Genomic DNA, 288,358 nt, shown 5'->3' with positions numbered 1-288,358 from the left:
CACAAGTCTTTCAGAATCTTCCCTTTATCCATTTAAAAAGCCATTCCAATATGTTTGGTATTTGCAAACAGCAGCAACACCCCACTGTTTGGTACCAAAATCTGTTCTAGTTTGCTAGCTGCCGGAATGCAACATACCAGAAATGGAATAGCTTTTAAAATGGCTTTTAAAAAGGCCCAGGGCCAAGTGGTTTCACAGGGGAATTTTACCAAACATTCCAGGAAGAACTAATACCAACCCTGCTCAAATTTTTCCAAAAAATTGAAAAAGGAACTCTACCTAATTCATTTTATGAAGCTAATATCACTTTAATACCAAATCCCATTAAAGATGCTATAAGAAAGGGAAACTATAGGCCAATCTCCCTAATGAACATAAATGCCAAAATTCTCAATGAAATATTAGCAAATTGAATCCAACAACACATTAAAAGAATTATACACCATGACCAAGTGGGATTTATACCAGGAATACAAGGATGGTTCAACACAAGGAAAACAATTAATGTAATACAGCATATTAACAAATCAAAAGGGAAAATTATATTATCATCTCAATTGATGCTGAAAAGGCATTCAACAAAATTCAGCATCCCTTTCTGATTAAAAAAACTCCAAAAGATAGGAATCAAAGGTAACTACCTCAATATGATAAAGGGAATACATGAAAAACCTATAGCCGGCATCATACTCAATGGAGAGAGACTGAAAGCACTCCCCCTAAGATCAGGTACAAGACAAGGATGCCCACTGTCACCACTATTATTCAGCATTGTGCTAGAACTTCTAACTAGTGCAAACAGGTGGCACAAAGAAATAAAAGGCATCCAAATTGGAAAGGAAGAAATAAAGTTCTCATTATCTGCAGATGATATGATACTATACTTAGAAGATTCTGAGAAATCTACAGCAAAGTTACTTGAGTTAATAAACAAATTCAGCAAGGTGACGGGATACAACATTAATGTGCAAAAATCAGTAACATTTCTATACACAAGCAATGACCTAGCTGAGGAGTCAGTTAAGGAAAAAATTCAATTCAAAATAGCAATTAAAAGAATCAAATACCCAGGAATGAACTTAACTAGGGACATGAAGGACTTGTACACAGAAATCTGAGAGGATGGTATGGTAACCCATGACAAACTCTGGGATCTGTCCTGTAACCACTTGCCGAAGAGTGCTTTGAAAACTATTGCTTTCTTATTTCTTTGCTTTGTATATATGTTATACTATATGATTAAAAAAAAGTTAAAAAGATATCAGGACCTCTAAGGAGAAATAATAATTTATTGAATGACATTATAGAAAATTTAATTAATTGAAGATTTGTCTCGCTCATGATTTAGAGACTCAGTATTGTAAAGTGTACATTGTGTACAGATTTAATTAACATTGGATTAAAATCTCACTGGCATTATGTGTTTTTTTTTGGGGGGGGGGTGCTGGGAGTGTGACAAATTTATTCCATGAAAAGGGCCAGAAATTACCAAGGCACTCTTGGAGAAGAGTAAAGTAGAAAAAATATCCCACAAGCCATCAAGACTTTATTATTATCTACAATAATAAAGACAGTACGGAAGTGGCACAAGCTTAGAGCAGAATTGACATCCTAATCACAGAATCACAGCTGACACCGTGTGGACACTTGACGTATGACATGGCAATACCAGAAAAAAGGGAAGGGTAGAGTTTTGATAAATTATGCTATAGCAAATATCTGTACAAAAAAAAAAGTGGGCCCTTACTTTATACAAAAAAAAATAACAACAACCCCAGTTGGATTATATACTTAAGTGTAATGGCAAAGTTATAAAGCTTTTAAATAAAAGTAATACAGTAAAATATCTTTATAACCTCAAGCTAGGGAAATTATTTTAACAAGACACTGAAATCATGAACCATAAAGGAAAAAAGTTAATAAATTTCACGATGTGAAATTAGAGTATCTGCTCATGGCATAAAGCTAGAGTGCAAAGATAAGCCACAAGATGACATTTGCAACAAATATAACTGACAAAGGAATCTTATTCATAATATATAAGCAACCCAAATCAATAAGAAACGCAGGTTCATTATCAGAAAACTAGGGCACAGACTTGAATAGGCATTTTACAAGTGGGAAAATCCAAACCGCCAATAAATAATTGAAAAGCTATTCAATCTCCATACTCTCCAAGGAGACGCAAAATTAAAATCATAATGAGATGCTACTACACTTCCCCAGGTAGATAAAATTTCAAAACATCAAGCATTGTGAAGGATGCGGGCCAATGAGAACTCTCATACACTTTTGGAGGAATATGAATATTTACAAATCTTTGGAAAATTATTAGGCATTATGTAGTAAAACTGACGTTTCAACAGATCCATTCCAGGGAATATACACTAGAGCGTCAGGGGCATTTGTGCATTCGAATACCTATGCAAGGACATTTGTGACAGCCTTACTTGAAATCACCCAAAACTGGAAACAAACCACCAATCCATTAACAGTAGAATCACTAAACATACCATGTTACATTTGTACAATAGGTTACACAGCCAACACTAAAGTATAGATAAATCTGAAAAAAACAAAACATTAAGAGAAAAAAAGAAAACAAAATACATGCCATATAATTCCATCTATACAATATTTTAAACCAAGGAAGACTGACCTACATTTTTAGGATGGTCAAACTATAAGGAAAAGCAAGGAAGTGATTACCATAAAAGTGAGGAGAGTGGTTACCTCTGAGGGGAAGGATGAATTTCTTATCTGGATGTTTGCACAAGTGTCTTCTGGGATGGTAACGATAGATACATGGGTGATCATTTCACATTTTTTCACATACTGTGCATGTTTTTTTCACGTTTTTGTGTGTAAGTTTTATGTCAACATAAAATAATTCTTTTTAAGAAAAGAATGAAGAAGAGTAACTTGAGAAGAAGTTTAAGAGGTGTGCTGCTTTGAAACTGTTATGTACCCCAGAAAAGCCATGGAGATATGTTTAGCTTCTTTCCATGGAGGTATGACCCAGCCCTTTCATTAATCCGCTTACTAGAGTCCTTTAAGAGGGATACATTTTGGAGAAGACTCAGATCCTGAATAAAGAAAATGTCCCAGCAGAAGCCAGAATGACCTACAGGCACTGAGACAGCCATTTTGGAAACTAACCCAGGAGAGAAGGGTCAGTAGATATCATCATTTGCCTTTCCATGTGACGGAGAAATCCTGGATGCAATCAGCCTTTCTTCAGTGAAGCTATCCTCCTGTTGATGCCTTAATTTGGACATTTTCATGGCCTTAGAATTGTAACTTGTAACTTAATAAATCCCTTTTGTAAGAGCCAATCAATTCTGATATATTGTACTCCAGCAGCTTCACAAACCAAACCATGAGGCATACTTTATCAATGCAAAAGTCCAACATTTACCTCAAGGATTTTCAAAAGTAAAGGACAGAGAAAGAAGGTGTCTTAGTTTCCTGCTACTATGACAAATACCACACAATGGGTTGGCTTAAATAATGGGAATCTATTGTCTCAAAGTTTCAGAGGCTGAAAGGCTTGCTTTCTCCTGGGATCAGTAGCATTCTTATTGGCTGACAATCATTGGGTTTCCTTGGCCTTTCCATCACATGGTGATGGCCTCTCCTTTCTCTTCTGGATCCCACTGACTTCCTTCTGACTTCTGGTTCCCCCCTGCGACTTTCTCTCTATAAGTCCTCCAGTAATAGAATTAAGACCCCATCCAATTCAGCTAGCCACACTGTTAACTAAAAACAGTATATTCAAAAGGTCCTATTCACAATGGGTTCACACCCGCAGGAATGTGGGGTAATATAGAGCATGTATTTTCTAGGGTACACACTCAAACTGCCGTGTAGAGATAGACTATTTAATAAATAGAAAAAGAAACATAATATAGCAGTGACTTTGGCCAGTTACTAGATCTTTCTATGCATCAGTTTTTTAAATTAATAATCTCCAAAGATATTATAAGGACTAAACAAAATAATATTTATAAAGAATTTAGAAGTGAGGCCAAATATTACTTCGAACTAAGAACGAGTTAGCTGGCCAAAAGCCTGTTTCAGTTACTATGGCAATGTAATAAATTATACCAAAACTTAGTGGTATAATACAACCATTTATTATGTTCAGAAATGTGGGTCAGGAATTTTTATAGGGCAAGACAACGATAGCTTGTTTGTGTTGCACAATGTGCCAGTTTGAAACTATTATGTACCCCCAAAAGCTATGTTTTAATCCTGACCCAATCTTGGGGGTTTCTTTTAATCCTGATTCAACATGGCAGGGTGAAAACCTTTTGATTAGATTATCTCCATGGAGATGTGATGCTCCCGTTTGTGGGTGAGGCCTTTTGATTAGAAGGAGATGTGACTCCACCTATTCAGGGTGGATCTTGATTATTTTACTGGAATCCTTTAAAAGAGGAAACATTTTGGAGAAAGGTCAGATGTAGATGCAGACACAGACATTTGGAAAAATAGATACAGATGCTTGGAGAGCAGAAATGACTGAACCAGCAGAGCCAACACCAGACCTAGATATTCGGAGATGCAGGGCCCAGCAGACATCACCATGAGCCTTCCCATGAAATGCTAAGCAAGTCAGAACCCAGAATTATGTCCCAGAGGAGCTAAGTGAAGGCTCACAGACACTGAGAGGGGAAACCACTGGCACTGGAGCTAGAAGCAATGGAATCGGGAACAAGGACCCGCAGACACCAGCCATGTGACTTCCCAGATCAGCCTTTCTTAAGTCAAACTATCTCTCTCTGGATGCCTTAGCTAGGATATGATTATGGCCTTAGAATTGTACACTTGCAATAAGTTCCCTTCTTAAAAGCCATTCTATTTCTGGCATTTTGGCAGCTTTAGCAAACTAATACACGTAGTATCTGTAGACTTAGCTGGAACATACGAAGTTTGGGGACTGGAAACTTCTGAAGTCTTGTTCATGCACATGGAGATTGATTCTGGCAGTTGGTTGGGAACTTCAGCTACTCTCCCCTGGAGCATCTCCAAATGGTGTCTCTGCATGGGCTTGCTTGGACTTCCTCCCGAAATGGTGGTGGGTTCTCAGGATGAGGTTGAGAGAAAGAGGGAAGTAATACAGTAGCACTACTTCTGTCACATCTTATTGCCAAAACAGTTGCAAAGTCTTTCTCAAGAGAGAAGAAATGGATGTCAGCTCCTGATGGGGTGGAAAGGTTCTGAAAAAGCATATTGGATTGGAAATACTGCTATGATCATTTTTGAAAAATGCAGCTGTTACACAACCTATAAAATAAGAGATTATGATTAAGACATTTGGGGACACATAAGAATTTGGAGAAATAGATATTTTCTGAAAAAAATCATTTGTAGAAAAATTAAAAAACTAAATCTAAAGAAAAAGAAGTGAGGAGACACATTTTAGAAAGAAGGAAGTAATTTTAAAAAAACACTAAACATATAGCAAAGTCTAAATAAATTGCTGACGCACAATTTTAAAATTATTAATCTGCTATTAAAACTCCAGATGATTATAATATAAACATGTCAAACTTTTCCTTTTTGATTTTTTGGACTCCAATTCTAGGTACTAATAGTAAAATAATGTAAAATGCATATTTATAAATATGAAGGTGGCTAGTAGAAAAACAAAGCATCATAATAAAACAGCAGCAACCAAGGAAATAATAAAAATTCAGTCACTCCAAATTAGTAGGAAAGGAGTGTGGGGAAATCAAGAGGTAAAAGTTTCTTGCCAGGTTGTATTGAAGCAGTACTGTGCAAGTCATAGTAGCTCACAAATAAGACACAAGGGGACTGAGAGAGCTCCTGAATTCTGTTTTGAAGTGGTTCTCCTAGCAGGGATAACAATTAGCCAGGAAGATGGATTTGTACACAAAATAATCAGTGATTCATAGGAATTACATTAGGGAGGTGTCCTGGAAGTGAAAACTGGATTTTATATGTGTGTGTGTGTGTGTGTGTGTGTGTGTGTATACATTCTATGGGTTGGATTGTGTTCCCCCAAAAGATGTTCAAGTTCTAGTCCCTGTTCCTTGAATGAGACCCTCTTTGCAAATAAGGTCTTATAAGATTTGTTAGTTGAGATAAGGCCAAACTGGATTGGTGTTGACCCATAATGCAATATGACCGGTCTTCTTATAAGAGAAGAATTAGATGTGCACAGACGTATGCAGATGAGAATACTGTGCTATGCCTGGAGCAGAGATTGAAGCCCAAAGATTGCCAGCAAACCATCAGGAGCTAGGAAGGATTGTCCCCTAACTGTCTTCAGACGTCTAGCCTATGGAAGTGGGAGACAACAAATTTCTGCTGTTTTAAGTCACCCATTTGTGACTACTATACTTTGTTATAGTAACTAGGGTAACGTACATGTAAAAAAAAAAATGACAGTATCAATCATTAAAGGTTTTTATGAGAACTAAACAAGGTATGTTGGAAGGACTTGGAACATGTAAGAAGCAAAAATGGTTAGACGTGTAGTCATCAAAATTTCAATAGTTTTACAATCTCTGAATTGCAAGATTATAGGTTTTTTTAGGCTGCTCTCTGAATCACGTAAGGAACATGCTGTGCGGAAGTAAAGAAATGGAGTAACTCAAAAGCATGGCAAAACTAGTCCAGATATCAGAGTACCAACATCATCAATAATATTTATCTAAAATACCTTACTTGTCTCTTGGGCTTTGTGTTTATGTTTTTTTTTTAAAGAAAAAAAGTGCTATTTAGAGAATTTAATTTTGAAAATTGTCTAGCTTAACATTTTAAATTAGAATATTTACAGTCTATCTACTTTCCTTCAAAAAGTGTCAAGAAGACTGCCTCCTGAAATTTTGCTATAGAAATAACTTCTGCTGGATATTGTAATAAAGTGCTTGGTTTGAAACCACCTGGCAAGTAAAACATGTTTATTATTAGGAGTAAATGCACTTGTTTGATACATATCTCAGAGAAAGACAGTCTGACATTGCTAGAGAATGGCATAAGGTAACTACCACACAAAGAAGGCAAAAACATTGGTCTTTGAGTTGCACACTTTTCTTTGCTTTTTTATTTTATTTATTTATTTATTTTGAGTTGATATACTTTTAACAGTTCTTTTTGAGAAATGTGTATGTGCTTCCATTTACTCAAATCTACCCTCCCAGTCTTATGCCCCAACTGCCCCCCTGTGTACCCAATTCCAGGTGTTCTGCTGAGGGTCGCAATAATCTCTTCTCTAACATAAAAGAGCATAGAATCATCAGAATGCCACCAGGTCTTTTTAGATGGCCTTTCCCTTCTGTGCTCTCTCTGGACCAGCTCATTATTCCTCAAGGGCTAGTTCAAAGTTTACCTCCTAGGTAAACTTTTTCTGAGCAGTCAGGTTCACAATAATCTCTTTTCTAACATAAAAGCGCACTGAACTTGGCTCTCCTTTACCACATTGCACTTGGACATTGCATCTCACTGTCTGATATGTTCCTTAATATTTACTATCTACATGGCACAAAAAAAGATGAAAAGCTTTGAGGGTTGGGATCAAGCATCATGTTTCTTTTCACCCTGACAGCACATAGCAGTGAGAAATGGACATGGTAACTGCTCAATCAATATGAAGGAATCGTCGAGTCTCTGCTGACTCCAAATTACCTTCTTTAAACCATTGTCCATCTTCTATATTAATATTGCCCCCATTGGAGAAGTTCTGCCTGTAGGTTAGAAATCAGATTGTTGAGGAGTGGCAACTGGAGATTCATCTAGAGGAAGGAGGAATTAAAGAGGAGGATGTACTAATACAAAAATGATGTACATGTAGAGAAAAGGAATTTTTTATTTGGTAGTGAACTAAGACTCACCAGTAATGACTTTCTCATTTCATTTTCTATTCTTTCTTGTTCCAAAAAGGATTTGAAGAAACTAACAAAGAGTGCTTTGAAAACTATTGCTTTTTTATTTCTTTGCTTTGTATATATGTTATACTATGAAATAAAAAATGTTTTTTAAAAAGTCTACATTTTTGCTACTAGTTTAATAGAAACGTTCAGAATCTTTCTAGAGATATATGTACTTTGATCTTTTACCCAATTTAATGATTTTAAGCTGACTTAAAAAAAACATAGTAACTGCAAAAAGTCTGAGACTCAGGTCTATTCTCTACATTCAAAATGGAGATTTTGTGCAGTGCAACGGTAGCTCAGTGGCAGAATTCTCGTCTGCCATGCCGGAGACCCGGGTTCGGTTCCTGGTGCCTGCCCCCCAAACAAAAACAACCACATAATATGCATTTTCTGTTTAGGTCCACAAATTTAGCAAAATCTTCCCAAATTACTTATAACTAGTCCAAGTTAGATGCTAGGAATATGGAAGCAAAGAAGACAGCTCTCTCCCTACTACAGTTTTGAAATTAGGAGACAGAAATTGAAAAACAAATAATTGTTATTAAAATTGAAATTTTGTTAAGAAAAATAATGCTACAGGCTAGTATGGAAGTTTATAACAGAGGAAAAGGGAGTGCTCTAAGCTGAGACTTCAAGCAGGAGTGACTGACAACCTCTCAGGGAATGATGCCTTCATTGTAATGATTACTCGTCTTTGTCCTCTAGTTTCTTTCTCCTGAAACAAGGTTTGTTGGAAAGAGCACCAGAAGCAGGAAGGCTAGTTTGGAGATGTCATGGAAATGATGGAACTCTGTAAAATTGAGATTAAAGATATAAGCATTTCATGCCCTTAAGGTCATATACTTAACCTGGTTTAAGTTTAAACTTAGAAATAATGAATCATTTTAATTATTTAATGTAATTATTGAGATAACTCCATTCCCGAGACGCTTGATCAACTCTTGAAAGTCAGTACAATCTATAAACAATTTTGATAGAAATGGACAGGGTGCTTAGATTCAGTCTAGTTTCCAAGATAATATATTGCAAATCCATAGTGAGGAACCATTACCCAAAAAGCACTATTAAGACAAAGGTATTTAATCACAGCCTTCCATCTCACTTACCCAACATGTAGTGAATTCCAATTTCAGAAGGCACACCTTTTAAATGTTTCCCAAATTGAATATTCAAAGAATTCATTGCTTAGTAAACAGTCATTAATTTAGTTGGTATATTTTATAAAAAAGCATCTTGGAAAAAAGATTTTATTAAAAAAATCTTGCAAAAAATTTTCAAGAATATATAGAAATCTATGCCATTCCCCACTCCTCTGATTTGCCTAACATTAACAGCATATCTAGGAAGAAACTAAATTTCTTCCTCCAAGGAAAAATGTCATTAAAGAATATTTAATGAAAAGTACATGAATACAGGGTGGGCCACAGTGGCTCAGCAGGTAGCCTGAAGACCTGGGTTTGATTCCCGGTGCCTGCCCAAGAAAAAAAAAGAAAGAAAGAAAGTACATGAATACATACATGTTTTGAGTAATTCTCTTCCCATAGTCTTTAAATCATTCTAGGAAGATATTTATAAAAACTTATACTGAATATGCTAAAGTAATCTTGTCTGCAGAGCCATTCTCATTGGAACAAATCCTTTTTAAAATAATAGTAATAAAATTAAAAATAATAATAAAGTTTGCTGACTGTACAAATCCTAAGACCTGAATGAAGATGAATGGTTCAACAAACAGCCCCTCTGTGCTGCACTGAGGGATTTTATATATATATATTGCAGGTGTCCTGAGAGAGGGAGTCTAGGGTGCAGGAAATCTTACTAGAAGTACATGCAGGACCAACAACAGTGAGAGCGTGAAGCAAGATTGTGCATAGGGAAAAAGTGAATTGCAATGAGATCACAACAAAAGCCTTAGTCAGCTCCACAGAGAGGACGGACCTTTAGAGTTGTCTCAGATTTGGACAAGGGGTCCAGGCTTTTACACTCCCATAGTCAGTGGAAACGTGCTACTCTTCTGTGATCTTGAATGAGGCAGTTGCCCTTGTTCCAAAGCATAGCTCAGAAGGGAACTCAACTGAGAGCTGTCAGCTTCCAACCCTCTCAGCAGCTAGGAAATGAATGCTTCAGTCCTAGAGGAGGGTCTCAGCAGTGCAACACAACATCCACTATAGTCCATCCTTTTTCCATGTAGATCCACCTGCAACACTTACATTCTGAAAACATCTCCTACAGAACTCTGGTCAGCTTGTTTTCTGGGGGAAACTTATAGGAAAGCTAGTAGGATGAACTACAATGACTAGTGCGGTAACTAGTCTCTAGACAATAATTCACCATCTCTCTTTTCTAACAGGCATTCTAGATTCTCCTCACACACACCTATCATTTTTGCTAGATTCAGTGGCCAAGTTGGTGAGGTAAATTTAACTCTTATCCCTGAAGGGTCTGAGCTTCTCATCACCAGGACCTTCTTGAACCATGGCTGCTGCACTTGTCCATTTACTATCAAAGCTGGACAAGAAAGTAGTAAAAGATACCCAAAAGATAACATCTCTTTCAACCATATTTTTCCTGGCCTACATTGTAATACCAGCTCTATCTCCACCTGTTAATCTGGGACAACTGTCCCTGTAAGAATTTCTCTCCTCACCTTATGGTCTCTTGATGCAAATGGCCTCAAGTGACATGTGACAGGCATATGTTTAATGGAACCCTTGATGTGTCCTCTGGCAGAAGCTCTCTCTTTAAGAACCAAGGCATCTGCAGAGCCTAGGGTTGTGCAGATATGATGTAGGAATTGCCCAAGTAACTGAGCTAGAGTAATATTCCCATTTATGAAGTCAGCTGCCCCCAGGACCTGAAGCACTCTGCTTCGGTACTGCAGTACCACTCTTAGTATCCGAAAGTCTTCTTCAGACTTTCAAAAAAGTGAAGTAGAATGAGGAACCTGTAAGTGACAGATGGTGATTGTTTTCTAAGTCATTCCTTGGGTGGGAAAGCATTGAATCCCTGAATAAATGGGAGAGAAAGTTGTAATCACAGCAATCTGTGTGTTTTATGTCCAAAGAACAGTAAAAGACTTACAAAATTTGTTTAGAATGAGCAACTATCAATTCTCAGAAATTCATTTTAATTCGGTTTTCTGGGCAGGGTTTGTTCACATGTAATACTTGTGCCAGTATTTACTTTTAACCCATATTTGAAGTGGCTGCCAGTTTGGCACTTGTGGGTGGCTCTTTGTGTCCGAATAAGAGTCCTACCTATGACATAGCCCCTGGGAAACTGACTTACATCCTCCACAGTGGAGTCATCATAATGTCCAAATTTGCCTGCAAGTTTAATGAGACTAGTCTGTGTGAATGTAAAGTGTTTTCTGAGCAAATCTACTTCTAGAAAGGAAAGATAGAGTATAAAGTATGTCCAAGTCAAAGAATCTCCTATTAAGATTGGCTCTTGGAAATTGGTAAGCAAGTATATAAACCTAGCATAAAAGAACTGAAAAACTCAGGGGAAGGGGGGGGACAAAAAAAATTGAGCTATTATTGTTGAAATTATGCTGTTCCTTTAAGAAAAAAACTATCTTACAGAAAGTGAGAACACAAGTTGTGATGATTTCATGATTTTGAGGTTAGAAAAAGAAGTGCAGCCACTATTCATAAAATAAAATAACACACTAAAAAATCTGAAACACTTTCGATATTGTTAAATAAATGAAGAATTATATTTTGATTTAGGTTCACCTAATCCTCCTAATTAACATGAATCATTGAACAAATAGACTGGTTTCATAAATTTGATTTAAAAATAGGTACGTCTTCTACCTGATCTTATCACAATGAGAATATAAATTAAGTATACGTTTTATTTTGTCATCTCTTAAAAGATCTAATTATATTGAACTTCCTAAATTTTTCAATACCTGTTTTATAAGCTGAATAAGTTATCAGTTTCTATCATGTATTTAAGATAAGGACACTGTAAGCTAATGGAATTGCATAGTAACTGACATTTTTATTTAAAACAATATTTTTTAATGAACTTCGATCAATGCTGCAAATCATTTGGATTTAGTTATCCATTGCATTGTTTATAAAATTTTTAAATGTCATCCCTGATAACTTTAATATCAATAGTGATTGTGCTAGTCTGTTGTGAAGGTAAATATAATTTCCAAGATTCTAATATGACTTCAAGAACTTGGAATAAGAACTTGAGTTGGTTAGTGAATGATATTTGATGACCAGGAAAATTTTTTAAGAAAATGAAGTCCATATAAACAAAGAGAACAAAGGTCACTAAGTAGAGTTTTCCCTAATTATATTTGCTTTTGGTGAAGTTCCAATTAAGATGGCAAATTCAACTTGACATATTCGTCCTGTGATATGCAACCTTGTGCCGTTGCCATGTGTTAGAGGAACCAAGGATCACTGACAGCCTGCCCCAGAATGCCACAGTCTTTGGGAAGAAAGCATTGCCTTGATGATGCCTTGATTTGCCATTTTCGTTAGCCTTAAAACCATAGCTGATAAATCCCCATTGTTTAAGCCAACCCCATCATAGTATTTGCTAGTGGAACTTAAGAAACTGAAACAGTATCTAAATGACAGCTGAGTTTCCGCTGCATGGAGTACAAAGCCAGTTGGCTTTTCATCCTATCAAGACCCTAAATGTGGGGACTCTCACTAAATTCAGATTGTAGGGAAATTCATTATTCTTCATCTATTCAAATATTTTCTCCCCTCTGTTTACCCCCTCCTGTGACTCCTGTTATAATGATATTGGAACTTCTGCCTCTATCTTCTATATTCTATTTTATATTTCCATTTCCTTATCATTTTTCCATCTGACCTACAAGTCTAATTTATTCAATGACAATGTGCATTCTGTATTCAACCAAGCTCAATAGGTGAGTTTTCTATTTCACCTATTATATAGTGATTCCTAGTGCCATAGTTGGTTCATCTTCAAGATTTCTGTTTCATAATTCTAATAATGCTCCCCTATCTTTACATGGAGAACTTAATATTTCGAATGTTGTCATATCTAGTCTATGGGGTAAATTATATCATTGTCACCAAGGATGCACTCCTTCCTTCCTTGTTCAAGGATCATATAACTTGCCCGTTGCCATGTGAATTCCAGTGCCTCCTATAGGAAGCATGTTCTTCATTTCCCCAATGTCATGCTGGGTGTTGTGGCTTGCTTTGCCCAATGGCATGTAAGTGGACATAATAGGCTACATGAGTCCTCTAGGAAGCTGATACTAAGACAGGTGGGATTTCATTTGGGGAAACCTCTATAAGAAAAGATGATGGTAGAGCCAGGCAATACTGAGAAAACTGACAGACTGCAATGAAAGGCTGACTTCCAGTGAAGAAGAGAGGGAAGGAAGGTTGAGTGGAAGCATTCCAGGCTGCTAAACAATCTAAAGAAAATTCAGAAAGGCAATAAGGGAATTCTCAAGCCAGAGTCATTATAGGGGTCTCACGCCTCCCCAGAAGAGGCTGCCTTAGTATTCTATCACTCTCAGTCATTGGTTGGAAGCAGCCAATGGGAAGTGATGGCTCAGTCAAATATAATGATGGATTTCACAGCATAGCAGCTCCAGTTAGACACCTTGTAGTTCGAGGCCTGTGAGGATCATTCTCATGATCAGCTCAGTCTATCCCTTATATGCTCAGGTTTACTTCTCCTTTCAGATCCAGAGAATAGCCCCTCTGTGGTTCCTGTGGGCCTTTAACTACATCCCCCATCACTGTAGTTGATCTCCATCTACAGCTTGTACTCATGCTCTCTCTCCTCAACCATCATTTCTAAAGATCTTGGTAGCCACCTGGGGGTGTGAGCCAAACCTTCATTCCCAAGGGCTCTAAGCCCTCATTAATTGTACCTTCCTAAAAGCAGGGTTGCTATTTGTATCCATTTACACTTGCAATGAGGCAAGGGAGAAGCCCAAGCAAATCACCTGGGTTCCACACATCATCCAACTGTGCAGATTGTGTAAAAGCTTCCCTACTTCCTCCTGAGGACCAGAGTCAATTACTCCTGTCAAGGCAGTGGCCCATCTTCTTATCTATTGGTCTTTGGGTTCAGGGAATTTAAGGTATCCTGGTGGCAGCTGTAACTTAATGGTTTCTTTGGACCCTTACTAAGTCTCCTGGAAACAGCATGAAAGTGCACCACCACTGGGAGCCAGGTCACTTAATTCTGAAGAGTCCAGAGTTGTAGGGTCAGGAAACAAACAGAAAGTACTCCAGAGAATGTATTCTTCCTACTGTGGGCATAATAGCATTTAGGGACCTCTAATAAATGCATACCATTCTGAAGGATGGTGCCCCCCCTTTTTTACAGAGTATTTCCTGAAAGATGTTGCTTCAGTTGTACCTTCATAAGATTGTTCAAGGTTTCTGTGAGGCTGGCTGACTGCAAGATCCACTACTGAAATGATCAGTCCATCCTAGGGCATGAGCCCCTTCCCACACCTCCTTCACTATGAAGGTAGTTCCCTTGTAATATACTGTGATGTGTAGGATTCCACACCTGTGCTTTAGGCATTCCATAAGACCGCAGATGGTAGTTATGGCTGTGGCTCTGCATTCAAGGAACAAAAACACAAACTTATTCCCTTTTCCCCAGTGTAGAATCACCTGAAAAAATGACCACAAATCCTTTTGGACCACAAATCCCTGGGGGCATCATCATGGAATATACTTGTCACAGTCTTGAGGAGTCCTGCTTCCTAGGGATCCAGATTTTCATCAGCAATGTGTTCTTGACCTGAAAACTAGCTTAGGTCTGGACACTATCAAAAAACAGTGGCCTGGGGCTTCCGGGTCAAGATGGTGGCTTAACAACGTGCACGTTTTAGTTCGTCCTCCAGAACAACTACTAAGTAACCAGAAACAGTACAGAACAGCTCCTGGGGCCACATCAGTGACCAGACACACAGTGTACCCCAGTCTGGACCAGTTGGACCAGCTGCGAGCACCCCCCGAAATGTGAGTTCCCAAAGCTGCAGCGGCCAGTGCCCCTCCCCTAAAGGCCACTTCCCAGAGGGGAAAGGAAAGGACTTTACCAGCAGCAGGGACTGGGCACAATCAAACACCAATTGTGGAACTAATTAACAAATTCTGACTACTAAAAACGGGCCCCCAGCTTAGGTGAACCTGATCAAAGTAGAGGTTGCTCATTTTTGCCCCGGCGCCAAGGGGGCAGGACTGACAGGAAAAGGGGGGAATAAAAGAGGGAAACAGAGGTTTTTGTGGCTGTGTATCTACAAAGGCTTGACTGCCTCTGGATATAGCTTCAGGCCTTTTCAGGCTGCAACTGCCCCAGGCATAGGCAGAAGTGAGCTCTTTTGGGGGCTTGTCTGGAGCCTGTGCTTTCCCCAGGGGAGGGGTGAAGCCCAACTCAGGTGGAATCCCTCCATCAAGGAATTCAGACACCAGGGCTTGGTAATTTGAAGCCATTAAAAACAGCCTACAACCTCTCCCCCTCTCTGCATGGGACATGACTCCCAGGGGTGTGGACCTTCCTGACAATGTGGGACAGAGATCCTGGAATGAGCTGAGACTCAGCATCAAGGGACTGAGAAAAACCCTAGAATGAGCTGAGAATTAACATCAAGGGATTGAGAGAACCTTCTCGACCAAAGGGGGAAGAGTGAAATGAGACTAAGTGTCAATGGCTGAGAGATTCCAAACAGAGTCGAGAGGTTATCCTGGAGGTTATTCTTATGCATTAAGTAGATATCACCTTGTTGTTCAAGATATAGTGGAGAGGCTGGAGGGAACTGCCTGAAAATGTAGGGCTGTGTTCCAGTAGCCATGTTTCTTGATGATGATTGAGCGATGATATAGCTTTCACAATGAGACTCTGTGAGTGTGGGAACCTTGTGTCTGATGCTCCTTTGGCTACTATATCAACAGAGGAGTAGAACATATGGAATAAAAGTGGATAGTAGGGGGAACAAATGTTAAAATGAATTTGGTTTGAAATGCTGGTGGTGAATGAAGGCGAGAGGTGAGGGATATGGTATGTATAATCTTTTTTCTCTGTTATCGTTTTATTTCTTTTTCTGTTTTCTTTTTATTTCTTTTTCTAAATCGATGCAAATGTTCTAAGAAATGATGAATATGCAACTATGTGATGATATTAAGAATTACTGATTGTATATGTAGAACGGAACGATATCTTAATGTTTTGTTTGTTAATTTTTTTTAATTAATAAAAAAAGTTAAAAAAAAAAAAAGTGGCCTTCTCATCACCCTCCCCCTGTCTACATGGGACATGACTCCCAGGGGTGTGGACCTTCCTGGCAACGTGGGACAGAAATCCTAGAATGAGCTGAGACTCAACATCAAGGGACTGAGAAAACCTTCTTGACAAAAAGGGGGAAGAGTGAAATGAGACGGAGTGTCAATGGCTGAGAGATTCCAAACAGAGTCGAGAGGTTATCCTGGAGGTTATTCTTACGCATTAAGTAGATATCACCTTGTTAACCAAGATATAGTGGAGAGGCTGGAGGGAACTGCCTGAAAATGTAGAGCTGTGTTCCAGTAGCCATGTTTCCTGATGATGGTTGTATAATGATATAGCTTTCATGATGTGACTGTGTGATTGTGAAAACCTTGTGTCTGATGCTCCTTTTATCTACCTTGTCAACAGACGAGTAGAACATATGGAATAGAAATAAATAATAGGGGGAACAAATGTTAAAATAAATTCAGTTTGAAATGCTAGTGATCAATGAAAGGGAGGGGTAAGGGGTATGGCATGTAAAATTGTTTTTTCTTTTCCTGATTTTGTTTTATTTTTCTGTTGTCCTTTTATTTCTTTTTCTGAATTGATGCAAATGTTCTAAGAAATGATCATGATGATGAATATGCAACTATGTGATGATATTGTGAATTACTGATTATATATGTAGAATGGAATGAGCATTATTAAGGATGTTTGCATTTCTTTCTTGTAATTTTTTTAATTAATAAAAAATTATTAGAAAAAAATGTGGCTTTTATTGGAGAAACTGACCTCAGCCTCCTGATCTTCCATTCTTACTTCTTTTTTATTATTATTATTATTTACAGATATTAAAGAGCACTCCTGCTGGCTGCTCATCTATTTTGCCTCTGGGGACAAAAGTGCCCTATTATCCATTTCCACAATTTCTTAGGATAAAGCAAGGCTTCCCCTCTGACTTTGCCAATCATTTTGGCAATCGTGCCTCCTGGCTTCTGGTTGTCAAGTGCTTCCACCTGGCCTCCATTAATTACATTGCTGGGTAGGCATCATCCCTGCAGATGTTAATAAGCCCACTTTATGACTGTCTCTTTTACCATCATCCCTGGTGTCCAGAGGAGAATGACCACTGAAGTTCTAAGTGAAGCTTGCACCCCTCTTGCCAGTGCATTGATGATGGTCTTGGTGGAGAGTGTGTCTACTGGGCCCTCTCATGAAACACAATCAGTGACGTTATAGTAAATGTTTAACAACTGGCTCTCTGGTAGGGAAAACCTTGATTTGTAATAATTCTTGACTTCTGTGGTATAAATACTCCTACCATGGATGGTTTAAAGCTACTAATATGAACTTAATAGACGCGACTTGGGAAGAGATGTGCCCAATCAGCTCCTGTGAACCAGCGAGAGCCAGTGCTAGCATGCCAAGAACTATGAAAGGTATGAGGATTTACCCTACTGGCAAGCTGACAAATTAGCCTCCCATAGTCTTATGGATGCAGACTGAAGACATGAGACTCCTGGGTCAGAGACAAAAGACTTCATTACATATGACAAAGAAGGCAGCACGAGCATATTTGTGTTGGTTCTCTTGTCTCCAATTCCCATGGGGATGACACAGAGGGCCTAGATGACAACTGTACATGTGGTGGATTCATTACAGAAGAGAAACTCTGGGTTCAAAAGACTCAAATACTTTATAATGTGCAGTGAGTACACCTTCCCTTTGTTCAAGTGAGAGTCATGGTCTCTATTTTCTCTAATGTGGAAGGCTAGGAAGCAATTCTGGCCCTGAATGAAGGAAAGGGAGAAGGGAGATTGGTTGGAAACATCCTGAACTGCCATGCATTCTAAGAAAGATTCAGCATGGTTGCTGGGGAATTCTTAGATCAAAGTTGGCTGTCGATGGAGGCCCATGTCTATGAGGAATGGCTTAGCCATAGTGTCACTTTTGTGTACTCAGTCACTGTCTGGGAGTAGCCTATGGGAAGCACAACTTTAGTGCAAACTCAGGAACAGATCTCAAAGTACAGCAGCTGGGCTTCTTGGTCAATTTTATTCCCTGTAGTCAAAAGTCAATGAGGAGGGCGGGCCGCGGTGGCTCAGCGGGCAAGAGTGCTTGCCTGCCATGCCGGAGGACCCCGGTTCGATTCCCGGCCCCAGCCCATGTAAAAAACAAACAAACAAAATATAATAAAACAAGAAAATGTTTAAAGATGTTTCCCTTTCTTCCATCCTTCCTTCCTTCTCTGTCTTTCCTTCCTTTCCTCCCTCTCTCTTTAAAAAAAAAAAAAAAAAAAAAGTCAATGAGGAAAAAGAAAAAGTCAATGAGGAGCATTCTCATGGCTGCCACTCAAGACACATGCCACATTGTGCTTGTGGTTCTGCCTCTATCTTTCACTCTGCAACAAGGATGACAATTTTCAGAGAGGGACAGATCCTTCAGCCCAGCTCTTGGAATGAGAAGGCACACAGTGCAGAGTCGGCCTTGATCCACGCACATCAACACCGGAACATGAGGGAGAAATAAGCCATTCCTTTCTTTTGCATGATGTTTGGATGAACTAAAAACATTTTGTGTTACTTACATATGCCAAGTGAAAGGATAAAATGATAGTATCTTCTAAACCTCCTCAGGACATTGTATACATGCACCATTGACATGGTTTTAAAAAACCCTCATGTTTAGCATGTATTTTCCCCTAAAATTGTTTTCCTGTGTTATAAGTTGATATTTAAGTGAATTTTGAGTACCATGAGACCTTCTAAAAGTTGAAAAATTGGGAGAATATTGTATAGAAATAATAGAACTTCCAACGAATGACTCCCTCACACCCAATTCCAACAACTGCTACCCACTCTTCTCTTCTACCTTTGGTGAGTAAAACAAACCTTCATTGCATTACAGTTTATGCATGAACACTTTCAAATAGATGTTAGTTTCTTGTAAAAACCTGTTTTCATTATTCAATTAATATACCTTTCTATCCATAAAAATTGTTCAGGTATCTTGGGTTGGAATGGGATAGCATTAATTTTCCTACTAAAATGATTCATATATTTTTTTTCCATTTAATGGCTTTTTAAGTAGCAGCAGTTTTCAGAAACAATGTGCAAGCCATTAAGGGAGGAACAGATGTAATGTACTCCCATGTTCTTTTTAATCTTTACAGAATAAGTGACTTAAGATAAATTTTGTTTCCTCTATAAACCCATCTATTTCTTTACATCTCTACCCTAATCATTTTGATACAAATCTAAGTCATCATATCATTTGGGTGTAAATACTTCATTATGTATCTCTAAAAGATAGTGCTCTTTTTATTTTTCAATTAACCAAAACACCATTATCATATTCCTATAAAAACTAATCCCTTAATATCATCAGTATTAACAGAGTTTACATTTTCCCTTTGCTTTATATAATTTTTTTAAATTATAGTTTGTCTATTTGAATTGGAATCCAAACTTAATTAATTCAGGTGGTTGATATGTCTCTTAAGTCTCTTTTAATCTTCAGCTTGCCCTACCCTTTTTATCTTTCAGTTCTTTTAAGACTACGTGGTTTCTTTGTCCTGTAGATTTTGGTATAGTTTGGATTTTGCTAATTCCTTTGTGTGATGATGTTTTCCTGTGCCCTATATTTCCTGATTATTTCTAGTTAGACCTAGAGGCTTGATCAGATTCACGTTTGAGTTTTTGGGTATGGAAGATTTTATAGGTGGCTCTATGTACTTATATCTAGTTATCTCTTTTTATGACGTTAACAGTAACAGTGAACTTTAATTATGTTTTTATATAGCCTGCCAACTACATTGTAAGCCTTTTGGAGAGCAAACAGTATTTCATCACTTCTTTTTTTTTTTTACATGGGCAGGCACCGGGAATCAAACCCAGGTCCTCGGGCATGGGCAGACAAACACTCTTACCTGCTGAGCCACCGTGGCCCGCCCTCATCACTTCTTCTTAAACCTAGCAGAGTTTCTGGGAAACAATAAGTGTCCAATCTTTCCTAAATGCCTAAGTGAATTCAGGAGCACATGATTCACTCTCTTCCACTAATTTAGTACATCATTAGCAAGACATATAATTTATAATTAATGTCATTTTCATCATCTATAAAAAACAGGGGATTGATCTGAACATGGATTCTAAGATCCCTTCAGTGATTTTATGAGGTGGCTCTGAAAAGGTCCAGAAGATCAGCTTTTTCTCCAAAAGTTTGCAGGAAATAAAAGCATCCATTCCATGCATCCATATGACCAAAAAAAATAATGTTTTCAAGAACTTTTTTCTTTTTACAAAAACACATTTGTTAAAAGTACAGCAAATCTGCATTTGCAATAGAGTTGAATATATATGATTGGTTGCATATATGCATTGAAGAATTGGAGCAAATAATGTTCAATTAAATTTAGTACCCTTCTATGATGGACAGGAATATAAGAGGCTTAAAAATGAGTAATTTAAATTTTGTGAATAAAATGCTCAGTCAAACATGCAGGCCTATTTTCTATAAGTAGGTACTTATACTATTCATCAAAGCATCTTCCATCATTAACCAACTTTTATTTAATCCTTAACAAATAACAAGAACAAAAAACTTAATATCTTGAAAATAATAACAAGAAATGATATTCATCTTTATATATATTAGAATAATTTTATTAAAACAAATATATACAATTGAGACCCATAGGAATTAATTCTTGGCAATAACAATATAAGACAGGTAAAAAGAAGTAAAAAGCATGCAAGAATATTATATCATAGGTTACAATTTCAAAAATATAAAATTAAATTGGCTTTTGGAAAAACAAAGTTCCTAGACCTTTATTCAAATTTATACCCATAGTGAAAAGAAATAGTTACAAGTATGAAACAATGTCAGAACTCAGGTTAAAAACTAGTATTTAACTGGATTTCAAACATTTATATCATTGTCTAAATAAGCATACGTTCTCTAATTAAACTGTTGCAAACAGGATTAACTAAGTTATTTGGTTTTCTCGGCAGAAATTCTAGACATTAGACATTTTTCTGCTTTGCAAAACAAATAACTGAGTTGATTCTTCCTCTCATATCACAAGTAGCAAGGCTCGGTGAGCATTTATTAGGCTCTGTTCTAGTTTGGAGCTGCTGGAATGCAAGATACCAGAAACAAAATGGCTTTTAGAAAGGGGAATTTAATAAGCTGCAAGTTTACAGTCTAAGGCTGAGAAAATGTCCCAATTAAAAAAAAAAGTCTTTGGAAATGTCCAGTCAAAGGCATCCAGGGAAATATACCTTGGTTCAAGAAGGCTGATGAAGTTCAGAGTTTCTCTCTCAAGTGAGAAGAAGGCACGTGGCGAACATAGTCAGGGTTTCTCTCTCAGCTGGATGGGCATGTGGCAAACACGGAATCATCTGCTAGCTTTTTCCCCTGGCTTCATGTTTCATGAAGTTCCCTGGGAGGCATTTTCCTTCTTCATCTCCAAAGTTCACTGGCTGGTGGACTCTGCTTCTTGTGCCTATGTCATTTTCTGCTCTCTCAGAATCTCTCCTTTTCTCCGAAATGTTTCTTCTTTTATAGGATTCCAGTAAACTAATCAAGCCCCACCTGGAATGGGTGGAGACACCTCTCCGTCTAATCCAGTTTCACGACCACTCTTGATTGAGTCACATCTCCAGGGAGATGATCTAATTAAAGTTTCAAACATACAGTACTGAATAGAAATTAGAAAAGTGACTGTCTTTATAAAATGGGATTAGGATTAAAACATGGCTTTTCTAGGGTACATACATTCTTTCAAGCTGGCACAGGCTCAGTAGGTAATCTCTACTCCCTCTGACTGTGCACCAGTACTCAAGAATTCTTGGATTTGTTGAACATTCATCATGGAAATAGAAGGTAAAATTCATTTTTTTTACCCAAACAAGAAAACGATTTCCTCTACTCCAGTGAAATAAACTAAATATGTTTGCACCAAGCACTGCAACGTAACAATTCTATCAGAAATTAGAGCACGAGATTACCACAAAAAAAGACTGGATCAGTTTCAAATATGTAAAAGCATTTGGGTTTATTGTTAATTACAGACATCAATACTGAGAATACATAAATGGGTCCCCATAATAAAGGTATAGTTTCCTAGGAACATGGCATCATTTTAATATTATTATTTCCACAGCAAATATTTAAAGACTCTCTTTACTCTTTAAAGCAGTAGAGGCTATTAAAATCACCTAAGACCATTGTGCTGGTTTGAAAGGATGTATGGACCCTAGAAAAGGAAGAATCCCTATTCAATACTGTATGTTTGAAACTGTAATCAGACCACCTCCCTGGAGATGTGATTTAATTCAGAGTGCTTGTTAAACTGGATTAGGTGATATATTAGTTAGGGTTTGCTAGATATACAGAATCAACAGGGAACACTTGCAAATATAAAATTTATAAAAGTGTCTCACGTGATCTCAGGAACGCAGAGTCCAAATCCACAGGGCAGGCTGTGAAGCCGACGACTCCGATGGAGGGTCTGGATGAACTCCGCAGGAGAGGCTCACCAGCCGAAGCAGGAATGGGGCCTGTCTCCTCTGAGTCCTCCTTAAAAGGCTTCCGGTGATTAGATTTAGCATCACTAATTGTAGAAGACACTCCCCTTTGGCTGATTACAAATGGAATCAGCTGTGGATGCAGCTGACGTGATCATGACCTAATCCTATGAAATGTCCTCACTGCAACAGACAGGCCAGTACTTGCCCAATTAGATAAACAGCTACCACAACTTGACCAAGTTGACACATGTCCGTAACCATGACAGGTAACAACATGCCTCCACCCATTTGGGTGGGTCTGGATACATTTCTCAAGTCCTTTAAAAGGGGAAACATTTTGGAGAATGAAGGAGGTTCGGGGAGAGCCAGAGATTGCTGCAGCACCACGAAGCAGAAAGTCCACAAGCCAGCGACCTTTAGAGATGAAGTAGGAAGATTCTTCTTGGGGAGTTTCATGAAACCTGAAGCCAAGAGAGAAAGCTAGCAGATGACTCCGTGTTCGCCATGTGCCCTTCCAGCTGAGAGAGAAGCTCTGACTGTGTTCGCCATGTGCCTTCTCACTTGAGAGAGAAACCCTGAACCTTATCGGCCTTGAATCAAGGTATCTTTCCCTGGATGCCTTTGATTGGACATTTCTATAGACTTGTTTAATTGGGGCATTTTCTCGGCCTTAGAACTGTAAACTAGCAACTTATTAAATTCCCCTTTATAAAAGCCATTCTGTTTCTTGTATATTGCATTTCGGCAACTAGCAAACTAGAACAACCATCAACACTGAAAATGAAACAAAAAGCAGCCAACTGTCTAAAAGTCTAAACTGCGCAATATGCATACACACACTCTTTCTCATGGTAAATGTTTTAACAGTTAAAAAAAATGCATTCCTAAAGAGTTGTTTCTGTCAATTTAAAATGTTTCCATTCCAGTGATGGAAAATACTATTGATTTTATTATAGTTTATGATTCCCAAATCAACTTTATGTGTTCCTTTGTGGTGTTGTCCCACATTTTAATTAAATTTTCTCCCTTTACCTTTTTAAAACAAGGTGATTGCAGACTTGACTCTATTATCTTTGCAGTGGTAAGTAAGCAAAGACTCAACCCAACTAGGACATGGGCCAACATTTCAGAGACAACAATAGCTTAAATCACATCCTTCTAAACGTTGCAATTATTGGAGCAATCTCTTGGTATCCACTTAGCTTGGTAACCGCTTATGATTGAATTTTATACCTCTTGTAATTGTTGTATATATATATATATGAAGACTTCAGTTAAATATCTCTTCCTTTTGACCTTTGCCTATTTGTTACAAATTTAGTGTACATTCAACTTTGGCATTCTAAAAGACTTTTGATAAAATAAATACTCACTGATATAAATATTCAACACAAAAAATAAGTACTCACTGATATAAATATTCAACACAACTAAAATCACTTTCATGTATTCTCTAAAATTTCACCAACAAATGATAGATTTCAAAAAAATAATTTTCAAAGTAGCAAAGGTGAGGCTACCAATATAGAGAAGATAGCACTTTTATACTGCACAAAGTAATCATAAAAAACAGGGTGGGCCATGAGGCAGAGATCTTGTCTTCCAAGTCAGAAACGAGAGTTTGATTCCTGGTGCTTGCCCATACAAAAAAAAAAGATAAATAAAATAATAATAATAACAATATGCTTTATTTCTAAGCATAAAAGTAGATAAAAGTGAAAAATAGATTGAAACCAGAAATTGTGAAAAATATTTTTTTAAAGAAATGGTTGCTTAAAGATTATTCTCAGTTAATTTCAAAATATGATAATTTAATCATTTAAACTGATGATCTATCTATTTTATTTCAAATGTGTTTGCTTTTTCACAGTGAAATATCTGGTGCCACACTGGAAGCAGTACGAAAAATGGTCAAAACTACTATTCATTATCTAACATTCATTTTGAACACATTTACACAAGGAATAATTATGGGTTGACTAACTTCAGTGATTCTGTCAACTATCTCCCAGAATACAGCTATGATGCTTTGTCAAAAAAAAAAGTCATGTTTATGCATATAAATGATTTACACATGCACAAATATTTATTTAATGAAACATGCAATAGAGAAGACAAACTGGTTTTATTCCTTCCCAGAAAGCTGCAGCCTCATTAACTCTTTAGTTTTACACAAAGAGTAATCAAATTTTGTACAATCCTGAGGCTTACATAATGTGGACAGGCAATATGTCCTAAATTAATCTGTTCCAACAGAAGCAAAAAAAATACATGTTCTAAAAGTGCCATTCAAAAGTCCCCTTGGGGGAATGGTGAGAAAGAGGGAAAATTCAACTTCCCTAAGTGGAGAATTCTTGATATTCTCACAAGCAGTGGAGACAACCAAAGCAATAGGCTGCGTCCCCAATCTTGGGGTTTGTTCATGTGAAACTTAACCTCACAAAGGATAGGTCAAGCCTACATAAAATTAGGCCTAAGAATCACCCCCAAGAGATCCTCTTTTGTTGCTCAGATGTGGCTTCTCTCTCCAGCCAACACAACAGACAAACTCACCACCCTCCCCCTGTCTACATGGGACATGACTACCAGGGGTGTGGACTTTCCTGGCAACGTGGGACAGAAATCCTAGAATCAGCTGAGACTCAGCATCAAGGGATTGAGAAAACCTTCTCAACCAAAAGGGGGAAGAGTGAAATGAGACTAAATAAAGTGTCAATGGCTGAGAGAGTCCAAACAGAGTCGAGAGGTTATCCTGGAAGTTATTCTTACGCATTAAATAGTCAAGATGTAATGGAGAGGCTGGAGGGAACTACCTGAAAATGTCAAGCCATGTTTCTTGAAGACGATTGTATAATGATGCAGCTTTCACAATGTGACTGTGTGATTGTGAAGGCCTTGCATCTGATGCTCCTTTTATCTACCTTATCAACAGGCAAGTAAAACATACGGCATAAAAATAAATAATGGGGGGGAAAAAGTGTTAAAATAAATTTAGTAGATTGAAATGCTAGTGTTCAGTGAAAGGGAGGGGTAAGGGGTATGGTATGTATGAACTTTTTTCTGTTGTCTGTTTATTTCTTTTTCTGAATTGATGCAAATGTTCTAAGAAATGATCAGGATGATGAATATGCAACTATGTGATGATATTGTGAATTATTGATTACGTAGAACGGAATGATCATATGTTAAGAATGTTTGTGTTTGTTTGTTGTTATTTTTTTAATTTAAAAATTAATTTTAAAAAAAGTACCATTCAGAAGGTCAACAAAAATAATCCTACATGATTTAAATTCTCCACAAGAGAAGACAATTGAGGCAAGCCCTCCAGTGATAATATTCCAATGACTTATGCAAATGAAATGGTCAAATTCTGCTGACTGTCCACTCCAACTGGACAATCGTGTGGGTACTCAATTACACACTCTGGCAATTGCACACAACTTCAACTGATTTTACAGAGGACAATGATAAACATTTTACTGTCCTTATTACAAATCAGATGGCCAGAATCTCAGATCCCACTGAAGGATTTTGTAAAAAGCCAATTTTTCTGCTGTTATAACATAGACACTGTTACCAGCTTTTGAAAGCCTCCAGCCTAGTAAGTGAAATCCAAACTATGGGCAAGTGCAAATATGCATAAAATTTGTAAAAGTGCCGCTCAAAATGTTATTTCTTTTCATTGTTAACCTTACATCACCGCTGCTTTACAGCTGATTACACAACTAAGTGTATTCCATGAGACAGTTTACTTCCTTGAGCAAAGCAGCACCTCTCCAGCATGCTGCTCAGGTACCAATTTGTACCACGCAGCAATCATGTGAGAAATAGCAATCTTGACAGAGTAATTCCTCTAAATAGACTACAAAATAATTTGTGCACTGAAAATATCAGGCACAACTGATAACATGTCTGGGTTTTTCAAGAGGTAAAAAGAAACATATTTGTCTAAGCGTTTTCTACCTATTACTAGCATGGTAAGGAAATTGGTGACGTACTTTGAATGCTTGCATTTCTTCTTGCAATTGGATTCTAGTAGAGGAACCCTGGGTATTTTACTTTGATCTTTATGTGTAAGATTTTGCTGGTGATTTTTAACTAGCTAGTATTCTGATAGCTAGCTTTTAAGACTTTAAAGCTACATACCCAATTCCCAGGGGAGATACTCATTACTCGGCAATTTTTAAAGGATAATGCTTCTATTTGGTATTTTTGCTGACATACCATTTAAATGTAATACAGTATACAAATCAAGAAGTGAAATTCTATAAAGAGCAAAAGAATCATATTGTAGTTACAACATAGTGATTTGTCCCAAGCATCAAGAAAAGAGGGTAATACATGTCAAACTGAATTCAGTTGAACATGGTTATTTTTTTTGTTTCAGTTATTTGAAACTGTTTACTTAAGTGAAAATCTTCATTTCCTAAAAATAACATTGAATTGTAGCAATAGCTTAAAATTTTTCATGCACTTCCCAAAAACAAACAAACAAAACAAAACAAAAACAATTATTCCTACTAGGTGACTTTATTCTGATAAGAACTGGAACCTTTACACATACATGACCTGATATAACACATCTTAGAGATAACTTGCACACACACACACACACACATATATACACGCCACCATAATCTGGTATTTCCCAAATATGCTTTGGGAAGTGTGGTATTAAATTCAGTTGTCAACTTGGCCAGGTGAAGGCACCTAGTTCTGTTGCTGTGGACATGAGCCAATGGTACATGAACCTCATCTGTTGCTGATTACATCTGCAGTCAGCTAGGTGTCATTCTGCAATGAATGACTGACTTAATTGGCTGGTACTTAAATGAAAGAGCTCAACATAGCACAGCCCAAGCAGCTCAGCATACCTCATCTCAGCACTCACAGCTCAGCCCAGGCCTTTGGAGATGCAGAAAGGAATCATCCCAGGGAAAGTTGTTGGAACCCAGAGGCCTGGAGAGAAGGCCAGCAGAAATCACCCTGAGCCTTCCCATATAAGAAAGAAACTCAGATGAACGTTGGCTGCCTTTCCTCTGAAGAACTAATGAAATAAATCCCCTTTTATTAAAAGCCAATCTGTCTCTGGTGTGTTGCATTCTGGCAGCTAGCAAACTAGAACAGGAAAGAATCCAAATATGAAGGAATCATCAAAGGAGCCTTTTTAAATAATTGGCTCAGAACTTCCTGTGGAGATTCTGATTCTCTAGATGTAGATATGTTAGCAAATATATCCAGATAACTTTTTGTCTCATATATACAGTCACCAATCACCAACTTGTTCTAGTACATGATAGTTTTGTTGCAGACCTTTAAAACAAAGAGAAACATGGTTCTAATTTCCTGCAAAACACTCAGATGTAACAAATTTCATAGTAGTGGTAAATAACCATTTGGGTTAGATTTGACCCATAATTTATGAAACTATAGTTTTGCCATGCATTTTTCTTCTACATTTCATTACTATTGGAGCATTCAAATACTGAAATAACTTATTGAAGAACATTCTTTTGAGTTATCTATAAAATAAAAATCATGTGGTTCAGATATTTACTTGCCCAACTAGATTATCAAGGTAGGACGTATGCAGCACTCTGTCTACAGTTCATTGACCCATTCTCATTGTCAACTGAACTGATCAGACAACTTAATAAATTAACAGAAATTAGCCCACCACCAAGATGGTGATATGATAAACAGAATAATAAAATAACAAAAATATTAAAAGTAATAAAAAAACGATATGTCTGCTAAAGCTTAATAGAATTTTTAAAATTAATTTGTATTTACAAGCACTCTACACTCACCAAGCACAAACTACAATAGAATTTTTTTTAACTTTTTTATTGTATAGTATAACATATATACAAAGCAAAGGAAGAAAAAAGCAATAGTTTTCAAAGCACTCTTCTACAAGTAGTTATAGGACAGATCCCAGAGTTTGTCATGGGTAACGATACCATCATCTCAGATTTTTCCTTCTAGCTGCTCCAGAATATAGGAGGCTAGAAGACTTAACTATTTTTTATCATCACAATTGAATTTTTTCCCTTCTTTTTTTGTGAAAAATAACATATATACAAAAAAGCAATACATTTCAAAGCACAGCACCACAATTAGTTGTAGAACATCGGAGTTTGACATGGGTTACTTTTAGGTTTTTACTTCTAGCTGCTCTAAGATACTGGAGACTAAAAGTGATACCAGCTTAATGATTCAGCATTTATATTCATTTGTTAAATCCTATTTTCACTGTATTATAACTCCACCATCAACTTTGAACTTTCATCACTCTCTGTAGGGATGTTTGGACTATAGCCATTCTAACTTTTTGATATTGGAAGGGTCTGTCACTGACATGGGGTAGGGCGATGGAACTATCTGATATTCTGGGGAGGGTGTGCCCTCTAGGTTTCAGGACTTATCTGGACCAGGGGACCCATCTGGAGGTTGTAGGTTTCTAGAAAGTTACACCAGTACATGGAATCCTTGTGAAATCTTTCATATATTGCCCTAGGTATTCTTTAGGATTGGCTGGAATGGTCTTGATTATGACAGGTAGCAAACTCTAACTGAAGCTTGTGTAAGAGCAACCTCCAGAAAAACCTCTTGACTCTATTTGAACTCTCTCTGCCACTCATGCTTTATTAGATATGCTTCTTTTTCCCTTTTTGGTCAGGATGGAATTGTTGATCCCATGGTGCCAGGGATGGATTCATCCTTGGGAGTCATCTGCCACATCGCCAGGGAGATGTTCACGCTGGATGTCATGTCCCACATAGGGGGGAGGGCAATGATTTCACTTGCAGAGTTGGGTTTAGAGAGAGGGAGGCCACATCTGAGCAACAACAGAGGTCCTCCAGAAGTAACTCTTAGGCATACCTATAGGTAGTCTAAGCTTCTCCACTACCTACATAAGCATCACAAGAGTAAGCCTCATGATTGAGGGCTTGACCTATTGATTTGGGTGTCCCTAAAGTTTGACACAGTATGAGGGGATTCCCTGCTGGTAAGGTTTAATAGTTCCATATTCTTTCTCCCATCCCTCAAGGGACTTTGCCAATACTTTTTGATTATCTGCTTAATATATTCTAGGATGTATTCAGGCATGACAATAATCTATACAGGATTAAAGGACCTCTTTCTTATTCTGGGTTCCCCGTGTTTTAATTGTACAAATGAGCTATACAGATAGGTTGAGTTTCATTACGCGCTACATAAAATTTCAGTTTCAGACCAAATAAACCTTTCTTCCTTTGGTCTCAAAGAGTGTGTGCGGTTCTAAAACATAGACATTGATTTCCTACCCCTGTGTTCTGGATTATTTTAAGCCCAACCTGTTTGGCTTCATTCATATCTCTAAATATCAGGTTATATATATAAAACAGCTTCTTGAAATCCAGAAATAATAATCACCACTCTGGACTTAATTTGTCCGCTTTAAAAGCTTACAGATTAGGCCCCTGTTTTCTTATAAGCATTTTCTAAAGGAGACCACACCACTGTTGTTCTTTTGTTTCTGGCTTATTTTGCCTCACCAGTGTCCCACATGTGCATTCCCATCGTTGCATGCCTCATGACTTTGCTCTTTTTTGTAGCAGCCCAACCTTCGTTCATAAGTATTCACCATTGTTCACCAGCCTACTTCCCAGTCAGTGCATCCTTCAGTCACTTGCATTTATCAGGCATCATGTAGAGAGGCCCAAAGCCCATAGTCCATCACCATTCTCAATTATAGATAATTTCATTGTTCCCAAGAGAAAGAAAACCAATAAACACACCCTCACCAAATAAGAAATCTAAACCTCCTCTTAACTCATACCCCTTAACCTTCCCTCTCATTGACCACCTAGTATTCCCATAGACCCAATTTATTTTATCCTTTATCCCCCTATTATTTACTTACTTATTACCCATATTTTTCTACTCATCTGCCCATACCCTGGATAAAAGGTTTTCACAATCACACAGTCACATTGAAAAAGTTATATCTTTACATAATCGTCTTCAAGAATCAAGGCTACTGGAACACAGCTCAATAGTTGCAGGTACTTCCCTCCACCCACTCCAGTACACCAAAAACAAAAATAGGTATCTAGATAAGAATAACCTCCAGGATAATCTCTCAACTGTGTTTGAAATCTCTCAGCCAATGAAACTTTATTTTGTCCCATTTCTCTCTTCTCCCTTTGCATCAAGAAGGCTTTCTCAATCCCTTGATGCCAGGTCCCAACTCATCCTGGGAGTTCTTCCCCATGTTGCCAGGCAGACTTGTACCTCTGGGAGTCAAGTCCCCATGTAGAGGGGAGGTCAGTGATTTCACCTGCCGAGTTAGCTTAGAAAGAGAGGCCACAACTGAGCAATAAAAGAGGTTCTCTAGGGGTGATTTAGGCCTAATTTTAAATAAGCTTACCTTCTCCTCTGCAGGAATAAGTTTCATAAGGGTGAACCCAAAATTGAGGGCTCAGCCTATTGATTTCGTTTTCCCCACTGCTTGCGAGAATATCAGAAATTCTTCAAATGGGGATAGTTAAATATTTCCTCCTTTCTACCAGTTCCCCAAGTGGATTTTTGTAAATGCTTCTTTGTTCACTGCCCAAATTACTCTGGGATATATCGGGGCATCTCATTAACCTGGACAAACCCATAAAATCGCACACCCTGCTCAAGATTCCATGTACTTTGGCGTTCAGCTAAAGTGACTATACAAGTTAAGTTAGGTAATGCGCTATCCAAAATATAAATTTTGCACGAAATGAATATATCTTCTTTTGGTCTCACACAGAAGTAGAAGTTTTAAAATGTGGACTATATCATCTGGTAAAGGATTATTTTTCTCTATTCTGATTTATGTTAGTCCTATCCAGAGCAGCTTCATTTATATCTTTACTTGAAGTCTGGCCCCTCCTAAAACCTACTTTTATTTTTAAATTTCTTAACCGCTTGCCTCAAAATACCAAGCTCATGCCCTCAACTTCTGTGCAAATCTTTGTTTCCTCCTCCAGTCAGAATGGATGCAGCCATTGCCTAAAAATGACAGAAAACTCTACCGGGAACACTACCTCAGAGCAACTGCAAACCATTCATTTCATTTTCAAATGTCACTGTGATTCAAAATAGCCACAACCTTGTTTTTCCAGGCAACTCAGCCAATTCTTCTCTAACAGATTACTTCCAGAAGCTGTACAGATACTGAAAACGTTTAGACACCAGACCAACACAGCTCTTCCTGCAGACACCCAAGCCCACTGTTTGGCATGTGTTCATCCCGCAGCTTTTAAGAACAGCTTCTCTTGGTCTGGTATCTTTGCAGTCAGCGTGGTTTCTTGTTTCTAAAGTGTTTGGATGGAACCTGCCCCCGCCAACCACTCCCCACCTTTGCTAGTGGATGCTCAGAACTGGCACCCAACCCACCACGTCTCAGGATCAGAAACAGTGATGAGAAGAGCTAAGCCTTAGGCTGGCTTCCACATGGCTACCAGAGTGACTTCCATGGTCACCAAAGCAGGGCAGGCATGCCGGGTGTTTTACCTTTACTATACATTGTGTGGAAACATTCACTAAGTTCTTTCATTTGTACCATTCCTTCAAATAAAGTAATTTGGAAATCCCAAGCCCCCCACTACCACCACAAATAGCTGCGCATGACCATGTGAGGTGTGTCCACGGACTCTGCAACCTCAGTAGGTGACTACCAGACATCAGGGCATGCGAGCCACTCCAAAAGAGCTTGAGATGTGGCAAGACAACAGAACTCTGGAACTTTTCAGTAAAGCAGCCAAAGGGAAAGTTGCAGTTATGAATGGAATAAATCTTTCATCTGTATCCCATGTTACTAGTCAGCATGGTTCTCACTTTCCCTTTTGTATCTTTCCTGTATCCATGCCTTAATGTTCAAGTCACAGATTGAAATAAATTCTCTTGTTCAAGATATATTTTACATATGTGACACTAAATTCAAAACATAGCCCTTGGCCTCAAAATGTCAGTTACTGACTATAGGTCAGTATGAGACACAAAGGTGAAGTAGAAAAAGTCTACACAGGATAAAAGTGTTGAGAAAGGAATTTGGGGATTAATAGCAACATTAAATGAATTGAATAAATAGATACTTTAATAGAATAACTCATTACTGAATAGGGTTAATTCCAGGAGCCCAAGACTGTATGGTATTAAAGTCTATTAATATGTCATCATATTTGTAGAACAAAAGAGATAAATATACCATCATCTCAATTTATACTGAAATGATATTTTTAAAAATTCACTAACCCTAATTATTTTAAGGTGTCTATCAATTCTCTATACCATAAAGAATATCTATTTCAATATAATTTCTAAGACTTAAAAGGAAAATCAGAAGTATCAATAAAGAGAAAGGTCTGATGACAATTTCTCATCAAATAGACAATGTCAGTAAAGAGATAGTAATTATAAAAAGAACGAATGGAAATTCTGGAGTTGAAAAAGTACAATAAGTGAATTGAAAGCTCACTAGAGAGGTTCAACTGGAGATTTGAGCTGGCAGAAGAAAGAACTGGTGAACTTGAATAAGAATCCATACAGATCATACAATCTGAAAAAAAAGACAGAAAAAAGAATAATGTAATATAACTGAGCTTCAGAGAAATGTGGGCCATCATTAAGCATACCAACATTCATGTAACAGGCGGGTCAGAAGAAAAAGAAATAACAAAAGAGTGGCTACATTTTTTTAAGAAATAATGGCTGAAAACTTTCCAAATTTGATGAAAACCTAAAGTACCAATCCAAGAAACTCAATGAACTTCTAGTAGGATAAATCCAAACGGATCCATACACTGACCCAACATAGTAAATGTTGTCTGAAAGACAAAAATAGAAAGAAAATCTTGGAAGCAGCAAGATAAAATGAGTCATCACATACAAGGAAATCCCAGTGAAGTTGATAGCTGACTTCTCATCAGGAACAATGGAAGCTAGAAGTCTGCAGGGAGACATTTCCAAATTGGTGAAAGAAAAAAACAGTTGAACAAGAATCTTGTATCCAGCTAGCTATCTTTCATAAATGAAGGTGAAATAAAGACATTTCAAAATAAACATTCCCAAGTAAATCTTTGTTGCTAGCGGAATTGCCTTATAAGAAACACTAAAGGAAGTTATTCAGGCTGAAATTAATTCTAATCCACAGAGAAATAAAAACAAAAAACACTAGTTAAGGTGACTATATGATTATAAAAGACATTACAAATGCATATTTCCTTTCCTTTCTTCTTTTAACTGATTTAAAGGGCAATCATATAAAACAATGTGTATAAAGTTATGTTTTTGAGACTATAAAATATAGAAATACAATATTTTGCTAATTGCAGCACAAAGGGGGTGGGTAAAGGCAAAGCTGCAATGACGTAAGGAAATGATACCCAGTGGTAACTCTAATCTTCAGAAACAGGGAGAGAATGAGAAATGGCTGACAAGAAGGCTAGAAAATCAAAAGTATCAATAAAGGGACAGGTATGATGACAATTTCTCATCAAATAGATGATGTCTAATTACAAAAGGAATGAGTGGAAATTCTGGAGTTGAAAAGTACAATAATGGAATTGAAAGCTCCTAGAGAGGTTCAACTGAAGATTTGAGCTGGCAGAGGAAAGAATTGGTGAACTTGAAGAAAAATGCTATATTCAATAATAATATATATAATTATGCTATAATTATAATGCTATAAATATATATTTACTGTTTTTTCTTCTCATAGATTCCTTTAAGGACATAAAATTAAAATTATATGAAGTAATAATTATAAAATATAATGTTGGTTTGTGATATATATAAATGTAATATGTGTAACAATAAAATCACTAAAAGGAAGAAAGAGGGAATTCTGCTATTTCCCTAAAATTAAGTTACTATAAACCTGAAGTAGATTTTAATAAGTTAAGATGCATATAGTAAGCTGTAGAGCAACTGCAAAGAAAATAACAAAAAATAGTAAAAGATTATTAAAATAATTAAAATGGTAACCCAGAAAATATTCACTTAATGCAAAAGAACGCAGTAAAGGAGGAATAGAAGAACATAAAAGACCTGAGATATACATAAAGTGAAAAGTAAAATGGCAGACATAAACTGAACTAAATCAACATTAAATGTGAAAAGAATAAACAATTCAATCAAAAGGCAGATACTGGCAGACTAGAGTTAAGAACAAAACAAAACAAAACCAAGACCCAACTTTATGCTGTCCACAAGAAACACTTTAGCAAGATGGCATGGCACAAGGTCAACACCAAAAAGTCAGTAGTGTTTCTATACCTGATAATGAACAATTTGAAAAGGAAATCAAGAAAAATATTTCATTTACAATAGCAATTAAAGAATCAAATAACTAGGAATAAATTCATTCAAGGATGTAAAAGATTTGTACATAGAAAACTATGTAACATTGCTAAAATAAATCAAAGAACCTAGATAAATGGAAGGACATTCTTTGCTCATGGATTAGAAAGCAAAATATCATTAAGATGTCAATTCTACCCAAAGTGTTTTACAGATTCAACATAATCCCTCAACCAAAATTCCAATAGCCTTCTTTGCAGGCATGGAAAAACCAACCACCCAATTTTTATATAAGGATAAGAGGTCCTAATTAGCCAAAACCATCTTGAAAAAGAAGAACTAAGTTGATGGACTTACACATCCAACTTTCAAAACTTATTACAAGCTACAATAATCAATACAGCATGGTGGTGACACAGGACAGTCACATAGGTCAAAGAAACCAAATTGAAAATTCAGAAACAAACCCTCATATGAATGGTCAATTGATTTTTGGCAAAGGTGGTGACTCTACTCAATTGGGACAGAATAGTCTCTCCAACAAATGGTGCTGGAAAATAGGATATAAACGTGCCAGAGAATGAAGATGGGCCCTTACCTCACACCATTTAAAAAAGTTAACTCTAAAGGATCAAAGACCTAAATAAAAGAATCAAAACCCTAAAACTCCTAAAAGAAAAACTAGGAAAGAATCTTCAGGACTTTGTATTAGGCAATTGTTTCTTAAACCCTTGTCTTCTCTGGTAATCACTAATCTACCTTCTATCTCTACAAATTTGCTATTTCTAGTCATCTCTTATAAGTGATAGCATACAATTTTTGACTTTATGTGTCTTGCTTATTTCACTGAGCATAATGTTTTCAAGTTTCTTCCATATTGCACCATGTCTCATAACTTCATTGTGTGTGTATGTACCATGTTTTGTTTATCCATTCATCTGTTGATGGACACTTGCGCTGTTTCCAACTTTTGGCTATTAAGATTAACGGTGCTTGTGCTGGTTTGAAAGGATGTATGTATCTTAGAAAAGCCAATTTTAATCCTAATCCCTTTTTGTAAAGGCAGCCATTTCTTCTAATCCTTATTTGGTAATGTATATTTGAAACTGTAATTAGATCATCTCCCTGGAGATGTGACTCAATCAAGAGTGGTTGTTAAGCTGGATTAGCTGGAGACATATCTTCCTCCATTCCAGGTAGGTCTTGATTACTTTATTGGAATCCTGTAAAATAGGAAACATTTTGGAGAATGCAAGAGATTTTGAAAGAGCAGAATGATGTAGCCACGAGAAGCAGAGAGTCCACCAGCGATCTTTGGAGATGGAGAAGGAAAACGCCTCCCGGGGAGCTTCATGAAGCAGGAAGCCAGGAGAGACAGCTAGCAGATGATGCCACGTTTGCCACGTGCCTTTCCAGATGAGAGAGACACCTTGACTATGTTCACCATGTGCCTTCTCACTTGTGAGAGAAACCCTGAAAGTCATCAGCCTTCTTGAACCAAGGTATCTTTCCCTGGATGCCTTTGATTGGACATTTTTATAGACTTGCTTTAATTGGGACATTTTCATGGCCTTAAAACTGTAAACTAGCAACTTATTAAATTCCCCTTTTTAAAAGCCATTCCATTTCTGATATATTGCATTCTGGCAGCTAGCAAACTAGAACAGTGTTATAAACACTGGTGTACATGTGTCTGCGACTCTGTTTTCACTCTTTTTGCATATATACCTAGGAGTGGGATTATCAGTTCAAATGGCAGGATAATTGACCTTCAACAAAGCAGCGAGTTATTCAACTGAGAAAATCTTTCCAGCAAATGGCACTGAAACAACTGGATATCTCTAGGGGAATAAAAAGAACCTCAACTTTACTTCACATTATATACAAAAATTAATTCAAACGGGACCAGACACTTTATGCAAGAGCTAAAATCATTAAACTTCTCGAAGTAGACATAAAACATTGGCAAAGTTGAATTTTAGGCAAAGATTTCTTATAAAGGATACAAAAGCACAAACTAACTGAAAAAAATAATAAAATCAATAAAGCTTTTGTTTTTGGTGAGGAAAAAAGCAAGCCACAGACTGAGAGAAAATTTTTGAGATATGACATATGACAAAGGGCTTATATACAAAATATATTTTAAAAACTTACAATTCAATAAGAAAAAGACAATCCAATAAATGATGGGCAAGGATTTGTAAAGACACTTTATATAAAAAAATGCAAGAATGGTCAGCTAGTCAAAAAAAAAAAAAAAAGCACAGTGAGATGCAATTACGAATCTGCTAACATGGCAAAAATGAAAAAGAATGACCAAACTAAGTGTTGGCAAGAATGAAGAGTAACAAACCTCATATAATTACTGTAAGAATGCAAAACAGTACTGCCTTTTTGGGAAATGGTGTGACAGTGCTTTATCACCCTAAACAAACACCATATGATCTAACAATTCCACTCTGGACAAATAAAAAACATATTAATACAGACATGTATATGTAACTGTTCATACAACATATTCACAATTGCCCTAAGCTGGAAGCAACCCAAATATTTATCAACTGAATGGACAAATTACGTTATATTCAGAATTAGATGTAAGGAAATATTAACATACAAGAACAACATAGATGAATCTCACAAACACTTTAACAAGTGAAAGACCTCAAAAGAAAATGTTCCATATGAGCCATTCATATGAAAATCTAGAAAACACGAAAGTCTAGTGGCAGAAAGCAGACCAGTGGTTGACTGTGGCAGAGGGAAAGGAGGAGATCAAGTGCATAATGGCACAAGGAAACGTCTTAGGATAATGAATTGCTCTATATCTTTATTATGGTGGTCGTTATAAGACTATGTGCAATTACCAAAATTCATCAAACTGTATACTAAAAATTGGTGAATTTTAATATATGTAAATAATACCTTAATAACAAACAAAAAGATGAAAAAAAGAGGGAAATTGAAGTGGAGAGAAACAGAGACTAGTAGGTACATAAATTGTATGATAGAAAACAAGAAAGTTTCTCTTCTATTTCTATGTTCTCAGTGAAGTGGAGAGAGAGAAGGGAGAGGTGTTAAAGACTTAAGGAGAGAGGCAAAGTGTGAAATGGTCATCACAAAACCTTGAAAAGCTACAATATTGAGAACATATAGTAGCATTGCCTTGGAAAAACATAATAAATATGTAGGGCCTACATGAAGAAAATTACAAGCTTCCACTATGGGACTTAAAAGACATGTAAATGGAGAATTCTGCATTAGTAGGACGAGAAAGCCTCGTTACTATAAAGGTCTTATTTCTTCCTGTGCAGAAAATAATTTTTGAAAGTCCAGGTTTAAAAGTTGGCCCTAGCTTAAATTGGTTGTGCAAACAATGTGGTTTATGCTAAGCATGTGCTTTCCTTCTGGGAGTCTGGAATTTTGATGTCTTGGCAGGTAGATGGTGCTTAAATGTCTAGCTCAAACAAAAATGTTGGACACTGAGTCTCTAATGAACTTCTCAGATAGACAACATTTCACACATGTTGTCACAAATAGTTGCTGGGGGAACTAATTGTGTCTTGAGGGAGAAGACCTTCAGAAGCTTGCATCTACTTTTCTCTGGACTTTATCCCACGTGCTTTTTCCCTTTGCTGATTTTGCTCCGTATTCTTCTGTTCTAACAAATAATCTAAAAATAATCTTGAGGATCCCTGACACATTCCCTAAATTATCCTTTAAGTCCAACAATATATTATTAATCAAAATCTTAACCAGATTCATTCTTGCAACTTGAAAAAAGCTTCAAGACTTCATCATGGTAAGAATAGCATGGAAATTCTAGGGGAAAAAAATAACATAAAAATCTGGGGAAAATAAGGTGACTAAGAGGATTTCTCCAACCAAATACGAAAATGCATTTGCTATAGTAGAGCAGGTATAGACTGATAGATAAATAAGCTCATGTGGACAGTCCAGGATCAGAAAAATACAAACATACAATTAATAAATGATAATCATGCCATTTCAAATCATTAGTAAAGTGGTAGCTTACCTAGCAAATAATTTAGGGACATGAGCAAGCCATTTGAGAAAAAATAAATAAACCTGAATTTTTATTATCTACCTTATGCCAACTTTAAGTGTATATTGATCAAATAGCTAAATATTTATAAAGCATATCTTGTCGCCTAGTCAAAAAAAGCTTCCCAGGCAACTCTGTTACCTAAACTGTTTCCTTAGGGACACATACAATGCACTAGGGGGAGGCCAGCAGGTTTTCACTCAGGTCCACGCAGACAATGCAATTCTGTTTAGCTTCATGACCCTGGTGTGACTTAATCTTGATAAGTGTTTTAAACCAGTGGTTCCTCATTTTGGCTGTGCATCACTATCAGCTGTGAAGCTTTTTAGATTGCATATTCCTGGGCACTCAAATATTTGTTAGATGAATCCTGACCCAGTATGATGAAGGCCTGGAATCTGTATTAAAGATTAAGGTATCTATATTTTAAATCTTTTTTTTTAATTATTTCAGTGTGGTCTGTGGACTCCTGTATTAGAACTTTCAGAATCACAAACTCTAGGGACATTGTCCAGAAATCTGCATTTGAACAAGCACTCAAGCGATGGTTATGGCCACTAGTTTGAGAACCACTCATCTTAAGAGATATTTGGAGTACATATATTTCAAGCAATCCTCTACAAGTACTACTTCTCTCAACAGAATCAATACATTTTATTTGGCAGCAAGTTTAGTATTATACCCCTTAAACAAAAGCTGTATTCCCAATTAAGTGTAGAAACAGATGCCTTAGCAATCATTCACAGTAAAATGGAAAAAATTCTTAATAAATTTGAAAAGCATGAGACATATGTTTGAATGGAAACCACTGTACCTGTACTCAGTCATGAGTTGAGAGAGTCCTTGAAGGCCGTTTCAAGATTGTTCTCAAGAAATAGTTGCCAATCCATCAAAAGACAAACACGTGATGGAGGCCTCACAGTTCTATAATGGAATTTTTATACGGCACAGCTGCAATAACTTTTGCATGAAAAAAATTTAAAGCAGGCACAACAAAATACCTTGATTGTAAAAACAACTCAATAAATTAAATGTTGCACATGCTTCTTTGAGCAATGCAACCGACTGGTATACCCTCTAAGATTAAACTGGTGGTAAAAGATGCCCAAAATGTCCAAATAAGTTAACTTGCAATGGGGAGTTCCACGACTATGCCGGTTTGAATCTTGCGTACCCCAGAAAATCCATGTCTTTTAATCCTCGTTCAATATTGCTGGGTGGAATCTTTTTGTTTGTTTCCAAGGAGATGTGACCCACCCAACAGCGGGTGATAACTTTTGGTTAGATGATTTCCATGGAGATGTGTCTCCACCCATTCAAGTAGGGAGCCCTTTAGGAGGGAACCATTTTGCAAAGAGCCATGAGAGCCCATGCAGCCCGACAGCTTTGGAGATGGAGAAGGAAAACACCCCTGGGGGAGCTTCATGAAATAAGAAGCCTGGGAGAGAACGCTAATGAACCTTGTCATGTGCCCTTCCAGCTGAGGGAGAAACCCCAAACCCCAATGGCCTTTCTTGGATGAAGGTAACCTCTTGTTGGTGTCTTGATTTGGACATTTTCAAGGCCTTAGAACTGTAAATACACAACTTAATAAATTCTCCTTTTTAATAGCCTTTCTGTTTCTGGTATATTCACATTTCAGTAGTTAGAGAAATTGGACAATGACCCCTAGGCTCAGCTGGTTCCAGTGCCAAGACGCAGAGCCTGTTCATCCCCCCAAGTTAGCAGAGGTGAACAAGGGTGGTTAATTCTCTCCTACCTCTGTTAATATTTTAAATTCTGTGATCATGTCTGTGGGAAGAAGAGTGCTCTAAAATCCAAGCTTTCACCCACCTGCTAGATTAACACCCATCAACCTTTCCTTTTGGCACACACCGGGGCGATGCAAATTTCCCAGGAGAGGACGTTTGGTGCTGATGGCATTTCAAAGCCAATGAGCGTCTCACCCGGGAGCCCGCAGAAGACGGTCACCCAGGAGTTGAGGTTGAGTTACACCCATCAGGTCAGAAGTCATTATTCTGGCCACAACAACGGAGCATGTTCCTGGGGTTGAGAAGAGGTTCACCTTCCCTGAGCGCAGAGGAGAGCATTACCCTGAAAAGGGGCGCCTAAAGGGGTCCCTGTGCCCTTGCCCAGGCAGAGACTCAGCTTGCTGTGCAGGGCGCCGGCGATGGTGTGCTGTGTTCATCACGCAGAGAGGGGCCGAGCGTTGCCAGGTGGCAGTGTCGAGGGCAGACTAATCATCTGCAGTGGCGACCCGATTAATTGCCATGTTGATACCGCCATGCGCCATGCGCTGCTCAGACAGGGTGTGCCAGGCTGCAAAGTGAAGACCAAGCTGCCCTGGGCCCCCAGGGGTGAGATGGGCTCTACGAAGCCCCTGCCTGACCATGTGAGCATCATGGAACTCAGGGATGAGATCCTAACCACCACTCCCATCTCAGAGCAGAAATGGGGAAGCCAGAGCCACCTGCCAGGCCCCAGTCAGCTCCTACTGCATAGAAGATTCTGCTTTATATAGATCTTGGATAATACCTTTTTTACAGGCAATGGCCTGATTCGGCTGTGTGTCTAGTGTCCAGAGTTGGTCATGTTGGCCACTTGGAGTACTGGTGCTTACTTGGATGGGTGCATAGGGTGGCCTGGCTCAAGACGTTTCTGTGCTTTCTCTAAGTCCTCTGGGTTTGCAGAGCTTTTCAGAGAAATAACTGGGGCAGTAACCCTGGGGACAGTGAAGTCTGATGGCTAGCAAGACAGCATTTTGATAACTGGAGTTCAGGGCTATAGGACCAGAAATGGGAAATATATATATAAAATTATTTTTTACTGTGGTAACAACAAAAAAGACCCCATCTTAACCATTTTAAGGGTGCATTTTAAGTGGTATGAACTGTATTCACAAAGTTATGCTATCATTACAAAAATTTTGTCATTATCCCAAACAGATTGTACTTATTAAACAGTAACTGCCCATTTCCTTCCCCCCTCCCCCGGGCCCCCTGGCAACCTCTAATTAATTTTCTGACTATGTTTTGCCTGTTTGATATTTCATATAAGTGGAATCACAGTCTTTTCCCATTAGTGTCTGGCTCTTTTCACGCAACTAAAGTCTTCAAGTTTCCATCCATGTTGTAGTATGTACCAGAACTTAATTTCTTTCTATAGCTAAACAATATTCCATTGTATATATGTACCACATTTTGTTTATCCATTCATCTGTTGACAGATGGTGGATTGTTTCCAACTTATGGGTATTGTGAATAATGCTATGAATATTGGTGTATAATAAGATATTTGGAGATGAATTTCCTGATGAATAAGAAAATATGCATGCAGGTAGAAAATAAATACACTGGACATTATATTTGGGTAATACTGTATTCTAGGTGTGGCACATTTCATATATTCTCATGTAATCCCCAACATCTCTGTAGTGTAAAAGAAATTTTGCTTGTGTCACAAGTATAAAAATCATTTTAAATGTATAATTTTCAAAAAATAAAGATGATTAATACCCACCAGATGAGGGACCTAGTTTTAGAGTCTCAGATGGCTTATTCTAAATGGAAATCTGCTCTATAGAGGGCAAACCCTGGGGAACTGGCCAAAGCCGCTCCTCCAGTGAAGTGGCATACTCTGGGTCTTGACTACAAACCTGTCCTCGAAACCAAAATGAGAACACTTAAAATAACTGAAAATCGGCAGTATGTAATTAGAGTGATGTAATCAGCTTATCAAAGGAGCTGGGTTCAGTAAGATAAAAGCAAAAAACCATTTTTTCCCTTTTCTCCTTCATACCCAATACGTCAGCTTGATCTTTTCCTGACTTTCAAAGAGTTTCCAAAACTGTCCCTGTTATTCGTAGATAATACAAAGCCCAGTACAGTCTAATAATCACATCACTCAACTCTCATCTGATTTAAAACATCTCCTTCCCCCAACTCAGATCCACTTCCTCCTCCAGATAATTAGGGAAAATTATTTCCTATGTGATAAGATGATTTGTATATAACATCTAGGAGGATCTGTATAAATTATTAAAATTAGTGAGCAAGTTTGACAAAATTGCTAAGTACACAATCAAAATACAAAAGTCAATTGATTTCCTATACATTAGCAACAAACTATTAGAATATATAACAAAAGGCTATTTGCACAAAACTATGAAGTAGTATCTAGGAGGAAAATCTAACAAAGAATGTTCAAGACTATGTTCTTCTAGATTTCTATTTTCTGCTCTTCCTCCCCAGTCTTCTAGGCTGCATTTGGTTCTGTAAGAGCATCAGTTCATTGTTTTACCCACAATTTCTCCTTACCAGGGAGTTGGTAACAGTTCGCTTACCTGGAAGGACAGTATTTATTTAAGGTGGCTTGGCTCAAGATGACCATTTTGACCATTTTGACAATCTTGTCTGGTCTTCCCACCCCTTGGCCAGATTAGCAACGCCACCTGTCAGGTTTTCATATTTGCTTAGGTCTCTTTCTTCTGTCCTTTGGTCTCTTTTTTTCTATTCCTGCTCCACAGCCACAGTGCTTTAATTACTGTAGTTTTGTTTTGATTCACCACCCTTTTGTTCCACAAGTTTTTTGGCTGTCCTTGGCCTTTTACACGTCCACATTTTTTTTTTAATGAGGCTTTCAAGGTCCACAAATAGTCTTTTGAGATTTTTATTAAAATTACATGACATTTATAAATTAATTTGGAAAGTATTGACATGTTTAGGATCTTCAGTTCTATGAAGATGAATCTTCAGTTCCATGAAAATGGTATATCTTTCCATTTATTTAAGCCCTCCTTTATGTTATCCTAAAATACTTTATAATTTTCTCTACATAGTCTTGAACATTCTTTGTTAGATTTTCCTCCTAGATACTACTTTATAGTTTTGTATAAATAGCCTTTTATTATATATTCTATTTGTTGCTAATGTATAGGAAATCAATTGACTTTTGTATTTTGATTGTGTATTTAGCAATTTTGTCAAACTTGCTCACTAATTTTAATAATTTATATAGATCCTCCTAGATGTTATATACAAATCATCTTATCATATAGGAAATAATTTTCCCTAATTCTTATAGCTTTTGTTTCTTTTTATTATTTTACTGTTCACGTAAAACCTCAGAACATATTGAATAAATATATTGCTCATTACTTAAAATGGACTACATCTAATGTTTCACCTGTCAGATATTAATTTTTCTGAAGTTTTGAAAAATACTTTCTATTGAAAAATAAATATCAAATGCTTTTACTGCATCTGATGATCTGGAAATTTTTCTCCTAATTTGTCAATGTGTGAAATTAACTTAGAATAATTTATAATATTGAATAATTTTGCATTGTTGGGATAAACTTAATTTGGTCGTAATATATATTTTAATACATTACTAGAGTTGGTCTTATAAAATTAGGTTAGACCATATAAAATTCCCATTTTTGTAGATCCAAATTGGCCTAATATTGGCAATTTTATATGCTTCAACATATATTTTATTTACTTTATGTTGGGTTTGCATCTCTGTTCATGATGAGACTACCCCACGCTTTTCCTTTCTCAGGTGGTCCTTATCCTTCCTTAGTACAAATGATTATTAGCCTGATAATACGAGTTACTTTTTTTTTTTTAACATAGCCAGGCACCAGGAATCAAACCTGGGTCTCCAGCATGCCAGGCGAGAACTCTGCCACTGGTCCACTGGGGCCCACCCTCCTATACTTTTTATTCTTTGGAAACAATATATAAGACTGAATATCAATTCCTTGAATCCTTGGTAGAACCCAACTCCAAACCATTTGGGACTTAGTTAGATTAATTAATTAATTAAATTCATCTATTTATTTTTTGGTTATAGTCATGGAGTTTTTCAAAAGTGTTTAGCAATTCACACACATAGAAATTGAGCAGTCAGAAGGTACACCAACTGAATATCAGCTCTAGTTACAGTAAATTCATCATTATTTCTACTGGATTCAACTGTGGAGAGTAATATTTTCCTTATCCACTTTATATTTCATTATATTTTCCAATTTACTAACCAGAATTGTTCAAGATATCCTCTCTTATTTTAAATCTTTGCTTTATCTTTTCACGTCTAATGTTAATTATTTCTATATTTGATATATTTATATTTAAATTATTTCCTCTCTTTCTGATTAGTCTTAACAGAGCTTTGTATATTTTATTAATCTTTTCAAAGAACAAGTTCAGACTTGGGATCATTTCTAATGTTCTGTGGCTTCATGAGTTTCTAGGTGTAGATTTTGCATGTCGTACGCTTCATGATCCTGTTTCTTCCAAGCAACCCAGGATATCAGCTGATAGGGAACATTTTTATGTAAATTTCTTGGCTTAGAGGTTCACTGCCAAGCAAGTGATGAACATGCGAAAACACCACTCAGAAATTCAAAGACATTTTTGAATGTTTCTCTTAAACCCATTCAAGGCTGAGACAACTTCCTTTTACTCTATATGCTTGTAGGTAGATTTTTTTTTTCCAAGTTTTTTTTTTTTTTTTTCAGTGTGTGTGTAGCTATTTGAGAGTCCTGGCTTTATGAAAATTGGGGAGGGAGAGGACTCACTTTAGATCATCTACTTCTTGTGGGGCTAATATCTCACCTCCTGGGCCCACAAGGCCATTAAACGCTTGCCCCTTGGTTCCTGGGATGCCAAATCCCCTCAGGCCTATCACAGTTTTAGCACATGGATTTCAATGTATTCTTTGTTTAGGCTTGTGGAAAATTTTTTTACTTTCTTGTGTATTTAGGAGTGAGTTCCTTATATTCTACCCAACCTATATAATCTAAAAGTTTCCTAGAAATGGTACTGAAATTATTTTCACCTTGTTTATCATTATTTTTTACAATTTTGGGAAAGATTATATTTGATATAATTAAATTATAATTCTGAAATTCTATAATCATAAATATTTCCTAATTTATTAAATCTTATTACCATTTAAGTACCTATTTTTAAAGTATTTCTTAAATTTTGTAGGTTTGAAGATCAATACTATCTTTTGCACAATAACCTAATAGCTATAAATTTTTATTCAATGATGCAAAATTTTTTTCAAATCCTGTTTCTATCATTACACTGTTTTCCTTTCTCTAAATTTTAATCATAAATCTATTAACTTTATTAATATATTAATAAATTATGATGAGTGCATGAACCAAAGTGCAAAATTAGCAATATATAAGCTACTATATTAATTTGTTGACATTCCTCTTAATTATTTTACTTATTTGTGAGTTGAGACAGAAATTCCAAAATGAAATGATACAAGAGCTATTCATACTATTTATAATGCTTATTGATATATGTGTTTTTTTGGCAAATAAAATTGCTTTTAGAAAATTCCTTGATATTACTCCCCTGAATTGCAAACTATCACTTGCAATGTTTTCTGGATTATTATGCAAGGAGCCCCATCAATGTGTATATATGTGTGTTAATGTTTGTAGCTATGTGCTAAGTATGTGTTAAATTGTGCCAGTTTGAAATTGCTGTGTACCCCGGAAAAGAAGCCATATTCTTTAATCTTGATACAATATTGTTTAGTGTGGGACCTTTCGATTAGGTTGTTTCCATGGAGATGTGATCCACCCAAATTGCAGGTGGGATCTTTTTGATCAAGTTGTTTACATGGAGATTTGACCCACCCAATTGGGGTGGGAACTTTTGATTAAGTGCTTTCAATGGAGATGTGTCTCCACCCATTCAAGATACATTGTTTACTGGAACCTTTTAAGAGGGAACCGTTTCGGAAAAAGCTCAGAGCCAACGCAGACAGAGACTTTTGGAGATGCAGGAAGAAAACACCCCCAGGGAAGCTGTTTGAAACCAAAAGCCAAAAGACCAGCATGTGCCTTCCCAGCTGATAGACGTGTTCTGGACCCATCAGTCTTTCTTGTGTCAAGGTATCTTTCTCTGGATGCCAAAGTTTGGACATTTTTAAGGCCTTAGAACTGTAAACTTGTAACATAAGTTCCCTTTATAAAATGTAACCCATTTCTGATATATTGCATTTCCTGCAGCATTAACAAACTAAAACATGGGTCTTGTGATCTTCTTTGACTCTTGAACCCAGTAGACAAGATTCTATTTACTCTACCTCAAATCCATTGCTTTACCTCCAAGTTGAGGTCATTACCATCTTTTGCAGAAATTACTGTCACAGCCTCCTAATTCATCTCTCCAGCTTCTTTCTTACTCCCTTTCCATATTTTCAAAAGCAAAAGTTCTTTTCCTGAATTATGAATTTTACTACAATATCCTCTTGTAGTACAAAAGAACGTATAACCCTTTGATGGGTGCTCATTGCTCCTGGGATTCTAGCCAATTCCACCAGTTCCCCATGGATTTGAACTTTCCAGCCTCATTCTTCCTGAGCAGGCCTTCCCTCATTCAGGGCATGCTGCTCTACTCTCCAGTCTGGTGCACTTTCCCCAATTCCTCAAACATCATATTCCCTCCTCTCACTCTTCCCACATGGGATCCTTCTGTGTGAAACTCTTGTCCATTCCCTTCTCCAGAGTAACTCTGAGCTCTCTTTGAAAGGCTCCCCAAGTCTGAGTTGTTTTCCTACTTGGTGCATCTACAATTCACTGTCTGCCCTTTACCCTAATACTTGTCACATGCCCTACCATGCATCTCCATTTTCCTTCGGAATCTGACTGCAAGACAGGGCAACAGAGGATTGTTCATGGTTCATTATGAGCATGCAATGGATACCAACAATTGTTTGTTGAATGAAATAAGAGAATAAATGAATGCATTATTTTCTGGTGGCTTTAAGATAACAATTTCCATGAAATTATGTCTTTCATCATCTTTGGGAATGTCTCATTTATCAGAAGAAATTCTATTTGATAGGATAATGGGTTTTTAATGCATTTGTCACCCTCAAGTCAGAGACATTTTCCCTGTATTCATTTCTCCAGTCAATAGCAGGAAGGAGAAAATACATTTTCTTCTCAAAGAATTATCATGTTCCATTATTAGAGTTAGTTAATATGGATTTTATTTGCTTGACTGCTGTAAGGAGAACACTACATTAAGTACTCTGGAAGGTGTAAAATAATACAGTTCAATAATTTAAATTTTATTTAGAAAACTTATATTTCACTAAATAGAAATGTACCCTAATTTTAAGAGCTAAATATACCATAAAATAATCTTTTAGCTTTATTTAGTGTTATTCAAAAAGGTTTTATTTATACTAACCCAGATAAAATATTACTTACAAGAAATGACTTACTAATAGCTCAAGCTTTCTCTTGATTTGCATAAAAATGCTTGATAAAAGCAATCTAGTAATCTGACTACTATGGGCATGGTTATAAAATAAATGTACCCTGTGATTCTGATGTAAATCGGTGGAAAAAAAGGAAACATAGTTCCTTGTATCCAAACAGACTGCCTGGAATTAGAGATGGCAAGTGAGTCCCTTTGTATTAATGAAATCAATAAGATGGTTTGGTGAGGCAGTCCTGAGACTCCCATACTGCTTGAGTAGGGATCTTGAATTGTATTCAGCTGTGAAAGAGCAGGGCCAAGCATGCAGAGAGAGAGAGATTAGCGGGGAGATAAAGTACTCTTTGCAATTTTCTATTTTTTTTCCCCATAAAGTATTTACTTCTGTTTCAGAGAGACCTTGAGACAAGCAACAGCTTGAGGCACCATGGTTTACATGTGTCTTCTGGTGGTATCTGGGAGGCAGGTTATAGGAAAAAAATGCCAGTAAGTACATGACTGAGTTTCAAAATGTTTGCTGTGATGATATTTCTAGGAGCAAGGATGAAGTGGAAAGGTGCATGTCTTCTTATTGTAGGGTTGTGTGTTAGTGTGCAAGCTACTAGAACTCAGTATACCAGAACCGGAAGAGCTTTTAAAAATGAGAACTTAGTAAGTTTTAAGTTTATAGTTCTTAGACAATAAAATTGTCCAAACTAAGGCACCAACAAAAGGTTACCTTCACTCAAGAAAGACGGATGGGTCTGGAACACCTCTGTCAACTGGGAAGTCACATGACTGGTGTCTGCTGGTCCCTTATCCCTGGGCTCCATTACTTTCAGCCCTGTCCCTGTAGGGGCTCCTCAGTTTGGTTCTCCAAGGCTGCCTTTCATCTCTTGTTTTTCCTTGGCTCTTTCCAGGTTCTGGCTTGCTTAACAACTCATGGTGATGTCTGCTGAGCTCCAAGCATCTCCAAACATCTGTGCCTCTGTTCTCTGAAGCAACTGTTCAACAAGTGTCTACATCTGCTCTCTCTGTTGATTCTGAGGCTTGTGTTGCTTCTGGCTCTTTCCCAAATGTTTCCTCTTTTAAAGGATTCTGGTAAACTAATCAAGGCCGACCTGGAATGGGTGGAGTCACATCTCAATCTAATCAAAAGGTCATACCCACAATTGGGCACATCACATTTCTGTGCAGATAATCTGATCAGAAGTTTCCAACATGAATTATTGAATCAGGATTAAAAGAAACAGCTGCCTCCACAAGATTGGATCAGGATTAAAACATGGCTTTCCTGCGGTACATAATATTTTCAAACTGGCAGAGGCTGTTATGACAATACCACAAACCAGTTGGCTTAAAAAGTGGGAATTTATTGACTCAAAGGTTTGGAGACTAGAGAGCCAACATCAAGGTATTGCAAGGGTATGCTGGAGTCTGCAGTGTTCTGATGATGCCTTTCCAACAATCATCTGTTGCATGGAAATCTGTCTTCTTGGGTCTTCTCTGGCTTCCTACTTCTAAGTCCAGTTTCCTTTGCTTATAAGGATTTCAGCCATGTGGGATTTGGCCTCACCTTAGCTAATGGCATCTTCAAAGCTCTTAGTTCCAAATGGGTTCACATCCCCAGGACCAGGGGTTAGGACTTAGGACTTGAACACATCTTTTTGTAGGAGACATTATTCAACCACCAAGGTTTCATAAAGCTGAAAAAATATGGAACATTTCCAAAGAATCAAGGAATACATAAGTGTTTAGATAGGCAGAAAAGGTGGGCATGGTGTCATTTCAAAAATAAAGGAAGGCTTTTATCAACAGTATTGAGAAAAGAATAAGGTCACAGAGATACAAGGAGACTCATGTCAGTGTAGAGTTACACAGAGGGATCTGCTCTGCAAATAAAGACCAACTATTTCATGAATTTCTTTATAAATGTACATCCCACCCCTCAAAAAAATAATTAAACATAGAGCTAAATATATCAAAACAGCTTTTTTAATCTTATTTTGTTTTTTATAATCTAGGGAGAAGATGCTACAACTAGAGACATTATAAACTTGAATATTGCCTTTATACTCAAATAAATGATGATCATAAATGGTAGTAAAAACAAATACACAAGCAAAAATATCCATAGCCAACAGTCATTAAGAATTTTCTTAATGCCTAAAGCAACAGAGACTTGTGAAGGATTTGGTCAGCTTAGCTTTTCCTCACTGTAAGCTTGAATACGTGCCATGAGTTCACCTTTGTCAGGGCTAAGGACTCATTGCAAACTCCTAGTTAGGGACTGCATCTGATCTACAGAGAAATTCTGTGTTTGTGAAAGGGGCCTCCACCAGCTTCTATCAGGACCTGGGTTTGCAGTCCATGAGCAATATTTTCTGAAGACTGCTGAGAAATTTCATTAGGTCAGAACATTTGTAACCCAGGAAGTATGTTTGAGTAAATATGGGCCTTTATAAGAAAAAAGTATGTGAAATGAAACGAATGTCAACATCGCAAGGGGTTGAAAATGGATGGTATACAGGAAAAAGTGCATTCAATGCAAGCTAGGGTCTGTAGTCAACAGTAACATTGTTATATGCTTCCACTGAATGTAACAAAGGCGTTATGTCAAAAGTAAATGTCAACAGGTTGGGGGAGGTCATGGGGGAGGGGTATGGATTCTATGCAGAAGAAAAGAAAACATCTTCATATAGATTATGATGGCAAATGCATGGCTATTTACTTACATTGGATTGTGTAATGTGCAAATAAAATTGTTTAAAAATGAGCAAAGAGAGGCCAGTGCTAGAGAAAATGTGGAGAAAGAGATGTACCTATTCACTGCTGGTAAGGAAGCCAAGAGGTACAGCCCCTTAGAGGGCAGAGTGGTGGTTCCACAGAAGGCCAGGAGTGGGGTTGCTATATGATCTTGCAACCCTGTTGCTAGGTATATACCTACAGGAACTGAGGGTGGGGTCACAAATGTACAATTGCACACTGGTATTTATGGTGGCAGTGTTCATGGTTTGTAATAGACAGAGGTGGCCTAAGGATACACCAACTGAGGAATGGAAGAAGGAACTATGGTGTATACATACAACAGACTACTGAGCATAGCAAGAAGGAATGAAGTGGTGAGGCATGCAACTATGTGAATGAACCTTAAGGACACTATGTTGAATGAAGTGTTAGAAACAAAAAAACAAATGTTATGCCTCACTCATATAGACTAACTATAATATGCTCAGATGTAGCCTCTCTCTCTAAGCCAACTTGGCAGGTGAACTCACTGCCCTCCCACCCTACATGGGACATGACTCCCAGTGATGTAAATCTCCCTGGCAACATGGGCCATGACTCCTGGAATGAACTGGGACCTGGCATCAAGGGATTGAGAAAACTTTCTTGATCAAAAGGGGTAAGAGAGAAATGAGGCAAAATAAAGTTTCAGTGGCAGAGATATTTCAAACAGAGTCGAGAGGTTTTCCTGGAGATTATTCTTATGCATTATATAGATATTCCCTTTTTAGTTTATAGTGTATTGGAGTGGCTGGAGGGAAGTACTCAAAATTGTTGAACTGTGTCCCAGTAGCCTTGATTCTTGAAGATGATTGTATAACAATATAGCTTTTAGAATGTGGCTGTGCGATTGTGAAAACCTTGTGCCAGGCGCTTCTTTTACACAGAGTTATGGAAAGATGAGTAAAAAACTAAGGATAAAAATAAATAAATAATGGGGGAGATAAAGGGGAAAAATTGGGTATATTGAAATACTGTGGGTCACTGAGAGGGAGGGGTAAGGAGTATGGGATATATGAGCTCTTTTTTTCTTTTTATTTCTGTTTCTGGAGTGATGCAAATGTTCTAAAAATGATCATGGTGAAGAATACACAAGTATGTGATGATATTGTGAACCATTGATTGTATAATATGATTGCTCTCTGTGTGGACATTTCTCAATCAAAATATTTTTTAAAACAAACAACAAAAAAAGTATATGAAATGGCATTGTACATGTATTTGTACTGAGGAAGGGAACACATTAAATGGAGTCCACCGATGCAAATGTTTAGGTGGGTTACAGATAATTTAACACTGGTGCAGGTGAAGCTCCCAAGTTAAATCATTTCCATTTCCACCACTGGGATTATGTGTAAATTTCCAAGTTGTAGGGTCATGAACATCACTGGTATTAAACCTATTAACTGAAGGATAAGGGGCCTCACTGCGTATTCATGTTTCCTTTGAGAAAGTATGAGAATATCAGTAGCCCATGAGAACAGAAGTTGTGTTTGTTATTACATCTTCAACCACAAATTACTTAAAATAATCCACCTGTCCTCCATGACTGCCATGCTGAGGCTCTCCAGATGTACAGGACTGAGCAGAATCACAGCTGTTCCCCTTTCAAATTCACCTACAGAAAACACAAAAGTAATTAGGAAAACTCTGATTTTAATTACTCCTTAATGTGTGACTTTTATTTCATTTTATAAAATATATTTCCCAGGGATGAATCGCCCAGGGATGAATTCAGACCTGGCACCATGGGATCAACAATTACATCCTGACCAAATGGGGGAAAAGATGAATAAAGTATCAGTGGGAGAGAGAGTTCAAATAGAGTCGAGAGGCTACTCTGGAGGTTGCTCTTATGCAAGCTTCATAGACCTTGCTACCTATCATAACCCGCCAACCCCCAACCAGGACCATTCCAGGCAATCCTAAAGAACACCTAGGGCAATTTATAAGATTCCACAAGGGTTCCACACACTAGAGTAACTTTCCAGAAACCTACAACCTCCAGATGGGCTCCTGGTCCAGATAAGTCTTGACACCTAGCCCCTCCTCTCCAGAACATCAGCTAGTTCCATCTCCCTACCTCATATCAGTGATAGACTCTTCCACTATCAAAATTTAGAATTGCCATAGCCCAAACAACCACATTGTGAGGTATCGAAAGATCAAAGATAATGGTGGAATTATACAGAGGAGATAGGACTTAGCAAATGAATATGAATGCTGAATCATTAAATTGATATCTCTTTTGGTCTCCAGTATTTTAGAGCAGTTAGGAATAAAAACCTAAAATTGTGAAATTGTAACCCATGTCAAAGTCTAAAATAAGTTCTACAATGGATTGTGGTGCTGTGTTTGGAAATTTATAGCTTTTTTGTATATATGTTATTGTTCACAAAAAAAGAAGGAAAAAAGTCGATTGTGATGATAAAGTATTTAAGTCCTCTAGCCTCCTATATTCTGGAGCAGCTAGTAGGAAAAATATGAGAGGATCATATGGTAGCCCATGACAAACTCTGGGATCTATATTGTAACCACTTTTTGAAGAGTACGTTGAAAACTATTGCTTTTTTATTTCTTTGCTTTGTATATATGTTATACTATGCAATAAAAAAAGTTAAATATATATATATATATTTAGGGCCATTAAAGGGGTTTGAAGGAGAAGTGTAACATCATAGCCCAGTTTTTATTATATAGGTGCTTCAGGGTACACAAATTTGACCATAATTGAAAAAAGTTTTCTCCACATGGAGAACTGAGCTGAGAAAATGAATGAATGAACGAATGAAATGAATGGCAGAGGCAGGAAGAGCACCTTTGCCTTAGAAGCAGCAGTAACTTGAACCAAGATGAATTGGAGTTGTATTATTTTTGTTTCATTAAATGAAGTAGGGCAGGGGGTGTTGGTTTGAAAGTATTATGCACCCCAGAAAAGCCACGTTTTTTTTTAATAGAAAGACAACAGGAAAAGAAATAAAATGATAATAGAGAGAAAAAAATAAAAATAAAAATATAAAATAAATAAAATAAAATAATAATAAAAAAAACTATACCTCAGATGCAGCTTCATTCAGTGTTTTAACATAGTTACATTACAATTAGGTATTATTGTGCTGTCCATTTCTGAGTTTTTGTATCCAGTCCTGTTGCACAGCCTGTATCCCTTCAGCTCCAATTACCCATTATCTTACCCTATTTCTATCTCCTGATGGTCTCTGTTACCAATGACATATTCCAAGATTATTCTCTAATGTCGGTTCACATCAGTGGGACCATACAGTATTTGTCCTTTAGTTTTTGGCTAGTCTCACTCAGCATAATGTTCTCTAGGTCCATCCATGTTATTACATGCTTCATAAGTTTATTCTGTCTTAAAGCTGCATAATATTCCATCGTATGTATATACCACAATTTGTTTAGCCCCTCGTCTGTTGATGGACATTTTGGCTGTTTCCATCTCTTTGCAATTGTAAATAATGCTGCTATAAACATTGGTGTGCAAATGTCTGTTTGTGTCTTTGCCCTTAAATCCTCTGAGTAGATACTAGCAATGGTATTGCTGGGTCATATGGCAATTCTATATTCAGATTTTTGCACCATTTGACATTCCCACCAACAGTGAATAAGTGTACCTTTGTCTTCACATCCTCTCCAGCACTTGTCATTTTCTGTTTTGTTGATAATGGCCATTCTGGTGGGTGTGAGATGATATCTCATTGTGGTTTTGATTTGCATTTCTCTAATGGCCAGGGACATTGAGCATCCCTTCATGTGCCTTTTGGCCATTTGTATTTCCTCTTCTGAGAAGTGTCTGTTCAAGTCATTTTCCCATTTTGTAATTGGATTGGCTGTCTTTTTGTTGTTGAGTTGAACAATCTCTTTATAAATTCTGGATACTAGACCTTTATCTGATATGTCGTTTCCAAGTATTGTCTCCCATTGTGTAGGCTGTCTTTCTACTTTCTTGATGAAGTTCTTTGATGCACAAAAGTGTTTAATTTTGAGGAGCTCCCATTTATTTATTTCCTTCTTCAGTGCTCTTGCTTTAGGTTTAAGGTCCATAAAACTGCCTCCAATTGTAAGATTCATAAGATATCTCCCTACATTTTCCTCTAACTGTTTTATGGTCTTAGACCTAATGTTTAGATCGTTGATCCATTTTGAGTTAACTTTTGTATAGGGTGTGAGATACGGGTCCTCTTTCATTCTTTTGCATATGGATATCCAGTTCTCTAGGCACCATTTATTGAAGAGACTGTTCTGTCCCAGGTGAGTTGGCTTGACTGCCTTATCAAAGATCAAATGTCCATAGATGAGAGGGTCTATATCTGAGCACTCTATTCGATTCCATTGGTCGATATATCTATCTTTATGCCAGTACCATGCTGTTTTGACCACTGTGGCTTCATAATATGCCTTAAAGTCAGGCAGCGTGAGACCTCCAGCTTCATTTTTTTTCCTCAAGATACTTTTAGCAATTTGGGGCACCCTGCCCTTCCAGATAAATTTGCTTATTGGTTTTTCTATTTCTGAAAAATAAGTTGTTGGGATTTTGATTGGTATTGCATTGAATCTGTAAATCAATTTAGGTAGAATTGACATCTTAACTATATTTAGTCTTCCAATCCATGAACACAGTATGCCCTTCCATCTATTTAGGTCTTCTGTGATTTCTTTTAACAGTTTTTTGTAGTTTTCTTTGTATAGGTCTTTTGTCTCTTTAGTTAAATCCTAATCCATGTTTTAATCCTAATCCTATCTTGTGGAGCAGCCATTTCTTTAAATACTGATTCAGAAATGTAGGGGGACATCTTTGATTAGATTATCTCCACGAGGATGTGCCATGACCATTTGTGGGTATGGCATTTTGATCAGATGGATATGTGATTTCATCCACCCAGAGTGTATCGTGATTAGTTTACTGGAATCCTTTAAAAGAGAAAGCATTTTGGGGAGAGCCAGAGGCAACAGAGAGAGAGCTGACAGAAACTTCAGAGCTGAGTTGACAGGCAGAGAACAGAGACATGGATGCTTGGAGATGTTTGGAGCCCAGCAAATGTCACCACGAGATGCTAAGCAAGCCAGAATCTGGAGAGAGCCAAGGGAAGCCAAGAGATGAAAGGAAGCCCTGGAGAAGCTAAGTGAGGAACCCCCACAGAAACAGAAGTTGAAAGCAACAGAGCCCAGGAGCAAGGGACCAGCAGATCTCAGGCACAAGACTTCCCAGCTGACAGAGGTGTTCCTGACTCATCGGCCTTCCTTGAATTAAGGTATCTTTCCCTTGGATGCCTTAGTTTGGACTGTTTTTTTTAGGCTTTGAACTGTAAACTTGGATGTTATTAAATTCCTTTTATAAAAGCCATTCCAGTTCTGGTATAGTGCATTCCAGCAGCTTGCAAACTAATACAGAGGGGAAAAGGGTACAGACTAAGACAGCCGGGAACTTGAGCCTGGAGGTTCTCCTCTCATCCCTCCCAAGGAGCAGGGAACTGATTTTGATCATCCTTTGCCTAAAGGTCAGGATGATACTTCTGGTATTGATTATAGCAGACACTCAGGAATAATTTTGAAATGAGTAAACAGCAAAGGTAGTACACAAAACTTCATTGCCCAGCATTATAGAGTCTTTAGTGTCAATACTGAAGACAGTGCAATGCACTCTACACCAAGGATTCAGATGACCACGCCTCTTCTTGACAAGAGTCAATGTATAGATGAATGACCTAAATTAGCAGTTTAAGAAACTTCTTTAAATAGTAATATGTTTTGCAAGAGCACTTATGAAACTAGACTTTCTAAGGATACTTTTTTTAAAAAATTAGAAGTGTTAAAAATGCAAATTTAAAGATTGGGATGAGGTGAGGTTAAACATAGTAAAAGCAAAAAAAAAAAACACAAAAAAATATTGTTGTATGTTTACTTTGCATCAGAAACTGCTGGCGTGAGGGGCTTCACTTTTTTTTGCTGTTGGTTCACTTCACAAGAAACGATCATATTCTTGCCTTTGAAATATCCTGTTTTTGAATTAAAGGAATTCATGTTTTTAATAAGGTTTATGAATAACATTTCATTTTGTCTATTCTTATTTAGTATGTCTATTTTTTTAAATACTCAAAATTGAAAGGGAAAAATACTCATTTAAGGTAAAAATTTTGAAAACATAAATCACAAAACAAGACCATCATCTAAAAATGTCTGTAAGCCTAATGTATAGTTCAGCTAATAGGTTAAATGTGGAAAAGAAGTAAAACTGTGCTTCTACGTCTTTGACAAGTATGAGAGGACTGATACACCCTCTGGGTAGATTTTATTTGTTCCTTTTCCTATATTCTCTTCTTATTCTTAAACTGTTAGGTAGTACCCATAAATGTTAAAATGAATCGAAGTAATAGACATTAGACATTTTGAGAATTTCATTTTACCCTTTGAGATAATTGGATAATGGCTGAGATTTAGAATCAATGAACTCATAGCCATCATTTCTTCTACACAGACCCTGCACTATTAGCTCTTTACAATTTGGTCTGATGACATCTTCCTTCAAATGTATCACACATTTTCTTTCCCCCTAATGTCTGGCATCATTTGAAAATGTCATCTTTCCTATGTCCACCTCTGTTACAGCACAGTGCTAAGTGCATTCATTACCTAAGTGCTGACAAAAGCAGAGGTTTTCTTGGGGAAAAAATACTTGTCATTCTTTTCAAGTGGCTCAACTTTTATAGTAGAGGCAGCAAATTGCAGGGTGGAAATTAAATTCTGATCAACAATCTCTCTCAGCTGGTACAATAATTGAGCTCAAACCTAATGCCTTTGATAAAAGCCACTAGTGAGTACGCTGAGTGCGGGGCTGCAAAAGAGAAAGCACAGTCCATACTGACTTTCAAAAAGTTACTGGCCAGGTCCAGTAGACTGGGGCAAAGTTGAGGGAAACTCATCAATTTAAAGAAGCCTGGGGGCAAAAGATCAGGGATTGGGCATAGTTTTCCACGAGATCTGATGATTCCCGCTTTGATTGAATGAGTGGTAACGGCAGCAGAGTCTACAAACCCGAACCCTAATTTATGAGTCCCTGAAAACCAAATAAAAACAAAAGCAGGTTTTACAGAAATGATCTAGTTCTTGTCTAGACTTTGCTTTTGCTTTTTCCAAGAAATAAATTCACAGGAAGAGAGAGGAGAGCAGAATTATCCAGAGTTTTCTATGCTTAGAGCTTTCTTGAGAGAGCTACTACCTTCGGGCATCACGACACACAGCGGACACGTGGTCAGGGCAGGCTTGTTCTTTTATGTCATAAAAATATTATCATTTTTTACATAGGCTGTGACGTGGAAAGGACAGGGGAAAAACATCATTCATAAAGGAATCACAGCAGAGCATGACAGCAACACAGGGAAATTTTAGCACAATATCTGTAAAGCTCATATATTATCATAGTTCTAGAATTTGTTATGTTATATGCAATATCTTGAAAATGAATAATCTACATATCTAGCAATCTGTCCTAACAGGAATATAAAAAGGTGTTATTGCTGGGATGGCTGTGAAAAATTGAAAACATCTTAAAAGTCGCAAATAGGTAAATAACTGGATTATTGTGAGTCTGTATATGAAATATTATGCAGCTCTTTAAAATGACATTTACTAAGAGCCACTGGTATTGCAAAATGGGAAAAACAAGACACAAAATTGGATACAAGATAACAATTTTGTAAACCACTGTCAGTACGCACGGAAAAAAAGATCAGATTATACACATCAAAGTGGCAATGTATTTATTTCTAGGTGATAGGATTATGATCCTGGATTTGTTCAAGATCTTTGACTTTTTAAATCCAAAAAATAAAAATGTGATAACTTAGAGAATGGCAATTTTTAAAATGTTGGATTTATGGTATTCCAGAAATCTTAAGGAAATGTGTCTGAAATGATCATTTGGTTACTAGTTTATTTACCTGAAAATCACACGTCTGGCAATACAACGTAGGTTCCTTTGTGTGTGTGTGTGTGTTTAATTAAAATATATGTAGAAAACATTTTAAAAACTTTCTTCTTATGCAGGTCAATGACAAAATAAAGTCAAACTGCCTATTCCAGTGCCATCTGGTGACGATTTGAACAGAAATAAACCACGTCTAACAAAGATTTTCAACATGCAAGATATAAAAGGGCCACTGTCCTGAATCTCTATGGGCTTCCCCGTGGCCCACTACTCGAGCTAGTTCTGCACCAGCCCCCTGGAAGCAGAATGCTAAAAGGCAGCAGTGTGGAGGGAAGTTAGTATGTTCCCCCATCATTTTGAGTTCATGAATCATTACTCTCAATGAGCACTTTTAAAATCTCTTATAATGCTTAACTCTATATGTTTCAAAATATTAAACACTTGAGTTATTCTGCTTAATATGAGAGTTTTCCCAAGATTATTAGAGGAAACCAAGAAGAGAAAGGAAAGGGGAATGTCTCTGGAGCCTGGCAGCGTATGCGTATACAGTGTCAATGAGCTTTTGTTAGATGTGTGCAATTCAAAACTCTGAATATATAAAGCATGATCCAGTATTTTCGTGAGGAGTAAAGGAAAGCTTTTGAATTCGTATTACCAGAACAATAAATATCCTGGGCATACCCTTCTTCAATCACCACCTTTTAGAATTAATCCCCCATTTCACCAGCTAATGCTTAGTTACTTTGGGAAGGTACATTAAAACTTATATGGATCTGGTTTTCTGCTTCTATGTTAAAAGCAGTTTGGAAAAAGCTTACAGAACTTCTTGAAAGGTGCTCAATCTCTTCTGGCACTAGGAAACATATCTCTCATTTTTCAGTAAAGCAGTGTGAAAGCTCCACACATTCTGTGATAAAAATGAATGCGACAAGCATGATTGCCCAAAGTAAATTTACTCTTCTTATCAGACAGAAATACCTAAATTTTAGTGGTAGACTTAAAAAAGTAGATTAAGTCAGAACTACGAATTTAAAAGTTCAAATGTTTCTAACTAGCATATTTTTTTCTAAAGGATCCTTAATCTGTAAATCTCTTTCCTTTTAAACTGAACCATCATTTCCAAAGCTAGCATATGACAAATAGCATATGGTCTTCAAATACAAATATACCACTAAAAATTTATAAAACAATGACATTGAAGAAGCAGCCCCAGTTTTCATAGGCAGCCGGATTTACTAAGGCTGGATTTTTAAATCAAACATCAAAATGAAATCTGGATACAGAAATGTTGACAGGCCCTTACTCTTATGTCAATAGAAAAAAACAAAAATAATTGAGATATACATTAGTTCTATGTGGTTACTTGGGTTCTATAATAAGAGTGTTCAGTGCTCTTTAATCTAGTTTGTTTTATGTCAAAATAATGATTTTAAGACTGACTTTGAGACACCACATACATTTTTTAGTTATTTCCAGTTAAAAAATGATGCTATATTTTAAAATAAGATAAAATACAAAGTCATCAGTTTAACATTCACGTACATATTTTAGAACATCAAAGCACTGCGAAACAAACAACAAAAATAGTGCCAGTGGAGGTAGCAGAAGCTAACATGTGCCACCCACCTCAACCCCCCACCCAGCCCAGCCCCCAGACCTCTCTCCCCTGGGGTGATCGGTAGAATCTCTGCATTGAGTGGGGCTTGAGAACTCCCATGAATTGGTTTATCATTTGACTTTTGGTTACTGGAAAGGGAGGTTATTTCTGTGTGGGCCTGACCTAGACAGGTGAGCATCTAAAAGAGGGCTTGGCCTGAGCCCTTCCTGAGGTCAGAGGCCAAGTCTCCTGTTGGCTTGGGAGCAGTAGGCTGCCATGCTGAGAGAGCCAAGTGGCTGGGCCCCGAGTTAGGAGCTGAGGGCAATTCCCAGTTAACAGCTAGCAAGAAAGTGGCAACCTCACCCTACAACCACAAGGCACTGAATTCTGCCAACATCCATGTGAGCTTGGAAGAGGGCCCTGAACCTCAAATGAGAACACAGTCTGACAGACACCTTAAGTTTAACCTGGGGAGACTGGACAGAGAACTTAGCCATATACTCGGATTTATGAACCACAGAACTTGAGCTTATAAATGGGTGTTATTTTAAGCCATTACAATTGTGGTAATTTGTTATGTGGCAATAAAAAACCAAACATACCAGTGTATCTTTCAAACATTAGAAGTCTTAGAACATAGACTTAGAAACATAAGTCTCTTTCAAACATTAGTTGATAGCATATTCTAGACTTCCAATTTTAAGATAGAGTATTACATTTCTCTCTCTTTTCTTCTCCTGAAAAAAACCCAAAATAGGAAAAGGAAGAAAAAATTTAAAAACAGTTTCATGTGCAATGCAGGTAGGAGGTATCGTCAACTCCAAACCACAATACGGCACATGGAGATGGGCCGGGTGGAGCAGGGAATGGTAATTCAAACCTTCAGCAGAGAAGAAAACCATCTCAGGGCCTGGAGAGGGCAAGAGCAAAAGCCAACTTGCTGTGAATGCTGGAAAGTGGGCAAGAAATAGGGGTATTTTGCCTTAGTTGTACACAAAGTTCTTAGACCCCAGGTCCTCAGATCTACAGACACAGCAAAACCAGGCAAGGAAGAGAGGGCAGAAAAGTTTCGTGACTGAGAGTAGAGGGATGTGAACAGTGAAGTCCCAGACCCCTTATTTAGCCAACTTCAAAATTAGAATACCTGTATTTCCCAGGCAGGATATGGGAGGTCCTTCCACCAGCAAACTGTCATTCTTCAAAGAAAAGACCTCTTTAACAAAGCAAGCTGCCCCTCCCACCGTGTTAGAGAGGTCCACAAGTTAAGAAACACCAACCACAGCTTTCCATCAGCTTGAGTTAGCCCATTCGATAATGACGTCAGGCAAGAGGGAAGCTTCCAATATGAAAACGAGATCAAGGCCAACCAAAAAGTTCAAGAAGAATGAACTCAGGTGATAACCAGGAAATATAGAAAGGAAATTACTTCAAAAATACTGTCATTAGAGAAATGGTTCCAAGTAACAAGAACGAATATCTATATATAATATACAAAGAAACAAGCGTGACAAGACCAAACTCGTAAAAATCTGATAGCAGAAATAAGTTTTAAAGAAGGATTGGAAGATAAAAGTGGAATGAATCTTTTAGTAAGTGGAACAAAAAGACAAAGATGGACAACAGAAATTCAGTAAGAAAATTAGAAGATCAATTTGGCAAGTTGTATATACTACAGATAGTAGTCTCAGAAAGAATCAAGAAAAGATAGTGCCAGCATTTTTTAAAATAACACAAGACCACTTCCCTAAATGGGGATTTCTACCGTGAAAGCCCAGTACCCGATACAATGGAAAGGAACAACCTATGTCATGAGGACATTTCAAAAGAAAAAGAGGAAAAGAATATCTCAACAGGTTTGTGAAATATTAGGCCACAAATAATAAACTAGGAATAGAAGTGCAATTGGGCTTTCAATGGTAACACTGGAAGCCAGAAGACAGTGACTTCAGAATTCTGAAAACGAAATTTACTCCCAAATCTGAGATCTATACCCAAGCAAGCTATCAATCAAATATGAGGGTAGAATAAAAATATTTTCAGAAATGCAAAGTCTCAACAAATTTTACCTCCCACGCACACTTTCTAGAAAGCAACAGAGGTATGTTCTATCAAAACAAAGGTTCAGCCAAGAAGTGATGAAGTCCACGGTGAGGGCAGTGTAGAAAATAACAAAGGGAGATCCCAGAACAAAAGCTGTGTAGAAGTTCTAGAGAACTGTACCTCCAGGGAGAAGGGTTCCGTGAGGGCAATGCTCAAAGAAAAAAAAGAAAGTGACAGGTTTTTCTAATGGTTTTGACCATGTATTGAGAGGCGTTTTACAAATTCATAAGATGTTTCTCTCCCTTTTACTTTTTTCCTTTGATTCTACAGTCACGCTCCAGCCTCAAAGCCTTGCTAAGAGCTGTTCTGTCTGCCTGGAATACTCAATCCCCAGATATTCACATGACATTTCCCATCATCTAATTCAAGTTTTTTCTCAAATTCTTTCTTTCTCACCTTCTCAAGATTTCAACCTCCCCTTCTTAACACACACATTCCTTTCCCAGAAAAACTCCCCTCCTTAACATACACATTCCTTTTCCCAGAAAACTTCCCAGAGAAGTTTTTCTCCTCACTGTTTACCACACCATTATGCATTTTATTTATTGGCTATTTTCAACATTAGTTCAAGAAGTCATGGAGTGCTTGTCTCTATTCACATAGAATAATACATGCATGTTCAAAATATATTTTTTATTAAAAAAATAACTAAGCAAAAAAAAATCAAGGCAACTGTTTAGGAAAAAGAAAAGGTTGCAAAGAAAATGGAAACAAACATATATTGCACAGCTCAGTAGTGAGCATTGATATGATTAAAATAATGAAAATACTGTATATGGATTAAACTAATCAGTATGTTATAACTATTGGGAAGATAAAATGGAAGTTGCTAAAAGGTTATATGATCTAAAAAATAGTCAATAGGTAATTTCTAAAATTAGTGATAAGAAACTATATATTACAAAATATGATAGGGAAGTGAGAAAAACAGCTTAAAGAGTTTTAAGTAGTTATAGAATATAGGAGCTTGCTTTTTTTTTTTTTTTTAAAGGAAGGAAAGACAGAGAGAAGGAAGGAAGGATGGAAGGAAGGAAGGGAGGAAGAAAGGGAAACATCTTTAAACATTTTCTTGTTTTATTGTATTTTGTTTGTTTGTTTGTTTTTTACATGGGCTGGGGCCGGGAATCGAACCGAGGTCCTCCGGCATAGCAGGCAAGCACTTTGCCCGCTGAGCCACCGCAGCCCGCCCCGGAGCTTGCTTTTTTGACCTATGTATGCCAGCTATGTTTGATTTTTAAACTGTGTGTGTGTGATTATTTGATTAAAATAAAGGCATTTACTCAAAGGGAAAGAGTTCTAACAAAGTTTTAACAAAGCTGAAGTGTTTGTAATTTATACCATAGTGCCTCATATACAGTAAGTACAAATATAAATATTTGTTGGATATATGGATTTTGACTGTATTTTCCATAGATTAGGGTGAATAGACACTACTAAAATAAAAAACGAATAAAGGAAAATACATAGAAAATATGTATTACGTAAGAGACAGCTAAACTGTTGACCTTTTTCCCTCCAGTTTTGAACAGCACCAGGTAACCATACACTGCCACCTAGTGATTACATCTGCAAGTACAGCCTGGCTTTGACAAATGTTAAGTGACTTTTTACGTGTCGGTGCCTGTCCACTAAAAGCTTATATAACTATATCCATCCCTCCATTTATCCATTCTTCCTTCTAAATTTGGTAAGTAAATTCTAAGCAAGAGTATGAATACAGAGAAAAACAGGCAGTAAAGCTAAAGTATTTTATTAATAATTTATTGTCAGTAAGAAAGACTGGCTAATGGTAATTTTCAGTAAAAACCTTTACAAGACCATTGCATCACAAATATACAGACACTATAAAAACTGTGTCATGGTGGTTTTGGTTCTAAATAGGTATGCAGAAGGTCTGCATTACACTTTCCAATAATGAAAAATGTTTATAGTTATAAAATACAGCAACCCATTTAAGACATGTTCATGTATCAGATCCTTCCTCACCCTATGTACAGCTCGAAATGAATGACTATACTGAAATGTCATAGCTCAGCGGAAAAGAAAACATAGAGAAACCCTGGTTACATTAAAAAAAATCAGGGTGCTAGGCTCTCTAACACCACTAAAATTCAGTTGAAAACAAATGCACAAAATATCCTGAAAACCTAGTTAGAACTATGAAAAATCAAATATGTACACAAAATTTACAAAAAAAAAAAGGACAGGAAAATTAAAATCAAATCTATATAAATATATGAATCATGCTAACAAGGTGGTAGGACTGATTTTTGTTTCATTATTTAACATGGACAAATGTGAATACAAAAAAATGTTCTGACATGGCACAGCCCATGTAAAATCTCATTCAATTACAGTAGGTTAGGATACCAGAAATGGCTAATATGTCAAGAGGTGTGTGAGTCAGTGCAGCCATGCCCATTTTAGCTCACCAGAAAAAAAAAAAAAAGAAGAAGAAAAAAAAAAAAAGCTTAAGCACTGCTGCAAAGAACACTGCAGAAAATTATCCATATAATCTCCAGGTTTGTGAAAGTCCAGGCACTTTGGGGGGAATCTGAGCGTCAGACTTCTGTATGTTGTGAATCTAGTGGCGGAATTGTCACCGCTTCGAAGTGGCCATCGTCTCCACTCTCGGAGTCACTCATGAGGACCTCAGACTCCACTTCACAGCACGCCGACACGTCAGAGCAGGAAGCCGTGGAAGCGTACACAGACATGGGCATGTTTTCCACAGTGGGGGCTTCAAAGTTTCTTTGATACCCTGGAGGGTAAGGGGCATAGGGGTCTCTGCAAGTACTAGTCTCACCAGTGCCTGTTTTTTGAGGTTCAGACATATCGGCAGGATAGAAATTGGGCAGATACTGATTCAGGTGGAACCTCTGCCGGTTTTGCATTGGCGAACCCAGGTGACCAGTGGCGGGCATGTCTCTAGGAGGGTGTATGGATTCAAACTGATCGCTGAACTCTGGAGGTAATGGTGGCAGTTCGTCAGGCACAGGGAAGTCATCTGGTGGTGGCGGAAAATCACTTTCAATGTCGAAACCTCCAGGGTAGTAGTCTGTGTCGATGGCATTTGGGTCTGCTGAGTACAGGGGTGTTTGTTCGTCAATAATCTCATAATTGGGGAATTCTTGTATATCTGGCAGAGGAACACTTGGCATCCAATCCGATGTATCCCAGTGATACCCTTGGGGGAAGAAAAAAACAACTGATTTCAATGCAGTTTGTCTCAAGCATCTGTGCATTGGAAAAGGGGTCACCCCAAAAGGGCATATGGATATACACAATCTAAGTTAATCACTTTGGAAACCCCTCGTCTTTGCTTTGAAGACACCCCTCCCTCCACCCTTACCATCTTAGGAACTAGGCTCTATTTCTAAAATACGGACTTACAGTTTCATGTATGCACCTAACATTCAAGGAAACAAAAACAGTTTTAACAGAAGCAACGTGCTAGCAGCTACGTTATATGTACTTTTCTTGCAAATTAGTTCAATCATCCTTTCAATTTCCCTTCTGTAATTTAGAACCCATTGCTCTCTATGAAGAAAAATAATTAGTTCAGTCTTAGAGATTAGTAAAGAAGTTTCATCCTTTCAGAAAGGAAAAGTCTCTATTTAGCAAAATACCAAATGTTGTTTGATTTGTACTAACCACAGATCAAACTGTAATTCTGGTCACCCAAAAATACTAATTAATGTAACTTTATAAAATTATAAAAGCAATGTTTAACACGCTAAAATACAGAAAATATATTTTCTTTATAATAATGTTATAGTTTAATACTTAAAGCTGCTCTGTTTTTCATTAGCCCTAAGAAAAACAATGAATTACCTTAATATAGGTATGTATCAAAGCATGCCTCCAAATCAAGCAAAATACAATCAAACAAACATTGAAAAACATAGCCATTTTTGATAGACAAAAACAATCAATCTTTGTTATTTTAAAAAGACAGAGAATCATTTTAGACTATAGGAAAATAATATTTTTTTAAGAAACTCCCAATTTGGAGATAGTTTTTCCCCTTCCTAGGATTTTGCAAATCCTTTGACAGATAGGAAAAGGTTAGGCAATATGTGTTTAGAATGCAGTGCACAAACAACTATGTACTTAGCAAACAAGTGAAGTGAGACAGCATTAAGGTCAAATCTTTACCAATTTTATTTTAGTGAATAACAATGAATAACTGGCATGCATAAGTCACCTCTTGATTTGCTGAGGTCAGGAGCAGCCAAAGACTCTTTAGGTGGCAGAGTAAAAAGAAAAGAAAACATTCTTAATTAAAACAGATAAATGGCCAAGAAGGCAATAAAGATAAATGACACAAAACAATGTGAACTCTTATAAAAGGCTTGATCAGCCATCTACAATGCCTTTAAGCCATTATCTATCATACTTTCAAAGTTGACAAATGTATGTGGCACAAACAAAATGGGATGTAAGGGTGAAGGGAAAAGATGATTATGGACTAAAGACTTTGTCAGGCAACTCAAATAGCATTTGCCTTTCTTTGCCTTGTTTCTGATAATCTAAACCTGAAAAAACAGAATTCATTAAGGATATTTAAAATAAAATCTACAGGTTCTAGTAAAATGCAAGCTGATGGGGAATTTAAAATATACCTTTATTTTACTGAGAAACATTATGAAATCCTATTTTCTAAGACTCTAACAGCACCAGATTACTCAGGTGATAATCAAATCTATCTAAAGTTATAGACTATACACACACTTCAAGACAGTTATTGCCTTCAAAAGCATGTTAAATTCAAAGAAATTCATCAACGAACTTAAGATACTCATAGACAGAGAAAAGTTGAAAATCCCTCCAAAGCTTTTTGATTTTGAATGTGATCTTGTATATTTACATTTTTAACTCTTCTCTGAAGAGAACATTAGCTGTAAACACTTACTTCCCCCCAGAGCTGTAATTCTACTTGTTCTTTTAGGGCTCCATTTTATACACATGGAAGTTAGAGAAGGTGAATGTAAATCCCAGTTCTGTTGGTCAGGCACATGTGACCCAGCATGGGTTGCTAACCCTGGTTAAGCTTCTGGTTCTTATCTTTGAAATGGGGATGAAAATTCCCTCAGAGTGGTTATGAGGATCAAAGAAGATAATGTTAGTCAAACACTAACATAAGTAGTAACTGTTAGCCTACACCAATAATTCCTATTATTGTGAAAGTAGTAATCACAATAAAATTATGGTCGTTAGTTATTTTATAAACTAGGCCAATGCTTTCTAAGCCTTCTATATATAACAACATTCGTGGAAACCTATGTACATAATTTGCAACAAATAAGATTTGTTTGATGGTCCTCTTCTAGGAATTTAAATTAAAAACTGCACAGATGATGCTGAATAAGCCAGAAAGTACTTAATTAACATGTACTATAAATACTCAATAATCTTTAAACTTTAAGCTAACTTTTCAACTCTAAGTTCAATTTATACTTCTCAGATATGCCAAAAATCATTTTCAATAAAGGAGACTATAATGAAGGATCTGTTTAAATTGTGCTTCTTTAAACTCCATCAATACTTAAACTACTAGAATGTCATCATGTTAAGACTAAAATCACTAGACAAAATAGAGATTACTTTGTGAGTCACCAAATAAAAACATGGTACTTCAAACAATATACACTTCATCAATAACTACAATTAGTAGCAATGATACCCACTCCCCTTGAATCTGGCACAAAACTGCTCCTCTTTTCACCATCATCTTGATAACATACATCCCACCAAACAGGATCCACTAAGACTTATAGTGGTGATGTTCCTAAGTCGTGATCACCTACGTAGCAGTGCTTCTCAAAATCTGATTTCTGGACTAGTAACACCAGAATCAACTGGGAACTTCTTAGAAATAAGAACTCTCAGACTCCAGGACAGACCTACTGAATCAGAAACATGGGTGCTGGGGCCGAGCAACCCAACTTTTTTTTTTTGGTGCCAAAACCCGGGATTGAACCAGGTAACCCAACTTTTACCAAGCCCTCCAGATGATCTCATTTATACTGTCGTTTGAAAACTACTAGCATGTGACATTTCAAACGTGACTATAATATAATTGGGGCACTAATAAAGGGTTAATTTAATTTAAAATAATTTGAGGGAGGTGGTCAATGTCTTTTCTTTTAATTTTGAACAAAACAGATAGTTTCATATAAAATGATTTTCACTAAACCTACATATACATATATCTTCCACCATATTCTACCATTAAATTTGATTGTACTTAAGGAAAAAACAAGAGTAGAAGGTCAGTTATAGATGATTATGAAAATGTTGTGCTATTTAATCTTATTCCTGTCCATATAAAGGAGACATTTTACACTTAAAAAAAAAACCTGGTAATTAGAGTTACTTCTAAATTTCTAATATCTGTTATTTCATGTAAAGACAATTCTCAAGATCATGTGGGATATTTCTAATGTGTGTAAATTCAATACAAATGGCAAAAAGCAGGAACAAGAAACAAGGTATATAAAAATATTTTTGCAATGCATCTATATTATGGTTATACACATCTGCAAAAAACACAAATGCCTCTCACAACCACCAACTATTTTTGTAACATTACAATAGGCAAAAAGCACATTACTCCAGTAACATGGGTCACTATAAAACACACGCACAAAGCACAAGCATTTATGACTGTACCTTCTTCATTCACCATGTCAACTACAGCATTGACAAGGTGTATTATAGTCACTAGGGAAGCTTGTAAAAAGGTACAAAAGGAGTAAATTAGGACAATCTTCAGTTAGTTAAAAAAGAGTGCATTAAACAGAATTTCTTCATCATATACAATTTTTATCTTATAAGTTAGTAATGTGAAGTGAATATTTTAACACAGCTACATAATATAATTATGCTTGGTTCCTGAACTCTTGCTGTTGGTTTTACATCTCAGAAGTTTTACTTATCAAGTATGTATTTGTTATTAATTGAAGGAATAAATTATCCACATGTTAATGGAATGAAGGAAAGTTTATAGCTATATAATTTTTCAGAATTACAGTTATGGATCAAACCTTTAGAAAACAATTTCTAACATCTCGTGAGCAAAAGATTTCATGTTCAAAGAGTAAAAATACTTGGTAAAATCCTTTTCTGGGTCCCCTTAATAAACTTATACATTATTCCAAGAGAAAAGAAGTTTAAAGAGCTACATGATAAGTAAAATATAGAAATAAATACTAAAATAGTTTCGTTTTTGTTCTATTTGCCCTCACCTCAAAGTTACAGCTGGTGAGCTAATATCAGTGCAGACTGTGCACGGGTATGTCCTATGCAGGTTTCATTTGCACTTGTATAGCAGTGTTTTAAAGCATCCTCTGTGCCAAGATAAATATGCATGCATGTGATAAACAGAAAGGTCTCCAAAGATGTCCACATGCTAATTCATGGGACCTATGAATATATATTACCTTACATGGCAAAAGGTTAGGGTTCTTGACATGGGGAGACTATCCAGACTTATCTGGGTGGGTGCAGTGTAATCAGGTAACTCACATGGGTCTTTAAAAGTAGAAAAACTTTCTCAACCATTGTCAGAGGGAGATGTGACTATGGGGGGGTGGTCAGAGGGATGCACTGCTGTCCCATCTTTAGAACGAGGAGGAAGGGGCCATAATCAATAAATGAGAGCAACCTCGAGAAGCCAGAAAAGGCTAGAAAACAGACTCCCCTTAGGGCCTATACAGAAAGGAACACAGCCTTACCACCCTGATTTTAGTCCCATGATATCTGTGTTGGACTATATTGTACAGTTATGTAGCTTAGTTTATGTTCCTTTCAGCCACTAAATTTGTGGTAATTTGTCATAGTAGCCTTAGAAAACCATTACAAGTGCAGACTCTTAGTACATGATTAAAATACACACTACTTCTGGATTTATGTATCTGGCAATTACTTTTCATAACTAATTTGACCACAACTTATTAAAAGTATTTGGGTGTATTAAGAAGAATGATCATCCAATGAAAAGTATTAGAAAAAAATGGAAATGTTAGGAAAATTTTGAAACATATTTATGGACTACCTTTAGGACCCAGATTGTAAGTTACTATGTAACTGGTTACCCTAACTTTTGAGAATTAAAACCAATGAAAGAAGTCATTTTTTTTATTTAATAAGCAAAAGTACGCCCCTAAACTCCATCATTAAATAATAAACACAGGTACTTTGATATTATACATATGCTTAAAATTAGAAATGTACAGAACGTATTTAGAGTCGTTTTTAGTTTAGAAGAGGACTTTGCAATTTATTATGGACCACAGTACTCTGAGTTTAGAAACAATCAAATAATTCTGAGTGGGTTAATTTTTTTTAACACATCACATTTTTAAAGAAAAAAAAAGAAAGCTAAAGCTACTCTTCTGAGACCAAAACTTCCCACTAAAAACTCCATTTTGCTAATAAATATTGACCAAATTTCTCTACAAATTTGTCTACTGGCAAGGCTGGTTATCAATGCAATTTATCTTAGGGAAATCAGATAAACGTAAGTCTGGCATCAAAGACCCCACTGGCATACTTTCTTCATTAGAAATATAATCAAACTTACTAGCAATCTCTTAAACTGTGCTCTCAGTCAGCACGCTCTGATCCAAATGGGAGCTGAGGCCGCAGTGGGGGTTAGGGAAGGAGACAAATAAAACCTTGTAACACCAAAGGAACTACTGAAGTTGAACAATTCAGACTATCACATCTCCTATTCCGGTTGTGTGTGCATGTGTGGTCCTATTTGAGAAAGTACAAGCATTCTAAGCAACCTACAAAACTTCTGTAGCATTTACCACCATGGAAAAAAAAAGTCTTCAATGCAAGATTAAATCGGATAGAAATCATTTACCAATTACTCATACTTTCTGGCCAATTATTGGTGAGTTGGCACAGTTCAAATACCTACTCATTCTGAACAGTTTAAATATTTTTCCCAACAAGTGTCCATGCAAAGATGTACAGAGGATTGTTTAAAAGTGGCTCGAGTAAAGCATGAAAACTTTTTTTGAAACTTAATCAAGGAACCTGCTACGTTGATATTATTATACAATACAATGTGAGCAGCAAGCAATAGAACCACAACCTTTCAATAATTTTGCTACTCACCATTGTCATCACATGATTCAGACTGGAAGGAGCTAAGGGATTGCACTTCAGACAGGCTTTCTCGGGCACTGTAAGGAAGAGAAGGCTTTTCCTCCAGAGGTTTCTTGGAAAGACAGGGATCAAGATCCACTACTTTTGCTAGAAGGAAGAGATGGCAAACAGTAAGCTCCATGCAGGCAAGACTCTGTCTTATACATTACTACTGCATCCTAACACAAAGCAAATGCTAACAAATGAGTGCCTGACATTTATTTAATAAATGAACGACTGAAAGCAAAGAAGAAAGAGAAACAACTTAAAGATCAAAAACAAAGCAAAACACTTGCAAATATTCTTAGTCGATTCCCAGTTTATAAATTCTCAATATATAAGCATACAGGCATCATTAGACAACACGTTGGTATTAAAATTCTAATACCATTCGAATACCACATTGGTATTAAAAAGCATTCTAACATTGCATACATTTTGCTTTTTTAAAGCATTAAATAGACTAGAATATAAATCCTATCCCTCCCTATTGTCACATTTTAAAAGAAAATCCTACCACGTATATGCTCCCAAGTTTTTTTAAAACAACTTATTATAAGAAACCTACATACGGATAGCTCAGAACCCATATCCATTATAGAAATGAAATGATCATTGCACAATGTTAGCGGGAACATGACTAAATTCAGTTCCTTAATTAAAATAATGTCACAGCCAAAATGCTCAGTCCAGCGCTCAAGGCACCTGAACACGTGTTTTAAACCCTACCAAAGGGCTTCAGATTTTGAACGTAATTATCTCCCACCAAGACCGCACATTGTGACTCGGACTCCCAGTGGCAGCACTTGTCATCTCACTGCTTATCCCTGTGGCAAATTTAGTTAGATGAAAAAACCCATTCTTACTATCATAGTCAAAGTCCCAGCTAGGCTTCTGTATGGAGTCACTGTCAGAAGGGGAGTTTGAAGGAGGTGGGGGAGGCAGGTTTGGAGCCACGCTGCAGACGGCCACTGCTTTTCGGTGTCCATGCACAGACTCGGGGTTAAAAGTACTGAATTCAGGATGTTCTGGGATAGCAGAGCCTTCGAAGGAATTTCGGTCCAGATTGTTTCTCGAGTCACTTGGGATGCTTGGCGTGTAGGAAATAGGACGTACAGGTACCTGGGGGGGTATGTCTGAATAAACGTTCTTATTTAGCTTTGAATCGAAATAGGGTCTCTGCAGGAAAGCACCGGCTGGTCCCATGTGCTTGTCTTCGGGTTCAGCCTGGTGTTTCTTCTTTCGACCGATCATTCGGCGGCAGAGAACAAATACCAGCACCAGTAAAAATATCACTGTGATGAAAACGATAATTCCAATTCCTTCGGCCAAGCCAATATTCCACGGAGTTGACACATATTGATTGGGCGCCGTGTCCTCACAGTGCTTTCCCTTGTACTCGTGGCTGCAGTTACAGTGATAGGAGCCGTGCGTGTTTTCGCACAGGGCCCCGTTACGGCAGGGGTTTCCAGCGCACTCATCCACGTCACTCTGACACCTGCCAGGAAGAAGCCAAGACTGAGGTGAGATCTTTGCAATATAAGACAGAATACGCCAGGTCTTTAATTCTTAGAGACTAAAAACGAATCCCCTTAGATATGCTGAAAACAAAATCAAACGGGACACAACCAAACAACACAGGCTATCGACAACGATAACTACGATAAAAAAAACTGTTAGTAGAGTCATCAGTGGGTTGAGTATATGCTCTGGATGTATATTTGGGAGTCAAAAGTTACATCAAACCAATATTTAGCTGTCATGTGCATTGTGATAAATGAGATGCTGTAAACTGATTTTAATAGGCTAGATTAAGTTTCTATAAAAATGGTCACATTCGGGAATATGGGAGTTTTATGAAACTTGTGCAGAAGGGGAGAAAATGGTTTTTCATTTTAAAATGTTAAACTGCCATTTGAAAACCTTCCATGGCTCCTTGTCCTATGACAGAATTCACATGCAAGTCCCTCTTGCCCTACCAAACAAACAAGGGCACACTTTTCACGGGTGCAGACTTAACTGCATCTTCTCAACCCCCCACCCCCTCGATGAAATTTGTCTATTTAGCATCCCTTAGGATTATCTGGCTTAAAATTTTTGATTGCTGATATATTTTTGTCAAAATATATTAGAGTGTTAGCTGACCAGAATTAGGAAAGTCACTGATGAACAAAAACCATGTGACAGGTCGACAAAATTCAGGATCACAGCCACTAAGTGTGAAATCAGATGGACATACCTACAAGCAGGCCATACCAGAAGACTTCAGATAAGACAAACAGTGAAGGCTTAGCTAAAAGCACAGCACTAGGCACTTTACAAATAACATGTACTGAGGAATTTTTTTCTAACTGAACTGGTAAGGCATCTAAGGCAAAGAGAGATCTGGAACCAAACTTTCATCCACCTCATTTCAGGTATAAAATAGGCACCTCCATGACTCATTTTTTTCTTTTGGGAAGTAATAACCACCTTGTAGAATTACAGTATGGATTACAAAAGCAGCAGATACATTGAAAAAGGTTTCTAGATGCCATCCAAATGTGGTTATAGCACATGATGAAGACATGACACTATCATTACTCTCGAAGATAAGTGGGTACAGCTCCACAGATACATCTGCTTTAACAAATAATTTTATTCATTCCACATTTACTGCCTGCAAGAACCCATACAATTCTTTGCTTATAAATAACACGTCTAAAGTACAGAAACAGATTTTTCCAAGCATTACAATATTACAGTCATCTCCTAGATGACTTCCTGTTTATCACAGAGGGTGAACAGATAAACTGTAAAAGGGCCCAATAAGTGGATTATCAAATACTGAAGCAATACAGTCCAAATCGACAAAACCTAGTTACATCTCCTAATCAACAGGATACCAAAGAAAGGGGCACATAAAAACCCTGAAAGAAACCATTTACCTTTCTCCCCTAAAACCGGAGTCACACTGACAAACAGCACCATCCAAACTATCGAAGCATGTTCCACCATTTTTGCAGGGTTCATCTTTGCAGTATGGACTAAGCTGACACCTGAAGAATAAGGAAAAGACATACATCCACCAAACGCTTCTATTGCAAATGCATACAGCAAAACAGAAACCATTAACAAGTGCATGCAGACTTTTTACATGATTACATGATTATAAACTTTTAAAGTAACAAATTATGAAAATTAAGAAAAACGCACAATACCTCTGACCAGTATATAGTCCTCTACAGTGGCAGACGAAGTCTCCATTGTCCACAATGCACGTACCTCCATAGAGGCAAGGGTTGGAGGAGCATGGGTTGATGCCCACTTCACAATATGTCCCCACATATAAGGCACTGCATTTGCAGTAATAGCCTAAATCAGCCAACAGGAACAGAGAAGTCTCATCATTCAATAACTCAGAAATCATTCTTACCGTATTGGTCTTAACATCTCAAGTTTAAGCAAATGTTTAATTATCCCAAGACCTACTAAAATTTCTATTCCCCCTGGAAAAGAGCTGTCCATAGCACCAAGCCTTCCATTGCTGGAATAACTAAAACAGAACTAAAGAAAGAAGTCATCGCTAACTTTTATCAATCATAATTCATGTAAGATTATTGGATCAAGTATACAAAGAAGAAAACAGTTCTTTATTTCAGTGACTAGGTACATAGGACACTTACCATTTAACATCTATTTAAGGTCCAAAGGAGATAATGAGCATGGAAGCAATTTGAAGACTATAAATTAGCATTCAAATTTAAGAATGGTGACTCAAATTTGGTCAATCCAAACAACGTCAGACTATTTTATTACGACTGTGACAGGTAGTCCAGTAGTCATTAGAGCTTTGCCCTCCCATATTTCCATCTGTCTGCTTTCAGGGAACGTGGTAGGATTGCACTTCCCTGCCACCTCTGAAGTGGGGTAAGTCTGAATGATAAGCTTTGATCAAAGAAATGTGTCACGCTGGGCTAGGAGCTTTAAGACTCAGAGTGGTTCACCAGGTTCCCTTCCTCCCGTGGTGATGGTGTTAGCACATTTCATGTTGATGCCTCTCTCCACCCCATTTCCAAGTGATTCCAGGAGGAATGCCTCTTTGCTGGCCAGCTTTAGACATGTAATATGAGCACAACATAAACTCTGGTTGTTGCTTGCTTGCTACTGAGATTTTCTGAGTGCTGTTGTGGAATAACACTTTCCAATATAGTATGCACACTTTCCAAAGAAAATGATAGACTGCTTTTGAAACATCACTTAAAGGGACCAGAAGTGGAAATGTATCCTGCTAAAGCATCGGAGGTGTGACTGTCATTGCCCGGCCATAAGAGAAGCTACTCCCTTTTGCCTAGCTGTTGGTAGGAATTCTAAGCTAAACTGCTCTCTTACATACTATCCAATTCTAACTGTGACGGCAATATCTGACAACACTGTTTCATTAAAAAGAGAAAAAACAAAAATACCTGGGCAACATCCCTTAAGTATGTACGCCCGTGACATTTAAAGATGGTACCATTATGAAGCCTACCTCCAGCAGGTGATGGATTGCAAATGCCTCCGTTCTGGCAGGGGTTACTTGAGCAGTCTTCTGTAGCTGTCAGTAAGCACCCAGGAGACACTTCTACTGATTCTTCGATTTGTGCATAGCTTCTTGGTTTGTTAGTTAAAGGAAGCTCTTGCCCATTCAAATAAATGGAGCCCACGCAACCCCTGAAACCATTACCAACTTGAGGGCTTCTTCCATGCCTTGTGCCTTGCTGACGGATGTGGCCACCAAAGAACATATAGTTATCCAGGTTGAGGGTTTTCAGAGTCCCCGGGGCTGTGCCTGACGCAGTATGGACTTGGTCTAGGACCAATCTAGCATAGTTTCCGTTCACTTCCAGAGAAACTGCATGCCACTGCCCATCATTGACTTGAATGCTTTGAACAGAGACAATCCCAGGACCACTTCCACAGTCAAATTTGTATTGTAGCCGTCCATTATGAATCTACGATAAAGACAAGAACCATTCACATCACTCTCACAGAACTCTTCAGTTTTGGTCTCTGATAAAAACAATCTACAGGAGAGCTATGCTTGGAGAATAAAGGTAGAAAAAATTAGGCTTTGCATTCAAGTACTACAGAGCACAAGCTCATTTGTCCATTCTGAAATAATAAAAATGGATTTTTAGGGATATCAAGTTGAAGCACCAAAAACACATCCAAGAAGCATCATAGAAATGACCAATAATTGCTTCTTAAAAAAAAAATTAAGTTATACCAAAAGTCAAAACTGAATCATGTTAAGAAAAAGAGGATGAGAAAATTACCACTTCAGGCATATGTTCTCTGTAGACATCAATAAGACTCAATACCAAAAAGAGTTCAACTGTCACATAAACCGAAAACTGTTTACAAAAATCACAAGTATCTGTGCTATTTGCACATCAAAAAGAACTTTCCATGCGACAAAGTCTAAAAACTTGGATAGTTATCCATGGACTATATAGAACCAACTTGGATAGTTATTAATGGACTATATAGAATTCAACATTTCACTTAATATTTTTTTAAAACAGGCAATCTGAACATAAAATGAAATTTATTATTTTTAAAGTCTTCCATGATCTGAAGTACAAAAATGTATGAAATATATACCTCCAAGATACTATAATCAGTTCCTCGAGCATACATTACAACTGCATGAGCAGAGTATGTTCTGAGCCTCATTGTTAGCTTCATCTCTAATTTGTTTTCATTTTCCATTAGACGGTATTTCACAAAGCTGTTTCCAGTAAATGTTAAAGAAGAACCCCCTGTGAATCACAAAGAGGAAAAACACAACTCAGAACCAAGTTAAAGCATATTTTTAAAAGCATGATTTTCCCCACAGAGACTGATCCAAGTTTTTGAGGCCGATTATAACACTATAAAATTCAATTCAATAGGAAGACGCCTACTTACTTAGAACTAATTCTCAATTTGGAAGAGAATAAATTAGACTATTATATTGCATCACAAAGAAATGAATTCTGAAATAATGAAAGATCAAAATGTAAAAGTCTTCAATATAAAATTCCTAGAAGAATTAGGAAAATAGTTCCATAACCTCAAGGTCGTTGGGAAACTCTCAAGCAATATGGAAAAGAACTGTCCTCTACCCCCACAAAAGAAGAAAATAATAAACTCCAGAGTTGGAAATCATTATGTAAAATTATGCAGAACTGACGAAACGAAAACAAATTTCAAATTGACAAGATACTATTACACAAAAGATCAATTAACACAAGGAAACTGTAATGCAAAAATGTTAATATTCATAATACACATTTCACCCTTGATAAAAAGAAAAAGACAAATAATCCATACAAACAAGCAAAGAATATGAAGAAGCAAGTTGCAGAACAACTGCTTCAGCTTCCTAGTGGCTACAACAAATACCATACAACAGGCTAGCTCAACAACGGGAATTTATTCGCTCAAGGTTTCATCAGTTAGAATGCTTGCTTCCTCCAGGGACTGCTACCTTCCAGTTGTTCCGCAATCTTTGGGGGCTCCTTGGTTTTTCCATCACATAGCAGTACACTTGGTGGCACCTTCTCCTTTCTCTTCTGGGTTCCGCTGACGTCCAGCCTCTAGCTGTTCCTGTGGCTTCTCTCTCTGTGTTGATTTCCTTTGCTTGTAAGGGCTTCAGCCACGTTGGAGTGAGACCCACCCGCAGTCTATTTGGACATACCATGACTAGTAATATCTTCAAAGAACCTGTTTGCAAATAGGGTCACACCCACAGGACCAGAGGCTGGGACCTGAACATGCCTATTGTGGAGGATGTGATTCAGTTCCCAATAGTCTGCTCTCTGGACTCACAAAACACCTGTTCTTCCCAAAAGCAAAACACATTCATTCCATCGTAAACATCTGAAAAGCCTCAAGTCAGTGAAGTCACAGTGTTAAGCACAAAGTCTCATCAAAATCAGTTCAGGGCATGGTTGCTCTTAGGGCAAAATTCCTTTCCAACGGACCTGTGAAATCTTGGAAACAAGTTACCTGCTTCCAATATATAATGGTGGATCAAGCAAACGATAAACATCTCTATTCCAGAAGGGAGACAATGAGAGGAAAAGAGGGGTCACAGGTAACAAACAAGTTTAAAACCCTGCAGGGCAAACTCTCTTAGATTTCAAGGTCTGAGATCCATCTATGGCTTAACTCTGTCTTCCAGGCCTAAATGAGCGGTAGCCCCACCCCTTCCAGGGGTTTGTGCAACTGCCACACTCTCTTCAATGGGGTACAGGCCCCGCCCTCTCTGAGCTAGGATGGCCACATTCTCCCTAAACAATGGGGAGCAAGGCCTGCCCCTCATGCACGAGGACCAGCAGGCTGTTTCCACACAGTTAGACCTATTCTCTTGGCCTGAGGAAACTTTTTCAGTCAGAGGATCCTTCCATGATTCTGTTCTTGAAGCAATTTTTCCTTCAATTTGTGCCTTCTTTCTCCCTCTCAGGCCAGGCTGGCAGTGGTTCTGCTCATAGATATTATACAAAAGCCCTGTTGGCTTTCTGTGCAGATCAAGTATCTAAATTATCAGACAACAGAACTTTCCACATTCTTCCTGGATAACTGGATTTCCAATCCTGACTTCCACTGAAATGGCTGGCTGGATCCATGCGCGGCCATATCTGACAAAGGGCTGTTCAGTTAAACCCTCACATGGAACCCCAATTCTCAGGATAGTCACTTCCTACGCTCAGGAAGATCCCTGATAGAGCTGCCTCTGGCTCTAGTTTCAGAGCACACCATCTGGATAGGCTAAGAATTGTCAAAATCATCAGCTGCTGGTTCCTTTGCTTCAAAAGTTTAATTCTTAACTCCTTCTTTTCCTCTCCCATTTTACTATAAGCTGCGAGGAGGAATGAGGCTGTACCTTCCACATTTAGCTTGGAAATCTCCTCAGTTAAATATTCAAGTAAACTACTCACAAGTTTTCACTTTCGATCTAACATGAAAATACAATTTTGCTGAGTTCTCTGCCACTTGATAACAAAGGACCGCCTTTCTTACAATTTCCAGTCATACTTTCATCATTTCCTTCTAAGGCCTCAGCTAATCTGAAGAATCTTTAGCATCCATATCTCTACCAACCGTTTCTTCAAAGCCACTGAGACTACTTCTAACAATCCTCGACCCATTTCGCAATTCCAAAGCTGTTTTTCTTAGTTTTAGGTCCTTGTTATAGCAGAGCTCCACTCTCTGGTACTAACCAGTTTTTTGCCTCCTAGATGCTAAAACAAACATCATCCATTAAGTTGGCCTAACAACCAGGTATCTACAGGCTCATGGTTTCAGAGGTAAGAAGATGTGCTCCCTTCAGTGTGTGGTACCTTCTGGCTGGTCGGCAATCTCTAGGGCTTCCTGGTTTTCCCATGATATGGCAATGCACACAGCAGCATCTGCTCCTTTCTCTTTCGGGTTCTACTAACTTCCAATTTCAGGCTAATTCCCCACGGCTCCTCTCTGTGTGTCCAATTTCCTCTGCTTATAAGGACTTCAGCCACACTGAATTAAGGCCCACCCTCATTGCGTTTGGTCACATTTTAACTAAAAACATCTTCAAGGGTCCTATTTACAAATGGGTTAATACCCACAGGGCCAGGGGTTGGGACCTGAACGTGGTTTTTGTAAGACACATGCTTCAATATCCAATAACAATGAACACATGAACTCTCACAAGGTGTCAGAGAAACACATTAAAGTAACAGGTATCAGTTTATGTCTACTCAATGGGGGAATTCTTTTCTTCATTGTAAACTTTCAATATCATCAAGAAAATGGGAAATAAGAAGTCTTCACACATGACTGGGAAAAAAAAGAATAAGTACAATTCTCTGGGAAATCAACAATATGATACATTGAAAAAAATTTTAATGTGGCTAATCTTTGACATAGTAAATCCTAACTTTAAAATCTGGGGTGCAGGGGTTGCACAGGTAGTTCAGTAATAGAATTCTGGCTTGCATGTGAGAGACTTGGGTTTGATTTGTGGCTCCTGCACCCCCCTAAAACAAAACAAAATGTTGTGAACAAAATTCCCTATAATATACATATCACATATCTGCCTCTCTATGTGCATATGTGCAGATACAGATACACATACACGTAGGGGGGGACACATAAAAAAAATCTATGGTGCAGACATGAAAGTGGCAACATGTAAGGATACATGTATGACTTTTTTAAAGGGAAAGAAACATAACAATCTAATTCTTTATCTATAAGGAAAAGGTTGAATAAATTATACTACAGCCCCATCTCAGATAATATCATGCAGCCAGTAAAAACAAAATAGACATCTGAGGGAGATGTGTGTGAATGTATATACAAGGTTAGGTATACATGTGTATAAGCATATTTCTTGAAAAAGAAAGGTTTATATGCATAGACGTGAAAGATGTCCATGACTTACTGTTAAGTGGAGAAAAAAAGGAAAAGGTAGAGGATTAGGTGAGATGATGGTTTTTAGTTTAAAGAGACAGAGAGAGAAAAGAAAAAAAGGAAAATAAACCTCTGAACATAGAACTCAATAGTTATATAAGCATTGATAATAATAATTTTAGATTTTGGGATATGTTATTACATAAGAGGAAGGTGAAATACTGCTGTTATTTTCTATTCGTCTTTGTGTTTGACTTGTTAAAATAAAAATATTTCATGATATTTTTAAACTCCAATAATGAAAAAAATAAGAAACACTAAAAGTGATTTTTTAAAAGATAAAAACATACTTAATAATTGAACTCTCACCTGGGCACTGATCAAACTTGCCACCAGGGCACACACAGGTGAATTTGTCCTCTCTTGGATCAGTGACACATTCAGATCCCTTGGGGCACAGACTGTCTTCACATCCATGGTGGACAAAAGGGCATTTTCCCTCTTTGTTTATAGAAAAGAGAGTCGGGGAGAGCTAATTAATAGCAACTTCAAGAAAATGACCTTTAATATGTAGCCTGTAAAGGCTGTATGCAAAATGAATCTGTAACACCCATTTGTAAATACTAGTGTGTGTTACCTTTGCAGAGACACACAGCTGTTCTCCGGTGGCGGGGAGTCACAAAGCTCAGTCTGGCTGTGCTGTGCGTTGACATAACATTTTCATCCACAGACACCTTTTCATCACAGAATTTCCACGGGCAATCCAATCCCGCACAGAGCTTCTGGAACACACCCAATATCCTAACGCCAATGATCTCCTCGATGTCAGTCACAGAAGAATTGACCTTGTGCAAGAGAATTTTGGGGGAAACCTCGGCACTACCCGATTTCTCTACAAAAAGCAAGACATCCAGATGCGACTGTGGCTCAGAGGGCTGCAAACTAACAATCTGTATGTCATTCCTTTTCACACCCAGGATGTTCCGTAAAGCTCTCTGGAAGTTGCGCCAATAGTCACCAACAAATTCCTCTGGGGTGAGGTTGGCAAAGCGGATAGCAATGGTGTGGTTCAACATTTCCTGGGTTATTTGTTTGATGTGCACGGTGATGTCAGCCACTGTTGTAAACTTTCCATCTGTTACACTGACGTTGAGAAGGTACTGTCCTATATCTAGCTTTTTGTGCGCTATCAGCTTACCGCCTGCGCTGGAAACAGAGAACAGGTTGTCCAACTGGGGATCGAGACTGTAGGCTAAAGTGTCATACACGTCCTGGTCTGTTGCATGAATCTTCCCAATGACACCTCCCATGTATTCCTCTCCAGAAGTGGTAATAAAAATCTCTAGTGGTAAAATTGCAGGTGGATAGATGCTCTCTTCAATAATCCTAATGTCGATATATGTCAAAGATGACAACTGAGGCTTTCCATTATCTGCCACCTAGGAGGAAAGAAAATAAAATCACCTTTATCTATTTCAATCTGTACAACATCTTAATAAAGGATATATTTGCATTGCTCAAGTACTAAAAATTCACCCACTGTTTATATACCTATGTCTGCATATGATGCCTATCAAAGAAAAGGACAAATAATTTTTTTATAGCCCTTTCCATTAATTCATATGGAAGTGTGGCTCCATAAATGTAAATGATCAAGTAAACAAGAATAAATGCACCCCCTTCAAAGTATAGTGGGATACAAATGAAGGCAAGGGGTGGGGGATGGGAGGGGAGGTCACAATTCCAATACATTTTTATTTTTTCATGAAAAGTAAGCTGCTCAAATGTAAGAAGACAATCACCAATCAAGGGAACAGAATGGAAGAGAAGATGAAGATCTTTAAAAAAAAAGCTCTTCTCTATCTATGCATCAACCACAAAATTATACAGAAAGACTTTACTACCTTAACATGCAGTAAGTAATGATCTTTCACTTTTTTCTTTATGGCAGCTGAAGTGAGAAGGCCTCCTTGCTGGTTGACTTCAAATGCTCCATCGTCATTTCCACTCACAATAGTAAAGAAGAATGGTGGCCCGTTATAGGAAGAATCCTTGTCTGTTACTACCAGCTGTAGAACACTGAAACCCACAGGCTTATTTTCCTGCACATAACAAATCAAGCACACATACGACTTTCAACAAAAATGGATCTATATGGGGGAAAAAAAAAGCCAAATCTGTATGGTACGAAATGTACCCAAATTATATATAATATAAAAAACACAGAAATCAAAGCTTTATCACACCACTCCATTGGGGAGGAAGAGAGAGAAGTGGGAGGGTAGGGAGGGGAGAAAGGGACAGAGGAAGACAGAGAGGAAGAGGAGGGAATGAAGAAGGACCTTGTGGAGAGGTGAAGACTTGTAGGAGAGGAAGAAAAGAAGGAGAGAAAGGAGGAGGAGAGCGAAGCAGGAATTGGAAGAGGAGTATGAGAGAAAGGAATGGGGGGGAAGATGGAGGTCAAGAGTGAGGATAGAAAGGGTAGGAGTGAAGGAGTGAGGCTGGGAAGAAAGAAGGTGGTTGAGGGTGGGAGGAATGGACAAGAAGGAGAAGCAGCAGCAAAAGCAGCAGCAGACGATTACTAACCCTAGAATACTCACGAGACAATCCTAAAACCAAAGCACAAAAAGAAGAGAGATGAAACCTCAGTTCCATCTTGAAAAGGCTCATCTTTTACTCTTGATGGACACCTCTCTAACTTGACTTTTCCCATCTTTCTAAAGAGAACTCTTTGGAAAAGGCAGCTATTGGAAACAGGCCACGGTGGCCAGAGAAAGCGCTCACTTCCAGGGGAGTGCACCCATGAGGCCTTCAGCCCTGCGAGCTCACCTGGACAATGATGCTGTAGTTTTCCCTGGAGAAGGCTGGAGCGTTGTCGTTGACGTCGGACACGTCGATGTTCACGGTAGTCGTGGTGACTCTAGGTGGACTGCCACTGTCAGACGCTTGGACGGTGAGGGTATAGCCTGAAATCTGCACAGCGAACAGACAGAGAGAATACATGCCCATTTTCACAAGGCCGGAGAGCACCAATTAAATTGGAAGTGAACTCCTGACAACCTGGAGAGGTAGATCTGAGAGTTTCTCACTGTGAATGTGAGTCACTTTTCTAACCTCCAAATAAGCGTACTGCAAACTACTTTATGTGGTCACTAATTGTGATTTAGATTCTCCAAGTGCTTTTCAAAAATTTATTCATTTTTGTTAAAAGGTGCTCTCTCTACAAATGCATACCTAATAGCATTTAGAGACAGAAAAGTAATCAAATGTTAACCTATCTCAAATGCTGCTGCTTTTTAAGTCATATGGAAGGCACCCTTCTCTAGTCTCACTCATAGCTAGAAATAGAAGTTGGACTGTTTCTCTCCCCCAAGCATTTTCAGCACCTCAGAAGGTGCCAGATCACCCCACCCCATAAACTATACATTTGGACGGTACTCAACTGTCTTAAATCCCTCAAGATTATCTCTTCGTGACTTCCTACGAAAGAAATGAGTCAAGGGTGGTAGCTTCTTTCCCAGGACAACTCTCTGTTAAACTCTTTCTTTAGGAATGAAGGATGGAAGAAGCCAGAAAACTGAAAGTCAGTCTTGCAAATTGCTCCAACAGAAAAGGGGCTCTGAGGGCAAATTAGCTTCGAAAACACCAGAGGTCACCTCCTCTGCTATCACCCACTGCACATGAGCATATTAAAGACCGATATGTTCTCTAATGGAGAATACTAAACTTCTTTCTACCAGTAATCCTGGAATCCTCGACCTGAGAGTTCATGCTTCTTACAGTATTGAAAAGTCCTACTCAAATCTAACAAGTCAGAAAAGGGAAGAACTGAGATGTTACTGAGATGTCTCCTCACGCTCTCCTTTAAATCTCTCTAAAATACATTTACCCACCACGTTTATGAAATTGCATTCTTTAATTTACTGATTCCCTTCTAATTCCCAAAACCAAGCCTTCTCCCTCAGTCTTCCTTCCTCCTGGTTATCCCTGTACTTCAGTCACTGGAATATCTCTGCTTTCTCTTCTCCTGCCTTGCTGAGGCAGCCCCTGCTCTCCTTCTCCCCCTGTCCGTAAGGGTGAGTGGTCGGGTGCACAGTGGATGGCTATTCAGCCTGGAATGCCTCCTCATTTTCTCACATTTATCCAAATCCCTGCAATCACTTCTGTGGTCATCTTCAGGGACATGTGCCATATCTACCTGTCCAGCTCTTAAGTTTCTAAGCCTCTAACTAAAATCTCCAAATAATGTCTGAACAATTCTACCCGGATAAATTTGCGATTTCCCTCTAAAAGTCAGCATATCACAAACCAAATTCATCAACCTCTGCCAGCCCCTACAAGTTTATACACTCACGACTGCCTGCTTTTCTTTAATGGTAGAAAAACTCAAGTCATCTCTACTCCACGGCTTTCCATGACAACCATTTACAAGCCCTGTGGATTCTAATTTTTACTTTGCAAAATTTCTTTATCTTTTCACCCAATTCTCACTGCTACTTTCCTAATTCAGGTTCTTGTTGTCTCACAATTGATGAACTGTCACTGTTCTTCCTACCTCCCCCGTTTCCCCCTACTCTCAAGAACACTTAGAGCTGCGGTAGGAATAAGCTTCCAAAAAACATCCCCTCTATAATGTACAGCCTCAGTTCATGAATATTCAGTAGTTCCCCAGTGCTTTCAGCATCAAGTCTGAACCTCACATCCCAGCTTTTAATGCTGTCCATACTCTGTTTCTGATACATCTTCCTGTCTTACCTCCTCCTGCTTCTTGCAAAATTACTCTAACACAATTAGCATAAAGTCCCTAAATATAACCCATGGTTTCTTAACTCCCTATTCCTACAATTCCTCAAAGGGGATTAATTCCCTTCTCTCAACTTGCATGGCTTTCCAAATACCTGCAATTTTTTAAACCCAGCTTCTAGCTCCGTAAGTGTCTCAGGACACTGGAGCCAATAGTAAGTTCTCCCTTCACTGATAACCTTTTATATTCTAAACTTAATACTAGTATAAAACTGTGTCTTATAGTCTTGATATTTTCACACTGTCGATTCATTTTTTTTATCCTTCATCCTCCTATTATGTATTTATTTATTTGTCTTTATTATCTGACCCATCTGTCCATACACTGGATAAAGGGAGTGTCAGTCACAAGGTTTTCACAGTCTCTTAAATGCTACTTTCAACCTATTTGTGTCTTTATATTGAAAATGTTTATCTTAAAACTACTATATAGTTGAAATTTTTAAGTTTTAAATATTTTTATCCCATCTGACAATCTATTATTAGAGTGTTTAGACTTGGGTTGGCAAACTACCACCTGTGGGCAAAATTCTACCTGCTACTTTTTTTTTTTTATTAGTTGTAAGGTAAGCATGTTTTTTATATTTTTTTTTATTACCTTTAAAGTAGTTCTTACAAGAATCTATTTATATTTCTAGTGTTAATCAGTGGGACACAGGTCTATATAACCCGTTTCAATCACGTTCACCTTCAATATGGTAATATTCCTTATAGACCCATTAGAGAACCGCCTTCCCTTCCATCTATTCCTTTACACTTGGGTTCAAACTCATTAGCTAACTGTACACCCACCTCTAGCTTCCATGTATCTCTAAAGTCCTCTATATTCTGTATTATAAGTCACCTCTATTCTGCATTATAAGCCTCTGATTTTACCATTACCATGATCATAAAAGTGGAGTCATACAGTATCTATCTTTTTGTGTCTGGCATATTCCACTAAGAATTATGTCCACAATACTCATCCATTTTGTTATGTGCTGCATAATATTTCATCGTATACATATATACCACATTTTATTAATCCACTAGTCTGTTGATGGGCATTTGGTTTGTTTTCATCTGTTAGTGATTGTGAATAATGCTGCTATGAACATCGGTGTGCAAATATCTGTTTGTGTCACTGCTTTCCGCTCTTGTGCTTATATACCAAGTACTGCTATTGTTGGGTCATAAGGCAACTCGATATTTAGTTTTCTAAGGAACCGCGCCAAAATGTCTTCCATAGTGGTTGTATTATTATACATATTTTCATACAGTTAATTCATTCTTAAATATTTATTCCTCACTTTCCTTAGGAGACTGTCAGTTCCTTGAGAACAAGGCTTGCTGGTTCATCCGTTTGATAGGCTCTACCAGGTCCAGAAGATACGTATAACAGGCCCTTCTATTTACTGACTTGACAATTTAGTAAACAATTAAACCCAAACTTTTACACTTACTGTTTCACGGTCTAGAAGTTTGGTCACTTTCACTTCTCCTTTGACAGGGTCAATGGCAAATGGGCTTCCCTGATTGCCATCTACAATGGAATAGCGGATGTGGCTGTTTGAAGGTCCATCAGCATCGTCAGCCATAACCTAGAAAATACCACACTCACGTTTTGGACACAGACAAGGAAGAGATTGAAGCCCATTACACAAACTCTTGATAGTAAAGGCTAGCTGTTTTCAAGGCATTTATCTATTAATTCATAATAATAAAGTCAGTAACTGTTTGGGCTAATAAAAGGCAGTTTTAATATCTTCATACTATTTGCAAATAGACCACTAGGAAAACCAAATCAATCTTACTAAAAAACTCTTGCAAAGAACCAGAAGGAGGAAACTGCAGGGGGCAGAATACATACAGTAAGGACAGACTGTTCTAGAACAGCATCTTCACTGATCACTGCTGCGTAGGTGTCTTGGCTGAACTCGGGGGAGTTGTCGTTGATATCGGTTACGTTAATGCTCACGGTGGCGACATCACTCAGTGGAGGGGTGCCTCCATCCGTGGCTTCCACAGTCAGGTAATATCCATGGGAGCTTTCATAATCCAGATTCTCGATGATAAATATGGCCCCTGTAGAGACCATAAAAATTACTTCCAGTACTTTAATATGCTGCTACTATTTTCTACTACAAGGGATACCAACAGCACTTTTAAAAAAATTTAATTTTCACTTCAAAAGTATACTCACTATTAGTACGGTTTCTAATTTCTTAATTGAGCCATTAAAACTTATGAATTTGCTCGTCCCTGGGTCCCTATTTACTTCTGTTATTTTTCTGACATGCCTTGTGATATTTAAATTGTTTTTCCAATCAATGCCACCTACAAAAGTCCAGCCATAAAAATGATCGTATCTCTTATCTCTTCTAAACAATGGTGTAGCACAACCTCTGCTCTTGTTTAATAAACAAAATAAAACTGTAAAAATTTAAGCTATGGCTTTTAGTTTCCTTTTCCTTTTTGAACTTTTTTAAATAAATGATAGAGATGTACATCCTTTCTTTTTTTACTCTCTAGAGTAACTTTCTATTTATATGATATCATAAAAGAAATTTCTTTCTGATTTAATAATTCCTTTATCATCTTTCCTTTTTATTTCATTATAGTCCATGTTAGGTTGGGGGAATGGGGAAAGGCACTGCAACTGGAGCTGTGGAGGCTGTGTCACCCCTCCCAACCTGACTTCTGGAACTAATGAATTGCCCCTTCCGGACGTCACCTGACCTCCATCCTTAAAAAGCTGCCTGTGCTAAAGCCCATGCGCGCACTCACCTCCCTTCATCTTGGGTTTGGTGAGTTCTGCCCGGGAGCGCAGAAATCACCCCCCACACACACTTTAAATTTCCTGGTGTACCTTCTTTCTCACCCTTTCACCTCCTAAACCTTTCAGTCCATCCTCTCTAAAAAGAGAATGGGATAAAAGATGACCAAAAACAGTTTAATGAGAGTCACTACAAGTGCTTTTAAAAATGTCATCACACACTCTTTAGCTGAAATAGTCACATGCTATAAAATATAATTTAAATGGAGCAACTTTTTATAATGTCCCAAGACACAGCTATTTTAGCTCATAAGTTAATAAGACTACAGAATATTTATGCAACAAGACTCAGTATCTCCAATGATTTTTGACTTTGCTGACAGTCTTTCAGCAAGTGTGGTTCAAAGTACTTCAATTATATATAGCGAGCATGATAAAGAAGTCAATTTAATGAATTATCAGATACACACTACAGAAACTAAGTCAAAGTGTTCAGAATGATTGCTTCATCTGGGAAGCTACTTCACATGAGTTCCATACGGGAGCACAAGGAGTGATTATAATACAAGTTGCCGACCTTCTACGACTGTCCACTCTTCATCTTTACTAATAGAATCTGTTCAGTTACTAAGGTACAATACTTTAGTCTTGTACCTACATTTAATTTGCTTGTAATTTATAACAGATGTACCAGAAATGTATTCTTTAAGTACGTTAGTCTAAGTCTTCTAAATTACTTTCCAATCTCACTTAAAAACAACAACAAAAAAGAAAAATTGAGTTTTACCTTTGAAGAACACCTGCTAACAATGTGACCTGTCACTTTGCATAATGGAAAGGTCAACCAAATCTAGCCACTTTGGTGGGTTAAAGGGCTTCCTCTCATTTACACGGAGATTACCTGTTTTTGAATCTATGCTGAATTTCCCATGTTCATTTCCACTGATTATGGAATAGGTGACTTCTGCATTTGCTTCAATGTCCCGACTTGCTGCATATACCTGAAGAACTTCTGTTCCAATGAGAATGTCCTCAGACACTGTGGCACCATATTCACGGTATTCAAACACTGGTGGGTTGTCATTTATATCCAAAACGGATACAATAACAGTGCCAGTAGCTGTTAACCTCCTTGGCAAACCTTGATCGACAGCTTTCAAAGTCAGAGTGTAAACTGCCTGCAGTTCTCGATCCAAAGGCTTCTCCAACTGAATAATGCCAGATAATTCATTAATGGAGAACTGCCCATCAGCGGAGTTTATCAGTGAATAGGAAATCTTTCGATTTAATCCTGTCAACAGATGAAATCATGTGAGAATGCCATATAACTTTTTAATGTTTTATTTAAGGAAATTTAAACTTGAACTATTTTTAAAAAGTAGCATATTAAAAAAGGGGGAAATGCTCATATACAGTAAAATTTCTTAAGACTATTTTAAGTTAAGACAACTATTTTAAGACTATGATCTTAAACAAGTAGAATTTTTGGATTAACAACTTAGAGTTAAAACACAATTTAGCTTCAGTGATAAAGAATCATCTGAAAGTAGTATTTTTGCCATTCTTCTAATTCTTCAGTATTATTAAGAATAAAGAAATTATTATCAAATGCTATGCATGTATCCTCAAGTATTACTTTTTCCTTAAGTTTTTCAAGTATTTGTGAAACTGACAACACAGCATTTGCTTCTGCTATTTTCTTGAGATATTAAAACCACTTTATGTCACTAATGATTCATTCACAAAGCAACAGTTCACGAATCAGTTCAATGGGATTAAAGAACAGTTACTATAATGACAAGAAGAATTTCTGTGACATCACAGATGCTCTACAACAGTAAGTTCACTGGGGGCAATTTTAAGACTCAAACTATTCATGAAAACTGAGTTACTTATTCTATTAAGAGTTCATTCCATATTAATGCTAAGGAATTAAATACCACAGCAAAGCAGTTATTCAATACATGCATGAGATAAGTCTAATACACTGTGCCTTCAAACAGCGTTCTACAGATGGTGGTGCACAGCGGAAGGAAAGAGCGTGACACCGATGATACCTGCATCCGCATCCGTAGCCTGCACTCTGGTCAACAGAGTCCCAGGCTCTGTGTTTTCAAAGACGGTGATGGTGTAAGGATCAGCCGAGAACTCGGGGGCAGCATCATTCACATCCTCCAGCGTGAGCACGATACTGGCCTGACAGTATCTTCCGCCTCCATCTGTGGCCTTCACTAAGAGGTTGTACACGGCTTGCTCCTCGCGGTCAAGGAGGGCTAATGTTTTTAGTTCTCCTGAAGACAGACCACAGATAAAAATAAATGAACTTGGGCCATGGTGGCTCAGTGGCAGAGTTCTCGCCTGCCATGCTGGAGACCTGGGTTTGATTCCCGGTGCCCGGGCATGTAAATAAATAAATAAATAAAATAAATGAACTCACGTGAAATTTTAGAGGTGGACTGCAACAGTACATCTTACCTCTTCCACGTTTTCCTTAAATTTACAAAGTCTGAATGATAGCCTTCCTTTGGAGAACGGTTTTATCACTGACACAGACAGCTGCCGAGAACAGCAAACCCCAGGTTTTCCAACCCTGCCAGGTGCCAGCTCTTTAAGGCGTAAAAGTCTGAGGCTGAGGCCATCTTATATGAATTTATAGAATGTCACAAAAGAGAAACAACCTACCGATTTACCAAATTTAAAAACATTTTAGGTTGACCCACAAATTAGATTCATATGTTCACTACTAGTTCTTCAGGAAGAAAACCAGTTCGTAGAAAACTATTATTTGACTCCAATTTTAACAAAATACAAGTTACAAGAGAAAAACTACTCTTAGCAATTTAAAAATGAATAAAAGAGGGCAGGCAACAGTGGCTCAGCGGCACGCCAGAGACCCAGGATCATTTCCTAGAGCCTGCCCATGTCAAAAAAAGAATAAAACACCATGAATCGTTTTAATTATGAACATGCTAAATTATAAATTTATGGTCACAAATACAAACACATCACTCCTCAGAAAACAGACTACATAAATACAAAAAGTATGACTCATAATAACGGATAAAGCAGAAAGTCTGAGACGTGCTTTAATTTCTGAGAAAAACAGAGGCTGACATAAATAACTTTTAAATTAAATCCTTGGCACCAAGTAGGTGATATTGCTGCTCTTAATTTTTTTAACTCACTACAAATTTTACATGTTAAATTGCTGTTTATATTTCTTTAAAAATGTCAATTTTGTAGCATCATACTAAATGCAAAATGATAAAATGTATTTTGAAAATCTGTGATTTAAAATCAACCACGTCGTTTATTTGATTCATTAGAAAACATAATTAATTTATCCCAAACTTCATCATTACCTGTGTCTGGATTTAGTGTGAATTTTTCTGCACCTGGACCAAATAACGTATAAGTGATTTCGGCGTTGGAACGGATATCTGCATCTGTAGCAGAGACGTGCATGATGAGTTTCCCAGGAACGGTGTCTTCTGGAATTGTGTCTGAATATAAAGTCTACAGAGATTTTAAACAGCATCATTAGAATAAAACTTTAAAAGTCACCACAACTGTCAAGAAAATGACAGAGAAGAAATCCTTCTATTTCAGCAATAGAAAACACGGAAAATAACGAAAGTTAAAATTCAGGGAGTTTTTAAAACTATTTTTCCTATAAAACCCTTTTAAAACAAGGAGAAGCTATGTAACACCGTTAACTCCACAAGCCTGAAAATCTGAGCTGACATTTAACCTACAGGAAGGATACTGACTACTATTTGTCAACTGAGTTGGTTTCATATTTAGTTTAATTTAAACTCTTATGAGAAAATGTAAGTAGCATTCTATATTTACCTAAAATTTGGAGAGCGTAAACGCCTGTCATTCCATATCTACTCATTTACAAATATAAGAATTTATTGCTTGCAATCAGTCCTAATACATAACCAGATATTTTCCGTTGGTAGAGACGTGATCCTCTCATTTAATGGGGAGAAAAACCAAGATTCCCCAAGACCACAGAGCAAGTGATGCTCAGGGCAGAGCTCTTCTACTACCTGTCTGACCCCCTCCCTCTTCCCATCTGACAGCTCTTAACACAACAGCCAGTTATTTCCAGCTCCAACTATTTAGGAACCCATGCGATAAACATAAGAGAAATAGATAAGGCACTGTTGAGTTTTTTTTCCTAATTAAGCTAAATCATAGGAAAGCAGCTTTTTACAACACATGAAACAGAGTATTTTGAAATATCAGTGAGCTAAAATGATCTAATGCTCTAATTTTATTATTCTCAAAAATGGCACGGGATGGCATCCAAACAACATGAAATACTAGAAAAATAAAACAATAACAAAACATCTACTTTGTTCCATAAGGTCAATTTGTTTTGTTTTACCAAAGAACTGTCACTGAGAGGTAGAAACTTGAATTTGGATGCACTCTTCATCCCTCAGAAGTTCTACTCCCCTCTTGACTGAATTTTAATTGTCAATGAGCAGCTCCCTGAGGACAGTTGTTACTTTTCCAGGCTACGAAGACATCCTACCCCAATCTGCAGCCTTCTTCCATTCCTAAAGCTCTCTCTGAAATTCACTTACTCCTCTACCTAACTTCCCTTCACCTATCATATTCTTTTCCCTTCCTTTCTCTCTCACTTTTCTTTACTAGCCAAATCCATATGTTCAATACGATGCCTTAATCTGCAAACAAGCATCCATCTACATTATGAGACTGCCATCTCCAACTCAGTCACAGAATCTACTGTTTTTTGACATCCCAACCATCTCTTTATTTCCATCACCCCTCTGTGTGCTAGCCTCACTCCTGTCAACTTTCTCTTCTTTCGACCACAATGGCACTTGCGCTGGTCTAAGCTACACTCTTCCTTTCATCTTTCTCCTCCTACTCCCTGTGCAAATACATGCCTTCTTTTTTTTTTTCCTTTTTATTATTCTCTCAAATGAACTCAATTATTGGTTATCCACAGAAACTGCCAAATTGATGTACCATTCCCAGACATCCATCCTCATCTCTAAATGTCCAAACAAATTGGAAATGGAACTCAACATGCATCCTCTAAAACCAAATCTTGCTCCAGGTTCATTTCTTGTCACTGCCTTAGTCATTTTTTTTTTTCACTCAGTGGGAAATCCTGAAGGCAAACTTGAGTCACATTCTTGCCATGCTGCCACATTCAGGCAGTGACCAGATGCTCACAGCTTTTCCTATGTATTACGTTTTGTCCTTCTCATTTCTTTGGTCACCTAGGCCTACACTGTTATTCCCCTGCTTTCATATCTAACACAACAGACACAGTACTACCAAACTCACCACCCTTATGCAATGCTTAGTTCACATCATCTCCCTCTTTCAAATATAAAAAGATTTAAAAAGCCCTGACTTTTCTCTAGGGATATGGTCCAAAATTGCCTGGAATGACCTTCAAAACACAACAGCGTAGTTCACTAATTCTTTTTTTTCAAATTTCTTTCCCATCACTCATAACACAAATTCTGTACTTCTGACAAACTAAACTACTTTCTATTTCTCAAACACAAGTACTCTCCCCCCTCAAACCCCAATGCCTGTCCATTTCTAGTCATGATTAGCTACCCCCCCTTCCCACTGGCCGAGGCCAAGCTCTGTTTCATATCAGCTCAATTCCATTGCCCTCCCTGCGTAACCTGGATTGGAACAACTCTTCCTTGGTGTATATTTCCTTCTCATTAAATGGTGAGCGCCACAGACACAGGAGCCACATCTATACCTTCTTAGTTTCTCTAGAAGAACAAGTGCCTAAAACATGGTCAAAGCAAAACCAGTTCTCTATAGTGAAGTGCTGATTAGGTATCTCCCCAAAACAACCTCATTTCCAAATGAATGGAATCTCTTCATGAAAAGTTTAGAGCATTTCACCAGTTAGACTCATCTGCAATCCCATCTATAATTCACAGGGTTTTTTAGGACAAGATTTTGGAATTATGTAGAACTTCCAGAATGGTTCTGAAACATTTAATACAAAACACATTTGAATCTCACCAAAGCACCGTGTGCTAGTTCTACCGAAAGGCTTAAGAAAGAAACATGAATTCACGACATATAAACTTAAGAAAAGAGGAGCCTACCTTTTCACAAACTGGACTGTTGTCATTTGCATCAAGAACTTTCACTTCAACTATTGCTTTAGATGAAAAGGTCCCATCAGTTGCCGTGATGGTGAGGAGATAGTTGTCCCTTTGCTCCCTATCCAGAGGCTTCTTCACATAGACTTTCCATTCATTCTGTATATTTTCAATACCAAACTGTCCCAGAGGATCCCCTCCTATCAATCAATGAAAAAAACATAAAAATATATTGAAGTAAGGAGAGAAATGAGTAACAAAAGAAAGCTGTACCAAATATATATAATGCTTTGGGGTTTAAAAGAATTAAAGATCTTAAAAAAAATAATAATTACAACTGAATTTTAAATATATCAGCTCTATTTACAAAAAAAAAAAAAAAAAGCATTCAAGATGCTGCCACTGAGTCACCATCACACCACCCAAGGTGCATTTTTAAACACAACTAAAATATGAAATTACCAAACATAATTTAACATGCCACAAATTAGTTTTTTCTTTTTAATATGTTATATACTAACTATAAAATTCAGTAAAATGTGAGTCATAAAAATCAGAGTCAAATGAAACAATGGGTAGGTCTGCTTGAGCCAAGACCCTGAACATCTCAACAGATGCTATCTCTATTTTAGAAATAGCAACTGAACTATCCCTTTAATTCCTGACTTCTCCAAAAGACATTCTTCAGAATTTATATTCCTAATACACCTTAATTTTAAATTAAACAATTTGGTTGGCATTTTTTACCTGTTATGTAGTATGTAACTTGTCTGTTAATCTCTTCTGAATCAGCATCCGTGGTACTTAAGATAGCAATGACACCACCTGGTAAGTCATCTTCACTCACAGTCCCTTTATAGATCTCAGCAGTGAATCGTGGTGGACTGTCATTGACATCGGTGACAGTAACATCCACGAGGGCTGTGGAGGACAGCTGAACCTTTTCTCCATGATCTGAGGCCACCACTCTAATCTGGTAATGGTCTCTCTCTTCATGATCGAGTTCCTTCAGGGTTGTAATCCAGCCTGTTTCCATGTTGATGGCAAAAGCCTCGAGGACTTCCACACTTTGTGACTGATCTAGACTATACATGACTTGGCCATTGGTTCCGGAGTCTAGGTCAGATGCCCTGATCTGGATGACTTTACTTCCTCCTGGCAGGTTTTCAACAATAAACGCCTCATATGGATTAGACTCCAAGACAGGACTGTTATCATTTGCATCTTTCACTTGTATACTAACATCTACAGAAGCCACCACCTCAAGGTCATTATGAGTGCAGCGTGCAAGTATGGAAAACTGGTACCACTTTGTAGTCTCATGGTCGAGGCTCTTCTCCAGTTTGAGTCTCCCACTCTGTTTGTCAATCACAAAGAATTCATCCCTATTACTTTCAGGAGTATTCCCTTTGACGAGGCTGTAAAGAACAGTCTCACTGTGTTCTGCTCGGATGACATCTATTTCTGTTCCAATAGGTATGCCTTCTGAAACTGAATAGGTATAAAATGGTTCTGAGAATTTGGGAAGCTGTGTTTCTGGAGGAAGTATTTTAACATAGACAGGAACAACAGATTCTTTTGGTGGTGACCCGTGGTCCACTGCTCTAACAAAGAAAGTGATGAGCTCATTTTCTAAGCCAATTAAGCTTTCCTTGGTAGTAATAATGCCAGACAGTCTGTTTATTTCCAAATTTTCCTTAACACTTTCCGAATCTGCTTCAATGGCATAGGAGACATCGGCATTGGACCCCTCATCGGCATCACTTGCAAGAACCTTAACGACGGATGTCCCTTTGGGAGCATTGGAGCCGATGTTCACTTCATACTTGGTTGCTCGAAATTGTGGGGCGTTATCATTGTCATCTGTAAGGATGACATTAACCGTGCAGAAAGCAACTTTTCCTCCTGCATCCTTAGCCATTAAACGCACTGGGATTACTTTCTCTGCTGGGGTTTCTCGATCAAGTTTTTCCAAAGTAAATACTTGTCCTCGCTCATTTGTGTAAAATCTGTCTTTGGCAAAGTCATTTACAATCTGGTAAGTAATCTGACCGTAAATACCTGAATCCCCATCGGTTGCTTTAACCTCTGTCACCAGGGTGTGTAACGGAGCATTTTCAGCTAGCTCCACTTCATACTCACTCTGAAGAAAAACAGGACTGTGCAAATTGCCCCCAATTACAGTTACCTGAACCTGAGCTGCACTTCTAAAGACTCCATCAGAAGCAGAAACGTTAAGCCTGTAAAACGGCTTCAAGGTGTGCCGCCGCAGTTTTGAGAGCGTGATAATTCCTGTCTTACTGTCGATGACAAAATTCTTATGGTCGCTGCCAGCCAGAATGGAATATTCCAATTTGTCCATGTCTGAACTGTCTGCATCATAGGCTTTCACGCAGGTCACGAAATGCCCATGAGCAGCATGCTCGCTAATTCTGGCTTCATAAATCTGCTGGTCAAACAGTGGCGGGTTGTCGTTGAGGTCAGTGACATGCACCGTCACAATCACATCACTGCTCAGTGGGGGCATGCCACCATCGACCGCCCTTATAAAAATCTGGTGCTGCTGGAACTGTTCATAATCCAGAGTCCTGACTAGTGAAATGAGACCAGTGCTGCTATCGATGTGAAAATGATCATGACTCTTGCTGCGATTCCCAAACATGTGGTAGGAAATGCCCCTATTTGGTTCTGAATCAGAATCTGTGGCCCTAACTTGAACAACAGATGTTCCAATGACAGCCGCCTCGGACAGGGTTGAAACATAAGACTGCTGCACAAACACAGGAGGGTTATCATTGATGTCTTCTACTATTATATCAACAAATACTTCGGCATGAGCACCAGTCAAGGAGTCTGTTGCTTTTATGCTCAGTTTATATGCAGGGTGGGACTCAAAGTCCAGAGGAGCTATGACATTTATAACCCCAGTATTGAAGTTAATAGTAAACTGGCTGAAAGGATCTCCATCTGTGATGCTATAGAACACTTTCAATCCTTCTGGACTGCTGGCTTGTACATGGACAACGGGACTATGCATCTGGATATTCTCAGGAATCTCTGCACTGTAGAAAGGTTTTTCAAACACAGGCATGGCCTTATTCATAACAGTGATTGGAACTATAACCTCCGCTGAAAAAGCTGGGTTTCCTCCATCTTTTGCAACCACAGTGACAAGATATTCTTTATTTAAGGTGTCAGGTTCAAATTGCTTTTTCAGTGAAATTTCCCCAGCAGATCCAATTTGAAAGTGTTCATGATGTTCCTTGAGATAGTAATGCACTTGCCCGTTTCTGCCACTATCTCTGTCTATAGCAGTTACATAGCGAATAACATGTCCCACTTCAGTATCCACTTTAACGACAGCATAGTAAGGAAGGTTGACAAACACTGGTGCATTATCATTTTGGTCTTCCACGATGACCTTTACAACCACGTGGGCAACTGCCGAAGGCTTATGTTCTTCTGTCACTTCAACCACCACATCAAATACCTCTCGCTGTTCACGATCAAAGGGTATGCCAGTGGTTGAAAGAACTCCTGAAGTGCGGCTTATTTTAAACCTGTGATCGGGGTTGAGGATCTGATAAAACAGAGGCTCGTTGATCGGATTTCCAATTGCAGTAATGACAGCTAAAGTTTTGATTTCTGTGGAATTCTCTTTCACTACTGCAGAGTAAAAGTCTTGGGTAAACTTTAGCTGACTTTCTCTGCTTTCTTTCACATTAATTTTCACAGAGGCAAAGCTTGTAAATCTCCCATCAGAAGCCCTTACGGTTAGCTCATAGCGGCTTCTTAACTGAGTTGTATTTTGTACAGTTATTGTACCAGTCTTAGAGTCCATCAAAAATTTCTCCCCGATATTGCCTTCGGTGATAGAGTACATTAACTGTGAAAATGCACTTGAATCAGCATCTGTAGCATTTACTGTGATGACTTTTACTCCTTTGTATGTTGGCAATAAAAGAGATGCTTCATATACTGATTTCGAAAATACAGGAGGGCAATCATTAATGTCAATTACATGTATGGTCACATTAGCTGCATATTCAGCAAACAAACGTGGTATTCCCATGTCATGTACTTGTACAGTAAAGTGAAAAATACTTTGTTCTTCATAATCCAAACTTAGCACTGTATGAATAGCACCAGTGCTAGAATCAATTGCAAAATATTTGTGTACAGAAGGCTCAACAATGTGATAAACGAGCAAAGCATTTGATTCTTTGTCAGCATCGGTTGCTCGAATCACTAACGGGGCATTCCTGTCTGTTAGGACCACACTGTTAACTGAAGCTGATTCACTAATGAGTCCTGTATATTCTGCCTGCATAAAAATTGGCATATTGTCATTTTCATCTTGCAGATGCACTATAACAGTTGTATTTGTGGACAAGCCAGCCATGTTGGTTCCTTGTATTATCAACGTATAAATGGGCAAAATTTCAAAATCCAGGCATTTCTGAGCAATGATGCTTCCGGAATGTGGATTAATATCAAAAGCATCATCTATATTTCCATCTTTTATTTCATATACCACTGATGATTGACTATGGGCTATGACCATTCCAACAAAACTCCCAATTCTGATAGCTTCACTAATTTCAAAAGAGTATTCTTTCAGTGTAAACTTAGGAGAGGCATTGTCAGCAATTGTGACCAAGATGTGCACAGAAGTTATTTCACTCATTGGTGGATTGCCTTTATCTGTAGCTTTTACCATTAAATCATATTCCACTTGGTTGCTTCGATCTAATTCTTTAGCAGTTTTTATATAGCCCAAGATGGGCTCAATTGTGAAAGAATTTCCAATATTTCCTAGGAGGAAAAAAAAAGGATACATGTTAGAGAAAGATACAAAAGGCCAAAGAAGCAGTATTGGAGAAACAGAAACAAATAAGGATATCAAAAATTGCCTTTAAAAGTATGTTCTGAAATTACACAAACTCAGAGGATATTAACGTTTGAATGAAAACTTGAATTTGTTTCATTTTTATCCACTACCATAAGGTATACTTTTCAGAGTTTTTTCCATAAATTAAGAAAAACAAGAAACAAAAGAAATACCACTCTGTGTCTAAAATAAAGACTCTCTCTCCATGGGATGGACTGGAAATGTGTTGCTTCCAGCACATGGTTGTCCATCCACAAAGCTGCTGACTTCATTTATTTTCTAAGAGTGCATCAAAAGTCTTCTGGAATATATTTATATTTTAAGCACTTAACACTTGCAAATTAGCAAGATTCTTACTCATTAGGAAAGGGAAGACTTTACTTCACTAAGAGAATTTACACCAAGCTTCAAGAGAACTGTCCCTTATTTTAAGTATTAAGAGAGCTGATGAATATATTTATGCAACCCATCCTACTCTGTAAACTCTGAAGACTTCAACAATATCTCTCTCAATCTTTTCAGGTCAATTTATTCTTTAGATCAGTGGATTTTGTCCCCCAGGGGACATGTGGCAAAGACATGTTTAGCTTGGGGATGCTACTGGCATCTCGTGAGTGGAGACAAGGGATGCTGATAAACAAGATACTTGTGCACAGGACATACCCTTTACATGGCCCAAAATGTCAACAGCGCTGAACTTGGAACTTTCTGCTCTAAGATAATTTTACCTGCTTTTCTTTGGATCTTTCACACTATATATCTATTCAGTTAAACTATAACCACAAATATTCCATAGCTTTGTACCACTGACTGAAATCTTGAAGAAACCAGCATTTTTCTATAGCTTTTCTGGATAGATAAGACAGTGTGTTAAGGGTCTGATGCAGCAATAAGCCCACTATCCCTTTTCTGGATCATAAACTAGAATCCAGAATCCATTATCTTAGTCACAGAAGTGAATTTATTTTTATCAAATGAACGATTACACTTGCAATACACAAAGTTTGCTTGCTATGTAACTGCCTTTTCAAATTTTCATTTGCCTCTAGATTTCACAGATCAGAATTACTTAGTATAATTTGTAAATCAGGAAATGAACCAGGTACTTCATTCTGCGCATCATTAACCAAGCACTTCTTTCTCCACTTTCTCTACAGTCTACATTTCCTTCTTTTACTACATTTTCCAAACATCTGTGACAATTTTTTTCTCTGGCCAGGCCCAACCTGGTTTTCATTAAGTGTTGCTAGGCTCTGTGTCCAGGCCCAAAGGCAGTGCCTCAGTTTGCAGCAGGGTGAAGGCCCAGCTGTTCTACAGGCTCCAAAACTCTGAGCTGAAATCTGGCCTGAGGACAGATGGGGTCCTGCTGCCTCTGCCAAGCCTCACAGGCACTAACTTCCAGCCTGTCTGCATGTGTGAGAGTCAGGGGTGCCAGGTTTTTTTTCACATGAGGTTTCAGTCATCAGAACTCCAAGGAACATTCTCACCCTATCTGTACATCACTTCCACCTTCCAAAATTGTGATTTTGGACCACTGTCTTCATCTCCACCCCTCTGACTTTCCTGTCTGTGCACATCAAGTAGTTACCTACCATATTGTATGCTCATTCGACTATACACATTTCTTGCTTCCCTGTAAGTGGAATCTTAGTTTGCCAGAAAAATTCTCCATAATCAAGGCCTGAAATGCAGGGATGAATACATTTGATCTGTACTGAAGCAGGCTGGCATGTTAGAACATACTTTCTGCACAATTCATCCCTGCCCTCCAGTCACACTGGCCTTCTCCTTGCTCCTCTATCAGGTTAAGTATTTTCATCTCAGGGCCTTTCTGTTTGGTGATTTCTTTTCTGGAACAGTTTGTCTCCAGCTATTCTCATTGATCATTCATTCATTCATGTTTCACCCAAATGCCCATTGCCTACTGAGAGGTGTTCCTTGACTCCCTATTCCATATGGTTCTTCTGAAATCCTTATACTTTTTGTTTTCTTTACTGCACATATCACAACCTGACAATATATTCTATATTTCTTTTTAATTAGCAATTATTTGTCCTCCCACTAGAATGCAAGCTCCATTTACGCACAGCCTGTTTTGTTTAGTATTCTATCACCTACACCTAGGAAACACTAAGGAAACATTTAATGAATTAAATGGCTTCTATGTATGAGTGTTATTCATGTATGAAAAGACAAAGAGTTAGGAACCAAACAGGGTGATGAGCAGCCTGAAAAAATTAATACATTCATTAAGACACTATATTTATACTTCTATTTTGTTTTCTTTCTGTGTTTTATACTTCTATCACTATCAACAATTGTTTTTTAGATTACTAAAACCCTTCATTTAAAAGCATTTGCAAAAGGAAAGGAGAAGCTAAGCCTACTTACAAGTATGCTTAACAGTCACCTCCAGAGAACCTCTTTTGTTGCTCCTCTCTCTCTAAGCCAACTCTGCAAATAAACTTACTACCCTCCCCACTTTGGGGGATATGACTTCCCAGGATGTAAATCTCCCTGACAACTTGGGACAGGACCCCAAAGTGTGAGCCTGGCCCTGGCCTCATGAGATTGAGAATGACTTATTAACCAAAAGGGGGAAAAGAAATGAAACAAAACGAAGTTTCAGTGGCTGAGAGATTTCAAACAAGTGGAGAGGTCATTCTGGAGATTATTCTTATGCAGTATTTTGATATTCATTTTCAGTTTCTAGTAGATTAGAAAAGCTAGAAGGAAATACCTGAAACTGCTGAACTGTAACCCAGTAGATAGGATTCTTGATAAAGATTGTACACTATATACCTTTTACTGTGTGACCGCGCGATTGTGAAAACCTTGTGACTGACATTCTCTTTATCCAGTGTATAGGCAAATGAGCAATTAAATAAAGACTAACGAGGGCGGCCAATGGTGGCTAAGTAGAGAATTCTTGCCTGCCAGAAACCTGGGTTTGATTCCTGGAGCCTGCCCATGCAAAATAAATAAATACATAAAATAAAAAAATAAATAAAGACTAATTAAATAATGGTTGGGGTTAAGGGGTATGGGACGTTTTGGTATTCTTTTCTATTTTTTTCTTCTATTTTTAGTAATGAAGATGCTCTGAAACTGATTGTAGTGATGAAAACACAACTATGCAACGATGCTGTGAGCCACTGACCGATCATATGCTTTAGATGGAACACTGGTGTGTGAATACTCAACTGTTACTGAAAATTTCCTTTAATTAATTATTTTTTCCCTAAAGATGCTTAATCAGACCAAAACTTGTGCTCACAAATTGCTGCTAATTAAACATGCAGTGTTATGGCCTGAAGTTAAAATCATTCTTTTGAACTTTATTAAATATACTCTGACCATTAAAAGCAGGTGATTATGAATAAACCTTTAAGCAAAAGGGAATGTGACCATTCTGTAGTTTACACTATTCCAACAGATACACAGATGTGCAAAAAAAATTCCACTGCTTTTTAAGGGTAGCAATTTCCTATAAAGAAATTACTTTAGATAATTTTTATACTACTAAACCTATAAAAATATCTTCTTAGGAAGTCCATATTCTATAATAAAACAGGCTCTTAGTATTATCTATTCTTTGAGATGGCGTGTAGCTCCATTCTCAGAATACCGAATCACAAACGCCATCAGCCATTTCAAGCATTTAAAAAATGCACACGCCTTTACTCAGGGACCAGCGATCATATTTTAACCACCCAGTTGATGAAAATTATGTGAAAGCTAAGGGAAAGTTTAACATTTACTCCTACACAAAGCCAGTGAGTTTGTCTATGAGCAAATTATTTTATTGAAATGCTCAGGCATGCACAAATGGAATGCAATGTTTCTCTGAGTGCTAAATTCCCACACCAGTGGAAAAACTTTCATCTTCATTTGAAGCACTGAACACGTTACATTTTAAACCAGTCATCACAGGCAGTATATGAGATCTCATTTATGAGTTATGGATGCAATTTAGTCATTTTCAGGTAACAAATTAAATTACAAATATACTAAGAAAAATAATTTAACCACGTAATGATAATAAGTATTTTTTTTTAAACTTACTAGGATTCTGATTATGTGCTCTATAGTCAATTTACGGCTCTACCAATTCTAATGCTTCAGAAAGACAATTTCCAAATGTAGAGGTATGGACTTGAAAAAATCAGGTTAGGTGATTCATTGTAAAAAAAGGAGAATGAAAGAGTCTATTCTTACACTAATTAAATATCCCTCGTACTAACAGTAGCATTGAGGCAGATGGAAACATGGAAAACTGCCTTCTCAATATTTATTCACTCTCACAACTCTTGGCCTGAGTGGGCAAAGTTCCAAAGCAAGGTGATTTCTGAACACATAAATCATAAGCTCTAAAGCACATCCTAGCTTCAATCAGGGTCAGAATTCTTTTGCAAAAATCACAGTTGTGGATCAATTATAACCTCTATCCATCAAACATAAATATGAATGCTCCAAGCATGGGACTTGATCAATGGACTTTAGCTAGTCTATGGAATGAATGGACGAATGAATGAATGAATGAATGGTAGTATAAAACAGAACAAGAAACAAAAACATTTTGCTTTGCCATGAACGGTTCTTGGTGATCCTTTCTTGTTATCACCAATAAGACAATGGATCTCCTGCCCAGGCCCACAGTTTTTGCTTGTCTCCTCCACCCTTGTTGCGTCCTCCACAACTCTGTGTTGTCAGCAGCACCTCCCACCCCAAGCTGTTTCAAGATTTCTTTTATTCACAGTCCCAACGCTGAGGCCCGGTGCAACAATCCATGTCTTTGAAGGACACTCAATGTTTATAGGAAGATGAAGGTGAAAGGGGTAAAAAAGCTAAATCTGGAAGGGTTACTTCCTTTTGGATGCTTAAAAAAAACTCTGAAATGGGCAGGACACCCTGAGACTATGATCCATGATTCAGCACTCCATGCCAAGGAATTTCCTGTTCTTCCCCGAGGGAAATACCTCTAACAAAAAATAAAAAAATGCTAGATTATGAGGCCAGTGCTTTCCTAAGTGTGTTTCATAGTTAACAGATATTGATGAAAATGATAGTATGGCTAAAATAGTTTGGGAAATACTAAATAGGTTAAATAAAGTTTTCTTTACTGCAAATCTTCCTGGAGTATTAAATTAATATTGTGAGTCCCCAAGAACTTCATCCAAAATTATACAGGACTCACTGTCTTTGTTTTTTAGTGGGTTAAAAACACACAAAAAAATTAAAAGCCCTCTTTCTCCTAAATTATAAAATGGCAACCAGAGATGAATTTAAGCAATTCTGCAATGATATAAATAGAACTCTGTCAACTCCTAGAAAGAATTTTAGAAAAGAAAAAAACACTTTAACAAGTGCAAAGGGAGAACGTATTGGATATTCCAAAAGTACCTGATTCAATCGAGTACACCACTTTGGCATTTTCCCCTTTGTCCTTGTCCAGCGCTGTAACCTGCAACACCACTGAGCCAACAGCCGCCGATTCATAAACTCGCCCTTCGTAGGAGGGACTGGTGAACCACGGGGTATGGTCGTTCGTGTCACTGACGTTAACCACAATCCTTGCAAAGTTGCGCTTTACGGGGACGTCTTGATCCCGTACCTAAAAGAATCAAAAAGTTGTCAATTCTGCTGGCACTACCTTTTAAGTTATTAAAAAAGACCCTCGAAAGCATGGAGCCTTCCAGGAACCACAGAGGGGGAGGGAGAAGACTGAGCAGAAACACGCACCATCACCGTCAGCACGTGCTGGCGAATGCCTTCGTGGTCGAGCATTTCAGAAGTGTAGAGAGACCCGGTTGCGGGATCAAGACGGAACTTTTTGAGACTCAATGGGTCGCTACTACTCTGAAGTGTATAGATTAGTTTGTTTTTCTCATCCTTATCTACCGCGCTGATTTGCAAAATTTCTGTGTCTGGCACTGTATCTTCAGGAATAACAATTTCATATTTTGATGTAGAAAACTGCGGACGATGGTCATTTGTGTCTATTACTTTGATGAATACCTGTAAGGATAAAGTGAATCATATAGTAAGGTTCCAAATTAGGAATGCTTTAAAATTAAAAACAAAAAAATCAGGAAAAAAATCCCAAGTATATTTTGAAATATGGAAATTATTGAGGTAAATGAGAAATAAACATAAAAAAAATCTTCAAAATGTTCTTACCGATGCATTGCTTATCTAAATATGAGTAAGGTAATAAAACCTTTCAAATTCTTGAACCTTACTTTGGATAGAACATATAAAACTTTCACACTTTTTTTAGTTCTAAATTACAGACTTAATATCTCTTAGGCCTCTACAGAAAAGATATTTCTTAGATTATTTATGTAAAGATAACGGAGGACTTACCTGGATTTACAGAAGACTAATTTCCTGTATCATATTTGAATCTGTAACTACCCAGCTTAAAACTGAGCATGCTAATAGATGGTTAAACTATCTAAATTTCTTGGTCTAATCTCTGAGGCACTGGATTCCTGATGATAGCCACATGCCTGCCTTACCAGCTGACAGAGGGGTTCCTGATGCCACCGGCCTTTCTTGAGCCAAGGTATCTTTCTCTGGATGTCTTAGTTTAGACACTTTTATGGCCCTAGAACTGTAAACTTGTAACTTAAATCCACTTTACAGAATCCAACCTATTTCTGGTATATTGCATTCCAGCAGCATTAGCAAACTAAAACAGATAGCTTTAAGGGTAATTTCTAAAAATCAAATCATTACATATTCATTTCCACTATACATTTGAAAGTTATTTTTTTCATATGGAATGGGTGTTGGACAGAGATAGTTTAATCCTCTTTCAAGATCAACTGAAATCACAATTAAGTAGAAACGTCGGAAAGTAAAAACCATCATTTCTATTAAGATAATCCAACTAAAATATAAGCACTGAGCACTTCAATGCTTGCAAAGCCCTTGCGTACATATTCCCAAGGGTTTAAAGTAAGTGTGCCACAGTCCCTGCCCTCTAAAGCTCTATAATGTTTTACACATATGACTGTGAGTGGGGGTGGGTGGGCAAAAACCTGAAGAAGGCAAGCGATGGAACAGAACATCCTATCTTTCAGAGACTGGAGAAGACCTGGAACTAAGGTTTAATATATTCATAGGGCAGAAAGAAGGTAGAATCAATGAGGCAGAAACTTGACTCTCAAGCTGAGGCTGCAGAACTTTATATCCAATGTGCTTTGAACCTCCTAATCAGAGGAAGTTCACCTTTATTCCCTTTTCCTAGTCAGAAAGATCATTCTGATAGCATGCAGTGCAGGATGAATTACAGGGTCAGAGAATGGAGACAGGAAAGTGAATCAAATATTAGGAGGGGGCAAAGAACTTACACCAATGTTGGTGCAGAACAGCTAACCTTTGTGAGTGCTGACAGGGTGACAAGCTCTGAGAATATCCCATGGTTTTCTCACTTAACCCTCATAAGACCCCCATGGGATGATATCCTCAGCCCCATTGTTCAGATGAGAAAACAGAAGCAGAGAGGAGTAAGAGACAGAGCTGAGATTCAAACCAAGTAGCCTTCTTCAGAGTAGGCAATGTTAGTGGCCTTAAGAGAAATTGAAAGAAAACATGAAAGCAAAGCTGTTTCAAAGAAAGAAAAAAAAAAGTTAACTGGATTTGGAAATTATGTGGACATACAAGAAAAATAAAGTAACTCAAATTAATATCTGTCAGCATCTTACTATGCAGGGAAAAAAGCAAAATAGGAAAGCAGGGAGAAGAGCTGTTTCAACAGAACAGGGAGCTAAAATACGCCCTCCCAGATGCCTCCCTCTATTGAGCATGCACAGTGGCTGTATTCCACAAGACTCTCCCAAACCTTCTCAAACCTGGTACTTGCTGTTCCTGATCTCGATGAGGCAAAACCTGCTCTTTTGGTTCTGAGTTGTGTCTACAAACCCAAATCAGCCTGCAAACCTAAGCCTAATTACTTATTACTTACTTTGTTTCATATCATACCTTCAACCTGGGGGTCTATAACCAGTCTCTGAGATGTTGACCACTTGCCCTACCAGCAGGTCATTAAGATATTGCCAAGACTCTTTGAGAAATGACTCAAAATAAGTTAAATAGATACAAATGAAGCAATGAACTTTTAAGATGATTATGTGTACCTGGGAAAGAGGACTAGAATACATTTCCAGGATTTTATTGGAATTTTGGTCAATCTGCATCAGATTTCACACTAAGCTTTTAGCTCTACTTAGTCAAAGAACAGTTACAGGTGAAGGGGTGCATTCCTAATTATTTGCTTACAGCATAAATTGCTAAATGCTGCAAGGAGATGTACCATCTTTATCAAAGAGTATGCTTGGCACAGAGCACAGTTTCTATTGATTATCAAGTTCCTTCTGCTAGATTTTTAAACAGGTCCACACGCAGTTACACCCTTCAAGACGTTTAAATCCTCTTCTCAGAATTATCCTTTTACATTTATTACAGTGTCAATGCTTTTATTCTCATTTTCATGCTCTAAAATCTAACTTCGAGGACTCATTTTTAAAGAAAGAGAAATTGAGTCTGTTTGTGTCTCTAGAATGAGAGGAATTACAACAAAATTGGAATTTTAATACTGTACTAGAACTTTTATATGATAATATCAAAATGAGGCCTAAAAAATCATTCAGAGAAATGGGTGAAATTTTGTTACAAATGGTTATAACTTATCTATTCATTTATTAATTGAAGAGACATAATAAATAGACCATTCCTGAATGAATAGTTATGGGGTTTTAAAAGGAACCCATAAGTCATTCATACATTCAATAAATACTGTTGAGCACTTGCTATGTACCATATATTGTTTAGAAAACTGAATAGGAGGAAAGAAAACAGCATAATATAAAGCTGAGGATTTGGAATTTAGAAGGATTTTATTCTCCAATAAACAATTTCTTCATATCCTCCAATCATAATTCAATACTGTCAAATGTCAGTATAAAATGCTACATGATTTCTGTGCGCCTCAATCATTTGCAATTTCATTATACATAGAGTATGAGAATTTTCCAAAATACTAGCTGGTTACTTCTCAGAGAGCAATTTAAATAGAGTTGTGGCTATGAAAGTTTTCAGGTGGTCATGGCACATTCAAGGCCTCTAATGGCAAAGTAATAGGGAATAAATGTATCTACATGCCTCCGTATAATTTTTTTTTTAAATTTAGTACATTTCTATATGGATTCAAAGTAATACCATTTGTGGTTCCTAAATAATCCTGCTTTTAGCTGCCCAGTTCCGAGGCAGCCATGCAGATCCCCACTCTGGGATGGACCCCTCATTATGGGGCACGCACCATGCCGCCATGCAGTGGAGCACATCTCAGGACCAGCAGCTCATGCACTAGATACATTGTGCACCCAGAGTTACGTAGTTTTGCTGGCCCTCCTAAGTCACTAATGTGAAGGGACTAAGGAAGGTAAACTGAGTCTCCCCAAGCCCTCTATAAACTTAATCTGGGCTTCCAGAGAAGCAGTCTTCCCAGCTCTTTTACTTCAACATGGTCCAGGCAAATGTGTTGATCTCTGCTTCATTGGCATCTCCTGGTTTTCCCTCTTGCCATTTCCCGCAACTTGGCACTCTCCTCTCTTCCAATTCAAGTAACAGCAGGTTCTGTTGTTCTCTAAGAAAGGCCTGCGGAAACCTCCCAACTCATCCTCCCTGAAAGTCTCTTCTGAAAAAGCAGTTTGATTCTGAGCTCTACCTACATGCTGATGGACTTCAGTTCACCAGAAGCAAATCAAGTATGTAAGTGTATGATCTGGTTTCAGAATATTTCATATTTTAAATTGTCCTCAGGTATAGCATTACTTTATTAGCAAGACCCTCTGTGAAAGTGAGTATTTTTATAACTGAAATCCTTGAGATAGAAACAAATAGTTCAGAATTCCACTTTTTAAATATAATAGCACGGTATTCATAATATTAACTGCTGGGGCAGAGGGCGGGGGGAAGTTGGAGGATGGCCCAAAAGCCTTTTCTTAAAGGGGAAAGAAAGAATTTCTGAAAGCCAACACATTAGTCCACTGCAATGTCCACATTATTTTACACTAGGATCATTTTTACTTAAAGTATTTTCAAGATTAGTAAAACACTGAAGTGTAAATTTTAAGAATATGCAGGTCTTTTTGTTGCTGTTTTTTAAATGTACAATTACTGCAAAAAAAAATCACAGAAAGATGAAAGACAAAAAGCAATAAAATGCAAACATGCTATCATAATTACAGACAAAAATAAATGGAGGAAATTTTAAACAGATTATACACAAGCATTTATCATCTACCACTTTAATGTAAGCTTGAAGAGGGCAGAATTTTTGTCCATTTTGTTTCTTGCTATTCTAGTTTCCAGAACAATACTTGGCACAGAACAAGTGTTCAACTAATATTTGCTAAATAAATGAATGAATGCCTGCCTCTTTTGCAACTCCACAGCGATTATTTATCCAGGAAAGTTCCTTTGGCACAGCTCAAACAGCCCACACTGAGAATCAAAGGCAATTACTAACAAGGAAGATAAATGAAATTAAATGCATAGGGTTCTAAAGTTTTAAATTTGAAATCCCAGTATCCTGGCCATCTTTTAATCATCAGACAGGAACAAATAATGGTGTTAATGGGATCACAGGGACAACTTTATCAGCCAATTTACACAACCCTAGTTAAGAGAGACAAGGGGGAGGTGGGGGACCAAAAAAGTAATTTAAAAGATTAATTACTTCAACCAGCTTTAATTAAAATGGCTTGGACAACCTATCCTCAACAGTGGTATACTTTACAATTAATACAGTTCAAAAATGAGTATAAAATTAAAAGATGTGGATGGCATGACAACAATGCAGTGTTCTGTTGTTTGCTTTTTTGAAGTCTTCTGTCAAACTTTTCAAAATAGCTTTATTACATGCAAAACCTAATTCAGGGTTTCCAGTCAATTATCTTTCCCTACAATAAAAATCCCTGTTGCATATGTATGTAAGCTATATCAACATACTAACTTGATTCTAGAACCTCAGAAGACAAAATCAACTATCTCTGTTGTCTGTAGACCCCTCTTTAGTACACAGCAATCAGTGTTCTTAAATCAGAATGCTACCTCATTTCTCCTCTGCAAACACATCCTCAGCCACCCACCTACCTGAGTGAGTATAGTCGTCGTTCCGTCTGTAGCCTCCACTGTGAGGTTATAGTTGGATTTTTGTTCTGCATCCAGAGGTTTGGCAACAATAATGGTTCCGGTGCCTTTGTCCACATCAAAGTGGCTGTCATAGTTTCCACCTAGTTTAAATGAAGTCACAAGTTTAAAAACTGTCTTTTTGTGTGTGTGGCTTTCTAATACTTAATGGCAATGAATAGAAAACTTTTAGTACTCTTATCAAGATGATTCCAAGAAGGAATCATTTTGAAAGACAAGAAAAGAGTGGCCAATTAGAAAGAGTGCTTTTGATAGGGAAGGCAAAGCTGGGCCCTAAACGTCAAGGAAGCTACTAATTGTGCAGAAGAGGATAAAGCAATTCTGAAAACAGAGAAACAGTGCTAATATTTTCAATGAATTGCTTTCAATGTGCTTTTTCAAGGGTTTTGGATATCTTTTTAACTTATATCTCAGTAGCTACATTAAAACATCATTAAGGTTGGCCACTTAAGTGTGTACTCAAAAAAAATTCTGCCACACTTTAAGCATATTGTTCCAGTAAAATAATTACTAAACACAAATGTTAGCTCTGAAAAAAAAACAGTGGCAGTTGGCTTCGATTAGTTCTGATACTTCTTAACAATTTAAAAATAAATTTACTCCCACTGTTGTCAAAAACACAGTGCTTAAAAAGTTTCTATCCTACTAATATGATCCAAATCCCTCCCCAGTTATGTTCTAGACATTTATCATTTCAACATAATTATGTATAACCTAAGGTGACTCACTTTCAAAGCCATTGAAACTTTAGATAATTATAACCATGAAATGAAGTGGAATGAAGATAATGGCTTAATGTCATCATGAGGTTCTACCACTAAATTTAACCAAAAACAAAACAAAATCCACATATACACAAAGCATTAAGTCAAATTTAAACCAAAAGATCTAAGGATGCATTAAAAGCCGACATGTTTGTAAACATGAATGGGAGACCAGGCACATTATGAAAAGAAAAAACAATGAATGATAGTCACTGGAAATTAAAAAATTCTAAAAATCCATGTTTTTATTTTAGATCTCATAATCTGAAGGCAAATTATGTGATCTCAGCAGATACCTTCTGCTGTACAGTTCTGGTCACAAGCCATCTGAAAGATGTAAAAAACTTCTCTAGCAAGTGTGTCTCCTGGCACAGCCAAAAAGAAGCAAGCAAGCATGGAAGGCAAGCACAGAAGAAGGAAGAGCAATCAATCAAATCAGTTCCAAACAGTAAGTGGTAAACATTGAAGTACGATTCTGCACAAACAGCAGCCTGTTAACCTGGAAATGTGATAGCAGTTGAGAGAAAGCAAACAAACTATTCCAATTATTGTTAAGTATGACAATAATCTCATTGTTTTGTAAAACTGAATTGCAATAGTTTCATAGGTGTTGATGATGTCCAATAATTTCGTATAATGACCAAAATAGGGAAAAGAGCCATCTGTCTGGCATGAAAATGCAAGATGTAATGTCTGTACCACAGGTACACAGTGGTCCCATTAGCTTCAATTTGCTCACATAGCAGGTGGGGATAGGGTAGGAAGGCGTGGAAGAGGGAAAAGGATATGAAATTCCAACTAAAGATGAATCCCAACACATACTTTTAATTTTAAATATCCTTGTAATGTGAATATTGCAAAGAAATAGAATGCAAAAAGAAAAAGATCAAAATCTAATGTGAATGTTTTTATAGTATAGTGGAATAGGGCATTCTCTGTTTGACCTAAATTCAGTAACAACAAAGAAAACAGTTGGCTTAGGAATGTAAATCTCATTACAGGGTGATTTAATCTAGTGAACACTGCTTCCTAGTGAAACTGAGAAAAATAAAACTAAAAAGCTATAGCTGGGACTGTAATGTTTAAGATACACAAATCCAAATTTGTAAGCTTATTCCCTATAAATACTGATATGTGACAATCATATACGCATAGCTAGTTTAAGCTTTAAATCACAGTCAAACTAAAAATAATGTGCCGAATGTTATGTATGAAGAAGTAAAAATTAAGAAGCTGTGATTTTGAACCAAAATGTTTAAGGTTTTCTTTAACTGCTTGATGCATTTTCAAAAGAAAAGTTTGTTTCTATGTTAATGATTTGGTAGACAGAGACACCTATTTTAAACAAGTTTAATGTATGTTTTATATTGTGAAAACTTTTGTGATCAAAATGTTGCAATTTAAAGCAAATTCTGGACTAAACTACTCCCAATTTTAAAACCCAAGATGTGCACATGAATCAGAAAAACAGACAGATTCTCCTGAGTTTAACCAATACAAGGGCAATTAAAGTGAGGAGTGCTTACCAATGATGTCAAACCAAAGAGGTATGCCAAGAGGCTCAACAGATATTACTCCAATCATATGAGCAACTGGATCACTTTCCATTACAGTAAAGGTAAAAAATGACTCTTCAAATGAAATTGGCTCCAGCGATGGTTTAGGTTTGGCGATCCATTCAATATGGAGCCGAACAGTTGATGACTTTTGAGGCCGACCATTATCAACTGCCTTAATCTAAAAATATGTGCAGAAGGGACAGAAACAGTATTTAAAAATTACAACCATTAGCAAACCATTGGTTATGGTGCATCACTGAAGTATAGGTTTATCTGGCCTTAAAATGAGCCAGTTACAAACATTTCATATCTGTATCTGTATATACCATGTGTTGAATGCTTGATGAGCAATCTCTTCTCATGACCGCACACAACATAAATAATTAGTAACTGGAGTTGACAGTTGAAAAGAGAAAAGCAAACTCATACTTCTCAAACACTGTCAAGCACTGCCTAAAGCTTAGATCACAAACACTGAACTCATTTACGGAGCAGAGATAAAGTTAGAAGAGAAAGATCCGAGACTAGGTTCAAAGAATCAAAGCATACAAGGAATTCAAAGGCTAAGATCTTAGCTTACTGAAAGAATATCATATTCTCCAGCTCCAGAAAACTTCTTGGATGAAACCACTCCAGTTTTCGGTTCAATAAAAAATTTGCCGTGCTCATTTCCTTCTTCAATGCTGTAGGAGATTTCTGCATTGGTACCTTCATCTTTGTCTGTAGCTATAACACGATATAGGGGCTCGCGCTTGGCATTTCTTTCTCGTTCCGGTTTTTCCCGCTCTGGGAGCCTGACTTTGTAGAACTTTTGTAGGAACTGAGGTTTGTTGTCGTTTTCATCAAGAATTTTCACGATTACTCTTGCAACTGTTGATTTGGGTGGGCTACCGTTATCTGTGATAGTAACCTGTTTTATTAAAGGTGAAAGAGATCAATTGTTTTTTTAATATTCATATAAAAAGTGCATACCTCCTTCCTAAAGAAACTGGCATTTGCCTAAACTCATACAGTTTTCACAGCACTGTGGCACCTACTGTCTCCTCTCATTCTGACAACAGTGCTGTCAGGAGTTAAGGCAACCTCTCCTGTTTTTATAGAGAGGGGACTTAAGGAACTGGGCAAGAGTTAAGAAAGAAAGCGCTGTTAGCCCGTTCTTTCCTCACCGTGTGGCCTCTTTCCTTTGCACTAGTGTACCTGTAAAGCAAATTTTATCCAAATATTAGGCTGCCAAATATTTTTAACATTTTTAAACCATAGAAGAGATAATGAAGGTTTTGTTTTAAATAAGAATCCTCTTAAAAATAATATATACTTGATGATAAAAGAAAACTGACATTCAAAAACAGTCATTTTTAAAATAAAAGAGGCTAAATGATAATTTTTACTGTATGTTATGTGGTACACCTTTTAATACTACTGATCATCCTTTTATTTTGTTTGGCTTATTCAGAAGTTTTCAACGCTTTTTAGTAGCGTGGACATAAACACTGAAATTTCAGATGAACGTAAGATTTTCAGTAAAAACAATATAAAATAAATTCCATTTTAAGTAAATTATCCCTGTATTCACTTTAGGTAAAAAGATCTGAGACCCTTAAAGGACAGCACTGGTGATTGTGGCTGTAAGCACAGAGACAATTTCATCCTTAAATCAATTGTTCATGTCTAGTTCAGTCAGTATATTAGACTGAAGTCTTTCATGAAATTATTTCCTTTTTAAAAGTTGGTAGGTTATTTTGTGTGTGTGTGTATGCTGTGGGGTGGGAGTCACATTTCATTATTTTTCCATGTGAATATCCTGTTAACACAGCACCATTTGTTGAATGTAAACTGTCTACCGAAAAACACAGGAGATACATAAAAGTATTACAAAGCCTTACTTGATTCAATGTCTTACTATTAGCTTCATGTCCTGAGATTCTTACACCTGCTCTTACCCAGCCTTTGACATTTCTCAAGAAAAGAGGGTCCTGGCATGAGATACACAATACGAAACTTGCAATTATAGCCAGGAAAAGGGGATTGGCACAGGAAGCCAACCTCTGTAACCTGCTGCTCTGGATATTTTGCCTCTAGTTTATTTTGTTCAGGAACTATATTCTCCTGGCTCTGTCAGGATGAGCATGCGAAGAAATTAACTGGGGAGAGCTCTGGGGCTATAAAAACACCTTTTCTAGATAGGATTCACAGCCACATTCACACATGCATATACACACACTACCATAGGTATAAAAAAAACCAAATGTGTTACTAGCAAAGCTATCCTTGACCTACGAACTATAACATATAAAGAGAGGTTTAGAATTTCCCTCACTATCCATAATGGTAGAATGGAAGAGGAGTGCAGGTAACTCACAATTAAACAAAAACACACAGCCTTTTCCAGGTCAGGCTCTAATAATCAACACTAGTCTTTAACACGGGATAAGGAAATGTCAACAGAGGTAATGACTTTGTTCTGGTCTATTTTTCATCTCCAAGGGCTGTCTTTTCTCTTGGTTTCTTCCTAGTCTGTCATCTCACCAGGCCTGACAGTCATCCACACCACCTTCCACCTTCCACCTTCCAATTACTCCTATCCGTCTTCCTTCCAGATATTTGCTGTCAGCCAAAACAAGGCAACCAGCAAACGATAAGAATGACCCGTCACAAATACAACAAAATATTTACTGCCATGAATACCGGTTAACGTGAACAGGATTGTTATTTCACATAATATTTTATCATTTTGAAATTTTAAAAAATTAAAAAGCAGGGCAGGCAATGGTGGGTCAATGGCAGAATTTTCGCCTACCACACTGGAGACCCAGGTTCGATTCCCAGAGCCTGTCCATGCCAAAAAAAAAAAAATTTAAAAATCCATGCTTACCTCTAAAATGTGTTCATCTTGTTGTTCTCGGTCTAGTTTCCTTGATGTAGTTGTGATAAGACCTGTAAAATTAAAACAGCTTATTAATCCTCATGAAATAAGGTCCATTATAAAATATTGTAATCGAAACCACGCTCTTGGAAAAGTCTGAGCAAATCTCTAATTTCTTCTCAAGAAAGAAAATGATTAATAAAGGAATGAGGTTTTAGATACAATTAAATATTTATTTACAAATAACATACTTTACATTGCTTCATTCTAATGATTCATAAACACATTGGATAAATGAGAGGATATTAAGGAGGGAAAACCTCGAATGAGTTACATTTTTCTATGTGCTAATTTGATTTGCTAACGTTTTGTCAGGAAATACTTTAAAAACCTGAGATGAGGTTATCCAGAATTTCAACTTCATCCAATATTTCTTTTAATTGCTCCAGGGATGTTAAGAATTGACAAAAATACTCCTATAACTATATGAAACAGGACTACTGGAAAACAGAATGCTGACTATGACCTATTATCTTCAGGTTGTCTACTCTCAAAACTGAAGAAATCTTATAAAAAGCAATGCAATTTTGCAATGTGAATTTGCTCAAACAACAGCCTCTTAATTTGTAATAAAAGAAAAAAAAATTCTTAGAGAAATCGCATATTCTCTATTTCTTGGCTTTCTGTGGCACTAGAAATGTATAGTTTTACTCTCTCCAGAATATTAATTTTATTAACTATATGCTAAATTGTCAACATATGTTGGAATCTAGAAGCCTACTAAAGTCTATTCAGTTTGTTCTTAGACCTCACCAAATATAAAACAAACAAAATTTTCCTAACTACTACAATATTTTCTGTAGCCTTTGTTGACAACAGACATGTAGAAGTCCAATGGACCTGCAAAGTAGACTTCAAAATCAGGTAGAACGTATTCCTATTCACTCTTTCACATTTCAGCTTACACATCAGTCCCTGAGCCCTTCCCTATGGGGCCTCACCTGGGGTCTAGTTAGTGGGTTCTCCAGGCCCTTTATTTCCTAACATCATCCCACAATATTACTGTCACTCATGTAAGTTTCCCTTTCCATACTGCAAATTCATGTGGTCAAAGACTTGGCCTCGCTTGTATAGCTTGGTTATAACACTATATCTCTAGTACCCTTACAGAGTACCAAATTTGCGAATTTTGCAAAACTATAGAAGAACAGTAATAAAAATATGTATTAGGGCTACAGAGAAACAGAAAACACTCTAAAGTTGGGGGAAACTATTCAAAAGTATATAGCTTATATATCAGTTAACAAAATCATTTAACAAGCATTTACCTGTAGGATGCACTAGACACAGTGACAGGTTCAGGGGCTGGTGGTGCCCAGACACATTTAGAAGCAAGCACAGACCTGAAGTGCAGCAAAGAACCAGAGGGAGAACACAGATCTGGGATACACTACAAGCATGGAAGACAGTATGAAGAATAAAGAGAATGGCAGGTCTGAAAAACAAATAGAACGGTGAACCCATCTTACTAAACTAGAGGATAGCAATGTTTAGAAACCCTATGGAGCAATCAGCCAGAAGAGAACTACCAGTGTCCCAAAAGCCAAGGACAGAGCAATTTAAGGAGAAAGAACATCTTCCACCTTCTCCAGAGAAGCTCGAAAGTGAAGGGAAGCAGGAGGGGTCTAGGAAAGGATATTTCTTTCATGGAAAGATGGCTCAGCAGATTTATATACAGTCGATGCAAGGAGTGTCTAAAAGCAAGAGGAGATGAAAATCCAGACCTACAGTAGCCAATACAGTAGCCAACAGCCTCATGTGACTATTGAAATTCAAATTAATTCAAATTAAATGAAATTTAAAATTAGGTCCCTCAATCACACAAGCCACATCTCAAGTCCTCGATAATCACATGTGGCTAGTGGCTACGTGACCGAACAAGGCAGAGAGAGGACACTGCTACCAACACAGGCAGATCTACTGAATGGCACTGATCTTGATATGAAATCAGGTTCCTAAGTGAAGGACCCGGAAGAAACTTTGCAAATTTGGATAACTTTTATGTGACAACTGTGTAAGATACTACAGACTGAACAGAACAGAAAAGACCCTGCTTTCCTAGATTTACAGCCCGACCAAAATGCATCCCATATCAAAGGGGCCACAATGCTTTTCCCTAGCACAGCTACTAGGCAGAGGTTGGCTGTGGAGGTAACATTAGAGAAAAAGGGTAAAATTAGTGTTTCTCGTGGAATTTTCATACAAAATGAACTGCAAAGAGGACACAAAAAAACTCCAAATGAAGCATAAAAATACTAGGAAAAGTATGGATGTTCTGTGGAGATATGCCCTGCTCTACCTTACGGCAGTCAACCACACTGGCAGCTTAATGCTCTGCAATGCTGTACAAACATCCAGCACTCCAACCATGCCAAGCTAGCCACAGAGTTATTCTGCACATCATATTCATGCTCACCTCTGTGCTTTTGCACATCTTGTTCCCAGAAATCCTTCCCCCTTGCCCATTTGGCAAATAGTCATTTCAAGAATAAATGCAAAGTATACTTTCTCCATAGGCCTGGCACATGTTTTTGATCTTGTAGGTATTAAGTATTCTAAGAAGTGCATCTATTTCTTTCATTTTAAGCATTTTTACTCATCTGCAATGTTTCTGCTGAATCCCAGAAGGATATAAACTTACCAGAAACAGTACAGTATTTCCAAAACAAGAGAAATCTTTAAGATTATAAAGCTAAGTTGTCTGAGCCAAAGAGAAGTTAAATTTACCCAAGGTCATCAGTAAATCATTACAAAGCCAGGATAAGAACTTAGCTCTCCTGAAGCCCAAAGGAACAGGTTTTTTTCCCCAATCACACCAAACTACATGATGGTATTTAACTCTCCATAAACTATGAACTGCAACTTCAGTGAAGTTTAAGAAAAAATAACAATGGTTAATCATTATTCACCTAAGAGGATCCAAAAATGCAAGTTAGAAAATAAGAGAGTGGGCAAAAGCAAAAATACACACACACACACATATATATGTGTGCTTGCTTTGTAACCTTCTGTTTTATCTTTCTTTTCTAATGAGCACTGTTAAATTAAAAATAGTAATGACAAGCAAATAATTCAAAAATTTTCCTTCCTAGGTCTATCATGTACACCAACACTAGTATAAAAGTGGTTGGGCTGATAGTGTAGGTACAATATTGCCTAATCAATAAGCAAATAACAAATTTACCCCATAAATATATACAAAACTAAGGAAATTAACAATGCTTGATGAACATCATTAAAAAAACAATTCACAATCATTCAATGTCAGGTTAGATGTTTAGAAAAGAATTCATTTAAGATAAAAGGGAATGTAAAATTAGCTAAAATGTTTCAAAATAAAATTTCACTCTGACTTTTTTATAAACCGAAACCACAACCTGTCTCCAAAAGCTTCTCAAAATCCAAGACAGCAAACAGACTTCATGAAGTAGGCAGTATATCAAGGTAAACATTAAATGGCTGGTAGGAAAAGATAACAACGTGAGATAGTCCATGTGGGTGAAGTTACATTTACATATTAATTCAACTACTTTGTCTACTCAGAATGTGAAGGTTAAACATAGTCTTGCTTTGAATAAGGCTGTAGACAGGAAGGCAAAGACTACATTTGAGAAGCACAATGGGTTAGAATGTAGGGTACATAAAAAATGGGGGAGCTAGAGCTTTTGCTGATAGTTTTGTATTCCAAGAAATTTTGAACTTAGATTAATAATTCAATAATAATGGACTACGGCTCTAAGCAGGGGAGAAACAAGGTCAGAAGTGAGTGTAGCAAGAGCCGTCTGGCAATAGAATATGTACAGCAAGTGAAAACATTAGTCTATTGCTATATATTCAACGAAACTGATAATAAAATCCTAATAAACAATGCAGAAAAAGAGAAATCGGAGGAAGAAATGGAAGCAAGACTAGGCAATGGCAGATGGTAAATGAATTAAGCCAAAGAAAGAAGAAAAGCCATCCAAGGAGTCAGGGAAAGGATGGGGAAGTTGGGGCAGGGTAAGCCATAAGGAACCTTTACCAGTGCTTGGGAGCCTATGGCCTTCATGGACGGAAGGTGACTGACCATCAAATGGTACAAAAAGTCAAGAGGACAAAGACCTAAGAAAAGATCACTGGATTTCTGATTAGGAGATGACTGAAGCCTCCAAAGAGCAGTTTCAATACAGGTATAAAGTTTAATGTTAGATGATATACTCATAGAATTGAAGAAGAGAATGGACTCCACTAATTCACCTCCTCTTGAATCGGGCTGGCCTTATGCCTTTGTTCGATGAACAGAATGCATTTGAAAATAACATTGTACCAGATCTGAACCTAGACCTGAAGAAACCTTAAAGCTTTTGACCAACCATTATTAGAACCTTGTCCCTCTGGGAACAAGCCCTAGCCTTGGCTAGGTTATTGAATGCTAAGACATCCCTGGTGTAGCCTAGTCACTCCTACTGCTCTAGCAGACAGACAACCACTCAGAATGTGAGTGAGGCTATCCCAGATCAGCCAGCCCCAAGCCAACCAGCCAACTGACCACAATATTATGAGTGGGTCCAAATAAGATCAGTCAAATCTGGATCAAATCAGAAGAACTGCCCATTAGAATCTTGAACTAAGAATGGTTGTTGTTTTAAGTCATTACGTTTTGGGATGGTTTGTTAGGAAAAGTTAATTGATACATCAAATGACCTCATTTCTAATGGTAACTGGGCTTTCTACATGCCAAAGTAACGTGCCATGAGTTTTAAATACATTATCTTATCTAATACACAAACACACACATGTATACACATATAGTAATACCTCCATTTCTACAGGCTCAAAGGGATTAAGCAGCTTGTTCAAGGCACAAAAAGCAAGGTGGTAAGCTGGGCATTCGATAAACTCAGACCATCAGAGTCTAAAGCCCATACTGAGAGTGAGTGAAGACACTGAGGGACAGAGGGCTTTGGTTCTGTTTCGTAAAAATGGTTTGGAATAGCAGCACTGGGGATACAACTGGATGGAACCCAGAGAAGAATGAAAGGATTTTATTGAACAAATTTCTCTCCAATAAGAGCAATGAGAGAGAAAGGATTTGTGAAATATATTAAAAATGACATAAGAACCAAAACCGTAAAAGAAAAGGTCTGGTGAGCTCTACAGAAAAAAAAGAAAACAAAACAGAAAACTTGGAAGTCCATCCATCTTGCTTAGCAGGAAATATACTTTGAACCATTTTTCAATTATTCTACTTGATGAATAAGCAGAACAACAAAGATCAAGGACAAAAGGAAACCATCTACTCAATTCATTTACACTTCCTACTACTCTGATTATTTCCCCTTATCCCACCAATACATTAGCTTTTCTATCCTTTTACTTATTTTATAATGTATGACACACAGTAGCATATTTTCTAAAAAAGCACTGTTAGAGTTTTCTGCAATGACAGAAAAACCAACACAGTACAGGAGGCCTAAGGACTTGAAAGATTGCTAGTGGGACAGAGGAACTGATTTTTCACAATTCAAGTTAAGTTCAACTCATTTTAAGTAGCCACAAATCATTTCTGTTCCTTTAGTTTGTCTATATAAATATTTTTCTGCAGTTAAAATTTGAAGTAATTCAATATTTTTAATCTTTTTTTTCAAAATCCAAATTCTGTTTCAGTTGGGCAGGCATGGTGGCTCAGTAGACAGAATTCTCACCTGTCATGCCAGAGACCCGGGTTTGATTCCCAGTGCCTGCCCATGCAAAAAAAAAAACAATCAAATTCTGTTAACCACTGCCTTAACCCAAAAGAGCATAAAAAAAAGATTTTGATTGTGCTGATAATGCTTTTCTTTCTACCTTCCTCTCTATTTCTAGTCTTCATCCACTGAGTTCAGGTACAATGAAAAACTTGGTTCACTGTTTTTTAGTTTACAACTTCATCTGAACACCTGAAAAATCAAAGTCTCTGGATTTAACAATGACTTAAAAAGTCATTATTATACAAATTAGTTATGTAACTTTTGGTTCTGATGCTCTCTGGCTAAGTACTAAAAGTTAATAAATGAATTGTATGTCCATAAGCAACTCTGACGCAGTCCCAATGGTTATTAGATCAAAGCCACCCACCCCTTGTTCAGTCTGCATTAAGTTATTTAATTTTTCAGAATATCTTCCTCAAGTATATCACTCTGAGAGAGACACATAAATGCAACTGACAAGGGTACTGTCCTCAAAGAGCCTATAACTTATTTAAGGAAACAAACATATACCTAAAAAGGCATTAATGAGGATTTAACTAACTCTCACTGTTCACTTTTAGAAAACACAGGCCTTGTGCTTTCCAGGACACCAGCCCTGAACTAAGCATTTAATATATATCATTCTTACTGCAAAATCCCAGCCACCCTGTAAGGTAAGTATTAATGTACAATCTTCATTTTAAAGGTATCTGAGGCTCAGAAAATAAAGTTACAAGGCTAGTAAATGGCAAAGCTGAGATTGGCCCCAAATCTGTGATTTCAGAGCTCAAGCTAAGCTCCCAATCACAATATTATACCAATTCCCATAAATGACTATAAATGCATAATCATAATTAACTCATCTACTAGCATAATGATTATACATCAAGATTATTCAGGGAATACATGTGCCTTTCTCACGTTACGATTAGAACATTTTCTCTGATAAACCCAGCTCCTATTGCAGGTATGTTCAGGGTTTTATAACTTACTCATAATCTTTATTGATCACAGCACCATTTTTATGAACTCATGACTTTTTTTTTTTTCATGGGCAGGCACCGGGAATCAAACCCAGGTCTCCAGGATGGCAGGTAAGAACTCTGCCTGCTGAGTCACCACAGCCTGCCCAACCCCTGACTTTGTAAGGTGTGCATTTTAGCTGTAATATTTTCAACAGTTTTCCCCATTCATGTCTCTGAAACACCTGAATATATTCTATTTCACAAGAAGTTTAAGACCTTTAACCCTGGCATTTAAAAGAAAAAAAAAAAAACAGCATGCAATGGATCCACCACCAGGCACCACCCTTGGAGAGGGGAGGGTAAAAGAAAGAGTCCTGAACAAGGAAAGGGGAAGGTGAATAAGCAAAGTTCATCTATAAAAGCAGATGGCCCCAACGTTAGGGGCCTCTCGCCCATACTCTTCCTCTCCTGTGAGAGTGCTCCTTTTCTCTCATGTGTACTTAATAAATTTCTTACCTCCTTGCTCTGAAAAGCAAAAACAAAACAAAACAAAACAAAACAAAAAAACAGTATGTGAAAGAAAGCATTTAGTTTAAATCTTAGGTACCTTCAGTGTAGACAGGGTAATTTCTTCAGTACTTATTACTGCCATGATCAGGAAATTAGGTTTCTATCTTTCACGTGCGTTTACCTTGGCAGGGAATGCTCCCCTGACATCATTACACTTTAGAATCAGCAACATTAAGAACAATTACAATAAAACACCTGTACCATACCTGTGAGTAGATGTTTGTAAAACTTACACTGCTTAATTTTTCAATAAGCAGTAGCTCAAAAAAATTTAAAAAGCAAGGCTTTTTAATATTTAATAGTTATTATTTTATACACATACATAACATATGGGCATGTGTGTGTACATTCATGTGAACAGAAATTTTGAAAGGTTAGACCCCAAATTATAATATGTGGCTAATCCTTAGAAATGGAACAGGTGGGCCCAAGAAAGAGAGGGGAAAGGAAAGGGCACTTTCACTTTTAATACACTTCTTTATTGTAATTCTTAAAAAAAAAAAGACAATCACTTAAAGAGATTTAAAATATCATTAAAATATTTAAAAAGTCAGAGTTGAAAGGATACAGAAATAAAGTCATTGGTTAGGCTAGAATGTCTTAAATGATTAAAAAAAAAAAAAAACCTGAGATATTTGGCCATGTGTATTTCGGTAAAAAATTTAACTTCTTAGAAATAGTACAATGGCATACTTCATACAACTTTTTCTAATATGCTTTTAAGTTGAAACAAAACTTTAGGGAAATGTATCTTAGGTCATGTCCTCCTACCATAAAAAAAAAAAAGTTGTTAGAACCATGGGGTCCTTTAAAATCTAGACCAAACTCTGAACTGTAAAAATGAGGAAATGAAATCTAAGAATATAAAATTTCCAAAGGTCAGAGTTAGTGGGTAGAGTGGGAACCAGAACTTTGGTTCCTTTCCAAAGGAAGTGTTCAGAAATCGCTCTACTGCTTAAGTCCTTTCACCCAGAGGGGCATATGAGCATCATCGAAGGTCAAGACAGTCAACCTACCCCTCTCCCATCCCCACATCAGAGCCACTAAATTAGAAGCTCTACTGCCGAGGCCCCAGTTCGTACAGTTTCATCAAGGTGTACAGGTGATATGGACATTCATTTCATAACCACCTTGGTCCACTGGGGATTGAATCATGTCCCCCACAAAAGGCATGTTCAGATTCCAAACTCTGATCCTGTGGGTGTGAATCCATTTGTAAACAGGATTTTTGAAGAGTTTACTAATTAAGGTATGCCCAAACTGAAAGAAGGTAGGCCTTAATGCAATGTGGAGAAAAAGAAACCACAGGGAGCAGCCAAAGCGTAAAAGTCAACAGAATCCAGAAAAGAAAGGAGAAGCTGCCATGTGCATAACTGTGTGGTAGGGAAGCCAGAAGATACCAACCCCAAGAGGAAGCAAGCCTTCTAGCCTCTGAAACCAGGACCCAATGAATTCCTGTTGTGATGCAAACCCACTGCATCCCACTGTATGATATCTGCTTTAGCAGCTGAGAAATTAAAGCATGAGCTAAGAGCTTACAGAAGCTAAGGAAAATCTACTTCCTCTAAATTTAATACTGTTTCTGACCACAGAATTATTTTTAGTCATTATAATTATTATTGCTGGCCATATTCTATATAAAAAAAGGTATTATCCATTTTAAAAATACATAGTTTGAAATATAGAGAAATATAACAGGACTACAGATTTATGAGAGATAAATAGTATTTAAGAACCATAACTAATATTGCAGAAATTACTTCAAATAAGTGGCCAGGAGAGCCTACCTGAGGATTCTAACTGCTCCTGAGTTACTTACTGAAGTTTGAAACATCTCCCAGAATTTTCCTGACATAGCTGCCCCTAACTACTGTCCAATTCATGAAATCCTTTTAGATCATAAATTAAGTGAAACGTAATCTTTCCAATGAAAAAAGGGAACAGTCTAAACAGCTGATAAGTTTCACATTCAACTGCATATTTTCCTTCTTTCTGGAAATACCTTTCATAGTGTGGGTTGAATGTGCACCCCCATCTCCAAAAAAAAGACATATCCAACCTGGAAACATGTTAACACTGCCTTATTTGGGAAATATGATTAAAGATCTTGAAATGAGATCATCCCATATTTAGGATGGGTCCTAAATCCAAGGCCAGCTGCTCTCATAAGAGAACGGCAGATGGAGATATGACATCCAAGACAGAGAAAGCGGCCACAAGAAGACGGAGGCAGAGCTGGGGCTGCTTCCACAAGCCAAGGAACACCTGGGCCACCAGAAGCTAAGAAGCATTCTTTCTGCACTGCAGCCTCTGCCAACACATTTGTTTCAGACTTCTGGCCTCCAGAACTCCAAAAGAAAAAATTCTTCTGTTTGAAGCATTTCTTTCTATGGTAATTTGTTAAGGATGTCCTAAAGAACTAATATACCTTTTTATTTGGCTATCAAACAAAAATTAGTGAAAAAAAAAATACAACAAAATAAGAAAGCTTAAGGATGGCAAACAATTCCATAATCCACAGATAACCACCCATTACTTTTTATATTTTACTTTTGCCTTCTTTTAAATGAAGTCTTATGGCTCTTATAGTGAATTATTCTATATTCTATATGCAATTTAAAAAGCAGAGGATTAAAAAAAAAAAAGCAGAGGATTACAAAAAAATACCTCAGGCCCAAAGATGATATGGGGAAGAAAAGTACTGGATGCTCCAAATATTCCATGTTTATGCTTTCCCTCAAAATGTGTACCACTGGTTGAAAGGACTTGAGCAGTAGAGCAATTTCTGAGCTGAGTCTTATTTCCTTTACTTTTTCTATATAAAATATGCAGCAAATTATATATCAGTCTCCTATATTTGACTATTTTATTATTTCCCATAAGGTTACCTACCCCATAACAAAATAAAGAAATAACAAATTTCTAAATATTTTTGTCAGTAACCCTAACAATAATTTTAAATACCAGCTTATCCTTATTAAATACAAAGTCAAAATTATAGTTGTTTCAACTAAGGATCAAGATAGAAAAAAAAAAGCAAATAAATAAATAAACCAAAACCATTTCCCTATATTTTTTTCTTCCTTTATTAAAGAAGTTGTGTCTTTTTTTTTTTTTTTCAGGTGCGTGGTCCGGGAATCTAACCTGGGTCTCCTGCATGGAAAGCAAGCATTCTACACTGAACCACCTGTGCACCCTGTCTCTGTAATTTTTTTTTTTTTTTTTTTTTTTTGCATGGTCAGGCACCAGGAATTGAACCTGGGTCTCTGGCATGGCAGGCGAGAATTCTGCCACTGAGCCACTAACACACCGCCCTCTGTATTCTTTTAAGGGGTCAAGTTTACATGGGTCTTAGGGCACAATGAGATTGAGCATGACTGTTTTCAAAAATAATTTACCTAATAAAATATTAGTTAGAAAAATTTACCTGTGCTCACCTTACATTTGCTAATACCATCCTTTCCATTTCTGCCATAATGACGTTGGACTCCTCTTATACATAGACTAACAAAACAGATTAAAATGCTTACATTAAAAAAATTAACACAAATTATACAAAATAAGAAGAGAAGAAGAGAGGTAAGAATTTAACTTTATGAGATATGTATTTCAGACCTTGGGCTCACTTTCATGGTATATGACTGAAATATAGGCTGCTTTGAGTTAGTTAAATTATCAAAGATATACTGGGACTATCTCAGATGCAGACAAAATCAGGAGGGCAATAAAAATAGTATAAGTTTTTTAAATGAAGTTTTAAAGTAAGGCAAGCAAAGCACTGAAGCAGGAGACAGTAACTATAGGATCCCATGAAGCACACAACAGTCACTTTGAAAACACTTCTCCATGGGACATTCTAGTCTATAGCTAGACTAGATTTTTAATAAAGCTATTTGTATTAAAAATTAGAATGGGGTGCACAGGTGGTTCAGTGGTAGAATGTTTGCCTTCCACGCGGAAGACCCAGGTTCGATTCCTGGACAATGCACCCCCTTTCAAAAACAAAAAAGTATAATGGCTTCAGAACAAATCTGTTATTGTGACTCACAGCAGAAGAGAACACTGCTGAAGTCCTGAGAACTACACACCAGCAGGGGTGGCGGCTGGCGAGTGGAGGTGGGATGGCGGCTGGTGAGTGGAGGTGGGATGGGGGCTGGCAAGTGGAGGTGGGTGGGAGCTGGAGAGTGGAGGTAGGGTGGGGATTGGCGAGTGGAGGTAGGGTGAGGGGGCGAGGGCATCATACAGTGGGAATCCAGAAGGTCATCACTCGGGGGACAGAAGAGGAGTAGAAACTGAACCAAGGAGAGGTCCTTCCTGTTCAAATCTGGCAAGACCCCTCTTCCAGTAGCAGAAATGGACAGCCATTCATATTTGTCTAATTCCTAAAAGTAATATTATCAGTCAGTTGGAAATTAACTATTAAGCAGTAAGGACATTCAAAACTAGACTAGGTTCTATGGGAGATACAATAAATGAGTAAGAGGTGGCCCTGATCTCAGGGACATGATCCAGGATTGTTGCTGCAGCAAACACAGGTAAGACCAGCCCAGACACTGAAAAGGCAGAAGATACTTATAAAGAAGGGTAGAGAAGTGAGCATCATTACCCCAGCCCCTGCTCTAAAAATACAGATTGCCTTGAAGGTCACGAGCAAATGGCCAATTTTCCCTATAGTTATCACTCAACACCCAAACCCTTGGAGCTTTAGAGGGTGAGCTCAGAGATATTCCGCAGTATTGCACTGTCTTTATTTAGGTGGTGTTCTAAGATTGCATTTAACTACAGCCTGGCTAGAGCTCTTTTGGCAGCTGCAGCCATCTGAGCAGCTATTGTTTGTCACTGCAGTCCTGGTGCCAGCAGGATTAGGCTTGAAGTCAAAAATGGAATTCTATTCATAGACTGTCAAGGCTGGAAAGAACCTTGGAATTCACTTAGTTCAAACTTTCAAAGTTCCAAAGAAAACCATAACAAAATGAATTAAATAACTGATCTAAAGTCACACAGGCAGTTGCTGAGCAGGAACTTGTACCCTGAAATCTCTCAAATTCTCTTCTCGCTGTTTCTTGCTGGTAATTAATGGTATTAAAAGCAACATAGAATCAAAAGCCAAAAGCAAGTCATAGAGAATTGCCTTCAAAATTCCTATAAAGATCAGATATGGCAGGGACAGAGAGAAAGAGAGAAAGAGGAGTACTCAACACATTTCATATAGTTTTATTAAATACCCAGACACCGGGCGGGCAATGGTGGTGCAGTGGCAGAGTTCTCATCTGCCGTGCCAGAGACCCGGGTTCGATTCCCGGTGCCTGCCTATGCAAAAAAAAAAAAAAAAAAACCAGACGTGAAAAATATGAAAAAGTAAAGGCAATCTCATTTAAGCACATAAATGCAATACCTTAAATACAATTTTAGCAAAGGATATTTAGAAGCATATAAAAAGCAATAGAATACACTGATACAATTTATCCTAGGTATTCAACAGATTATAGGAGGAAAAGCTTATCATCCAACATGTGCAGAAAAGACATTAAATAAAATTCAACTTCCTTACAGGATTTAAGAATAATCAATTCAATTTAAACTAAAAATTGAGCATGAAGAACAATAAAAATCTGTAATATAACTTCCTCTTTAAAATGTAAGCACATATTGGTAAAAAAAACTACAAATAGGTAAACTTTTTTTTTTTTTTAATGAATTCCAGCTATTGTAAGTGACCGGCCCTTCATTTCCTTCCTTTGTAGCTATCAAATGTTACCGGAAACACTTGGAAGCTGTTTGCAGTTGTAGCTATTTCCTATTGCAGTTTGTTCAGTTTCCATTCCAGCCATAATAAACTGCCATTTATTTTTATTCAGAAAAAAATGGTTGTAAAGTGATACGGGACTATAATATGTATCAGATGAGTATCCAGCATATTAATGTACTATTACAGCATCTTAGGACTTTAAAAATGCTTTAGGGATTACTACACATAAACTTGCATATATGTATGTATAAATATATACACACATACATACATGGGTAGATAAATGTGTGTGTGCATGAGTGTGCATGAGTGTGTATACACCAAATACATCTGCAACGAAATCATACTTCCTATACTGAATATAAAATAATTCCACATTAACTACTCTATGCTACATGTAATCAAACAAACAAAAACTAGGTACCACACAAAGTTGTTCTCTACAAAACACAAGAAGTTGCAATTCAGTATATGAGTAAGAACATTCTAACCCAGAATAAGCCCTGGGAATAAAAAATAGAACTAATGGAGGAAGCGAAAAAGATCTGACAAATACACATGGAGCCAATTGTGTGCGCTGGAATTTAGAGCTCTGACATATTTTTAACACGATCCACCCAGCACAAAAAAGTGTGCAAGTCCCAAAACTCAGGAATATTTTATCTTCTAATGAGAAAACAGTTATTTCAGAAAAGTAAAGGAGATCTAATTAATAGTTCACCACCAATTTGCTAACTATCATCTATGATTTTAACCTGGATAACTTTATTTTTTTAATTGCTGTTATTTAAAGAATTAATTTTAAGAACCTGGAGAATTAAAACATAGAACATAGTCTGTAAGCGTTCTTGCTTACAGCAAAGGAAAATTTTTCAATTTTTACTTCAGGAATATCAAATAATTCACTTCTTCAAAAATAAAACAACAATTTAGCTAGTCCCACTAGTCAATATGCTAACATTATCAGGGATCAGCAAATTACGGCCAACCTGTTTTGGTACGGGTCCACAAGCTAAGAAATGGTTTTACATTTTTAAGTGGTTGGGGGAAAAAAAAAATCAAGAGAATAATATTTTGTGACACATGAAAAGTACATGAAATTCAAATTCTAATGTCTATAACTAAAGTCCTACTGGCAACACAGCCATGTTTACTCGCTTCCATATTGTCTATGACTTCTTTCACATTTACAGTGACAGAGCTGAGTAGCTGGGACAGAGACTCTGAGAACCACAAAGTCTAAAATATTTACTGTCTAGCCCTTCATGGAAAAAACTGAATGGCCTCTGCAGTAGAAAGTAATAGTTTTAAAACTAAACAACTAGTGTTATTTAGAAGCCTCACACTTTAGGTGTGGAGGTAGCACAGAAATAACAGTAGCATAAAAAGCATCTTATTATACAATACAGGAATTCTTTAATACCAAGAACAGCTAAGATATTCACTCCAAAACTACATTTATACTGCACATTCAAAGACACAACAAAGAGAGTGGCACTGCATATCGAGAGGCAGCAGATATGAAAGTCACATGCCAGTCTTGGACCTCTGGGTGGTCATAACCTCCCTGATGTCATGTAATTATTTGTAAAACTGGGACAATATACAAATACTTGGAACAGAGTAGGCATTTGGTATTTGCAGTCTCTGCCTATCTCTTCTCAAGGGTTCTCATGAAGATTAAACGGGAAATTGCTTGTAATATTTAGAATACAATGCATATATATAAGATATGCTTGTCACTGTCCCTCTGACTCCTAATCAGAGTTGTATTGCAGTCTTATCAAAAAAAGCCAATGCTGAAGACCCGGGTTCAATTCCCAGTGTCTGCCCATGCGAGAAAAAACAAAAAAAAGTGAAGCCAAAGAGATGGTAGAGGGGTGGAAATGGGGTGGAAATGTGGTATAACAAAGATCAGTGAATGAGACAGAAAAGTAGCAAAAGAAGGAAAATCAGAGTTTCCGTGGTTTCTCTGTAGCTGCCTCCTCCAAGCTCAATTTTGAGGTAACCTGACAGAATCAACACCAGAAGAGAGAATGTGTTCTAAGATCCAATGCTGCAAAGAGATTTAAAGTAAGGATCGCATTCTAAGATGCATAAAATTTTAACTGTACAGTTTTGATAAAAGAAAAGCTAAGAAAGCATTGAGCTGAAACAGATACAAAATTGTTTTTTAAACTATTTGAAATTTCAAGTGGATGGAAACAGGTTCAGCAGCTGCAAAGACCCTAACCATTTCAAGACGCACAGGCAGACACATTGGCAGACACACAGGAGTCGCGTACGTAAACACACATACATATTCACAAAGAATACCCCTACTTTTACTTAACCATACAATTCTGATGAATTCATTTTTGGCCAAAAATTAAAATCCTTTCTCAGAATATTTGTTCCCAAACAGGAAGATCTACATCAGTGAATGAGAACAGGTAGAAAGTAATACATTCAGTTAATAGTGTAAAACCAGTGGATCCATGAAATGCAATGAAGAGAGGGCCATGTACATATATTCTTATAATAATGTAGCAAGTCATCCATAACTATAATAAAAGTCATTTTTCTTAAAGCACAGTATTTAGTATAGGGAAGGGAAAATTGCAAGATGAAGATTAGTGAGTATATTATGTTACCACCTATGCAAAAAGATGAGAAAAAAATAACACACAACCTTACTTGCTTGGTTAGAAGCAAAAGATACTACAAACAGTAGTTGCCTCTAAAGAAGGGAACTAAACATCGAGGACCTAAAGTAGGAGTAAAACTTTTCAATGGATATTCTTCTCGTACGTTTTGAATTTTGAACTACCTGAATGAACTACTTATTTAAAAGAATACAATGTATAACGTATGTTACATACACATGCACAAACATTTTTTGCGGTTTCCAGTCTTGTTAAGCAGAGGATACAAACAACAAGTGATGGGCTGAGGAAAGAGACCCACCACAACTTTAAAATCACCATTCTGGGTGTTTGGCATAATATAACAATATCATTCTGCAGGCAGAAATTATTTATTGCTCTAGATTTTTACAAACTCCAAAAATATATGCAGGATGTTGCTAAGTTTTTGTTTAAAATAAAAGCTACAACAGAAAGTAGAATAGAGAGATTATGGAGGGGGGAAAGGGGAGAAGTGTAGGCTTAAAATAAAATTTTTTTAAAATAAAATAAATCTAGAAATAATTTTTACTCTTGAAAGGGATAACGTGCAAAAAAATCATAGTTAAGAAGATTCAGGGCCACGGTGGCTCAGCAGGTAAGAATGCTTGCCTGCCAAGCCGGAGGACCCGGGTTCGATTCCCGGTGCCTGCCCATGTTAAAAAAAAAAAAAGAAGATTCATATTACATGTAAAATGAGGTTTTTAGAGTGTGTTTTGTTTATGGCAAATGCTAAAACTTGTATAAGCATTTTTTCCTGATTAAAAAGTGATAGCTGATTTTCCACTTCCAGCACCAATGAAGTAACAGGCACCAGATGTACCCTCCAGTGTGAAACAACTAAAGCAAACTATATAAAACAAGGGGTTTACATGACACCAGACATCAGATAAAGACAGACAGTAATTCCTAAAAGATGGGACATCAACAAGGCAAACTCTATGACTGCCCCAGCTTACTGCCTTGAAACAGTTTTCAGGCAGTTTCTTACCAAGTTAAACATACACTTATCATACGGTTCAACTGCTCCACTTCTAAGTATTTGCCCAAGAGAAACGCAGGCATATGTCCATACAATGACTTGCAAAAGAATGTTCACAGTAACTGTACTTTATAACCACAAACTATAAATAATTAAATGTTCATCAATAAATGAATAGGTAAACCAACAGTGGTGTACTGGTTCACTAATACTGTCATAATGCAGTATTCCAGAAATGGAATGGCTTTTTTCTTTTTGGGGGGAGTAGGGGAGGAATATGCATGGTCCGGGAATCGAACCCGGGTCTCCTGCATGAAAGGCAAACATGCTATCACTGAACCACCTGTGCACCCTGGAATGGCTTTTAAAAAGGGAATTTATTAAATTACAATTTCACAGTTCTAAGGCTATGAAGATGTCCAAACTAAGGCATCCAGGGAAAGAGACCTTAACTGAAGAAAGGTGATGGGTCTGGAACAGAGGGAAGGCAGATGGCTGGCATCTGCTCGTCCTTTGGCTTCTGGTTTCAAACAGCTTCCCCTGGGAGCTTTTTTTTTTCTGTATCTCCAAAGGTCTCTGAAGCTTTTTCCAAAATGGTACCTTCTTAAAGGACTCCAGTAGGCAGATTAAGACCCACCTCAAATGGTGGAGACATATCTCCATGGAAACCACCTATTTAAAAGGTCCCATCCACAATTGGGTGGGTCACATCTTCATGGGAATAATTTGATCAAAAAGATCCCACAGAACAATATTGAATCAGGATTAAAGCACATGGCTCTTCTGGGGTACACAACACTTTCAAACCAGTGCATGTGCTATATTGATACTATACATATAAAACAATAAAAAAGAATAAGCTATTGATACATACTAGAACACGGATGAATTTCAAAATAAATACGCTAGGTACAAGAAGCTTACCAAAACAGGGGTGTATATACTATATGAGCCCATTTATATAAAATTCTAGGAAATGCAAACGAATGCATGATAACAGAACACAGGTGGGTGGTTGTCTAAGGATTGGAATGGGGAGCTATGGGAGAGAGGGATTAGAGGGGCATGAGGGAACTTTTAGGGGGGTGATACATATGTCCATTGCTTGAATGTGATGATGGTTTCACAGAGGTATAAATGCCTCAAAACTTACTAAAGTGTATACTTTATGTGCAGTTCACTCTGTCAACTAGGCCTCAATAAAACTTAAAAAAAAAATTCAAGTCTCGCTTTGTGTAAAAAACTTGGAAAATACCAAACACACAGATAAGAGAGTAAGATTCTGGTCTTTTTAAAAGCATGCCCATGCCTCAAAGTAACACTTCAAAATCATCCGCCAATTATAAGCTGCATTATCACCTCTCAAAAGTTCAAATTGATAACACTGAATAAAAAGACACTTTGCAAGGGTCATGTCAGTTTCCTGACGTTACTTGTGGATACTGAAAGCTGTGAAGCTCATACTGGTCCCTTTTGTTCAAGACTCCCCTTTTTCTCCATCCTTGAGATACCACAAGCAAAGCTGTGACCTCCAAAGCTCAGATAATCTAACACTCCATGCTTTTATATCTCTCCTACCTTGAGCAATTGTACAACTGATGTCAAAAGAAGCAAACTTATCCAAACTGACACTGGTTATAAGCAATGAAATATGTTATAAAAAGTTATGATTCAACAAAAGAGTATCAGAAAAGTAAAATAAATCAAGTCTCTTGCATGTACATCATGAAAAAGAAAACCTGTCACCATGCTACTTATAAACAACATAGTAAAAACTGGCTCAGATACAGAAAGACAGACCCTAGCACCATAATTCAGCACAAAAACACTGACTGCAGTATAAAAAACATTTTTTAAAAAGTACATTCAAATTTGTAATTTAGAACCCAAAATTCAGAAGATTTTTATTTTATTTTGCTTTTTAAAAATAGTGTATACTATTACTTGGCCTGTCTCAATGGGAGAGAAAGGTACCATGGAGATGTTTTCCTCTTCTCCAAAATGATTTAGTGAGTGACATGTGATTTAAGCTTATGCAAAATGTCCCAAGAAATAGCAGGCAGACTCTCAAAGATAGGCCATTTTTTATAAAAATAAGAAACAGTATCCTTTAACCCTTACTCTGGTACCCCAGGTTTTCTATCAAATGTAGCCACACTCCCATACACTCATCTAACTTCATCCCTTGGCTTCAAACACCTACAACCACTCCTTCAAATTAACCCCCAATATGATAAACTCCATAAATCTACCTTTACCTTCTAAATCAGCCCAATAAAGTCTCCAAGGAGCCTCATCCTCGTAGTTACAACTAGCACAAGTCTGGTTTCTACCTCTTCTAGACATGTTTACTAGATGCTTTATTTGCACACTATCTTGTACCTACCTATTTCTCTTTGTTATTTCACTTAGGAAGCTGCAAATTTTCAAGGCACCTCTTAATGCGCTGTATCCAGAGCAGAAACCCGGTAACCACTTGATGTGTAAACAAATGATATGAAATGACAATGTGAAAGGCTCTTTTTCTTCTGTTAGATATCCTGATATTACTGAGGCCCCAAGTTATCGTTACCACTCAGGAACAAGCAGATCCATTTGATTTCATCAAATGTGTTTATCCAAAGGAGATGCACAAATTGATAAATTTACTAAAATCTCGATTGCTTTATGTATAGTTAATAAAGCAACTGTAACTAACACACTCAAGTGGAAGAGGCTGCAGAAATGCTATGGCCTTTGCTGAGACCCTTTCTGGAAAATGACTCTGAACACTGCACTGTATACACATTCCTTACCACGCATGCAAAAAACTCTAACACTAACCACAATACGGAAGGATCTGGAAGCCAGTTTTTCCCAAGACTGCAGAGTTAAAACTTCACTATGGTCCAGATCTCAATTTCCAGCCCACTAATTTTCTCACTTGGCTACTAAATTATTTTAAGTAATTAGGGTCTCCAGATGGTTTTATGGTCTGTAAATCACCAGTCTCCTATCAGACTCTCAGCTCAGCTTTCACAATCTTGCCCCTAACAATACTGACGTAAGTAAGTCTGATTAAGATGAGGCACGCACAGTTGAGAACCTGAAGATTGGGGGTACAGAATCATCTAGAGAAAGATCCTGTACTACATTCTTTATTCCCTGCGAAACTTGATGCTATGACTTACCTTTCAACAATTAGCTAGCCATGCAATTCCTTGATCTTTTGATACTTAAGTGATCTGTGGAACGACCAGACATCTTTACTAACTATATAATCTTTTTAAATTATTTATTTATTTATTTTTTACATGGGCAGGCACCAAGAATCGAACCCGGGTCCTCTGGCATCGCAGGCAAGCATTCCTGCTTGCTGAGCCACCGTGGCCCGCCCGCTAACTATATAATTTATAACACACTTTCAAAACAAATATTCCTGGGTATTATTATTATTCTCCACTATTACCTGCCTTCAACTCAGAAAAAAGTAAAACTGCACTGTAAATCCTAATGAGATTTCTCCTGCTGTTCTGCCAGCAGGATGCCCATGCTTTCCACCCAGGGATTCGGGAGCCAGGGTAGACTCCTGGAGGGGACGTATCCTCACTGAAGATAAGGAAGAGTTTAGAAGTCTCTGCAGACATTTAAGAGCTGTCAGAATAGAGACTGAAAAGGGGAGTGGCAATGTCACATAAATCACCCTTCTATAACAAGACATAATACCACAGCAGTGATATCATCATTTCAGAGGCCCCAGGTTTCAAGGCTCCCCACAGTACCTCTAACAGACATAATTTTCTCAAGTCTCTTTCTTCTTTCTCCTTCTCCTCAAATATGTATTATACTCAGATCTATAATGTTTGCCCAGATGTTCAAAAGGGCATTTATTGCTTGCTCTCCCATCTCTTTACAGAGGACTTAATCTAATCCAAAGAAAGACACTAGACGTAAGAAAAATGAAAACATTTTTAAGTCTAATTCATCAAACAATTGTAAGACAGGGGTAGTTACTTCCTTGTGTGACATCTCAAGGCTTTTATTTCTAGATTTTTCTCTCTCAAGGTATGTGACCCCTGCTTCTAGGCACATAGCTTCTAGACTCTAAAATCCTCCTCTGAATTGCTGATAAACTTCTAATCTTTCTCCTTAAAAGGCATTTTTATAATGCCTTCTAAGTTTTCAGTTGGCAGTTCTTAGTTCTCTTCTGTTTTATTTCACAAATAAAGGAGGCTGAACTTTTTGCGCTGTAAAAATTGTATACAGCTACACTGCTGAAATAAGCCTTTTATCAGTCATTTACAAATTCTGTTTCAGATCTTGCATGTTCTTGTTATAACTTCTTAATTTCGTTCTTTTTCTTAGATTCAAAATCCACACTACTCCCAATGCTTCCTAAAGAAAAGATTCTAAGATGCTATAAATCTCTCTGATATAATTAAATTAGCATAAGGTTCAATAATTTTTAATAATTGATTACTGGTTTTCTAAGAATCCAAATCCCCCAAAACCTTCTCCACTTGAGGATCAAATCATAATTGCCCAAAGAGCAATTCTGTGGGCAATTATTTCAAAATGTAAGGTAAATCCTATTCATTCAAAATAAATCTTGGACTTCTGTTCATTTTTTAACAATCAAGAAAGGCAGTTTATATGAATGTCAGGTTGAAATATGCAGACAAGAGGTTTAAAAATCAACATTTTAGCATATTTTCAAGAGACAAAATATTACAAACATATATGACTCTTCCAGGTATCTTCCTGCAGGCATTTTGATATACAGACCTTGAACTCAAACTCTTTTCCACCTTAAGAATTGCTTCCTTGTAAGTTAAACTAATTTACGAAATGAGAATGCAGCAAAAAAAAAGGGGGGGGGGGTAATAAAGACTAGTCAGGACACCGAGAGCACTTCCTTAGCTTGGATTTTTTTGTTATATCCTTGAAATATCAGTCAACCCAGTAACTGAACAAATAGATTTTCCCTAGAATGAGGAAAGCTACAATGAACAAAAGCAGGATAGAGATATGTAAAGTACCAAATAACTCTCCCTCTTCAGAATTTTCTATTAGTTAGATTCTACTAACAAGTATTGAATAAACTACACACTATCTGAGTTCAAGGCCAGTAACATATCTGATAAGAAATTTTATTTTCGTACACATAAACTGTCCTCTCGATTTCATATGGTTGTTTTAATACTGATCAAAGTATGTGACACTCCACATGCGAACTTTTCACTGCACAATGACAGGTGTACTTAACATCCTTTTTGCAAAATCATACACAAGAAAACTAAGGGAAAAAATACAATGAACTGTCAAATGTAAAAGAACAAAAATGAGAACTTTATAAAGACTGTGGAGGATTTTGGAGGCCAAGGAGCTTTCTGCTTAAAAGCAGTGATTTTACAGACACTGAGAAAAACAGAAAGAAGGAAAAAGTCTGAGGTCCCAGTTCAAGAAGTAAACACTCCCAATTTGAAAACTGTTTAATTCTGATCCCCACCTACCTGCAGAGATACAGCGCTTCTCTAGGAGATATTTAAAAACAATATAAAAGTACTATACATTTTGAAACTCTCTTGAAATTCTTCATAAAAAGCAGGGTTAAGAAAATTTGAATGCTTAGTGCCGCAGAATTTGCAGTAAGTTTAAGGTATATCTCTAAGTTAGGAGCTATTCCTAAACAGTGATAAAAGCTTTATAACCCCAAAGTGGGACTCTACTATTGAACAAAGTTATAAAATAGCTCTATAAAAGCAAATTCAGAGGAAGAAACCATGGGGACCAAGATTTTCACACAGAAATAAAGATTTGTTTTGAATAACTCATAAGGGAAAAGACTTTCAAAAAGAAAAATAGGCAAAAGATAAAATGTTAATTCTTAATTTTCCCCCATCAGGGAGTTATAAGGATGAATACTTCATATAATAGTATTTATACAGACCTGTTTTGGGGTGAATTAAAAAGAATCCTTGTGGATTTCCACTTGTAATTTTGTATGTCAGCTTGTCATCAGAGCTAGAATCTGGATCAAAGGCCTCAATTTGGACCACAGATACATCTTTAGGAGAATTTTCCATTATCTCTGGATAATAAACAGGCTCTGAGGTCCACGGTGCATTGTCATTGACGTCCCCAACCTCTATGTAGATCTCTATAAACGATGACAATGGCACAACGCCCTGATCGGTGGCGTAGACCGTTAGCCAGTAATGAGAGGTTGACTCACGGTCCAGTCGATCTGAAGTCGCTATGACACCTAGAAAGAAAGAAGGAAAACAGGAAAAAGCAACATCAACAACAACAAAAAAAACCCTGACACTTTGGGAAAGTGTAAAACTGATAACAACAAGCCTGAGTTATTGAAGGTTACATGTCACTTACTAGCTGCATGCTCTTAAGCAAGTTATTTAACCTCTCTGGGGACCTAGTTTCCTTTCCTAGGAGATTATATCTTCTTCATTAGGTTGATTAAATGAACTAATACACATAGAATGATTAGAATGAAATCTGGCACATAATATAGGTTATAAAAGTACTGATTATTAATTGAACGTTAAAAGGCTGTGAGCCCCTTAATACGGCATACACAACCCTTTTAATAGTAGTTAAGAAGAAAACAGTACATAATCTCTCAAAGTCCAAAAAAAGGGATTGCCCAGAGCTCCACTATGTGCTGAAGTCCTTAGTATCTTTTTTTAGTCAGGTTTATTGACCAATGAGTAAATTAAAGATTCTGATCATTTTCTTTCATTCATATTAATAAGATTTGAACTTAAATAAAAATATATTGAGGTAAAATTTACAGTTTGATAACTTTTGACAAATGTATACTGGCATGTAACCACCACTACCAGAATTCACATAGAGAACATTTTAATTGCACCAGAAAGTTCCCTTGTGGCTCTTTGCAGCCAACCCACCATCCCAATCCCTGGCCTTTGGTAAGCAATTTATCTAGTTATATCCTGGGGACATTTGGGTTGTTACTAATTGGGGCTATTGAGAATAAACTGTTCCATACTAAGGTAATAACTTAGGAGTGAGTTTTTAGATAATTATGGTGAGTGCATGCTTATATTTAAGCGAAACTGCCAAATGGTTTTCTAAAAAGTGGCTGTATTATTTTGCATTCTTACCAGCAGTATATGAGAATTTTGCATCCTCACCTGCAATTATTATTGTCAGTCTTTAAATTAAATTTAGTTTAAATTTAATTTAAATTAACTTCATTTAAATGAAGTCCTTAGTATCTTTTAATCATCTTAAGCAGCCTGCAAGACAACCAGTGTGCTACTACCTTACACAAAATGCAATAACTATTTTTTAAATGAATGAATGGAATGATAAATACCTTAACTGGGACTGGTATAGAAAAATCCTCAATTGGGACCCAAACTAGGATATACTTCTTAAGTCAACTGGTAACAGATGGAGTTATAAGATAACAATGAAGAGACTGTGTTGGCTCCTGCCACTGAAGTAAGTCAAAACCTTTCTTAACCCTAGGATGACTCTCTTTCAGGATGGTTGACAGTGGAAATACTCATTTTTTTTTAGGAAAACTCCACCTTTTCATTCAATGGCATAATCGTGGCTTCAGGCTCCCAAAAGATAATACTGCTTTTTTCTTTTCTCATGGATTAATCATTCTGAACAAACAGTCCAAGGCCGGAATCTGGAAATCATATAACTACAGAATCACTAAAGTTTCCCATTCATTGCAGAATACTATGGGGAAAAACAGCAAACCTTAATTTCATCTACACTCAGCAATGAAACAGTATTTAATTATCTCAATCAAAAAAAAAAAAACTACATTTCTTCAGTTATTTAAATTTAAATATTTGGGATTAACAAGAAAAGTTCATTAATCCAATATTCAAAAAGAATTTAAAACTTATAAATAGCTAGCTTAAGTAAATAATAAAATGTGAAATAGATTATAATATGAATATTTATTGACATTCAAAAGCATTATAATTATGTGCTACTGCTTCATCAATTCTTACTGAACCATCAGAATGGATGTGTAGAACTACTTCAAGAAATATAGAGTGAAGCCTCAGAATGCTTAACTGCTCTCTATGCAGCAGAAGATAGCCAGATAAACTCAAACACATTTCCTTTTTCTCTGGTCCAAACACAGTCTATGCACACTCAATCTGTTCACTAAACTCGTAATATTAAATCTGTTTAAACCTGCCAAAATAGTGCCAAAGTAACCGAGGGAAAAACTCTCTTCCAGTTTCTCTTTTTTACCACTCTCAGCAATTGATACAAAGAAGCCAAGGAATAAATAAGAGAAGGAACTATTTCTCTCTACAAAGACTTCATGTTAACAAAATGAATGTACATCTACTTCTCTTGCGTTCTGCCACTTCATTAAAATGTAATATAATTCATTTGACGGGGTGAAGTATTATCAGAAAATTTCAAGAAGACACAGACATGATGCTTTTGTTCACCTCTTTTGAGTTCTAATCCTCAAATAATTCATGCCGCCATCTACTTTTTAAAACTATGTCCCTTTAATGTGATTTATGATAGTTACAGCAAGAATTTGCTAAGTGTCTACTATGCGCCAGGCATTATAGTGTCTTACACGCATTATCTTATTTAATCTTTATATCCAACCCGCCTACACATGAGGTGCTATTATCACTATTTAACTGATGGAAAACTCAAATTAAGTGAAATTCTTAACAAAAAACTAAGGTGGACAGCCTGGGGCAAAGGCTTATTAGCTTTATGTCCTTCAGTGGATCACCCAGAGAAAGAAGGTCTGTTTTCTGGGGAGCAGAGGAATTCAAATTCCTGCAAACAGGACCCCTGAGGCCATACCAAACACAAGCCCAAGACAAGACAGGGTGGACTCTGCACTTTATATTCACTTAGGCTAACTTCCTGATAGTAGGGAGGGCTGAACTCTTAATATACAGCACCAACCAACACAAAAAACAACTTGCAAAGCTGGTGAAAGGTGCTTACTCGCTTAGGTTTGCTTGGTTTTTTGTTAGCCCCTGACAATCAAGAAAATGTCTGCCATATCAACTCATCCAAAGGTTGGATCCTTTTCCGTTGGATGGGTCATCCAATGGAAAAGGATAAAAATCCAGAAAATATCAATGTAGAAGACTAGACAATGCAGAAGACTAGATATACAAGACAAAGGCTTTAAAAAAATCTTTAATATTCTCAAGGAGATGGAGGGACATACAGAGAAAGAATTTAAAGATATAAGGAAAACAACAAATGAGAATCTCAATAAAGATATACATAATTTTAGGAATCAAACAGAATTTGAAGGCCATAATAACTGAATTGAAAAGTTCCCAGGAGGGTTGAAACAGAATACCAGAGCTGGCAGAAGAAAGAAGGAGTGAACTCAAAGACAAGACAATTGAAATGAGAAAGGCTGAGAAGCAGAAAGAAAAAAAGTTATAAACAATGAAATATAGCCTTAGAAACCACTGGGATAACATCAAGTATACCAATATATGTATTATGCGAGTCCCAAAAGAAGAAAAAGGAAAGGGGCAGATAGAATTTTGAAGGAAGTAATGAGAGAAAACTTCTGAAACTTAGCAAAAGACATGAAAATGCGCATCCACGAAGCCTAGAGAACACCAAACAATAAACCTGAAGAAAACTACACCCTGTCACATATTGATCAAACTTCTGAATGCAAACAACATGGAGCAAGTTCTGAAAGTTTGGAGAGAAAAGAAATATGTAATGTACAAGAGTTCCAATTTGATTAAGTGCTGATTTCTCATCGAAAGCCATGGAGGCAAGAAGATAGTGGGAACAAACACTTAAAAGTGCTGAAAGGAAACAACTGCCAAACAAGAATTTGAAATCTAGTGAAATTTTCTTTCAGAAATGAAGGAATGAGTGAGACATTCCAGACAAATAGCACTGAGGGAGCTCTCCACCACTAGACAGCCTGACAAGCAATGCTAAAGGGAGTTCTTCAGACTCAAGCAAAGTGACACTAGTCAGTGGTTGAAAGCAGCAGAAAGAAATAAAAACCTCCAGTAAAAGTAACCATTTGGGTAATTATAAATGCCAGTACTATATTGGATAATTATAAATGTCAGCACTATACTGGGTAATTATAAATACCAGTATTATATTACTTCCTACAGGTACTCAACTGATGATTGGATAAACAAAATGTAGTATATATATTACTCAGTCACAAAAAGGAATGAAGTTCTGATAAATGCCACAGCATGGTTGAACCTTGAAGATATCATACTGAGTGAAATAAGCTAAACACAAAAGGACAATATTCTGTGATCTCACTGATATGAAATAACTACACAAAGCAAATTCATAGAATCAGAATCTAGAATCTAGCTTACCAGGGGGTAGGGTGGGGGAGGAGCTATGGAGTTAAGCCTTAAAACACATGGAGCGGGCGGGCCACAGGGGCTCAGTGGTAGAGCTCTCACCTGCCATGCCAGAGACCCAGGTTCGGTTCCTGGTGCCTTTTATTTGGGACAAAGGATTAGTTTTGGTGGTGGATGTGGTGACGGTAGCACAACATCGTAAACTCAGTCATCACTGGGTACAAATCAATCTACTGTGTTCATTCTCATAACTGCACTCTATTCCTCTTTCTCTCAATTCATAATTGTCCCCCAAACAACTTCCAATGATTAGCTTATCTGTACATTTCGTATACTTACTGTTTGCAAATTTACTTTTCCTGAAATAATTCTTTAAGGAGTCAACAAAACTACACTTTTGTGATCGATATTTCCCTGCTATCACATATCAAAAATAATACTGCACCTTTTTGGCACATCTATACCAAGACTCTTCCTTCATGGTCTCACTCCTGTCTTATGCTTTTCCTTCTCTCAGCTCCCTTCTTTCTCAGCCATCTTCTGTTCCTCTCTTCTATTTCTTCTTTCACTTTCTCAGATATCATGGACAGATAGAATGCAAGTAAATGATATGTAAGCCCAGGCCATGAAACAGGGAGAAGTGGCAGACTGGGCTTTCAACAGAATGTCCTCCAGACCGAAGAGAAGATTATCAATGTTGTAAGAGAAAAAGCCAGGGAGAGAGAGAATGAGAAAATGACAGCTTTCATGTCACAAGGTTTGGGCCACAAGCCATGAGACAGGGTAATGGCACTGCAGTATGATTCTGTGATGCAGAATTTTGAGCCCAGAAAACAAGTGAGAAAGTATAATAACATGCACCACCCAGGAGTGTTACCTGGAATCTTTCCTTTGCGTTAATGAAGTATTATAGAAGTAATAAATGCCTAGCTTTTCAAGCTAGAGAATACAATTAAGACATTTTCTGGAGAAATTGCTAATGACCTGAAAAATTTGAAAGAGGCTGGAAACCTGGAGCTATTGAGTAAAAATATTTATCATTCCAAAAAATATTATCATTCCAAACATACTTTCCAGGATTTCAAAGCCACCAGCAGATGTCACTAAGGAAACTGATTTAAATGTGATTGCAGGGGAAGAATTAGAAGGAAACGAGACATACATATCATGTAATTTTTAAAAAGAGCTTGGCCAATGTAGTTAAAAGTACACCTCACAGGAAAATTGCTTTCTAGAAAGATTCATTAACGTCCATACATTTAATTAAATGGGTACTGATGCCTTCTTTTCATAGCCTGTAATTCAAAGGTTATAGGGTAGAGGACTAATTGCTCAAGTAAATGGTCTAAAAGTAAACAGAAGTTTCTAAGAACAAATTCCTACAAACCACCGCTGATAGCTGATAGTGCTGTTAACGTAAACATTGTCCTTTACTAGGAAAGGCCACATTTGTTCCAACTGGCACAGGTGGAGCAAGATGACTTAAACATAGCAATTTTAAAGGTGAAAATAAAGTTATACATAGTGACAACAGCCATTAAAAACCAATTTAACTGATGCAAATTTTCACAGAAGAAATGCTTTCCGTACTCAAAAATGTTAACACTTCCCTTTCAACTGAAGTATAGAAGATATTACTTATCAGTTGCTTCACTGGTGTTAGCAATCATATAACTAAGGAAAATGTAAAGGTCATGTTTAATGGCTTGTTTTCTAAAGAGAATAAAAGTAAATTATGGTACTTTGTAAAATAGAATGATGCATCTGTCATATACGTATCATTAATTGAATTCTTAGTTGCTTATGACCAGACAAATAAAGTAGGTATTCCATGCTTTCGAAATGTGGCAAAGAGTGTATCATAAAATAAATCAACTGACAAGCATCACTCTTGGGCCAGGCAAATTGCTAAGGCTCTGCACAATCCAAGGTATACACCCCTCTGGTTCAAGAGAAACCTCTCTGATCCCTCACAGATAAAGTCTGTTGTATAATTTCTCTCTCTCTCTCTAGTTTAACTAAGGACATGATACTCATTACCAGGGCTCAAAATTTCAAAGCCAATGACTTGCCAAGTGCGTCACTTTGTGAGAAGCCATTTGCGATGGGAGAACAGAGCAAGCTCAGTGAAATTATTATGATGACAGTGACAATGATGGTGATAATTACAGTATTATGACAGCCAATACATATTATGTGCAAGACAAGTCTATAAGCATGTTAAATCATATAATCCCAATAGCAACCCTAAGAAGCAGATAATGTGATCATTCCTATTTCATAGATAAAGAAACTGAGATGGTTTACACTATTTTGTCAGTCACACAGCTCATTACTGGTGGAAACTGGATCCAATCCTGAAGAGTATGGCTTCAGATAACCATGCTGTAATGCCTCGGAGTCACTGGCTGTCCTCCTAATAGGACACAAGCATGAATGGCAACTATGGAGTTCTGTGATGCCATTCCCTCACAGAAAATTCCAGCTTCAATGAATGTAAAATTGTAATGACTAGGTGGAAAAATTGGTTTTGTTGCTTTCCCAACACTTGGGGATCTAGGTAATGTACCTGATGCTGCAAAAATCCTTGTTTTTCTGACTCTTTAAGACATGAAGCACATTCTACAAGATCACAAGAGAAAGAAGACTGGTTTAATGTATTATAGTATACACCATACAAATTAAAAGAGAAGATGTTTACATATGAATTGCAATGGAGGAATGTCAGTGACACACCAACTGAGTGAAAAGGACCCACTTGCATAAAAATGTATAAAATCATCTTGGTTCTGTTTCAAAAAGAATAAAAACCATGCACACAAATAAATGTGCAGAGTGGGCGGGCCGCGGTGGCTCAGCGGGCAAAGTGCTTGCCTGCTATGCCGGAGGACCTCGGTTCGATTCCCGGCCCCAGCCCATGTAACAAAAACGGAGAAACAGAATACAATAAAACAAGAAAATGTTTAAAAGATGTTTCCCTTTCTTCCTTCCTTCCTTCCTTCTATCCTTCCTTCCTTCTCTCTGTCTTTCCTTTAAAAAAAAAAAAAAAAAAAATGTGCAGAGTAAAAAGGTCTAGAATACAGAAAGTGATGGGGAGTGAGGGAAAATAAAGACAACTAAACCAATGGATTAACAAGTTGAAAAAAATTTTGTAAATTTCTGTGGAATGTATTAGGAATACATACAATTAAATACCAAATAAGGGCCAGCAGTCCCTTAAATGTCGTGAGTAAAACATTCTCATTTTATTTACCCTTTATGTTTTACATATACCTCCATCTCCAAGTATTTACCTCTCTTTCATTAAACAGGAGTAGATGTGTAACAACGAAAATTCTCATAGTTTCAATGATTTAACTTTTTAAAGTATGTGTATATAAAACTACTTACACAGGTCTAGAAAGCTCTATAATTAGATCACCCAGAGTTATTTCATAACAGGTTAATGATTAAAGGGAAAGCTTTTTCTGTAACAACTACAATCTGTTTTTTCATGATTTGGATTTTCAAATTTAACTCATTTTAATTGAAACATATCTATCAACTCTTTCAATCAGAAACAGTTGCAATAACTTTAAAATTAGGTGAGGAAGCTTTTTGACTTGAAAACTTATTAGAACTTATATTAAGTTCATAATCAGATTTGAAGCATCATGTTTCAAGCCCGAGGGGTTCTTTAGCTTTGCAAAGAGTCATGCCCAGGCCTAGTTCTACCAAACCATGTTTTCATGTTTTACGGAGAAATTATTGCAAATTCTGATTTCCATATCAGAATCATTAATATTGTTAATAGTGCTTTCATAGAAGTTCACTTAAAGAAGATCATCCTTCAGTATGATCAAAAGTATCATCTGAACACTCAACTGGATAACATTATATACACAAGACACTCTTTAGAGACAAAATTCAAAGGATACATTTGTGTAACAAGTGGCAAAGTTCCTAGCAATTTGTTTTAAATTTTGGAAACTAGAAAATTTTATGTTGACTAACTTTTTCTACTTTTATATTTACTGATTCATGTTCAGCAAATGCTTTATACATGCTATATTGCCTAATCCTCATGATAATTCTCTAAACTTAGTCTTTCTCCATCTGCCATATGCAGTAGAGACTCAGAACTGAAAAGTCATCAGTCTAAAGTCTTTTAATCAATATCATAATAGCAATAAATTAATCAATGAGTGAATTAATTACCTTGCCAGATAATCATCTATGCATTTTACATGTAATTACTCATTTAAGCCTTAAAAATTAAGTAAAGTGCCCTAAATTACCCAACATGTAGCAGAAAAATCAGAATCTAAAACCTGGCAGTCTATCTCCAGATCTTACACTCATAAGCCACCATGCCACTCTTTTCCTCTTCTCCTGTTTCTAGAGCATGGCAGGGCTGTTTGATGCACAAACCTTAGCCCCTTCCTGATAAACCTGTGTACCCAACCTTCATAACTTCATCACAGTTAATGGAAAGATCAACACATCTACAAAAGCTTATCAGCACTTACCCATGCTGGGACAAAAGACACGACTTAAAATAGAAACTCAACTAAAAGTTGGCCAAACAGATGCCTGTACAAAGTTCAAGAATTCCATGCAAAATGTTCCACACCAATACAAATGCTGGTGGTGGGACGCATATGGGAACTGTATTTTATGCATGATTGTTCTGCAAACACACAACTTCTCTAATAAAATTATTTAATTAAAAAAAAAGTATCCCATGTAACTAGGTCTATTTAGGATAAAAATTAAAAAAAAAAAGACACACGAAAAGAACTCAATTTTTCTACATTCAGGAAACTATTGCATTTGTATCGACTCTTCTTGTGTAAAAATACACAGACTAATTTTTATTAAAGTACGCTAGGTATAGGGTATTATACTAATATGTTGAATACCATGGGAGTATCATAATTGAGTTGTGAATATTACTACTGTTAAAACTTTAAAATACTGAGTGGTTGTTGAGGATTTAATTATGCCCCCCACAAAAGACATGTTCAAGTCCTAATTTCTGGTTCTGTGGATGTGAAGTCGTAAATAGGACATTTGTCTTGATTTTAGAGTGCCATGCTCCAAACTATGAGCCAATAAATCCCTGCTGTTTAACCCAACTAGTGTGTGCCATTTGTCACAGAAGTCCTAGCAAACTAAGTCCTAGTAGATCAAGAGTTCTAAATCTTGAGCCACTTATAAAGTTTTGTGTCAGACAAAAACTTACATTTTGGGGGATACCCAACTTGGAAAGGAAACTTTGGTGACTTTTTTATCTAGTTCTCAGAATGGAAATTACAGATTATTTTTTAAAATGTCCCCCATACCATCCTCTTCATCAACAAGAACTCTATGTTGTTTGTAATGGCTTGGAGTTGTTAGAAATTAACCTGTAATCTGACATTACCAATTTTCATCTATTTTTAATTCATTCAATAAACACATGAGCTCCTATCATGTGCTAGGTGCTATACAAGGTGGTAAAGAAACAAAGAATAAAGACTATCTCATGGAAAAGAGAGTTACGTAAAACATAATCTATTAGTTCAGCAACAAGGACAGAAGAGAAAGAAAGGGGCATGAGAAGAGCAACAGAACACTTTAAAAATTGTTAATATAATATTCTTTTTAAGTTATTTTATAAACATCTTTTACACAAAAGTCAAACAGCTCTAGTTCTTAGGGTATGAATCTGTGCCTGAACTTTATAACGAAGCATGCAATAATGAGATTTTAAAAAGTAAGTTTTGATGCAATTGCGTTCTTTGAGAACTATCATGTACCCAGAAAAGTCATGTTTTAATCCTAATCCAATCTTTGGGGGACAGCCATTTCTTTTAACCTTGATTCAGAATTGTAGGGCAGAAACTTTCGATTCAATTACCTCCAGGCAGATGTAGCAAACCCAATTGTGGGTGTAACCTTTGATCAGATGGAGATAAAACTCTACCCATTCAGGGCGGGTCTTGATTAGTTTACTGGATAAGAGGGAACCATTCTGGAAAAAGCTTCAGAGCCCACACAGCCAGAGATCTTTGGAGATGCAGAAGGAAAATGCCCTGGGAGAAATCCTCTGAAGTAAGAATCCTGGAGATAAGGCTAACAAACATCACCACGTGCCTTCCCAACTGACAGATGTGTTCGGACCCATCAGTCTTTCTTGAATTAAGATATCTTTTGCTGGATGCCTTAGTTTGGACATTTTAATGGCCTTAGAACTGTAAACTTGCAACTTAACACATTCCCTTTTTAAGAGCCATTCCATTTCTGGTATATTACATTCAGCAGCTTTAGCAAACCAATACAAATATGCACTAAAAAGTGGTGGATTAGACACTAAAAAATGATGGATTTTAAGGATAACAATAAATTTTCTTTTCTTTTTTGTATTAACATCTTAGTCCTCTAGGAAAAATATATATTAATTGCATATTTAAAAACATCCACAAGTATAAAAGGGTTAAAAGCAAAATATATCATCAGAATTTAACAAATTTAAGAAATGTGAAAGCAAACTAAACATAACAAGTGATTTGCAGGTTTCCATAAGCTAAGTAACCAGAAACAACTGCCTGAAGCATTTGTATTGCAAAGTATGTCCCAGCATGAAGACAAGGCACTATTCAATGATTAAAATGTCAGTTGAAATGACTAAGCTTCATGCCAAACTCCTTAAAGCACTCCCTTGCTAAAGAAGGAATGGAATGAGAGCCTCTTGCTAGTGTCAAGTATTACACTGGCCACTAGATAAACAGAGTTCTTTCCAAAAGAGTCAGTTGTCTCCCGAGTCCTAGAATGTATAAGGCAAGTTTTCCTTTTGCTAAGGTTTCTTTAGGTTCCTATTCCAGATTCTAAATGAAGAAAACTGCAACTATTTTTCCTCAAAACAAAACCTAAAACTCTATGCAATTCAGTTATGCCAAAAAGGATGGGGCATTCTATATGAGCTGAATACTAGTTGAAGCAAAAATACACATATTATGTTTTGGCACTTGTGGTAATGCCCCTGTACAAATTGCCATGTCTTTCCTATCCACTCCCAGGTGGAATTTTCTGATACTTGGGCCTCCACTTTTGATTAAATGGGAAAAAGAATTCTATTTTAACCATAAGACAAATTTTAAACTGAAAAACATGTATGTTGCAAACTGAAGAGGCATAATTTAGAGGCAATATAGAGCAACTTTAAGCATTCAATTTGCTGTCACACCCAGTACCTCTCAAAACTCAGAAATTTAAGTGAGTTCAAACTAACTTAGCTATAAAATGATTCACTGACTTTGAGAATTTATGAGAAACTTCAGGTATACCCTGTTTTATACAAAAAAACACTTCAAATTAAATTAAACATTTATAAATAATGATCTAAATGTACAAGATTTGATTATTTAAACTTTACTAAGAATCTATGTGAAGGCAAAAGATCAATTAGTACAAAATGGGAAAAAGACTTGAACAGACACCTCTCAGAAGAGGAAATACAGATGGCCAAGAGGCACATGAAGAGATGCTCAATGTCCCTGGCCATTAGAGAAATGCAAATCAAAACCACAATGAGATATCATCTCACACCCACCAGAATGGCCATTATCAACAAAACAGAAAATGACAAGTGCTGGAGAGGATGCGGAGAAAGAGGCACACTTATCCACTGTTGGTGGGAATGTCAAAGGGTGCAACCACTGTGGAAGACAGTTTGGCGGTTCCTCAAAAAGCTGAATATAGAATTGCCATATGACCCAGCAATACCATTGCTAGGTATCTACTCAAAGGACTTAAGGGCAAAGACACAAACGGACATTTGCACACCAATGTTTATAGCAGCATTATTTACAATTGCAAAGAGATGGAAACAGCCAAAATCTCCATCAACAGAAGAGTGGCTAAACAAACTGTGGTATATACATACAATGGAATATTATGCAGCTTTAAGACAAGATAAACTTATGAACCATGTAATAACATGGATGGACCTAGAGAATATTATGCTGAGTGAATCCAGCCAAAAACTAAAGGACAAATACTGTATGGTCCCACTGATGTGAACGGACATTCGAGAATAAACTTGAAATATGTCATTGGTAACAGAGTTCAGCAGGAGTTAGAAACAGGGTAAGACAATGGGTAATTGAAGCTGAAGGGATACAGACTGTGCAACAGGACTAGACACAAAAACTCAAAAATGGACAGCACAATAATACCTAATTGTAAAGTAATCATGTTAAAACACTGAATGAAGCTGCATCTGAGCTATAGGTTTTTGTTTTGTTTTGTGTTGTTTTGTTTTGATTTTACTATTATTACTTTTATTTTTTTCTCTATATTAACATTCTATATCTTTTTCGGTTATGTTGCTAGTTCTTCTAAACCAATGCAAATGTACTAAGAAATGATGATCATGCATCTATGTGATGATGTTAAGAATTAATGATTGCATGTGTAGAATGGTATGATCTCTAAATGTTGGGTTAATTTCTTTTTTTCCGTTAATTAAAAAAAAAAAAAAAGAGAGAAGGGATAATTGGAGATGAAGGGATACAGACTGTACAACGGGACTGGATATAAAAACTCAGAAATGGACAGCACAATACTACCCAATTGTAATGCAATTACGTTAAAACACTGAATGAAGCTGCATGTGAGGTATAGGTTTTTTTGTTTTTGTTTTTTTTGTTTTTTTTTTCTTTCTATTATTGTTTTAATTCTTATTCTGTTGTCTTTTTATTTCTTTTTCTAAATCGATGCAAATGTACTAAGAAATGATGAATATGCAACTATGTGATGTTATTAAGAATTACTGATTGTACATGTAGATTGGAATGATTTCTAATTGTTTTGTTAATTCTTTTTTTAATTAATAAAAAAAAAAAATTAAATCAAAGAACTGAATATGGGAAAAAATAAAATTACGTAATAAGTAACTAATGGCTCTTATTCCTCTGTGATCTTAATTTCCTCTATTAAGGTCAAAGGTATTCTTTAACAAAGTAATAGTAAACACGTCATTAAGAAGTGAAATATTTTTTACATAATACTCCTAACTATTAACAAAATGGAGATATCATACCAAGATATTGAATATGAAAATAAATATCACAGGGAAATCATACAGCCACTAGAGATATTAGAAAAGTGTATAACCAAGTTAACCACTAGAAAAAAATTACTGAAGAGCACACAAGTTAATTATAACACATGATTATGTAAAACAGTTACTGATATGTATGTATCAAGAGAGAAGGTAAAAATATAAATTAGTATATATGAAAGCTGCCTGATTAAAAGTACAATGGTTCAAAGTACAAAACATTAAAAACATAACCTGTCTTAAAAATTAAGTAAATGGCAATTCAAAAAATGTATTTGTTCTGAAAACGATCCACAGTTTCTAAACACTTCTAACAAAAATAAAAGACAAATTCAAAATGTAAAAAAAAGTACTATAAAATGCTACTGGCATTCTAAACGCACTCAAATATTTGTAGCTCATCACAGGGAATCAGATACACAGGTTCAAAAGAAAGAGCACACATTCTGTTATCAAGTCTGACTGTAGTTCTAAGAATGCTTTTTAAAAAATGACTTAATTCCACTGTCCTAGATGGCTATGCAGCTTCAGTCAATAATTTATGAAAGAGAGATGGAGAAATCATCTATATATTGCCAGTTTACTTCTTTGACAGGTTTGCTGAAACGGATTATTTGTTAAAATCTGAATCTTAAAAAAAAAGGTACCATTTAAATACCACTTTATGAGGTGGCTTGGAACTATGTATACCAGAAAAAACATGTTCTTAATCTTAATCCATTCCTGTAGGTGTGAACGCATTGTTAATAGGACGCTCTGATGAGGATTCTTAAATTAAGGCGTGGCCCAATGCCATCAGGATGGGTCTTAATTTTATTACTAGAGTCTATTATGAGTACACTGAAATTTAAGCAGAAAGAGGAAAGCCAGGGGAAGAAGACAGAGGTCAAAAGAATGCAAAAATGCCAGGAGAGGGCACTGCCCTGTGCACTGACGTGTAGCAGAAGAGCCAAGAAGAGAGGCTCGCTGGCAGCCATGCCACAGTCTTCTGGGAAAAAGAGTCACTTTGATGATGCCTTGGTTTTGGACTTCTAGCCTCAAAATCGTGAGCCAATAAATTTCCGTGGTTTAAACCAACCCATTGCACGGTATTTGTTTTAGCAGCAGGGAACTAAAATTCCTTATAACTTGGCAAGTTCTCAATAGGCCATAACTCACACCTGGAGTAAACCAACCCATGTACTGCTAACTCTACCACAAAAGATCATACATATTTCCCAAAGGGTCTCAACAATCATTAGAAAAGGGTGAAAAAGCAGTAAGTATGTTGGTAAATTTTAGTCTCATGAAATGTAATCAAATATTGAAGGGAGCTTTAAAGATGTTCATTTCACAAAACATGTTTCTAAATAATACTGGCATAGCCATGGCTTTAATTATTGTCTTAAAAAAATGCAATTCAACAGACTAACCTTAAAAGAAGAGATGTGTTTAGAGGTCAGTATTAATAAGAAGCAAAGGCTAGGGCACCTTTAACAGGACTGATGTTCTGTAATAAGGTAAAAATAACTAATTCAAAGATTCAAAGAATACAGCATGCATATAATAATATAACCATGAAATCCAAGCATGACTGAATTTACATTTTTAATTACTGACACCACCATAAAAATATGTAACAGGCTTCCGTCACGTACTGTTCACTTCCATAATGCTCCTCCCCTTATCCATCACCCCTCCCCAAACACTCTAGAGGAAACACACCTGGATCCACATGCCCAAATACCTCTATAAAGGCACTTGGAGGCAGCTGTCATCCTATGTGAACACCACTTTATAAAGTTCCAAACTCAGAGAAGTTCTAAAGCTGGGCTTTCTTCTACCTCAAATAATCAAACCCAAGAAAAACACAAGAATTAGAAAAGAGCAATAAAAATCACCCAGTCAAACCCCTAATTTTACAGATGAGGAAGCCAAGGTCTAAAGGGTAAATGACTTATCACTAGGTGTTGAGCCCAAATCAATAACTGGAACCCACGTCTCCTGAAACTCCAATAGTGTCATACAGTAGAAAGGTGCATTGCTGCCAGGGGGAGTGGAATATGATATTTCTGATTTATGAGGCAAATGACTGAGTCAAGAAAAACAAGGTCAATGATGCAATCTCAGAGTCAATGACGTGCCACCTAAGCTTTAAACAAAGCTTAAAGAGTATACCTGGTCCCACTTCACCAGAGTATCAATGACTGAGTTAATCATTTAATGCTACCCAAGAGTATCATTTGGCTATTTCAGAACTAGAGTGTAAACAGAATTTCAAGAGAACTTAGGGTTTAGTTCTCCGAGTCTATTACTAGCCAAGTCTGTTCCTTACAAGCAGTATTATAAATAATTCGTACAGCATTCCTGTTAACTGCCCCAACTCTGTATTTTAATAACTGAGTGACCCTCAGCAATTTATTATTCTCTTTACTCCCCAGTTTCCTCACGTGTAAAATGGGGAGGGGATAGATGCTTCATAAGGACTAAATAAACAGTATTAAAAATAATAGTAGTAATCACTACTAAGTCCATTTTTGATGCTCGAGAAACTAAAGCAAAGTCAAGATTTAGACTGATTCTTAAAGCGGAATGAAACTTAAATCCTTATACCTCTGTACTTAAGAGGATGCTACTATTATTCCAGAAAGAAACCTGGGCAATAGAAATCACACTATTAAGAAAGTAGTATTTGAAATAGAACTAACAGAATCCCTTGAAAACTAGGTGACCAAAACAGGCCTCGTACTCTGAATTGAAAAATATTGTTACGCGCAGGGAAAAAGAAATTTAGAATACTGATGCAATAGGTTCAGCAAAGACATATTAATAACTTATTTTAATTGACTGTATAAAAACTATATTAAATATGCACAGAAGCATCAACACAGTTAAAGTGGCCGTGGAGGTCTGTCATGCCTCCTCCACTTATTTTTACCAATTTTAGTCACAAATACACTTTAAACAGTTATTCCCAGAAGCACCTGTTACAGATTTATAATTTAAAATTAACCAGGTTCAATCGAAGTTATTCCTCAAATATACCAAGGATTACTAAAACAATTTTAAGTATATTTCATACCCATGTAGCAGTTAACTCTTTCAGACACCAAATGTACAAAATTATTAAAATCATCTGGAGGTAACGGACATGAGGATATTCTGATTTAAGGGCTGGGAAAGAAACTTTTACCCGAATTTCAACCCAGGTGCAGGAATGTGAATCATACAATACACCTCCCAAGATTGTTTTCAATTAACTAACTTTCTGAAATACTAATGCTTGTAAATGTTTCTAACTTACACTTTCCATGAGATGCATGCATAAGACTTTTTAAAATTAAAAGCATGCTTCTGAGAGGAAACAACTACTCTCAATGACTTTTTTAAGTAGTTAAAATAGCAATCTTATTTTAATGGTTTATATCCAAAAGAAAGTCTATTACCAGTGAGGAAAACTGGTTTGCCAGACCACTGAAACTGAAACAGGAAGACGGTCTGAGAATTTTCTTTTCCTCTCTTTCTCATCAGTGGTTACCATGTATCACAGAGACCCCCATGCAGTTAGGTGGAAAGCGGCTACAAAAATTAGCCATGAGACTTCTGAAGCAGCAGGAGGGTCAACAGTAGGAAAAAGGATGGAGCATCTGCCACAGACTGGGAGCTGCAGGCAAGATGGTCCTCTGCTCCTCTGGGAAAGCAGGGATAGGGTGGGTCCTGCATTCCTAGCACTCACCTTCAGTCAGACCACAAGTCCCTGCTCAGGTTTCCTCCTTAGAAGCCCTTCCCTCACCACTCACTATAAAGAATGCTATCCACACCCTGCAATAAACCACTGTTCATTTTCTCACAGCCATTCTAATCTGCAATGATCTGTGTATCTTCTTATTCACTTGTTTATTAGCTCTATGAGGACCACACAACCTCTTCCTCGTTCCCTGGGAATCCTCAACTGCCTAGAACAGTTCCTGCCATGCCAGGGTAGTCAAAAAAGGCTAATCACCAAATGAATGAATGAAGGCTTTCTTTAATCCTCTGAAACTTTGCCTCTCAAATTCTCCCAACGTTTCACTTTCAAAAGCCACTGGTGATTTCTCCCAAGTTCTCATTCGACACAGCCCCACAATTAAGATTGCTGACGTGCACCTCATAAGGCACTTATTCTTTCCTCCCTCCCCATACCATCCTCCTAGGGCTCCAGACTCGTCCAATGTGATGGTTTGGAGGCTTTGGGGTCCCCAGAAGAGTATGTTCTTAAATTAGCCCATTCCAGTGGGTGTAGACCTATTGTGGGTGGGACCGTTTGATTTAAGTTATTTCAATTGAGATATGACCCATCGCATTCAAGGTGGGTCTAAATCCTCTGACTGGAGTCCTTTATAAGAAGATAATGGACATATACCCACAAAAAAAACCAACAGAGATGCTCTCAAAAAAAGCCCCAGAGAAGCTAAGAGGAAGCCACTGAAGCCAGAAGCTGAAAGCAATGAAACCCAGGAGAAAAGGACCAGCAGATGTCACCATGTGCCTTGTTCTCTGGCAAAGCAGTCTAAAGTTCCCAATAGCTGATCTTCTCAATAGGAGAAGGTACCATCCTGTTGATGTCTTAATTTGGACATGTTTAACAGCGTAAAATCTGTAAGCTTGAAAATTAATAAGTCCCATTGTAAAAGCCAACCCATTTCTAGTATATTGCATTTCATCAATTTTAGCAAACCAAAGCATCTAATAAATTGATTTTTCTCCCTAAGGTCAAAAATCCACCAAGGCCCAAGGCGTGTCGTTTTCTCTACTCACTCACTGCAATCATTAATCCTTTTGGGAATCAGATCCCTCTGAGAAAATGGTTAAGTTCCAGTGACCTGAAAATCTTCACAGGAAATTAAAAGAATCATAAAACACAATAAATAAAATTTAATAAACCTGACTTCCCAGTTGTTTCCAATAGTTACAGCCCAGTAAAATGACTACTCCAATAATTCCACAGAGGCAACACACACAGGCATTATATAATTCACTTATGCAAAGAAATGATTAAATAAGCAAATTAATAATTTAGACAGAACTACAAAGACATGCTTACCGAAGAAAATAAGCCAGAATTTATCATGTTTACTGTATAAAAGAAGAATATATTAAATCTCTGAGAAATTCTTCACTATATATGAGCCTTGACTACCCACTCCAACAGGTCATGATGAAAAATGTGTACTTGTCAATAGACTACATTAATTTCTTTTTTTTTTAAGTTGTATAATGTACACTGGCTCTCCCCCTCGAATTCTAACTACATTCAAATCCAGACCGAGGCTTCCACTGCACAGCACCTATTAGCTTGTGCTTCTGTGCCTGCCACTCTGAAATGCAACACTTACGAAAGGCCAGGACTGAAGTGGTGAGAAGAAAGTGCTTTTGTAAATTTCCTGTTGGCTCTCATACAAGACCCACTAGCTACTGCTTAACTCTGCTTCCTCCCTAGAAGAACGGGTCTCCCTTCTGCACCTGAACGTTCCACCCCAAGGAAAGTGGAACTGACACTTGACCCATTTCACCAGGATGAAATATAGCTACCAAACTTCTTTAGGAAACTTTAAATAATTACCACGTATTCTCCAAAGCCATCAACATTCTTTTCACAAGTGAATGACCATGTGTTAAACATTGACTTTGTTTGGGTAACCGGAAAAAAGCCACATGCCCCTTTCACCTCCCAGTATTAACGGCAGTACAGTGAAACACTTGCAGGCAAATAATAGGGAGAGGGTAACAAAATTAAACAAAAATTAAACAAATTTTTGCAACAAAAAAGGGCGCGCTTTGGATAGGGTGGCACACGAAACAAAAGAGGTGTGGTTTTCGTTCACTGAAATGTCACTCTCATATTACTCTACAACTCCTTTTAGGTCCAAAATCAAGTTATGAATTTGCAATCAACTCCCCTTTCTACATGCAACACCGTATCTAAAAGGATAAAATATAAGCAGTATCCTCCCTGACCCCCTGGGCAAAAAAGTAAAATATATGGCCATAATATCAAAGCCAAAAATGATAGAAGGAACCAAAGAGCACATTTCTGTCTTATCACTCTGATTCACCTCACCTGCCTTTTATTACAGGAAGGGTATCCAGGGGCATTTTGCTTAGATCAAATAAAGCATTCCAAAGGGGCCAAGGCATTCACATGATGTTCTTCTCATAGAGAAGAAAGAGCAAGCCTTAATTATTGCATGAATGAACAACCTGTAATGAAGCATATCTGTCCATGTCCTAAAAAGAACTTTCAAATAACCGCCAGCATACAGAACTACATTCAGAGGACATTAAATGACCACTATGTGAGAGAGCAGGTAAAAGCCAAACTCTGGTAAGAACATAATGAAGGCCTAAAAATTCACATTTCAAATAAAATCTCACTGAAGATTTTCTTAAAATCACAGATTTTAGAGTCAACAAATAGTGGCCTGGGATTGCCTGAGTTTTGTTAGTCATCACACAGGTAAAGATTATGCATTCAACTTTTTTTTTTTAATTCTAGTTTAGTAACTGTTCCTTTGACTCTATCTCTGAGGTTCCTCTTTTAACTTGTTTTTCTTATTATTTTCAGAGAAGTTCTAGGTGTACAGAAAAATCAGGCATAAAATTCAGAATTCCCATAAACCACACTATTATTAACACCTTGCATTAGTGTGGTACATTTGCTACAATTCATGGTAGAACATTTTTATAATTGTACTGTTAACATGTGATGTACTATCACGTACATTAGGGTTCACTGTTACATGGTTTTTTATTTTTGTTTTTTATTTCTATTCTAGTAATACATACATAATCTAAAATGTGACCACATTCAAATATAGAATTCAGTGCTGTTAATTACATTCACACGATCATGCTAACATCCCCACCATCCATTTCCAAAACTCTTCCATCAACCTAAATAGAAATACTGCACAATTTAAGCACTGACTGTGCTCAATTCCTTACCCCCATCTTAGCCGCTGGTAACCTATATTCTAGTTTCAGACTCTATGAATTTGCTTATGAAAGCACTTAAACAGTAAACCTATTTTAGATCTGTATAGTGCCTTCTATAGGGGATTCTGTAATTAAAACTTAATCCCGATTTCCATAAAGCCAACATGTTTAGTTAATGTAAAAGACAATAATGACTTTTTGTTAAGAGACTGTCCCTTCAACTGAGGTAAGAAACTTTTATTAAAAAAAAACAAAACACTGGCAGACCCTGAACTCTCTGTTCTATTTGGAGGTAACACTATAACATATCGAAGTTTTGCTTAAGCATTTGTAGTTAAGGCTCAATCTCTAAGCATCCAGCAAACTCTAAAGCACATGGGTTGTACAAATCTGCTAGAAGGAAATCTACTTCCCTTAAACAGCCTGGTTCTTATATGTTGCAAAACCTACCAAGATAAATTAATCAGCTTCTGATTCCTATTCTAAATTCCTTGACTCTCTGACTCACGTTATGAAAGTCCCTAAAGCTAGAACTGAAATATCTATGGGAAGTAATCACTGGGAAATAAAGCCCTGAAATGCTGTAATCAACCAACTGTTCCATTAAAACAGACAACCACTGTCTGGTTTAGAAAAATAATGGATTTCTTACTTCCAGATGATTAAAGATGCATCCATTCAGTACCACTGCCTTTAGAATGCTCTCCTATCATGCAGAAGGCTGAAAGTTTATTTAGGTACCCTAATTATTTGTGGATTTTCTCCTCCACCCAAATTCTGCTGTAGGAATTGTCTTTCCTGCATATAATTCTTCCCTTCTTTATCACATTGGTAAATTTTCCTCTAAAGCGCAGTTTTTTTAAAGTTACTGAGACTATAGCAAGGTATAAAACATTCACGAGTTTCTGAATGAGTGCTCTTTTTTCCCAAGGGCTCAATGAAATCACCTCAATATATTTAAATCAATGATTAAAAACATCTGGGCCTCATTTATTTAAATGCAGCATTCTATCTCAAATAGAAATCTAATTTTAATATTTCATTCTTGAATCTACTGCCTAAGTCAACTTTTTATTCATCATTTTGTTCTTTGTTTTTTTTAAACTGCTCTTTGCCCATTTACATTGTGAACAGAAACCAGGGTCTTTTATCTACTTCCTTGTCCATCCCAAGTGCTTAATTTGAGTGACTAGCTGCCAAAGAATTGCTTACTACCTGATAACAGGTCTCTGATAACCTGTACTCAAATCCTTGCACGAATAAGAATATTTGTTTTAATGCAATCACTATGTTACTGAGTATATGCTAGCTATGAGCACTGTATAGTGAATTAACTTACAAGGGTCGCTCAGGGAGTTAGAGGAGAACTTGTATTCATGACAGTAAAATCAAGTTTCCATTGACCTTGAAGAGTCACACAGCAGCTAAAACTAGGAACTGAATCTAGTCATGATTTTTAGAGTCCAACAGTCTCTAACCTAGTGAACTATTCTTTTCCAAAGAATTTGTATCTAGCACATAGGAAGCACTCATTTAAAAAAAAAAAAAAAAAAAAAAAAACTAATGTAGACAAGGCTTAAGATGTCACTGGGGGCAAAGGTACAAAATAAGTAAGTTAATCAGAATACTGCCCCAAAAAGTTTGTTTAAAAATATCAGAATTTGCAAACATTCAATACTGTTATAATAGTAAACAATCAGTGTTTCAATTCTGATAGTTCTCCAATGGCTAATATTTTACACCTACAAAATTAGCAACTTCCTTGGTTTTGTTTTTAAATCTAAGCATTCAGTGGCAACAAAACTGCAGAGAAATAAGCATTCTCCAACTGTTCATGGGACTTTTATTTCTGGTGGCAAGCATGACATTTTGTATCAAAAGCTTTGTAAATCTGTATGCCCTTTAACCCAGTAACTCCACTTCCTGGAATTTATGCTAAGGCAACAGAGATATGTACAAACAAGGAAACAAATGTTCAAAATCAGGGCATGTTATGCACATTAGAGCTTCATCTGTGTAATAAAATATGGAATTACCAAAAATCAAGTTCTCTAAGAATACTTAAGAATCAGGAAAGTCTCTGGATATGTTAAAAGGCAGTCAACAAAACAGTATGTGCAGCATTGTTCGCTTTTTAAAAATTTTGATTTCTGGTGACATAAGTGTAAGTACGTAGAGTATAACACAAGTTAGGAAAAAAATGTCTGATGCTCTAGGCAGTAGAATTTTTAGAGGTTTTTTTCTCCCTCTTTTTTGCACTAGTCCATTTTCCCAGATTTCTACCATCACTATATACCGCTTTTTTAATTGGAAAGTAAAGGTCATTTTTTAAAGAAGATATCTCCCTAATTTTGTCCAAATACTATGTATAGTCAACTCTTCAAAGAAAAGAATTAACATTACGCAATCATTTTCAAGCTCCCCCTCCCATGACCTTAATGGGTACTTCTAAAGCTAAGCAGAAGGGGCAGCAGGAAATAAATTTGCAACTCAACAGATGCACCCACAGAGATATGGCAAGATGCACCTTCAGTGGCTTTGGCAGTAATTTCCTTTTGTTATTCCTTTGCTTGCAAGTGCTTTTCAACTCAAAAGAGAAGCCTGAGGAAGTTAATAGGTCCTTAGTATGTACTTTGCTGCCTGAACTGATTCCTGTTCATAATGTAATGGTGAGACCCCACGTGGCCCTTTCACAGGAGCTTTAGCAAATCCCCTGCAGTGAGATGGCCCCTGGGCAGCTCTGTTTTCATCAGATCAGGCTGTGACCTAATCAATAGAGCTCCAAGCAAGACAATCCCTACATTCAACAGTCCTGAAGAAGGGAAGGGGGAGGGAGTTCAAGCTTTGCTGAGGAATGCTATTTACCTGTCACAGCGATGGTTCACCCAGCAGGAGTTTAAAAAAAAAACTCTCCAGCTGCTTCAGCAGTTTCCCTGCCAGCAGCCAACACAAAATAAACATATTTACTTAAGCTTCATTCACAACTTTTGATGTGACACTGCTGAAGCCCAAATGGAAACAGGTCAGTTTGTGAGATACAAGGGTAGCTGTGATAATATGACATAGGAGGTTTCATGTCTCTGTTCACTGAAACTCAATGCCATGAAAAGTATTATGACAGAAAGAAATATGAAAAAAAAAAAAAAAAACTCTTTGGGCACACCCCAAAATTTACATGGATAATTCCATAAACTGAAAAGTGTGACCTTTTCAACTCAAAAAAGAATAAAAAGACAACTGAATCAACACGGAGACCAATTTGCCCAACAGCAAAACTATCTTCACCATTGATGCCCCTTAATTCCAAAGATGACTGTGAGAAAGATGGGGTTTGAATGACTTACACAGATTAACAATTTTGTAAATCCATTTGAACTTATTTGTTAATTGCTATAGGTTTTGTTTCACTTGGAATGGTGCACCTGGTCTAAATAAATCTTTTATAAAATTACGCTAAGATACTGTCCTAAGATATCATATACTTTCATTTAAAGAAAATCTATGTCTCATAGGTCAAATTAAATTAGAACAGCGCTACCAACCCAAAATATGACAAAAAGGCCGGCTGTACTATTAAGTTTTAACTGTAATATTCTTTCATCAATTGTACTAAAGCAGAGTTAATAAGAGGGTACAGGGCGGGCCACCGTGGCTCAGCAGGCAAGGATGCTTGCCTGCCATGCCAGAGGACCCGGGTTCGATTCCCGGTGCCTGCCCATGTAAAAAAATAATAATAATAATAATAAAAGCGTACATGGGAACTCTGTATCTTCTATATGAGTTTTCTGCAAACTTCTCTAATAAAACAATTTAAAAAGCAAACTAAACAGAGGAAGTTAAGTAAGAGGTACTTGTTCTGGAGAAAAAAAAAAGATACTTGGTATATTCAAGACTTTTAGTTGAAACAAAGACCTGATTCAAAATTAACTATTGGGTTGTATTCCAGCCACACAAAACAAGAGAGCCTCTATCATCCTATGGAAGAAGCTTCTGTTAGAAACAAGACTACTTATTTTGGTATATAATAATCACTGAACTCCTCTCTAAGTAATAAATAATGAACAGATATTTATGCTTATTTTTTTTATCTCCAAATATGATTATTTCTACTTGGATATTATTCTAATCTCTTTAAGGAGAGAAAGGAAACCAGGACTTAATTATAACTTCTATTAAAAATTCCCTTTAAGACAAGGGTGCACGGGTGGTTCAGTGGTTAGAATGCCCACCTTTCACGTGGGAGACCCGGGTTCGATTCCTGATGCCTGCCCATGCAAAAAAAAAAAAAAAAAAATCCCTTCAAGACAACCACAGGTTTCCTCCTCTATGTTATGTGTGCTTCAAGGACACTCGTTTCCAAAATTTCCAGAGAGAAACATCAGGATGCTTAACGAGTCAGCACCATTCCAGTTTCTGTTTCAAATCAGCATTGGATTTGTCTATACTTATTCTTCTTGTGTCTTCTAATCACCTCTCATCTAACCAAACTTAACCTAGACATCATCTCTCCATTCCTGGCAACTTTCAAGCTCCGACACCAAGTACTGCTTCTTCTGAATCTCACCTCAAATATACAGAGAAACTTCCAAGGTCTTCTGTCCTTCCTTCAATCATTCTAAGGAGTTACTTACAAATTAGAAAACTGAAGTTAATTAAACTAACCAAAGGTTTAAAATCAGAGGCCCTAAGTAGCAAGAAAGTAGATAAAGAGCTTACAGGGGTTTTAAACATTTTTAATTCAGATGGAATCACTAAAATGAGGAAAACATTTTTTTAGTTTTTACATACTCTATTCCCATAAAAGTCTGGTTACTATGTTCTTCTCCCTCCTCCAACCCCCTACTCTCACTACCCCCCACACACACACCTAAATTATTCAACCAGTTCTAAAAGAATTTGCTTATAAGCAAATGGCATCCATCAACAGATAATTACAACACACAACAAATGGCTTTTTAAAGAGTATATATACCTATATGTGTCTAACTGAATCCAGTTTGAAATACACTTGTGTTCCAAAAATACTCTGTGAATCTCTGGAAGGACTTAATTCTTTTAAACCTTGGAGAAGTCACTGATGTAAACAGAAAATAAAAACAGATCCACTTTGGGAATAAAAAAGTAACAAATAAATAAATCCACCCTACTCATTTGGAAATCTTTTAAGAGTTCAATCTTTTGGCAAATAATGTACAATGCAAATGGATATTCACCTCTTACTCTTAAACAGAAAAAATACTTTTCAGTATAGAAGAATCTGATATAAGCAATATCATTATTCTACAGTCCTAGAAACATCTAACCCAGATATATTAACCTCAAAAACCACAGAACTTAGGATTCCTAATTTTAGGATTTAGTACTCAATGCGACAAATGAGATCGCTTCTAGGAAAGGTAAAATAGAAACAAAAGAAGTCTATATTGCTATTGAAGCTTTCTGTGGTACTATAATTCCTTCGGGTTTGATTATTTGGGAGGGTTTGGGAAAGACAGCAGTTAGCGGAACAAGCAGCAACGTGGGACATGAATTCTCCCTGGCAATGTAGGTTATGACTCTTGGAGATGAGTCTGGGTCTGGCATTGTGGGACTGAGAAAGACTTCTTGACGAAACGGGGGAAGCAAAACGAAACAAAATAGCTAAGAGATTTCAAGTAGAGTGGAGAGGCCATTCTGGAAATTATTCTTATGCATTATATAGATATCCCTTTTTAGTTTCTAGTGTATTAGAATAGCTAGAAGGAAATACCTGGAACCATTGAACTGTAATCCAATGGCCTTAATTCTTGAAGATGACTGTATAACAATATAGCTTTTACAGTATGACTGTGTGAGGTGAAAACTTTTGTGACTGACACTCCCTTTATCCAGTGTACGGACAGATGAGTAAGAAAAAAATCAAAAGTAAATAAATAAATGACAGGGAGATAACAGGTATGAGATGTGTGGGGTTTTTCCTTTATTTTTATTCTTTTTTTTAAGTAATGAAAATGTTCTAAAATTATGGTGATGAATGCACAACCATATGCTGGGAACCACTGATCATATACTTTGGATGATTATATAGTATGTGAATATATCTCAGTAAAACTGCATAAACAAAAAGAACAGGCAGACATATTACATATGACACTTCCCCAATTATAATTCTATATATAGACCTCAAATATTAAAATTTTAAATGGTCTTTTTCAATAATAGTTACTTAAGATGCATGTTCCCTTTTAATCTTTTATAATAATCTATTTCAATTTCTAATTTTCCATATTCAGCAAATACTTGCTGGGTGTATATTACATGCAAGGTACAGTTTCAGGCACTAGTGATACAGGAATGAGCAAAACAAAAGTCTTGCCCTCATGAAGTATATTCTGATGGAAGCAAAATGGTAAAAGCAAGTTATTTAATATGTTAAAATAATTTTTTATATATACCATATGTAGAACATGTTTTTTAGAAAATTGCCCTTAAATTATAAAACTTTATATTCTACAGAGACAATGTTCAATTTGTCTTTTTCTGAATCCATCAACATTCAGTTAATTAAAACCAAACCTTGAGAGATTTCTGTGGAAGACAGCAGAGCAGGGAGATCTAAGACTCAGTCCTCCCACCAAAGCAACTATTAAACAGGCAGGAGCTGTCTGAAAAGAAACTATTTTCAAATTCCTGAGGCCAGAAGAAACACTGTACAGCATCCAGGGGAGAGTGGGAGAGACAGATAAATTATGGTAAAGAACTGTAAATCGTTCTCTCCTGCAGCAGCCAACAGCACCTATCATCTGTTCTTGTGACAGGCCACCCCAGGGTCAGTTCCTGGCTAGCTGCTGGTGACAGAAAGGGATGTAAAAATCCTCTTCCCCAAGAACAAGTGTGTGCCTAGGCCATCGCTGATCAGGGTTTCTGATTAGTGAATTCGGATCACTGGGTGCCAGCTCTTAGGGTAGCTACTGCTTCAACCTCCCGGGACAGGGGTGGAAGTGGTGCAGATTTAAGACACAGGGCTTCCTCAGGGCTGCAGCGGACAGCTAGCCGAAGGACTGCATTTGCTGGGCAGGCCAGGAAAGCTCAGCCTTGGGGAGCCACTGGAGAAGCTTCCGGTACCCTTCATAATCTCCTCCGCAGGACGCACTGGAGCTGGTCTAAGCACCCTTTGTAGGGCCCTGCTCCTGCTTTGACTAAGACTGACTTGGCATAAGTCATCTCTGGGGTGGCCCTCCTCAGAACTTACCCTCCAGGCAAATGTAGCACGAAACAACAGACGAAGTGTAAAAAAACTACAGAAGTGGAGAGTCTGAGACAAAGCCTGCCAGCTTCAAATACCTGGGAGAGAGAAGTCTGTCTCCTGGGAAACAAGAGGGGATAACAAACTCCTATTAACAGTGGAACTCCAAAATAACTAACAAGTAAAAGCCCAGGACGAGACAGAAGTCCAAAAACACATGGAAAACCAGGCACACTGCATTTGCCTTGGACACACCATCCAGACAGGAAGGCCAGAGCTCAAGAAAATCTCTGTCTTAATACCAGCTGGTTAGAAAACCAAGAAACAGACATCCCAGGGAGCAGATTCAAGAGATGACACTTTAATATTTTAAAACAAATATTGTTGTACAGTGTGCAACAAGAGTGCAAGACAAACAAAAAAAACAGGAAATAATGGCTCATCCAAAGAAAAAGGATAAAAATCCAGAAAACACCAACGAATAAGATCAGAATGTGGACATACTGAACAAAGCCTTTAAAATAATCATGTTAAAAATGCTCAAGGAGATGAAGGAAAGCACAGAGAAAGAGCTAAAGGATTTCAGGAAAACACTGAATGTATAAAATGAGAATCAAGTAATGAGACAGAAATTTTAAAGAGGAATCAAACAGAACATCTAGAATTGAATATCACAATAACTGAAATGAAAAATGCCTTGGAAGGTTTCGAGAGCAGATTAGAACAGGGAGAAGAAAGAATCAGTGAACTTGAAAACAAGACATTGAAATGAGCCAGGGTGAGAAACAAAAGAAAAATATATATATGTTGAAAGCAAAAATAGCCTAAGACAGCTCTAGCTATGGCACACATTCAAGCACAACAGTATATACATTACGACATTATGACAGTCCCAGAAGGAGAAGAAAGAAAAAAGGGACAGACAGAAAAGAGCAAAGAAATAATGAAAGAACTTACCAATTTAGCAAAAGCCATGAATATGCACATCCAAGGTGCTACATGAATATGCATATCCAAGATGCTAAGAACACCAAATTGGAGAAACTTGAAAAAAAATAGATTCCATCATATACTGATTACACAATCAAACGCAAAGGACAAGGACAGTTCTGAAGGCTTCAAGAGAAAAGCAAAGTGTAATGTACAAGGTAGCCCCATTTAGACTGAGTGTTGATTTCTCATCACAAATCTTGGAGTCAAGAAGACAGCAGAATGAGTACATGTGCATGCTACTTAAGTTTAGTTGGTATCTAACCAAATAATAGCTATATATTAGGGATGTTAAATTTTAACCCATGTTAACCACAAAGAAACTAAAATAACATATCCAGATAGAACTAAGAAGTCACTCTATATGGTACAACACAAAAAATAAAAATATATATAAAAGTAGGCACTAATAGAAGTAAGAAAGATAGAAGACTTAAAGGCTAAATAGCAAAATAGCAGAAGACATTATGAGTAGTGACTGTGAATGTAAATGGAGTAAACTCTCTAGTTAAAAGGCAGAGATTGGCAAAAGGAATGAAAAAGCATGGTCCAACTATATATTGTCCGTAAGGGACACCTTAAAGTCGGCAGCTAGAAAAATATTGGATAAAACTAATATACTAATACTGGATAAAACAGACTTTAACTGAAAAATGGTTATGAGTGACAAAAATGGTTATTATACACGGATAAAGGCAACAACTCAACAGGACGATGTAGGACCAGATGGCTTCACAGAGGAATTCTACAGAACATTCCAAAAAGAATTTACTCCAATTCTATGAAAATTCTTCCACAAAACAGAAGAGGAGGGAATACTCACTAATCCATTCTACGAGGCCAACATCATCCTCATACCAAAGCAGATAAAGATACTACAAGAAACTATATTCCAATAACTCTTATGAATATAACTGCAAAAATCCTCAATACAATACTAGCAAACCGAATCCAACAGCACATCAAAAGAATTATGCACCATGATCAAGTAAGTTTTATCCCTGGTATGTAAGGTTGGTTCAACATAAGAAAATCAATTTATGTAATACACTGCATTAACACCATGAAGGAAAAAAAAAAACATGATCATCTCAATTGATGTAGAAAAGGCATTTGAGAAAAAACAGCACTGCTTCTGAATAAAAACACTTAGAACCCTAGGAACAGAAGGAAATTTCCTCAACATGATAAAGGGCATATATGAAAAGCCCAGAGTTAACATCCAACTAAACAGTGAAAGACTGAAAGCTTTCCCACTGAGATCAGGAACAAGAGAAGATGCCCACTGTCAGTACTGTTATTTAACACTGTACTCTGAGTTCTTGCCAGAGCAATTAGGCAAGAAAAAGAAATAAAAAGATATCTAAATTGCACAGAAGTAGTAAAACTTTCCCTATCTGCAGATGATAAGATTTTATACAAAGAGAATCCTAAAAAATCCACAACAAAGCTTCTAGAGCTAATAAATGAATTCAGCAAAGTGGTGGGGTACAAGGTTGAACTCCCCAAATCAATAGTGTTTCTACACACAAGCAATGAACAACTGGAAGAAGAAATCAAGAGAAAAATCCCATTTACAATAAGAACTAGAAAAATCAAATATCCAGGAATACCTTTAACCAAGGTTGCAAACTTATACACAGAAAACTACAAAACATTGCTAAAAGAAATTAAAGAAGACCTAAATAAATGGAAGGATATCCCATGTTCATGGATTGGAATACTAAATATCATTAAGATGTTAATCCTATTCAAAGCAATTTACAGATTCAATACAATACCAATAAAAATTCCAACAACCTTCCTTGCATAAATGGAAAAGCCAATCATCAAATTTTATGGAAGGAAGGGGCCCTAAATAGCTGTGATCATGAAAAAGAATAAAGTTTGAGGACTCACATTTTTTATTGTAAAACTGTATCCATTTGCAAAAAAAAAAAAAAAAAAGGACTCCCTACCTCACACCATATACAAAAATCGACTCAAAATGAATATGGACAATGATAGAACTATCAAACTCCTAAAAGAAAATGCTGGAAAGCATCTTCAAGACCTTGGGTTGAGTAATGGCATCTTAGATTTTATGCCCAAAGCACAGATAACCAAAGAAAAAATAAATGGAACCTCATCAAAATTAAAATATTTTTGCCTCAAAGGTCTTAATAATGGAAGTAAAATGACAACCTAAACATGGGAGAAAATATTTGGAAACCACATGTGATAAAGGTTTAATATGCAGAGTATATAAAGAAATCCTTCAACTTAACAAAAAGACAACCCAATTTTAAAATGGACAAAAGACTTACATAAAGATCCCTCCAAAAAGATACACAAATAACCAGAAAACACAGGAAAAGTTGCTCAACGTCATTAGCTATCAGATACCAATGTAAATCAAAACCACACTGAGATAACCCCATTAGAATGGCTGCTAGTAAAAATAAAATAAAATAAAATAAGCACTTTGGAGAGGATGTAGAGAAACAGGAACACTCATTTATTGTTGGTGGCAGAGTAAAATGGTACAGTCACTGTGAAAGACAGTTTGGTGGTTCCTTAGAAAGTTAAGTATAGAACTACCATATGACTTAGCAATCCCACTACTAAGTATATAACCCAAAATAATTGAAAGCAGAGACTCAGATATTTGCACACCAATGATCATAGTGGCATTCTTCACAACTGCCAAAAGATGGAAGCAACCCAAGTGTCTATCAACTGATGATTGGATAAAATGTGATCTATATACACAATGGAATATTATTCAGCCATAAAAAATAATGAATACTGATATTTCTTTTAGTCTCCAATACCTTACAGCAGCTAGAAATAAAAACCTAAAATTGTGGAATTGTGACCCATATCAAACTCTGAAATCTGTTCTACAACTGTTATAATGTATTTTGAAATATATTGTTTTGTATATATGTTATTTTCACACAAAAAAAGAGAAGATAGTCAAATGAGTATGACTGCTGAATCATTATATTGGTATTTTTTTTGGCCTTCTGTGTCTTAGAGCAGCTAGAAGAAAAAATGAAAAATCGTGGAACCCCATACCAAACTTTAAAACCTGTTCTAAAACTACTTGTTAAAATGAACTTAGAAATTTAGCACTGTTTTACATGTATGTTGTATTTCACAATTTTAAAAAAAAGTTCAAAAAAAAAGTCTCTCTCTCTCTCCATATGTACATATAAAGAAGCAGGGAGTGGTTTAGTGTATCAAAGAAAGTTGATAAAATGAGAAAACACCACTACTGTTTGGAAGTATGATGTTCACTGACTCTGATGACCTTGACAAGAGCTGTTTTTGTGGAGTTCTGGTCATGAAAAACCTATTAGATTGGATTTAAAAGAGAACAGGCTAAAGGCAATGTAGCATCCTAGATTGGCTCAAAAGGTCATTTATGGAAAAAAATGGTGGAATTGCAATAAAATCCGTAGTTTAAAAATAATAATAATAATAATGAAGTCCTGATACATGTGACAACATGGATGAACCCTGAAGACATGTTGAGTAAAACAAGCCAGATTCAAAAGGACAAATGTTCTAATATCTCACTTTTTTGAAACAATTATTATAAGCAAAGTCATAGAGTCAGAATCTAGAACATAGTTTTGCCAGGGGATGCATCGCTCGGGGGTGGGAGGTGGATGCAAGAAAGGGGAGGGGAGGGGCTCAGGGAAAGGGGAGGGGAGGGGCTCAGGATGTACAGGGTTTAGGAATGATGGGAACATTTTGGTAATGGATGGCGGTGATGACAGCACAGCATTAACAGCACTGCAATACATATCTGTAGGATTAAAAGGGGAGATGCTAGATACTATATATGGTAACAGGGAAAAAATTTCTCAAAAATCCATGGAACTATATTTCACAGTGAACCCGAAGTTAAACCACGGACTTCTAACAGTGCAACTATAAAAATGTGCTGTCATCAGTGGTAACAAATGTTCCATGCCAACGCAAGGTGTTGGTGGTGGGGTGGTATATGAGAATCTTGTATTTTATGCATGATTGTAGTGTAAACCCTCAACTTCTCAAATAAATAAACAAATACACCTTGATATTAATCATGCTCATGCTTTCCTAATAGATTTTCATCTTCTCCACAAGGCCATCCCTATTAAGAAAAAAATACTTTTAAGTGCTGATGCCTATCTTTTAAACATAACTGATTTTCATTCTGATGGCCCAACTAACAAATCAACTGGTATTTACATGCCAAACATCTGGGTTTTTTTTCCCATTAGAAAATGTAAATACCTCAAACTGGGAAAGAAATGAAAAGGAGAAACATCATCATCATGTGATAATATTTACTGGATTTTTTCACACATTAATATCATGGAAGAAAAATTTACTGAATATCAACAGTGTGCAGGGATTTACTGCACAGCTGCTCTAAAATATTTTATAGCTAATTCAAATTTAAAATCATCTTCCAAAAAGCCATTTCCAACTAGCAAAATATATTCAACTTTTGATAAAGAAAACATATTACTCAGTTAAAGACTGTCAAAAATCACTATTTACAAAAACTGACCTCCACGGAGGTCAAAAAACATATTGCTTATAGTGCTACAAATACCAGTACGTGCAAAACACAAATTGGAAAATTTTTTGCCATACATACCTGTTAGACTGTTTAATGCCCCTTTCACAATGAATCTTTAAAAACAGACATTACTCAGAACAGCTTCTTTATTTTCACTGAATGAGGGAGCTAGCTATTCACAAAACTGAGATGGTTTATTAAATCTCAAATTTAAGGCTATTCAATAAAAATTTAATCTACCAAGAAAGTTAGCTTATTTAGATGTCTGTTTTCTGACAGATTTTACCTTAATAAACAAAGGTACACACATAGTCAGTCAAGCAACTGAGAGTTGCTTGCTTCCACATTGAGTTGGCAACACTAAAAATCAAATCCTCAAGAGTTGCTTAACTAGAACAAGAACATATTATTACATGCATTTTATTACAATAGTTCGTTTTGTACACCTCAATGGGGAGAAAGAGCAATCAACAAAAAATGTGTATAAAAAACTGCAGGTTATTATTTCATTTGGAAAATAGCCTTGAATGAGTTTCTCCCAAATAACTTTGGACACACATATAAACATACAGGAAAGGAACTGCTCTCTGTCCAATGTAAAGGCTTACCCACCTCATGCATAAAATAGAAAACTCAACCCACTGGACAATAAACACTATACTAGACCAAGTGCCACTTAATAGACACAGAAACACCTGTAGGTTATACAGTGTTATAAATATGCCAACCTGATCATTACCATCATTTGCCTTACAGCTCTAGGGCTTCCTTTATAAGAACATAGGAAAATCATGAATCCTGGAATCCCTAGAAGAGAGGGACTTAAAAACTAGGGCTCACGGACACTGAGAGGGCCATCAGTGGGTTCAGCAGCTCATAAACTTACTTATTTGTAATCAAAATGCTGTGTCTCTGAAGAGAGAATATATGGCTTTCTACAGATTCTCAACTGTTTCTGTGATGCTAGAGAAGATAAACCACCATCTGGGAAGTCTAGAAAGAGATACCCTGGTGGTAGACGAAGAGCTTCAGGTCATTCTTCATTACCGTAATTATAACAAGGGCTATGGACTACCAAGTTCACCGCCGTGCTCCATCCTTGAGTTCAGGGAAAACAATGTGAAAGAGAAAGTTAAACAATAGAGAAGTTTAAACAATACGCTGCATCGTGAAACTGTAACAGAAGAACATGTAGAGAGGGCTGCTGGAGCAGAGAGAAGCAAAGACTAAACCCTGGTCTAAGGAAGGCTTCTCAGGAGAGGCAACAATGTCTCAACCTAACCCATGATACATGCCAATTATGAACCTAAGAGTAAAAGGTTTAGACCCTGCCCACAATGAGCGAACAAACTAGAGGAAAAGGATGTGTAAATAAAAATTACACTAGAGCGGTTCAGTGGTAGAATCCTCACATTCCATGAGGAAGACCCAGGTTCAATTGCCAGACCATAACCCCCCCCAAAATAAAAATAAAAAATTACACTACAGTGATTAATTGCAATGACATTAAAAAAAAAAAGTGCATAAAGGGAAAGAACAACTAGCTCCACATGGGAGAGAAGGCTTGTCAAGATTTATTAGGCCGATTATGAATAATAATAAGAGCTGATCAAGTCTCAATCTGTACTGAAAGGCACATATATGTGGAGGGGGCATATGTGGGGGCGGAGGAGTCGGGGTCAGGGTGGGGGATGGGACTGCTACGTATGCCTAAAACACAAACGATGAATGAGAGCTGATGACGGGAAAAGACAGGAAGTAAAATCGGGAAAAGCAGACAAACTAATGAGCGCATCACAGACCACGCTAAAGGGCTTGGACTTTATATAAGGGGGAGACCCTGGAATGTTCTAAGGAGGATTCCAAGACAGATGGAAAGCCTCTATACAAGAATCAACTCCACACTATCCGAATACCCCCCACCCCAAACATGTCACACTTCAAACCATACCTGTTTCTATCACGCTACTTACTTAAAGAAACAAATCAGAATATTTCAAAACTCAAGGGCAAAGGTTTAGGTAGGGCATATCATAAAACCCCACTATTTGTCCTATTTTTATAATTTAATGGTCTATATGAATAGAGTATAATGTCAGCTACTGAGATAACCTACATAAAGAGATTAAGATAAAGCTGGTATACAGTAAGTATTCAATAAATATTAACCTTAATTGTACAATAATGATAAAGAAGAAAAATCTCACCAGTAATAGGAAAATAATATGTTTAGATCATCACAAACTGGAAAGAAGTCTTAAGAAGCTCCTGAAACAACTGTGCAACTTTCATTTAAAAAATCAATCATGCTAAAACTAACAAGACTGCATTATTTAGTAGGCCCAATCGACAATTTTAAAGAATCACATTCAACAGGTCACCCACTCAACCACCTGGAGGCTTAACCTGAAACAGCTCAATTTAACATCAGATATTCTGAGGAGAGATGGTATAGTCAACTGCCCAGGCAAGTTAATTGATAAGACAGATCCTTGAAGTATAGATATGAATAGTTTTCTAGACTCACTATCATGGCTCTCAACTGGATAACTGTCAATTCAGTAAGTACAGGGATGTGCCCTTGACAACAATCTTTCTAAGTCTATTTATTCCTGGTAACAGAAGACATGAAAGACTTACACTTCGTGGCATTATGTCCCATATGGTGAGCGGGCTATATTTATTACCAACATGTTTTTATTAAGTAAGTCTCATAAAAGTAACTGAAAAGTGATAATATGCAAAAAAAAAAATTAATATATATTAACTAGGCAAACCTAGGTTTATGAGCTAAAATGACTCAAATCAAAGCAACAAGAACTAAATGGTTAAGTAAAAGATCCAACATGGACAAAAGTTTTTATAGCTCTTCAATTTTCATCCTTGTGCAAAGCAGGCTATATGGAAGGACCAGGCCAGGCAATCGATAAACATTAAATCTTCATACATATAGGTCCTCATCAAGTTATGAACCCCAACTCTTAAAGACTTAGAATATAAAATGCTTCCTTCCCAAGAGAGATGAGAAGGCGCACTCCATTCTCTCCAAGGCTTTCTCACCACATTCCAGAGGGCTGGTAAGAGCAGTTGGTGAACCCAAGGCATCAGGGAAGACAATGTAAGAGAACAATGTCTACAAGTAACTCGATTCATAGGAAAGTACAAATTAGGTTAACTTGCTAGCTATCTCGAGGGCTGAACTGTTTGTGAAGTTTAGCTGGGACCCTAACTGCCATGGATGACATTGTTTCAAGGAGAAAAGGCTCTGAACAGTGAAGAATATCCAGAACAGTTCACAAGGGCAACATTTTTACTTAGGAGATTTACATACTTTTAAACGTTTGGCAAAACTGGAAAGATAAGGTAAAACGATAGAATTTCATTGTCCATCTCGACCAGGAGAATAAAGCTCAATATCGACAAGGTCCGATGATTCTCCCACTACTAGTCACTTCACTGGAATAATCATGAGTTGCTTATAGGCTGCCACTAATAATTCTAAAATCCTGGTTATTGTAATTAAGCTAAATATCACTATGTGATTTTGAGACAAATGATGGAAGAAAATTCTTAAGATTCAAGACTCCTTCAAGACCAAGCATCTCAGCTAGGATTCTAGTCTCCAGCCCAGCCCAGTTTATTTCAGAATCCCACTGAATACCTTTCAAATGGATACTCTTTAAAGCATTTCTAGGTTTCTTGAGTGAAAGCAGTAAAATGTAGTGGCTGCAGCACAGGCTTGCTTTTCTGCCACTTACTACCCAAGTAAATTAAATTACTTAATTTCTCTATGCCTGTTTCCCCATCTGTAACATGGAAATAACAGTATCTACCTGGTGGGATTGCTGTGAGCATTGAATAAATTAATAGAGAGTGCTAAGCACAGCACCTCTGCAAGTGTCAGTAGGTTATTTTAATAACACTGCTTATTATCATTATTATCACTATCATTGAAAGCATGTATCTAGAATAGGTTTTAAATTCCTCCAGGTCCTTTCACACTGTTTATGATTATAAAAGGGCATTATGCAGCTGCACCACATTTCACTTCACAACCTACCACTTTGAATCACAGCTCGGAGAATTTTATATTTCAACCCCTCCCCCAATTACATTTATCCAATCAGTACAAAAAACATCAATTTGTTGAATACCATAGAAATGACAACAGAAAAGCTAGTCCTCTGTTTTCCTTAAAAATAAAATCGACCCTCCTTAGGATTTCTAATTAGATCCTCTTTTCACCTTAAAAATCCTCCTGCTTAAAAAGGGGATGCTTTTCCCAGTGGAAATTATTACAATATCCTGCCTTGACTCAAAATCACATGCAAACGAAACAAAACAAAACCAAAAAAAAAAAGGAGATTTGTAGTTTAGAATTCAGCAAGAACACATTTTAATAACCTAATTTCTGCTAAAGCCAGATTTTCAATCTCACAGTAGCTAGGAAATAAGTTTCTTTTCTCTTAAACTTTCCTAGGAAGAGAACAAAAAGAAAGAGGACAGCAGCTGCTGCCACTTATGGGAGGAGACAGCAGTACAAAAGCCCTTTCACCAGCAAATTTCTCAACTCCTTAATGGGGGCCTCCCACCAGCATCTATTTAAAGTTTTGCTGCCAGGAATTCTAGACCCAGCTCCTATAGAGGTAATTTGGTCCCACCACAATCTGCCACAATTCTAACTGACACCTAACTCTTCATGACTCTTACAGACCCTTTAGTCATGAGACTTGGGTCCCTTAATGTCCTCCACATTCTATTCTGTGTTCTGAGAGAACAGGGCTAGGAAAACTTTCCTAATTTAGTAAACAACTAAAATGTTCAGTGTTCTGACAAACCAGACAAAAGTTGCAGAAATATTTCCATCTCACGGATAGCAACAACTAGGTTTTAACCTGCACTGGAAATCTCTTCTGCTCCCACTACAAAAAGCACTTATCCTGGGTATACCTAATTAAGGTAAAGCCAGTCTCTAAGTGGTTGATAGAGGAGTGACATGCTACAAAATTGGAAAATGCTCCCGTCATTTTCTCTTAAGGAAAGTGTGGTCCTCATTTTCCCACCCATATTTCATGAATGGTGATTCATCTTGTTGCAACAACTGTATTTCCACATTAATTCATTCCAAGTCTTTCCATCAAAATGTAAATTTCAATTCTGAAACCCTGACCGAGATTCTAAGAGTAATATAGTACTAATAAGTTTAGAAACCTGTTCTTCTCTTAATGAAAAACATGGTCTCCCCAAATAAGTAAAGTCAGAAGGAGGAAATGCTCTTAAGCTGCATTCTATTAACAGCCAAGAATTGAACCAAAATGCAAAATTGACATCTTAGAAACCAGAGAGAAATGTACTTAAGGGTATTCAATTAAAAGGTATCAAGTTTCTCTTAATAATTTTTAAAAATCTGGTGGCCAAGCATTTTTTTAGACATTACCTTAGTTCTAAATAGTAACAAAAAGCTGCAACTTATCTTTTCATTGGTGCGCAATAATTAACTTAATGAGTACCCACTAGCCAAGAAGACTAAGCTGAATTTATTCCACATATCTACACGAGGGACGCTCATGATTTTACTCATTTGACTTTAAGCCTACAATAAACAGCCAAGAACATATTTCAAGTTAGAAAGGGGTGAATGCTGAGGAATACAATGTCAGGCAAACCAAAAACTAAATGCGAAATCATGAGGGCTTCAAAGACACTTCACTAAACATTTTTGTTAAATCTACTTCATAATCCTCACTGCATGGTTTAAGGAGACTAAAGAAGAACCTCAATTAGAGCTCTTGGAGACTGGCTCTCTAACCAGACTGATTTCCCAATAATTTTTCACCAAACACTCTACTCTTCCAAACCTCAAATAGAAAAGCAATCATGTGGGCACGGATTTGTTAGAACAGCTCAGCAATACCCAGAGGCTTCTCCAGGAAAAGCATATGATAAAGTGAGAGATTATCTGATGAGTCAAAGAACTGTCACCCCCACACTGCAATTACATGTTACCTCCCTGCAAGGCCCATTAGTGACAAAGTGTATGAGAATCCAGAGCTAACAGTACTGTGCATCTGACTACCTATTTCAGATGGTTCATAGAATTTCTATAAAAATTTTTTTTAAATCCTACTTTTCTAGGGAGCTTTTCAAATTTATACAGCTTTAAAGCAAAGACAAGGATTTTAAAAATTGTTAATAAAAACTAAATTCAGATTGCTGAACATGTTCTCTGTTCTATAAAAACATCTAAGTGATATACATTTTGACACATGAAATAGGGGAACACTGTAAAAATCTGGCTGTCAGACACAACCAATGCTACTAGTTTAAAGTTAAGTGCTGGCCCCGTACAAGAGGAAGCTCCTTGAGAGATTATTTCTAGACCATCTTCTTCCATATAGGGAAGACTGCATTTATGCCATCTATTTTCTTTTAGTACCTTTCTTTTCTGAATGTGTAAGTGAAATACACTCTGCATCCACTGCTCAAGAAATAGGTAGTGGCATATTACCTTTTCCTGAAATCATAAATGATGGCCATCAGCAGGAGCCCTGCTCACAGAACATGCTCACTAAAATGGATTTTGATTGTCATGACTTAATTATCTAACATAATACCACTGTGTGATATAGATACATATTAGTATATTCACAATAGTATGATACATAATAATGCAATTAATTCTAATCATAAGAAGACCACCTAGAGACTACCACTCTAGGAGAATTCCCATCCGTCTCTGAATACAATTAAACCTAAAATGCACAGGTTTTCTCTGTCTACCTGGGATCTATTTTGACTTTCCATTGTTTCTTGTACACTTCACTGAACGACTCTGTAGCTTTGTCACTGAATAAATGTTGTGCAAATTAAAAAAAAAAAAGTTAAACGATAAGCAAGGAGGAACAAATGGCTAAATGGCAGGCTCTGGGTCTGTAGCACCAAAGTAGTCCTGAGCAGGCCGAAATCAAGAAGCCCAACATTAAATGCATTGCTGGAGGAGAAACTAAGAGCCCAGCAGAAACTGGCAAGGAGCAGAGACTGAAATTCAAGAATGATGCTAACCCTGACCTGAGCCAGATCATGAATACTGGTCTCCTGTGGGGGCCACTGGTTTTCCTGAACTGCCCCTACTCTTCTTCAACCGGCAGACACTTCTCCACACTTCCATCCTTCCCTAGAAATTGATTTGACAACCCCCAAACAAAAAATTAGCATACCTAATTTTAGTATTTCCACTGCACAATACATAATGATTTTTCATAAAGGAATTCTAAACTACCATACCAACTGTCCTGCCAGGAATCTCTAAAATAACTGGTTGCTGATAGTTCTGCTGTCAAAAATATATCTCGTAATAAATACCAGGACAATGTAAATATGATTACACCACTTTCATCCAGTGTCAACAAGCATGTAAATACATGGATATGGGTAAAGAAAAATCATTTAATCTACCATACACTAACAAGTTTCCTCTGTAAAGAACTACACAGAATAGATGACCTAGAAATCACCCGCTTCTCTCTCACTCTAAGCCTCAAGATTTATACAAATGCAAAACAGTTTCTTACTCACTTACCAAGGCAAGAAAAACGTTATTTTAGTTCCTTCTCACTCCTCATAATCCCAACCCACTCTCCGTCCCCCACTAGTGACCACTGGGAAACCATGGCACTGTCTTTCATCTCTGAAAACTACTATAGATCTATCTGAGGATACCACTTGGTTGCTTGCTTGTTAGAGCTTTTTTTTAGTAGTAAGAATATTCCAATCCCTTAAATTTATAGGAGAAAAACGCTAGTTTCCAAATCATTCTTCAAAAAGCAACAATAAAAATACTCTTTTTACTTGAAAGAAAAAACGCAAAAGGCACTTGCTCATATAATTTAAGTCATCAAGGGAATGTAAATCAAAACCATGGTTCTATTTTCTGTCTTCAATTTGTAACAGTTCTTTAAAGGCTTTCAAACTCTACATTGGTAAAGGAAAAAAAAAAGCTGTCCTTAGAAAATTCACAAGAAACATTATAGTTTCAGCTTAGATATTTTTCTATGTTGCCAATGTACCTGAAAATTCTAATTCCTTCTGGACAGTATCTATAACCAAAAAAAAAAAGATATATTCTATACTTCAGATGAATGATTACCAAACTTTTTGATTATGCTATTTTCTCTTAAATTATACTATTGTTGTATTGTACTATGCATCTTAGATAAGTGGTATATAATCTGTAATTAGATATTATTGAAAAAATATTATTATTGAATAAATGAAACCACATTAAAATACTATAGTCTCCAAAATAACTTATTTCTAGCACAATTATGTTAAACATGGGCTAGGTAATGGAGTGGGCGTTGACTGCAGGTTTTGTTTGTGGTTTTCCTGCATACGTACTTAAATTTTAATGTAACAGTAAATGTCCCTTTTACAATGGACATGTTCACAAAGGAAACGCCAATAAAATTAAATAAACAAATTGAGCCCCACCTATGGCTGATGAGTGCTGTGACTACCAAATTTCCTTGTAGTTCTACTACCATTCTCAGTAGACAGGGCATTCAAAGCCAAAATACTCATTAATTTATTCATTATTCTTTTAACATTTTTTTGAGCAGCTCCTATGTGCCAGGTACTTTTTGTGAGGTGCTGAGTATAAAATACGCTTGTGCTAAAAAAGCCTACCCTTGAAGGTTTCACATTTTATCATGGGAGACTGACATGTAATTGACATGCATGTGAAAGGCAGGCAGAGAGAGGTATGGCCAAAGGGCAAAATGATACTCTAGTATGAATTGGCTGTCTGGAAGCTCCAGCTGTAGGAACTTTTCTACGGGCAAAGAGTATCATAACGAACCTCTACAAGGATTTCCAGAAGATACTAATAGATCCAACACATATGCTAGGAGCTTTCCCATGTTATTTCATTTTTTCCTCACATAAAGCTTGTGGTAATTTTCAGTCTTTTCATCCTACAGACAAAGTTACTATTAAGAAGATAATTAACCTGTCCAAGATCACCCACTTAACTGAAGGAGCCAGGATTCCAAGACAGTCCTGGAATCTTGGTCTTCTCAATCCAACATTCCATGACTCAATGTCTACCTCTCAAACAAAACCTGGAGGGGTACTATGTAAGGCAGATCACAGTACAGAAGTTATAGCCCAATGTCTTCTCTGCGTAGCTGGCATAATTTTGCAGATGTGCGCTCATTTCTAAGATGGCATGTGTAGTGGTAGTGATGATAGTTTGGAGTATGAGTCTACAAACATACTAGCCTGAAAAACTTCAGAAGGGCTTCTCAAAGTAACAACAAACCACAATGATGCTTCTGATAAAAACTTAAGAGTATAAACTTAAAGACCGGTAGCTGCAATAACAATTTCAATTTTTCTCTGGTCTTTTACTTCTTTTTTTCCAGCTTAATCATTCAGGTTCCTATGGTTCCATTTTCATAGCTTACTACACCTACATAAAGCCACAGGACAAAAAAAACGTGACCTCACATCTTTATTCTGAGCCTTAATAAATAGACATCAGTAGGGAATTGTGAAGGAACTAACACAGGACAGATGCTCACGTTAAAAAGAACTGGGAGGGGGCATCAAATCAGAGCAATAAAAATATACGTACCTGTTTCTTCATCTATTTTGAAAACGCCAACACCAGAACCATCTCTAATGGAATAGCGGATCTCCCCATCTCTTCCTGTGTCCTCATCATGAGCTGACACTGTCATTATGGATGAACCAATTGGGACATCTTCTTTCACTACACCCTTTTCCACAAAGCTAGAGAACACCGGTGGATGTAAGTTCTCATTCACATCAACCACCTCAACTTCAACATAGCAAGTCGAAGACAGAGAAACTGGCTTCCCTTTGTCTTTGGCCCTTACAGTGAGATTATACACTTGCTTCTTCTCAAAGTCCAACTGCTGAACAATTCTAACTGCTCCACTGAGTTTATCAACATCAAAGTTCCCCTCTCCGTGGTCCATAAGACTGTACCTCACTTGACTAGACTGACCTAGGTCAGGATCATAGGCCTCTAACCACATGATGATGGTTCCTTCGGGAAGGTCCTCTCGAACTTTCACACGGTAATGAGGAGGAATAAACTGAGGTGGGTTGTCATTAACATCTTCTAATGATACTTTCAAAAGTACAGTGGAAAGCAACTGGGGTTCTTCTTGAGCTTGATCCCTGGCTTCAATCTTCAAGTAATGCACGTGCTGTACCTCGCGATCCAAAGGGCGGACAATTTTAACAACACCAGTCACGCTGTCAATGGAAAACTTATCTGTGTCTGTAAGCAGAGAGTATGTCACTTGTCCATTGGACCCAAGATCTTTATCCGTGGCTTCAACCTGGATGATTTCACTGTTTATCTCCTTGTCTTCACTCACTTCAACAAAATAGCTCTCCTGTAAAAACTCAGGCGGGTTATCATTGGCATCCAGAACTCTGATATCCAGAAGACGCCAAGCAGCCTTCTGGGGTATACCAAGGTCATAAACAGTAATATTCAGGGTGTATTTGTCTGTTGTCTCACGGTCAAGGGGAGATAAAATTTTTAACATTCCTGTTTCCATGTCAATAATGAAGCAACTATCTTCGTTTCCTCCAGAAATAGCATACACTAGTTTTCCGCTGAAGCCAGTGTCAAGGTCAGTAGCATTTATGAAAATTACACTGGAACCCACAGGATGGTTTTCCTTCACCTCAATACCCGTTGGAAGGGTACTTACAAACTGTGGAATGTGAGCATTGACAGAGTGGAAATCAAAGAAAGCATCCTCAACCTCTCCCTGACTGTGTAATTTATTTGCCTGCAGGAGTTTCTCTGCCAGCATTTTGGCAACACCAGTCTCTTCACACCGTAAGTTCACAGGCTTGCGACTAGCAGCCACAGTTATGTTGATATACAATGGGGTGGCAAAATTTTCTCCATCAGAAGCTGTAATTCTCAAACTGTGAAAAGACACCTTTGCACCTAAGCCATCCATTAGTGATTGCTTTAATGAGAGTACCCCAGAGTTGGGGTTTAAGCTAAACAAATCTAGTTCATTTCCAGCTTCGATCTGATACCGTACCAACTGAAGTTCATCAGCATCAATAGCAGAAACAGTGGTTATTTGTTCTCCTACACCTAGATCCCTGGGAATTGTTCCCTCACAATTTATTTTCTCAAACAATGGCGTGTTGTCATTCAAGTTATTGAGAGTAATCGTGGCAAGAACTTCAACTTCCCGACGGTACGGTAAGCCCCAGTCGGACGCTCGGATCCTTAGGGTATAAACCCGAGGCATCAGCTCATAGTCCAAATTTTCTGAAGTACTCACTGCACCAGTGAAGTGGTTGATTGCAAACGGCACATGATTTAAATTTGCAATACTGTAAGTCACATACCCATTCTCACCCTCATCAGGGTCCACAGCGCTCACACTCATGACGCTAGTACCGACTGGCACGTTCTCATCAAAAGATGCTTTGTACGCTGTCTGGGTAAATTCGGGGGGATTGCTATTTGCACCTAAGACTTTAACCAACACTTTGGTGGAGGATTTTCTGTCACTTGTTGTTACCTCAAGTTCAAGATGGGATGCCTGCTGCCTTTTAATTGGCTCTGCAATGGAAATGAGACCAGTGTTGTCATTCAAATGGAATTTAGCTTTTCCGGGTGTACTTTTAAAAACATACCTCAGATGGGAGTAACGAGGCATGGCTTTTACCATGACCACAGGTGTGTTGGGAGGAGCAAATTCACTTATTTCTGCTCGGTAAACATCCCTTTCAAACTTGACTGGCCCAGCTTTGAACTGTGGAGAAGTCACATGAATGACTATCATAGAAGAGAACTTGGGAGGGATCCCTTTATCTTTAGCCTGCAATGTCAGATTATAGCCAAAGGGATGACTATGCCAATCAATGCCATCAGTGGCTCTGACTTTATATTCTTTGCTTCCGGGAGAGGCCCTCACTGTTCTAAACCGCTGAAGGGGGTCCCCTGCCACAATGCTCAAGGAAGCGATCTCCCCATTGGCACCCTGATCACAGTCATCCACTGTTACAATTGCATATGTTGGGTCCTTGTCCAGTTCCGACGGGGATAATGTCACGGCTGTGATCACAGGGGCACATTCATTCGCCTGTTCGACATGAACGGTCAGCTTGGCCATGCTGCTGATACCACTGCTGCCGTACAATTTCATTCCCCGGTCCACGGCAAGAATTTCCATCTCATAGAGCTTGGTCTCCGCGTAGTCAAGTCTACCAGTTAAAACCACTGCACCACTGGTTGGATGAATGGCAAACATGTCTGTTCGGTCTTTAAAACTGTAGTAAAATTCTCCATTGGTGCCTATGTCTGCATCTGTGGCACTGACTCTGGCAATACTGGTCCTTATGGCTGTGTTTTCAGGTAAGGAAACACTGTATGAGGTTGGTGAGAACAATGGCCTCAAGTCGTTTGTATCCAGCACTTGCACCCTGACCTTGGTTCGTGCTTCAGCATTAGTGTTTTTTTCCACGGCTTTGACTATCAATGTGTAATGGTCTTTTACTTCCCTGTTAAGGATAGCTGTGTTTCCTCCTTTGGTCCTTATTCTTAGAAAGCAAAAGTCTCCAAGGATGTACTCTTCAGCCTTGAAGAGGTTTTCATTGTCTCCAGAGACAATTTTGTACCTTAATTCCCACAATGGATTTGTAATGTAAATGCCCATCTTTACAGGATGACCCACGTAGGTTTTAGCTGCAGAGTTTTCATGCACGGTGACATTGTACTGGAAATGTGTAAACTGGATAGAAGGAGTCTGGTCAAGTCTGTGGCTTCCACCGCTGTCTCCAAAATGTTGCAGCAGGAGGAGCAGAAGCAGAAGCACGGCCAAATATTTCCCCATCGCTTAACTCTCAGGAACCTAAAACAGAAGAAAGAAATAAAAATTTTTACTTTGGGGAAATAAAACAAGTTAAAGAAAAAAAAGGCATATATTTTTCTTAAAATTTTTTTAAACTCTACATTTTAAGAAAATACTTCCCATCTATATGAATACAAATAAAGGCAACGGTTTTGGATTTTTGTCTGCTTTCCAAATTATCAACACTCTCCTCTTATTTCTAGAATTACTAAGTTTAGCATCAACAATCATATTTGAATGACTCAAGAAATTGTTATCAATATCAGATGAAAGACTATCAACTGTAACAACTAAATTGTATTCTTATACTTAGTTTTCAGAGCAAATTTAAGCAATTGGTTAAAAGGTAGATAATGAACAATGTTTATGCTTACTGATACACAATACAAATGATCAAAAACATGCAAAGCTTCTAACAAGTTATTTAGGAAGAAAAAACCAAAACCTTAGCAGTAGTTTCATAAGGACTGCCCGTAATGATAGCTTGTTATCTCAAAATGTATTCTGAATTCATATTATTTCTTTGCAAGAATGATTAAGTTCACTCCCAAAGAAATATGGTTTACTATCTTACTAAAAGACTTCTTAAAAGTGTTAAAATAATTATATCATCAAGTTTGATACTTAGGTAAATTTTGAACCAAAAGCAAAGCCAGAAATCAGCAGTTTAATATCCACGAGAACTTTCCCCCTCTAAGATAGCAAAGCCTATTTCACCAACTATAAATGGTTTTTTGCCACTGCTTTTCAACAACCAGAATTTCAAGCGTACACTTTCTTCACAGCCCTGGCCAACAAATTCATCTTGTAAATCCGTGTAGCTTCACAAAACACCCCAGCACTGACAATAGAGGAGAGAACTATACCTTGGCAAAATAGCATTCCAATTAACATTCATGAAATGTGAATGCTATAAAAGGTGAAAGAAGTGGGAGACTGAAGGGCTGATTTGAACAGCCAGGTTGAAATAAGTATGGCAACATCAATTTACAGTATCTTAACTCAGTAACTGCCAACTTTGCCCCATTAGTCATTTCATTAAGGGGAAAAAAAAGAAAAGACCTGATATGCTTAAAGCAATTAGAAGCTTAATTGATACTGAATCACATCCCACTCGGGCACTGCAACTTGTTCTTTAACTATCACACCTTCTCCTCAGCGGATAAAGTCAGGATGTCAGGCAGGTTTTTTGGCCTCTAGGAGAACAATTATCATTTAAACAAAATAAGAAAATAATTTTCTTCTAAAGCTATCTCTATAAATATCTCAATTTTGGTCAACAGCAGTAGATTTGAAAATTATGAAATGATTTAGTCATCTTATCAAAACAAACTAAAAGTTCAATTTGATTCAGCTTGCGTATAATGAGAGCCTACTATGACTGTATCATATTAGGTGTATGGACTTAAAGATGACTTAAAACAGACAAAGATCCCGATCCCAAGACATTTATAAACTAGGAATAAAATAAATGCTCAAGAACACTTATGAAGATGATGCTAAATAAATATTATCTCATATGATGACATTTTAGGAGACATTATCACCCCATCCACTTTACTACAAATTACTATACCAGGATTCTATTACAGGCACTTAAAACATTTTTGCTTAATTCTCCATATAAAATATTATGCAACTATAAAATAATTAGACAGCACTCTCTCTACATGGTGCTATGTAGAGATATTCAGATACATTACATGCAAAAACTAGGTTCTCATTTTTACTTGTAAAAAAAGGAAAGGAGACAAATTGCGTTCACAGTGCACAGATGTGCTTACATATGGGCAGAAAATTCTGGGCAGATAAAGGAGCTGTTTAATAGCAGTAACTTCTGGAGAACAGGAAAAAGGAAGTAGGCAGCTGGAGAAAAATTTACATTTGCACTTTTCTCCGCTATGTGGGCTTTTCACTATTTGTGTGTTAGCTCCTTCATTCATTCACTCCATTATTTAATTCATTTAACAAATATTTAATGAGCATCTACTATATATCAGGTACAGATCTAGATGCTGGAGATTCAAAAGTGAACAAAATTGGCGGTGCAAGCATAGTTCGGTGGTAGAATTCTCAGCTGCCACGCAGGGGACCCGCGTTCAATTACCGGACTGTACACTTCCCCAAAACAAAACAAACACGCAACAAACAAGTAAACAAACAAACAAAAATTCAATAAATAGTGCTGCAATATCGGGATATTCACATGGAAAAAGAATGAAATATGACTCCCACATACAGCATTTTAAAAAAAACTGAATAAAACTAGAAACAAGTCCTCCCTCATGAAGGATACAAAGAAACAAGTAAATAAAAATGTATGAAGTACTGATGGCTAAGTCCTAAGACGAAAAATAATGCAGGACAAGAGCCTGGGAAGGCAGTGGTACGCAACCTAAAATGAAAGGGAGGACAGTATATTCAAAAGGGCCAACAATTCTCAAACTGGGCACTACTGGTTTGGGCAGATAATTCTTTGTTAGAGAGAAGGGCTGTTCTGTGCATTACAGAATGTTTAGCATTAGTCCTGGACTCTGCCCACTAAAAACCCACAGCACATCCTTCCTCCATGTGACAACCAAAAATGACTCCAGATATTAAAAATGTCACCTGGGCTCCAAATCACCCCAAATAATGAACCACAGGATTTGAGAAATAATGAAGAGATCACTGTGGCTAGGGCACAACAAATAAAGGAAGAGCAGTAAGGGACAGAGAGCAGGAAGAAAACAGATTATGAAGGGGGATCTTTTCTTTTTTTTTTTATTCTTAACATCATATATTTATTTCATTACTTCCCTTAAGGATTCAAAACTCCCATGGTAGTGAATACATCTTATTTACATTCACTTAGACACATAAAAAATAAATATTGAAAATATTTATTTTCAATAAAATAAGTTGATAGGAATTACATGTTGGAGTCCATTTGGAAGTTATTATTTTCACCCTAGGTAACTTGAATCTTACTTACATATGAAAATCCTTAGGTTGCTCTTGTTTTTATTTATTTGTTTTTCCTACAGTCCCTCAAGGCACATATTACTCAGTACCCTTTGATGGCATTTTTTTTCTCATTTCAGTCTCTTATGAAATAGCTTTCCTTACTGTTATCTTCATTTTGCAGGTTCAGTTGATATTTCTTACTTAAAATTTGGTTTAACCCCTTACCATTTCTTTTTGGAAACAGTTTACATGGAAATAAATGGAAGGGGGATCTTTTAAAAAAACTTTTTATTTTAGAATTGTTTTTGATTTAGAGAGCAGTTGCAAAGTTAGGTTTCCCCTACTGTTAGTATCTCACATCAGTATGTTCCATTTGGCACAACTAATGAGCCAGTATCAATACATGATTAACTAAAATCCATAATTCATTCCAACTTCTTTGGTTTTTACCCTGATGTCCTTTATCTATCCCAGGTTCTCATCCAAGACACCACATGACCACCATTACATAGTCATGTTGTCTCTTTAGGATCCTCTGGGCTGTCACAGATTCTCAAGACTTTCCTTGTTTCTAATGACTGTGATAGCTTTGAGAAAGAGTATTTTATAGGCAGAAAGTTCCTCAATTTGAATCCGTCTGTTGTTTTCTTCTGCTTAGATTGGGGTTCTCTGTTTTGGGGAGGAAGACCACAGAGGAGAAGTGCCACCTTCATCCCATCACATCCACCACACCTCCATTCAACAGAACTTCATGGCCTGCTGCCCTGGCTGAAGTAGTACATGGCAGGTGTCTCCACAGAAGCCCCTAACCCCTTCTATACTGTACTCTCTGGGCAGAACCCCTATACATAACCCACACTTACAAGTAGTGGGAAGTCATGTCCCCTCTCTTTGAGGAGCTGGCAGCTACAAAACTTATTTAGAAATTAGCGTTCTTCTATATGGGAGATTCTTTCCCACTTATGTATTTCGCTACTTACATCAATCACTATGGACTCATGGATGCAGGGCGAGTTTTCAGATTTGTGATTTTACAACAAATGAAATGAGAAATCACTGGTGTATTCTGAGCAACAGAGTGGCATGAACTGACCATGCTGAGAACAGAATTTAAGACAGCAAGGATAAAACTGAAGGAACACCAGAAGGTGACTGTAGCAACACAGATGAGACCAGGGAGGCTTCGTCCAAAATGGTGATGGTGCCGGAAGTGGGGAAAGTAGTCAAATTCTGAATTTAGTTCCAGATGAGGTGATAAATCAGATGGGGGGAGGGGGGAGGGGGGTTCCAACAAGGACAGTGGCCTAAGCAACTAGGATGGAAATGCCACGAACTAAGAGAGGAAGACCGAGGGGGGAAACAGGTTTTAGGGAGTAAAGATGAATAGTTCAGTTTTGGACTAATTAAGACGGAAATGTCTTAACGATTCCATAGTAGAGATTTGTAGTGGGCAATGAGATAAGTGGGAGAGGTCCAGTCTGCAGATATAAATATGAGAAATGTCAGAATATAAAAGATGGTATTTAAAACCATGAAACTGAACGAGGTCACCTTCAGAGGGGGCACAGATAGGGAAGAAAAGTAAACCAATGACCAAACACTATTGCTCTCCAAGATTTAGGGCTCCTTATCAGACAGGGAACCGCCATCGCGGAAGCAGATACCAAGAAACAGTGGTATGAGAATGAAATAAGTAAAAAATCTTTTTGAATGTTAGAACTTACAAATGACCCATGCACACTGGCTGGTGTCCTGATGCTCACACTACTGCTTCCTTCACCTCCAGATCTCCAGGACCAAGCTCAACAGTGACTGCTGGAACTTTACTGCATCTTCTAGGCACTACTACCTCTACTGTCAGCCACTCATGTCCTACTACTGAAGTCCCAAATGCCAGCCTCCCCAATCCATCCACCAGAGTTCTCAACGGACACATCACAGCTAAACTTTTTGGACCACATTCACAACTGAGACCTTCCACAACTCTGAATTTACTCTGCAAACTTGGCTAATTATTAGAAAAAAGACTCTTCCCTCAGTCACAAAACTTCCATTGTAATCAGAATAAACTATCAAATGCAATTCTTTGGATCAGAAAAAAATTCACTTTTTAGAGATACCGTTAATCCTGCAGTAAAATAACCAGGAACTATAAGTTGGGTTTCACTATAAAACGCAGTGATTAAAACAATGGCTGTTACTCTGTGCAAAACAAAAAACAGAGGTCTTGGAGAAAATAAACTAAAAGATCCTACCATTAATTCATCTAAAAGGAACATTATTACCTGGAGTTCATGCTTATGAAAATTAAACTCAAAAACCACTCTAGCCAAGGGCTGTACTTTGATATTTAGAAAGTGATCACAGTACTTGAATTCATATTAATTTAGGATTTCTCCTATGTATTTTCCAAAGAGTGAAAAAAATGTATATTTAGTTTCGCCTTTAGGGAAAACAGCCTCAGATCCAAGGCTTAAAATATCTTTAGTACAGATTTATAAAAATCCATAAATAAGGAAGAAAAGTAATTTTTCTTGCAGAAATCAGATATTAATATCCTCATATTTCTTCATTAGAGAAACCTTCATGTAAAATGTTCCAGTCATCTACTGCGACTGCACATTCTTCACAAAACAGAACGCAGTCCCTGCTGAGAACATAGCTCTATAAATTTAAATATCTAGATCTCAAGTTTAAGATTCAGAATGTTTCACATGCTTCAGATATAAGACTATAGGTAGGACTCAGCATTGCACGATGCATAGACTCTATTAAATGTTGTATACTGATTATTTAGTATACAAGTACCATGAGTCATCTAGTCCCACATGTAACGGGGAAATATCATTCAACATTCCATCTCATATATTATGATAAAAAACAGGCAAAATTAAAGTTAACAACTTGGTCTTCTCCCTCGCTCTGCTCTCCTCATACCCTCATTTTGTATCAAAATAAGTGAGAGCATCACTAGACTCCTACTGGAATTTAGAGTTTAATGTTCAGTTTGGATAGTACCACAACTTTTAAAATATTTTTTAAAGCTTTCAAAATTGCAAGGAAGATGACAACTACATTTTTAAGGAATGTCACAAGTTGCCAAAAAAAAAGAGAATAGGAAACGTATGATCCTTATTTTTCAATATTGTACATTAAATAAAATGTTTAAATGATTTCTAAAACCATTAAAGTCTCAAAAAAAAGTTACTTCATCTCACAAAAAGCTGGTACGCTGCTCAGCTATAATCAATTCATAGCTTCCAGATAACATTTCAAGAGAATAAAAGAACACATTTTTCTAAATAAATTATAGCTACAGACTATCCATTTTTAACTGTTCATTCTTTTTTTGAATTTTTCTTTATTGTATAATATAGCATATATACAAAACAAAGAAAGAAAAAAACAATAGTTTTCAAAGCACTCTTCAACAAGCCGTTTTACAGGACAGATCCCAGAGTTTGTCATGGGCTACCATACTACCATCTCAGATTTTTCCTTCTAGCTGCTCCAGAATATAGGAGGCTAAAAGGAATATATACATATATATACATATATATATATATTTTATCACTTTTTCTTTTTTATGAAAATCACATATATACTAAACAGCAATATATTTCAAAGCACACCACAACAATTAGTTGTAGAGCAGACTTCAGCGTTTGGTATGGTATGGGTTACAATTCTACACTTTTAGGTTTTTACTCCTAGCTGCTCTAAGATACTTGGGACTAAAAGATATCAAGATAATGATTCAGCAATCATGCACGTTTGTTAAATTCTATCTTCTCTGCATAACTCCACCATCATCTTTGATCTTTCTATCCCACTCTTTAGGGGTGTGTGGGCTGTGGCCATTCTAACATTTTCATGTTGGAAGGGGCTATCAGGAATAAGGGGTAGGGAGTGGAACTAGCTGATGCTCTTAGGAGGCTGGCCCCCTCTAGGTTTCCGGACTTTTCTAGTCCAGGGACCCATCTGGAGTTTGTAGGTTTCTAGAAACTTACCTTAGTTCATGGAAGCTTTGTAGAATCTTATATATTGCCCTAGGTGTTCCTTAGAATTGGCCGGAATGGTTTTGGTTGGAGTTTGGCAAGTTATGATAGGTAGCAATGTCTGACTGAAGTTTGCATAAGAGCAACCTCAGAGTTAAAAGCTTTCATTCTTACACTGAAAAAAAAACAATTAATAGGCAAACCCTGTTTATTTTCTGGATAAACACTAATTCTTTTAAAGCCATCTTTCACCTCCCCCTTAGGTGTTCTTTTTGTTAATATTTTATTGAGAAATATTCAATACACACACACTATACATGGTGTACAATCATCGGCTCACAATATCATCACACAGTTGGGTATTCTTCACCATGATCATTTGTTTGAATATTTGCATCACTCCAGAAAAAGAAATAAAAAGACAAAAGAAAAAAACTCATACATACCATACCCCTTACCCATTGACCACTAATATTTCCACCTATCCAATTTATTTTACCCTTTGTCCCCCTATTATTTATTTATTTTTTAATCCATATTTTTTTACTTATCTGTCAATACCCTGGATAAAAGGAGCATAGGACACAAGGTTTTCACAATCACAGAGTTACATTGTAAAAGCTATATCTTATACAACTGTCTTCAAGAATCAAGGCTACTAGAACACAGCTCAACAGTTTCAGGTACTTCCCTCCAGCCACTCCAATACACCATAAACTAAAAAAGGGATATCTATATAATGCATAAGAATAACCTCCAGGATAACCTCTCGACCCTGTTTGAAATTTCTCAGTCACTGAAACTTTATTTTGTCTCATTTCTCTCTTCCCCCTTTTATCAAGATGGTTTTCTCAATCCCTTGACACTGGGTCCCTGCCCATCCTGGGATTTTCTGTTCCATGTTGCCAGGGAGACTTACACCCCTGGGAGTCATGTTCCACGTAGAGGGGGGAGGGCAGTGAGTTCACCTGCCAAGTTGGCTTAGAGAGAGAGGCCACATCTGAGCAACAAAAGAGGTTCTCTGGAAGTGACTCTTTGGCCTCATTTTAAGTAGACTTAGCCACTCCTTTGCAGGAATATTTCACAGGGACAAACCCCAAGAGCAAGGGCTCAGTTTTTAAACCACCTTGATATCACTTTCTGTAAAATGTACGGGGGTACGGATAGAGGAGCATCTATGAACCTAGAAACTGAACAGCAGCCTTAGACTTGGTAAAAAAACATTTAATTATTTTGTTCATCATTTAATTCCTCCATTTATATGTTGTTAGTTTCCAATTTAACTCGGAGAACAGTCTTCAAGCTAATGCTGTTGACAGTGGCAGAAGTGCAGTCTCACTTCTCAATACATTAAAACTTTTTCAGAACATAAACCTTCAGCTTTTACAAGGTTTAAACAATCCAAAACAAAATTTTTAAATATCCTCACCCTTAAGAAAGCTAAACAGGTTTCCTGATTTGTAAATAGTCTCCACATAATGTCTCCTACATAATTTACCTACTATGTGATTCTGTAAAACACCTTGCTGTAAAGAGCAAACAAACAAGCAAAACAACAAAGCAGCCTGTTGTTATTATGAAGGTGAACGTTTCTCACTGTCCCGCACTACTGGGGTACAAAAGCCAAGGGAGACAAATAAGCTGCATGTACAGTTTTGGCTAGACTAGGCATCCCCTGTTCTATCTCTTCCTTCCCCTCTCTTCACATACAGAGATGTGATAACTGTATACCTGTTATCCTCCAACTTTCTCCTCCCCAAGACAAATTTGTCTACAGTGAAGCTCGATAAATGAAACTTTGCCTCTTGTGATTTAACCATCACTCCACCAAATGTACTTTTCTCTGCAAACAGAATTTAAGTGATGTTTTGGCAAGGCGCAGCAACTAACAGTGGCCATTTTTTCCACTCCCAACGTAGTAAGGTTTTATTACTGGTCAAATTATGCCTCGTGTGTATTTAGGAAACATACAGGCATTTCACTAATTAATGAATCAGGAACATGAATGTTCATATTTAGTAAGAAAATGGAAGTCATCAGGCAAAAAGTTCCTCATCTTCCTTCTTCTCTCTTCTCAACAACCTAAGAAATGGGGCCCAGCTTAGACATCCTCTTTTAACGCCATGAAATTCTGCATTTTCTGTAGCTCTTCTGCCCTGAAATCTCTCTCAGACATGAATATCTTCAATCATCTCTTCGCTCCTGCCACCTTTTGCTGAGTCTACAAATACGCAAAGATTCCTCACTAGTTAAAAATAAACTTCATTCAAACCTTTAATTCCTTCAAACCCTATTTCTCTTCTTTCATACTTTCAAAGCTCTCAAAAAAAAAAAAAAGTACTTTCTAAGTGCTACCTTGACTTTCTTGGAACTTTTCCTCTCCTCCAAAAACATTTCTACCCTCAACTGTCCTAAACCTCATATCCACCCTGGCAATAGTGTCACAAGCAAATGTCAAAAAAAAAACACCTTTTCTCAGTGCTCATTCTCCTTGACTCGTTGTCACATTTGACACTACTATTCCTTCTTTCCCAACACACTTGTATCTTTTGTATTGTCACAGACTACCTAAAACGAAAAGGAAAGCCATAAAAACATGCAAAGAGCGCAGTACAACAGTGGCCCAGGGTCAGAATTCTTGCCTGGCATGCCAGAGACCTGGTTCGAGTCCCAGAGCCTGTCCATGCCAAAAAAAAAGAGGAAAAACATGCAAAAAATGAATGACACCAAAGTCTCCTGCTTCTCTTTAATACTTCTGTATACTCTACATAAACTCTTTCACAATTAAGTTTGGCATTACAGTGTTCTGTCTTCAGTTCTTTCTATGCATACATATATTACCACTTTTAGAGATCGGATCCATTCGTTGCCTCATTCATGCAATAATAACTGCTAAACCCGATATCCCAGCTCTTCTCTCCTAGAATATCATCAGACCTAAATTATAACCTTTTTCTCCCATTCCCCATTACAAAAACAACAGCTCTTCCACTGTATTCTCCTAGATCAATGAAGTTGCACCCAAACACAAAGGGGTTTGGGAAGCACTGGTTTGCAACTTAAGAAATCCAATAAAAAAGAAGGATCTGGGAGCCACCACACCTGGAATCTAGCCTCGATTTTACTACAAATCAACGGTGTGAAGTCAAAGAAGTTACTTAATCTTTGAATTTCATTTATTTATTTGAAAATTTGGAAGTTGTACTAAAATCTTTATAGCCTCCTACTGTCTACATACACACACATTTTAAAATTCAGGGTTTCTGTGATCTTTTGTTCCTACCCGTCTAATCTCCACATCCAAAAAGCTACATAAACTTGACAATTTCCTTCTCTGTGCCTCAAAATTGTTCCCTTTCTGGGCTATGGTGGCTCAGCGGCAGAGTTCTTGCCTGCCATGCCAGAGACCCGGGTTCGATTCCCGGTGCCTACCCATACAAAAAAAAAAAAGTTAAAAGTTCCCTTTCTAGTTCTACTGCTGCCATTTAGTTCCTATGCATATCTGTTCAGGCACAATACCTCAGTAACGTTTTGCTATTCCTGCTTTCTGCCCTTCTTCCTATTCAGCCTACACACTGCCCTCAGATTAATCTCATTAAAAAATTCTTTGTGATATTATTCCCTACTTTGAAAACATTCAGTAGTTCCCCTTACCCTGCTGATTAAGTACATTTTTGCCTACTACTAAAGACCTTTGCTGGATCTGACTTCTACTTACTTTCCCAATCTTATCTCCCAACGTTACTTACTATTTCAAACTAGACTTTCCACAGGCTTGCAACCAGCCCAGCAACCCAGCTGTCCTGAGTCAACGCCACCACCTAATGACCAGCGCTCTAGACTCATCATGTAACATTTTTCCCCCTTCCCTTCTGGGGGATAATGCAAACACTGTTATTTCATTTTTTTCTGTCCTTCTTACTCACATACAACAACATAATTATTTTTGCTTATCTCTTCAATATTTTTCTTGCCCTCTTTCCTTTACTCCTGCCCCAGAAAAAAATCACCCTCCCAGTCTTTATAGGCCAATTTAAGTCATAATCATAGATTTTCTATTATCTACCTACACAAAGAAAAAAGACAAATCATCACTTAAGCAAAAATAGGATTAACGTACTGGCGATACACCAATCAGCCCTTTTCCTAAAGATAACATGGTATGCTTAGCTTATCAGTGTCCTCACCATACATCACAGCCTAGCTTCTAGAACTTGTTTTGCATCTATTTCAGCTCCTTGAACTTCTCCCTCCGATTCACTCTTCTCTCAGAACTCACCCTATCCTAAAACCCACCCACCACAGAACCACCGAGGTGCTATGATAGAGTCCCTGAGTGTGGTGGAGAGTTCTTGTCACACTGCACTGGAACTGTTTGTTCGTCCTTCTTCCCCATGGGACTGAAAGTTCCTGGAGGACAGGAGCCTTGACTTGATCATCACTGTTTGTTTAATGCCCTTGGACCACTTTGGGGCACAGAGAGCCACAGTTATTGGCTAGGTGAAGGGACAGATGGATGAAGGATTAAGGACAGGGAATGGAAAGCAGGACTTAAATCAACAGAATGGGGAAGTAGAAGGGGATAACACTGGAAAATAATACCTCCAACATTCTCAAATTAACAGCAAATCCAGACGCACTCACCATGCCAGGAACAACACTGCAGATGGCTGTCCCAGAAATGACTGTAATTTCCAGTAGCCCAGAAAGAGGTCATCACCCACAAAAAATGCTTCCAAATTGGTATAGAAGATGCCAGAGCAGTGTCTGTATTGCAGAGCTCATTACAAAGCTCTATGCTTTTATATTCTACAAAGGATAAGGATTAAATAATGACTTTCTTCAGTGGTTTGTATAACACATTTAATTACTTTAGACTTATCTCCACACATATAATGAGCACTTGGAATTCAACAAGAATTTGGGCAATGTAGTTAAATATGGGGCAATACAAAGGCAAAAAATTCTTTGTTTTAATTTAAAATGTGAAATATACACATTTCTCATGTGATTGAATCGTGCTTCATGAAAGGAAAAAAGAAGTTCCCTCCGATAAGAGAAAAGTTGCAACTTTCTAATTCCTATGAAATCTTAATCAAATATAGATTTTTACAAAATCCTTTCCAGAGCCTAAGAATAAACTGACACTTTCAAATCTAACAATTAAAGGAGGACAAAAGGATAGATGACTTCAATGTCTTTATAATTTGGTCAAAAGAAAGTATACTCCTGTAAATTCCCCTTCATAAAAGATTAAACAGCATACCTAGCCTTTATAGCTCTCTGCTAGTAAAGCAGGTCCTTGAGGCCACAAATTAGGTCACTAAGACAGTATTAAATGCAGTAATAATGCACTAATTTGATTCTCTGAGTCTATGTAAAATCAGCCAAACTAGGATGGAAAACAGGTGGTGGCAGACTTGCCAAGGAGTTAAAACAGATAATTCCTAAGATCCCTTCCACCTCTCCAACAGTTGTATAAATGACTGCCTCAAGGGTGGCTCCAGAGCTAGATCTAAAGACATGCACTAAAAGGGCAGGGGATGAGGAAAGTGACAAAAAGTATTAGTTAACACTTAATTTTTTTTAAGATTCTTTTTTGGGCATCTGTCTTCAACATGGGTTTAAATGAGCCACTGACAGGATCTAGGGGTACTATGTGACTAATTAGAGGACACAAATGAATACACGGGTGGCCAGAATGACTATAAGGTCCTCCAACAACCTCACTTCCTTTCAATGTGACAAAGAATTTGGCTCAATGAGGATTCATTTTCAAGACAAGGGTACGCAAATGCAAATTTTATTCAAATCAAAGCTTGCACTAAACTTATTAAACGCCATGTTTGACACATGGAGTTGTTCAACTGTTTTCTAAAAAAAACTTCGTAATGCTTTATGTATTTTACACCTTAAAGCTTAAATACCTATCAGGGAAAGAGGGATAATAATTCTAATTGTGTAGTCAAGACTGTACAACAGAAAATCAAAGCCAAGTATTCAGAATTAATCTACGTAACTAGAGAAACATATCTAATACCTATAAAAACTGGATGTGTTGGATACATAACCAAACTAGGGGTATATGAAAAAGGTGACCATTATATAGTTTTAACGCACCAAGATCTTCATAAATTATCAAAATCTATCTCTGAATGAGTCAATAAGAATCTGCTTTTGTAAAAATATTGTTTTGTTTTAAATCTGTTCCGATTTCAAGTCACTTTAAATATCCAATTAACATATCTCTACCATGAGCCAGAGTTGCTTAACAAATGCCATTGATGGAACCACAGTGCAGACACATGCAAAAAAAAAAAAAAAACTTTAACTGCACAGAAAATATTTATGAGTTTGCTTTCCTGATACATACAATTGCGTCCTTGTTTTCAAAGCCCTGCAATTCACATCAGTGGGAACAAAAAAATCTTAGAGAAACCAGAGAACAGTTAGCTCAGAAGAAAGCATTCTGATTAAGTACTGAAGAACCAAAATCTCTTTCTTTAAGGATCTTACTAGTTTCTCTTCCAGAGAAGACAGAAACAAACAGATGAGAATCTCATTAACACAAAAATGCCTATTCTGCAAACTTCCAGCTCCGCTATAACCAATCGCACCTCCCCAGTCTACACTCAACCCACTGTATTGAAACCGCCAGGGCAGCATTCCTCCAGGGCAGGAAACATCCGAGAGGCCTCCGCGACTTCTTTGCAAAGATCCATCTCTTTGCTACAGGCCTCTCCTTCCATCTCACCTAAACTACGACTATTTTATAAACGCAAAACAATTAACCGACCGGCGAGCTCAGTTAAGCCATTAGCAGACACGAGTTCGTCCCAAGAGAGGAAAGTGGGAGCGTGTCTGAAGTTTCCGAGCTCCCGAGCGCAGCGGAAGTTCTCAGCCTCCCGGGCACCCGGCGGCCCCCAGCGGCAGGCGCTTTGATTTCCAGCCCGGGTTCCAGGACCGTGTCCCGTGCAGCAGGGGCCGCGGAAAGCCTACTCGCAGCCACGCTCGACTCGATAATCACCATTCCGATCACCTCTCGAGTTTCGTCCCCTTGCCCTGGCACACCCCCTCCGTCCCCGCATCCTCCCCAACTCGTCCCGAGTCCTTGGGCCAGTGAGAAACTTTCCCAATGGGAAGGCGCTTGAGTCGCCACCACCTTCCACAAGGACTGTTTCCATCCGATTTTCGGGAACCCCGGAGAGGAATACGGTTCCGCGCCGCCCCGTGTGGGGAAGGCACCCTCACAGCCAAAAAGTGCGCGACTCCGACGCTGCAAATCGCTCGCCGTCCCGGGCACCCGCAGCCGCGGCGCTTCGCCGCGCCCCTGGCCCGCCCTCCCCCAAACGCAACCCGAGTTTCTCTCCCAACTTACAGCAAAGTTGGTCCGAAGTGGTGCCTCAGCGCGCCCCTGAGCTGGGGCTGGGGCTGCCGGGAGGGTCACTGAGGCCGCAGGTCCACATGGTGCTGACGGCCTGACTGAGCCGCACACCCCCGCCCTCCCACCCCACCCCCGCGCGCCCGGAGCCCTGAAAATCCCGCTCGGCACCGGCGCCTCACGCACCCCGGCCCGGGAGAATATCCCTCCGCCCGCAGCCACGCCCGCGAGCGCCGGCGCTCGTTTCTCCCGCGCGGAAACTCGAGCAGACTTTCCCCGGCGCCCGACTCTGCGCCTGCCGGTCCCCGGCGTGCCCGCGGTCGGGGGTCCACCACCCGCGCCGAAGCCGGTTCCGTGCGGAAAGGAAATGGTCATGCGCCCAGGTGGATCCTGCGACACTCCGAGGAGCAATTTGGGGCTTGTTTTAGTGCCGACGTTAGGGCTGTTAGACGCTTGTTCGAGGAATTAACCTGGAATGTGCCCTTCTCAGAAAGGGGAAATATAGCTTAGGTCAAAAGAAAAAAGAGAGAGAGAGAGAGAGAGAGGGAGAGAGGGGGAGGGAGAAGGCCTTAAAAAAAAGCTTCCCAGTCACCCTTTTAGATTCTCTGGAATCCTCTCGGAATTCCCAATCTGCATCTGAATGCCTCGCTTCTGGGTCCGCAATTGCTTAAGGGGATAAAACCTTACAAAAGATCAGAAAAGGAATCCATTTAGATCGGCATCTACTTCCTTCTTCAGCCTACCCTAAGGTCCCGGAAAGTGGAAGCGCTTCCCCGGCCACCGCTTGGTCCCGACCTCAGCACCTCTCCCACCTCGGTTGTGCCGGGGATCCGATCCCAAGCCCGGCCTCCTCCGGCGGACACCCCCGGACTCCCAGCTCCCCGGGACAAAAGGCAGCAGTGCCGCCTCGTGCTCTCCGCCAGCCGGGAAAGTCCGCCCCGAAGGCTCCTCCACCTGCGTGCCCAGCCTCCCGTGAAGCCCCAGGGTCCCTAGGGAGAAGGGGAAGCCCGGGGCGTCCATTCGCCCAACTCCGGGAACTCCTCCCGGCGCCAGAGCGCGCAGTGCCGGCGTCCCGGGCCGGGAGCCCATCCTCCACGCGGGCAGCGCTCCAGACGCCGGCTCAGCCGAGGCTCCAACTGCTCCTCGGCGTCCCCAAGGAAGAAAGCGAACATTACCTCGGAAAGTTTGTGGGGCTCGAACATTTTAATACCGTGTGGACAAAGAGATCTGATTTCCCTGGGACCGGGGGGGGGGGGGGGTGCGGGGAGAACCGCGAGGCGAGGGAGTTCTAGTGTTAAAAGAATTTCCTTAGCTCAATGCGAATGCAGGCATCGCTCAAACCAGCCTCAGAAGGTGACTGAGCAAACAAAGGTGCTAGCGAGTCGTAGCTGAGAAGAAAAAGATAATGCATGCAGGAGTGTGCCGATTCCTAGCACCAGGAATATGTTGTGTATTCCCTACGCACTATTTAGAATACACATGCATTTACACAACCAACGAACACAAACACCATCTTCCAAGGACTTAGCCACGACCACAGCGGTGTTCCTAGTGCCACAGGTCAACTTCCTACAGGTAATACCTCGAAAGTGGGGACAGCTGATCTCCAGGCTCAATCAGTTTGCGCCCCGTGCCGAATTCTCTTAGCAAAACACAGCCACACAAGAACGCAAACCGTTTGTTGGGGGGCGGGGGGGAGGGGACAAGGGGATGCAGTAATAAAAGATCATCTTCTAACATAAACAGGATTTTTTTAAAGGGCACAAAAGTAGTCTTAAGAAAAATTACCCTTCATTAATAAATAAGGTTTTCTAGGGCTACGTGTCTGGGGATCCCGGTTTCCCAGACTCACTGAGAAACCTAATTGCCTAGATAAGTTGCACTTCGCCGCCGCAGGAACTGCCGAGAGAGAGCCAGAGATGGAGATTTCCTTTATCACAACGGAAATAGATGGAGGTGCCTTTCTGGCCACCGCTGAATTACCTTCACATGAAAGAGAAATGTGGTTCAAGGTCCAAGTTTACCCTTTAGATAGCCGCTTTAAGCCTGTCCCCAAAGGCGCGTGGAAATTAGGAGGATGGGAGAGGGGCTCCCAACACAAAAACCGCTTTCCTCCACCACCCCTTTTGTTTCCAGTTCACCTGAGCTGCTATTAGGAAGTCGGAAAAAGAATGGGCCGGAGTCGGGTGGTGGCGACGGACCTTGCGCCCAAGGACTCCGGGGCGCGGGGCAGACAGGTCCGCGGAATCCCGCAGCGAGCGCGCCTTGCCGGGTACCCGGCCTAGAGGGCGCTGCGCCACTGCAGATCACGCGGCCCGCGATGCGCCCTCCCTGAGCACCATTTCTATAATAAGTTATATTCAAAATAATGCACAAACAGCACAGCGTCTCAAGTTCTTTTGAATAGTGTCCTGTATGCCTGAATTTCAAAAGCTGGACACACAGATCTTGCATTCCTGAGCCTTACACAGCCAGAGCGGTGCGCAGCTTCCTGAGCGGAGAGCCTGTAGGATGCACACGCTGCCCTGCACTAGCCCAGAACCAAACGCCCCACGAAACTGCATTTACGTTTAAATTTAAATGCAAGGAGGCAAGCACTAAACAAAGAACTCACCAGTCCAGCCCAGTCCTCGGTGCTCCGCTTTAAATCCCCAGCAGCTCCGTAATCCTCACGCGTTTTGGATATTTAAGAACGGTGTGTGAACTACCAACTTTGCCTCCTCGGATCTTCAGCATATCTCCAAGCAGAGTGCGATCCGCCCGCGCTGCCCGGATCCAGGTGGCCGCATCTTCAGAGGCTTCCGTCCAGGGTGAAACTTGAGCACAAAAAGAAGGCAAGAAGAGAGGGCGCGAGCTTTAGAGAGGTGGGGGGGTGGGGGGTGGCAAAGAGAAAGCCAAGTTTGTCAGGACAAGTCCAGGCGGCGAACAGCCGAGTTGAGGAGTTGCGGCCGGGAGCTGCGGCGGATCCCTGCCTCTTTGCCCACTCCCTCCCTCTTGGAGGAGGTGGGGGGAGGGGAGGGTGACGTCAGCGCCCCGCCTCCCCTTGGCCCCGAGGCTCGGACGGGATGCTCTGGCCGGGTCAGCCACTACGGCAGTCGCGGGGCGGCGGGCCCCGAGGCTGCTGCGTGCTCCCCTGCTGCAGCCGTCTCTACAGCAAGCGGCCGTCTCTACCGCGAAGGGTCTGACCTCTCTACCGCGCCGCGCCTCCGGGTCTTCGCCGGGCGCGGGCGTTCCTGGCCGCCGGCATCTGAGCGGTCCCGGCCGCCCGCTGTGCGCACCTCTCTAGCTCGCTTGCTTTCAGGTCCCCCTCCGACAGCTTTTCCCACGCCTTGGACTGCAGGTGATGCTCTTCCCCCTTCTGCAATTGGAATTCGTCGCGACGTGTCGCCTGCCCAATTTTTGCAGGGCGGAAGCATGCACGGTCTCTACGGACTGCCCTGGACGGCTTGTACTTTGCAGCCTTCCAACTTCTGATGTGATGTATTTTAAATACTTCTGCTCTAGCGCGATTTGTGGTCTTTGTGTTGAGAGTCACGGAGCCATATTTTAATTTTCAAATTCTTTCCAAATGCTCCTACATTTTTAGACCGTACTCTGAAGCGTGTGAGGCTCAGAGGGTGGGGAGCTAAATGGGGGAGGAGCCATTTCTAATGTTTCTTACAAGTCATCCATAGCGATATGGGCGAATACGTAAATCCGTCTACTCCTAAGATAGGTTAAGATAAATGCAAACATTGTGGAAGTTAAACTTATAAATGAATGCATCATTTTTATACACGCATCCAGACTCCAGAAAATATCTGCTCTGGGGGATTGTTTAATGCCATTAAATATACAAAAATAAAATATCTCCTAACCAGCGTGAAATTCCCAAGGAGCCATTTCTGTGAGTTGACATAGTCCCCAGAAAATTCAAAATATCCCTGGGAGTGGTGGGAGGGACTTCTATGAATACATTTGTCCATGAATGCAAATCTGCTGGTCAGTTTAACTGGTCATTCTCTTTGAATAGTGAAGAACAAACCCCCGAGGGAACAGGAAACAGCAAGGAGTTAAACAGTTTAGAGAAAATAAATGGATAAGTGATTCGGAGTACCCTTGCTTTCTGTCCAGAGCTATTAAACGTGTGTTTAGCCTTGAGGAAGTCCTATCAGTTCTCTAAACTTTCGTCTTGTCATCCGTGACATGGGAATAATATCTGCCCCACACGATTAAGTTGTATTTGTATATTCATCCATTCAACCAACGCTTATTGAACACCATCTATTTGCCCGGGATATAGTATTCATTCATGCAGGCAACAGTTTTTACTAAGCCTCATATAAAGTGTCTAGCAAGCACAACAGTAGATGCTTAATCAGTATTAGTTTTTCTATCCTCCTGGTCTTGTTTGCACTGTCTTGGTTTGCTCCTCTGTAAAAATCAGGAAGGGTTAAGGTGAGGTTATCACTAGTGATTCCTGGTGTATTTTTATTTGGAGGGGATGCAGGGCTGTGGGAAAGGACCTCCCAGGCCCCTGCAGACCCAGGGGGCTGCAGGAAGGTGCCAGATTCCTGAGGAGGGAGGAAGCCAGCAGTGTCAATGCAGAGTTACAACTACACTGGCTCATTCCTTTTATGTCAATAGTTGAAATTAGAAATTGACCACTTATTACAAGTTCCTATGAATGATACAAGTTCACTATGGGGTGCTGCTGTGCTAGTCAATTTGGTTTACTATATAGTAAATAGTCTTCAGAGTTAACCTGGGTAGAGCAAATTATTTCTTTTTGAAAAAGAGAAAATGCAAATAAGATTATGACAAGTTGCAAAAGTTAGAGAAAAGTGAGATGGGCAGAAAACTATTAACAAAACCTCTATACCTGTCTAATATGGTAGGCAGCCACTAGTCACACATGGCTAGGTAATTTTAAATTTAAATTCATGTAAGTTTAATTTCAGTTAAAAATCAGTTCCTTAGTCTCACTATATACATTTCAAGTGTTCAATAGCCATGTGAGGCTGGTGGGTCAACACAGATTAAAGATTATTTTCACCGTCTCAGAGAGTTCTACTGGACCACTCTGTTGTGGACCTTTTAAAACTTTTCTGTTTTCAGAAGTTCACATCAAGTATAAATTTCAAGGCACCCGATATTGAGTCACCTCTTAAGTATGGGGAAAGAAAAAACAAACGGAACCACAGAAGTAGTCACTCATTCAACAAGTATTTTCAAGTACCAACAATGTACTAGGTGAAATTATGTAGGACTCAAAATTTAATGAGTTAGGTGTATTTAGTGGTTTAGGAATCTTAACATGGCTTAATATAGCCTTTTTAGCTGTTTTCTATCTTTGCTTATACTAAAACCAGGGGAAATCACCGGTAATTTAAAGCAAGAAAGAATTCTAAGGCATTTTTAGGAATAGGCCTAGAACTAAATCATTAAAAGTAGGCTGGCTGATACTACCCAGCAATACCATTGCTGGGAATCTACTCAAAGGACTTAAGGGCAAAGACACAAACGGACATTTGCACACCAATGTTTATAGCAGCGTTATTTACAATTGCAAAGAGATGGAAACAGCCAAAATGTCCATCAACAGAAGAGTGGCTAAACAAACTGTGGTATATACATACGATGGAATACTATGCAGCTTTAAGACAGGATAAACTTATGAAGCATGTAATAACATGGATGGACCTAGAGAACATTATGCTGAGTGAGTCTAGCCAAAAACTAAAGGACGAATACTGTATGGTCCCACTGATGTGAACGGACATTGGAGAATAAACTTGGAATATGTCATTGGTAACAGAGTCCAGCAGGAGTTAGAAACAGGGTAAGATAATGGGTAATTGGAGCTGAAGGGATACAGACTGTGCAACAGGACTAGATACAAAAACTCAAAAATGGACAGCACAATAATACCTAATTGTAAAGTAATCATGTTAAAACACTGAATAAAGCTGCATCTGAGCTATAGGTTTTTTTTTTTTTACTATTATTATTACTTTTATTTCTTTTCTCTATATTAACATTCTATATCTTTTTCTGTTGTGTTGCTAGTTCTTCTAAACCGATGCAAATGTACTAAGAAACGATGATCATGCATCTATGTGATGATGTTAAGAATTACTGATTGCATATGTAGAATGGTATGATTTCTAAATGTTGGGTTAATTTCTTTTTTTCCATTAATTAATTAAAAAATAAATAAATAAATAAATAAATAAATAATTTTTAAAAAGCAAGTAATTGAATTAAATACATTTTTTTAACGTTAAAAAAAAAAAAAGTAGGCTGGCTGACTTCTTGCATGCCACCCTTACTTGGTTCCTTTCCATACAAAGGCTGCATCCCTTGCTGCCTACATTTCCCAGAGGTGACACACTCTTCAGCCCTCCTGCTTCCCCGTGCTTAGGAATTATCTTACCCTTTGCATTCAAGGTCAGCATGCCCCTCAGGGATCTACTTATACACACTGGGCCAGACTACTAGACAAACTACTAAGAATCAGTAGAGGTTAACTATGAGTATTGAAAATTTTAATATTCCTTTTCTTTCCAAATCCCTTAAAACGAGGGCTTTTTTAAAGTTATAGTTTAACAATGAAACTTTACTCTAATGGTGAAATTCCAGATTCCATAACAAGGCAGTTGGGAAAATATTTAGAGGCATTACAAATCTCCCACTAGATGGCTAAATATTAAAACACACACACACACACACACACACACACACAAACAGGCAAAGTGTATATTCATTTTAGGAATAAATACATAGTGCAACAGATTTTCTTTCCCTATGGATATAAGCTCAATATCCCCAAATGGTTTGGGAACAGATCTTGCAGCATAAATATAATTCTTGTGATTCTTTCCAGCTCAGTTATTGAAAGATTCCAAGTCTACCTTTTTTGAACAGTAAGCAATGAATTATCCAAAAACTGACTGTTAAAATACTTTCCCAATAGAGGAAGTAGAAAAAACATTAGGACAGAAGACATGTTTGGAGTCTTGTCTTTCTCACATAAAATATGATTTATTTGGTTATTTGCTGAACTTTGGGGATCTCACTTTCCTCTATAAAAGTGAATCTATAAAATGGACTCAAAAAGAAAAAGGAAAGAAAAAGACATACCTACCTCACCAGTTGTGAGAAAGACAAATAAAGAATGATGATAATTATAACACCATTATTTCGCCCCCAAACTTACCCACAATTTTGCACCCTATCATTCCCATCTCAGTCACAAGACTCTGTAGAATCAATGATAATCAGTAAATTTATTTGGTGCTAATTAGGCTCCATACTCTGTCCCAGCTTTTTTACATGCATTTTCTCATGTAATTCAAACAAAGACCTGTAAGGTATGACTATCCATTCCCCCACCCTCATCTTACAGATGAGGAAATGAGGTTTAGGTAAGTTACATAACTCATCCTGGGTCACCTCTCACACTGAAACCCAAGGCTGACTATCTCCAAAGCTAAAAGAGCTACTTTCAGGTACTAACTCCCATAGCCTGCACCTCATTTGTACCTTTCACAAACTAGGGCCATTTTACATTACAGGTCAGCAACATCGTGGTTTCATAAATGGTTTAGGGAAAGAGTAAAAAGACTATCAGGTGATGGCTGGAAGAGGATTGCCTATCTAGCAGCTACATCATGCATGGATAAATAATTGTTTAAAGGTAGATCCTTTAATCCCAGAGTTTAGTGGTCTTTGTAAAGAATATCACTGATTCTGTGTGCTTAGGAATAATGTGTAATACACCTCTTATTTATTTGGAGTACATATTTTCCTATGTAGATATACATACTCTTAAGTACATTTCCATTCAATTCAAAATCATCATCTGGCTTTTTAACTCGTTTAATTCAAGCAGCAGAAAAAATACATACCAATGATTTGCAATGAATTCTGACAAGGACTACCTCACAGAATTTCATGATCAGCATTTTAATGTACACCTGGCTTTTTCCCTTTCCTGGCCTGGAAACACAAGTGTTTCTTTGTCTCTCCAGTTCTTTGTCTCTTTCAGTTATGCCATCACACATGACAACAAATAGTTTTATCCTTGGAATAGTCCTTCTATCTAAAATTTTTTCTATTAGAACCCATCTCTTTTCTGGCAGAAATTTTGGCCATGCAGTCTGACCCTATATAGAAACCAAGGAGATCCCTTTTGGGAAATGAGATATATAATGAGAGACCTTTTATTGCCACTGAGTCCCCCACCGGCAGAACCAGCCTCCTTTCTGTACCTGGTGATTTGTCTAATCCCATCATGGTAATCCCTTTTAAAATGACTAAGAATTATTTGAAAGAAAAAAAAATGGACGTACCTCTTCAACTCATTGGTCACCAGAAATTGGGGCAGACTCTGATGAGAAGATGGAAGGATTCTTCAGCCTTTCCGTTACTGGTTAGATACAAAACTATTCAGTCTTGCAGACTGGGCTGAGTTTTTTTTTCCCACCATAATGACATCAAGTTTTATTTGTCCCACCGAAAGATTTTTCTCACTCTACTGTTCTTTCCTCTTAAGTGTCCAAAACCGTCCTAGCATATTTTCCAATATGTCTGCAAGTGCTATCCAAAAGTCATATCTCAGAGACAACAGGGAATGTTAACCAAACCCAGATTTCCAATAATTCCGAGATTTGAAAGTAGTCATCTGGAGTGCCCACTGTCAACTAATTTATGACATTTCTAATGTCTGTATTTATCTGTACCTCTGATTGCCAATATCTGATGCCAAGTCAACAGTGAATTCAGCTTATATCCCCCATGGTCCATTTTATCTACTCTTTGCCCTTTATTTGAAATGGAGTCATTTTTCAAAAAATTGAGACCTGTGGTGTGGTTGAAGACATATTGTTCTTTTAAGTTGGCTTTGTTTGTTTGGTTTATTTAGTAAGGAAGATAGTATACCTCTGCTCCTAACCCACCCTTTTCCTAGCAACAATTGTTACCCCAGAACAAACATAAAGGGGGAGCAGTAGGCAAAGAAATAAGTAGAAAATGTTATTCTTTACAAATTGTTGCTAGGAAAAGGGTGGGTTAGGGGCAAAGGTATACTATCTTCCTTACTAAATAAACCAAACAAACAAAGCCAACTTAAAAGAACATTTTCTACTATGTGTTTAGGGGGCTAGGGCATGCAAGAGATAAAACACAAGTAGTCCTGCCCTTATTTCTTTGCCCACCGCTCCCCCTTGTTGTTTATTCTGGGGTAACAATTTCTGTTCTCTCTACTCTCCTGTAATTGTTTTTTTTTTTAATCTAACAAAGCAAAGGAACGGAACATTTTTTTAATCAAGCTTCTGAGACTCTATGAATCTCAACTGTGTGTGTGTATGTATGTATGTATGTATATATTACATATATTATGATACGAATGTTAATATTTTAATAGATTTTATTTATAGAGGTTTACAGAAAAACTGTACAGAATGTACAGTGTTCCCATATACTCCTCTCCCCTCACACACAGTTTTCTCCTGTTATTAACACCATACATTAGGGTGTTACATTTGTTTAAATTGATGATCCAATCTGATACATTATTATTAACTTATTAACTAAAGTCCATAGTTTACATTAAGGTTCACTCTTTATGTTCTACAGTTCTATGGGTTTTGACAAATGTGTAATGTCCTGTATCTACCATTATAGTTTCATACGGAATAGTTTCACTGCCCTAAAAATGACTTGTATCCCACCTATCCATCCCTTCCCTCCTTCCTGAAACCCTGGCAACCACTGATCATTTTACTGTCTCTATAGCTTTGCATTTTCCAGAATTTCATATGGTTGGAATCACACTGTATGTAGCTTTTTTCAGACTGACTCCTTTCACTTAGCACTTTGCATTTAAAGGTCTTCCATGTTTTTCCTTAGCATGATAGCTTATCTCTTTTTCTTCACTAAGTAATACTCCATTGTATGTATGTACCACAATTTGTTTATTCATTTGCCTATTAAAGGACACCTTGTTTGCTTCCAGCTTTTGGCAAGTATTAATAAAGCTGCTGTAAATATTTGTGTGCAGGTTTTTGTGTGGACATAAGTTCTCAACTCATTTGTGCACATACCTAGGAGTGCAGTTGCTGGGTCATATGGGAAGTCTTTGCTAGTTTTTAGAAACTACCAAACTGTCTTCCCGAGTGGCTATTCTAGTTTGTATTTCTATCAGCAGTGAATAAGAGTTCCAGTTGCTCCAGTTCCTCACCAGTATTTGGTATTATCAATGTTTGGATTTTAGCCTTTCTAATAGTGTTTAGTGGAAACTCATTATTGTTTTAATCAGCTGTTAATATTTTCAGGTTAAAATTAGTCTGTGTCACTAGTTTATAAGAAGCCCTATTGTTAAAGGGAGTTGGGGCATTGTCTAGATAGGTGAAGGTGGACTGGTGTGGAAGAAGGGGTTAAAGTCAGAAAGTTTCAGGTTAGAATTCTGCCTCTAACATTCACTGGCTGTGTGGACTTGGAAAGTTCTGTGGCTTCTTAAGTGGCCGCGTGACTAGAGCCAATCTCTTCGAGGGACCCCATAAAGCCTGCCTCCTATAATTCACATCCCTGTGAGTCCCTGCCCATTTCTTATCAGGGTCTGTGTAACAGTATATCACTTGTGAATGAGTCTATAAACGACACTGCTGTCTCTATCGCCCTCATTCATTCTCTGTCTCTTTCTCACTTACACACACACACACACACACACACACTATTCAATCTGAGGGAAGCCAGAAGCCCACCTGGTAAGGAAATGAAGCCTCCTGCCAACAGCCAGCTGGGTGAGATGGGGAGCGGATCCTTCAAACTAGTCAGGCCTTCAGATGATTGCAACCCCAATAGGTTTATCTTGAGGGACCCTGAGCCAGCACCACCCACCTAAGCTGCTCCTGGAATCTCAACCCTCAGAAACTGCACGAGGTAGTAAATGTCTATTGTTTTAAGCTGCTAAATTTTGGGGTAACCACAGCAGGTAGCAAATGTCATCTTGATATCTGAAATAATGGCTTTCCATCAGTAATACAGTGATGACTCAGAAGAGGATGGATGAGATTATACTTGGTAAACCAGAAAGTACCACGTGAACGGTAGCGCCGTATGAGTAGAATGGAAAACAAATGTCTCTAACAGCTGACTCCGAAAGAACTTTATGCCGTGATGGAAATGTTCTATCTTTATTGCCCTGAACAGTGCTAGTTAGTACTCGAAATGAGGCTAGTGCAAATGAGGAACTGAATTTTTATCTTAATTTTAATTCATTTAAATGTAAATGGTCACATGTGGCTAACATCTCTCATTTTTGACAGAACAGGTATAGAGACTTTGTAAACTAAGAGAGCACTGCATCTAAAAGTCTCGAGCATCCTTTCTTTTCTTCTATATTGTGACTCTCCTAAAGAAAGACGTGTGTTATGACATCCAGAAATTATGGATTGAAATAAATTATGCAATTCTTGCCTTCCCTGTGTAGAAGAGGAGATTGCACTTTGTAAAACTGGGTCTTCTTGGGAGATCTCCTTTTGTGTGTGTGCATGCACGCAATTTATCAGACATGAAATTATGGGTTCAACTGATTGTCTCACACAACTGGCTAATTGGCATTATTGATTGAAGAGACATGCACTCAACCAGCTGTGCCCACAGTCACCTTAGCAAAAACAGCAGTGCTGATTCATCCACCTAGTAGGTGGGATCTAGTCAAAACCCAAGTGTTTCTTGCCAAAACTTTTTGCAATGATGTCATTTGGTAAATATGCAATTATTAGTGCAAAAAGAATCACACTAGATTACTTGTGATTATAGTCAAAAATGAGTAGAGATAGGCTTCAGTATATACAAAAAATATATTATTTGAGGCTCATAAGGATGTTGTTTTCGTTTGCTAAATCTGCCAAAATGTAATATACCAGAAATGAATTGGCTTTTACAATGGGGATTGATTGACTTACAATTCACAGTTCTTAGGCTGCTCAAAAATGAGGGGGAGTTTAAGACAGTCATAGATAAATAAAATCTGAGAGAGTTCATCACCAAAAGACATGCCCTACAAGAAATCCTAAAGGGAATTCTTCAGGTTGAAGGAAAGAAAAGGAGAGAGTGGCCTGGAACAGTATAAAGAACTGAAGATCTGCAGTAGAGATAATTACATGTGTAAATGAAAAATTCAGTAGTACGATATTCGTAGTATATAATTCTATTCTCTAATTCCTGTATGATGTAGAATACAATTTAATACAATATAATCCTATTTCCTTGTAATAGGCATGCAAAGTACAAAATAATGTGTGATGAACGCAACATAAAGAGGGGAAATGGAGGGACAGGGAAACAGAGAGTATGTATGCTAGTGAATTTTAAGTTGGTATCTTTTCAAACTACTTATAGGCTTAGATTGTTTAATAGAAACCTAGGGTAATTACAAAGAAAGTGTTTAAAATATATACAGAAATAGAAATAAGAAAGTGATCAGTTACATCACAAAACATCAACTGTTCATGAAAAGAGACTGCAATAAAGGAAAAGAGAGACAAAATTTACACGACATATAAAAAACAAGATGAAATGGTTGAAGTAACTCCTACCCTATCAATAATAATACTGAGTTTAAATTGACTAAACCCTCCAATCAAAAGACACAGATTGACAGAATGGATAAAAAAAGTATGATACAACTTAATGTTGTTTATAGGAGACTCACCTTAGATCCAAAGATACAAATTGTTTGAAAGTGAACAGCTGGAAAAATATATTCCATGCAAATAGAAACAAAAAGAGAGTTTGGATACCTACATTAATATCGGAAAAAATAAACTTTAAGTAAAAAATGGTTACAAGAGACAATACTAAATATTAATAAAAGGATCAATATAACAAGAAGAAATAGCAACCATAAACATTTATGCACTTTCCACAGTGCCCCAAAATACCAAGGCAAACTGACAAAATTGAAGGAAGAAATAGATATCTCTACAATAATAGTTGGAGTCTTTAATACACTGCTTTCATCAATGGATAGAATATCTAGAGAGAAGATCAATAAAGAAACTGAGAGCTTAAAACAATATGATAAATGAGCTAGACCCAGCAGACAAATACAGAAATCTGCATCCAAAAACAGCACAAATAAGCATTCTTCTCAAGTACAGATGGATTATTCTCCAGGATAGACAACATATATTAAGTCACAAAACAAGTCTCAATAAGTATTAAAAAGATTTAAATTATATAAAGCATCTCCTTTGACCACAATGGAGTAAAATTAATAGACGGAGAACTGGAAAATCCAGAAATACATGGAAGTTAAGCAACACACTCTTAAACTATCAATGGATCAAAGGATAAATCACAAGAGAAATCAGGAAATACCTTGAGGTGAATGAAAATGAGAACACAACATATCAAAACTTATAGGATGCAGCAAAGGCAGTGTTCAGAGGGAAATTTATAGCCCTAAATGCTTACAGTAAAAAAGAAAAGAGAGCTCAAATCAGAGACCTAACTGCAGAACAGAAGTAACTCGGAAAGTAACAAACTAAATCCAAGGCAAAAAGAAGGAAGGAAATAACAAAGATTACAGCAGAAATAAGTAAAATAGAGAACTAAAAAAAAAAAAAAAAAACCAGAAAAAATTAACAAAATCAAAAGTTGGTTCTTCGAAAAGACTAATAAAATTAACAACCCTTTAGTTAGAGAGAGAGAGACAGAAAAAACACGAATAATTAAAATCAGAAATGAAAGGGGGGACATTATTGCTAATCCCACAGAAATAAGGGATCATAAGATCAAAGGAGGAGGAGAAGGAGTTATAACAGAGAAGTTAGGATTTAACAAATGAGTACAACTACTGAATCATTATATTGATATTTCTTTTTCGTTTCCAGTGTCTTGGAGCAGCCAGAAGGAATACCCTGAAATTGTGGGACTATAACCTATACCAAACTTTGACATCTGTTTTATGACTACTTATAAAAATGTACTTTGAAATTTATTGCTTTTTTGCATATATGTTATATTTCATAATGAAAGAATGTTTGAAGTAAAGATCATAAGGGGATGCTATGAACAACTGCACATCAACAAATTAGATAACCTAGAGAAAATGGACAAATTCCTGGAAAGACACAAACAACCAACATTGACTCAAGAAGGAATAGAAGATCTCAATAAACCAATAACAAGTAAAGAGATTAAATCATTAATCAAAAACCTTCCCCCCCAAAAAGTGCAGGACTAGACTGCTGCACTGGTTAATTTTACCAAACATTCAAAGAGCTTACACCAACACTGCTAAAACTCTTTCTCCAAAAGTGAAGTGTTGCTAAAACTTTTCCCCAAAATTGAGGCCAGTATCAACTTCGTACCAAAGCCAGATAAAGATATCACAAGAAAAGAAAAACCCTCATGGACATAGATGTAAAAATTCTCAATAAAATCTAGCAAAACAAATACAAAGGTACATTAAAAGAATTATATACCATGATCAAGCGGGATTTATTCCAGGTATGTAAGAGTGGTTCAACATAAGAAAATCAATTAATGTAATACACAACATTAATAGAGCAAAGAAAAAAAATCATTTCAATTGAACCCAAAAAGGCATTTGATAAAATTCAACACCCCTTCAGAAAACTAAGAATAGAAGGAAATATCCTTAATATGGTAAAAGGCATTGATGGAAAACCCACAGCTAACATCATACTCTATGGTGAAATACTGTAAGCATTCCCCCTAAGATCAAGAATTAGAAAAGGGTGCTGACTGTCACCATTGTTATTCAACATTATACTGGAAGTTCTAGCCAGAGTGGTTAGGCAGGAAAAATAAGCAAAAGGCATCTAAATTGGAATGGAAGAAATAAAACTTACCCTGTTTGCAGATGGCATGATTGTATACGTAAGGAATCCTGAAAAATCCATAACAAAGTTACTAAAGCTAATAAACAAATCCAGCAAAGGGGCACTGTACAAGATCAAGACCCCCCCAAACCAGCAGTGTTTCCATATACTAGTGTTTTGGTTTGCTAAATCTAATGAAATAAAATATACCAGAAATAAACTGGCTTTTAACAATGGGGATTTATTAGGTTAGAAGTGTACTGTTCTAAGGCCATGAAAATGTCCGAATGGGCATCAACAGGACAATACCCTCTCCCAGAAGACCAGGTACCAGCGAGCTTGGGCTCCTCTGTTAGATAGCAACGCATATAGCAATGTCTGCTGATCCTTCTTTTCTAGGTTTTGTTGCTTCCAGCTTCTGGCTTCAGGGGCTTCCTCTCTGAGCTTCTGCATGTTTCTCTCTTTTAGCTTCTCTCTTAACTTCTGTGGGGCTCTTTGTCTGTTTTATTTTCTTATAAAGCATTCCAGTAAGAGAATGAAGACCCACCTTGAATAAGGTCAGTGACATCTCAATTTTCAGAACGTAATCAAAAGGTTCATCCACAATAGGTCTATACTCACACAAAAGGGTTGGCTGATCTTTTCTGAACATGATCTTTTCTGGGGTACATATAGTTTCAAACCATCACAACTAGAAATGAACAATGAGAGGAGAAAACCAAGAAAAAGTTCCTTTCACAATAACAAGTAAAAGAATCAAATACCTAGGAATAAATTTAATCAAGGTTGTAAAGAACCTGTATACGGAAAACTAAAGAATATTGCTGCAAGAAACTAAAGAAGATGTAAATAAATGGAAGGAGTGTTTACGGATTGGGAGATTAAATATTGCTGAGATGTCAATTCAACCCAAAGTGATACACAAATTCAAAGCAATTCCAATCCCATTTCCCACAAACTTCTTTGCAGAAATGGAAAAATAATCAAATTTAAAATGAAGGGTAAGCAGCCTCAAACTGAGCACGTGATGAATACTATATGACCTCACTTATATGAAATAAGCAAAATAAGCATATCCATGAGATCTGAAACTATAATACAGGCTACCAGGTACCAAAAAGGGGAGGGAAATTGGAAATTAATATTCAATTGGTATGGAATTTTTGTTTGGGGGTGATTCAAATTTTGGCAATGGACTATGGGGGGATGGTGACACAACTTTGTGTATGTAATTAATACCACTGGGTTTTATATTTGAAAAAGGGAAATTTTCAGTTGCCTCCAAGTTATCACACACAAAATCCTAAAGAGCTGTTCAACAGAACATAAACAGTCTGCTAAAGTTAATAACATTTATGATAATATTGTTTCATGAATTGTAACAAAGGTACCACACTAATTCAAAATGTTAACAACAGGGAAAACTCTGTGGGGGGAAGGGTAGGACTACCTTATACTTCTTTCATGATGTTTCTGTAAACCTAAAAACTGTTCTAATGATTTTTCTAATTGACAAATTTGATTAATAAAAAAATAGGAATCTCTGTCCATCAAAAAACACCATAGAAAACTGAAAATACAAGCCACAGACTGGGAAAATACTCAGTTAGCAAATATAACTGACAGAAACTGAATATCCAGAAACATAAAGAAGTACTACAAATTAATAAGGAGAAAATCTGAAAGCAAAATGGGCAAAATCATGAGCATGTGTTTAAAGAGGAGAAACTATAAATGGAGATTGTGTATGAGCTAATTAATATCATTAGCAATTAGAGAAATGAAAGTTAAAACTTCAATGTTATAACATTTTAGAGAAACCATATTGGCAAAAATTAAAATGTCTGATCATATCAGAAGTGGTGAGAATATGTATCAGCAGGAACTCTATTAGAGTACTTGTGAGATTATAAATTGATGCAATTGCTTTGAAAACAATTTGGAGTTACTTTGTGAGAATGAATCTGCACTTACCCTACAATCCAGCAGTTCTGCCATGCGCACACCCAAAGGGACTAAAACAAAACACTTGGAGATAACTAAAAAAATTTATAGCAGCGATGTTCATAATAATATAAAAATTGGAAAATACACAGGTATCTAGCACAGGAGAATGAATAAATGAATCATAGCATATGCAGGCTATGAAATTTGCACAATGAAATAAATGTATTATAGCTATTTCTGAGAGTGTGGGTGAATCATATATCCATAATCTGGAGTGAGAAATACAAATTTCAGAAAATTTGCTGAAAACCCAGCAAAACTAAACAATAGTTTGTTTAGGGAGACAAATACAAAGATAGAGTATATTCATTTTTAAAAGACCAAGTGAATCATAACTACAGCATTCAAGATAGTGGCTACTCAAGGAGATTAGGCCAGTACCTAGGTTGGGGAAGGACAGTTGGGTATGGGAAAACTCTAATGGGCTACAGATGAGAGGAAGAGACATCAGGAATGCTTAGATAAATCAGCTTTGTAGATACTTACATTCATGAGACTCGAGCTTGGAGTAAGGATGAATTCATGAGCTGAAGAGAGCAAGGTCACCAGCTGCTCTCGGGAAAAGAAAAACCCTCATTTCAGAGTATATGGCTAGGAAAACTCTATGGGCCTTTTAGTTCATGTATAGAGGGATGCAACCTCATATTCTTGAGTTCCTGTGGGCCATTTTAAATGAGGGAATGTCCAGACAAGTAGAGTTCAGTTCCTTACCAGTGTGCTTAGGTCTTCAAAACAATACCCCAGGGTCTGGAAAGGTCTGCGCATTCACCGATTGACTGTAGTGAGTTATGCTATGTGAAGTGCACCATCTGTTGCCATTTGGGACTCTGACTGATAAAACCAGGCCTATTAATTATCTATCTCAAACAAGCTGTTGGCAACTGTGGGCGTGGTTTCCTTGTAGCTTTTGCCATCCACTATGTGTCTAAATTCTTTGTAAACAAAAGTGTCAGTACAGAGCAGTGATTCTCAAAGTATGGTCCCTCAACATCACTTGGGAACTCATTACAAATGCAGACACTGGAGCCCCACCCAACACCTACCAGATCAGAAACTCTGGGGTTGGGACATTTTTTAGCAATGAACTTTACAATTCCATAATTTTAGGGTTTTATTTCTAGCTGCTCTAAGGTACTGGAGGCTAAAAGAAGTATAATGATTCAGCACTCATACTCATTTGTTAAGTCAGACCTCCTCTGTATAACTCTACCATCACCTTTGCTCATTCTCTCACTCTGTAGGGGTACTTGGGCCATACCCATTCTAATTTTTTCATGTTGGAAGGGGCTATTGATAATATGGGGTAGGGGGATGGAACTGGTCGATGTTCAGGAAAAGCTGGACCCTCTGCACTTCAAGACTTATCTGGTCCAGGGACCCATCGGGAGGTTGTAGGTTTTGGAGAGTTACCCTAGTGCATAGAAACTTTGTAGAATCTTATATTATGCCCTAGGTGTTCTTTAGGATTGGCAAGAATGGTTTTGGTTGGGGATTGGCAAGTGATGATAGCGGTAATGTCTAACTGGACCATGCGTAAGAATGACCTCCAGTGTAAGCTCTCAACCCTATTTGAACTCTTTCCACCACTGATACCTTATTTGTTACACTTCTTTTCTCCCTTTTAGTCAGAATGGCATTGTTGATCCCACGGTACCAAGGCCAGACTCATCCCTTGGGGTCATCACCCACAACACCAGGGAGACTTTCACCTCTGGATGATCTCTTTCACTGTTCAGATGTGGTCTTTCTCTCTCTAAGCCCAACTCTGTAGTGGGGAGGGCAATGGTTTCACTTGCAGAGTTGGGCTTAGAGAGAGAAAGACCACATCTGAACAGCGAAAGAGATCATCCAGAGGTGACTCTTAGGCATACCTATAGGTAGGCTAAGTTTCTCTGCTACATACATAAGCATCACCAAAGCAAGCTTCAATATTAGGAGCTTGGCCTATTGATTTGGGTATCCCTAATGATTGGCACAGTATCCAGGATTTCCCCAGTGGCAAAGTTTAACAGTTCCATAATTTTTCTCCCATCCCTCAAGGGACATTGCCAATACTTTTTGATTACCTACTTAATGTACTCTGGGATATATCCAGGCATTACATTAAGCTATACAGGATTAAGGGCTCTCACTCTTATTCTGGGCTCCCTGTGTTTGGATTGTATAAATGATCTAACCAGACAGGTTGAGTTAGATTATGTGCTACAGAAAACCTAGGTTCTGGGCATAATAAAACTTTCTTCCTTTGGTCTCAAAGAGTAGGTGACATTCTAAAATACATGTAATGTCTTCCTTACCCCTGTATTCTGAATTACCTTAATCACAAGCAATGTGCTTTAATAAGCCCGTCAGATGCTTCTGCATATGCATCAAAGAGCAAGAACCAATGGTATAGGGGTTTCCATCCTGATGTAGCAGCAGCAGAATGGGCAGCATCCTGGTGGCAGTAAGAGTTACTGAACTTTTAGCATGGCCGGAAAGGGAGGGGGGAATAGAACTCAGAAAGAAAAAGAGTCAGAGTTGCCCCCCTTGAAAAAATAGTATTCTGCCATTCAGAGGAATAGCCAGCCCCAGGTAACGTCACTGGGAGGGAATTAGAGAAATAAATACCCTGACTTCACTAGTTTCCCTCCATTGATCTTCTGCACAGGCTCCCCACTGGCCAGATCCAACAAGAAGCCAGAGGGCCAGGAAGCCCATTGGCAAACTCTACCCAGGCCAGTCTCCAGGAGCACAGAACAGGGGACAGTGAATGAAGGTGGAGGGGCAAACGGAAGGTATTAGGAACCTGCCATTCCACATCTTCAATTTACTGGCCTTAGTGGCATGACTGAAACTCGAAGATGGTACCAGAAGCAGGTGAAACAAATTCTGAGTTCTCATCACTCTGTCTGTTATCATGCTGGGAAACAGCACAATCTGCATCCAGATAACTGGCATTTTTTGAATTCTCCAGTGCTAGTGAGAGTGGAAGCATTTAGGAGAAAGGTTTTAAAGGCCAGGGGGAGAAAATATGTCCTCTAGATGAATTTAATGTGGATGAGTCTCTGAGGACCATTATATCATCATGTTAAGTACTCAAGGCTATTTCCACAATGTCTTAAGTAGATTACTTTATTGGAGATTAATGAACTGAGGGATCCTATTGAAGAGATTTGTATTAATGGAATCATCTAATTCTAATGCTCAAACCCTCCCCAAATTTGTTAGGGAGGGAATGGGAAAAAAAATAAAACAATTTCAGCACATGATAATTATTCTGGTTGTAAAAGCCGGACAAGTGTAGGTCCAGGGTCTTGCACTCAAGCTTAAGAAAAACTTTATAGCTTCTTGGGGAAGATAAGTGTTCACTACATTAATTGTGTGGATTGGTTATGATCAAAAACTTGAGGCTATAAATAAGGAGAGGACTGTTTTTATTTTTATTTATTTATTTATTTATTTTTTATCTTCCAGTGGGATTTACCAGTTAGAGGGGATGCTTCAGGGGACCTCAGCTAACCCTATTACCTTTTAGTGCTTTGTTCAGAAGTGATAAACCAGCAGTGAAAGCAGGTGGCATCTTTGTGTTTGGAGAAATTGAAGTTCTATATATCCTATACCTCCTATATGAAGTCTTTTTTATTTTTTAAATATGCTTATTGAGAAAATATCCACACGCATACAGTCCAATCACATTATACAATTATTGGCTCACAATATGATCACATAGTTGAGTATTCTTCACCATGATCACTTTTAGAACATTTGCATCACTCCAGGAAAAGAAATAAAAAGAAAAAAAATAAAAGAACTCGTACATCCAATACCCTATGTCCTTTCCTCTCATTGACCACTAGTATTTCAGTCTAACCAATTTTTACCCCTTATCTCCCCCTATCATTTATTTATTTATCTTACTCATCTGTGCATAGTCTCGATAAAAACAGTGTCATACTCAGAGTTTTCACAATCACACAGTCACATTGTAAAAGTTCTATAGTCAAACAGTCTCCTTCAGGAATCAAGGCTGCTGGAACACAGCTCAACAGTTTCAGGTACTTCCCTCCAGCCGCTCCAATATACCATAAACTAAAAAGGGGTACCTATATAATGTGTAAGAATAACCCCTAGGATAACCTCTTGACTCTGACATCTCTCTGGTACTGAGACTTTATTTTGTCTTTTTCTCTCCCCTTTTGGTGAAAAAGACTTTCTCATTCCCATGATTTTGGGTCCTGGCTCATCCCCGAAAGTCAGGTCCCACATTGCCAGGGAGATTTACACCCGTGGGAGTCATGTCTCACATGGAGGGGAGGGCAGTGAGTTCACCTGCTGAGTTGGCTTAGAGAGAGGGGCCACATCTGAGCAACAAAAAATGTTCTTTAGAGGTAACTCTTAGGCTTCTCCTTTGCAGGAATAAGCTTCATAGGGATGACCCCCAAGATTGAAGGCTCAGCTTATTGAATTTGTCCTCCCCACTGCTTGCGAGAATATCAGGAATTCCCCAGGTGGGAAGTTGAACATATCCTCCTTTCTTCCCAGTTCCCCAAGGGGACTTTGCAAATACTTTTTTTATTCTCTGCCCAAATATATCAGGGCATCACAATAACCTGTACAAACCAACAAGATCTCACACTTTATTCAAAATCTCATGCAATTATGGTGTTCAAGTACACTAACCATACAAATTAAATTAGATAAAGTCCTACCCAAAATATAAATTTTGCACCAAGTAAAAATCTCTCCATTTAGTCTCACAGAGAAGTCAAAGTTTTAAAATATAGGCCATATCATCCTTCATTCTATATTCTGATTTACCTTAGTCCTATCCAGATCAGCTTCATTCGTACCTCTAGACAAAGTCTGATCATTTTTTCAGCATTTTTAACATTTGCTGAATGGAGTAATGCTGATTTTCATAGCTTCAGTGCTCTCCCTCTGAGTTTCAGGTGTTAGATGAATACCCAAAGTTTCAGGGAATAATTGGTTAATAGACAAATAGCTCAATATATCAGAATTTAAAAATATCAGTTACAACTTCTAAATATATGTGACTGCTTTGTAAGGGCTTACAGTCTAGAACCCTTTACAATAGGCCCCAACCTGATAACCCATGCTCTCAATTTCAATTCTCTGAGTTTGTATATTATAGTTAGTCCATATGAGTGAGGCATGATAATACTTGTTTTTTTGTTGTTGTTGTTTCTGACATTTAAAATGATCTCATGAAAACTAAAGTTTTATGAAGACCCCATAAATTATTTATACTATTCCAAGATTGCTACCACCACAACCTGGTCAGCTCTGGAGAATAAAAGGTTTTCTTGGAGTTCAAGACTTAAGGTCCACTACATGGTGTACAAAATCCCATTTTCAATCCTGAGCATAATAATATTTACCATTTTTTCACTCTTAACATTTTCTTGATTTTTTTTTTTGAAAGCCTCCTCCTTAATCACATCTCCTAATGACTCTCTGAAGTAAAGTGTATTTTGATTAAATGCCACAAAATACATTTACCTGTGCTTCTTTTGACACTGACTGCTTGATATCATATTACATGGATATGAAATGAAAGGCTTTTGGAAACTGAATGCTTTGGCTACAGAAGTCTAAACTGGTTACCTCTGCTTGCTTTTTTGTTTCATTTTGTTTTTCTTTTTGAATTTGCTATACCTTTGTCATCTCTGGTCTATTTATTTTCATTGTGAAGAGGCAGCGATGAGGTAAGACTCTAGATTTTAGAGTCTAAAATCAAAGTTATATATATATATTTTAAAGATATGCATTGGTCCAACAATGTCCTAGTTTTGAAATGTCCTATATAAGTAAAAATGTAGTAGCTTTTAGATCTCACACTTTATTCAAAAGTGTATTTTGAATACCTCTTCAAAATACACTTATTTTGAAGTGCACGTATTTTTGAAGAGGTTTAGCTGCGGCAATATATTCTAGATTTCCTTTAGGTTCAGATATGTCCTGTTGAATAATTATTTTTCGAATAGAGATTTTAGTTGTTTTTTTTTTTTTAAATATAGTCATTGATTCTATTGAAAGTTAACTTTTTGGTAGACCTTAATCTATCAGTTCAAGTAAACCCATTTCTGAAAAATCTTCAGGATGTACTAGAGTCTTTCTGTTTTAAGTTTATTGTTCCTCTGAAATGGATGAAAAGTTAGTTTCTGAATTTTATATAGACCACTCCCTTTGGGCATTATATTCTATGTTGAACCTTAATTCTGTAAATCTGAAACATTTTCACAGCTAGTTATGATAGGGTTTTAAAGAGAAACAGGAATCATATTATTAATATCACTCACTTAGACCTTTACAGGTGCTGCCCTACATACATGCATACATGGGACACAGTAACTCTGATCCTGATGATTCTTGAAAAGGAACCAGGCTGATGCTAGAATCCAGAAAGTGGCCAGGAATACTTGCTCTATTCATTAAGCAGCTCTTTCATAAATAATTGTGCCACTGTGATCACTATCTTGGCATGCTGCACCAAGTCATTTTTGGACAAGACTACATTGCAAAAATGTAGGCAGCTAATCTGAAATACTCACTTTTATAGACCTACTGATTATCCTGAATATTTTTACGCATGGAATGAAATTACTTTACCTACCTGTTAATTTTATTTTACACTTAGATTTGATCCGTGCTTAGCTGTGTTTATATTGCACTTTCTGAGTGCAATATCTTTCTTCAATGCATCTACCAAGTAGCAATCTTCATGGAAAAATAGATTTGCTGAAGAGCATAAGTGATTTAGTGGAAAAAACATGGGCTTTGCAGTCAGAAAGGCCTAGGTTAGGCTGTAACTTGTCACTTGGGACAAGTTACTTCACAGTCTTTGTTTTCTTATCTAAAACTGTGCACAATAATATTTATCTAATGGCTTGTTGAAATAACATGTGTAAGTACCCAGCACAGCTCTGAAAGATAGCAAGTATTCAAATAAAGTTTCCTCCTTTCTCCCTTCTTTATATATTCACTGTCTATGAACTAAAGTAAAATGTATTCAAGTTCTCTTGGTGCAATAACCTAAAAGGCGGTTCTATATCTTTAAAAAACATGGATTAGAAAATTGTTATATAGGAAATTTGAGGATCTAGACAAGTGCAACTGTTCAAGCTGAACTCTAATAAGCTTTATTCCATACATGTGGGTCTTTAAACTATCTTTAGCCCTGTTATCAGTGTTTCAGATAGGGCCATTTAGATGCAAATTAGCCAGAAAATGAACTCAGTAGAAGTATTCATTTAGACACTAATATTGTAGGACTGTGATCCAAAGAACTTCCTCACAAAATGGGATCACTCGAAGGTCAGGAATAATAAAACAAAAGCGTAAATCAAAGTAGAATCTTCCTACAAATCAACATCGATACACTGTTATCACATCAATCAGGATTATTTATAAATATGTCAATAACCAGTGTTGTATCTCCTTTGTTTTCTCTTAATGTTTTGTAGTTTATATAGCAGATCAGCCCTTTATCATGTAATCCTTTGCAATGTAAAAAGGACCCCATTTATTTACTTATCTTAAGGACATTAAAGAGCACAAACGTCCTCACTTTACTTATCTTGTTAATTACCGAGAATTCCTTATTCTCCTGTGCCAGTGGTTGGTAAGTTTCGTGGGGCACCAGAATTACCTGGGCGCTTCTTAAAACCCAAATCGGAAACTGCTTCTCTGAGTTTCTGATTTAGGAGGTGTGGGCTGCAGAATTTGCACCTCTGGTGAGTTCCCACGTGCTGCTGATGCTGCTCATGCAGGATACATGCGTTCAAAACCACTGTTTGAAGCCTACTAAGGCCAAATTTCCCATATTTATAATTATAATCTTAAATATATCCTTATAGGGAAAAAGTCATTGTTTGGCTCAGGTAGAAGAAAATGAGGTCATTCTGTGGAGGCTGGAGGGTGTGTTCGGGGAACTTTAACAATCAGCTCTGTCTCGGGGATTGGAGATGTGGAGAGGGAGCGCTGTGATTTCCTTGGTATAAGGACTCAATATTTGGTATACATACTCCCATGAAGGCTGATTTCAAGTTATCAACATGACATCACTGAACACGAAATCGGGAAGAGATCTGTGCAGTTGGTTCTAGCAGCCTGGTGGGAGCGGGTTCCTGTACACTGCTTGGAAGGAGGTGTGGTGTTAGAAAAGAAAATGGGAGGAAACGGTAATAATAGGGGAAGAATCTGTATTTGGATGGGATTAGGAGTTTCAGGGAGTAACAAATTGCTCTAATGTTCAAGGTGACAGCAAGTCCTATTACTTTATTTCCCTTGAGGGACCATCCCCACTGATCAGCTCAAGATTCCACTCTCGCTTAGCCAGAAAGTTGGGGCTGGAAGATAGGCGTATGTTATGGCACATGCCCATATGAGAACTAAATATCTGATCAATAAAATAGAAGATTCAAGCCTTCGGTCAGTGTTCATGATTGAACTATCACAGGGGCTCACCTGGATGTGCATGTAGAGACAGCTTTAGTGTTTAGGGTAAGAGACAAGGGAAACAATGTAGAGAGTAAAAATCTCATGATCTATGTAGTTGATGTAGTAAATCAGAGACTAGAAATGTTCCTGCTAGAAACACCTGGAAGTGGTGGATGAAATCAAGCAAACATCTATTTAAATGTAGAGTTGAATTTGAAGAAACTGAAGGAAATACTTAAGGGCCAAAAAGAGAGTAGGAATTGAAAGGCAGGGCAACAGTGACAGTCCTTGCATCAGAGGAGGGAGCGGTATTCTTGTCTCAGATACTTAGGGACTTGGGTTTTAATGTCCACGTAGACCCAAGCTACCAAGGTTTTGAGCCACCTTGAGAAGCCTTGAGGCTTCCCTACCCCCACCCCAGAAAGCCCGGATTCAAAGGGCAATACCTTCAGTGAAAATGTGGAATAAAGCGCACCATCGATATTGGACAATGACAAGAAAACTTACCTGTCACTTTCCATGCTCTGAAGGCAGGAGATGGGAGAGGGCATAAGGGAAACCTTTCTGCAATTCATGACTTATATATATGCTTATCTGGGTTCAGGATTCAACTTGATGTTGCCCACTCTGTACCAGAAGCCCTAAGCTAGTGAGTTAAAATAAAATGTGGTTATGGGTAGGGTCCATGCTCCTGAGGCATTTAGCAGAGACAAACCAACTTCTTATTCAACCCACATCACAGAGGAATCTTACAGATAAAGTCCCACTAAAGATGCTCCTACAATCCAAAATTCTGAAGTACATGTGGATATAATCCACTATGGTTGAACAGACAAAACAGACAGCAAGATTAAAATGCCCAATAACATCAGCTAACAGAACTAGCAAATAAAAACTATAGAAAAAGCAATATAAAAATTGTTAAAGACATAACAAATGGAATTGAAAATAAAAAAAGCACAATATTTTAGGAAAGATGAATAGACAAATTTGAAATCAAACTGTACAAAACATCAATGAATGATTTTTACTTAGGGATATGTTTTAGGAAGAAGAAAACTGAACACAGAAGCAAGGGTATTACAAAGAAATTGGTAAACATATGGGTAAATCAATAAAAGTATTGACAAAAAAGACCAACAAAACAAATCACTAAATTGAAAAGTATAAGATGAGCTGAAAGTAAAATATGATATAAGAATACATTTAGGATTGGGGGGACAAATAGGAATTATGATGTTTAATGATACCTGCTTATTTGATAGAAGGATAAAAATATGTTTATCTCTGTAAAATAATAACACTTCTTAGCAATTTAACTGTAACAATCAATAAGAAAAAGAGAATGTACCACATTTAAATCATCTGATAAAATAAACAGAAGTAAAGAATATTTCACAATAAAAGATAAGAAAGGGGAAAATAACAGACAAATTAGAGTTAATAGAAGGCAAAAAAAAGAGATGATAGAAATTAATCCAAACATATCAAAACATCGCAAATGTAAACAGACTGAATTTACTGGTTAAAAGACAGTTTTGAGAGAATGAAAAAATAAATCTACCTACATGCCATTTATAAGAACAAACCCAAAAGTAAGAGTACAGAAAGAATGATAATAAAAAAACAGGCTATACCAGGTAAGTGCTAAACAAATGAAAACTGGTATTGCAGCAAGCTTTTTAAGGCAAGACCATAGAAAACAAACAATGGAAATGCACTGCTAGGGATAAGAAAGAATCATTGAAAATGATTTTTAAAAAAGATTGATCAAGAAGATATAACAATTCTAAACACAAGTACAAATAACAACCTAGCCTAAAAATAAAACTCGATAGAAATATATGGAGAAATGAACAAATCAATATGCTTTTGGTAGGTTTTTATACATTTGTCTTATTAATCAATAGAACAAGGAGATTCCATTACCCCAACATTAACAATGTATATATTTGATTTGAAGAACATAATTAACAAGTTTTATTTCATTTACTTAATAAGAACCTTTTACCTAACAAAGAGAGTAAGCATTTTTTTCAATCACAGACAATAATTGATATCTACTAGGCTACAAAGCAAGCCTCAAAAATTATCTGACTATTAATAGAATATTGACTGTTTTTTCAATACAATGTAATTAACTTAGAAGCCAATAACAAGATAACTTTCAAGTCCTTAAAGGAGGTCTGATTCCAGGTAAGAGAGAACAAGCACCCTTCACCCAGTTTCTTCCACTGAATTCAACTATAAAACCTGGACAGAAGGCATGGAGCAGCGATTTGAGGACTCTGAAAAGCAAATGGTAGCAGGAGGATCACAGAAGACAAAAACTGAAGTAGTAGCAAACCAGTGACAAGCTTACCTTTTTTTCTTCTCCAATAAAAATAATTAGGAGTAAGGTCAGTGCCCCTGAGACCAATCTGGAATTGAGCAGCAGAGCATAGAAGGAGATAGCTCCAAAGAACACTTTTCTTCTAACTCAAAGAGTAGAAAAGGGAATGCATGATGCTCAGAAAGAATGTGGGAACCTCCTGTTGTTTTTCTCTGTCCTTTCTCTGTTCTTTGATGCCCTAGGCCTAGAGTAGAGCGAGAGCCAACCTACTGGACCAGTGAGTAAAAAAATAAATGCTTTGTCTTGTGAGTTTCTGAGATTTGGGGGCTGTTATCGCAGCAAAAGCTGACTAATGCATCTGATTATTGCAACCTGCTTAAATAGTGACATTTTGGAAATGACCTAAATATCCATTAAGAAGAATGACTAGGTAAATTATAGCATATTCATACAATAGAATAACATGAGGCAGTTCAATTGAATGTGCAAAAGTCACATGAATCAATATCCATAAATCTTCAAAACAATGTTGAGGGAAAAAGCTCACTGCAGAAGATTACATACAGTATAATACAATTTATATTAATTTTAGAAAATGTGTAATACTATTCTATATTGCTACTAGATATACGTGTGCATAATGAAATTATTAATGTGAATATGACAATACATTTTAAATTCAGAAAAGTTATTACATTCAGAAGATAAAGAGAAGAATAAGACCAGCGAGGTATGAGTAAACAGAGAGCTTCTCTGGTATCTACCAAGTTTTGTTTCTTAAAAAAAAAAAGGGGGGCGGTACAAGGGTAGTTCAATGGTAGAAATCTTGCTTGCCTGCTGTGCAGGAGACCTGGGTTCGATATTCAGCCTATGCACTTCCCAAACAAACAAAGAAGTCAACAAAATAAATAAACAAAAAAATCAACAAATGGTACTGCAGTAACGGGACACTCACCTGGAAAAAGAATGAAATGTGACCCTGCCATACAGCATGCAAAAAAGAGAGAGAGAGCAGTTGTTAAGATTTGAGAAATCTGGATGATGAATACGTGGGTGTACTATTCTGCATTCCTTTACATAGGGTGGGAGCTGTGCATAGCACACCATAATACATATCTTTTCAAGAAAAGAAAAGCCTCCTTTAGTAATGCTTTACTGGCACCTCACAAACTTTAAGTTTGTGGTAGATAAGTAAGCCTGGCATTTTGAGTTTCTCACAGATTAAAAAACAAAATAATAGAAATAAAGGGTCCAAAATATTTTTGGATTGGCCTTATATGTTAAACATGGACACAAATATCAAGTGGTGTAGTGCCAATAACCATTTAGTACCAGTTATTTCCCTTTTCCTGGATGCTGATTTGCTTACTTGGCTGGAAAGTTTTATTTGATTTTGTTTTCAGAGAAATGATTTAGAATAGGCTTTGAGAGATTACATATGAAGCCCAGTTTCCTCTTATGCTTTTTAAAATGGAGTCAAGAAAGGAGAAGAGCTTCAAAACTCCATCTACTTTTTCTGGGTACTTTCAGGAGGAAGACAAGAGTATGGAATGTTACTTCCAAAATCTGCTAGCACATCAGTATAATCCGGGGAGCTTTTAAAAAGTACAATTTTCCAGATCCACCTTTGATCCTACAAAATCTGAATCTCCTAGAGGGAGGCTGAGAATCTACATTTTTTCAAAAGCTTCTTAACAGTTACTGTTTACTCTAAGGGACCCACCATGTCTCCTCAAACCTCTAAAACCTGAGAGTTTCTCTTCTTGACTTGTTACTCACTGCTGGATGTTGTCCATTTTCTCTACCATATAAAATAATATACCACTGCTAAAAGCAAAGCATGATAAGAGATATAAAAAAATATAATTTATGCAGGTGTTATTGACTCATGTGGATCTGTCAAAGGAGAACAACCCAATTAGAGTTACCCTACTGAGCCCTGGATTTTGATTTTCATTGTAAAGTTGGTGTATGTGAAATATTTCCCCATAGCTATGCTAAGTGCATTTGCAGCCCCTGTGTGTGTCAACCTACTATCAAAAGCATGTACCATAATTTTTTTGTTGAAGGTGTAGGGTATGAAAATTCAAAGCTTGGCAGAGCACTGTTATTCAGCTGATGTTCTCCAAATTGAAATTGTGATAATGCTAACTTTTATTGGTTTTCTTTTAAAGACATCTGTGTGCTTTTAGCTAATGATTTGCTATTAGAACATTAATATATATTTTTCATTAAAACTTATATGCTAACTTTTTATTAGTATGCTTCTGTGGTTTGTGTGTGTGTGCTGGATAGCTCTGGGAAACAAAAATGAGAACAAAAGGGAAAAGAGGCAGAGAAGTAAGGGAAGTAATACAAGGTAGTGTATTACCAAGTAGATAGAGTTCTATTAGAAAACACCATTGGTTGCCTTATCATGAGATGTATCTCTGCAGGGTTATGTGTAATCTTTGCATCTTGGAACAATGTCAATAGGGCGAAAGAGTAAATAATTTATTTCTCACCTTCTTCCCTTCTCCCTTCTCTCAAGTTTGGTCAAAGTCTGCCTTGCTTCCTGGCTGGGTCCTACAGCCTCGGTGCACAGGGCATGACGATGGAAGTGCAGGCTAGCAGCATCTCTGCTTGTCTGTCTGCAGCTTGCAGCCTCAAAGCTAGCTAGGTGAGCAGGTGCATAACTAGAGGCACATGGTCTGAGGCATAAAATGAGGCACAAGGTGAGGGGGAGAATGGGGTCTAGTGAACTAGAGGACTGGAAGCAGCTGCTGCAATGAGCCCAACTAGCCAGGAGGCGTGTGATTGGCCTTCACCGTGAGGTTAGTGCCAGCCAGCTTTCTTGGAGGCTCTTCAACAGTACTGAACAAAGAGCTGTGGCCAAGCAAACCCAGGGAGGCACACAAACTGGGTCTCGTCCACCGTGTGTGCAGGACAGGCAATACATAACATCATTCTGGGTCATTTTGTTGTGTCAGAAGGTGAGGAGGCTGCCAAACTTGGATCTTGTTGAAAGAACATAGGCGCCAACTTGAGAACTGCTGTTGGTCAAAATGAGATCATTTCAGCAGCAAAAAACAATAAAGATGGTGATGGATTGCAATACAGCAAATGTATTTTTAAAAACGATGGCTTAATAGTGATGCTTGAAAAAATTAATTGAAAATGAATATTAGTAAAAGGGGAAAAAGCACTTATCTTGGCTTTTCTGTACTGACCTTATTTCAGAGTAACTGAATAGTTGGTGATAGAAAATTCTTCCTTTTAGAAGAATTCCAGGAAGAAATGCAGGAGGAATGATGGAATTAGAGAATGGTCATTTTCCAACCTTTAATAAAAGAATGGATCTAAGAAGCAATGAACTACAGCTCTTCAACCCATTAGTAACATGTTGGGGGGGCCACTTTTATAAGGGATGGATAGTCTGACAACACCCGAACCTACTCATCAATCTTCTCATCAATAAAAGTAGAACAGATAATCAAATACTAAGTACCTCTTATGCAATATTCATGTCTAGAAAATTGAGCCTAATGCTAAGCATTTTTGCTCTACTGGTTTATAGGAAATGTAAGGGTTAGACCAGTTTATAGGAAATAAAAGGGTTACAGGAACTTATTAATTGGTACCCTGCAAATATTATCTGCCAAATTTAGAATAAAAGAAATCCAAAAAAGACAAATAGCCCAGTTTTTTCTTCAATGATGAAATGGCATGGAAAAGAAAAAAGGTCAGGAGTGGGAGAAACAGTATATATTTAAATAGACTTGTCAACCAAATATAGTTTTAGAAACTTGCTTGCGTCTTGATTCAAACCAACCAAGTTTAAAATACATTTTAAAAGAAAATTTGGGAAAATTGAACCCAAACTGGGTATTAGATGATATTAAGGATTTATTGTGTTTTGTTAAGTTTGACAATGACATTGTGGTTATGTTCATTTACAAAAAAAAAGTCCTTATCTGCTAGATACACACACTGAAGTATTTATAAGTGAAATGATGCGATTATTGCTATTTATTTTAAAAACCAAGAACAGGGTATCAAGGTGGGGAGGGATAGATGAGAAAATACGGACAAATTATTGCTGCTTTGTTGAAGCTGAGTGGGGGTATGTGGTGTTCGTTATATTCTCCCTGCTACTTCTGTGTATGTTGGAAATTTTCCGTAATAAAAGTTAAAAAGTTAAAATATGTGAACAAGTTCCTCTTAAACAAATGGCTCCCTAGTTGTGGTTAATGAATCGGCTGGTTTTAGGAATCACTTAGGTAGAGAAGACCTTGGAGGGAGGAGCGGCAAGTGTAGAAAAGCTGGTACCCCACCTTTCCTCCCCAGAACCTCAACTCCCACTGCTCCCAACTGCTTCGTTATTTGGGGTGGCTGCAGCCCCAGAGTTGGTCAGTGGGTTATTCGCAAGGACTCACAATCTCAGCAATGGACAAATGGTACTGAAGAGCTCAGGATGCAGGAGAACCTGCCTGGTGTTGAATCTGTAGTTCCATTAAAATTCCTTCTTAGATATAAGAGAGAGATGAATGAGTGTTACTTTTTTAACTTATGCTTCCATGAGAAAGCCTGGGGAGCACATTTTAGAGTCTATAGTAACTAATCTCATTAAAATAAATCAAATTAATCACTGCAGAGGACTTGCATTGCAGTTCAAAACAAGATTATTTATTTTTTTATACATAAGCGGCTAACTTGAGGGTGGAATTTTATGGTTTTTTTTTTTTTAACACAAATGTTACTCTTAATTATTTCAGTTGGTTTAGCTAATACCCCAGTATGATGTTATGGGAAAAACATCAAGCTGGATGTCCTGATACCCAGGTTTTGATTTGGGTCCTCTCAGTGACAAGCTGTGTGACTTTGTTCAAGTCACCCTCCCTGGGTTTCAATTTCCTCATTTCGAAACACAAGAAGAAATAGATCTCTAAAATCCTTCCAGCTCTAGAATTCTGCATCTGTGAATAAAAATGTACTCACTTCTTTGCATTAACTATTTCATTTACTTCTCACACTGACCCAACAAGGTGTTGTTTTATTATTCACACTTGACAGATGCAGAAGTGAGATTTACAGAGATAAATAATTTAAGTAGATTATTCATCATTACTGTGCACGGCAGTTATTGAACAGGGCCCAATTTTCATTCTCATAGAAATACCAAGCCATTGACTTTTCATGCATGTTGTGGTATTTATTGTTAATAGTTGAGGTCCAAAGGATCTAGACATTGGAAGTCTGTTGAAACTCTGATACAGAAACATTTGGCTTCTCTAAACACTGTAAGAATTTTGCACTTCAATATAAACCATCATGTATAAAATAAAATAAAAGCATTGCTACAAAATAGATTCTCTTACAACTGGAGTGTGTGAGTGTGCTTTTGCATGTAAAGACCACTCTCTTAAAATTTCAAGGAAATTAAATGTAAATAGGATTATTAGCTCTGAGATGTCTTACAATGTTAATGAAAGATATCTAAATATAAAAAGATCAAGTTCAGTCATTTGGCAGATATTGAGTGACCTTCCACTATGGACTCCTTCATTCCAAGTGAATTTTAACTAATTTGATCTGAGACCTACCTGATGGGATTAGGGTCATTTGCTGTCTAGGGACCTTAGAGCAGAGCCTCTCACCTACCTAATTTCTAGGGCCAGAAAACAGCATCAACCACCCCGGCATCCATGAGAGAGTTCAAAGTGGGGAACACAGCACGTTGCATATACTATGGGCACTCAACGAGTAAACATTGAATTGAAACTAACATGAAAATATGCTTCTTTACAAAAAGAGTAGACCAGTTTAGGGCCCTTTCAGCAGGTGAGATTTCAGCTGGCAATAAATCATGTTAATATTATTAGGACGATATATATCTGGTTCTTCTCTTGTTTTATTTGTGCCAAACCTGGCCTGCACTTTCTAAAGATGTGATTTACTCAGTGACAATGAGAGTAATGATGCTTGTTTTTCACTTTATACTTTTTTAAGCACTTTGATTACATCCTAGCCTTTGGTGGCTATATCAGTTCTTCAATGGCACTTTCACGTTCAAAGTGGCTTAAACCTCATGCAAAGGATGAATAAACCCCATTTGTTTTCTGGGACAGTGTCTTACTGTTAACAATAATGATTGCTTTTAAAAGTAACTAAAGAACTAGAAGTTTACTTTAGAGGGAGCACTCATACATTTTCTGAGTCATCTGTAGTTGTAGTACTAAGATTGTTGGGTAAAGAGAATATCATCTGGGGGAAATTTCTTTTGTGCTAATTTAGGTCTGAATGCTTTGGTGCAATGGCAGGGAACTTTGAGGGTTATTAAATTAAACAGCATGCTACCCTGATTTAAGTTATATGGCTATGGACATGATAAGACTTTATAAACTTGTTTGCGGAGGTTAGAAACTGTACATACCCCAAAAAATGAATTAAAATTAATCTGTTCCTGTGGGTGTGAGCCAGTTGTAAATAGGACTTTTGATGAGGCTATTCCAGTAAAGGTGTGACCTGCATGATTCAGGATGGGTCTTAATCCTATTACTGGAGTCCTTTATAAATGGAATAAATACAGAGAGAGAACGACAGGCGAGTCAGAAAAACAGAGAGAGAGAGAGAAAGCTAGGGAAGCAAAAAGCTGGAATCAACGAAATCTGGAAGAGAAGAGAGAGACCAGCAGAAGCCACCTGTGCCTTGCCATGTTGCAGAGGAGCCAAGGATTGCTAGCAGCCGGTCTTGGGAAAGAAAGCATCCCTTTGATGATGCTTTGATTTGGACATTTTCCTGGCCTCAACACTAAGCTGATACGTTTTCATTGTTTAAGCCAAGCCATTTCATGATATCTGCTTCTAGCAGCCTAGGAAGCTAAAACACTGTTTTTCTAATTCATAGTGCATTTTAATAAGCATAATTCAGTTATTTAATTCCCAGTAACACTGAACGGAAAGCAACACTGTAGGTGGTTAATTAATATTTTATGCTTATCTTTAGTAACTAATCATGTTAGTAAGTGAGGACATTTTGAAAGAAACACTATATTCAAAACAGATTTTCTTTGTTATGTGATTTCTTTAGAATATTTCATTTTTTAAAGGGTTCATGTCAAAGTTTTCAAAATGTGTACTTATCCTTATAATATGACTACCTTATATTCAATAGAATTTATATGAAAGTTTCAGGATAGAAAATTATTAGCTCAACAACTGTTTAGGGAAAGTTTTTTTCCTACTCTCACCTGCTATGTTAAAAATACCTTTTTGAGCATTGCTTAAATCTTTACACCTTAAAATATTTTTGAATAAACTATCTAAGTCCAGGTCATTTCCTTTCAAATTTCTCAGAGTTTTCCAGATTTTCCTTTGTGTTAGCAATGATCTTGTTATTATCTTTGTCTTGTACCATCATGTACTGCTATTTATATTTGCCCAATTTCTCCCAAAGAGCTTGGTGCATTAAATCTTAATTTTTGTGTGTGTGTGATACCCATTACTTCCTAGAAGGTTTTATCTTTTTTTAGAGAAAGTAATGTCAGTCAAAATCATCACTGAGATGATTAGGTAAACTCATTGAAGAGTGGGTCCATATTGTATAAATATTTATAAAATATTATAAATATTTAACAACTGATAAGGCATAGGCACTGGCCAAATAAGGCAGACACTGGCCTTAAAGCTGAACAAAGTCCAAAGGCCCTTTAGGGTACAGACATTAACCCCTTAGTTGCTGGATCCTGAAAAACTGGGGGACAAGGAAGAAGCTGAAGAGGAGTGAGGGGCTGCCAGGGTCTTGTAACATTGACTGTACACCAGAGTTACTCAACTTTGGCACTGGTGACATTTTGGTACCCATAAATATTTGATTTGGACATTTTCCTGGCCTCAACACTAAGCTGATACGTTTTCATTGTTTAAGCCAAGCCATTTCATGATATCTGCTTCTAGCAGCCTAGGAAGCTAAAACACTGTTTTCTAATTCATAGTGCATTTTAATAAGCATAATTCAGTTATTTAATTCCCAGTAACACTGAACGGAAAGCAACACTGTAGGTGGTTAATTAATATTTTATGCTTATCTTTAGTAACTAATCATGTTAGTAAGTGAGGACATTTTGAAAATAAATAAATATTTGTTGCGGGGGCTGTCCTAAGCACTGTAGGAGCCCATTAGCACCCCCACCCTATTTGTGACAACCAGAATTCTCTACAGACACTGCCAAATTTTCCCGGGTCAGGGTGGGGGGTAGGACAAAATCACCCCAGTTAAGAACAATTGATACATACCATCTCGTGCAGAAATGATTCAAGATTCTAACAACCGTTACATTCGCCCCATCATCCACAGTGTCTGGGATTGTTACGTACATTACCGTGCTTAATAAAGAGTTGCTGAATAAACTTATGGTTCATTCAATCAATGCACTGGGAGTAACCTTCTCAGAAAAGTTAGCATATGAATTCTTTATTGTATGTTAGTGTGGGTACATCTTGATTTATGACTAAGCAGATGTTTAGTGAGACGCTTCTATGTTGACCACAGTGTTTGACCCTGTGTGGGTTACCAGAGCCTGAGACCTGGGGTTCATCTCCTGTGCTTCTGCTCTCTTTGTACACTCTCCTTGCTCATTTCATCCACTCTCACACTTTTCACTTACATGCAAATAAATTGTGAATTTGCAACTCTATCCCCTAATCTCTTTCTGAACTTACTGTGTATCTCTTCTGGCTGTGTGTATATTTTATCTTAAATATGAAATGTAGGGAACTGAACTCAGCTTTTCCCTCCTCTCACTGTGTCAAGATAAGCGCCATGTTCTGCTTTGTCTGAATTAATTAGATAATGCTATCACCTCATTCATGTGATAATCTAGATAATGTTCTCTCCTGCAACTCTTACTTCCAGGCAATAATCACCAAGTCCAGTTAACTTAACTATTAAATATTTTGAATTCTATTCCTGTCTCTTTATTTCCTGTACTGTTGGACTAATTCCAGCTCTTGTTACTTCTCCCCTGACTATTATAATAGCTTCCTGACTGGTTTTCCAGACTTCACACTGCTTCCAATGTCATCTATCTAAATGGCAACTTAACACCATTCTGAGATGCTTCAGTTGTGTAAAGGATAAAATCTAAGCTCTTGAGCAGAGCTGTCTAGATCCTCCCTCACCTGGCTTCTGTCAGCCTTGGAGCCTCCGATTTGTCATTTCATGCCCTAGCAATTCTGAACAGCTGTCAAGTCATTGGTAACATGTGCTCAGCTTATTTCTCCAACCTGTGATATTTTCTTGACCCCTCATTACCTAACCAACTCTTCATCCTTCAGTCCAGTTGACACCTCCACTAGGAAGTCTTCTCATTCTGGACTAAGCAGCCCTCTCCTGTATGGTACACAGGGCTCTCTTGAATTGCAGCATAGTCATTCTGTGTTGAAATGATCTGTGTAACTGTCATGGGGGTTTTCACTAGGGCAGAGGTTATGTCTTCTTCATTTTTATGTCCTTAGTTCTTGGCATAGGTGCTCAATGAATGTTTCTGGTGTAATCTCAATTTTGGAAAAAAAAAAGTAGATATATAGATACAGAACAAAATGCTGGAAGGATATACAGGTAGAATCTGTACTTTGACCATATTATTGATACCTTCTCCTACTTTTGTCACAAGAAGTATAGGTGTGAACCTTATTCATCTAGTACCACACTGAAGAAGGGAAAGTTGATTTTCAAATCTTGGAGAATTCTGAAAGGGGAGAAAGGGACAATAACTACATCAAAAGCATAAGTTTTGCTAATTGTATAACCTTAGACCAATACTCTCCACACCCATAACCCCACTAAAAATAAAGCAAAATGGAAGTCCAATTAAAACAGTTTCTCCGACTTCCTTTATAAATTGTGAACAATGCCCAACCCTTCTTCCCCACCCCGAAAAAAAAAAAGTTGTGTGATTTTTTTCTCTGCTTCTTACAGGACTCCAGCTCAATGGAGGACATAAGGCCAGCAGATGGGCTTAGTTTTAAAGAAGTTATAATATTTTGGTTGAAATTCCCTACTCTGTTAATTATGGCCCTGAAAACTACTTGTCACAAAAGCAAAATTTCCCAACTCCCCAACATTAAGATGCCGATATTTAGACCAAGAGCAGCTGCCTGTACAGGAGGCCAACAGATGGACATAATGTTTAAAGGAGAAAAAAAAAAAAAAACCTGCATTGCTAAGGTTTAGATTTTCCAATCCATTCATAGAAACTCTAGAATTGCACTGCATGGGAAGGAGTCTTGTGGCTTCCTTATTTGAAGAATGCTGCCTGTTCTTTGGTGACCTTCCAGCTCCAAGGAGAGCCCGGTACTTGGAACCATTGGAAGGAGTGTTAGGAAGCCACTGCTAACTCAATTAACGTGTCATGACAGCCTCTCTGGGGGTGGCTTATTAGTGTAATCCTAGCCTTTGCCTGGTGCTGTTCTGGAGGAACCAAGGAATAGGTACAAAGACAACATTGCGGAAAAACAAAAATTTATAATTGTATATAGTTTCTAGAGCCTGACATCCAATTTACAAGATGCCAAGGAGCTATTTACTGTTAACAAATAACAACAGATAACCCAATAGAGAGCACTGTAGATACTTTTATTTACAATCACCTTTAAAAGAACATTTCCCCTCGATACATATGCAAGTTTAGTAAGCTTGATGAATATCATAAACTATAAGATGATCAACGCATGAAAAGAGTGTTTGGCAACTTAAAGTAAGCTCAATTTAATCACCAAAGAAGCCCAGTCTTATGTCAGTATTGTGGTGTGGTAGAAAGAGTGTTAAATTTTCAGTCAGTCGAGCCTAAGCACCACTCTCACTTCTAGTACTTACCAACCTTGTGACTTGAGGTAGATCTCCTGAGCCTCAAATTACTGTTTTGTAAAACTGGAGAAAAAACTACATGACAGATATGTACAGCTTGGAGGTTTGCATTTGGGTATTGTTGCTCAGTAACTTGTACCTCTAACACTTCTCTTAATGATACAGTTTGTTCACCAAAGGTTCATACCATCTTTTACAGGCCTTCCTTGGCTGCATGCTCAGCTCCACATCCTCTTTTGTGGGACTTGCCCAGAAGTGGCCTTCCTTTTCCAGCTGTGTTTCATCTCTTAATCTGTTCATGGGGCTGCCCTCCATGTGAAATGGCTATTTTAAACGTTTATCTTTATTTTTATTTTTTTTGAAGGAAGTGACATATAAACGTTATTTGCATATAGACACATGTCCTTGTCCGACGCACTGATTTTCACCTTCTGCTTTTAAAAACCCAAAGTGATGAAGAGAACCCAAAGACATTAGAAACCAAAGATATCCTTGGGCCAATACCAAAATATTAATTCAGTATTACATTGATTTAAACCAGAATTTTATTTCAAAACAAGTTTACAAAAGAACATATATAAGACTGGACTATCTGCCAAGCAGTTTCAATGTTTGTGGGTTGCTAAATGCACAGTTTGCTTTAGTCAATGATGGATTGAGTGCAGTGAAGGAAAAAAAACACATTTAGGTAAATCCTTTGTTCTTACTAACTGATTCTGGAAGAGCAAGCTGCAGCAAGCTGTATCCATCCTTTCCAAGCCTGGGTTTATTATGGTTGACTAATGCAGGGAGAGAATTATTTCCTTGTTTTCCATTAGTTACCTATCCAGAGGAGGCTAAGGGACTGGCTCGATAGGTCCAGCTTAAGGAGAGGGGTACGGAATCCCCCTTTTTGTTCACTCTTGTGGACTGATTGCCAGCCATATCTACTCTCTAGACACAACTGCACTCTCCCCATGGAGTGTTAATGGAACTAGTGCCTCTTCCAGCCACTTTGTCCCCAGAGAACAGATACCAAATAAAATGCATAGAAAATATATAACTTGAGCCTTATAAAGAATAATACTCACCTGGTTTGATATCTTCATACCTTCACACCTAAGCAACCAACTTTCCTGGCCAGGTCTAATGTTGGACAATTTTGAAGGCTACAGACTTAATCTTTGGGCCTTAAGACTTTATTATTATTTTTTATTAACCCTTTACCCCTCTGTGGTACATTACCCTTTTAGGCCCAGTGTATCTTTGCTTTCCACTGTTACTATACCCTGCTTCTTGGAAACCTTCAGAGTTCAGCAGTGGGTTAATTTGAATTTTAAAGTCAGAGGGGATCAAAGTACTATGCATGAGTCCTAATTGAGAAATGAAAAGTTCTCCTAGCTGAGTGTTAGGGACCAGCAAGCTAGTTTGGGTAAGTATTTTATATTGGGATGGTGGGAAGCAGGGGATGGGAAAATGAGATCTTCTGACTAACAAAGTGCCTGGTCATAGATTGAGTAAACATTGGAATACATGGCCTGACAAACTGAATTATTTGGTGAAGGTAGTGGAATCAATATCACAATTTATGGTTGACTTCCTTGGAAAATCCAGAATGAGTGGTGCTGGGGTGGGTGGGGAAGGCTGCCCTGTCCTCCAACCATGATAAGCCCAGCTTTTCCTGTCATCACCACACATTAAGCAGATTCCACTCTCCTTAAACTTCCATCTGCTTTCTTCTTTCCCATCCTTCCTTCTCTACAAGCTCCCTCTACCAGCTTGGGTCCCACCCCCATACAGAGTAAAACAACATAATTGATGAAATACTTTCTGGGTTAATCTAGAAAAAAATAATTGGTTCTGAATTTGGTGCCTTGACCTCTAGATATGCTGTCTCTATTTGATCAAATATTGTACGCTATCAGTAAAGGTTTTCTTTGAGATCTCTATGCAAAACCCATTGTAAGACTATGAAGTTTTTTATTTCAGTGCATTCCCTTTGGACAGGGCCTCATCAGTCTTTGCAAGTGCCAAAGGCATACAGAGATTTGCTTCCCTAGTCATTTCTTTGTCGGTGGAGGCAACTACAACAGTAACAGTAATCAATACCACCATATTTTGTTGACTGTGTCCCAGGTTCCAGGCACTGTTCTAAGCCCTTTAGACAAATGAACTCATTGAATCTGCATGGCAGATTCTAGAGGGAAGAAAGTAACAGTCTATGCATTTACTGCCGTAAGGGATGTTCACCGAAGCCTGTGCCAATTTTAAACTTGTCCAAGATGACACCACGATGTGTGTTGTACCTTTGCCTTCCTCCAAAGGATAGTTCTCAGGCAAGCAAGTGCCAACATCAATACCTATAGGGATCTCTACCAAAGTGTGATCCAGAGGCATGAGGCCAGCATGGATTTGCAGCAGAGTTAATTTAATCCTGTTCATGCTCTCTGAACACAGCTTTTCTTTTCTTAAGAATAGCAGACTAAAGTAACTAAACAACAGAGGTTAAATCAAATCCAGAAGTCTCATAAAATAATTAAATACTGAACATGACTTATTGAAGATCAAATATGTCATAATTAATACTAAATGAATGTCTGCAACACATTTCTGAAGTGTGCTTTGTTTTAGTATCCACCATAATTGGATTCAACTCAGTACTTCACCTTACAATTTTTTTTTAACTAAGAAGGAGCTTGATATGCTGAGGACTTGTTCTAATGATTGTTTTCACTTAGCCTTTTGCTATTAAAAACCAAGTCATCAAGCAAGATATTTAGTAAGAAGCATGAACTGTAGATTTTATCATAAACTGAACTGATTCAATTTCCTTAAGCACTCATACACAGCATGGATGATGAATAAACTATGTGCTTTGACCTTGGAAAATGTGGTATCCATTTGTATAACACTGCTCAGAAGAAGGATTCATCCCTTGTTTGTGAGAGAAATAGGTTTAGGTAACTGCACACAGACTTTGACTCATTTGAATGATCAGGCACAGGTGGAATTCAGAATTATGGTGTTCAAGTGAGAAAGAATTTGTTAAAGACCTTAAAGCTTTGAAGCCGAAGATTTGGCTTTCTCTCATCATGGCTAAGGAATGAGATGAGAATCTCCTTAACAAAAACATATATTGAGTGATAAGATAATTTAGGCTGATCCTTATGACCAGCCTCACCTTCCACCTATTTGAAAGTCCTTTGAAGTCTGCAAAGTAAAAAAGAGCAAAGCAAAACTGGCCAATTGTGAATCATTAGTTAATTATTCATGAGGTATATGGTGTATGTCAAATAAAGGGATTAAAAATATTTGATGTATTCTGCCAGAGAGACAAATATTATCCTGGGGCAATATTTATCATCAGGTAGAGAATGTGAAACATGTAGCCATCATGTGTTCTAGGCCACGAAGAGCAAAGGAACCTGAGTTTTTTTCACTTGTGGACTGAGCAATGCTTTGAGACAAGCATTTGCAAACTTCAACAGAGGGCTACCAAATGTCAAAAGGAACCTAAAGTCACGGTGGATTACTAACATTTGCCCTTTCTGATTCCTTAATGTTTGGAACTTCTATTTGCAGGTAAACTTGAAATTCCCAGTTTAATTTGAGGGCACTGTTGATAGAGAAGGTTTTACTTTAATGAGAACAGGAATACAGTAGAAATTTCCCATTTGGGTCCCTGAAGAAATGGGATAGTGTTAGTTTTTTAATCCCAATTATTATTGTTACAATAGGGATGGCCAGCATGAATCGGGTCCTTACTATATTCCAAGTGGGCATGTAACTGGGGTGAAATCTACAGGCCTGGACTTGGTGGAAACTCCTACAAAGAGGCTGGGGAACCAGGAAGTAGCCTGAAGTCCCTGGACTCCTGGGGCTATGGGTAGGAAGCAAGTCTGACTGTAATTTCAACTACTTCACAAATTTTCGTAGGATAGTTACAGATTACAATATGGTTTTTTTTTTTTTTGTAATTTATGTTGTTCTTGTGGAGAATAACATATACAAAAAAGCAATACATTTCAAAACACACTGCAATAATTAGCTATAGAACAGATTTTGGACTTTGGTATGGGTTACAGTTCCATGATTTTAGGTTTTTCCTTCTAGCTGCTCCAACACACTGGAGACTAAAAGAAATATCAATATAATGTTAAGCAGTCATACTCATTTGTTAAATCCTATCTCTCTGTTATAACTCCACCTTCTCCTTTGATCTTTCTTCCAGTCTATGCCCGTTCTAACTTTTTCATGTTGGAAAGATGTTGACAAAATAGGATAGAGAGGTGGAATTAGTTGATGCTCTGGAGAGGCTGGCCCCTCTGGGTTTCAGGACTTATCTGGCTTAGAAACCAATCTGGAGGTTATAGGCTTTCTGGAAATTAATCATAATGCACGGAGCCTTTGTAGAATCTCAGATAAAGCCCTAGGTGTTCTTTAGGGTTGGCACGAATGGTTTTGATTGGCATTTGGCAAACCATGATAAATAGCAATATCTAGCTGAAGTTTGTGTAAGAATAGCCTCCAGAGCAGCTTCTCGACTCTATTTGAACTCTCTCAACCACTGATACTTTATGTGGTACACTTCTTTTTCCCCTTTTGGTCAGGAAGGCCCTGTTGATCCCACAGTACCAGGGCCAAGCTCATCCCTGGGAGTCATCTTCCATGTTGCCAGGGAGACTTTCACCCCTGAATGTCATGTCCCACATAGAAGGAAGGGTAATGATTTTACTTGGAGAGCTGGGATTAGAGAGAGAGAGAGGCACATCTAAGCAACAGAAGAGGTCCTCTGGAAGTAACTCTTAGGCACACCTATAGGTAGGCTTAGCTTCTCTGCTACATAAATAAGCTTTCCAAGAGCAAGCCTCAAGATCAAGGGCTTGGCCTATTGGGAGTCTCTAATGTTTGAAACAGTATCAGGGATTTCTCCGGTGGTAAAATTTAGTAGTTCCATATTTTTTCTCCCATCCTTCAAGGAACTTCGCCAATACTTTTTGATTATCTGCTCAACATACTCTGGGATGTATCTGGGCATTACATTAAGCTATTCAGAATATACGTCCTCCTTCCTATTCTGGGATCCATATGTTTGGGTTGTTTAAATGATCTATCTGTAATGTGTTTTTTATTTTTATAAGATTTTTTTATTGTGAAATGTAACATACATACAAAGAAAAGAAAGAAAAAGCAATAATTTTCAAAGTACACTTCAACAAGTAGTTACAGAACAGATTTCAGAGTTTGTTATAAATCAATATTCTGCTATTTCAGATTTTGTTCCTTCTAGCTGCTCCAAAACACTAGATTCTAGAAGAAATGTCTATATAGTGATTCAGCAGTCATATTCATTTATTAAATCCTGTTTTCTCTGTTATAACTCCTCCTTCTCTTTTAATCCTTCTCCAAATCTATAGGCATCTTTAGGCAATGCCTGATCTGACTTTTTCATGGGGAGAAGGGGTATGGACACTATAGGACAGGAGGATGTAATTAGCTCATAATCTTGGAGAGGCTGGCTCCTTTGGGTTTCAGGATTTATCTTGCCTAGGAACCCTCCAGACATTATGGGTTCCAGAAAAGCAAATTTAGTGCATGAAACTTTCATTGTCTCAGTTTAGGCCCTAGGTGTTCTTAAGAGTTAACAGGAATGATATTGGTTGAGGTTTAGCAGGCAATTAGCACTATCTAACTGAAACTTGCATAAGAATAGCCTCCAGAATAACCTCTTGACTCTATTTGATCTCTCTTAGCCACTGATGCCTTATTTTTTGTAATATTTCTTAAGCTAAAGAAAAAGAAGAAAAAAGTTTTGAAATACAAAATAATTACATGTTGATTTACGTTTAAATTTCATTTAAACTATGCAATCCTTATTTCAGTTGTGGTAAAAATGAGGCACACTTCCCATTCTCTCTGAATGTCTTGTGAGTAATAAGCTCCTAAGTGTCAATAATTTGACAGCAATGCACTTTGATCTCTAATCAGAAAAATTAACACCTGTGAGGAAGAGAATGGAAAGAAATTTTAGGACACCCATTTCCAAAGAATATAACTATTTAAGGGAAAAACAAAACTAAAGAGATAACTGCTACAAACCAGTATTTATCTGGGAGGTTCAGAATTGTTTTCAAATCTTAGTTTTTAGCTTTCTGTTTGAATGGATGTTCTTTTAAAGCAAATACTGGAAAAAAGAGGAAACATTGAAAAGTTTCTGCCTAAGCAGTGGGGGAATGTTCTTAATTTTGTTGTAATTTTAAAAACAGGTTAGATGTGCTCTCCAAATAAAGTAGGAAGAGAAAAGATGATATTAGGAGAAGAAAACTCTACCTTGATGTCTATAATTAGTATGAAAGATTACTCTCCCTTAAAACTTTGCAGATAAAATATAGAAATAGTAAAACCCTCCAAATTATTTATATTTTTCTGGTATGCTCTGACTTGCCATTTCTGCTTTCATAAGCTTTAGTTTTTAATATTTATTTTTATTTGCTGAACTATGGAATAAATAAATTTTCATTATTGCACGAATGAGTTAGACTATACCAAGATAAACTCTGGTTATTGATGGTACGCTTCAACATTTTTTTTTTAAAGGGAGGAAACACTAAATGGATGAAGCTGTAAATGTTTAAGGTTCTGTTGTTGCCAATTACTCATACCCAGGCATCTGAAACCCTGAGGGGGTCTTACTTGTGGCTGGTGGTAGTTGCATTTGCAAACTCCTAAATATGTATATGGCCAGTCTGCCCACAGCTCTGCCTGGAAATTCCACTCAGGCAAGATAGGTGGGGAATTGTCTCTAGGCAGGAAGGGGTTTGTACAAAGCAGAACTATGTGGCTGTTGGTCTCTGGATGTAGTTTGTCTTCTATTCATCAGAGGCCACAAAAGACAAATCAGAGTTGAGTCTGCAGATTCTGGCATTTTATTCAGAACGACCGAAGGTTTGGCTTCAGCGAAGAAGCCTTATTACTTGCAAAAGCAGAAGTAGCTTCGATTCTCTAAGGATGGGAAATGATTTTTACAGCCACAAAAAGGAGGTTAGCTTGACTCCTATTGATGGGACAGGAGTTTGTTTGTCTTATAGGGGCCGACTTAGGGCAGGTGGTCTTTGTTTTGTATGGGCTTGATTGGCTATCTGGGTCAGCCACCTTGGTGGGAATTTTAAGTTTCAAAAGATATCAAGAGGAAATTCTAGAGAAGGTTCAAAGAGTCAGTGGGGCTTTCTCTGTATAATTTAATCACATGTAAGTCAGGAAGGATAGCCCTTCTGTACCCTCTTTGTCTTGGTTTGCCATGGTTGCTGTAACAAAGTATCATAGACTAGTTGGCTTACCCAACAGAAAGTTATGGTTTCACAGTTCTGGAGGCCAGAGGTCTGAAATTGAGGTGTTCAGCAGAGCCATGCTTCCTGCAGAGTCTGCAGGGTTCTGTGAGCGGCTTGTGGACAGCCCTCCATTGCTCAGTTTCTGTCTCCGTCATGAAATCTTTCTATCTCTTCATCAGACATCTGTCTCTCTGTCCAGATTTCCTCCTAAAGACTAGTCACATTGGAGTTAGGGCTCCTTCTGATCCAGTTTGGCCTCATCTTAACTAATGACACCTTCAACGATGTTATTTACAAATGAGTTCAAGGACCGGAGGTTAGGACCTCTTAATAAGGTCAAGTTTTTTTTTTCCTCTTAAAAAGAGAAGAAATATATATTTATTAATATATTTTTTTTGGTTGGGGCTGAGCTTTTTCAATTCAGTATAAGATTGTCAGGGCTAACCAGAGTAATCACATTTGTTTTTATAGGCTCATAGTTTGGTCAGCCCTCTGTATCCCTCAGGTTTCTTCTTCCTTCTGATGTACCTACTGGGGTGCTTATGGCAGGGGGTGAGCCTCCAGGATGTGCCCACCCCTCCTTCATTCTCAGGAACCCTGCACCCAGAGGAACATCTGGCCTTCATTTGCACCCTTTGCAAACTCTTGCAATCTTCCCTGGGGCCAGAAGTCCTAATGGAAAATGGCCTCAAATCCCTGCTTCCAAGTTCATCAAAAGCTCTGCTTCTCTTACATAATTCAAGTGCTCAGTCTCTCATTGATCAATCTAGAGACTAACCAAGCAACTGAGAAGAAATTCCTCTCTGTTCCCAAAAGGTTGGAAATTATTGAACAGGTGGTGGCTGTTCCTTCTGTTTACAAACAAAAGGCAGAGCACATGCCTGGGGGGTTGATAAGGATCTGTTAAGTAAGACCACCCCAGGCCACCTCTTTAGCAGTAGAGAAGCCAAAAGGCAGACAGCTCGGGATAAGGAAATCACTGGAGGAACGCTGCCATTTACCTTCTCAGGGACCAGATCACGTCAGGGTGCACTTGCTGGGGTCCCCTCTCATCTGTTCCTTTCTTAACTGACCATTGCCTTGTTCTCCGAGTCCTACCTCCACTTCTTTCTACCCTCCCCACCCCCATGGAGGGAGATGGCAGGATGTTTACTTAGCTGATAGGATCTAAAAGAAATCCATTTAGGCAGATAGGGAGAAGGCTATTGAAATTTTTCCCCACAGAGGAAAAACCCAGCCTCCCAACAAATTGGGATGTAGACTACGCTGCATTACAAGAGAAGTTGACCTTGAAAAGTCTCCCATTGTTCACCTAATTAGAGATAGGGGAGAGCCTGACTCTCATTGCTCATTGATTATAATCATTGAATGGCAGCATTAGAACTACAAGACTAGAGATACTTCAATGGATTTAGCTTTGGCTCCTTCCCAGGAAAGTTACTTATTTGTCTCATGATTTGCATCACAGTTTTGTCATTGTTTTTAAGTAGCCTGTGCTAAGTCTCATTTAATCACTCACAATACTCTTATGGGGTAGATACTATCTATTGCCATTTTACAAATGAGGAAAAACTGCAAAAGGCAAAGAGCCCTTATATTGTGTGAAAAAAAAAAATAGTTTGTTCCTTCCACCCCCATGCAGGTTCCTGTCTTGAGTGAGAGGAGAGGGTAAGGCAGAAATAAATTGACATCGTGTTTTTTTTTTTTAGAATGTCCCAGAATGTTTATTTTAATCTCATCCTATCTACATCCTCTACCCCCCACTACAGAACCACTAGTCTGGTTCACCTGAGCTTTAAAAATGCTTCCATTTTAATTAATGTAGGTATTTCCCATCTCATATTTGCATCATTTGGTCTGTAAGTAGTCTCAACTCCTAAAGTGAATTATGTAGTACCTATGGTCCTTTTAAAGATAAAATGTAGAAAGCTACTTAAATGGCAATTTAAATGAAACTATTTGATGGGATTGATGTAGGGGAAGGTTTTTCTAGTCCCCACAGTTCCTTCTCCACATTGTTCATATAACAGAGTTTTTATCTAAACACAGGGCTGCTGGGCTGGTGGGACATTTCTCAACTTCAACCCCAGCCAGGTAGGTTGGGTCAGGTGACTGAGTTCTCACTTGTAGAATATGAGTGGAGGGAAAGTGAACAACTGATCCTTCACTTATTTGAAAAGAAATTGCTTATCCTCCACTTTTGCTTTTTCTTCCTTCCTGGATGCTGGGTCCTTGCTGTGGCATTGATTCAAGGAGGCAGGTAAAGGTAATGCCGTAAGCCAGCACTCTTCAGTATGTGGTGCTTGTCCCCATAACAATCTGCAGATACTTTCAGGGAGTCTGTATTGTCAAAACTATTTCTATACTGTCACTTGCCTTTTTCATGGTGTTCTAGTTTGCCAGCTGCTGAAATGTGATATACCAGAAATGGAATGGCTTTTAAAAAGGGAAAATTTATTAAGTTACAAGTTTACAGTTCTAAGGCCATGAAAATGTCCCAATTAAAGCAAGTCTATAAAAATGTCCAAATTAAGGCACCAAGAAGAAATTACCTTCACTTCACAAAGGTAAAGTTCAGAATTTCTCTCTCAACTGGAAAGGCACATCATGAACATAGTGTCTGCCAACTTTCTCTCTAGGCTTCTTGTTTCATGAAGCTCCCCTGGGGACGTATTCCTTCTTCATCTCCAAAGGTCTCTGCTACCATCAGCTCTGGCTCTGGTCATTTTTGTGGCTCTAAAAAGGGACTCTTTCCAAAATGTTTTCTCTTTTAAAGAATTCCAGAATTCACCACCTGCAATGGGTGGTGTCACATCTCCCTCTAATCAAAAGTTACCACCCCAACTGGGCGGGTCACATCTCCATGGGACCAATCAAAAAGCTCCCGGCCAGCAATACTGGATGAGAACTAAAGGGCATGGCTTTTCTGGGGTCCACAAATTCAAACCAGCACACACAGCATTGGCATGTCTCCTGAAGGTGCAAATGGAATGATGGGGGGAGGTGCTGGCTCCTTGGCCTGAATCAGGGCATTGTCACCAAGAAGACTGGATATTTTTCCCTGGCCCACACTCACAGGAAAAACAAAACAACAACAAAAACAATGCCAGTGCCACTTAAAAATATCCTTGATGAAGCAGTGATACTGATCAGTAGAATTAACTCTAGAACCTTGAGTACACAACTTTTTAACAGTGTGTAAAGAAATGGGAAGTAGGCATGCAACACTTCTGGGTGCTGAAGGACAGTGATCTTCTTGAGGAGAAGAACACGTGTGGCTGAGTCAAGGGCAGAACGAGTCCCTTTGTTTTTCAGTGTGACACCATTTTCACTTGAAAAAGCAAATTGACAAACTTTGGTTATTCAGACATTTTCAAGAAATTGGCAGACAATTTCTTGAAAGTGAACAATGCTAGCCTGTCATGTCAAGGGAAACATCTGATAGTGTTTATCGCCAGAGATGAAATTCAAGCTTTAAAGAGAAAATTAGAATTGGAAAGCTTGTATCTTATCTGTATAACTTCTCAATATTTGAAGACTTCTCTGATGCGATAGGTGGTAATATTGATGGCTATGGCTTTCTGATTCAAAAGATCTGCATAACTGTAGAACCAATATTTTCCAAGCAATGAATGTGTGATGTTACAAAATCATTCATGTATGAAAGACTCATTCAAAGTGTAAGATAGACCAGTGGATTTTCATGTGTCAAGAATAAGAAGAGTTCATCGATACTGTTGCAGATCTCACATTGCAGCCAACCTTTAAGAAATTATCACTTGTTAAATCTTGTGTAGAATTATAGAACTGTATCCAAAATTATCTGAAAAGACTTTTGAAAATTCTCCTCCCTACTGAAATTGCATGACCGTGCAAGGATGGATTTTCTTAATACACTTCCATCAAAGTAACATATCAGAACAGATTGAGTGCAGAAGCTGCGATGAGAATCCAGCTGTCTTCTATGAATCTAGTCATTAAAAATACTTGCAAAATGTAAAACAACGTGACTCTTTGTCCTATCTGTGGCAGGCTGAATAAGGGACATTAAAGATGTCAGTCTTGTCCCTGGAATCTGTAAATATGTAACCTTACATGGAAAGAGGGACTTTGCAGATGTGATTAAGGGTATTGACATGGGGAGATTATCCTCAATTATCTGGATTAACCCAATGTAATCACAGGGTCTTTGTAAGAGGGAGACAGGAGTGTTAAAAGCAGAAGAAGAAGTGACAAGGTAACCCGAGGCTGGAATGATATATTTTGAAGATAGAGTTAGAGACCTGGAACCAAGGAATATAGGTGGCCTCTAGATGCTGGAAAAGACAAAAAAAAACAGATCCTCCCCTGAAGCTTCCAGAGGGACAGTATCCCTGAGAATACTTGATTTTGGAATTCTGACCTCCTTAAGTGTAAGAGAATAAATTTGCTTGCTACAGGCCACTAAGTTTGTGTTGATTTGTTATAGCAGAAATCGGAAACTAGTACAATGTTATATCAAAAAGAATTTAATAAATACTTTAAACGTATATCAGTTTTCATTTTGAATATAATAAATATTAATAGATATAAGACAACAAACAAAAGCTCTTTGGGCTCCTCAGTAATTTTTGTAAGAATAAAGCATTTGAGAGACCAAAAATTTGACAGCTGCTGGACTAGGGATGGCAGAGCATCAAGATGGAAGAAACATGAATTTCTTGGAGGAAATGTGAGTACTGAAGGAGTTTGTAAGCTCAGCCATCTTGCCAGGCTGGACTATCTGCCCACTCTGGACTGTTATTTGAACGAGCTGTAAACTTCTGGCTTATTTATTCTGTTGCATTTGGGGATCTCTTTGTTATAGCAACCCAGCCCATACTTAACTAACGCAATTAACTGATGTTATCTTTATATATTTTTGTAAGTGTGGAAGGAATCCCAAGTCAAAATCAATTTTTGATTGGTTTGATGAAGATTTGAAATTTCACCTGATTTTTAATGAAAAAGGCCAAAATAAAATGAGATAATTAGGAAATTTATTTTCCCTGCTAAATCCTGTTCCACGCCAATATGGAGATATTCTTTTTGCTGGCTTAAAGCAAAACACACATACACACTCGAGTCTTTACTATGATTTTCCTGATCCTTACATTGATGTGAGAAATTTCACTAGCCATTATTAGTATGGTCTTGTGCTATTAACTATTCTGATAATTCTTGCTAGTCCTTGGATCTATCAGGAAATGGAGATTCTTTTGGAGACTTGCATTAATAATGCCTATAATTTTGTCTTTTAATGGACCTTATTTTTTAGTTTCTAACCTCATGAGGCAGGTTGGGCAGGGATTATTCCATTTGACCAATGAGGAGGCACCAGGGACACAGCAAGTATAAAATACTTGACTCCAATGCTATAACTAACTAGTGGCAGGGCCAGACCAAAGACTGATTTTATGGAGACCTCCTAAAAGAACACAATTTTATTGATAACGCACAACTGGTTATTTTCTGATTTTTTGGTAACACTTTAACTGGTAACTGTTTGAATTAGAAATAACTGGTTTTCCAACTCTCTAATAATATGTCTAAATTAGCTTTTAAAATGTGCAACCTCATCCCGGTAAAAATTCTAAGATGCAATAATCATTAAGATTGTAATTTAAGCATATTAGCAAATATTGCAACCATATCCTTAAGTGCGCTATTGACCTAAGAAAAGACTCAGATGTTCAGGAGCTGTAAATGAATAGTGTGTGGCTCAGAAAAGCTACATCAACAGAATAAAAATAAGCCAGAAGAGTTATAAAGTTAGGAAGACCACCAAGTTTGTATATATAAGAGGAAGCAGTGAGAATAGACAAGATGTCACATCACAGGACATATCCTTGGTGAGAAAAAGCTAAGAAATGCAAAACAATAATGTTAGAAAGAACTTCCATATATTCACATGACACATGGCATTATGATTACTTTCTTCTGATAGAAATAAATGATATAAATAGGAGACATCAAAAGGGGTATGTAGCTTTGATCTCATTTCTAATTAATTACACCCAGGGAAGACTCAGATCACATAACTGAGGGACAGTAAGTGTTACTTATGTAAATAATTAATAAGCAACTATGATTTATTGGGCTTTTATCTGTCTTTCCAAAGGGGGAAAAGTCATCTACAGTTCAGCCCATTAGAAACAAAATCATTATTTAACCCCCTTCTCTAGACTTCTTTCTTTACAAATTGGAAAGATTTCCTCAAGCACAAAGTCATTTCTATAATCTAATTTAGAAGACTGTATTCTACAAGCCACAATTAAGAGTTTCATTTTACAGACACTTGTGGCAAAGATTTTGATTTCGCCACCAACATCTGTCTCCTCTTTTTCCAAGGAAGCAGAATTGTAGCTGGGATGTGACTGCACGGCAAGGGATTATGTTTTCCAGGCCCCTAGCATTGAAGAGTGTCCGTATGATACATCAAAGGAATGTGAATGAAAGCAAAGTGTTTACGTCTATGTTTCCTTAAGAGGAAATATTTTATCTCTGGGCAACTGGTGATGCCCACAGCAACCTTGAAAGCAGTGTGTTAAATATGGTAGAGCAGTTGTCACCCTCAGTTCCTGAAAGACTGTGTGACTGAGAACCCCTCTCTGATATGGAACCTGAGACCATACCACGAAGGAGAAATAAACTTCTTTGTTCCTTAAGCCCCTTAATATTTGCGGTCTCTTTGCTACATTAGTTAGTTTGCCCTGGCTAATACATTGTTGAAAAAAATTAACTGGTATTGAGTAGGGGTTTTATATTCATTTTAATCTTTATTGATATGTTATAAAACCTAATCGATCTAATTCTGCTTTGGTGAAGTAGGTGAAATCTATCTCTAGAATTGGATCTTGGTGACTTGCAAGATTGTGTTGGGAGAGGGTAGAATGAAAATTAGGACCATTTATTATAAGCATACTCGAATTCTCTTCACCTCGAAAGTTCTCTCTTAATATGTCTTCTCTCTCTCTACCTTTTCACCTAAGATCTTTTCTTATACCTTCAAGTCAAGGGTCCCTCGGTTTTCCCCACCTCTTTCTTGGATATCATTTCTCTTCTTTGGTTATATTGTTTGTACCCTGAAATATACTTTGTTTCTCAAATCTGTAAAGTATCTTCCTTTAGTCATACCTCCCTGTCAAATTACCACTGTGTTAGTTAAGGTTCTCTAGAGAAGCAGAATCAACAGGAAACATTCACAAATATAAAATTTATAAAAGTGTCTCAAATAAGCATGGGAATGCAGAGTCCAAAATCCTCAGGGCAGGCTGTGAAGCTGACAATTTCGATGGAGGGTCTGGACAAACTCCACAGGAGAGGCTTGACAGCCAAAGCAGGAAGAAGAGCCTGTCTCTTCTGAATCTTCCTTAAGGCTTCCAGTGATTAGATTAAGCATCACTCTTTGCAGAAGACACTCCCCTTGGCTGATTACAAATGGAATCATCTGTGGATGCAGCTGACATGATCACGATTTAATTCTATGAAATGGCCCCATTGCAACAGACAGGCCAGTACTTGCCCAGCCAGACAAACCGGTACCACCACTTGGCCAAGTTGACACGTGAACCTGAACTGACAATCACCTTGTCTGTTTCCTTTCCTTCTCTCTCCTCCTTCTCCCCATGTTATCTTGCCCAAAATTCTTGAATGAGTATTCAATTCTTCCTGCTTCAATTTCATATAGTTTTTCTTTCAACCCCATCCTTATGCAAAAACTTCTTTTTTTACTTGAGTTCAATGATGTCTTTGGGGGTGCTATTCTTTCTAAAGAATTGTACAGAACTGATTTCTGTTATCTTTGTGTTCTTTTATTCCATTGACCATTCCTTCAGAAATCTCCACTTCATCTCATTCTGGCCTGGCTCAACAAGTTTATGTAATCTCTAAATTCTATCCTTCAACCTGTTTTCTCTCTTCATTTTTCTGCCTTGGCCATTCTATCTACCACCATGGGTTCTTTTATGGTAGTGAAGCTTAATGCACTTATGTACTTGCTCCTGACCCTCTCCACAGCTCTAGTTTCATAGTCCAAATGTCTACTTCATACATTAACATGGAGGATGCCTGTCATGGTTTGAGGCTGTACAGACCCCAGACAATTATGTTCTTAAAGCTAATCCATTTCTGTGGGTGTGGACCCATTGTAAGTAGTATCCTTCATTGAGTAGGATCTTAAGACGTGACCCACCTCATTTAAGGTGAGTCCTATATAAGAGAATGAAATTCAAACAAACAAACAAACAAAAAGACACAGAAGCTGAGAGAGAAAGATATTGCAAAACAGAAGAAGCCACTGAAGCCAGAAACTGGAAGCAATGGAACTCAGAAGAGAAGGGAAAGACCTGCAGATGCCACCATGAGCCTTGCCTTCTGACAGAGGAGTCCAGGATCGCCAGCAGCCTGTCTTCAAGAAAAAAGTATCAGTTTGATGATGTCTTGATTCAGATATTTTCACAGCCTCAGAGCTATAAGCTTGTAAACTAATAGATTTCCATTTTTCAAAGCCAGTCTATTTTTGATACTTTGCATTTAGGCAACTTAGCAGACTAAAACAATGCCCTCCTGCCAGCAATTCAAGCTCAACTTTCGACAGTGGCAATCACCTTCTTCTTGCCCAAACTACCTCTTGCTTCCTGTTTCCACATTTCTTTTTTTTTTTTTTACATGGGCAGGCACCGGGAATCGAACCCAGGTCCTCAGGTATGGCAGGCAAGCACTCTTACCTGCTGAGCCACCGTGGCCCACCCTTCCACATTTCTTTTAATGGTAACATTATTTTTTCCACACTCAGGCTTGAAACTTAGAATTCATTTAACAAGTGTCTCCCCTTTCATTCTCAACATTGAACTATTTGCTATGTCTTTAGTTCTTTTGTCTTTTTGGTTTAACTTTTGAAATAATTCTCCTATCCATTCCTCCCTTTGCCAAGATGCTAATGAAAGTTGATATTTTTAGCTTTCCTGGCCTTTCCAATGTCCTTTTCATGTCTAAATCATTCTCCTTACAGTTCCATTCATGCAGCACTGTTAAAATAATTTTCCTGTTGCTCAAATCCCATCTTCTAGTTCCACCCATTGAAAAATCTCCATTGACTCTTCCTTGCTTACCTAACAAAGAGAAGACACCTTTGTTTGGTTTCCAAGCATCTTTCATTCTGGCTTCAAGAAACCTTCCGATCCTATTATACACAAAGTATAATTTGTGTTACAGTTAAATTTGATCCCTTGACCATTCTTAATTATGACCCACACTCTTCTACCTCTGTGCCTTTCCTTATACATTTGTATTTCCTAGAATGTTACCATCCTCTTCTCCATTGGATGATTTCTTGCTCCATCTTCAGTTTTAGCTTTAACACCAACTCTCATCAAATGACATGGCACTCACATCTGAACACTACAGCCAATCATCTGAATCACTCTCATATTACTCTTCAGTGCTGTCTGAGTTATTGTTATTTGGTGCAGTAGAAACAACATGGTATTTGAAATTGAGCACCAGCTCTGATCTTGGCTCTACTGCCAGCTGGACAGATTATTTCAGCTACTGAGCCTTAATTTCCTTTGTCTAGATATGGAGATAATAATATCTTTGCTATCTCAGGGTTGCTCAGTGGATCATATTAGATTACAAATGCGATAGAATTTGATAAGGTATTAAACACTTTATAAACGTCACCTATTATTATTATGTTATTAATATCATACCCCAAGTGCATTTTAAGCTCCATAGAAGCAGGAATTATATGTTACATATTTTCTTCTCTCCTGTAATGATTACCAGAGCTTAACTTGAATATGGAAGTATTTGTTGAGCATCAACAACAAAATAATGTCTAGAATTAAAATGATAATGGGAAAATAAGGTAAAAAGTTCAAATGATCTTTCTATGTAACATACAACACCTGATTGTAAAGAAAATAGAGTAATAAAGAATTGTATTGTTTTTACTTTGATAGTGTATGCCATTTATATTAATTAAAAATGACTATACATTAGTCTACAAAATAAAGGAAAAGAGGTGCTATCTCTCACATGTTAAAATATCTAAAATACTTGATACATAGAATGAAATTATTTTCCTCATCTTTAAAAAAAAGAGCAAAGATTAAATGCAGGTGGGGATGCCACAATAGAACATGTCAAGTCCTTCAGAACCTTAGGTGGATGGTTTTCATTATTTCCAGGCAGATGTGTGCAAGTGAAATCACCAGCCAAGCATTTGTTGGTATCACACAGTGATTTGTATAAATCAAAATATGAACACCTCTGCTCAAGCAACAAATTTTCTCCAGAGGTTGATTAGAATGAGAGAATTTTAAAAGAGCATTAGAAGACAATCTTCAGCAGGAGACAAATTTGACATATTAAAATACAATCATTAGCATTCTCCAGGGGTGAATAAGAGTTAGAAAAACTCGAAGAACCAAGACGTTCTGATCTCCACTGAGGGGATTAAAAATTAAATGCCAGAACCTTCTTATCAAAGACTGAATGCTTTGTCTATAACTGTTTCTAACGATAAGTTTTTTTTTAGACTTCCTATCTCCATAAATAACAAAAAACGTATTTTAGTCCAAGTGAATGTATATTATTACAAGAAACTGGGGATTTCATTTGGCAACTTTATTTTTCAAACAAAATGAACCATATTTAATACTTGACACTCTGGTTAGGTGAATGACTATTGATTTATGGATATATCTCTCAAATGGCAATGGAAACAGGGCTCTCTCACATCCTTCGGTGTTCCTCGCCCAGTTTTTCTTCCCTGAGGGTGCAAAGACGTTGGAAGGAGGCACCCATAAACCATCTCTCATGCACCCACAGATCAATTATACAAACCCCTTGTGCTCCTGGGGCCTGGGTGATGTGGTTCCATGTTCAGGATTTCCTCTACCCCTGGCTGTGTCTGGCTTTTTATACCAGGTTTGGAATTTTCTGGAATCACCTTTGTGAAGAGCTGCTCTCTTCTCCATTATCTCCGTTTACTGTTTCTTTCTTTTTAAAATGAATTAATATTTCAATTTCATTAGAGAAGTTGTAGATGTATAGAAAAATCATCTGAAAATACAGAGTTTACACTTACTGCCCTTCTCCCAAATATTAACACTGTGCATTAATGGGCTACATTTGTTACAACCAATGAAAGAATATTATTACAATTGTACCACTGACTATGGTATGTGTTTGGGTTTGCAATGTGTGTTGTACAGTCATTTATTTTTTAACTTAAAAATTTTTTTTTCTTCTAGTAACAAATATAAGCCCTTTTATCACTCAGATTAACAGCACCAGTAACACAGCTGGGAGGGAACAGGTGGATGGTTTCTTCCTTTCCCTCCGTGATTCCAAAAGAGGCCCCTTTGCAGCACGTTTTAAAGATAAAATGTTGACATAACAGTAATTAAAACTCAAATGAAAGGCTCTTAGAAGAAGTAATGGGAACATGATTCTCTGAAATATGCATAGACGGGAACTCAAGCATGATACCTTTTCATGTTTTCATTTTCCCACAGACCTCTGGCACACATGTCCCTCCCAGGTACATCTCGTTTCATTCCCGCCCCATCCCTGCCTCATTCCCTGGATATTAGATTCTGACTTCTTTGAGCATTGTCATCTCTTCTATCATATTTCTCCAGGTCCTGAGTTCCCAGTCGTACCATTCTACCTTATTTTTGGAAGAGGTGTGTTGAGAAGTGGCAGTTTCCTTAAATGATGCTGATAGTAATTCTCTCATGCTCCAAGCAAAGTGATAGACCCGAACGCTCATGCACCCATTTCCCCAGAGCTTTATAATTTGACCTGAAACCACTGCTGGGTCTCACTCCTTTCCCTCTTTAGACTTGCTTGAGGAGCATTTGTTTGTTTGTTTGCTTGTTTGCTTGTGTTGTTTTTGTTTCTGTCTTTTGTTTCCTAACCCACTTACTGCGTTCTGGAGCTCAGATTCAGCATTTGTTCCTGGTTTGGAGCTTCCATTACATAAACATTTTGCCGTGTATTGGTCTGGTCAAAAATTCAGTGAAAAATTATTTCACAGACAGAAATATACTATTACACTTTGTTCAGAGGTATGTTATTGGCGCATTTAGACTTGAAATAACATTGTACTGGAAGGGAAATGGATTCACATATGCACACTCATTCTCCTGAAATTTTCTATATATTTTTAATACACGTTCCCTTATTTTCAAGATTTTTTTTTCCTTCAAGCTTTTAAGTTAATATATTCCAATACTTGGGGACAATAGGTGACAAGGTCATTCTTGATTTATTTGGGAAATTTTCTCCATTTAATGTATTACTCACCTTTGCAAATCATTCATTTATTTGTTCTACAAGCAAATGTCTTTCTACAGGCTAATAAGTGGCAGATGAGTGCTAGGCACTTGCAATCTTGGGGACAAGGGAGAAATATTAAGACATTAGCTGTGCTATGGGGGATTCATAATGCAATAGGCCATAGGAAAGGGAAGAGTAAGACATGTAAATAAATTGCTTTACTTCTACTCATTAAATGTTGCGGTAAAAGTAGAAATAGAGTCTTGAGGCAGTAATTACCAGGGAATGACTAACTGTGGCTTAAGGAACCAGGAAATGCTTCATAAACCAGGTCAATAATGATGATGGTTCTTCTCCACCTTGCACCATTGTTTAAGATTTACACCCAGTCTACAACCATATGACTTAGCCTTTGTAGTTCCTTGTGGCTCTCTTTGGGGAAGATGATGCAGGGAAGTGAAGTGGAAATTACTTTGACCACCTTCTTGCACCAGAATTGCTGGTCCACCTTATTCTTGTGAAGGTTCTGTACCACGTTTATTGCAGAAGAGAAAGTTTATGCCTGGGGAGGCAGTTGGACATGAGGCCAAGCACCCAACAGACACACCCCAGATCCCTCATCCTGTTTCCCACTGTGCCATGTGCAGACATGGAATAAAGTTGGTAGAAGTGAGAAGGCAGGATGTTCCTTGAAGGCAGTGAACATTCATCTCTTATACCCCTTTTTACACCCTTCAGTGCCCAGATATGTGTCCAATGTTCATCTAAGGTGATTGACTCAGATTGACAGCAGGTGGGCCTGTACTCGCTTACTAAAATTAGAAACTTGCAATAAATGCATCACTAATCTTTCCTTGGGATATTTGGTTTAAAAAGTACATTTCTTAAGTTATGACATTTACTGAATTAGTCTTTTCAACATATGATGCCCATCCACATAAATCTTGCACTTCATTGCAATGCATATGAAGTCAGTTTGTCAATTGCTAAGTCATGAATAACTCAATCAATCAATATTATCCTTAACTGCAGAGATCGCCCTGTGCATATTTTGGCCTGTATGATAGAAATACCATTTTGAAAACAATTTTCAGAAAGGTTCTTTCTTCTTTTTTCTTTCTTGTGAGTATGTAGCCACACATCTGCTAGCCATGCCCTAAGGCCTTTTATTCTCTCTCTTCACATGCTTTCAGGAGCAAAGCACAAGAAAGTTTTCCAAGAGTTTGCTTCTCAGAAATCTTTGACTTGCTGGGGCTGGATTTTGAGCTGCATTTTCCTCTATGGAAGATACAAAGTTTGTCTTTCCATAAAAAGACGAGTGTTTTATCATGTATATATATTTTGCCTTCTATTTGTCTTTCAATACATTTTTAATGTCTTTCCTCAACTAATCCCATTTGTTTACTTTCCTACAAAAATAAGAGAAATTCCATACTTAGCTTGTCTTGTCTGAGCTTGTCCCTTTTCCTACCAACAGTACTTCAATTGTTAAGAAAGGTTTATGTTTCTACATGCCTTTTTTTGAGTCATGGCCCACAGTGGTTAACATGGGACGAGAACTGCAGTAGCTATTCAGGAGTTGAAGCACATTAGTGAAATTCCTTTCATTAAAAAGAGCAATTAAAAAAAGGAAGAATACGTCAGTTTAATTATCTTAATATAGAGATTCTTCATTTATTAAAGCCAAACGAAATATTTTTAAAAAACCTATAATCCCAAACAATCTATATTTTATTTACTTTGGCTCATGCATGATACCTAAAGTGATAAGTGTCAAATCTCAACTTTCTGATTTATTGTTCAATTTATTGGTACTTTTTAGCCATTGGAGAAAAGCATTCTTTACTCTTTACATATTCTGAATTTTTTAACTTGGACTTAACATCAGAGGACAAGGAACACTCTGTACTTTTCTTCTCTTAATTAAAGTAACATGCTAAGTAACATCCCTTAGAGAACCCTATTTCAGTAATTTTGCCTCCCCCCACCATATACTTAGTATTACAGACATCAAATCTGGTAAAATACAAAGCTTCTAATATGGCATTCAGTTATAGTTGTCTCCGTGAATGATACCCACGGTTGGCAATTGCAGCAAAATACTATTTCAGTTTTCACAAACACTTCTAGACACAACTCTGGATCACTGTTCCGGAGCTTTTTAAATACGGTTATAAAGTTGGATTCCATTTAGTAAAAAAGTTATCGCTCCTCTGGTGGCTATGCCAGTATTGCAAACATTTCAAATGTAAAAGAGATAAAAAAAAAAATTATACCAATAATATTTGGAGAGCTGTCCTGTGTGAACTAAGGAAGCGTCTCTGTTTATGGCCAACACAAATATTGTACAGTACTTCAGCCCCTTCCCATGATCTGCAATTTATTTCCTCTTCCCCGTGAACATTTATCTGGGTGGGGTCCTGGTGCTATTCTCCCAGGATACTAGTGAGCAAATTATCAATAGACGACCTGAGAAACTAATTTGAGCAACAATATTTTGGGAGGGGGAAGAGATTTGGCATCATTTTGATTAAAATATATTATAAAGCTGAGTTTATTAAAACATTGGGAAATTGGCCAATCACCATAGTAAATTTTTGGAAGAAAAATAGTAGATTTTTGGAAGAAAGTAAATGATCTAAGGATGTGAAACAATGATTCAAACAGAAGAAAAAATACTAATAATGTATTTATCATTCAAATATGCTCAAATTCACAAACAAAGAAAGTGAAATTATATTATCCAGGAAAACTATTTTCCCTATCATCAATTTTTCTTAATTTTTTTTATAGAATAATATAATTTATATACAAAGCAAGGAAAGGAAAATGCAATAGTTTTCAAAGCACTCTTCAGAAGGTAGTTACAGGACAGATCACAGAGTTTGTCATGGGCTACTATACCTTCATCTCAGATTTTTCCTTCTAGCTGTTGAGCAATAATATTAATGACCCAATTTATTCCCCTACCCACATGACATTTGCATTTTAACGAAGGTTTTAGGGCTTTAAATCAGACGAATGGTCAATGAGAGCATGTGAGAATGTTGGATACTCATATCCTAAGATCCATAGTTATATATCCACCAAACCTTAAGACGTAAAAGGAAGCAAGACACTTAGCCTTGGAAGAAGCTCATACTCACTGCACCTATGATGGCCACCACCTCCTTTCCCTTTCCTTTATTCATTTATTGATTTATCCTACAGTCGTTATTTTTACTTTGAGTCTGACACAGCATAAGGCACTCAGAAATGAACAAGACAGACTGAGGTTCCTAACTTCGTAGGGTTTATCTAGCTGGAGAGATTGACTTTAAACAAATAAGTCAAAAGATATTATTTAATTTCATTTGCAATAAATGTCATAAGGAAGAAATCCAGGGTGCTTTGAGAGTACATAAGAGAAAGTATATCAGAGAAAGTCTCTATAGTTAGAGATACGTTTGGCTGCAAACAAATGAAAACTTTACATCAATGGCTTTAAAAAAGAGGTTTTTCACCCTAATGTATCAGAGTCCAGAGATATCATTAAGGACCCAAATTTCTTTTATCTTCCTGTTCCCCATTATAATGTGAGTTTTCTCTTCATGGTCTTAAAATATCTGTCTTACCTTACCTGCCAATATCACACCACAGTCCAAGCAGAGAGGCAGAGACATAAAGGGCAAAATGCAAAGAGCTAAAGAGACATGCCAGCTGAGTCTTTCCTTTGATAAAAGCTTTTTTTATAAGCCACGCTTGAAGACTTCCAGTGAGCTCTTTATGGCCAGTGCTGGGCCACATAATCACCTCTAAACAGAAGGTGAGCCTTTTAGTTGGTCACATCGCTGCAAGGAACACAACTGAGGTTCTGTTATTACGAAAGACGGAGAGAGAAAATTCCGTGCAGGCAACTAGCCATGTCTGCCACAGGATCTAAGTAGCCTGAAAGCTGGGGAAGACCAACCTTAAGAAATGATGCTCTCACTGATATTGAGAAGACATGGCCAGGCCAAAGTGAGGGCTTGGATGAAGTCAGGGATCAAAGTGAAAGAACAACCAGGAATGAAGGTAAGTGGTGAGATGAGTCGGAGCTGGGCGCCTTAAAGAGTATGAGGAAACGCTCGTTGAAAGTGAAACTGATGGAAGGAGAGTGAGCAATTTTCAATTAAGGTTTTAGAAGGATAGACAAAGCCTTCCTTTCATGCAATACTAAGATTTTTAGATTTTTTTTTTTTTTGGTATGCTGTATGGCTGGGTCGTATTTCATTATTTTTCTATGTGCGTATCCCATTATTGCAGCACTATTTGTTGAATTTTTTTTACGTGTTTGTTTGTGTTTTGGAGAAGTGCATGGATTGGGAATTGAACCCAGGTCTTCCTCAGGGCAGGTGAGAATTCTACCACTTAAGACTTTTAAATTTGAGCACATAAACAACAGAAATCTGCTGACATACTTCAATGGGGAATTGACTTGATGAGCTTCGTATCTTTGGAAAGATCATTTTGGATCTTTTCACTGGGGACTGAAGAGGGCAGAAGAAATATGAAACAGCAGTTAGAAATTTTAATGGAGGGAAGAGACGATGTTATTCTGGAGTAGGCTAAAAACAGTGGGATGGAGAGCTGTAGATAGTTTCTTTAGAGTGACGGGACAAAGTGACTGTTTTGACTTGTGTGTGGGAGGGAGGGAGGACTTGTGTGAAAGAGAATGAAAAGCTCAGGGTGATTCCTGACACGGGAAAATAACGATGGTAAAATTGTCATGTGCTGAGATGGGGAACACAGTCTTTGAGAGAGAGTGAATGATAGTGTGTTTCATTTTAGACACTGGAGTTTGAGGTGTCTGCTGGATATCCAAGAGGATTTGTCTAATGCACAGTTGGATATTAGGATCTGAAGCTCAAGAGGGAGCTTCGAGAGGATTTCAGTTAGGAGGTTTTGGATATAAAAATCATACCTGAAGCCATATGTATGGGTGATATTATCTTGAGAGAGTGGATAGGATGAGACAGCCAGAGCAGAGCCTCTGTTCTTGAACTGAGGAAATATTAAAGAGGATGGCTATAGGAACAGAGATAAATTGACAAGAGAGCCCCAAGGGAGATTAGAGATGTGAGATGGAGTTTCCAGATGAATAACATAATAGCATCTTGTCCCATATGAAGAAATGTGAATGTTGCTGCAGGAGAGTTCATGAGTTAGTAGGTAGTGATGAGCCAGCAGGGTAAAGGAATAGCTGCCATATCTAGGCAATGTTGGGCTGAGTTCAGGCCAAAAGCCTTTGTTCCCAGCCACACAGAATATTAAATACTGGAAGCACATCTGCATATCTTCCATTTCCATCAAGAAAGAGGGAGGCAGGCCCACGGTAAAACTGTGAACTAGTTGAGTGACAATTGCGTCAGGTGCTTTTGGCTTGCTATTTCCTTGCTCCATTGGCATCCCTGCTCCTCTTTCAGCAGGCCTTATGTCAAGCTATAGAAGTTCCTCTTCATTAAAAAATAAGACAGGGTCCAATTACATGATTTTAATCTTGATAGAAAATGTGTTTGCCAAACTATTATTCTCTAAGTTTTGAAAACTTTACGTTTCTAATTGAATCATAAAATTCATTTCATTTTTAAATTTGCAAATGAGAATTACGGGTTATTGGGACACGAGATCCTTTGAAAACAATGAATCTTTCAAAGAATACTCAGGGGGCCAAGTAAGAACAGATGGAGAATGTTCCTCTCCACCCTCCCCTCTTGCCTAGAGAGGAGGAACTCTGGCTGCAGGTGGTTTTATGCTGAGGGTTCTGGACATGTCTGGCCAGTTTTGGCTGTATCTTCACCATTCCTAATAACTATCCCTTCCTTACTTGCCCCCTCTGGCCCTTTATCTCCATCCCTTGTCTCCTCCCCAAGCCCCCCATCTCTATCTCAAGATCCCGAGATGCCAGGATTAGAGAACATTCTCCTGGTGTCCTTCTCTCCTCTCTATTGCCTTGACTCCTGTTTGGATCTCTCACTCTTCCAGTCTAGGAGACTGGCTTATACCTGCTCCAAAGATGCCTCAGGTGTGAGAGACAGAGGTCTGACACTGAATAGGAACTTGATGCCCTTTATAAAGCACGGGACTCAGCCTTGGGACACCTGGCCATGACAGTTCATAGGGGAGAGAGGAGATTTCAGACGCTGAAACATTAATTACATCAGGAAACTGCCTGTTCATATGTGGGGTCATGTGTGTGTGTGTGTGTGAATGGGGAAAATGGGTGATAGGGTGGCATGGATGAGGCTGTTTGGTGCTAGGCTGACCGAGAGAAATTAAAACAACGACAACACACGCTATCAGATTTGTCATAGTAGACTGGCATTTTGTATATTAGAATACAGAAAAATAAGACTTGAAAGATTGGTTTTCATTAAAGAAAGATTTATTTTTTTGTCATTAGCATGATCCCTTTTTTTTAACATATATGCCTAATAATTATAGAATATAGTAATACTTATGCATATCCTGCTGTACAGGCAAATCTGTATACCTTTATGTAATATTCATGAATTATACATACCCACATATAAATCTTTGGTCAATTAAGAAATTTCTTATTAGCTGAAGCTGCTACCTACTGCTGTTTCTTCCACTGGCGGTCTCTTTGAGCCACTGTCATCTTTAAATACCTGAAATCCGTGGTGTGGACTCAAAAGGCTCCAGATCAAAAGCTCCTGTCAACAGGTCCATAATCATAGACGCTGAGTTTACTAAGATGCTTGTTCTTATTTTGGGGGGGAGTCGCATTGCTTGAAAAACTGGTATTAAAAGGCAAAATTGAATTATCGAACTCTGTCATCTCAAACAACTTAATTGAGAAACCGTTTGCAGCATGGAAAGAACGTGTAGGGGATTCCTTCTGCTCTGGAGAACTTCTGCCGTGGAGCAGACCCCATTTGCCTTTTGGAAGCCCATCTTTCAACTCTGCTCATCTGTGGCAATAAATTCAATGCTTACAGCAACAAAGAGAGTGGCGAGAGAAAAATGAAACCCTTTACTAGAGCTGGGGTGGACACCTGTTATTTTTTTGCTAGGGATCTAGGAGTTCATAAGAAAGTGGCCCTCAGAGAATGGAATGCTTACATGTGCATTCTTTGCAGATGAAACTCTTTAAGAAAAACTCAGTTAAATTCCTGTAAATATGCATGTACAGAAACAGATGTGGGCATAAATGACAAGATTTAAAATTAGCTAATGTAATCCTCCCAGCCTGAAAAGGGCAAGCAAAAAGCTGCATTCTGTTATTTTTCCTTAAAAAGGTAATTCATTGCTGTTTCTCTTTGTCAGTAATGCCATGGCAGACCACAGCCTTGAACTTTTCAACCCCCAGGGAAGACCTGGGACCACTCTCCCAGATGGACCTTTGCTCCTTCTTCCCCTAGGGGAGTGGAACTAAAAGCTTCAGCCTGCTGAACCTCGGAGTGTTTTTTAAAAGTGCAGATTTCCAAACTCCCGTCCAGAATTCTGATTCAGCAGGCCTGGAGTGGGCATGAGAATGTGCGTGTTTAACAAACAAACTGGTGGATTTTAATGCAGGTGATTTAGGGATTCATACTAAGGAAACACTGCCCTCAGGTTCAATATCGTTAGCAACTCATTATTTCAGCTGAAACCACGTTTTCACCAGAGATGAGAATCAAGCAAACTTAAAGCTTCAGTGAAACTCTCAACTTGAGGGTTTTCCCCCCTAAATTGTACGACTGTTATTCCAAGTAGTATCACTTTCATATAATAATCAAAAATTTTAATTCTTCATTTACTTAGAAAGAATCAGAGAGAGGTAAGCATTACCTTGTAGTTGCTAGTTCTACCTCTAGGACCGAACACAAACAACTAATGTTCAATTTATGACTCTGGAATTTGCAGCGTCCTGGCAGCTAAATCATTGTGTGTGTCTTGAATTATTTCCTTGGGTTAAATTCCTAAAAGAGGAAATTTTTTTGTGTGTGTCACAGCTAGTGCTTCCTTTAAAGGATTTTGTTTGTATTACTAAATCACAGTATTAAAAAGTAATACCCATAACCATAATAAAATCAAACATATGAATGCTTACAGTCTGCGAAGCACTGTATCTCATTTAACCTTTTACTACATTGCATATTTAGTTTTATCCTTCATCCTATTTTGAAGATGAAAAAAAAATTGAGGTTTTTGCAAGACCAAAAATTGGGCAAATTCACACAGCCAAGAAGTAAGAAAACCAGAAATGGGATTCTGATCTTCCTGCATTTGGGGAGGTTGTGCTAATTGATACTCCCACAAAAATATAAAGAAAACTCCTGCTTTGGCATATATAAAAAAGTAGTATATTTATTTATAAAATTAAAAAAATTCTTTTAAAACTGCTGGTTTACTGGAATGTGGATTACTTTAAGGAATGAACTAATATTTTATAGTAGTTTTAGAATTCAAGTTGAGCAGCTCTCATTTATACCCATATGAAGAGATGGAGTCCTTCCACAAAGGTTTTCTACCATTTCGATGTACATCGATGCTAAGTTATTGCCTTTATAGTCATGAGAATATAAAGTGATGCAGAAGTAGTGGCCAATAATAATGTGATTTAGGAAAACTTTTAATTGGCTCGGACCCCACCTTGATGTCATCTATGTATTTATGACTTCCAAGCTCAATTTCATTCAAAAAGGATTTGATAGCACTTTGAAAATGCAAATACATCATAACCAGAATAATTAAAAAGTTAGAAAACAAAATAACTAATATTTAGGTAACAGAAAGAGGAATCAGTATGTGAGGTATGGTGCTGTTCTGTTCTAACAGCTAAGACCCAAGTTTAGCTGCGGGTTCTTGACAAAGAAACACCACGGGTTCTAAAGTTCCCATTGTCCTCCCCAAATGGAAGTGTACCAGTTCTTCCATAAAGCAAGTTAATGGTGATACACCAGAGGACTCTAAAATAAGGGATACCAGGTGAGAAAAATGGACAATACCCGTCAGACTAGTTTTGCAAGCAGGAATAATCTTCAAATGAGTATTCTTCATATTTGATACAAAATAGATAAACTTTTAAACAAAACTAGATTTTTTGAAATTGTTTTATAAAAGTTTAAGACAATGAGATAACCTACTATAAGTGGGAAGTAATTGTCCAAATGGCTCTATTTCTACATGATTTAATACTATCAATTTTCTGATCCATGAATATGTGGTATTTCAGAATTTACGTTGTCTGTGGTTATTGAGTAGGACACTGAAAATTACCGTAGTATGGCCCATTCATGCTTTCAAACATTATTTCTTTAAAGCTGGTATGTCCAAATGGTGAAAATTCACAGACTCTTATCACAAGCTCATAACTTCTGCAAGAAACTCACCTTCCAAAAGGATTTCAGTGTACAGAGCTATTCTTTGGGTACAATATAACCAAACTATTTTATCTTAGTTTAGAGCTAAGATTATAACCTTAGCTGCTTTCCAAAGCCTAAATTTATTATAAACACAGCCAGAATCAGAGTGGTAGGAATTATCCTTTTGCCTAATTTTCAAAGTGATTTAACCATACGTTCACTAAACTTTATTTCATTACATGTTGAAATACATTTACATACACTTACATTTTAAACATGCTAATTGAATTATTTTGAAGAACTGGACATATATTGCTTAAAATATAATGTTGGAGACTTTGATCCAATATTTGAACTTCTGGATATATATCCTAAAAAAGTGTGAAAAATGTGGGCAAAATTTTTTATTATGAGTAGTGTTATTTGAATCAGTCAGAAACTATGAACCCTGAAAGTCCAATAGTATGGAAGTATTTAATTACGGCATCATGGATTATTTGACTGTTCAGAGAGTATTTATTTTATTTTAGATTTAATCAGTTTCTTTCTTTCTTTTTTTTTTTTTGCATGGGCAGGCACCGGGAATCGAACCCGGGTCTCCGGCATGGCAGGTGAGCCACTGTGACCTGCCCAGATTTAATCAGTTTAGAGAATATTTAGAATATAAGCTCCTTGAGAAAGGGAATCTTGTCTATTCTTTCCTATATGCCCAGTGTAGATAAAACTATTCATCATAATGTGAACTCAATAAATATTTACGGAATGCATATATATTTAGTCATTTATTAGCTACCTTTTCTTGGGCTAAACGTAAGTTGATGCCTGGCTTTGCTCTAAATTCTTTAAAGATATTAACCCTCTCCATTCTCACACCACCACCACGAGATGGTTACAATCACTATTTTCATTTTACAGACCAGGACACTGAAACACAGGAACCTAAAGAACTTGTTCTGAGTTGCAAAGCAATAAGTGTCTCAGCTTGCATTTTACTTTCAGCGCTCATGTCCTTAAGACCTGCTGCCTGCTGTAATAATGCGTATGAAAATAGTAGTTTGCGAGAGTGATGAGTGTGTTCGAATTCTTTCGCCTGGTTTTTGGGTTTCCCTGACATAACAGAAGAGGAGATTCCTTCTCTATGTCCAAGCTGTAGTTTATTATGAAGGACCAGGAAACAGTTTTTTTTTTTAACGAGCTTAATGGCTGAAATTGTCTGAAATGATATGCTACTTTACTCCATATTTACCTCCTTCACAACTGCCTGAGGTTAAAGCAGAGTTGCTAAATATATCAGAATCAAAACAGTATTTTACTGGTTCCCTAGTCTTGCCCTGTAGAAATCCCAACCAGCTCAAATTCTACCCGCAAAGAGTTAGAGAGGCCCTTGGTGATGCCCTATGGAAACCACCCTGAGGAGCTTTATGTTTTCAGGATGGTTCTTCCTTTTTGTTGTGATTAATTCTGCTAAGTGAGCTTTGCTCTACTGGGCTCTACCTGAGGGTTTCTACCTGAGATCTTCCTGGACTGTAACGGGTCCAGCTCCCTCCCCCAGTGAACCTTGTTCCTAACTTTCAGACTCCAACTTGAGCTACACTCTTGCAGAAGTGATTAAGAAATGCTGCCTAGTAGTGCTTTTGATCTTAATGGGTTGTAACAGACAGCTCTTTTAGGATTGGCTCACTGTTTTATTGCAGCTCCTTTCCCTAGAAGTTAGGCATGAATCTATAGGTTTAGATTAAGAACCTGTGAGGACAAAAACAATCTTGCACTCGGCATCACCTTCACAAGCCACTCAGCTATCCTTTCACTGAGTGTGTTTATCATGAGTTGTCTTCCCTTACACTGAGCATATTTCAAGGAACCTTCTTACTCTCAGTAAAACACAGCCCTGCTAGGTTTGACCTGGCTAGTCTTCAGATACGCCCAGGCATGTTCAAATACTAGGTTTAACACAGCACCGGCTCAAACTGGGGTTTGTATCACACTAACATCAAATATGTGAAAAGTAAACATGGTTTGTATTTTGCAGATACTCTCCTTTGACTGTTCTTAAGTGCTTTGATGTGGTGTTCCCGTCAACCTAAAGCGAAGAGAAATCAGGTTTTCCTCTTAAAAGTTACACTGTAACAACAATTCCTTAATTGAACACCTCATATCACAGGGAGAAAGGAGAATGGCTTTTGGGTCTGTGAGACCGTAACTTCTTTGGGAGGGTTCACACATTTGAGGAAAGAATAGCAAGACTGTCAACCCAAAGCGAGGTTAGATAAAATTGGAAGTCTAGAAAACTGGAAGTTAAAGAAGCAAATTAAGGCGGAGCCAGCCAATCACTGTCAGAGGGAGAAGAGGCTTTAGTCAGAACGCTTCACTTCCTCCTTTCCTATGAGCAAGGACATTCCCTACGAGAACGCGTTGCAGCATGTTCTTTGGCGCAGATGATTTGAATCACGCCTTGCTGTTTGGGAGAATGATGACCCAGTTCATCATGCCTAATGCTTTGAACTATATGTTTCAGATTCTTTCCCTTTTGTTCTTACACCCGTCCTTTAATATTAGAACTCTTGTCACTACCGCTACTAATACTGTTAATCATTTTGAATGCTTAATATGCGCTAGACAGCGGTTTACATTGCTTCATTCAATCCTCAATCTTCCTACAAAGTGGGGAGAATTTTGTCCTTCTCTTTTGAATTAAGAAATTGAGATTCAAAGACGTGAGTCCAGATTTCTCTGACTAAAGTCAATCTCCTGCTTGTTCTGTGAGTTCAACATGTGTCTGTTTGCTGAAAAATAGGAGAAGACCAATGGGACTTTAATTTCTCTTCTAAAGCAACTAAATTCTCCCTTGAGGAGTACGTGAATTAAAAGAACTGAGCATTTGACACTATATGTTTATGTGACCTGCATTTCTAAAATAACAAGATTTTATTTCCTTTTAATAAAATTGAATTTCTTAGGTAAAGTTTTATGTCCTTCTGGATGTTATTTATTGTTTTAATAATATGAGAAAAATACATAGAGACTAAAAAATCAAAAGCTTATTTATTATGGAAATTGGACCAGTATCTAGGATTTCTTATTCTCGTCCTCTGAAGTTCACATTTTTCTATTCTTTGGTTTATGATTCCTTTCTGTCTCCACATGCTTCATGATTTTTTGCTTTAGGACCCTGTACAAAGTTAAAATTGATTTTTCAGAACTTCCAATAACAGTTTATCAAGGATATAACTCTAAAGGTGGCATTTTCCACTGAAGGGCTGAGCTTGTGTCTGTTAATTTAATGTCACAAACTCCTTTCTTTATCACAATAATTTATTTCTTAACAGAGGATGTGTGAAGGACAAAAAATATGAAAAGTTAAATGGTACTATTTCTGCCAAAGTGTTCTTGAGACATTAACATTAAATATCCAATATAATAGCCACTATCATGAACTCAGAAGTGCTTTGAAGGTAGGTCTCTCACTAACTCATACCTAACATTTACACCATGGTGTTTCTCCAAAATTCAAGAATTACTTATTGAATTATATACCCGCAATTTACCAACACTAGTATATAAGATTCACTCTTTTATAGGCAACATACTAACTAGATGTATATGACTGGCAAATTTTTAGTGTTACTTTGACTATCTTATATTTTGAGGCCATTTGGGCATATTCATTGCCCTCATTTTGACAGTTTGAAAGCTCCATAGAGACCTTGCTATTCCCCTAACTGTGTACCATTGCTAACATATTGGTCTCGTGAGAGGAAGAGGCTCTTAAAATTTAGAAAAACATGTGCAGAGGGGGTCATGTTTATATATTCCAAACACATTTTAATCATGCTATATTATCAGCCTGTCTTTTTTTCTCTCTCTCTTTTGGCATAGTGTTTTCTACATAGGGTAACAATTGTCACTGTTGTTGTTATTATGTAGTATGCTGACTTAGGTACATTGTGGCAATGACCAACGTTAAGGTAGTTTGGGGACAAATTCTAAGGGTAAGTTTCTTGACTATTGTGCCGTGTTATTAAGGAGTGGTCATAATCATGCTTTAAAAAATGATTCTGCATTTCTTCAGAGGCTCATTATTCTGCATTACTTCAGTGTGCACATTTGGCTATAAGTAACTGGCAAGTCAGGTATTGACAGGCATCAAGCTGGCACTTGCCTCACACATGGCATTGTAGGTGCTGATCAAATGCCAGGTGGTGAGACCTGGGTGCACCTGGGAACAAGGCTACTGAGGCTCTGGAATCAAGGATTATGGAGAGCCAGAAGTTTTCTTCTAGCATATCTCTTGAGAAGGCCATTTTACAAGTCTTTCTTAGGAGCCCTTTAAAAAGACTACAATACTATTAAGCACCAAATATCTTAGGTCTTGTTTTATTACTTGTTGAGAAAATGAACAAAATTTTAGAACCAATAATTCAGTATGCTCTGGAATTTCTGCAGTTTCTTTAAAATTTTATGTTTTGTGAGAGTCTCATTAGAGCGCAGTGAATCAGTAGTAGAAGATGTCTAACGCTGCACCAATGAGGACTCATTTATAAAAGAAACTGAATTCTAGGGAATAAACCTGTTCAGAAAAAGGTGTTCTCTTCCCACTTTTGTATTCTGTGAAGTTTTCCTTGAGTTCTTTTGGTCTTTCCTGCCTTCCTCCCACAGTTCCTAATTGCTTAATGGAATGAAGACTCCACCTGTCTGTTCTAAAGTGAAAAATGTTTTCTTTTATGAAATGTGATAGCTGCTTAAAGATTTCTTGTTTTCTTTCTAAAAAATATTCTTACTTGATATAATATTTAAAAGTTGGCAACTCTCCAGAAGTCCTCCAAATTTATATTTGAAATTTCATTAGCCTGTAAAATTCGATGCCTGGGAACCACACATGTAGACGTAATCTGTAACTGAGTTGCAATATGATGAATTCTGGATTTCCCTGAAAAGGAACACACTTGCGACAAAGGCTAGAAATGTTTGCAAGGATATGGCAGATGATTTTTCATATTAAATAGGGGATAAGTCACCACCTGTCAAGTTTACACTTGACAGTATCTTTTATACAACATTTACACTGGCTACAAGTAATAATATATCACAGCTTCAATGCTTTCATAGTTATCCTAGAGATATCCAGCACTCAGGTCAAACTCCAAGGAACGACAGCTATCAGATTTGTTTTGTCTAGTGGCTCTCATCTCAGAGTGTGATTTACAAATTATGCAGCTTAATCCTGGCTGTGACGCAAGACACAAACTTAAAAGAGAAGTTTTTATCACCTTCCAATTTTTAAATAATCATCCAAATAGGAATAACACAGGGCTGGAAGGTTGCATCACAGAGTTCAGTTTTGAGTTGTAGTTTATGATGAGTTGGGGATATATTTTTCCCTGCAGTTTTCATCAGAACAAGATCGCTTGGTAAATCTAACCATCTGCAGAAAGATAAATGGGGATTTTGGTCCCAAATGTTGCAGTATGGTGATGTTAGATCTTTTCTCCACCCAGCAGTTTAGTGTAATGCACAAAGAAATTGATGAAAATATGTAGCTTTGCCAAGTGCTTTCTGATATAAACAGGGTAGAGTGAATTTGAAAGTCTGGATAAAAAATGTTATTTGCAAATATAATAATATGATGTCTAATTTTAAGAGGCAGAAGGGGGCTATCTAATTTCAATTCTCCTGTAGATATTAAAATATTAAAAGATTATTTTGTTTATGTAATCGTTTTCATACATGAATACACTAAATAATATCTTTGAATCATTGGATGAATTCTATTTATATCAAATTCATTTACTACTACAAACCTGTACAGAGTTTATATATTCAATACCCATACAAAGTTGTATTACATAAATCATACACTATTCTGTCAATATGAATCTGTAATTTGTTAAATGCTTAAAAGTTTAGAGAGAAACAAATAAAACATTACACATTATCCATATTTCAAAAAGTTCTAAAGTTATTTACTGCCAGAGTTAAAAGTCATTTATGATTTGGTATTCACCTTAATTTTTATCCATAGATAATAGTTAAAATATGGTAACACAGAATAGCAAATTTTGAAATGAGTTTACAATAATAACATACAATCCTAGATACAGGCAAGATTTTGCCTTTCATTATTTTTCTGTTCACAGTTTAAAGATCAGTGTCTCTACAAATCAAGTAGCATATATAAAATTACATTTAAAAATTGGAGGCAAAATATTATTGTGGAAAGAGGTAAAGAAAGAAGATCTGTGCTCTAGTTTAGGCTTTTTCCTTCACAAAATAAGGCAGTTAGAGTACACTAACTCTAGTATTCCTTCGAGGTTATATTTCTAATCTTTAAGAAAGACATTGCTGAATATACCTAAAAGGGTCATTGAACATAGCTAAAGTGTGCTGGTTTGAAGCTGCTTTGTGCTGCAGAAAAGCTGTGTTCTTTTAATCCAATCTTGTGGGGTAGACTTACTGTTGGGTGAGACCTTTTGTTTGGGTTGTTGCCATGGAAATGTGACCCTGTCCATTCAAGGTAGGTCTTAATCCATTTACTGGAGTCCTTTAAGAAGGAGATATTTTGGAGAAAGCACAGGTGCATGGAGACAGTAAAAGCTCCTGGAGATGCTAAGCTAAGAGGTGAATCTGGAGTTGGCCTTGGAGAAGCTCGGAGAGGATGCACAGATACTTAGAGAAACATCCTGGAGATGCTAACAGAAGACCTTAGCAAGTCATAGAGAGAAAGCCGCTGGACTTGGAAGCTGAAAGCAACAAGCCGGGAGCAGGGACCAGCAGATGCCAGCACGTGCCTTCCCATGTGACAGAGGTGACCCAGATGCCAGCGGCCTTTCTTCAGAGTCCAGGTATCATCATGGTTGATGCCTTAGTTTGGACATTTTCATGGCCTTATGATTGTAAATTTGTAACTTAATAAATCCCCTTTGTAAAAGCCAATTCATTTCTGATGTATCTCATTCTAGCAGTGCTAGCAAACCGAAACAGGTGGTAAAACGTTCATTAAGAAACATGAAACTTACTCAGCAGCTTTTGAACAATTTACTTGATTAGGTCCTTTCCATCTCACTTATTAAAAATTTGTCACCTTTTCTATGAAATCTTCCTAATTCCCCTTCCAATTTTCACAGACATTTACTTGAATTTTATGAGACTTATAGGGTTTGCATTTTGTATACAGGGACGGGTGCACATGGTTGTCTTCTCTACCAAAGCATAAGGTCCTTAAGGACAATTATCACACCTCGTTCATTTTTGCAGCCCTCCACAATGCCTAACATAGTGCTTTATATAGAATACTAAGTAAACTTTTATTAAATAAGTGATTGAGCAGAAAATATTTAGCCATGGATTGCTAAACTAAAACATTCAATTATTCACTTACTCATCCAACAAACACTTGCCGAAGATTTGCTGTGGACCACACGTTGGATTGAGGACTGAAGATATAAAAGTAAATATAATTGCTAGATTTAAGGATCACATAAAATAGCAGGCTGGCATTTAACACATAAACTACCTTGTGTGACATAACAACAGTGTAGGAAGTGATGACATGTGGACGTCAGGGAAGATTTCCTTCATTAAAGAACGTTGTTTTTGAGCTAAGTATTGAAGGAGTGCTGTGTGTTTGTGAACCACACTTTATTTTCTTGCTTGCTGTGATGGTTAGGTTCTGGTGTTAACTTGGCCAAGTGATAATGCCCAGCTGTCTGGTCAGGCAAGCACTGGTCTGACCATGGCTGCAAGGGTATTTCAAGGCTGGTTGATAAACTGGAAGGCTGGTGTATTAAATTATCAGTCAGTTGATTGCATTTGAGGGTGGTTACGTCTGTGATCAACTAAGGTGTGTCTCTCACAATGAGATAATCCAACCCATTGAAGGCTTTTAAGGAAGAAGAGGGACTCTTTCACTGCTTCTTCAGCCAGCGAGCCTCTCCCGTGGAGTTTGTCCAGATCCTTTATCAGAGCCTGCCCTGTGAATTTTGGACTCTTCCATTCCCATGGTTGCACGAGACACCTTTATAAATCTTGTATTTATGGATCTCTCCTGTTGGTTCTGTTCCTGTAGAGAGTCCTGACTAACACACATGCCAACCAGCTTGTGTATGCGTACACGTGCGTTGCCTTCCAAGGTGAGAGAATGATCTGGACCTTCAGAGAGGTAAAAAGCAGCATGGCTTGCATGAGACAGGGTTGGTGGAGGGGAGGACATAATCGGTGAGAAGGGGGCCAGAAAGAGGGGTGGTGGGAGAGAGATGAGGTCAAGGAGCCATGGGCACAGGTGGACCCTTGAATGTAGGACTCTAAGTGTGGTGGAGACAATGCCTGTTTTTAAACAGGGGAGGTACCAAAGGTTAGGGTTGGGGGATGCTAGAGTCAAGAAGACCTATTTTGGAAGCTTTGCAGGTGAGAGATAATGAGGGCTGGGACTCTGCAGGTGTCAGTGGTGATGAAGAGGAGCAGATGGCTACCCAGCTGCTTATTACTCTGACACAGGAAACTTTAGATTTATTAACTTGGATGTATTCGCTTTCATTAACTCGGATGTATTTATTCTAGAAAAAAATGAAATGTAAGCAATAAAAGTTATGGCCAAGAGGATTAATAAAATAATCCACAAGTTAAAAGCTCACAAGAGGAAAAACAATTTAAAAAAAGGTTATAAATTTATATCCTTGTTAATTAGGTTTTAGAGCATGATGAAAAGACTTCCTCTTAATGTCATTTATGTCATAATATAATTTTTCTGAAAGAATTGAAAAAACTTCATCTTTTGTCTAATTGACTTAATTAGTTGTAAACTGAATTACCAGGTTTAACATATTTCTTTTGATAGGTGCATATGTGGTTATAGATTTCTTTCACACTATAGATTAAGTAATAAAAATGTTAATCTAATAGCATTTGCAAAAATCTTAATGGGTGGGGTGAGCTTTACATCATAGGTAGAGTTGAACAATCAGCCTGAAAAGGGGATGGAATAAAAGGTTAGTAGGTTTGAAAATAAAATGGAGGTGTAGGAAGTGGAGCATAACGTTATGTGAGTGCTTTCAGTTGGTGTTTACTGCATAAACTCTGGCAGAGAAATCTTGGGGAAGAAATAGAGAAGGAGGAGATGGAGCTCGGTTCCTAATTGAACACGCTAACTTGCCTTAGATGTTTAGACCTAGAATAGGTGTATTTGAACAGAATTTACATAGGATTGTGTGAAGGATTTTGAGTTCTAAGAACAAAACGCAAAAGCATACTGGACATGAGTAGTTAAATAAACACAAATTCTATACTTCTTCAACTTAATTAAGCAAACCTATTTAGGTAGTTTTACTTATAACTGTCTATTACGACTAAGTAAATACTGAACTATTTTTTTAAGCCACTACCTGAGTTAATTCTGTATCTACATAAGTTACTTATAACTATTACCCTTATTTATTACCAAAAATAAATAATGAAGAGGCTAATGTATATTTTATTTTTAACTTTGTGTTATGGAAATTTTAAGTATAAACAAAAACACCAATGTGCCCATTATTCAGTGCCAATGTTTGTTATCTCATGCCAATCTTGTTTCCTCTTGCCTCCTCCACTCTCTCCTTCCCTTATTATTTTGTTTGATTTTTTAAAATAAAAATTTCCCCTTATTATTTTGAAGCAAATCCTAGATATATCATTTCATCCTTATACTTAATTTTTAGCATGTGTCTCTAAAGATGAGAATTCTTTTTAAAAAAACACAACCACAATAACTTTATAGCACATAAAGTGAACAATAATTCTTCAGTATTGTTATATAAATGCCAGAGATCAAATTTATAATTTTCTCTTTAAAGTCAAAAATGTATTTTAAACTATTTGACTCCAGAGCCACATAAAGTACACGCATTGCAATGGCCTAATGAGTCCAGGTCTTTTTTAATGGTAAGTTTCTACTTGTACCTTGCTTTCTTTCTTGAATTTTTCTAAGGAAAGTGAGTCATTGCCTGATAAAATTGCCCCATATTTGGATTTTGGGAATTGCGGCTCCAAGGAATGGTTTAATGTGACACTTTACTCTCTTATTTCCTGTTAATTGGTAGTTGGATCTAAAAGCTAGATCACATTCAGGACCAATTTTCTGTCTTTTTTTTCTTTTACTTTGCAAAACTTCTTAGGTGAAATTGTTTTAGTTGTCAAGATGCTCATAATCTCTGACCTTGCTATAATGTTAAGAACTGTTGGTGAACAATGTCCATATTCTCATATATATATATATATATATATATATATATATATATATATAAATTTAAAAGTTTTGTAGCAAAAACTACTGCTGTGGATCTTCTGACCAACTAAAATTTGCTGAGATGGAATAGCTGGGTGCCACCTGAGATTAATAACAACAAAAAACACTTTTTTAAAAAACCATGAATGCAAATCATTCCTAATGACCCCATCAAAGCCTTCTATCGTTTGTTCAAATTATATGCCATGGATCAGCAAGCACCTTGACAAGGAAACTTCTTTATGTGCAATATAAATCATCAATTGCTACCTTGTTTAAAAACTGGATGATGATAACAGCTCTGTGACTCCATAAATTTGAGTTTCTAATATTATGCAGGAGAACATAAAACCTGTTTATGCATTATAATGCAGCAATAATGTATCTTTTCACAATCATTGGCATAACTAAATCTACTAACTTGCCCATAGCATGCATAATGACAAGTTTGCAAAATGTTCAGAATTTTAAACTTTAATTCACCTGCTATTCAAATCCCTGCAGCAATTAAAGAGAAAACCATACATATCCAACCAACAGATCCCTTAAACTGAGTAAGACACAATTTACAGGGGGAGTATTTTCATATGCCCTTTGAGGCTGAATAGTAAAACTGGATTCAAATAGATATATCTGCATATTACAGTGAACTCTGATTGAAAAGATTCGCCACTACATCATCTTTAAAATAAAGATGCATAGAAAATCAGCCAAAACCACAATGCTAGGTTGGGCTGGCCAAAGATATTTTTTCAAGCTTTTGGCTATTTCTGTGGAGGCAAAAATGAAGTGGAGGGCTGAGACATTTATATGGCTCATGGGTTGGCAAACTTTTTGTATAAAAGGCCAGATAGTAAATGATCTAGACTTTGGGAGCCATCTGGTCTCTGTTGCTACTACTCAACTATGCCATTTTAGCATAAAACAGCCTTAGACAATATGTAAATGAATGGGCGTGACTGTGTTACAATAAAACTTTATTTATAAAATTAGGTAGTGAGCTGAATTTAGCCTCAGAGGCATAGTCTGCTAACCTCTGAACTGATAATCCAAGCCAAGTCTTTCTGCCTATTCAGGAAAATAATTATTTCTTCCTCTAAATAATCAAGATTGGCAGCCCATCCTAATTGAGTTCAACAGAAAATTGCTTAATTCTCCACTTCATATGGTATGTAGAGACACAGGTTTTGGTAACACTTTTAGAGCAAGCCTTTTGTGAGGGGCTGCCACCTGTCTGAGCTTATTAGACTTAATGAGAGAGAAGAATGGATTGTCTCATATAGAACAAAATAAATCTACCAGAAGGGGGTTTACTACTTGAAGGAGGCTTTGGTTTCATAAAGCAATCACTTCAAAGTTGGAAACACCAGGGAAAAGAGAGAAAACAAATAAAGATTTCATTTGTCAGAGTGAAAAATCAATCGTTAACTGTAGCATTAAACATGAACTTTGTATTCCTGTTTCTTCAAATGGCAGCAGCAATAACAAACACTTGCAATCTATTCCAAGTCGGCCACTCACTTTGAGGAAGTTATGTAAATTAGTCCATTGTCTGAAACTGAAAAAAATATACATTTAAAAATTTGTAAAGGGACATAATGCAAACTCGAGGATGGACAAACAAGAAAAGCATATTTTAAGTTAAGAATGAACTGAAGCCTAGAGAGAGATTTGGAACTCTTACAGTGAGGGTGAAGCTATATAGCTTTCTTTGCTGGGTAGCAAAAATATTTCTTTCAAGCTTAGAGTTGTTTCCAAAGACATTTTCTAGAAGATTGTCTAACTTTGTTTTCCTAATGTTAAAAAGATAACTCACGCACATCAGCAAGTTATCTGGCCCTTGCAGTTTACATTTTCCCCGATTCTATGAAGGGTTGAAGACTGCTGTACAGCCATTTCATTCAGGCTCAAGAGAAAATTGAACTTTTGAAACATAAGGAAAGACTTTATAGTGTGTGTCTTTTCTTTCAAAGAAGACTTGACTTTTAGGCTTGACATTTGAAAACTTAAAGATTGACCACCCAGATAAAAGATCCTTTTACATGCAGAAGGAAAAGAAGGAATTGGTAAACAAGCTTATAATTGCTGTTTATAAAATCTGTTAATGATCCTGCTGATGGCAGACAGATTAAGGAATGTATTTTTCTGCAGATTTACTCCTGTAGCAGCGACACTGAAGAACTTCTATGATTTTGGCATCCAGTTCTTAAGCTACAGCTTTTATAATGGGGGAAAAAAAAGAGCAGCACAATTTACCCAGTGTCGGACAACTGTGTTTGTTAACTATATTTACATATTCCCAGAGACGTTCTTCAAACTGCCTCAGCACAAAATTGAATTTGGATGTAAAAAAGTTTTCATTTACTGATGAAACTATAAATATGTAAAACGCTCCAGTCCTTTTTCTTGCTTGTGTGATTCTGATCTCGTTGTAGCAACGCTTGTTTTGAAGAATTTCTGGCTGCCCTTTGCTTATTTGTACATTCTTAGATATGATGACCTTTTCGTTTATAGCCTGATAAATAATCTTCTTCAGTTCTGAAACAAGAAGAGATGGGTCAACAGACTTTTAATTAAAAAAAAGTAATGAAAAAAACAACAAAAAAAAAGATAATTGGCAATGACTCTACTAATAGCATACAGATTCCAGAATACATGATACAATTTAGTCATTCATATTTATTTATATTTTGTTCTGCGATAGAATCCTACCAACTCAAGAAATTTGGCATTTAGGGGAATATAATGACAAAGAGCTTGTATACACCTTAAGTCTGAGAATATTCTTCTGGGTCAGTTATCACGGAAGCACACAGTTTCAATTAAAGATACAGTGTATAGTAAAGATACTGTGCATTTTCCAGAAATGTATAGTGTTTTCTGGAAAAGCAAGCACATGTAATATCTACAGGACAACTATTACTCTTGTGCCTTCTTTTGGGTGAATATCATTTTAATAGATTATATTGTGAGCAGAAAAAAATATATGATCTTATAAAATCGCTGCAATTTGCTAGCATTTCAGATTTAACTATGCTGTTATAAAAGTAAATCACTGAGTTTTGACCCTGTAAAAGGTTATATATCCCTGCTAGGAGAAAGTTCTGACATAGTGTCAACAATTTCTTGCAGAGTCAGATCAAGCCAAGGACAACTGGATATCAGAGTCCTTTCATGATATTCTGAATGAATAATTTTCAATTAGAAGCTTTTAGCTGAGGAATCCAGTTGCTAAGCAGAGTGATTCAGTTAGGATATTTTGGGGAAAAAAATTCATTCCTTTGTTGTCATTTGCTGTCTAGATATTTTGCAACAAATTTGGCCTGGTAGTCTTACAATTTTAAGAATTTTAAAGGATTCTCAGTGCGCATCAGGAATGCTCTGGCAGGAGAATACATTTTTCGGAAAGGAAGAATTATGAGGTTTTTTTTCCCAAACAATAAAGAGCAGACAGGAATACATGACGTTGTGGTGGAGAAATGGCTGGTTCTTGGTAGTTTAAAACCTCTATTATTTTTAAATTTATCTTTTTTCTTTTTTTACCTTTTCAGTGGAAGCATTTGTCTCTTATAACCTACAGCATCCTATTAATAGCAGACGTCAAGTAAATGTATTCTGATTATATGTTCACCTTTAGAGAGTTACTACTGGTCTTTTTTTTTTTTTTTTTACATAGAATGGTTTGGTTATAAGTAAATTAATGTAACAAGGCTGTGTCTAAAAAGCCATCCGTAGTCAGTTGGGAATTTTTGTAGAACTTAAGACAGGTACATTTATTTGTGGGTGTTTTTTTCTTTTACGTTTAAAAGCTCTTTATTGAATAAATAACTGCAGAAAAGTGCACATATTCTAAGTGAATACAGCTTGAAGAATCTTTACAATTTTCACCATAATACCCATATCAAGATACACAACATAACCAGCATTCAAAAAGCCTTCCTTGTGTACCTTTCTAGACATTTCCACCAACCCTTGAAGTAACCACTATCTTTATTCCTGAAGTATAGTTTTAATCTTGTTTTTTTTTTAAATAAAGTATGATTATAGAGAATGCATTGCTTTGGGTCTGACTTCTTTCATTCAATATCATGTTTGTTAGATTCACCTACATTATCATGGGCAGTTTCAGATTGTTCATTTACATTACTGCATGCATTCATTATATGAATATATTGCAACCTATCTATCCATTCTACTATTTCTTGGGTAGTTTCCAGTTTTAATGATCATGATTAATACTGCTGTAGACATTAATGTACATTTTTTTTGGTGAATGTATCTATCCATTTATATTTTATAGATCTTTGCCACTTTAAAAAAATCATATTTATTTAGTTATTTAAATGTATTTACTAACTCCAAGGTTGAAGTCATCTGTAGGTCTGCTGCTATTGTCTATTTTTTCCTCCTGATTTTTGGTCATATTTTCTTGCCTCCTGTGTGTCTAGTTATTTTTTATTTTATGCTGGACATTGTGAATAAAAGATGCTCCAAATGACTTTATCTTCCTTCAAAGTGCAGGCAGAGAGCTGTAGAGTATGGAGATGATCACTTTGATCTAATCAGGGATTTTAAACTAGGTTGGGGCTTGCTTACAATGCTAGTAAAATTCAGTCTATATCTTTGCTTTTCCTGTTCCTTGTACGGGACCCTCACGATGTTTCGACTGAAAGCCTGTCAGTTATTCTTCTCTTCAGTCCTGAAAGACCACAACAGACTCCACACTGTGCTTTGACAGTTTCCAGCTCACTCTCCAGCCATCTTCCCCATGCAGCTTCAATACATGGCAAAAGTCTCAAGGGAAAGACTAATCCTTCTTTCTCCTGCTACGGATGTTTCCTAAGCACTGTGAAACTGCAGGAGACGTCATTTTGCCTTTTAGGAGCTTTAGATCTATCTCTAAAACCTCCTGCTGAACCTCAGAACTCAACAAATGTCCCATGAGGAAACGCAGCAGTGTACTTGTGGCTCTTTAAAGTCCAATTTGTTTTCTAATGCTGTGCAACTGATAAATACTTTTCCTTTTTTTTTTTTTCATAATACTAATCTCTGACTGTGTCATACCCTATACTCAGTTTGAGCCTAATCAGCAAATGCATTTAAGGAACAAAGGGCTGCTTATCTCCAGTTTTGCCTCATAATAATTCTGCATCCCTAGAATTTTCATTGGTTAACTCTTTCTTGTTTCCATGATCTCTGCTATCTTTATGAGCATATTATTTTTTAATTTATCTTTTTTTTTCTACCTTTGCAGTGGAAGCATTTGTCTCTTTACAGCCTACTACATCCTATTAATAGCAGGTGTCAAGTAAACATATTCTGATTATGTGTTGCATTATATAATTCTTTATATTTACAAAGTAAATACAATACCTCAGCTTGTACTGTCATAGCAATTCTATGAATTAAGCAAGATGTGCATCAATATTTCTATTTTGTGGATTAGGAAACTAAGATCCAATAAATTAAACCTCTTGCAAAAGATCAATGTGCCAAGGAAGTGAGAAGGAATGCATGTCTTTTAATTCCCTAGAGTCCAACATTATTTGCTGCATACAAAATTACATTTTACAAAATAAACACAGAGATATGTTCCAATACTGGGCAGATATTTACATTTTTATCACAGGCCTAAGGGCAGCAGAATACTTTCATATGTTTTGTTTCTTAGTTTGAAACCAGTAAAAAGAAAAAAAAAAAAAGAAAGCCACATACATGATGGGGTTTACTGGACACTGAGAATCTTAACCCTGCCTCGAAGATATTCATCCTGCTTTAATGTCATGGGCAACATGGAATGTCATCATTCTGGCTTTATACCTTTAGATTAAGTGGAGTCCTCCTGAGAGTCCTTGTCAAAACACAGATATTCCTGGAATGATAGATTCTGTTTTTATTATCATGATGGGAATGAAATTTCTAGCGGGCAAGAATAACAGGATGTAAAAAATGAGCCAGAATGGTGAAGTTCACAAAAACAAGAAGAATGGAAAATGTACAATTTCATCATGTCTCAGAAAGCAGACACCAGTGTAGGTAAATTGCAAACTGCAGGACGCTCAGAGGAGACCAGTTACAGCGAGGGGCCAGTTCGCCATAAGTGTGTAGCTGTTTTGGGTGGGAGAAATTTGATAGGTCAAAGTCCTCTAGTCCAAAGGAGCAAGGGCAGCCTGAGAGCCAGATGGTATGGATATGCCTGTTTAGGCTCTTGGTAGGATGATTTCTAAATTGAATATGAAAACCTTCAGAGTGGCAGGAGCGCTTCAGTTCAGCTCAGGCCCTCACACTTCCTACTCTTCTGTTCATTGATGCTTCCTCTCTGCCTCTGGAAAGCATTTGAGTTTATAAGCCTTGACTAGTGAAATCATCTCATTTTAAACTAAGATTCTAAGTCTAGAACGTGACATGTCCAGCTTAATGAAACATATCCTTTTTTAGTCTTTATTTTCTGAGAGTACGTCCTCAAATTCATTCATACCCTATTAGTAATTAGTTCACCAACTGGTTTATTTCATGGTACAATGTGCTCTTTTTTTATGCTTCTCTTTCCACTATTACCCCGTTAGACATCTTTGATTTCATGTATGAGTTGAGAAGACCTCCCCTTAGAATATTTTTTAGTGTTTAGTCCTCTCTCCAGAGCAGACAGAGGGCTTGTGTTCCAGGAAGTTGTGATAGCGTGAATAAAATATTGCCGAGATCTGGGCAGAGATTGTAACCATAGAAATGGGTGAGAAAGAAGGCTCCTTTCAAGAGATTTTGGATGTACTTGAAGTGAAGAACTCTAAAGAGTGAAAATTAAAGACTTTATTTTCATTCTTTCTCTTCTTTTTTTTCTTGTGAAATAAAGAAACAAGACAGGTTTTGTTCTTTCGTAAAATCCTCAACTAATGAAATGTTTAGAGATCCTTGAGGCAAGCCAATATGGCAAGGCTAATTAAGTTTTTAGAAAATTTCATTCCTTGAAATAAAACAATGCCACCAACATGTGGGTGGTTTGCAAATTTCCTATAACTTGTAAGCAGTTACTTACTTGGCTTACAATTTCCATATCATTTTCCTGCATTAATATGGCAGATTGGAGAAAGGAGAAGAGGTGGGTGGTTTTAATTCTCCAGTTTGAAGCTGCTAGTGAGTAAATGATGATGGAATACAGTGCAACACTATGAATTGTTTCATTATTTTGCGTCTTACAGGGGAAGAAAATGAATGTGCTGCCTTATGAGACAGCGATTTCTTTTCTAAACACCTTGCTATTTTATTAACACATTTCTAAATACCTTGTGATATATAGGACCTTTAGGTTGCAAGAACTATCTTATGAAGTGGGGTTGAGTTATAAACATTGAAATTTGAACTTACTGTCTATCAATGAAAGGCTAGTACCTCTTGGGATGTGCAGTAAGTTAATATACTACTTAATAGTTGTTTATTAAAGGGAGAATCTTGGTAAGGAAACGTATATACAGAGAGCATGCTTGGGTAATGGAGTTCAAGGTCAGATCACTACCACAAGGCTGCCTGACACTGGGCAAGTTACTGAACCACTCTGAACCTTGTTTTCTTATCTCGGATGGGGACAACATTCCATAGGATGCGTCATGTTGATTACATGTAATAACGTATGTAAAATTGCCTGGAAAAATTAATTAATTAATTAGGATCAGCTCAGCTTCAAAACAAATTCATTTTTGTGTTGTAGATCTTCACATATTCATTTTTTAAGAGCAGCTTTATTGAGGCATAATTGCTATTCTAACTATACATACTGATATTCAACTGTGCATTTTAGAAGTATACAATTTGACGCATCATCACATATGTATGTACCCAGGAACCACCATCACAGTCATGCTAGTAGGCATGTCCATGATCCCTAAAAGTGTCCTCATGCTCCTTCGGTGGCCCTTTCTCCTGCCCTTCCTGGGCTTTCTTTCCCTGGCCAACCACTGATTTGTGATCTGTTACTATCTATTAATTTACATTTTCTGGAATTTTGTATACAAGAAATTATTCAATAGGCATTGCTTTTTGATTGGATTCTTTCACTTAGAATAATGATTTTGAGATTCATACTTTCCGTTGAGCACATCATTTGTTCATTACGTTTTATTGCTGTGTTATATTCTACTCCATGGATATGTCATAGTTTATTTATCCATTCATCTGTTGATGGACATTTATCTTGTTTCCAGTGTTGGGCTTTACAAATAAAAGTTTTGTCAATGTTCGTGTACAAGCCTTTGAACTTTTTAAAAATTTTCCTTGAGTAAATAGGTAGGAGTGGAATGGCTGGATTATATGGTAGATATATGATGTTTAAGAATTTTTAAGAAACTGCAAAACTATTTTCCAAAGGAGTTGTACCATTTTACATTCCCAGCAGCAATCTACAGGAGTGCCCATGCCTTCACATCCTCGTCATCACTCAGCATGTTCAGTCTTTCATTTTATCCATTCTGATTGGTGTGTAGTGGTAACTCATTGTGGTTTTAATTTGCAATTCCTAAACGACTGATGATGTTGAACATTTATTCATGTGTTTATTTGTTATTTGTGCAAAGGACTCAGAATAAGCAAAGCCAACTTGAACAAAAAAGAACAAAGTTGGAGGATGTACACTACCTAATTTCAAGAGTTAATAAAAAGCTACAGTGATCAAAGCAGTCTGTTATTGGCATCAAGATAAGACAAGTATATAATAGAACAGAATCAAATCCAGACATATATATAGGTATATATTTGACAACTGACTTTTTTACAAAGGTGCAGGGCAATTCAATGGATAAAGGAGAGTCTTTTCAACAAATAGTGCTAGAACAATTGGGATGGCCACATGCAAATACAAATTTTGATCTCCATCGCTTACTATATTCAAAGATTAACTCAAAAGTGGATCATAGATCATATGATCTCTGTCATAACTACCCAACCCCTGCCATGGTAGCCTTCGAACAGTTATAGACAGTTCATAAATGAGTGGATGTGGCTGTGTTCCAATAAAACTTTATATATAAAAACAGGTGGCAGGCCAGATTTGGCCTGTGGGTGCTATTTGGCTGACTCCTGTGACTGTTTTTGTATTATTATTATTTTTGTTTTTACAGTTGCTATCCCTGAATAGTATTTGAGACAGAAAGCTTCATTCCAAATTCAAAGCAGATAGAAGAGTATATAGTTATTGAATCTCTTCCGATGGGTGTACACTGACACTTGCTTTCATTATTTTTGCTTCTGTTTTTGAAATGCTAAGTAGTGAATCGTTTAATGCTGACATTTCAGTTAATTGTCCTTTGATGCACATTTGACATACTAGGCGACATATTGCAATCTAAAAATAATAATTAAGATAAATCATTTGCTTATATTGCTATAGAAAAGACAAACCATATTTCATCTCCTCCTCTCACAGTGTCTAAAGAAGGGCATTTTGCAGTCAAACTGGAGAAGTGGTGCTTGCCACAAACTGCACTTCAGTGTCTCTTATGAAGAAACCAAGTGGCAGCACCCCACCCCCGCATGGCCCCAAGCTTACTCCAGGATGCTCACTCGTCATCAGACAAGCTCACCAGATGGAGCCGCATTCCAGGGTCTGTGGTCCTGAATGCCTCTGGAGGACTTTGGCAGGCAGCCAGTGTGCTCTAAAGGATTAGAGTCTGTCTCTCTCCCCTTCAATATAACCCCCCAAGGGATTTCTCTCTTCGAGTTTTAGAAAGACTGGCTCCAACCAGCAGGTCCAACAAGTGGGCCCATTTGTGAGTTGAATATCTCTGGAATTATTCTATACACATAGATCACAGTTGAATAACCAGTATATACAAATTAATTTTTCTTTTTTTTTGGTGTGTGTGGGGGAACACGAAGCAACCCTCATAGTTTCCTCTTCAGGGGATTATAGGACCATATAACAACTGTCACAGGGCATAATACATTTCTGTGTAAATGGGTCATTTGTTTCTCTAGGCACTTCATTTTAGTTATAAAGTTAGCTGGTCATATTTCAAAAGCCTGTTGTAATGCATGTTCTTTACAGGAACCCTTTCCTCCATTTGGGCTAAGCAAGTAAAGGTTTCCAGCTTTATGCTGTGTTATTACATACTATGAAACCAAAAGGCTATCCGTTATCTCTACACAAAGGCAATTTCTTAGTTGTTTGTAAATACAGCTCTAATAAAACACACGAGCCATTTTTCTGTGTTATTATTCTTGAAAAGAAGTGGATTTTATGAACAGATTCATCACATACCTAGTTACGAAAGCAGATACTTATTTAACATATATTATGCATAACATGTTTTTTTTTACAAAGTAAATTCTATGGGAGCTCACCCTTGTGTCTTTGGTGGTTGATCGTGTCTAATACCTAGCTTATAGCAACAGATATTTGTGAAGTAAATGATTGAATAAATGTAATTCACTACATTGGGCCAGGTAGCAGAATACTGAAATGAGAAAAGGGGCACATTTTTATAGAAAATTCTAACTTCATTTTCACAGTGATTAAAGGTGTGTGTGTGGGCAGTGGCCATCTCTGTTGAATAGATCTTATCTGTGCAGTTTAATATTTCAGGACAGTCCATAGTGTAAGACAATTTACCAAGCGCATCAAAGGAAGTAGGCCTATGGGGTAAATTACTTATAATAATGCGGATCATGGAAAAGGAAATGTGCATGAGTGAAGGAGAAAGAAGGTCTTTCTTTATTTAATGCTGCAAATCCATTCTTGCTCTCTCTCTTTTCTAAAAGCAAAGTCAAGGCTCCTAGCTCAAAATACTAATTTGCATTTTGTTTTGAAAAATATTCACATGTATTAAACAAAAGAATCCCTAAAGAAAGAATCATTAGACCATGTAGAAATTAAAAGCAGATCAAATACTGTGTTTCTGACAAATGTAACTTTATAACAGATTTACAGGCTAATCAAGATAATAGTATTTTAGGTGAGATATTTAGAAATCTTTGTTCTCAAGAAATGAAGGTGGTGTTCAGGAAAAAACTGTATTAGCTCTCAATTTCCAAATGTATGGGAGTTTTTAATCTTTAAAATCTTTTTTTTTTGGGGGGGGGTGCATGGTCCGGGAATTGAAACTGGATCTCCAGCATGAAAGGGGAGCATTCTACCACTGGACCACTGGTCTTTTTTTTTTTTTTTTATTGGTTTGTAACTTCATTGGATCGTAGTTAAAAAATTAAGTTTGTGTTGTCCTTGCTCTTGGAAATTTGTTTTATGGGCCAATTTTTGCACATTTGCTTGAAATGAATGCATATTCTTTGGCTTTAGGTATGGATTCTGTGTGTGTCCAGTAGATATCTTCTGTATACTG

At 37.5% G+C, this 288,358-nt stretch overlaps 1 protein-coding gene, 1 long non-coding RNA gene and 1 pseudogene across 7 annotated transcripts; 2 read left to right on the top strand and 1 right to left on the bottom strand.

Moving 5' to 3' along the window:
• Positions 1 to 11,242: 11,242 nt before the first annotated feature.
• On the top strand, positions 11,243 to 24,637 carry LOC143669792 (uncharacterized). The gene is made up of 3 exons (XR_013169061.1): positions 11,243 to 11,364; positions 14,253 to 14,399; positions 24,549 to 24,637. It is a non-coding gene; the product is annotated as an uncharacterized LOC143669792 (long non-coding RNA).
• Positions 24,638 to 40,947: 16,310 nt separating this feature from the next.
• On the top strand, positions 40,948 to 41,567 carry LOC143669637 (small ribosomal subunit protein uS3 pseudogene; annotated as a pseudogene).
• A 22,900-nt stretch (positions 41,568 to 64,467) lies between these two features.
• On the bottom strand, positions 64,468 to 202,361 carry FAT1 (FAT atypical cadherin 1). 6 transcript variants are annotated; one of them, XM_077144554.1, is made up of 28 exons: positions 201,986 to 202,361; positions 181,761 to 185,046; positions 138,898 to 139,212; positions 116,281 to 116,342; positions 113,989 to 114,318; positions 113,376 to 113,586; positions 111,029 to 111,168; positions 105,608 to 105,883; positions 105,269 to 105,479; positions 95,722 to 99,789; positions 94,978 to 95,174; positions 92,215 to 92,368; positions 90,910 to 91,143; positions 89,754 to 90,143; positions 87,947 to 88,161; positions 87,540 to 87,677; positions 84,124 to 84,267; positions 83,199 to 83,396; positions 81,932 to 82,733; positions 81,664 to 81,795; positions 77,521 to 77,678; positions 76,406 to 76,868; positions 75,096 to 75,249; positions 74,823 to 74,933; positions 72,762 to 73,393; positions 71,866 to 72,003; positions 66,941 to 66,976; positions 64,468 to 65,920 (listed from the first exon to the last, which is right to left on the bottom strand). In XM_077144554.1, the coding sequence occupies exons 2-28, from the start codon at positions 185,026 to 185,028 to the stop codon at positions 65,295 to 65,297; spliced, it is 13,803 nt and encodes a 4,600-aa protein (XP_077000669.1). In that variant the 5' UTR covers positions 185,029 to 185,046; positions 201,986 to 202,361; the 3' UTR covers positions 64,468 to 65,294. The 6 variants fall into 6 exon arrangements, with proteins under 6 accessions (XP_077000669.1, XP_077000674.1, XP_077000673.1 ...); XM_077144559.1 differs by lacking the exon at positions 201,986 to 202,361 and adding an exon at positions 200,184 to 200,295; XM_077144558.1 differs by lacking the exon at positions 201,986 to 202,361 and adding an exon at positions 200,115 to 200,134.
• Positions 202,362 to 288,358: the final 85,997 nt, after the last annotated feature.

Source organism: Tamandua tetradactyla, chromosome 26 (assembly GCF_023851605.1).
Source record: "Tamandua tetradactyla isolate mTamTet1 chromosome 26, mTamTet1.pri, whole genome shotgun sequence".
Lineage (NCBI taxonomy): Eukaryota > Metazoa > Chordata > Mammalia > Pilosa > Myrmecophagidae > Tamandua > Tamandua tetradactyla.
Note: the sequence above shows the minus strand (reverse complement) of the source record. Positions and strands in the feature narration are given on the sequence as shown.

What these genes read in the sequence shown, in the direction of transcription:
- FAT1 (XM_077144554.1), bottom strand. Translation starts at nt 185,028, where the DNA reads ATGGGGAAATATTTGGCCGTGCTTCTGCTTCTGCTCCTCCTGCTGCAA. An exon ending in CGACGACTATACTCACTCAG is followed by an intron (nt 105,884 to 111,028) that starts GTAGGTGGGTGG and finishes TTATCCTTACAG; the next exon opens with GTATTCATCAAAGTAATAGA. An exon ending in GGACTATATACTGGTCAGAG is followed by an intron (nt 74,934 to 75,095) that starts GTATTGTGCGTT and finishes CTTATTCTTCAG; the next exon opens with GTGTCAGCTTAGTCCATACT.